The sequence below is a fragment of the Engystomops pustulosus genome, chromosome 4, assembly GCF_040894005.1.
Source record: "Engystomops pustulosus chromosome 4, aEngPut4.maternal, whole genome shotgun sequence".
NCBI lineage: Eukaryota > Metazoa > Chordata > Amphibia > Anura > Leptodactylidae > Engystomops > Engystomops pustulosus.
In genome coordinates, this window is record NC_092414.1 from 139780993 (window position 1) to 140066465 (window position 285473).

Genomic DNA, 285473 nt, shown 5'->3' on the forward strand with positions numbered 1-285473 from the left:
TGGTGTCACTTGTTGGGGTTCCCTTCTGTTTTGTACCACTAGGGCTCTCCAAATGCACCCTAACCCATGTATAAGATTTCTGTCAAATTTGGCTTCTAAAAGACACACATCTCTCTTTCCCTTCTGAGCCCCACTGTGTACCCATACAACATTTTATCTGCACATGTGGGGCAATTCTACATCCAGGAGAAATAGTTGTACAAATTTTGTGGGATTGTTTCATCTTTTGACACTTTTGGCTTAGAATAATTTGGGGTAAAAGTGACTTTTTGGGGAAAATTTTCACCTTTTTCCTTTTTGGGGTCTGTTTGGATCCTACACCTTTAGGGGTACATACACATATTACACCTTGCTAAATTCTCCAAGGGGTGTACTTTCCAAAATGGTGTCACTTGTTGGGGTTCCCTTCTGTTTTGTACCACTAGGGCTCTCCAAATGCACCCTAACCCATGTATAAGATTTCTGTCAAATTTGGCTTCTAAAAGACACACATCTCTCTTTCCCTTCTGAGCCCCACTGTGTACCCATACAACATTTTATCTGAACATGTGGGGCAATTCTACATCCAGGAGAAATAGTTGTACACATTTTGTGGGATTGTTTCATCTTTTGACACTTTTGGCTTAGAATAATTTGGGGTAATAGTGACTTTTTGGGGAAAATTTTCATCTTTTTCCTTTTTGGGGTCTGATTGGATCATACACCTTTAGGGCTACATACACATATTACACCTTGCTAAATTCTCCAAGGGGTGTACTTTCCAAAATGGTGTCACTTGTTGGGGTTCCCTTCTGTTTTGTACCACTAGGGCTCTCCAAATGCACCCTAACCCATGTATAAGATTTCTGTCAAATTTGGCTTCTAAAAGACACACATCTCTCTTTCCCTTCTGAGCCCCACTGTGTACCCATACAACATTTTATCTGAACATGTGGGGCAATTCTACATCCAGGAGAAATAGTTGTACACATTTTGTGGGATTGTTTCATCTTTTGACACTTTTGGCTTAGAATAATTTGGGGTAATAGTGACTTTTTGGGGAAAATTTTCATCTTTTTCCTTTTTGGGGTCTGATTGGATCATACACCTTTAGGGCTACATACACATATTACACCTTGCTAAATTCTCCAAGGGGTGTACTTTCCAAAATGGTGTCACTTGTTGGGGTTCCCTTCTGTTTTGTACCACTAGGGCTCTCCAAATGCACCCTAACCCATGTATAAGATTTCTGTCAAATTTGGCTTCTAAAAGACACACATCTCTCTTTCCCTTCTGAGCCCCACTGTGTACCCATACAACATTTTATCTGCACATGTGGGGCAATTCTACATCCAGGAGAAATAGTTGTACAAATTTTGTGGGATTGTTTCATCTTTTGACACTTTTGGCTTAGAATAATTTGGGGTAAAAGTGACTTTTTGGGGAAAATTTTCACCTTTTTCCTTTTTGGGGTTTTTTTGGTTCCTACACCTTTAGGGGTACATACACATATTACACCTTGCTAAATTCTCCAAGGGGTGTACTTTCCAAAATGGTGTCACTTGTTGGGGTTCCCTTCTGTTTTGTACCACTAGGGCTCTCCAAATGCATCCTAACCCATGTATAAGATTTCTGTCAAATTTGGCTTCTAAAAGACACACATCCCTCTTTCCCTTCTGAGCCCTACTGTGTACCCATACAACATTTTATCTGCACATGTGGGGCAATTCTACATCTAGGAGAAATAGTTGTACACATTTTGTGGGATTGTTTCATCTTTTGACACTTTTGGCTTAGAATAATTTGGGGCAAAAGTGACTTTTTGGGGAAAATTTTCACCTTTTTCCTTTTTGGGGTCTGATTGGATCATACACCTTTAGGGGTACATACACATATTACACCTTGCTAAATTCTCCAAGGGGTGTACTTTCCAAAATGATGTCACTTGTTGGGGTTCACCTCTGTTTTGTACCACTAGGGCTCTCCAATTGTATCCTGACACATGGAAAGTATTTCAACAAAATTTGTCCTCTAAAAACTGAACAGTGCTGTTTCCCTACCAAGTGCCACCCTGTGCCCGTACAGCAGTGTATATTGACACAGTGGGTATTAGAATACTCAGGAGGAATTGCACCAAACATTTTGAGATGCATTTTCCTTTTTAACCCCTTGTGAAGGCGCAAAATTTAGTGTTCAATGAATATATTGTTAAAAAAAATTAGATTTCCGTAATTTCACGTTCATTTATTATTCACGCTCGTGAAATGCTCAAAGGGTTAACTAACTTTCCGAAGGTTGTTTTGAATATTTTGAGGGGTGCAGTTTCTAAAATGGTATCACTTGTGGGGGGAGTACTATCATAAAGTCCTTAAAAAGTGACTTCTAACTAACTTGGTCACTGCAAAAATAGGTTTTGACGATTTTTGTGAAAATCTGAAAAATAGCACCTAACGTTATAAGCCTCCTCACATCCAAAAAAAAGGAAATAATGTTTGAAAAATGATGCCAAGTTATAGCAGATATATGGAAAATGTTAGTTATCAAGTTATTTTGGTGATATGACTAACTTTCCAAAAAGTGTAAATTTTTGAATTTGGAAAACATCATTTTTTTCAAAATTTTGACCAAATTTCCATTTTTTTTATAACTAAATACTAAACATATTGCCTTAATTTATCCACTTACATGAAGTACAATGTGTCACGAAAAAACAATCTCAAAATCACCCAGATATATTAAAATGTTCCAAAGTTATTACCACATAAACTGACACATGTCAGATTTCAAAAAAAGGGCCGTGTCAGGAAGGTGCAAAATGGCCAAGTCGTTAAGGGGTTAAGTGTAGTAGGGGATCCTATACAGAAAGGTTTTTTAGGTTAAGTTTGAAGGATTGAAAGGTGTGGGACAGTCTGACACATTTTGGTAGAGAGTTCCAGAGTATGGGGGATGCACAGGAGAAGTCCTGGAGACAAGTGGATGGTAAGAGAATGAAGCAGAAAGGAGATTACACATGCCTCGGCACTTGCTGATTAATTCAGAGATATATGGAGGGGACAGGTTATGTGCGATTTAAACTTTTCGTTCAAATTAGCATTTTACAGAAATGAGGGCTTTAAGCAAGCTTTCACTTGTTTGTGTCTCTGCGCATGCGCGGGTCGCGCGTGCTGGCCGCTTCCCCGTGCGACAGAATAGGCGCACGGATTGATTCGGAGGTGCGGGCGACCAGGCACGGACATGTCATGCCTGTGCGCACACACGCATGCGCACGCCCGGCGGAGCGTCGGGGGCGTGGCTGTATAGTGCAGGGCGCGTTATTTAATCTGTGCAGTGGAACCTCACACACAGACCCACTGGTCCTGCAAGGCTGCTGCAACTGGGCCCCCACAGCCCCAACCTGACCATTAGTCCGCACTTATAATCTAGACCAAGGTAAGAACACATGGTTCAACTTTGGGCCCCTATACATTCTTTGACATATGAAATTTACCAAACTCCTCCCTTTTTTTCAATAGGGACAGTCTACCCTTGTGTTTCTCACCTAGAGTAAAGGTGGGACTACTCAATATTCACATTTGTAAATTTATCACACCACCCATTTGTTGCTTTGATTGAAACAATGTTGTATGGTTGTTCTTACTAGGGACACTTTTTGGCGCAACCGCATTTTCCCCTGATGAGCCCAGGAAGGGTGAAACAGGTCCTGTCGGGATTTTGGTTGCCTTGATCCCTATGACGTGTATCAAATGTTTATAGGACGATAAACTGTCCATAACCACATACCAGACGCTTATTCTCCTTGATTCTTTTGCTGGAACCAATCCGGTTGTGTAGGCTTGTTTGATAGGGCTATCCAGCCAGGGATAGGTTCCTGTCGGGGTTGTGGCTAATTAGGACCACGACTCCGAGGTTAGGTTTTCAGGGTATCAGAGAAGTTAGACTTAGGGTGTATCAGGGAGAGTGACATTGTCATCTTGACCCCATTCTTGACATCCATAAGTCCTACCTTACCCTGCTCTTATTCACCTATCCTTTCCACTCTTTAAAGACACGATGTGTCTTCTTTCTGGACGAGCACTCTGAAGTTTCTCGCCTAAGACAAAACTAATAAACACACGTCGTGCTCTAGGAGGACGGATAGTGTGTTTTGATGACATATGCTGCTGAGCATCCAAGGTGAGCCTAGTGCCTTTATTCTGTTACGTGAAACCTTATACATTTAGGCCACCCAGCTCATGTTTTGCACTTGTCTATTTTTCTCCTAAATGGGGTTCATGCACCAAGGATTCTACATAGCAGCAGCTATTTTGTATCATACTACGTTTGTATATATTATGAGATTTTTCAGTAAAAGTTAAGTTTTAGATCAATTCTTTGTATGTATTGTAAGCTTTCATGTGGAATGCATACTTTTTTGTTGCCCATGTATATGACGAATTTGGTAAATACTAAGATATAAGGAATTCAAAATGTATTCCACTCCTTCCATGGAGATTACATTTTTGTAATGAATTCTGATTTAATTCTGATTCTACTATCAGCACATTGCAACAAAATCTGCGTTTATCTGCAAGAATTTCCACCATTTATCCTCTATTTGCCTTGCTTCACCCACTAAACACCATTGCCTGACAAAGTTTTGTAAGAAAACCAGCACAAGCTTAACCCCTTAAGGACGCAGGGTTTTTCGGCTCATTTCTCGCTCTCCAACTTCAAAAATCCATAACTTTTTCATTTTTCCGTGTACAGACCTGTGTGAGGGCTTATTTTGTGCGTAACAAATGTTACTTTCCCGTAATGTTATTTATTTTAACATGCCGTGTACTGCGAAGCTGAAAAAAAATTCCAAATGTGGAAAAATTGGAAAAAAACGTCACGTGCGTCACGTTCTTGTGGGCTCAGTTTTTACGACTTTCACTCTTCGCTCCAAATAACACACCTAATTTATTCTTTGGTTCGGTGCGATCGCGGTGATACCAAATTTATATAGGTTTTATTGTGTTTTAATACATTTTCAAAAATTAAACGAATGTGTACAAAAAAGAAAAAAAATTTTTTGCCATCTTCTGATGCTAATAACTTTTTCATACTTTGGCGCACGGAGATGTGCGAGGGGTCATTTTTTTGTGAAATGAAGCGACGTTTTCATTGCTACCATTTTGAGGTCTGTGCGACATTTTGATCATTTTTTATTTCATTTTTTATGTTATGTAAAAAGGTGTAAAAGTCGCATTTCGGACATTTGGGCGCCATTTCCCGCCTCGGAGGTCACCGCCGCCCGTAACCGTTTTTATATTTTGATAGATCGGGCATTTTGGGACGCGGCGATACCTAATATGTTTGTGATTTTTACTGTTTATTATGTTTTATATCCGTTCTAGGGAAAGGGGGGTGATTTGAACTTTTAATATTTTATTAATTTTTTTTATTTTTTTTTATTTTTTAAACTTTTTTTTTTCTTTTTTTTTTCACTATCTTTTAGACCATCTAGGGTACATTAACCCTAGATAGTCAGATCGCTCCTACCATATACTGCAATACTACAGTATTGCAATATATGGCATTTTTGCAGCACATTCATTACAATGAGCCACTGTCAAAAGAAGACACGAGGCTACCATGGCAACCGATCGGCACCCCCCGATGACGTTCGGGGGCGTGGCGATCGAAATAAAGATGGCGGCGCCCGCGCGCCGCCGTCTTTTAAATGCCGCCGGCGACTTTGCCGGCGGCAACGGGGAGGTTAATAGCCGCGATCGGTGCAAGCACCGACCGCGGTTATTAGCGGTGGGGGTTTTATGCATTATGCAAAAACCCCCACCTTTGTATGAAGAGGACTCAGCCCGTGAGCCCTCTTCATACATCCCTTATACCTCTGCGCCAACCACGGGCATAGAAAATATGTATCACCATTGTAGCAAACTATTAGGTAGAAGGGGTGACCCCACCTGTATGTAGCTTCCCTGTCTTTTCTGCAATGAAGCAGGAGCTGCAACAAGTGTCTCATGCTAAGGCTGTGGGCAGAGACATAAGGGAAAATGTGCATCTCTGCAGTGTTTCTTCAGGGCTGAAAGTTAAATTAGTGTTAAAACACTGAGGCTCAGATGCCTCTCAATCAGGTCATTAGTCACCTATAGAGCTTCCTGGAGACTAGGATTCCCTGACAGGTTTTAGTTTTACCTACCTGTGTGCGTTGATTCTTCCTGATTCTAAATTCTACTTTGTTTTTTGAACATGCCTTGCCTTCTGATTCTGTACTGTGCTGCCATCTGGCTGTAAACTTTTTTGTACTCTGAATATTCTTTGTACTACGATTTTGTTTTGTTCTTTTGGTTTTAATCAGCTGTCAGATATTGATGTTGGTTTTCACTTCTCCTTTTTCCTCACATGTCTCACTTGAAGATCGTCATGTAGACATCAGGCAAGCACAGTAGGCTTTCTATTAGGGCTCACTCTAGTACCCACCCTCTCCTGACCTGACAACTGCTGGGCCTCAGAAGAACTGAAACTGTTCCATAGTGTCCACTGTCAGAATACCCCAGTCTTCTGCCTAGGCTTGAATGTGCCTGATTTGACTACAGAGGATTGTGCCTACATTGCCCAAGTATGTTGATCTCTTTTCACTTCACGGTCCCAGACTGGCTCTTAAGACCAGCTCTACTAAACATTCAGTCTTACATAAAAGATACCAATAATTTTCTTGATATTTTACATAACCTACAATGGCAACCTGGGGATTGTCTAATGTCTATAGACGTTGAAAATTTATATACCAGAATTCCACACAGCGCAGGAGTTGAAGCTATTCGAAATATACTTACTCTCACAAAGAAAAAGAGTTTTTAGATGTGGGAGTGGAAGAAAAAGAAGGTAAATTGGAGACCAAAGTGTTCCAAAAAAGTACAGCTAAGATTGCACTATTGCATTGCATTATCAGAGTTATCATGCACAATACAAAAAAAGAGCCTTTCCATACAGCAATTTGTGAGGACATCTCGTATAAACAGTACTGATCAAGTCAAAACCATTGCACCGTACTTACCTATTTGTATCGTGGTTTCCATGGTACGACACGCCACACTTCCGATGGGCGTGAGGCTCCCACCAGCGTAAGTTTCAGATGTGGATCCAAAGGCAAGCGATTGACGGTTCACAATGTGTTATGTGTTATGTGTTGTACAAGCAAGCCAGATGAAGCGCCACAAGCTTGAGTCTCTACAGCGCCATTAGTCTCTACATCTCTCCCTCACTAACATGGACTTGTTCGTTGTAAAACTTTTGTGAGTATACAGCAATAAAGCGATTAAGAAGGAATAACTTTGTGAGTGCTGTTCTACTATTATTCGTATTTCTATTGGGACTATTTACTTGTTTTAAAAGAACCAGAGCACCATCATATTTCCAATATATACAGTTTGGCAACCTACAGTATATGAAAACAACAACATTTACATGTGCCATAAAATCAAAGTAGTGCCACACAGTGCTTCGCTCTTTGTATTGGTAGCTGTATAAGAGCTTGTTTTTTGTTGGACAAATTGAAGTGTTTAATAGTTCCATTTTGGAGCACATCTATTTAATTGATTAACTTGTAGTAGCTATTTCTAAGGTATAGAAAAACACAGAAGTTTTGTTTCTTACATCATATCCATAGGAGAGATTACCTGCAGTATTATTGCAGACATATGACTTTTTGATTGCTTTTTTTAAATCAGGTTTTCCAAGTGGGACAGACAACAAACAGCAGTGCTGCAATTGTTTTCTTTTTTATAGTATTAATTATAAATTAATAAGGTAAATAACATGATGATTGTTGGCTCAAGTAATTACAGAAGTAGCAATTACAGCCATGTGGTCTCACCCAGTGCATCTTCTCATTTTGCCTCTTTTGCCCAGGAAAGAAAATTCACAAAAATAGTGATGTTAACAAAATAAAGATAATTTTAACTCCTTACTTTACAATTTTACTCAGTTTTATTGATGTTTTAGCTCATATCACTCAATGATGGTTAGTGTAAAATTCAAGAGTGTAGACAGGGAGTCTCTAACCAGACCCTTCATGATTCCTCTAGTTCTGCGTGATGATAATGTGGTTAGATCATCAGGGTACAGGTTTATATACACTTTCGTTTAGCTTCTGAACATTGTTCTTGTATCTGACAAATAGAAAGAGAGATGAGACAGATCAGAGATGAGAGTTGATGGGATCCATGAGATGGATATAACACACAATGACACTCTCAGCTCTGCTAACTCACCTATAACACACTATTGTATTTTTGTACTGTAATTGTTTTCCAATATGTAATGTAGTGTTGTCAAACTAACTGTATTGTGCTGTATCATAGTATCATAGTATATAAGGCTGGAAAAAGACGCAAGTCCATCAAGTCCAACCTTTAAGAATTAAATAAATGTTTTATCCCCATAACCCGTGATATTTTTTCTCTCCAGAAAGGCATCCATGCCTCTCTTGAACATGTACATAGAGTCCGCCATAACAACCTCCTGCGCAGAGAGTTCCATAGTCTCACTGCTCGTACAGTAAAGAACCTTTGTCTATGTCGATGGTAAAATCGCCTCTCCTCTAGGCGTAGAGGATGCCCCCTTGCCCTGGTCACAGGCCTAGGTATAAAAAGATCTTTGGAGAGATCCTTGTACTGTCCGTTCAGGTATTTGTACATTGTAATGAGGTTTCCCCTCAGTCGTCTTTTTTCTAAACTGAATAATCCCAAATTTTTTAATCTGTCAGTGTATTCTAGTTCTCCCGTTCCCCTAATAATCCTGGTTGCTCTCCTCTGCACCCGTTCCAGCGCTTCTATATCCTTTTTATACACTGGTGCCCAAAACTGTACACAATATTCCATGTGTGGTCTGACCAGGGATTTGTATAAGGGCAAAACTATGTCTTTATCATGAGAATCTATTCCTCTCTTGATACATCCCATAATTTTATTTGCTTTAACAGCAGCCGCCTGGCTCTGGTCACTAAAATTAAGTTTACCATCCACCAATACCCCCAAGTCCTTTTCAGCTTCAGTTTTACTAAGTAATTGACCGTTTAGAACATAATTATGCTTTTTGTTTCCATGGCCCAAGTGCATAACTTTACATTTATCTACATTAAACCTCATCAACCATTTCTCTGCCCACTCCTCAAGCTTCCACAAATCCCTCTGTAATGCTAAACTATCGACCTCAGTATTTATTACTTTACACAGCTTAGTATCATCTGCAAATATTGAAACTTGACTGTGTAAACCCACTACAAGGTCATTAATAAAAATATTAAAAAGAAGTGGCCCCAATACTGACCCCTGGGGCACTCCACTGGTAACATCAACCCAATCTGAGAATGTGCCATTAATGACCACCCTCTGTTTTCTATCACTAAGCCAATTACTTACCCAAATACACAGATTTTCTCCTATTCCCAGCAGTCTCATTTTATATACCAACCTTTTATGTGGCACGGTGTCAAATGCCTTTGAAGATATACAACATCCACAGCGTCTCCCAGATCCAGTCTTGAACTTACCTCCTCGTAGAAACCAATCAGATTAGTCTGACAGGACCGATCTCTCATAAACCCATGCTGACGCTGGGTTATAAGGTTGTACACAGTGATATAATGTCCTATATGTGTTTGTTTGCAACCGAGGAACTAACAACATGTAAGAATGTGCATCTTGAAGTGTATTTATGTATCTGTAACATTAAGCCTATCTCTAACTGTATGTAACACTATTTATAAAAGAATTTCCCCCCAAGGGATTGATAAAGTTGTATGGTATTATATCGTATGTTTTTTTTTTTTTTCATAGTATTAACAAAAAAAATTGAAGAGGGGATGGTGATTTTTTTTCCTATCATATTTTTTATTTTAATTTTTTTTTTCCTTAGGTCCATTTAATCCACGAGGGGGTACACACCAAGGGTTACAATCCTTAAACCTTGTGGTAGATGTCCTTTAACAACAAACTCGTTATCATTTATTAGGTCAATATCTGCTGACATCAGGGGACAACTTTTTAAAAGTTACCTGTAATTGCAGAAAAAGTTTTCAAGTGTACCACTTATATGATTTATTGATTTAAATCTAAAATGTCCTCTAAGGTAAATATAAGTTGACATGTGTTTATCATACACTTTCTGTCTGTGTCTGCCTGTCTTAGTCGATGTTAACATGACCTAAGTTACTCTATTGAGTTGGGAGGGGCATGCCCTGTGGCCACTCTCTTGCTGCCATGTCTGCCGGACGCTATTAAAATTTATCCAGACAGAGCAGCTGAGCCCACCCTAATTTTTGACCTACTTGTTTTTCCATCATGAAGTATAAAAAGTAGGTCAAAGATGTTTGTTAAATATTAACCCATTTTAAATGGGTTCAGGCATATTAAATGTAAGCCTTGAGTGTATTCTGCAAATAAAATTCTGCTTATCCTCTAAAATGGCTGTATTCTATAGATAAGTATAAACAGTTTGGACATCAGTTAACATGATTGATTTTACATGTTTTTTTTAAAGCCAAAGCACACCATTCAGGTTCCAAGGAATTCCAATATCAGGGTTGCCATCAGGGCAGCGGCGGTGTTACTCTGTTCAGGTTACAGATTCAGATATGGATATCAGACAGCAGAGAAACTACTCATGTACGGATATCGGACAGCTGAGAAACTACTTCTCTCCAGAATATGGCTATGTAATCGCAAGTCCATATTAGGTGGATGAAATCTGCCTGGTCCACATGACATCTGTGACATATAGAGTTCGGCAATCTATGCATATGGAACAATCTGACTGGAGTTATATAGCGTTGATGGATGATGAACAACTGAATTAGTTTTTATTGGTTGCTGGTAATACCGAGGTGTTAGACTCCTGGGCCGCCCCCAGTCTTTATCCGGTAGTGAGAGAATGAGAGCCTCCCATCGGGCTCTGACGGGCAAAGGGGGACCCTCCAACAGCTGATAGAGGAGGTGGGTATAGATAACAGATACCAGACCTCTAGGACCCTGTGAACGTAGAATTTTAATAAGTGGGAATGAGGAGAAAGCAGTCTCCGTAGGAACTGAGCCAGAAAAGTTGATAAATGTTCACTAGGCCCTTGGCAGTCCAGTATGAACCATCTTGCTAATTTGAAAAATGAACCAACCCTGGGTGAGACCAGAGGGAAATATGAACAAGGGTTCCCAGTGCAGCTGATAGTTTCTTGGCATGAGACCAAACCTGTCTGGCCAGCCTATGCAAAGGGAGAAGGTGGTTAGGCTTATAATCAACAGGCTCCAATATGGGCCACAGGGAACGTAGGCGAAGGAACTGGGCAAGGTGGCATTCAGCGTCTGGCATCTGTCTCGCTGACACCCATCTACAGAGATAGCAAAAGTAACCCGCCAGGTAATACAAGAAGGGATCCGGCAGAGCGCCCCCCGCCTGTGCCTTAGGGCAACGCAAAGTGGACAGTCAGAGTTTAGAACACCCACTCCCCCAGATGAAAGAGGTGAACAAAGAGTCCAGCTGTGCGAAAAAACATCTGGGCACTGGGATATCTGCATGCTCTAGGTTGTACAACAGTTTAGGCAATGCAATCATTTTAAGTAAAAAAGTTCGCCAGCACAACTAACCTGATGTTGGAGTATCAGAGTGTGGTATTCGGCTGCCAGCAAGGGAACCAGGCATAGGGCGCACACAATAGGGAGAAACACCACAGCAAAACGTCCTGATGGATGCATAACGGACGCCGGGAGGGTACCCATATGCTTGAAAGTCCAGTGTACAGGCGTAGCCCATTAACAGGTGGTATAGCAGAGTCCAGGAACATTAACTCTTGGTCCAGGGGCCCTTAATGTCAGTGGTACTGGGTACTGAGTAGTGGAATACACAGCCCTGGGGAAGTCTCCTGATCACCTCCCCAGATCCAGAACCCTAAGGTCGGGCAGATAATCTACTCTATCCCGGGGCTTCTGAGGCCTAGTAGGCCTCAGTGGACTTATGGGCTTCAGAGCCTGCTGGATGAGGAGAACAGGCTGTAGGGGCTCTCATGGGGATCCGGAGGCCAGATGGGGCTGCAGGCAGATCCAGGCTGCTATAGAAGCCAGCGGTGAGTGGCCGACTTCTGGTCTGGGGGAGGATGCTCAAGTGCCGGGAGCTGCCTCCAGGCGAGTCCGGAGATTCAGGCCGCAGGTAGGCCGCAAGTAGGCCGCGGCAGGAAAAGATCCCCCACAGTCCCAGTAGCCCACCTTATGCTCCGGTGTGGCAGCGATGGGCAGCGTCAGTCACAGGCCCTGCTGGAATGGCCCCAGGAGACCTCTGGCAGTGGATGAGGCCTGGGAATCCATGGAGGGCCGTTCCCCAGTGAAGCGCCCAAACAAAGGCACCTGCACGTGACCTACAAGCCCGCTGAGGATAGTGGTAGTGTTCTCTGGGGTGTCAGACCCACTTTAAGGGCAGGATGGCTGGGGATAATTTACTGTGCAGAAGAACTCACACAGGGTGCATCCAGCTCCTACGGCAGTTGGCCATGCTCCCTGTTCCAGGAGTTTTGATGTAAATGGAAGTAATAAGATAGGCCGTTAATTCAGCATAGAAGATCTGGCTTGTTTAGGATGGGTGTGGTTTAAGGGAAGATGGAACAATACCAGTGGATAGTGAAAGGTTAAAGAGATGAGTTAAAGCTGGAATAAGCACAGTGGTCAAGTGGGGGATAAGCGCACAAGTAGTGAGATGTGGAGGAAACTTTCGTAATTCGTAGGGAGGATTGAAAATCCTGGGTGGGTTTCAGTGATTAAAGCTTTCCCTGATGCTGTCTATTTTGTTTTTGAAGTAGTAGGTGAAATCCTCAACAGAGATGAGAGAGGTAGGTGGGAATCGTGAGGAAGGAGTAGGGAATCAATGGTAGGAAATAATTGTCTTCGATGGTAAGATAGAGAAGATATAAGATCCTGTTTAGAATTAAAGGAAACCTACAATTTCCTTGCTGTAGTTATACTGATGCAGAATCATATTTTGTTTAATCCCTGTGCTGAGTGGTTTTGTTGAAAAAACAATTATACAATTATGATAATGAACCTCTGTCGCTTCTGTGCTTGGGCTCGGCGTTTTACCTTTCACATTCGTAAAGCACTGCACCAGTGGATAATGCAATCACTGTTCTCCCTGCCAGGCAGAATAATCAATTGCTGCACCATTTTCCAGCTGCTGTGTATGATTGATCCACCTCAGGTTGATTAATCCTGGCTGTTCGGAAAGCTGGTGTGTAATGTGTGTAATGTTGATCCAGCTTTGCCAAGGTCCTGAATTTTATAATTGTTTTTTCAGCAAAACCACTTAGCACAAGGATTAAACAAGATATGATTCTGTATCAGTGTAGCTACAGCATTCTCAAGGTTTGTTTCATAATGCATGAAATCAAATGGTAGTTTTTCTTTAAGTGCAGATTTGTAGGTGAAGACTGCATTCTCTTTCATTTCTTCTTCTGGAAATAAAGTATAGCACTAACTTAAGTCATGTACTACTACTACTACAAGCAGGGTTTAGCTTAATTCCCATCAAAAGTGCACCAATTTAGACAAAGCAACTACAGATCTCTTAACAACCTGGATATAACTAGAGATGAGCGAACATGCTCGTCCGAGCTTGATGCTCGGTCGAGCATTAGGGTACTCGAAACTGCTCGTTGCTCGGACGAATACTTCGCCCGCTCGAGAAAATGGCAGCTCCCGCCGTTTTGCTTTTTGGCGGCCAGAAACAGAGCCAATCACAAGCCAGGAGACTCTGCACTCCACCCAGCATGACGTGGTACCCTTACACGTCGATAGCAGTGGTTGGCTGGCCAGATCAGGTGACCCTGGGATAGACTAGCCGCTGCCCGCGCTGCTCGGATCATTCTGTGTCTGGATGCCGCTAGGGAGAGAGCTGCTGCTGGTCAGGGAAAGCGTTAGGGTGTTCTATTAGCTTACTGTTAGGCAGGAGTGATTCTCAAAGAACCCAACAGCCCTTCTTAGGGCTACAATAATTTTTTATTTTAATTTGCATCTAGTACCATTTTGTGAGGAATTAGCAGGGGGACTTGCTACCGTTGTGTTTAGCTCTTAGTGGCACACATATCCATAGCAAAGACCGAAGTGGGAAAATTTAGTAGGGGTTGGATTTCAATTAGGCACTAACTCAGTGTCATCTCATCTGGCATAGTAGTGTGCTTTGATACTTGGCTAGAAAATAGCCATAGGAGAATACAAAGAGCTTACTTACGCCTACAGTAGCGTTCTATATATTTGATTTCTGGTTGATCTGCTGGTGGCTGTACTTTCTGCAGTGCATGTACTAGCCAATTCTGAGCAATTTGTAGTGAGACTTGCGACCGCTGTGTTCTGCGCTTAGTGACGCACATATCCATAGCAAAGACCGAAGTGGGAAAATTTAGTAGGGGTTGGATTTCAATTAGGCACTAACTCAGTGTCATCTCATCTGGCATAGTAGTGTGCTTTGATACTTGGCTAGAAAATAGCCATAGGAGAATACAAAGAGCTTACTTACGCCTACAGTAGCGTTCTATATATTTGATTTCTGGTTGATCTGCTGGTGGCTGTACTTTCTGCAGTGCATGTACTAGCCAATTCTGAGCAATTTGTAGTGAGACTTGCGACCGCTGTGTTCTGCGCTTAGTGACGCACATATCCATAGCAAAGACCGAAGTGGGAAAATTTAGTAGGGGTTGGATTTCAATTAGGCACTAACTCAGTGTCATCTCATCTGGCATAGTAGTGTGCTTTGATACTTGGCTAGAAAATAGCCATAGGAGAATACAAAGAGCTTACTTACGCCTACAGTAGCGTTCTATATATTTGATTTCTGGTTGATCTGCTGGTGGCTGTACTTTCTGCAGTGCATGTACTAGCCAATTCTGAGCAATTTGTAGTGAGACTTGCGACCGCTGTGTTCTGCGCTTAGTGACGCACATATCCATAGCAAAGACCGAAGTGGGAAAATTTAGTAGGGGTTGGATTTCAATTAGGCACTAACTCAGTGTCATCTCATCTGGCATAGTAGTGTGCTTTGATACTTGGCTAGAAAATAGCCATAGCAATAGGATAGCATTGTTTGGTTTTAAAAACTCAAAAAAAAACAAAAAACACAAAAAAAAACAAAAAACACAAAAAAAAACAAAAAAAAGTAAAAAAAAAAATAAAGTTATAACTCTCATTTTAAAAATGTTTAACCCGAGGGCTAGGGGTAGAGGACGAGGGCGGGGACGTGGGCGTCCAACTACTGCAGGGGTCAGAGGCCGTGGTCCTGGGCGGGGTGAGACACCACCTGCTGATGAGGGAGCAGGGGAACGCCGCAGAGCTACACTCCCTAGGTTCATGTCTGAAGTTACTGGGACTCATGGTAGAGCACTGTTGAGGCCAGAACAGTGCGAACAGGTGATGTCGTGGATTGCTGACAATGCTTCGAGCAATTTGTCCACCACCAGTCAGTCTTCCACGCAGTCCACCCATGTCACCGAAATCGCCACTCCTCCAGCTCCTGCACCTCAGCCTCCTCCCCCCCAGTCTGCCCCCTCCCAGGAAAATTTGGCATTTGAACCGGCATACTCTGAGGAACTGTTTTCTGGACCCTTCCCACAGTCACAAACCACTTGTCCGGTTGCTGCTGAGTAATTTTCCGATGCCCAGGTTTTCCACCAGTCACAGTCTGTGGGTGATGATGACCTTCTTGACGTAGTGGAAGTGTGTAAAGAGGTGTCCGACGATGAGGAGACACGGTTGTCAGACAGTGGGGAAGTTGTTGTCAGGGCAGGAAGTCCGAGGGGGGAGCAGACTGAGGGATCGGAGGATGATGAGGTGACAGACCCAAGCTGGGTTGAGAGGCCAGGTGAACACAGTGCTTCTGAGACGGAGGAGAGTCCTCGGCCAGAACAGGTTGGAAGAGGCAGTGGTGGGGCCAGACGGAGAGGCAGGGCCAGAGCTGGTGCATCAGCGCCAAATGTGTCAACTAGTGAAGCTCCCGTGGCGAGGGCTCTTGCGGCGAGGGCTAGATCTTCAGAAGTCTGGAGGTTCTTTAAGGAAACACCGGATGACCGACGGACTGTGGTGTGCAACATTTGCCAAACCAGGCTCAGCAGGGGTTCCACCACTACTAGCTTAACTACCACCAGTATGCGCAGGCATATGAATGCTAAACACCCCACTCAGTGGCAACAAGCCCGTTCACCTCCGGCCGTGCACACCACTGCTCCTTCCCCTGTGTCAGCTGCTAGTCAGCCCCCTGCCCAGGACCCTGCCACAAAAACCCCATCGTCGCCTCCACGATCCTCCACAGCATCCACCAGCGTTCAGCTCTCCATACCCCAGACGCTGGAGCGGAAACGCAAATATAGTGCAACCCACCCGCACGCCCAAGCCCTTAATGTGCACATCTCCAGATTGCTTAGCCTGGAGATGCTGCCCTATAGGCTAGAAGAGACCGAGGCCTTTCGCAACCTCATGGCGGCGGCCGCCCCTCGGTATTCGGTCCCCAGCCGCCACTACTTTTCCCGATGTGCCGTCCCAGCCCTGCAACAGCACGTGTCAGACAACATCATCCGTGCCCTGACCAACGCCGTTTCTGACAAGGTCCACCTGACCACGGACACGTGGACGAGTGCTGCCGGGCAGGGCCACTATATATCGCTGACGGCACATTGGGTTAACTTGGTGGAGGCTGGGACCGAGTCTGACCCTGGGGCTGCTCATATACTGCCGACGCCGAGGATTGCGGGGCCTACCTCGGTCCAGGTGTTTCAGGCCTACTATGCCTCCTCCTCCTCCCACCCCTCCTCCACCTCCTCCTCCGAACTACCATCCGTGGGCACGGCGCCATCAGTCGGTAGCTCTAGGCACAGCAGCAGTGCCGTCGCTAAGCGACAGCAGGCGGTGCTCAAACTGCTGAGCCTAGGCGACAAAAGGCACACCGCCCAAGAGCTATTACAGGGCATCACGGCGCAGACTGATCTGTGGCTGGCACCGCTGAACCTCAAGCCGGGAATGGTTGTGTGTGACAACGGCCGTAACCTGGTGGCGGCTCTGCAACTCGACAGACTGACACATGTGCCATGCCTGGCCCATGTGTTAAATCTGATAGTTCAGCGTTTCCTCAAGACATACCCCAATCTGTCTGATTTGCTCACGAAGGTGCGCCGCATCTGTGCGCATTTCAGGAAGTCCAGCCCAGATGCTGCCACTCTCAGGGCAGCGCAGCGCCGCCTCCAACTGCCCGCTCACCGACTGTTGTGCGATGTGCCCACGAGGTGGAATTCAACACTGACCATGTTATCCAGAGTTTACCAGCAGCGCAGAGCGATTGTAGACTGCCAGATGTCAACTTCCACCAGAACTGGTAGTCAGGTCAGTCAGCTTCCTCAAGTCTACAATGAGGAGTGGACGTGGATGTCTGATATCTGTCAGGTGCTGAGTAACTTTGAGGAGTCAACACAGATGGTCAGTGGCGATGCCGCCATCATCAGCCTCACCATCCCGCTGCTTGGCCTGTTGAAAAACTCTCTGGTCAGCATGAAGTCGGAAGCTTTGCGCTCGTCACAAGAGACAGGGGAAGAATATTCCCTTGTTGATAGCCAAAGCACCCTCAGGTCTGTTTCTCAGCGCATATCGGAGAAGGTGGAGATGGAGGAGGATGAGGAGGAAGAGGAGGAGAATGTTGGCGAGACACAAGAGGGGACCATTGTTGAGTCCTTCACTGTTCAGCGTGTATGGGCAGAAGAAGAGGAGTTGGAGGAGTTGGAGGAGGAGGAAATGGACAGTCAGGCCAGTGAGGGGAGTGAATTCTTATGCGTTGGTACTCTGGCGCATATGGCAGATTTCATGCTAGGCTGCCTATCCCGTGACCCTCGCGTTCAAAGAATTTATTCCAGCACCGATTACTGGGTGTTCACTCTCCTGGACCCACGGTACAAGCAAAATCTTCCCACTCTCATCCCTGCAGAGGAAAGGAGTGTGAGAATGCATGAATACCAGCAGGCCCTGGTGCACAAGCTGAAACAGTATTTCCCTTCTGACAGCGCTAGCGGCAGAGTGCGTAGTTCTGCGGGACAAGTAGCGAGGGAGAGTAGGCGAGCAGGCAGCTTGTCCAGCACTGGCAAGGGTACGCTTTACAAGGCTTTTGCCAGCTTTATGTCACCCCAGCAAGACACTGTCACCTGTCCCCAGTCTCGGCAGAGTAGGGCTGATCTTTACAGAAAGATGGTGAGGGAGTACGTAGCTGACCATACCATCGTCCTAAATGATCACACAGCTCCCTACAACTACTGGGTTTCAAAGCTGGACATGTGGCACGAACTGGCGCTGTACGCCTTGGAGGTTCTTGTCTGCCCTGCCGCTAGCGTCTTGTCCGAGCGGGTTTTCAGTGCAGCTGGTGGCATCATCACCGATAAGCGTACACGCCTGTCGACCGACAGCGCTGACAGGCTGACGCTTATTAAAATGAATAAAGGCTGGATTTCTCAGAATTTCCAATCTCCACCAGGTGAAGGAAGCTCAACCTGAATAATTGATCCACTCCTCCTCCTCCTCATTTTCCTCCTTCTCCTCCTCTTTGTACAGTAAAGCAGAGGAAAATGGCTATTTTTTGACAGGGCCCACTGGCTCTTGCTATAGTACTTCATGCATTTAATTTTTCTGGAGGGCCACCTACCCGGTCCTCTGTTTGAAACAATTTTTGTGAGTGCCACATACAGGCACTCAATCTATTCCATTTTACTGCAGGGCCACCTACCTGCTCCTCTGGTTTGAAACATTTTTGGGACTGCCACATACAGGCACTCAATCTATTCCATTTTACTGGAGGGCCACCTACCTGCTCCTCTGGTTTGAAAAATTTTTGGGACTGCCACATACAGGCACTCAATCTATTCCATTTTACTGCAGGGCCACCTACCTGCTCCTCTGGTTTGAAACATTTTTGGGACTGCCACATACAGGCACTCAATCTATTCCATTTTACTGGAGGGCCACCTACCTGCTCCTCTGGTTTGAAAAATTTTTGGGACTGCCACATACAGGCACTCAATCTATTCCATTTTTCTGGAGGGCCACCTACCCGGTCCTCTGTTTTAAAAAATTTTTGGGACTGCCACATACAGGCACTCAATCTATTCCATTTTACTGGAGGGCCACCTACCTGCTCCTCTGGTTTGAAAAATTTTTGGGACTGCCACATACAGGCACTCAATCTATTCCATTTTACTGGAGGGCCACCTACCTGCTCCTCTGGTTTGAAAAATGTTTGGGACTGCCACATACAGGCACTATCCAAATTAAATTGTCTCCATAGCAGCCTCCACACGTTGTCTCCATTGCTACCTCCAAAAGTCGTCCATATAGCTGCCTCCATACATCGTCCCTTTATCAAACGAGGTGTGTCAGGCAGAAATTTGGGTTGTTTTCATGGATTCCACATCAAAGTTGTTAACTTTGTCGCCACCCTGCTGTGTTATCCACAAAATATACTGGCAAACTTTTACCATTTAGGGATATTATTTCAGCGCTTCTTGCGCATCTGTTTACATTCCCCTCACCCGGCATATCCTAAACTTATAAGAACGCTACTACACTTGATCTTATACAAAAGGTTCTTAGAAGTGCTGTTTGGGGAGTAGCCTAGAGACAGGGGCTTGGATTGGCGAAAGCTCGCCTGGCAGCGGAGCGCCAGCTCCATGCGCATCATGCGCTTCTTGCGCATCTGTTTACATTCCCCTCACCCGCCATATCCCAAACTTATAAGAACGCTACTACACTTAACTTGGTGCAGGCTGGGACCGAGTCTGACCCTGGGGCTGGTCATATACTGCCGACGCAGAGAATTGCGGGGCCTACCTCGGTCCAGGTCTCAAAGGCCTACTATAACTCCTCCCACCCCTCCTCCACCTCCTCCTCCTCCGAATTACCATCCGTGGGCATGGCGCCATCAGTCGGTAGCTCTAGGCACAGCAGCAGTGCCGTCGCTAAGCGACAGCAGGCGGTGCTGAAACTGCTGAGCCTAGGCGATAAAAGGCACACCGCCCAAGAGCTATTACAGGGCATTCCACATCAAAGTTGTTAACTTTGTCGCCACCCTGCTGTGTAATCCACAAAATATACTTGCAAACTTTTACCATTTAGGGATATTATTTCAGCGCTTCTTGCGCATCTGTTTACATTCCCCTCACCCGCCATATCCTAAACTTATAAGAACGCTACTACACTTGATCTTATACAAAAGGTTCTTAGAAGTGCTGTTTGGGGAGTAGCCTAGAGACAGGGGCTTGGATTGGCGAAAGCTCGCCTGGCTGCAGAGCGCCAGCTCCATCCCAAGATCCAACTAACATAGTTGCAGCACCTTTAATCTACTACTAGTTCACTGCCTCCATAATAATAATAATAATAATCTTTATTTATATAGCGTCATCATATTCTGTAGCGCTTTACAAATCATAGGAAACAAATACAAATGTAATGTAACAGAGCACAACATTTGTATGGAACAACAGGAGTGAGGTCCCTGCTCGCCAGAGCTTACGGTTTATGAAGATGATGGGGTAACACGAGGTAAAAGAATATTTAATGGTCAAGCCATTCTTCTTAGGGAATAGAAAAAAATATAATAAATGGAATTGCTGTCGCTTGAACCACTCAGCCGTCATCTTATATACCAGGTCCAGGGTGAATGGGACTGCAGAGAAGTCTGGTGCCTGTTGGTTGCTGGATAACAGATGGGAGGACGACACAGGACGGGTTAGTAGAAGAGTTAAAACTTCATGCAGTTAATGAGTGTTATAGGCTTGCCTAAAGAAATGGGTTTTAAGAGCACGTTTGAAACTTTGGAGGTTAGGTATTAGTCTGATAGTCCGGGGCAGAGCATTCCATAGAATTGGTGCAGCTCTAGAGAAGTCTTGGAGACGCGAGTGGGAGGTCCGCACTAGGGTAGAGGTTAATCTAAGATCACTGGCGGATCTAAGAGCACGGGTTGGGCGATAGACTGAGATAAGAGAGGAGAGGTAGGGGGGTGCAGCATTATACAGAGCTTTATGGATGAGGGTTATTATTATTTTAAACTGTATTCGAAAGGAGACTGGCAGCCAGTGCAGCGACTGGCATGAACTGTAAGCATACATGGTCCCCTTATCAAACGAGCTGTGTCAGGCAGAATTTTGGGTTGTTTTCATGGCTTCCATGTTAACTTTGTCGCCACCCTGCTGTGTAATCCACAAAATATACTGGCAAACTTTTATCATGTACCGATATTATTTGAGCGCTTCTTGCTCACCTCCTTTGGTTCCTCTCTGACACCCATTGGTTTGAAGCCTGAGTCCAATTAGGGTATGTCGCCATGCCACTCTCTAGCCTGCTGCCGCTGCCTCTGCATGCCGTCCCCTATAGTGTCAGGGTCAATTATTGGATGTTTTAGATGCTATCTAGCTTCATTCTGTCACTCTGTCATGGCCATGCTGTTGCCCATAATTTTGGCATAATGGTGCGATTAGGCAGCCTCAGAGGCATCCATGCATGCTGCCCCTGCTGTTTCCTGTCCATTTCTGTGGTGTTTCCATCCTTTTCTGAGGTTCCCAGGTGTTTGGCCAAGCTTCCCTGTGCAGAGCCTTGGTCCCCTTGAAAAATGCTCGAGTCTCCCATTGACTTCAATGGGGTTCGTTATTCGAGACGAGCACTCGAGCATCGGGAAAAGTTCGTCTCGAATAACGAGTACCCGAGCATTTTAGTGTTCGCTCATCTCTAGATATAACCCATAATTATGAGCCCTCACATGCAAGATAGGGTTAGGGGAGCTAGCTCTATCACTCTTGCAAATTTTGAGAAGTTAGGACTCCACTCTTATTCCTGGACATAAACCCCTCCTGTCATATATGGGACGGAAGGTAACTAGGTGCCCAATTAATTGGAGGCAATTGCACATTTATTCCATTCTCCTATGAAGAATTATGGAGTTTAATATAAAAAAAACTTCTACAAAAGTTAACTCACTGAGGGTAGGGGTAGCATGCCCAGTTTTTGAAGTCACTATTTTTCAACTGGACAGACACTGTACAAAAGTTCTTCTGCTGAACCTCCCGGCCGAATACGTCTCCCTTTTCTGTAGCAAGGTCTATTAATTTTTTCCCTTTTATTTTACAACTGTTTATGTCTGTATTATTGCATATTATTTGGAATACTTTTTTTCCTGCACTGCACATCCGTGTATTAAAGAGGCATTCCAGGAATAAGCATAATTAACATTGTAATGGGTCATTAAAATAGAAGCTAATATGTTTAGAATTGTTCTTCCCTTAGCAGAAAAATGCTGTGGACATAGACTATAATGAAGAATTAAAATGCTACTGACCCTTTAATCAGTCCATTGATTTTGTCACTGTGGAGCAGGACTGCTGAGCTCCAAAAATAGATGTAGAACTGTCCTAAGGAGCTTGCCTAATGTTAAATAACCCCCATCATTACTATGGTAACAGAGTAAGACAGTTTCTTAGATCATCATTGGGAGCAAAGCATGTGAGGGAAGAGCTGTTACGGAAAACTGAGGGATCATGGAAGTTGTAGTATCCTGTGGGGGCCATCTTGGAGCTAACACCACCAAAGTTTAGAAAGTCCATAAAGTTTTGTGAATTATAAAAGCAAACTATTTAAGTTCCATTTTGTAATTAATGACATGGAGTTTAGTTGTGTTTTTTAATAAGTCTCTGCTGGTAGCCTTAAAGAACTTAAGTTTCTGAAGAGATAGTGTTACCGTGTCTCATCTTTCCCATCACTAGGCCTGTCTGGTGAACACCAGTCTGTTGATGTCCCATATTGAGGCATGATGACTTTTGGTTATTGGGTGCTTTATCCTTAACTATTGGTTATTGGATACTGCTGGACTTGGCTACTAGGGACTGCTTGACTATTGGCTTTTGGGGGCTGCATAACAGTTTTACCACCAAAAAGGAGTAGGAACTGCATGTTGCTGCAACATACAGTGATGGAAATGGACATACACTCTCCCAGTGCTTTACAATAACATTCAAAATAACATTTATGACAAGTTATTTCACAAACGTTGAATTGTTCAAATCAATTTTAGAATCTCAAAATACTCCAGTACATGTGACTTAAATTTGAAAACCTTATTCACTACCCCTCTGTAATTTATAATATTTTTTTGGGAGGAATGCTGGTCTATATACACTCACCAGCCACTTTATTAGGTACACCATGCTAGTAACGGGTTGGACCCCCTTTTGCCTTCAGAACTGCCTCAATTCTTCGTGGCATAGATTCAACAAGGTGTTGGAAGCATTCCTCAGAGATTTTGTTCCATATTGACATGATGGCATCACACAGTTGCCGCAGATTTGTCGGCTGCACATCCATGATGCGAATCTCCCGTTCCACCACATCCCAAAGATGCTCTATTGGATTGAGATCTGGTGACTGTGGAGGCCATTTGAGTACAGTGAACTCATTGTCATGTTCAAGAAACCAGTCTGAGATGATTCCAGCTTTATTACATGGCGCATTATCCTGCTGAAAGTAGCCATCAGATGTTGGGTACATTGTGGTCATAAAGGGATGGACATGGTCAGCAACAATACTCAGGTAGGCTGTGGCGTTGCAATGATGCTCAATTGGTACCAATGGGCCCAAAGAGTGCCAAGAAAATATTCCCCACACCATGACACCACCACCACCAGCCTGAACCGTTGATACAAAGCAGGATGGATCCATGCTTTCATGTTGTTGATGCCAAATTCTGACCCTACCATCCGAATGTTGCAGCAGAAATCGAGACTCATCAGACCAGGCAACGTTTTTCCAATCTTCCACTGTCCAATTTCTATGAGCTTGTGCAAATTGTAGCCTCAGTTTCCTGTTCTTAGCTGAAAGGAGTGGCACCCGGTGTGGTCTTCTGCTGCTGTAGCCCATCTGCCTCAAAGTTCGATGTACTGTGCATTCAGAGATGGTCTTCTGCCTACCTTGGTTGTAACAGGTGTCGATTTGAGTCACTGTTGCCTTTCTATCAGCTCGAACCAGTCTGCCTATTCTCCTCTGACCTCTGGCATCAACAAGGCATTTCCGCCCACAGAACTGCCACTCACTGGATGTTTTTTCTTTTTCGGACCATTCTCTGTAAACCCTAGATATGGTTGTGAGTGAAAATCCCAGTAGATAAGCAGTTTCTGAAATACTCAGACCAGCCCTTCTGGCACCAACAACCATGCCATGTTCAAAAGCACTCAAATCACCTTTCTTCCCCATACTGATGCTTGGTTTGAACTGCAGGAGATTGTCTTGACCATGTCTACATGCCTAAATGCACTGAGTTGCCGCCATGTGATTGGCTGATTAGAAATTAAGTGTTAACGAGCAGTTGGACAGGTGTACCTAATAAAGTGGCCGGTGAGTGTAGATGGTCTAAGTTAATTTTAACACTTGGCAGAGAATATCTGTTACAAAAACTCATACACATTTACACATCTCGGGTTTCTGAACCTCAATAAAACCTCATAGGATGATAAATAAAACATACGGTATATAAGACATGTTCAACAAGCAACTACTCAGGATGTGAACAGTTTAGAATAAAATTAACCTTTCTTCAAGTGCTAAACCTCTAAGAGGACAAAAAAATATTGCGGTTTTATACAGTGTTTAATTTATAAATCTATTGTGATCTGCAAATCAAGACATTATGTTTTTATATTACAACATTCTGAATTAATAATTTGCATCACATTTAAGCATCAGCTATTAATTTCATGGTTTCCACCTCTCGTGCTCATGTTCACAGTGCAGAAATCTGCTCACATCAGAAATAACACTTGACTGGATACAGTACTCCCTTGATGGTCGTGTGAGTAATGCCCTGCCTTAGCATGAGTTTTATTGTTAGACTGCAGGTACACTGCTGCACAGTAATGGGATTTCATCTGCCCTCCAGCCGATTGCAGTAAAATCAATGGCAAGATTTATGGGATAATTACTTGACGCATAGGATTTCCAACTAAACAAAGGAAAAGGAGAGAGAGCTGTTATAGATGAAGACATATGATGTACTGTAGGATGGGTGTGAATGGCAGATGGCCGAATCAAATAGAGAGCAATAGAATTAAGCAGAATTTTATGTTTAGTGGCTACAATGTTACTCTGCCATAATCAATCTGCTCAAATGTATAATGATTCCAATTAAATCCATATCTGCTATAAACCCTTTCCTGTAGATAATCCCACTGAGCTTCACAGAAGCCTCTACATACTTAGCAACAGACGTCATGAACTTTTTAAAAAAAAGTATGTAATGCTTTCTTCGTTAAGTGTTCCATTATTTATACAGTTTGCTGCAACAATGGGGCACATTTTCTAAGAATAGTGCAATCTGCATGTTAAATCTTGTGTACGGTCCGACTGAGCTCTGGAACGCCCCCTTCTGTGCAGAAATTTCTGTCGCATGAAGTATAGTGCAGACGCACCACAAAACGGTCGCGTGCAACACAAATGTGGAGCAGACACTTCTTAAATACCTGTGCAAGCAGTTTGCACCTAATAGAACGTGCAAAGTCGATAGGTCGATGTTGTAGTGTAAGAGGAATAGGTGGCGGAGGTATCAAACACCCCAGATATTGAACATGGTGGACTTATCATTCTGGACAAGGAGACAATGGGGCACATTTACTTACCCGGCCCATTCGCGATCCAGCGGCGCGTTCTCTGCACAGGATTCGGGTCCGGCTGGGATTTAAGATGGTAGTTCCTCCGCCGTCCACCAGGTGGCGCTGCAGCGCCGAAAATAATCTTAACGCCCCGGAATGCACCATCCCATAGAAGGTGAAGGTGAGCGCTCCCCAAGCGACAGATTTTCGGTTTTTAAATGCGGCGTTTTTTCCGAATACGTCGGGTTTTCGTTCGGCCACGCCCCCCCGATTTCTGTCGCGCGCATGCCGGCCCCGATGCGCCACAATCCGATCGCGTGCGCCAAAAACCCGGGGCAATTCATGTACAAGCGGCGCAAATCGGAAATATTCGGGTAACACGTCGGGAAAACGCGAATCGGGCCCTTAGTAAATGACCCCCAATGTCTGCCTTCTGGTAATACAGGCCTCCAATTATCCAGTGGTGGTGGATGTTACAGATAATTGAACAAGGTGTTTCACATTGTGGTCATGCTTACCCTCCCTTCAGACATGATGCTGGTGCCTCACTGTCAGGGACGCCATCACCACCTTTTAGCAGGGACCCTGAAGGTTGGCCACCCAATAATTGGCACTGGTGACTACAAGCTGTCCTCGGTGGGAGGTGTCTCCTCCCCCACATATATTGAATTTAAATATTGAATCTAAATATTGATTTATAATAGGTCTAGACCAGAATTTAAATTTCCGGATCTTTCCAATCCAATTTTTTGTTTTTTCCTCCCCCACATGCCGCACAATGGTATTGTGCAATGCACACTTTATTTTCTACACAACCTGTTGGTGCAAGGCAGGGATAGCATGCCAAGAAAAATAGTGGCCAGAACGCTGCAGCAGCTGTTGGGATTCATCATCATTGTAGATTTCCTATGATGCTCCATTGTACACCTCCTTATCCAGCAACACAAGTTGTTGGGCACCTGGGAACTCTATGTTGGGGCAGGTGGATGGTCCACAGATTTTCAGCTAGGAGAGTCATCATTGAGCATTTGTAACTGCTCCATTTCTTGTGTCTAAGACGGCCTTGCTGTTTTAAATGGGGGTGAGGTAGAGGGCTCTGCAGGTTGGAGTACTTGAGAGGTAGAGCAGGTTGGAGTACTTGAGGCACTGTTTGCAATGTAATCTACCAATGCCTCAAATTTCTCTGGCCTCTCCATTGTGAAAGTGCCATTGTTGCCTACTAGAATTTTTTCTGCAAACCCTGCACCCGCATCTTCTCCATGCAGCTCCATCACAACCAGCATCAGCACCACAGCCACATATCTGTCCCTTATTTACTGATCACTTCACCTTTACACAATCACAGATACTGTTACTGTGCAGTAATATGCTATGGGTATACACTTTACACTATGTATGGGAATACAGTATTAGTATTCTGTTATTGTCACTGGGCTATAAGACTATATAGATGCACACATAGTTATTGTCACTATCAAAATAGATGCTTTGAAAATTCTTTCAAATTCGCCAATTACTCTTAATTTTTCAATCCAATCCTCAATGTGAGGCATTGGGTATCTGTCAAAAGTAGATATAGCATTCATTTTGCAAAAATATATGCAAAAGCTTATTGTTGCATCTTTTTTTCCGACTATAGGGGGAGAAATTGCATAACAAATTTTAAGATGGGTTTTCTCTTTTTATCTTTTAGAAATGTGTACATTTTGGGAATAAACCGACAAAATTTGACCATTCTTAATTTCACCTCCATTTTGATGTAATTACTATGAAGATCTCAAGGGGTTAACGATCTTCCTAAAAGCTGTTTCTGATAGTTTGAGGGGTGCATATTTGAAAATAGGTTGATTATATAGGGGGTTTTGATGCTAAATTTGTAAAATTTCTTTTAAAACAGTATTTATCCCCAAAATAGTAAATTCTGAAAACATGAAAAAGCGATATTCGATTTGTAAGCCGCGTGACATCAAAATAAATTATCCAGACATTTCAAAAATTATGAAAATGTTAAGTAGACATATGGGAAATGTTATTCAGCAACTTATTTAGGTGGTAAATCTATCTGCCTGAAAACGCGATGATTTCGAAAATGGCAAATTATTCAAAAAATTCATCATTTTTTCTTTCTTTTAGTAAATAAACACAAAACTTATCAACCAAATTTTACCACTAAAATGAAGTACAACATGTGATGAAAAAACTATCTTACAATCGCTTGGATAAGTAACAGTGTTCCAAAGTTATAACCATTGTAAGGGATTAGGTCCAGTATTGTCGTCTCCTGGGGTAGACGGGCACTATTCACCAGCAGACCAGTAATTTCACTGTCCACACTGTGTGACTTGGGTACAACTGAGTTCAACCAGTTTTATTTGGCAGTAAAACAAAATAAACCAAACAGCAAAAATAAAGCCTAAGCCTCTCCAGCACTAACTACACATAGAGGTTCCCTACCTCACCAGGTGCTGGCCTACTACCAAGCACCCCAAAAACTCACAGTATCAGTTCACTGCCACAGCTCTACAGGTCTTTGACGTAGCCTGTCTCTTCCCCATGGTGGAGCCATTGTGGGAAGTCTACACCAGGTAGTTATGCAGGACTTCCAACTGGATGCAAATTAATCCTCATTAGTGGCAAAACAAGGCATTGCATTTAACTTTCTTACAGTAACCTTTACTTTTTAGCCTTCTCCTAACATCCTGTGAAATGAAAATTCCCGCTAAACTACATCTATGTTACAGTTGAAGAAATTGACCAAAATTGACCGTTATGTCACTTAGAAGATACCATGGATGGAATCTTAGCTATGCAAGAGATTATTCATAAACTGGTTAAGGACCAGGTCATTTTTGCCTATTGCATTTTTATTTTTCACACCCAGTCTTTAATAATCCATAACTTTTTTATTTTTCCATCTACAGTCATGGCCAAAAGTTTTGAGAATGATACAAAGTCTACTGCATCAGGTTTTATAATGGCAATTTGCATAGACTCCAGAATGTTATAAAGAGTGATCAGCTTAACAGAAATTAATTGCAAAGTCAATATTTGCCTAGAAAATGAACTTTTTCCCCAAAACACCTTTCAACTTCATTGCAGGCCTGCCTAAAAAGGAGCAGCTAACATCGTTTCAGTGATTGCTCCATTAACACAGGTGTGGGTGTTGATGAGGACAGGGCTGGAGATCAATCTGTCATGATTAAGTAAGAATCACACTCCTGGACACTTTAAAAGGAGGCTGGTGCTTGGCATCATTGTTTCTCTTCTGTTAACCATGGTCATCTCTAAAGAAACACGTCCACTCATCATTGCACTGCACAAAACTGGGCTAACAGGGAAGAGTATCACAGCTAGAAAGATTGCACCTCAGTCAACAATCTATCGCATCATCAAGGAATTCAAGGAGAGAGGTTCCATTGTTGCCAAAAAGGCTTCAGGGTGCCCAAGAAGGACCAGCAAGCGCCAGGAACGTTTCTTAAAAATGTTTCAGCTTTGGGATCGGGCTACCAGCAGTGCAGAGCTTGCTCAGGAATGGCAGCAGGTAGGTGTGAGTGCATCTGCCTGCATTGTGAGTCGGAGACTCTTGGAGCAAGGCCTGGTGTCAAGGAGGGCAGCAAAGAAGCCACTTCTCTCCAGAAAAAACATCAGGGACAGACTGATATTCTGCAAAAGGTACAGGGAGTGGACTGCTGAGGACTGGGGTAAAGTCATTTTCTCCGATTGTTTGGAACTTCTGGAAAACAGCCTGTTCGGAGAAGACAATTTGAGCGATATCACCAGTCTTGTCTCATGCCAACTTCTCAGCCAAGGGAATCGGCTCTCTCGTCTTGCCTAAAACACATCCATGAATAAAGAATGGTACCAGAATGTTCTCCAAGAGCAACTTCTCCCAACCGTCCAAGAGCAGTTTTGTGATAAACAATGCCTTTTCCAGCATGATGGAGCACCTTGCCATAAAGCAAAGGTGATAACTAAATGGCTCGGGGAACAAAACATAGATATTTTGGGTCCATGGCCTGGAAACTCCCCAGATCTTAATCCCATTGAGAACTTGTGGTCAATCATCAAAAGATGGGTGGACAAACAAAAAACAACAAATTGTGACAAAATGCAAGCACTGATTGTGCAAGAATGGACTGCTATCAGTCAGAATTTGGTCCAGAAGTTGATTGAGAGCATGCCAGGAAGAATTGCAGAGGTCCTGAAGAAGAAGGGTCAACACTGCAAATATTGACTTGCTGCAGTAACTCATTCTAACTGTCAATAAAAGCTTTTGTTACTTATAATATGATTGCACTTGTATTTCTGTATGTGATAAAAACATCTGACAAACACACATAAAAACCAGAGGGCAACAGATCATGTGAAAATATAATATTTGTGTCATTCTCAAAACTTTTGGCCATGACTGTACAGAGCTGTAGAAGGGCTTGTTTTTTGCATGACAAATTGTCCTTTCTAGTGACAGTATTTCATGTTCCATGCCATGTATTCAAAGGCTGGAAAAAAAATGTGATTTTAGAAAAAAAAACATGTAAGAACAAAATGTTCTTCATTTTGCCCTATTCTGACTACAGGCGGTCCCCTACTTATGCACCCACGACTAACAGACGACCCCTGGTTAAAGACGGACCTCTCTGCCCACTGTGACCTCTGATGAAGCTCTCTGGATGCTTTACTATAGTCCCAGGCTGCAATAATCTGTAAGGTGTCTGTAATGAAGCTTTATTGATAATCCTTGGTCCCATTAGAGCAAAAAATGTTGAAACTCCAATTGTCACTGGGACAAAAAAAAATTTGTATAGAACTACAATGATAAAATATACAGTTTCAACTTACATACAAATTCAACTTAAGAACAAGTCTACGGACCCTATCTTGTACATAACTCGGGGACTGCCTGTAATAGCTTTTTGATGCTTCGGTGTACTAAGCTCTGTTAGGTATGATTTTTTGCAGGACAAGCTGACATTTTTACTTCTTCCATTTTGGGGACTATACGACATTTTGATAATTTTTTTATTTAAAATTGTATGTGTTGCAAAATGGTGAAAAAGTGGCAATTTGGACTATTTTCTGTTACAAGGGTCACCACCAGGAATAACTGTTGTTATAATTTGATAGATCAGGATTTTTGGGATGCGGTGATACCTGCCATGTTTATGACTTTATTTGTTTATTTCTTTTATATACAATCTAGGGAAAGGGGGGTAATTTGAATTTTTTTTTTACGGGTTTTTTTTATTTTATACATTTTTTTAATTTGTTAATTAATTTTTTATGTGCCTTTGGGTGTTTGAACTCTGAGGGGTCTGATCACTCATGCAATACTGGTGTTTATGTGAAATTATCAGCTTTGACCACTGCAACTAACAGATTAACTGCCACGACTGTTGCCAGCACCGACCACATCAGTTAGCTGCTGTATAATAATTATAGTAGTCAATTCATACATTAATCATTCTAAAATCATATTTTCTTTATTATGTAAATGATGCTGGGCACATGGAGAGGCAAAGTGATATTACCCTTGTTACCCCTTCCCTCTCCTGCCCTGCTCATGTCTGTGTGTAATGTATAGTAAAGCATTGCAAGTGTCTGTGCTTTGTCTGCTGAAATGCTCTGTCCTTCTAATACACATGTGTGAGACACAGACATCAGCTACACAAGTGCCTGACCTGTTCTGCTATAACATGGCTGCCTGCAGCTGTTGTATCTCTCTAATACACACATAGGCTGCAGGGGGTGTGGCCATCAAAACCAGGAAGCACATGAAGGAGCCAGCACCAGAAGTGTCACATCATTATACAGGCTGTCAATCAAGCACTGGCTGTGCCTCACATTCATGAATAAGTTGGACAGCTGAATATGATAATGATTTATTGGGCTGTCTCAGGTCATTTGCATACAGCTTTAGGACCTAATTGTTTAAGTTTCCAGGTATGTAGAGGGACAATGTAGGGATAGGGGTAATGCTTTCTAATGGCAGTTCATGAAAATATATTAAGTTTTGGGGGTTAAAGTCTTTTTATAAAACAATAAGGTTAGGATCAATCAAGCAATAACTATAACCCCTAAATCCAGGAATTTAACTAAAAATTGAGAAAAATTTGTAGTATTCTCAATTGACATATGATTTCATTTCGACATTTCAATATGCCATACCAAAGCAGAAGGATATATTTGATATAGAAGAAAAACATCCAATCAATTGTTGTTGGAAACATGGGGTACACACATATGTCACTTCCAACCAACCCAAAAAAGGTTGGCAAATGAAAGGGCACAATGGCACCCATCACTGTTCTAGTAACCTGTTTATTAAAAGTATGATAAAAAAATATAATTCTAATTTGCAATTTTACAGGAATTATACATATCTCACCTCATGTACAATATACACATGCAAAGACTCAATGGGGTATATTTATCAGGACCTCTGTGCAACGCCAGTGGCGCATAGGCCCCAAAATAATCGCAAATGCTAACTTATTGCTAGCACTTGCGATTATTTTGCCCTCTCCGCCACCTTCACGCCAGTGGGGCGTGAAGGGGGGGCGCGGCCGGTTGAGCAGAGGGTGTGGGCCGGCACGGGGCGTTACTGTCCCCACGCCTGCGCACTCGCTGCCTGCCGGCCGTAGGATAAACGCTGCGCAGCCAGCTGCCCCGATACATCAAGAGGCGGGAGCCTCTTGATGTATCCCGCTGTGAATATGCAGCGGCGGGGTAGTGTGCCAACTTTTTAATAAGGACCCTAGAATCACACCTACATTATAATTTGATATCTGTAAAAACATGTATATTGAGCCCACCTATTCTAGCCACAATCGGTCGGCTTGGGGGATTTGTCAAAGATTTAATAACTGATAACTGATTTAATTTAATAACTGATGCTTTAGCCACTGCTTTAGCCACTGCTCCTGAGTTCCCATGTCCTGTGTGCCTGTGTTCCCGTTCCCATCTGCCTGGACCTCCCATTGCTGACCCCGGATTTTACTTGACGTTGCATCTTAGACTCTGGTCCCACTTCCCGTGGTGGTTCAGTGGATCCACTCATCCCGATTCCTGACATTCACTCTGTAGTTACAGTAATAAAGCAAATGTTTTACTCCTTACAGACCTGGAAAATATTTAAATTGCTAATTCTGCTCTGTAAATGTAACTCAAGTACCTGTGTGTTACTAGTGTAGACACTTTAACAACCTTTTATTTGTCTTCATTTATGAGGATATACAATTTAAAGAGGACTGAGAAGAAATCTTATTAAGAAAAGGGTTAGGATAATCATAATACATGTATAATGGGTATTTATAATTTATTTGTTTGCTGTAAAGGTTGAGGGTGGCTGCAGAAACACGGGTCCAAAAATCTTTCAGCTGCAGTCTGTATTGGTCAGGAGATGTCATCATGGAGGCAGAAGGAAAATAATGAGAATGACTCCAATTAGAAAAGACATCATATGTGAGTCACTAGACTTAATGATGACCTGGCAGTTCTACTTTAATTTCTCTTGAGAATATTTTCTTAGTATTAGGTGTTGAGTCATTCTCCTGGAAATGTATAAATAAGTATATGTGTTTTTTTTGTAGCAAAAGTAGTGGTCATTACATTAACAAGCACTACCTTGAGTTGAAATTCTGCACTCTGATTAAGTTCTACTATTGACTTATTCATCCATTACCCATTAATTCCGTAGTATTTCTTTTTATATACTGTACATTGCGATGGTCTTTATTTCTACTGCAAAAGTAGGGACAGCTGACTCAGGAACAACACACAAGACAGTGAACCCTAAAACTCCAGCCTCCAAGCAGCCCTGCTTCTTGCTTCAGCATATCCTAGGGCAGTGGTGGCGAACCTATGGCACGGGTGCCAGAGGCGGCACTCAGAGCCCTTTCTGTGGGCACTTGGGCCATCGCCCCAGCACACAAGGATCTTCCTGCAGTTCCAAGCAACTTAAAAGATGCTGCTTTCAGTCATATTTTGATACTTACTTCATTACTAGAGACGGTAGGAAGACGGAGAATGAGTAGACAGGGCCGAATTATCTTTGGAGGACCTTCTGCTGGCCCCACGATTTTCTGTGTACAGAGGGATGAAATGGTGAAAAATTTTAATCTTTCTACTGTGTTGCTCTCCTCTGGAGGCCAATATGATTGAAAGTTGTTGAACAACAGGGAGCAATAAGTTACTGCTTTAATTTTTGCTTGGCACCTTGCGATAAATAAGTGGGGTTTGAGTTGCAGTTTGGGCACTCGGCCGCTAAAAGGTTCGCCATTACTGTCCTAGGGTTTCTCCCTGATGCAAGGGGTAGACACAAGACAGACACACACACAGACACACAAGTCAGAAATCCTGGACACAGCAGAGATATCAAATCAGGCACAAAATCACAGATTCAAAGAAATTTATGTTTTTTTCTACACAAAATGCATGTTGTAATAACCCTATAAAATCATACATTGTGTTATTTTTCCTGTCCAGCAATAATAATAATAATAATCTTTATTTATATAGCGCCATCGAATTCCATAGCGCTTTATAGATTTCGGGGAACATATACAAATAAAATAACACATTACAGAGTAACAACAGTCATATGAGACAGTAGGATTGAGGACCCTGCTCGCAAGAGCTTACAGCCTATGAGGATGAGGGGCGGGGGTGACAAAAGAGGTATAAGAGCTTGTATAATGGTCAAGCCATTTTTTTTTTAAATAAGAGAATTAAATAAAAATAATATAATTAAAATAAATAAAATCAGCTGCCATCTTATATACAAAGTCCATGCAGAGACTGCAGAGAAGCTTTTTCCGTGTAACAGACAGGGGGAGTCTGGTTGGTTAGTTAATAAATAGTTAAAGTTGCATGCATTTAGCGGGTGTGATGACTCTCCCATTAAAAATAGTTAGAATTAAATGTAAGAGGCCAACTGGAACCATCTACAATAAGGCCTGCCAGCAGTAAATATAGTGCAAATAGAAAAATATGTATATACAACAAATATAAATATATGAATGCAATGAATGTAGCAAACACATAAATAAATTCCAGCAATGAATATAAACAATAACCAACTACTATACCACACATAAAAATATTTACTAGCAATGAATAAACAGCACAGAAAAAAATATCCTGCACATTTGCAAGCATAAATATATATCATCAGTAAATAACCACACATAAAAATATACCGGCATTAAATGTACTGCGCACCTGGGCTGCATTCAGCTGTTTACTTCTATGTCTATGTTGGCCTGGTCTATCCTGGTCTGCTTCCTTGCAGTCTCCTCAGTTTTGGCAATCCTTCACAAGGTAAAAAATATCATAGCAATTTTCCCCGGCCATAACTTATCACTCCAGAATTTGCCACCCTGTTGACTGTGGCCTCTGGAGAACATTACCGCATTCCATCCCTAAAAAAAAATCACAGTCAATGTGATGTCCCATCGATAACAGCTATGTTACCCCTGCATATACAGATAATACAATATGACCCTTTATTATATTATAATACAGTATATACTTACTATAGATTTGCCCTCATTAATTCATAAGTAACACCAGCAATTCCTCATTAATTTAGATAGCACAGCGCCCTCACTATGTAAACACCCCCAATATATGGGCAATGTCCCCAGAAAATGCCCTCAATATATGGGTATCCCAGGCCAGCACATGTCCCCAGTATGTATGTACCCCAGTACATGCCACCCCAGTACATACAAATATACAGGTAGCCCATACCAACACTTGCCCCAAGATATAGGTAGCCCATGTCCTAGTATATAGGTAGCCAATGCCAGCCCATGCCCCTCGTATATAGGTAGCCCATGCCCCCTGTTTAACGGGAGCTCATGACAGCCCATGCACCCAGTATATAGGTAGCCCATTCCCCCAGTGTATAGGTAGCTCATGGCAGCCCATGCCCCACTATATAGGTAACCTATGCCAGCCTATGCCCCCAGTATATAGCCAGCCCATGCCCCCATTATGTAACTAGCCCATGCAGCTCAGTATATAGCCTGCCCCATTAGATATGCAGCACTGCAATAAAAAAAAAAGCAAATTAATGCTCCTGCCTGCTCCTGCGTTCTGCCCTTCTAGAGCGGAAACGGATTCTGAAATCTTCTCTAGGATCCAGGTGACGCCAGCACCTAAGCAATAATGTTGGCACCTCCTGCGTCACACAGCGAGTGCAGGCAGCTGTAATATTGCTCAATATCAATTGCTTTGCTCTAAATAATATTCAGTGATATGTGCATCTTGGCATTGTAGGCCTCGTCTTGAACCTGTCTAAAGACAAAGAGTAGAAATTTTGCTACTATGGGGCTCATTTACAAAAAGTCGCATGCTGCACTTTTGTCAGACTGTACATGTTCGTAATGGTTAAAATGGCTTTCACAGGTATTTTAGAAGTGTCTGCGCTGGGATTGTGTTGCATGCGACCCCATTGTGGCGCAGCTGCGCTGGCTTCCATGCTACATCAGATGTACCTTCAGATGGTCCGACTGATTCAGACCAAGCCCCATATTTAACTTTCAAATTGTGTCACACGCCCTATGTTAAAAGTGCACCACAAAAAAGATGGTGAACTCTGTTGGACCAGTGCAGGGAAGCAACACATGCAGCATTATAGAAGGACAATGCACTTTTTAGTGAACTCAAGTGACCTTGTAAGTAAATGTTCCCCAATATGTCAACCAACCTCACAACTCCTTTCCCTCCACTCTTCAAGTCTTTCAAAACTGTTACCACATCCTCAACTTTAAAGTGAATTTCACAAAGACAGAGGAGTTATATTTGTTTTCATTCCCTAAAACAAATCTGTTCCATTTAAAACAGGTCTTTCCATTTAAATGGCAGTGGTCTATTAAAATCCTAGGGATTCATATTCTGGCCAAGCTCTATGGGCTAAATTCCAGGTGGTCAAGAATCAGCTACAAGACCTTTCTTCAAATGTAAAATTTGTATGGGGCTGGTAACTCCGATCTTACACTTTACCATTTAGCTTTGGTGCTAGATTGACATCGATACGAAAAAATGGAGATATATTCTACATATATATTTAATTGTACAAGCAAGTTAGTGGCTGTATACTGTGAATCCACCAATGACCCTTAGTTCTATACTGTTTAAAAGTTCTAGTACTATTTACATACTGCCTTGTTTAAAAGTTCTAGTTGGAAAGTTCCTTACATCTGGTGGTAACTAATGCTACATTCACTGCAGGGAAATTGTACTGATACTTGACTTCTTTCACCACAGCAGTTCATAGGGTGTAGAAAAGTCAGACCTGTGGTAGACGAAGGCTCTGTTACGAGCCGAAACGAGCGTCGGGGATATCGCCATCCCGGACAGTAGAGGTCCACTTCATCTATCCTTTTGTTCATTGGTAAGGTATTATCTCTACCTGTTTGTGCGCATTACCTATGTTTATGCATGTTAGCAACTGTATGCCACTTTACACCCGTTGCCTTCATTATATGTACCATCTGTCCTTACCTATTACATGTGCATGCTTTGTCCATGTGTAGTTCCTCCTATGTCTGCCCGGGGTGACGACTTTCTCATTTGTTGTCGTCGCCTTGCACTGTCATTCCCCCTCAGCATTGTCTGAGGATTCTCATCCTGCTTTTATCATTATGTCTTAAATAGTCATTAATAAAGTATTTTTTACTGCAATTATTCAGACTCAATTTGTTCTTTCATAGTGCTTCTTTTTACCCCTTTTTCCCTGTCCCTCCTTAAAGGGGTACCTTTTGTTTTTGTGTATGCTCATGGGAAGCCTCTCTTTGGTGTGTTACTTACCATACCGGTCCAACCCACATGGATCTGGACTTACTTGGTATATAGGTTTGATACCTTCACCTCCCTTCTCTCTCCCTTCCTGATTCTCCTGTTGTTTTGACTGTTTAAAAGTTCTAGTACTATTTACATACTGCCTTGTTTAAAAGTTCTAGTTGGAAAGTTCCTTACATCTGGTGGTAACTAATGCTACATCCACTGCAGGGAAATTGTACTGATACTTGACTTCTTTCACCACAGCAGTTCATAGGGTGTAGAAAAGTCAGACCTGTGGTAGCGAACTGATTGCTGAATTAACTTCCTTTTAAAAATTGGATTGATCACTCCCTAACAAAATAAAAATTATATGGCGGTAGATGAGCTACTAAGTTTATGTCTGTTTACTAATACAAGGCAAAGTTTTTGGCTCCTCAAGAGAGGCACCAAGTAAAATCCTCTCATTCCACATTCTCCACAATTCTTTTTTATATCATCTGGTTTGAGAAATTCAGTTTAATAATTGTATGCTATAAATCAGGGGTCCCCAAACTTTTTACATAGGGGGCCGTTCATGGTCCCTCTCAGACCGTTGGAGGGCCGGATAAATAGCGGTACACGTGACCGCATCTGTAATACACTGCCCCCCCCTCAATTAATTATTTAATATACTGCACCCCCTTGTGAACTATTTTATATACTGGCCCAATTAATTAATTAATTGGGTCAATTAATTATTAATATACTGGGACCCCTCTCCATTAATTATTGAATATGTTGCCCCTCCACCATTAGTTATTTTATGTCCCCCCCACCATTAGTTATTTTATATGCCCCCCACCATTAGTTATTTTATATGCCCCCCACCATTAGTTATTTTATATGCCCCCCACCATTAGTTATTTTATGTTCCCCCCCACCATTAGTTATTTTATATGCCCCCCACCATTAGTTATTTTATATGCCCCCCCGCACCATTAGTCATTTTATATGCCCCCCACCATTAGTTATTTTATATGCCCCCCACCATTAGTTGTTTTATATGTGTGTCCCCCCCCCCCGCACCATTAGTTATTTTATATGCCCCCCACCATTAGTTATTTTATTTTCCCCCACCATTAGTTATTTTATATGTCCCCCCACCATTAGTTGCTTTATATGTCCAGGCACCATTAGTTATTATTTTTATTATTTGCCCCCACCATTAGTTATTTTATATGATGCTCCCATAATGAATTATTTCATATATTAGGGCCCCCCGCTGGCACAATGTTTTTATTGCTGCTTAAAAAAAATTTAAAAACCCTGTACTTACCTCTGGCCTCCGCGTCTTCTTTCTTCTCGCGGCTGCCGGACAGGAAAAGGTGCGCGGCCGCGTGATGACGTCATCACGCGGCCGCGCATGCAGGTTCAAAGAGCGATGTGCGCCGGGGTGGTTTCCCGGCCACATCGCTCCACCTGCAATAATAGTGCTCGAGCGGCCGTTTCCGGCCGCATCGAGCACTATACTGTAACGGGCAGGAGCTTCCTGTCCGGACGGACGGAAGCCCCTGCCTGACTGCCGGGGGCCGCATAGAAACGGTCCGCGGGCCGCATGTGGCCCGCGGGCCGTAGTTTGGGGACCCCTGCTATAAATGAATGAAACACATACTTATATAGAATAAGTATAAGAATAAGAATTTTTTTTCCTCCATTTTATTGATATTTGTTATGACATTTTTTACATCAGTCGTGTTTCCTAGGAGTCATAGATATCATAGCATTGAAACATTTTAAACCCGTTTAAATAAATGAGGTGCTTTCATGGCTGATGGATACAAGATATGAGAGCAAGGAACTTGGCAGAAATGGTTAATACTTCAGATCTACCCACTAGGAAGTGCTGGTTTTCTAATGACACTAAAGTAATGAAGCTCATCCATTCCATGAACTCCTCCATTAACAAAAAAGACATTAAGTTAATGTATTTTGATGCACATTCTATATAGTGCCTTCTCCCCCTCCTTCTTCTTCATCAGCTGCCATGGAAACTAATGACCCTAGCGGCTTCAACCCTCTGACCAGATGTGCCATATTTATTTCAACTATGGCACAGCCTATAGCAATAATCGTGGAATACAACTTGTCTATGAGTGTTCAATATAAAAGGTGAAAGTACAATTAAATGCTAGATGTAGGATACACAAGGGAACATTTAAGAGCAGTTTATACTATATAAGTAATGTTACCAAAAATGAAGGCCTTGTTTACATACTGGTAAAGTTGGAGAAAATTTCAAGGGGAAAACTTGAGACCAGATTTCTTTCAAGCAACGCTGCCAGCAGTATGTAACGAGGTCGCCACCATCTTGGCTGTGATTGTCGCTCCCCATGACTTCATCGTGGAGCTACCATTTGTCACCACAACCGTGGGTCTTTGTTAGACCCAAGATCTTGTCATTTCATACCCACTGTAGTATGGTAGCATATGGTTGGATTGATTAGACAAAATAGGCTTAAAGTACCCTAGGAGATAGAACTGATATAAAAATGAATAAGCAGTAAAAATTATAAACATGATGTCAGGTATCGCCACGCCCAAAAGTCCTGATCTATCAATATATAAAAATGGTTATTCCCACCAGGGAACCCCATAATGGAAGATAGCGCCCAAATGTCGTCCGGAGGTTTTAGTAGGCCCCTAGGTCACAGAGCCTTAGTAGGGCCCTTTGCAGTGAACTCATGTGGCAGCATTAAAAATTCAGAAACTAATTCCTGTTCCCTAAAGTATTCCCTAGTTTATCATACCAAAAAGCATCCTCATCCCCTATGGATTCATTAGTTACAGTCTTATGTGGGCCCCTCAGCATCCCTTGGCCCCGGTACTTGCCCAGGTATGCCCAGTGCTGGTGCCCTGTAAAAAGTGATCAAAAGTTCATACAGTCCCACAAATGGTATCAATGTAAATATAAACCAGTCCTGCAAAAAGTGCCACATTATAAAGCTCCATATGCCAAAGTATGAAAAAGTTATTAGTGTCAGAACATGAGGATTTTTTTTCGTAATATAAAAGGGCCAAGTTGTTAAGGGGTTAAGGTCCAGCACTAGGTAGGACCTCATATTAAAAGCAAACAGTGCTTTCCACGTCTCCCCCTCATATTGTGGCCCCTCTCATCTCCCCTACATTTCAATATGTAGATGAAATGACAAACCAGGAGGTTAATATGTTTACATCTATGATTTTGTCTAGCCATTTGTCGCTTTTGCTGTCTGCAGGGACTGAACCTGTCACTTGACATTGTCCCTAGCTCAAAATAAATGTGCACTGTGTCTGCTGGCACTGTCAGGTCAGACAGCATATCCCGCAGTTCAGAGAGAATAGGAGAGCAGACGTGATCAGATCATCCGCCAGAATCCAAGAGTCATCAGGCTTTGATCGTGAAGCTTTGAAGCAGAAACACATTGATCCTTATCTGTCTCACAACAGACCAAAGTGACCCAATGACAGTAACATCTTTAATAGGTTAACAAAATAATTGCATCCAGCAGCAACATTAATTAATGAATCTTTTTTAATATTCAAAAGAGTCACTGACATATTTGAGCTAGTAACCTAATTCAATAATGTATGTAATAAGTATGAGCAACACTACATGGCAAAACCTGTATGTCAGAACTTTGACTAGGTGTTGCTTAGCTAGAATAATATATATAATAGAACTAGGAGATGGATATGCACAGAATAAATAGAGAGACAGGAAAAAGATGTATAAATGGCAATGTCTGGTTCTAATCATGTTGGTTGGAAATCATGTATTACTTGCCATCTGCTGTAAAAAAAACCTGAGCTCCCAAGTTAATACTCCCCCTCTATTAGTGATAACCTTTGCAGTTCGGGTCTGCACCGATTCTGGTGGGTTTGCACCGCCGGATGTGGAGACTGCATAAGCACTGCTGTTCAGAATCCAAGTCCATGTTCGGTAAAAAGTGCCAAGCTGCTTGATTGACTGCTAAGCCGCTTGCAGCCCCTTAGCAACTATCGGCTCTGTAGGCATGCCTGTGATTGGCTGGGCTGGACATTTGCAGTGTCACATGTCCAGAAGACACAACGCTTAGGAGAAAGAACTAGGAAGAAGTTGGTGCTCATCATAGGTCAGAGAGGAGGCTACTGTTATTAGGGACAGGTGGAAATAATTGCCCTTTTTATGGCACTGTGAAGAATTGCATTTAGCTACTGACAAGTTGCTATAGTGCAGGGATATTCTTACTGATTATAGAAGATTATACAGCAATACCTGGAAAGACAAGACAGGAATGTTAGCATTCAGCCAGCAAGACTTTGAAGAAAAATAATAAAGGTGCTGCTATCAGTAAATAGCGTCCAGTAATACCTTGATTGGAAAGTTGCTCCTGTCAGTGAATAGCATCCAGTAATACCTTGGTCGTAAAGTTGCTCCTGTCAGTGAATAACGTTCAGTAATACCTTGATTATAAAGTAGCTCCTGTCAGTGAATAGCATCCAGTAATACCTTGATCATAAAGTTGCTCCTGTCAGTGTATAGTATCCAGTAATACTGACTGAGAAGAGGGGCATCTGTGAGGGCACAGGGTTTGGAGAAGCGAGGGATAATGATGAGGTCCTAGACCTGACATGGGTGGAAGGCAGTGATACTTCCAACAAAGAGGTGGTGGTCAGGAAGCCCTGTACAGCCAGCAGAACAAGCAAAAGAGGGCCAAAGCACAGTGGTAGCCTGTAGCCACGATGTCACCTATTACTGTCTGCATTCAGGGACCCAGGAAACAAGTCATCCACAGGGTCTGAAGCATGGTATTTTTTCTCACAAAATGCAGAAGACAGGACATGTGTCATTTGCATACATGTTCATATGTTCATATGTCCATAAAGTGTGGCCAAAGCCTTAACAATCTGAGCACCTTGTGTATGACTGTGCAATACCCCTGCAAATGTATAAGCAAGAGAGTAGTTACGAATAAGTTTGGCCATCGAACACACAAAGCTCTGATGCTGAATAGGAGCATTTCAAATTTCCTGGCCTTTGAAATGCTTCTATTCCGGCTGGTGCAAACTGACAGCTTTAAAGATCTGATGGCAAGGGCTGCCCCACAGTATGAAGTTCCCATCCACCACTACTTTTCTGCATTGCGCAATGCCATTTTTCCCAAGGTCCACCTCACGACTGATATGTGGACCAGTAAGCATTGGCAAGTTCGCTACATCTCCTTTATTGCCCAATAAGGTAATGTGTGGATGCTGGTCCTAGTGCTGGTCCTAGGGCAGGAGGCCAAAGAGCCATACTCCGCCCTCCACCCAGAATTGCCTCCAGTTACCTTCTGTTCCTACTCTGCTTCCTTCCCTCTCCTCTTTCCTTATACAGTCAGTGCAGCGTCCACACCAATTCCTTTAATAAAGGCATGGAGAAACAGCAGCAGGTCATATTAAAACTCATCCGTCTGGGTGAAAGACCACACAGCATCCAGGAGCTGTGGACTGGGATCAAGAAGGAGACAGACAAGTGGTTGCTGCTGCTGCATCTCAAACCCGGCAAGGCGATGTGTTACAACAGTCAGAATCTTGTAGCAGCTTTGGGTCGAGACAAGTTGACACATGTCCCATTTATGGCATGTGTGCTGAACTAGGTAGTGCAGAGTTTCCTGGCCAACTATACAGACATACCAGAGCTGCTGCTTAAAGTGTGTGCACTTGCGGTTCAAAAAGCAACAGCAGGCAATTGTGGAATTTCAGTGCCAGGACACCTGGGTGAGTCGCACTAATGACCAACAGCACTTCATCACCAATGCCTGGGCCTCCATGAGGAACATCTGTTCAGTGCTGCAGTGCTTCCAATATGCCATCAATATGTATCAGAAGGTAGAATGTGACCCAGATGGTGGAGGATTATCTGTCCACACTTATCCTGGTTCTGAAGGATGGATCTTCCCCAATTAATTTCTGGGTTGTAAAATTGGACACATGGCCAATGCCTTACAGGTGCTGTCCTTGCCCTGTGGATACAGTATGCTATCAGTAAAACCAAAAAGTATCAAACAACCAAAAGATATACAAAAATATCAGTGTTTGTTCAGCACATATGCAAAAGACAAGACACACAACAATGGAATAATAATAATGGAGTGTGCACCTTTTTGGGGGCTAAAATAACTTGCACAGGTATTTAAGAAATGTGTATGCTGGGATTGTGGCACACGCAATCCATTTGTGGTGCAGCTGTGCTGGCTTCCATGCAACACAAATTAGAGGGAGTGCTGTTGGATGGTCTGACTGATTCGGACTGAGCGCGGTATTTTACTTGTCTCAAGCCCTGGCCCTAAAATGCACCACTAAAAAGATGGTGAACTCTGTCGGACCTGAGCAGGAAAGCAACACATGCATGATTTCAGGTGCACAATCTTAGTGAATCACCGCATGGTACATTATAGTCGGACTATGCACTTTCTGTGAACTCCAGCGGGTAAGTAAATATGCCCCAAAATGAAATTGTTCTCACAACCCTGGGGCTGGTAATAAATAGTACCCATGCCACAGAACCTCCTCAAGCCTGTCCAAAAAATAAGTATATAACATTTAAACAACCATGTTGTGTTGTGCAAATGAGTCTGGGCTGTGGGTTCCATTAGTGTTAACTGAGCCTGGAGCCCCACTGAATCATTTGCATAATATTAAAAGCCTTTTTTTTGTTGTAAAATCCACAGCTCCGAACATGATAAGGGGTATGGAGGGTCTCGGTTATGAGAAAAGATTAAAACAACTAGATTTATTTAGTCTCGAAAAGAGATGACTAATAGGGGACATGATTAATTTATATAAACATAAGAATGGTCCTTACCAAAAATATGGTGGAAAGTTGTTCCAGGTTAAATCAAATCAAAAGACAAGGGGCACTGTCTCCGTCTGGAGAAAACAAGGTTTAATCACCAGAGGCGACAGGGCTTTTTTACTATGAGAACTGTCAATCTGTGTAAAATAGCCCACCACAGGCGCTGGTCACAGTAGGGACAGCAGAGAGCTTCAGGAAGGGCCTTGATGCCTTTTTACACCCAAATAAAATTGACAGTTATGTTACATAGAATTGTTTCCCCTAAATCCCTTCCTCATCCAATCCCTTCCGTTTCTTGGTTGAAGTTGATGGACATGTGTCTTTTTTTCAACTGTATAAACTATGTAACTATGTAATTCCTGTACCATTTTTACTGTGGCATAAGTGTTTATTATTCTTATAATGTGATATTTTTGTTTGATATTTCTTGTAAAACACATTTGGCCTCTATGCTTGTTTTTTACACTGTATCTTACTGACATTTGAGGTGTATTAGGTCAATTTATATGCTGTCCAGTGTCCCAGGTGTCCGTTCTCATGTCCCACTGAGTTCCAAATGACTTTGACAGCTGGGAGGAGAGTCAGAACTAAGATACAACTAGCAATGCTAATGACCCATTACTAATTTCACCAGATGCTGCTAGTAAGAAATGGTCTCACCATCTCTGCACCTTGTAGGTAAGCTCAGGGTAAGTATGGGATAGTGGAAGGGGACTGTAAACTGTATCTCTGATGTAACACTACACAGAAGTCATACATATAATAATAATCTTTATTTATATAGCGCCATCAAATTACAAATCATAGGGGACATGTACAAATATAATAATACATTACAGAGTACAAACAGGCATATGGAACAATAGGAGTGAGGGCCCTGCTCACAAGAGCTTACAGTCTTTGAGGATGAGGGGGTGACACAAGAGGTTGTAGAATGGTCCAGCTATTCTTTATAAGGGAACAATATAAAATCTTATTTACAGGGTCCACGTTGAAAAAGACTGCAGAGAAGCCTGGAGCTTGGTATATGTCTGCTATTTGCCAGATGGATTAGTAAAGGGAGAGTTGACGTTTCATGCAGTTAGCGAGTGTCATAGGCTCACATACAATGAAAATAATGTATGATAGAAACTATACAGGTGCATAACATAACATTTTTAGTGTATCACACATATACAGACCCAAATGGTATATGATGGAATCTATATAGTGAAATACCTCGCACACTTATGCTGGATGTTTAGTGTTTAACATATACATCTTTAAAGCACAATTCTGTGCTGTGGACCAGCGTGTTGCGAAGTCAGTGGTCGTCCACGTCCACTGTGTGGGTACTAAACACCAGAGGCATAACTTGAATCTGGTCTCCAGTAAAAAAAAAACTTTACTATAATCTATGGCTTATACAGTAACTAATTTAACAATGTACCTCTTTTATGTGACATAAATTTCTGTTATTTTGAGAATTGAGGTATGTTCTATATAATATTGTGCTTTGGTAACTATTAGGAAACACTATGATGGAATGCTTTGTATGATCTTGCTGTGCTACATGTGTCCATATGCCGCGTGACAATCTGCAGTTACTAACCTACATCAAGAAATCAGCAGCACCTCCATGGGGACTCAGTTTTGGTTTTCGTGTTGCTGCAACGACTGAAACAAATTGGGGAGATTTACCAGATTGTAACCATTGTAACCAAGTGATTTAGTTATGGGAAATGCTTATCATTTTTACTTGCGTACAAGTCAACCCGAGTATAAGCTAAGACCCCTAATTTTGTCACAAATAACTGCAAAAACATATTGACTCGAGTATAAGTCTAGGGTGAGAAATGCATTGGGCACAGCCTCCCACAATAATGAAATGCCCTGTAGCAGAGCCCCTATTAATGAAATGCTGATGCATCCCCCAAATAATGAAATGCCCTTTAGCCAGCCTAATTAGGAAATGCCCTGCAGCTAGCCCCCCCCCCACATATGAAATGTCCTGCAGCCCCCCCAATGATGAAATGCCCTGCAGCCATCCCACCTACCTATGAAATGCCCTGCAGCTAGCCCCCTACTGATGAAATGCCCTGCAGCCAGCCTCACCTACTGATGAGATGCCCTGCAGCCAGCCTCACCTACTGATGAAATGCCCTGCAGCCAGCCTCACCTACTGATGAAATGCCCTGAAGCCAGCCCCCTACTGATGAAATGCCCTGCAGCCAGCCTCACCTAATGATGAAATGCCCTGCAGCCAGCCCCCTACTTATGAAATGCCCTGCAGCCAGCCTCACCTACTGATGAGATGCCCTGCAGCCAGCCTCACCTACTGATGAAACGCCCTGCAGCCAGCCTCACCTACTGATGAAATGCCCTGCAGCCAGCCCCCTACTGATGAAATGCCCTGCAGCCAGCCTCACCTACTGATGAAATGCCCTGCAGCCAGCTCCCTACCCATGAAATGCCCTGCAGCCAGCCTCACCTACTGATGAAATGCCCTGTAGCTAGTCCCCCTATTTCTGAAATGCCCTGCAGCCAGCCCTCCTTCTGATGAAATGCCCTGTAAATAGTCCCCCTACTGATGAAATGCCCTGCAGCCAGCCCTCCTTCTGATGAAATGCCCTGCAGTCAGCCCCCACCTATGGAATGCCCTGCCGCCAGCCTCACCTACTGATGAAATGCTCTGCAGCCAGCCCTCCCCCACATATGAAATGCCCTGAAGCCCCCCCCAATGATGAAATACCCTGCAGCCAGCCCCCCTACTGATGAAATACCCTGCAGCAGCCCCCCACCTATGAAATGCCCTGCTTCCAGCCCCCCGTCTATAAAATGTACAGCAGCCAGCCCCACCTACTGATGTAATACCTTCCAGCCAGCCCGACACCTATGAAATGCCCTGCAGCCAGACCCCCTCTACTGATGAAATGCCCTGCAGCCAGCCCCCTACCTATGAAATGCCCTGCTTCCAGCCCCCCGTCTATAAAATGTACAGCAGCCAGCCCCACCTACTGATGTAATACCTTCCAGCCAGCCCGACACCTATGAAATGCCCTGCAGCCAGACCCCCTCTACTGATGAAATGCCCTGCAGCCAGCCCCCTACCTATGAAATACCCTGCAGCAAGCCCCCCTACTGATGAAATGCCCTGCAGCCAGCCCCCCCTACCTATGAAATGCCCTGCAGCCAGCCCCCCCCCCCCCCACCTATGAAATGCCCTGGAGCCAGACCCTCTCTACTGATGAAATGCCCTGCAGCCAGACCCTCTCTACTGATGAAATGCCCTGCAATCAGCCCCCCACCCCCACCTATGAAATGCCCTGCAGCAAGCCCCACTACTGATGAAATACCCTGCAGCCAGACCCCCCTACATATGAAATGCCCTGCAGCCAGCCCCCCCCCCCCCACTGATGAAATGCCCTGCAGCCAGCCCCGCCTACCGATGAAATGCCCTTTTAATTCATCTAAAAATATCCTCTACTTGTACCACAGCCCATCCTAACATAAGCTTCTAAGGTGCTCAAAAATAAGAACTGTGCCCATGCCTTATATATGCCATGGTAAACAACAAAACCATTTTAAGTGTTGAGCGCCATCTTGTGTTTATCAATCAATAATGCAGGTGGTTTACTTATAGCTTAAAAAACAAGACTGAAAAGATCCCAAAAATTTTTACTATTTCCACAATTTTACTTAAAAAAGAACACATACTATAATGGTTCGCCATTCTACATACATTTTATTTTTTACTTATTAAATTATTTGACATACCAGTACTGTATCCAGCTTCCCGTGTTCACCTGTATAATGAAACCAAGTGGTCTGCAGAAGCCCCAGGGCAGGGGTAAAGACCAAAGATACAAAGGTAATCTCCAGTGCCTCCGGTCTTGATTTATCGAAAATTCTAACGTCTTTATTTGGGCTTCAATACTTCATATAAAACCAGAACCTCACATCTCTAAATAAAGATGATTATTATCCCAGCATACTTAATACTGAGAATTGCTGACATGAGGTTTTGATATTGTATGATGTATTAAAGCCAAAATGAGGAAGCTGGAATTTTTGTTACACCAAAAACAAAAGGCTGGAGTTTTCCTCTGTATAAAATTATTTTAGTTTGTGTAATATATTATTACCAGGGCCAGTTCTAGCCTTTTTTCTGCCTGTGGTGAAAATTCAAATGGCGCCCCCTCCAAAGCTGTATACACATACATGTTCATTTCCACTTTCTTTGTATATAGACAATCACTCACACACATGCCCATATTTATTAATTGTTTTCCTCCTGAAATCAGTATTTTCTCCCTCTCCAGGAGGTGCAGAATACAGCTCACTCCAAGACCCGAGGTGCAGCACAGCCACCATCACCCTGCTCCCCCTTCTCTGACCTGCAGTAATATCCTGCATTAACATGGAGGGGGAGGAGGGCTCTGAACATAGTATGAACATGGGCAGAATAAGTGGCCGCTATTTGTCCTCCCTTTTCCCCTAGTGGCCTGGTCTATAGAGTATAAAGGAGCCCCTGCCTGACTCCTGCTATCACACAGGGCTAGATACCGCTAAAAGCTCTTCTCTTTACTACGGCCAGTTAACTCCTTAAGGACTAAGCCTATTGTGACCTTATGGACACAGAAAGATTTTTTAAATCAATTAATTTTTTAATCAATAAATCAATCAATTTTAATTTAAATTGTAATAACTTTGGAACACTTTAATATACCATGTTGATTATGAGATGAGGGGGTAGGGGACTTCTAGTTCTCCCCTGACTCCCCTGACTTGTTGCTTAGAGCCTTGGCTCTCAGAAACTCTCAGACCACGTTTTTGAAATTCAAAATGTTCTACTTTACCCACACATAGTCATAACCGTGAAAAAACGTAATAATTAACATTCACCGAATGTCTACTTTATGCCTCCATGGTTTTTTATACTGTGCAGCCCCGGGACCTGCGATCGGCAAGCTCCGCGGAGGGGGGGTCCAATTTGCGTTAAATGCCCCTTACACGCCGCGGTCAGCATGACCGTGGCATGTTAGGGGTTAACACCCGTGATCTGAGAAATCTCTGGGTGTTAGATGCGGGTGTCGGCTAAAATATACAGCTGACACCCGCAGCTTCTGGCTCGGGCTCCGTTCAGGGGAACACACCTCCCGCCATGCAGTACTATTACATCAAATGTCGGGGAGGGGTTAAATTACACCTACCATCAAAGTCAAGCATGATAGACCAGGGGCATTTACTCATATATCCAGGCATCATGACTGTGGTAATCTTTTTATATATTTCATATCCATGACCTCCTTCCTTCTGAAATCAACTTTAACTTATTCCTGCCGCAGCCCTTTTTTGTTTTTGCGTTTTGATTTTTCACTCCCCACCTTCAAAAATCTATAACTTTTTTATTTATTTTTTTTTTTTGTAAAAAGCTGTGTGATGGCTTATTTTCTGCGTAACAAATTACACTTCAAAATGGAGTAATTTAATATTCCATGTCGTGTACTGGGAAGCGGGAAAAAATTCCAAATGCAGCGAATATGGTAAAAAAAAAACGCATTTGTGCCGTATTCTTGTGGGCTTGGATTTTACGGATTTCACTGTACGCCCCAAATGACATGTCTTTTTTATTCTTTTGGCCGTTACTATTGCGGGGATACCAAATTTGTATAGGTTTTATGTTTTCATACATTTTAAAAAAATTAAAACCTCCTGTACAAAAAGAAACTTTTTGGATTTTGCCGTCTTCTGGCGCTAATAACTTTTTTATACTTTGGTGTATGGAGCTTTGGGAGGTGTCATTTTTAGGATTGTAGTACGACCTTTTGATCACTTTTTATAGAATTTTGTTTTTTTAAATGTCAAAAAAGTGCCATTTTCGACAATGTGCTGATAGCACATTGTAATGAATAGGTTAACCCGAAGTAGCCACGGGTCTACCTCTTTGTGCTGCAGATTCAAAGGCTATTACAGTGTACAAGGAGCCTCCCACTGTGTCCTGAAACTTCCTGTGCTGCCGTGAGATTACATCTGGCAGAGTGAGGAGTGCTGTGCTGAAGGAGTGAAGGGGGAGGGTGAGACATTGTAAGAACCTGTGATGCAGGAGCATGGAGAGCTCTGGTAACAACCCCCGGAGCCCCGGAGACTCAATAGCATAATATTAAAAGTTGATTTTAGAAGGGAAAAGACCATAAATGACAAATATTACCACAATCAGTTGAGGCAGATCACTTTAATACTTGCCCGGGTGTATTCTGTAGAACAACAGAAGACCCCAATGAAGTGTTAAACTGCCATTTTTTACACGCTGCTTTGCTCCCAAAAATCCTACATCTTAGGGTGCATTCACATGGCGGTATGCCCGTCGGGTGGGCAAACCGCTGTGCGCTGGAGAGGAGGAGGTGAACCCTCCATAGGAAACATGCTAACGGAGAAGGCTCTGAGTGCCATAAGATAGCCACAACTGTGAAAGGGTATTCCTAAGGTTATTGAGCCATGTTAAAGGTCCTTGAAATGATGTCTGGAAAGTAGACTTAAGTTTCATCACCATTAAATTTATAGTCATATACTGGACATTGATGCCTTCCTAATTTAATTATTGCTTGTTTATTTTAGTTATTTAACTAAAAGAAGGTTAATCTCCAACTGATACATGGGGGGGGGGGGGTTGTCAAAAGTGTCTGAGAGCAGAACTGTTCTAGTTTCCCATGGTAACCAATCAGAGCTCAGCTTTGATTTTATAAACAGCTGTGGGAAAATGAAAGCTGAGCTCTGATTGGTTTCCATGAGAAACTAGAACAGTTCTGTTCTCATACTTCTGCATATCCTCCTAATTCTTTTTTTATCGTAGCCATTCCAATTCCAAGTCTGTTTCTGACTTTTTGTTGCTGTTTTTGTCATTTTTTAATTAACCTCTTTGTGACTAAGGGTCATTTATGCCTGAATGTCCAGGTCAGTTTTTGCAGTTCTGTTATCCGCTTCTTTAAAAGATTATATCCTTGGGAAAAGCATATCAAAAAATCTTTACTTTGTGTTTTTTATGACAAGTGAGACTGTGATGTGATAGATCGTTTTATTAATTACATATTTTTTTCTAAAAAATTATCCTATCAATTACTACAAATGTGAAAAAATAAGGCTTTTTGTCATTTTTACAATTAAAGATTGTTTTAATAAGTAGTAAAACTGAATGAACTTTTACCAAAATATGTTATAAATACCTACAGCATCATTCCATCACACTTTGCCCGAGTTCAGCTACACACGCTAAGGGTGCATGTATTTCTACAATTCTGCAAACTGTAAGCTGATTCTTTCCTGCAGGTCTATATTCTGCCATTTCACACGCCTATATCTCCTCACCCCTGGCACCTAGACACACAATTCTGGTGTCATATTAAACCCTACCTTTTAATATGATATATGGATTGTGTATGGATGCTTCAAAGAACCCGAGATATTCACTCTACAAGTTACGGAAATAGAAAGCTGTATATAAAAATCTAATTTTATTTTACTACAACTTTAACAGTGGATATCTCTTGTTCTGTGAAGCATCTATACACAATACACAGATATCATATTAAAGAGTAGCTTCTCCTGTTTAATGTGACACCAGATTATGGGGGAGATTTATCATTAGGCAGGATTTTGAGCAGTTGTTTTTGTGTTAGACTGCAGGTTTCCACCAGTCAGATTTATAGTCCAGTGTATGTGCAGTGTTAAATGCCTTCTGATGTGACTAGCAGCTGTGTAGGAATAGACTGCACCAGTCGCACGTATGTTTAACATCTGCTCAATTTCTGCCTTTTTGCAATGTTTTTGCACAGGAAATTCTCAGATGTCTCAAACATAAAATTGAGCAAAAACTTCCCCCTGTTATAGCAATGGACCCACATACACCATTTACTATGTGTTGTAGTTTTGCTATTAAATTTGTGTTATTTTGAAAATTCTCAGTTGATAAATGTTGTGTTGCACGGTGTTGCACACTGTCTGGTGTATTTTTTCCACCATTGCGAGACTTTAGAGTTTCGATTTTTTTCTCGCTAAAAAAAACTGCAAAAAACGTTGTTTGCGCAAAAATTTGCGACAATTACATGCCAAAAAGCTACATAGGACTAATGATAAATCTCCCCCTATGTTTCTATGTGCCAGGGTTCAGTAAATATTGCTGTTTGAAGTTGGTCACTGTCATGACGTTTATTTACATCCTTTGTGCACAGGGCAAGTGCAAATAGAATGTATATAGTCGTATGAAGGGGCAAATTGATAAAGTATATAAAGGATTATAAAGTATTTTAATAAAGTGTCTGTTTTCTGTCTTTTTCATCTTCACAATATACAACCTAAAATGTTTCCTAATATTGTGTCCCCTTTTACATAAGAAATATTTGTATATATATTTATGCTGCAACAGAAAATGCTGTATCACTTAGATGGTAGGTTAAAGCATCATTTGCTTTTTTCGGATCATATAGGATATACAGAGAAATGGCAGAGATGATATTATCTTTAGTACTTATTTATTGTATATTTATTATATTTAAATCCGCAGTAGTTAACAGAGTTCCTTGAGTGTGAGATCCTTAGGAAAGTTGAAAGGAAACATGGCCACCAGGTAACGTTCAAACACTTTATTTCAGGGCATATGGAGCAATGCCTGACAGGTCACAGAGTAACAAGCCATTTTGCACTACTGCACTTTCGCAAGTCTATGACATCACCACAGGGGGCGGGTACGTCTGTTATAACACCACATGATTATTACAAATATGCAATACTCACATGACATGATAAAGTAACATTAAAGTACAAAGATGTGCAGTTAAGGGTTAATCACTAGAAGCACAATACTCATGCACACAGAAATGTAATAATATTCAGAGACATTTAAGTCTTTGCGATCATTTAACCCAATCCGACTTAAAGCGTTTGTGTGTAAAAGCCCCGAGAGTTTCTTGAGTGCGACACCTGATAATATTTTGTCTGTCTTTGCGGGTATTCCCCTTTTTCACCAGCAACATTAATTATGTGTACCGGTAATTTTCAATTCCCGGCTAATTATGTGCGGACCCTATTTACTTGTGTTGGCCTTGCCAACGTGTACCTAAAATACAACGTGGAGCCACTTTTCCAATTATTTCAGTTTCCAATTCATCCCAAGACTGCAATGGAAGGGAAGTAGGTGTTTTGGTACAGGATGTTCTACATTTTTACTGTAAGGTTGCAAATTAAAATTCTGAAAAATTCTGAAATATCTGTCTTATATTTTTGAGTAATCTATTTTGTAATAAAGATGTAAAAAAGATCTTCAGTTTAGTCTCAAGTTTATTTGTGAACAATTGGTGATTTTCATTTTCCACATTGTGGCAGTATCTTTAGAAAGTCAGATCACTAGATTTGCACATTGGGTCTCCATCCATCCCGAAACTTAACGAACTTTAATGCGTGTAGTTCGTTCATTCCCATGCAGCTCCTCATCATGTCGGGGTGAAGGTCATACACCAACTGACCATCCACTTGTGCAGTTTCAAAGGCTTCTACATACTGATTCATGTTTAGTAATTTTAGACACTGACACACCTGGCTGACTGTCAGAGGATGCAGATCCTTTGGGATATCATTGATTGAGGAGAAATTGGTGACAGCTGAAGTCTCAGTTTTCAATGCATCACAAGACTGATTCCCAACGGCTGGCTTTGGCAGCAATTTGTAAACATTATATTTTTTTGTGTTCTCCAGTGGTGTTTTGATGTCATTGTTCAATTCAGTGATATCAATATATATTGGTTCTATGGTGTCGTAGCCGTGCTCTTGAGGAGAAATATCCCTTTTATCAAGCATGTATATTTCTGTGAAAAAGAAGGGGAGACAATGTTTATAGGCATTTATCAAAAATAGTGCTACACTATGTGCAGTTTGCTTCACTAATGCGCAGAGTGGTCTTCATTTATCTGACACACCCTGCACTGCTCAGGAACTGTGCACCAACTGGATTTTTGCTGCACCTTTAATATACAGCGTGTACACAATTCTGTCGAATCACTGTGGCATGCGGTCCATATTGGCACCAGAATGCCCCTTAGGTGCAGAATTTTGTGGCGCGTTGGACACGACACAAAACTAGCGCAAACGCTTTGTAAATACATGTGCAAGCAGTTTGCCCATACTTTCCAGTCTAAGTCAGACAGAAAAGTGGCATAAACACTATGGGACATTATGGGGGACATTTACTATGGCGTTTCCGCCAGTTTTGTGGCGCTCTCACCACATGTTCTGCTCTCCTACCTATTTATTAGCTGTCGGGGACAGAAAAAATGACTTTTTCCGTCTGCTCCGACTCTTCTCCGAAAAGGGGCGTGGCTTTGGCGGAGTGGAAACTCAGACAGAATGAATATGTGTCACAGCCATTTTTGGGCGCTGTAAACTGGCGGAAAGTAGACCAAAAGAAAACTGGTCTAGCAGGGACTGTTGGACACATTTCTGGTGCTCGGGACAGATTTTGGTCCCAGGGACAGAAAATGGTCTCGGGGACAGAAACGTCTCTGCACAGCTCTACAATATTAAATGTGTGTCTTCTTTCCCAGAGCAGGTCGGTAACAAAGCCAATGCAGACACAGACACTTTAAGTAAATGTCCCCCTATGTGTATGAGGCAGCACTCCAGATTCAAAAGTGAAGACAGGAAGGGTTTAATCCAAAACCTTGAGAAAGGTGGTAAGACACCGAAACTTCGCTGGTTTTGATTTAAACCCTTCCTGTCTTCAATATATGAGCCTTACATACATGTAAGGCTCAGTTCACACTATCGTTCAAGATTTCCGTTTCCAGCTTCCGCTTAAAAAAGTAAGAAAATTAAATTGAACAGATCTGTTAGAAATCCCATTGAAGTCTAAGCAAATTTTAATGTCTGTTGTCATTTGTTAGACAGTCATCCTTTTCTTTCTGAAGATTTTCAAGTACTGTACTTTTTTCAGCTAAAAAAAAAAAAATCATAACGGATGATGCTTAACTGACCACAACGGATGACATAAAGTTAACTTTTACATTGAAGTCAATGGGGACGGATAGAAAGTGTCAGGTTTTACAGTTTTTTTTTTAGATGTAGACATAGACATAGAAAAATAGATGATGGACAGATTATAGATAAATGTGAGGTATAGAGAGAAAGTTAGGTAGATAGAAATTAGAGTATAATGGGTAGATGGATGGGTAGTTAGAGATAGATGGATTTGAGTAATGGATAGATGGATGGATAGATATATAGATATAGAAGCTACGTATGTAGAAGCTATAGATTGATGTCTTGACAACTATGAGGGATAGATAGACAGATAGTTTTGAGGGATAGATAGATTTGAGGGGTGGTTAAATATACATATATAAAAAGCTATAGATCGATGTCTGAAAAGTCAAAGTGTCAGTTACGGTAATGTATGTTCATTTGTGTCACCTTTTATTTACCATTTACCGAGGTAAATAAATGGAAATCCCCACGTTAGTGTGAACTAAGCCTAACAATACATAAAGTACATATGTTTATTATACCACCTCTGCACCTCCGTTCAGAAGACTTTGTTCTGTAGGGTCGGGACACAGGTCACAGGTCAGAATGGAAAAAGAGAAGAGGATGGACTGAAACGGAGGTGATTGAGCCAGGCCTGGCTGGGTTTAGTGACTAGGGCCTCAGCAGCTGTGCATCAGGGACATAGAGGAACAGGCCCTGGGGTACAGCCGAGTCATAACTTATTCATGCTTTGCCCCAGGCCTGTCGCCAATAGACCCCCATTCACAAGATCTGTGGGGGTCCCATCACTGACCCCCACAATCAGCAAGATAGGCCATTTCCTGTGGCTAACTTGATATGACTGGAGAACCCCTTTAACCTCTTAATGATGTGGCCCTTTTTTGTTTTTTCATTTCTATTTTTGACTCCCCACCTTCAAAAATCTATAACTTTTTGATTTTTTACACATTAAGAGCTCTGTGATGGCTTGTTTTGTGCGTAACAAATTGCACTTGATAGTAATGGTATTTTTCCATGCCATGTACTGGGAAGCAGGAAAAAAATTCCAAATGCAGTTCAAATGGTGAAAAAAAGCATTTGCGCCATTTTCTTGTGGGCTTGGATTTTACAGCTTTCACTGTGCGCCCCAAATGACACATCTACTTTATTCTTTGGGTTGGTGTGATCATGGGGATACCAAATGTATAGGTTTCATAATATTTTTATACATTTACAAAAATATTTGCCATCTTCTGGCGCTAATAACTTTTTCATACTTTGGGCAATATTTTTGTATAGCTGGGTCTATCTTTGAAAGAAACTATGAGACACCCAAGATCATATAATGAATAGGTTAAAGAAAAAGACGGATGTCTATTATATTTTTCAATACAAATAACAATTTTATTTAATCACAAGAACAAATGTATTTTAAAAACAATTAAAAAGCACACTTATGTGCTAGGCAAGTCCCACTATCCAAAAATAGTAAGTAAATCCCAGACTCTGGGGGTGAGTACCCTATATAATTCCCGAACTCCCTACTTGCACATTACCCCCGAGGAAGCCTGCCCAGACAGGCGGAACGCATGGGGACTGCTTCTTGCCCCTTCTATCCCCAAGCTGGATGTTTGAGACATTGAGGTAATTGTGACTATTTTCAGACTATATGCTCGACTTACCTTTATTATTTCTTATATCTACTTGTGATTATCTCAGCTATAGTCTAAATGAGCTATATTTTCACATACCTGTTATACCTCTAGCGGATTTACTTACTCTTTTTGGATAGTGGGACTAGCCTAGCACATAAGTGTGCTTTTTAATTGTTTTTAAAATACATTTGTTCTTGTGATTAAATAAAATTGTTATTTGTATTGAAAAATATAATAGACATCCGTCTTTTTCTTTAACCTATTCTTTTTCATACTTTGGTGTACGGAGCTGTGGGTGGTGTCATTTTGTGCAACTTTTGATGACATTTTCAGTGCTACCATATCTAGGACTGCATGGCCTTTTGATCACTTTTATTGATTTTTTTATATTTTTCAAATTGGAAAAAAGTGCACTTTGGGCACTATTTTCGGTTACGGGGTTAAACGCAGTACAAAAATGTTGTTATATTTTGATAGATTGGGCATTTTTGGACGTGGAAATACCTAATTTGTTTCACATTTTTACTGTTTATTTATATTTATATCAGTTCCAGGGAAAGGGGGGTGATTTGAATTTTTATGTTTTTTTATTATAAAATTTTTTTTACTTTTTTTATTTTTACTTTAAGACCCCCTAGGGTACTTTAACCCTAGGTTGTCTGATTGATCCTACCATATACTGCCATACTACAGTCTGGTAGTATATGGGGATTTTCCACCTCAATTATTACAATGTGCAAATCGCACATTGTAATGAATGGGTTAAAATGAGCCTCGGTTCTTTGGAAGACCCAATGCTGTCATGGCGATCGATCACCGCTCCTTGATGATGTCTCAGGGATGTGCCACCATCTTTTTGAAGCCGTAGGAAGCTGTGCCGGCGCGATTGACATGAAAACACCCGTGAACAGAGCTAGCACTGATCATGGGTGTTACTGGTAAGTATTTGCTGCAATATGCAGCAAACACTTACTGGTTATGGAGAGTACTCAGCCCATGAGCCCTCTCCATGCACCAGGACCCGTCATAGTACGGCACACGTCGGGAAGGGGTTAAAGAACTTTTGTCATTTGGACAAAAAAGATTTTGTTTGGAGTTACAGTTATAAAATATACCTGATCCATCTTACAAATTCAACTTAAGAACAAACCTAAAGAACCTATCATGTATGTAACCTGGGGATTGCCTGTACATGGGGCATACTGGATGTGGGATATGTGAACTGCAGGCTAGTTTACACATGTATTCATATAAGACACAGACCAGCAAAACATGATTGTACCATCCCAATTTGCCACCCTCAAAGGGAACCTGTCATCAGGTACTCAAGATTAAACCTAATGACCGTGAGATACTTTGTTCTATGCCTTTTCCAAACTCAAATCTATCTAACATTACTTCTTACTCCATCATTCATAAATAAATAAATAAAATACCCTATACTATGGATTTTTGTTTGCGAGGTGATTTGAAAGCTGGTAGACTCCCTTTAAATCGAATAAATTCTACTTACCCTCAAACATAACATTTGCAGTGTTGCCTTGGTTATTCACTTGTTTAGTCAACATGTCACACATATTTCTCCAGTTTTTATTGTTTCCATTTTGGAACTCTACAGCCACCACCAATTTTAGCTCCTTCATGTACATTGGAATAATTATTGGCGCATCAGTAAATAATTTCCCTTCAAAAATATTAAAAGAAACACAAATCATGAGTATGAAAAAAGACAGACAGGCTCTTTTCACATGCTACAGATCAGTGGAAAAAACTTGACAGGTAAAAACAAATGTAGAAAACAATGGTTCATTAAGGTAACTGTGAAAATTACTGAAGCCAGGAAGAGAGAAACAATGATGAGGGAATAAGCCCTTAGAAATAGTCAATAGAGTAGGAATAGGGGAAGCTGGATGTATTGTCCTTCTGTGCCCAGTACTATGTGCAGTGCATGTAAAACGTCTTCATACCCCTTCAATTTTTTCACATTTGTTGGTGGAGGCGTTGTGCTTAAATGAAAAAAGCAACCTGAAACGGAAGAGCCATCTGTTTGCTGCCATATTGAATAAAATCATACCCCGCCCTTGTGGGCACAATCTGTTTCTATGACAGTCGGGTTGTCAAGGACCGATCTGTATAAGATTCACTATATTGTCAATATATTGCAATACAGTAGTATTGCAGTATTTTGTTTGTAAATAACTGCTATTAGCTAATAACTATGGGTTAACAAAAAATATTTTATCTGTCACTGACTGCCTCTGTGACTGACTTTCTCTCAGTTTATGTCACTGACTGTCATTGTCAGTCTCTTTCACAGACAGTCTGTCAGTCTCTATCACTGACTGTCTGTCTTGTCTCTATCACCGACTGTCTGTCAGTCTCTATCAACGACTGTCTGTCAGTCTCTGTCACCGAATGTCTGTCAGTCTCTGTCACCGACTGTCTTTGTCTCTCTCTGTCTCTCAGCCTCTATCCATCTTACCTTACACATAAGCTTTCTTATTCTAATTGCCTTTAGTAACCAATGAAAGCATATTAATGACCTGTGGCAAAACAGCAACCAATCACGGCTCGGCTTTTAACTGCCCCAACAGCAGCCGCAGACAAAGGCTTCTGTACATGGTGGTAATAAGTATATTTTGGAAAGCGTGGGGTTAAAATTTCAGCTTAAAACCTAGTCTTTGACGTCCCCTGACCCCCTGAGTCACAGAGAGCAACTGTGCAAAATTTGGTGATTGTAAACATGGCGGTGCAGATTTCTTAAGTGGACATACATACATACACTCAGCTTTATATATTAGAAAATTAACCCATACGGTGAACACGGCAATGAAAAAGTCAACATTTTTTCACAATTTCGCACCCAAAAAATTCTAATTTAAAAAGTGAACAAAAGGTTTCACAGATTCCAAAATTATACCAACTAAAAAAAAATCTCAGCCTGCATAAAATTACACCTTAAGCAGAAAAACTTTTTTGCTTTTAAAGATTTTTTTTTCCTGGACATTAAATCAACAAAAAATATGAAACGTCAAAAAAGTGAAAGGGACCGAAGACTTAACAACTGCATTTGTTTGCATGTGTATATATATGTACGTTGCAAGATATACAGTATTTATTTTAATGTTTAGAGCTCGGCTTGACCAAAGCTTCATATATTTCTCTGTATGCATATACTATGCAATTGTGTACATGGACCTGCACTAAAACCTACTAACCCTCACCCTACATACCCTGTGTAAAGGATATATAAATATTGAGGGAAATATGCCTAATGTAAACGCTGTGTCAACAATATAAATATTGTTTTGTAGAAAGGACATTATCACTAATCACCTAAAACCTGGCAAACTAATTCTACCATTGCTAATTGTATGTTCATTACCCCTGTTAATAGGATGTCCATACAAGAAGTTTTCCTCATAAATCTCTATCAGTGTCAGCTCACTGAGCAATTCATCTTGTGACTTCAGATCTCCTTTTTGTTTGTAGGATAAAGCAGAGGATGATCGTATAGTAATGGGCAGACTGTATCTAGATAATATTTCTTCCAAATTCAAAGGTATCCTCACAGCTGTAAATGAAAATAAACAATGAATTAGTGAATATACTGAAAATCAGTAAATGTGAATTCCTTACATCATCCCAATACTTTTCCATGAATGCAAAGCAGCTAACAGTATTGCACAACAAACTTGAGCTCCAATGCCTAATATTATCCAGCTGGCTGCTGTGTTGATTTATATACTTTAAATATAAGTTTGTATATCATAGTTTACACGGTTGAAAAAGACACTTGTCCATCAAGTTCAACCAAGGAAGGCAAGGGATTGCATGAGGAAGGGATTTAGGGGAAACAATTCTATAAAACATAACCATCAATGTTATTTAGGTGTAAAAAGGCATCTAGACCCTTCCTGAAGCTCTCTGCTGTCCCTGCTGTGACCAGCGCCTGAGGCAGGCTATTCCACAGATTGACAGTTCTCATAGTTAAAAAAGCCCTGACGCCTCTGGTGATTAAACCTTGATTTCTCCAAACGGAGACAGTGCCCCCTCATCTTTTGATTTATTTAATCTGAAACAACTTACCACCATATTTTTTGTATGGACCCTTCATATATTTATACAAATTAATCATGTCCCCTTGCAGTCCTCTCTTTTCCAGACTAAATAAATCTAGTTGTTTTAATCTTTGCTCATAACTAAGACCCTCCATACCCCTTATCATTTTTGTGGCTCTACATTGAACCCTCTCCAGCTCCAGGGCATCCTTTTTATGGACCGGTGCCCAGAACTGGACAGCATATTCCAGGTGTGGCCGAACCAATGCCTTGCATAGTGGTAATATTACATCCCTATTACGATAGTCCATACCACTTTTGATACATGACAAGATCCTACTGGATTTAGACGCAGCTGATTGACATTGCATGCTGTTATTCAATTTATTATCTTCTAGGACCCCCAGGTCCTTCTCAACAAGGGACTCTCCCAAATTTACTCCCCCAAGGACATATTTTGCCTTTGGATTATTAGCCCCCAGGTGCATAACCTTACATTTATCCACATTGAACCTCATTTGCCAAGTGGATGACCAAACATTCAGTTTGTCCATATAACTGAGGGGTTAGAGGGCTCTTTCACATTGGCGCTGGTGCTCAGATTCAGTTGTGCATTTGTTGCGTTTTGTCTCCATTGTGTCTCCAATTTTCTTCCTTTTTGTCTCTGAGATGAATCCGTTTTGTTTGAAAACAGTAGAAAAAAAAAATGTTTCATCCGTTTTTTATGTGGGCCCATACACTTTATTGCCTTCTGTGATCCGAATCAATGAAAATAAATTGGATGTTTTATAATTTTTTCCATGGACAAAAGGATCAGTGAAAATAAAATCCAATGTGAAAACAACACATAGAAATCAATGACTTTGTGAAACATCCGTGGAAATCAGTGAACCACAGAGGTGAAAAACAATGCCAATGTAAAGGAGCCCTAATTTTGTTATTTAATGGGTACAGTTTGGTCAAAGAGATTACAAAGTGATAAAACAGGGATGAACTATATGGAGAAGATTGATAAAAGTCCAACTCTTGCCAATAAGCTGTTTAAAGGGGGCTGTGTGCCAAGCTGAGCCCCCTTCTTTATAATGGTATCACATTCTTAGAATCTACACATTCTGGAGAAAAAGATGATGGTGCAATATCACGCACAACCATGACATTTCTGGCATAGTTTAAGCCAACTAATAAGAGGAGAAAACTAAGGGTCAGGGCCGCATTTGCAATGAGGCAAGATGAAAATCTCACCTCAGGCGGCAGAATGCGGAGTCCTTGAAAGAGTGGTGAAATACGCCACTCTAATGTGGACGATTCGGGCGCTGTCTATTTAGCCACCAGCTAAATAAATCGCGCCTGTCTCTTTAAGACACAGGTGCGATTTATATGTGGAGCGACGCACTGCTGGCCTCGCTCTGTTCTATGCAGAGACACAGACGGCGGATGATGATTACACGCTGCCTGTGTCTATGAGCGTAGCCGCGGCTGACAGGAGAGCCGCAAGAAGACCGGTGCAATGCGCCGTGGGAGCACCTGCCTCGAGGTAAGTATAAGTTTTATTATTTTTGATGTACACTTATTAATTAAATGTGGCCAATAAGAGGGGAATATAGGGTTGTATAGTTAATATAACTGTGTAGGGGTGGGGAGGTTTTGCTATATATTTATATTATTTATATGTGGCCATAATCCTTTTATGAGGGGGGGTGGGGTGGCGGTTGCTGTGTATTTTATATGGGGCCAGAATTGTTTAATACTGTGGGAGGGGCGGTGCTGTATATATTATATGGGGACAGATTCTTTTTTTTCCTGGGGGGGGGCGGTATATATTTATATGTGGCCAGATTTCAGCTGGGGGCTGTATATGGGATACAGTATATTACTGAGCTGAGGGGGGCTGTATATGGGATACAGTATATTAGTAAGCTGGAGGGGCTATATATGGGGTACAGTATATTACTAAGCTGGAGGGGATCTGTTTATTGGTGTACAGTATATTACTAAGCTGGGGGGCTGTATATATATAATGAAGGGATGTTTTATATGTGGGGAGAGTGCGGTCAGTTGTGTTGTGAGAAGTAAATATCATTCAGGAGCGCAGTGTTGTTATCCAGGAGACTTCATACTGTAAGTGACTGTGGTTTTTTTAGGGACACCGGGTGGACATGCTGCAAGGAGCTAAAGACATCTGGCCGTGAATTCACCTGTGATACGTCATGGATTGGAGAACCCGGAATAAAGTCCTACAGATGGAAGAGATTGTCATCTAATGACTCCCAGAACCTGTAGTCAGTCACACAGTGTCAGTGAGCTGCCTGTGGGGATGTTAATTGTTAGTAAAGCTTTCAGCATTTACTGAACAGGGAGTGGGCAATGGAACAGGAGTGGGGGCAGCAAATATGCTAGAATTGGCCCTGCTAAAGGTAGTTTCACATTTCGCATTTTTTTCACTGAACCCTTTTTGGCTTATGGACACATAATTATTGGTTTTTCTCTTCCTGGCTTCAGTGATTTTTCACTGATGCCCCACTGACCCATTCTTTTCATTGGGCTTTTTGACTTTTCAGTTTCTACACTGATCTAATGTTGTCAGTGAACACAAAAAGAACAGGTTCTAAATTGACCACTGATCAGTGGAGAAAAACTGAAGTGTGAAAATCCCATTGAAAAGAATGGTTTAGTAAGGCATCAGTAAAAAATCACTCAAGCCAGTAAGAGAAAACCAATCTGTATGTGTCTATAGGCCAAAATAGGTTCAGTGAAAAGCCATGGATGTTAGGAAAACTGATGTCTAACAAAGCCATAGATTTCTATGGGTGTTTTCACATTGGCTTGTATTTTCACTGATCCGATGTCCGTGGAAAAAATTATGAAACATGTCCTATTTTTTTTACTGATGCAGATCACAGAAGGCAATAGAAGTCTATGGGTCTGCAAAAAAACGGATGAAACATTCATTTTTTAAAATATTTTTTTCAGCTATGACTCTGAAAAACCAGGTGTGATGTTTTGAAGGCAATGTTAAACCTACAAATGTGGATGAGCATGGTGTAATTTGTGTATCTATCAAATGAGGGCAAAACAAATTGCAGACTGATTGATAGGTTAGTTTGGATTTGGCAGCCATTTGAGTAAGACATGTTTCATGATTTTCGATAGATGGAAAAAGAGCTGTATTGTTTGGTAATTTGCTTTTTGTTTTTGGATGGGAAAAAATGTGAGGAGATAAAAACAAAGTGGGATACTGTTTATGGGGACACTTCGCCATCTATGACCACAATTTAGATATTGGTTCAACAAATTTAAATGTGGGTGAACATCCGTTTTAGATGAGGAGCGACCAAGACGCCCGGCAGACGTTAACGAGGAAATCATTCAAAAAGTCCACGACATGATACTCGCTGATCGACGAACGAAAGTGTGCAAAGTAGCAGAGGCCATAGGTGTGTGGACCGGAACAGCAATTAATATTTTACATGATAAGTTGGCGATGAAAAAATTGTCAGCCCGATGGGTGCCGCGATTGCTCACGGTGGACAACAAGCGGATGCGGCTTTTAACTTCGAAGCAGTGTTTGGAGCAATTTGAGCGAGATCCGAAGGAGTTTTTGCGTCGAGTTGTCACCGTAGATGAAATCTGGATTCATCATTACACACCAGAAACTAAGCAACAATGGATTTCTCTCGGTGAATCTGCTCCAAAGAAGGTGAAGATCGGCCGGAAAGGTCATGGCAACAATTTTTTGGGATGCGAACGGTGTCATCCTCATGGATTTTTTAGAAAACGGAAGAATGATCATTGGACAATACTACAGGGAGTTATTGGACTGCTTCAACAAAAAATTGAATGAGACATGTCCGCATTTTGGCAAAAAAGAAGGTGCCGTTTCCCTAACATAATGCACCAGCACATCCATCCATTGTTGTCGCCGCAAACTGCATGAATTACATTATGAATTGCACCCCCCGTATTCAACCGATACTCCCTGTGACTTTTTCTTGTTCCCTAACATGAAGAAATGGCTCGCGGAAAAAAAAATTTGCTCAAATGAGGAAGTCATCGTCGAGACAGAGGCGTATTTTGGAGAGTTCGACAAATACTATTTTTTGGAGGGGATAAAAAATGGCAGGAAGGTTGGGAGAAGTGTATCTTTCTAAAAGGGGACTATGTTGAAAAAATGTAAAAAAATTTTTTTTTTAAAAATGATGTCTTCATTTATAACACGGGTACTTATCGAACTGCCCTCGTAATAATAAAACTAGGGAATTTCAGTCACAGTCCAGCAACAAAAAATACACGATAGACTCCTTTACTAATTGCAACACCAGATATACCGTCTACTTGGTGGAATGTCACCTTTGTAAGTTATATTATGCTGGCAGTACCATAAGGCCAGTCAAAGTACGTATAGGTAAACATATTTCAGATGCCAGAGTGGATTCAGAGAATAGACAAATGAAATATGTTAATAAGATCTCAAGTCTGTCTAAAGATTTTTTGCTCTCTTACACAGGATGTTTTTTCATCATTTATAGTTACAATCATTGAGAATATATTTAAGCCCATCAGAGGGGGAGATTGGACCCACAAGCTCCGTAACAGAGAGGCTTATTGGATCCTGCTATTGGATACATGACACCCTAAAGGCATGAACAACAGAACGGACGTATTGTATCTTTACTGACTTTATTTGTCCCTCGTCTGTATCTCTGTTATTTTTATTACCCATTAACGCCTAGATTCAGTGTAGCTCAAGTACAAACCTGCCCTTATTACATTCTGTTTTTGGTGTTTTACTGTGCCTACTCACCTTTTTTCGGTCTAAATCTTCTGTATCATTATTTTTCTTGTACGGCTGCACAGATTATGGGGGTCAATTACTAAGGGCCCGAATTGCATTTTTCCACTGCGTTACCCGAATATTTCTGATTTGCGACGATTTTCCCTGAACTGCCCCGGGATTTTGGCAATCGGATTGTGGCGCATCAGCGCCGGTATGCATGTGACGGAAATCAGGGGGCGTGGCGTAAGAAAACCCTAAGGATTCGGAAAAAACGCCGTATTTAAAAAAAAGTGTCGCTTGACACGCGCTTAACTGCACCCAGGGTAGGACGGTGAACTTCACTGAACTCCGACGGAATTCAGCGCAGCAGTGACACCTGGTGGACATCGGGCGCACGACCTTAGTGAATCGCCGGAAGACCCAAATCCTCCACAGAGAACGTGCCGCGGGACCACGACGCGACCGGATAAGTAAATCTGCCCCTATGTGTCTTGCCCCTGCATGCTATGCGCATGCGCTTGTTTACATCAGATTTGGACTTGGCTATTTAAACCTTGAGTATCGTGTTAAAAGTTAGACCATGACTAAGAACTGAAAAAGATTTTTATATGTTCAAAAAGCGTTGGTCTGTGTACCACAAATGCACTTTTTGTATCTATGCTGTTTTTAATGTGACCAATAAATCCAAGATTTTTTACTTCAACTGGAGTGCCGTAGAACCTTTTTCCATTTTTCTCTTCAAATGTTAAACCTTCCTTTTTTTTGCTCGGAGGCAAAACTGATGCATCACGGAGACAAAATGCAACGGATGCGCAACTGAAGCTGAGCACCAAAGCCAATGTGAAAAAGCCCCTAGACTAGACAATGTTATAAAAAAATGTGCAGAACATGTTGGCTCTATATAAGCACAAGAAATAAAGAGGCTATTAATGTTATAAATTAAATCAAAGGAGCTTTCATCTTTTCTTTAATAGGAAGTAGGCTTTAGGCCAAGGAGATGAGCAGCAGGAATACCAGCAGCTAAGCCTCTGCAATTAACATTAGCTACTGTGAAAGAAACTCACGGTTAAAATGATTTATACTGTGTGTTTTGAATCAGCAGCAAAAACTGCCAAGCTTTAAGTGCGAAATTCATATGTTGTAATGTAATGCAGTATATTGAAGTCTGTAAATTATGTGCCGTATAATGTTGTGTGAACATTATGGTTAAAGTATAGTTCTCAGAACTGTATAGAACTGTAACAGTTGCAAACTGGAGATAAATATCAATTTTCATCTTTAAACTGACACCAGAACCACAGTTATAGATGCTGTAGAACCCAGGTATAGGTATCTGAAGTGACACAACCTTAGTCCCAGAGCATGACCCCTGAGCATGACATTATTTCAGGAAAAAAGTAACTCTTTTCAACTTATTTGCAGATGATTATGGAAACCTTGCACTGGATCTCTGCATTGCTGCACCTTAAATTCCCTATGTATATCTGTGGCCAATTGAAAGATGAGATTCAGATTTTTAATATGAAATCAAAAGCATGGGTGCTATAAAGCCCAAGGGTGTCTAATGTACCACCTCCAGCTAGAAAGTGACTTATCTCATTCAAAAATTGATTCTTCTCAGATCTCATGGATATGACTTTGGCAAAGATGTTTAACATAAAAGAAGGGGTGCTACAGAGAATATATCATCCCCTACTAGAGTGTGCAGTTAGTTTAATAAAATAAGTCCTTAATTATTTATATTCATAGTCTACATATGGATTTGTTACTTACGTTTTAAAGTACCCTTGTCTTGTACCACATGGAATTTTGGTCGGGTGAGTTGACAGGGCAGGGAAAAAAGTCTCCCATTCTTGGTTTCAGCAGCTACTCTTTGCTGCATGTAATGAGAATGAACTCTGATAACCTGCAGAAAGAAGAGATCACGTTATCTAATACCATGCAGACTTGGAGACCATCAGCATGTGCTCAGAATGAGGAGTTAACTTGCTGAGCTTAGTGTGAATTTAGGGCTTTTTCACAGTCAGGATCAGCATGTCATCACGGACCGTGCAGATTTCTGTCATGGACCAACAACACTGCCAGGGACATATCAATATAAGATACAAGATGTTCCTTCTTCCCCATTAAACCTCAGGGCAATAGAGTGTCAGCACTCCTATTTAGCAGGGAAGCAGGGACTCCTTGCATCATATATCGAGTATCCCAGTCGTGCAGTCAGCCTGTCAGTGACTGCACGGGCCATGCTCACGGTCTGAGCACAGACTGTGTGAGACAGCCCTTTAATAGTTGGCAGACATACTCTCCTACTTACTCTCCTAAAGTTTCTGCTGACTATCTTATGTGTATTGGGTCACTGTGGATGATGGACGGGAAAAAGGATCAGGTGTGTTCAGAGCTCATTTGTGAAAATTTTAGAGGAATTGGAAAAAATTATTATTGGCTGATAAAAAGTCTACAAATGCTATGATTAGATGGATCTTATTACAGCTACAATTAAATATAATAATATTGATGATAATATTGATTTCATGTGGATTCAGTAGTTTAAACTGCATTGGTAAACTCAGAACGTCAATGCAGGGTCCCCCTAATCATCATAGCCTGATATTTAATGGGTAAATCCACCCCTTAGGATAGATCAAATAAATAGATCAAAATAATGGTCCTGAAATACCCCTTTAACTTTAGGAAAAAAGGACACCTCATCATGATTATCATCATGTGGAGCACAGTTTTTTCATGTTTTCACCAAGATTCTTGTCATTAAAGTCATTAAAGCATGATGTGTAGTACTGCATGATGTACTGCATGATGTAAGCAAATAGCAGCTTCTTCATACAGCTGAAGGACTCCTTTGGAACATGGGAAATGGCATCTAGATGTTGATACAATGTACGATTGGACCTACAGGACCTTCAATGATGTCTGGACCATGTGGTCCTGTAGATTCACCAGTAAATGCAGGAAAGTAGTGTAAGAAATGAGAGGGTGAGGAGCTGGTTGTGTGAGAAGGCTGCATGGTTAGATGAGCAGACACATTAAATAAAAACAAAATAAAGGCTGACAATGTAAAACACAAAATTAAAAAAAACTAATACTGGTGAATCCCCCTCTGCCATGCCATGCCACATGCCATATTTTGAGAAAATATATGAAGCAGGATTCTGGAGTAAAACACTCTCTGAAATGCCTTGTGTCACATATATTAAGGGTTTTAGACAGTTTTTAGACACTTTCCCAACTTGTGTGAAAAAGGGGTATGGCCTCTGTGCGCCAAAAATTCACACAAAAAAAATAAATAAAGCAACAAAAAATTCACAATGTGTCCCAAATTCTCAGCTGAAGATGACATTAGCCGAAGGGAGGGGGCTTGAGGGACATGCCAGGAGAGACGCAGTAAATCGCATGAATAACACGTACCCTTGGGACTTGCTGATGCTTCTGGCATGGTGCCAGGTAGGCTTAATAACTAACTAGGGCAGTTACTGGGCACAGAGACTATGAATTACTGAGCTAAAAACAGTGTGGGCAAGGGTTACTATAATGCTATGGGAAACTGTCATTAGGTTAACTAGTGAAAATCTGGTTACAGTTTCCTTTTAACTGTTAATTAATAACCACACAAAGTTCACTCCTTAAAATAAACTGAAAGGGTGAGGTGGCTTTGGAATTTATTGTGCTAACTGTTTCAGATAAGGATTATTTATGACACTCTTGTAACCTTCCTCATGGTTGCAGATGGAAAGACTTGATATTTAGTTGAATGCTGTATAGTGTTAGTATTCACACTCCTTCTATTTTATCAACATCAAGCTGTAAAGAATAGAAATGTAGCTGCTATACTTTTGATACATGGGCCATCCGACTATCACAGCCTTTCATTTTGCTAAACCAGTTCCCTACACTGAACTGACAAGATACAATTACATTGAAACTGTGCTGTCTACAGTTGGAGGTCTGATCCTTATGAAATAGATATACAGGCTGTTCCCAGGTTACATACAAGGTAGGCTCTGAAGGTTTGTTCTTAAAGGGAACCTACCACCACAAATCTACCTATAAAGGTAGATTGGGTGGTAGGTGGATCAATGGGACGTGAGGATAGCCCTTTTAAGGGCTAATCCTCACGTCCCTGCACTTTTTTAATAACTTTAATTTGGTATTTATTCAAATTTACTTATGCGGCTACCGGGGCGTGGAGTAGCCGCATATGAGATTACACGAGGCGGCTACTCCACGCCCCGGTAGCCACTTTATCCCTCCTACTCACCCATCTTCGGCGCGCAGCTCCGCGCCCTCGTCCGGCGATCCTGCCGTCTGCGCATGCGCAGAAGAGCAGGCCCGCGCCTGTTTCGGAGTTGTGACCGCGCAGGCGCGGGCCTGCTCTTCTGCGCATGCGCAGACGGCAGGATCGCCGGACGAGGGCGCGCAGCTACGCGGAGCTGCGCGCCGAAGATGGGTGAGTAGGAGGGGTAAAATGGCTACCGGGGCGTGGAGTAGCCGCCTCGTGTAATCTCATATGCGGCTACTCCACGCCCCGGTAGCCGCATAAGTAAATTTGAATAAATACCAAATTAAAGTTATTAAAAAAGTGCAGGGACGTGAGGATTAGCCCTTAAAAGGGCTATCCTCACGTCCCATTGATCCACCTACCACCCAATCTACCTTTATAGGTAGATTTGTGGTGGTAGGTGCCCTTTAAAGGACACCTGTCATCAGGTCTGTGTCACTATTTCTGTCACTACTACCTGTTGGAGCAGCTCACAAGGATCCCATCCCAGCCTTTATCTAGTTATTTCATACATTAATCATTGTAAAATCACATATTTTTTATCATGTAAATGAGGCTGGTCACATGGTCAGAGGCAGTGATGTCACCCCTGTTCCCCCTCCCCTCTCCTCCCCCTGCTCATGTCTGTGTGTAATGTATAGTAAAGCATGGCTAGTGTGTGTATGTCATCTGCTGACTTGTGAGAGACACAGACATCAGCTACACATGAATCTGACATGTTCTGCTATAACATGGCTGCAGCCTGGAGCTGTTGTATCTCTCCTAAACACACACACATGCACACACAGGCTGCAGGGGGCGTGGCCACCAGCACCAGGAAGCACATCATTATACAGCCTCACACCATTATACAGGGTGTCAGTCAAGCACTGGGGGTGTGGCTGTGCCTCCCACTCATGAATAGAGTGGACAGCTTGAATATGCTAATGCTTCATTGGACATTTCACAGGTCATTTGCATACAGCTTTAGGACCTCATTGCTTAGGTTTACAGGCATGTAGAGGGACAATAAAGGGATAGAGGTAATGCTCTCTAATGGCAGTTTATGAAAATATATTTAGTTTAGGGGGGTTATTTTGCATGACGGGTTCTCTTTAAGTTGAATTTGTATGTAAATTGGAACTGTATACTTTACAATTGTAACCCCAGCCTAAATTTTTTTGGTCTCTGTGACAATTGGATTTTAAAAATGTTGGATTGTCATAAGAACCAGATCTATCATAATGTAAAATTTATTCCCTAGAGGGGAACTGGAAAAGAACATCAAATGTCTGAATCGCCACACGTAAAAGTTTTAATGAAAAGTGATCAAAAGGTCTTACAGTCCCCAAAATTGTATCAATAAAAATCTCAGCTTATTTGTGTCACAATATGGTGATATGGCTAAATGTTTTTTTTCTCAAAAGAATAACATTTTTTAAAGGTATAAAACTTAACAAAAACTTCATAGTTTTGGTATCCTGTGATTGTACCAACCCAAACAATAAAGGAGAGAAGTCATTTGGACAAAAAATATATTAGTGTGTGTTTCACAATGTATGGCAAACTTTATGTCAGGGCACAAAAGCCAGTCACCTCACGATCTCGCAAATCCACAGTCAATACAAGCAATTTTTGGGACTATAAGACGCTTCTTCCTATAGGACGCACCCCAGTTTGATTATAAATACCATCCACTGATGTCAGGCAAATCCTGTTAGTATTGATGAACCAACCAACACCCAAGGCTTCAAGGGCCCCATAGCCACACACATCAAGTTTGATACTGCAGATACTGTAGTTTGATATTGTAGAGATTATGAAGAGACAGACCTCAAGCCCTGGAATGCATGTGTGCCAACTCTTGACATGTATGTAAACATGAGCCACAGAAAAGGTTCTAAAACTGCAGAACTAAAAAGTAGACATAAAGGAAGACGCTCATTTCCAAAGAAGCTTGGTCCTGGTACCGCAGTAAATGTCAAATAATTTAAAAAATGGACTAATGGAGGACCCACAATTTTCATACAACCCAGGGCCCATGGCACTCTTAATCCGGCCCTGCAAAAATTCTCAAATACATGCAAAAATTCTTTGTTAGAAAGATATAGCTCAACAATATGATAAGACATTAAAAATAGAGATGAGCGAACACTAAAATGCTCGGGTACTCGTTATTCGAGACGAACTTTTCCCGATGCTCGAGTGCTCGTCTCGAATAACGAACCCCATTGAAGTCAATGGGAGACTCGAGCATTTTTCAAGGGGACCAAGGCTCTGCACAGGGAAGCTTGGCCAAACACCTGGGAACCTCAGAAAAGGATGGAAACACCACGGAAATGGACAGGAAACAGCAGGGGCAGCATGCATGGATGCCTCTGAGGCTGCCTAATCGCACCATTATGCCAAAATTATGGGCAACAGCATGGCCATGACAGAGTGACAGAATGAAGCTAGATAGCATCTAAAACATCCAATAATTGACCCTGACACTATAGGGGACGGCATGCAGAGGCAGCGGCAGCAGGCTAGAGAGTGTCATGGCGACATACCCTAAATGGACTCAGGCTTCAAACCAATGGGTGGCAGAGAGGAACCAAAGGAGGTGAGCAAGAAGCGCTCAAATAATATCGGTACATGATAAAAGTTTGCCAGTATATTTTGTGGATTACACAGCAGGGTGGCGACAAAGTTAACATGGAAGCCATGAAAACAACCCAAAATTCTGCCTGACACAGCTCGTTTGATAAGGGGACCATGTATGGAGGCAGTGAACTAGTAGTAGATTAAAGGTGCTGCAGTTAAAACTATGTTAGTTGGATCTTGGCATGGAGCTGGCGCTCCGCTGCCAGGCGAGCTTTCGCCAATCCAAGCCCCTGTCTATAGGCTACTCCCCAAACAGCACTTCTAAGAACCTTTTGTATAAGATCAAGTGTAGTAGCGTTCTTATAAGTTTAGGATATGGCGGGTGAGGGGAATGTAAACAGATGCGCAAGAAGCGCTGAAATAATATCCCTAAATGGTAAAAGTTTGCAAGTATATTTTGTGGATTACACAGCAGGGTGGCGACAAAGTTAACAACTTTGATGTGGAATGCCCTGTAATAGCTCTTGGGCGGTGTGCCTTTTATCGCCTAGGCTCAGCAGTTTCAGCACCGCCTGCTGTCGCTTAGCGACGGCACTGCTGCTGTGCCTAGAGCTACCGACTGATGGCGCCATGCCCACGGATGGTAATTCGGAGGAGGAGGAGGTGGAGGAGGGGTGGGAGGAGGTATAGTAGGCCTTTGAGACCTGGACCGAGGTAGGCCCCGCAATTCTCTGCGTCGGCAGTATATGACCAGCCCCAGGGTCAGACTCGGTCCCAGCCTGCACCAAGTTAAGTGTAGTAGCGTTCTTATAAGTTTGGGATATGGCGGGTGAGGGGAATGTAAACAGATGCGCAAGAAGCGCATGATGCGCATGGAGCTGGCGTTCCGCTGCCAGGCGAGCTTTCGCCAATCCAAGCCCCTGTCTCTAGGCTACTCCCCAAACAGCACTTCTAAGAACCTTTTGTATAAGATCAAGTGTAGTAGCGTTCTTATAAGTTTAGGATATGCCGGGTGAGGGGAATGTAAACAGATGCGCAAGAAGCGCTGAAATAATATCCCTAAATGGTAAAAGTTTGCCAGTATATTTTGTGGATAACACAGCAGGGTGGCGACAAAGTTAACAACTTTGATGTGGAATCCATGAAAACAACCCAAATTTCTGCCTGACACACCTCGTTTGATAAAGGGACGATGTATGGAGGCAGCTATATGGACGACTTTTGGAGGTAGCAATGGAGACAACGTGTGGAGGCTGCTATGGAGACAATTTAATTTGGATAGTGCCTGTATGTGGCAGTCCCAAACATTTTTCAAACCAGAGGAGCAGGTAGGTGGCCCTCCAGTAAAATGGGATAGATTGAGTGCCTGTATGTGGCAGTCCCAAAAATGTTTCAAACCAGAGGAGCAGGTAGGTGGCCCTCCAGTAAAATGGAATAGATTGAGTGCCTGTATGTGGCAGTCCCAAAAATTCTTCAAACCAGAGGAGCAGGTAGGTGGCCCTCCAGTAAAATGGAATAGATTGAGTGCCTGTATGTGGCAGTCCCAAAAATTGTTCAAACCAGAGGAGCAGGTAGGTGGCCCTGCAGTAAAATGGAATAGATTGAGTGCCTGTATGTGGCAGTCCCAAAAATTGTTCAAACCAGAGGAGCAGGTAGGTGGCCCTGCAGTAAAATGGAATAGATTGAGTGCCTGTATGTGGCAGTCCCAAAAATGTTTCAAACCAGAGGAGCAGGTAGGTGGCCCTCCAGTAAAATGGAATAGATTGAGTGCCTGTATGTGGCAGTCCCAAAAATTGTTCAAACCAGAGGAGCAGGTAGGTGGCCCTGCAGTAAAATGGAATAGATTGAGTGCCTGTATGTGGCAGTCCCAAAAATGTTTCAAACCAGAGGAGCAGGTAGGTGGCCCTCCAGTAAAATGGAATAGATTGAGTGCCTGTATGTGGCAGTCCCAAAAATTGTTCAAACCAGAGGAGCAGGTAGGTGGCCCTGCAGTAAAATGGAATAGATTGAGTGCCTGTATGTGGCAGTCCCAAAAATGTTTCAAACCAGAGGAGCAGGTAGGTGGCCCTCCAGTAAAATGGAATAGATTGAGTGCCTGTATGTGGCAGTCCCAAAAATTGTTCAAACCAGAGGAGCAGGTAGGTGGCCCTGCAGTAAAATGGAATAGATTGAGTGCCTGTATGTGGCAGTCCCAAAAATGTTTCAAACCAGAGGAGCAGGTAGGTGGCCCTCCAGTAAAATGGAATAGATTGAGTGCCTGTATGTGGCAGTCCCAAAAATTTTTTAAAACAGAGGACCGGGTAGGTGGCCCTCCAGAAAAATGGAATAGATTGAGTGCCTGTATGTGGCACTCACAAAAATTGTTTCAAACAGAGGACCGGGTAGGTGGCCCTCCAGAAAAATTAAATGCATGAAGTACTATAGCAAGAGCCAGTGGGCCCTGTCAAAAAATAGCCATTTTCCTCTGCTTTACTGTACAAAGAGGAGGAGAAGGAGGAAAATGAGGAGGAGGAGGAGGAGTGGATCAATTATTCAGGTTGAGCTTCCTTCACCTGGTGGAGATTGGAAATTCTGAGAAATCCAGCCTTTATTCATTTTAATAAGCGTCAGCCTGTCAGCGCTGTCAGTCGACAGGCGTGTACGCTTATCGGTGATGATGCCACCAGCTGCACTGAAAACCCGCTCGGACAAGACGCTAGCGGCAGGGCAGGCAAGAACCTCCAAGGCGTACAGCGCCAGTTCGTGCCACATGTCCAGCTTTGAAACCCAGTAGTTGTAGGGAGCTGTGTGATCATTTAGGACGATGGTATGGTCAGCTACGTACTCCCTCACCATCTTTCTGTAAAGATCAGCCCTACTCTGCCGAGACTGGGGACAGGTGACAGTGTCTTGCTGGGGTGACATAAAGCTGGCAAAAGCCTTGTAAAGCGTACCCTTGCCAGTGCTGGACAAGCTGCCTGCTCGCCTACTCTCCCTCGCTACTTGTCCCGCAGAACTACGCACTCTGCCGCTAGCGCTGTCAGAAGGGAAATACTGTTTCAGCTTGTGCACCAGGGCCTGCTGGTATTCATGCATTCTCACACTCCTTTCCTCTCCAGGGATGAGAGTGGGAAGATTTTGCTTGTACCGTGGGTCCAGGAGAGTGAACACCCAGTAATCGGTGCTGGAATAAATTCTTTGAACGCGAGGGTCACGGGATAGGCAGCCTAGCATGAAATCTGCCATATGCGCCAGAGTACCAACGCGTAAGAATTCACTCCCCTCACTGGCCTGACTGTCCATTTCCTCCTCCTCCAACTCCTCCAACTCCTCTTCTTCTGCCCATACACGCTGAACAGTGAAGGACTCAACAATGGTCCCCTCTTGTGTCTCGCCAACATTCTCCTCCTCTTCCTCCTCATCCTCCTCCACCTCCACCTCCTCCGATATGCGCTGAGAAACAGACCTCAGGGTGCTTTGGCTATCAACAAGGGAATATTCTTCCCCCGTCTCTTGTGACGAGCGCAAAGCTTCCGACTTCATGCTGACCAGAGAGTTTTTCAACAGGCCAAGCAGCGGGATGGTGAGGCTGATGATGGCGGCATCGCCACTGACCATCTGTGTTGACTCCTCAAAGTTACTCAGCACCTGACAGATATCAGACATCCACGTCCACTCCTCATTGTAGACTTGAGGAAGCTGACTGACCTGACTACCAGTTCTGGTGGAAGTTGACATCTGGCAGTCTACAATCGCTCTGCGCTGCTGGTAAACTCTGGATAACATGGTCAGTGTTGAATTCCACCTCGTGGGCACGTCGCACAACAGTCGGTGAGCGGGCAGTTGGAGGCGGCGCTGCGCTGCCCTGAGAGTGGCAGCATCTGGGCTGGACTTCCTGAAATGCGCACAGATGCGGCGCACCTTCGTGAGCAAATCAGACAGATTGGGGTATGTCTTGAGGAAACGCTGCACTATCAGATTTAACACATGGGCCAGGCATGGCACATGTGTCAGTCTGCCGAGTTGCAGAGCCGCCACCAGGTTACGGCCGTTGTCACACACAACCATTCCCGGCTTGAGGTTCAGCGGTGCCAGCCACAGATCAGTCTGCGCCGTGATGCCCTGTAATAGCTCTTGGGCGGTGTGCCTTTTGTCGCCTAGGCTCAGCAGTTTGAGCACCGCCTGCTGTCGCTTAGCGACGGCACTGCTGCTGTGCCTAGAGCTACCGACTGATGGCGCCGTGCCCACGGATGGTAGTTCGGAGGAGGAGGTGGAGGAGGGGTGGGAGGAGGAGGAGGCATAGTAGGCCTGAAACACCTGGACCGAGGTAGGCCCCGCAATCCTCGGCGTCGGCAGTATATGAGCAGCCCCAGGGTCAGACTCGGTCCCAGCCTCCACCAAGTTAACCCAATGTGCCGTCAGCGATATATAGTGGCCCTGCCCGGCAGCACTCGTCCACGTGTCCGTGGTCAGGTGGACCTTGTCAGAAACGGCGTTGGTCAGGGCACGGATGATGTTGTCTGACACGTGCTGGTGCAGGGCTGGGACGGCACATCGGGAAAAGTAGTGGCGGCTGGGGACCGAATACCGAGGGGCGGCCGCCGCCATGAGGTTGCGAAAGGCCTCGGTCTCTACTAGCCTATAGGGCAGCATCTCCAGGCTAAGCAATCTGGAGATGTGCACATTAAGGGCTTGGGCGTGCGGGTGGGTTGCACTATATTTGCGTTTCCGCTCCAGCGTCTGGGGTATGGAGAGCTGAACGCTGGTGATTGCTGTGGAGGATCGTGGAGGCGACGATGGGGTTTTTGTGCCAGGGTCCTGGGCAGGGGGCTGACTAGCAGCTGACACAGGGGAAGGAGCAGTGGTGTGCACGGCCGGAGGTGAACGGGCTTGTTGCCACTGAGTGGGGTGCTTAGCATTCATATGCCTGCGCATACTGGTGGTAGTTAAGCTAGTAGTGGTGGAACCCCTGCTGAGCCTGGTTTGGCAAATGTTGCACACCACAGTCCGTCGGTCATCCGGTGTTTCCTTAAAGAACCTCCACACTTCTGAAGATCTAGCCCTCGCCGCAAGAGCCCTCACCACGGGAGCTTCACTAGTTGACAGTGGCGCTGATGCACCAGCTCTGGCCCTGCCTCTCCGTCTGGCCCCACCACTGCCTCTTCCAACCTGTTCAGGTCGAGGACTCTCCTCCGTCTCAGAAGCACTGTGTTCACCCGGCCTCTCAACCCAGCTTGGGTCTGTCACCTCATCATCCTCCGATCCCTCAGTCTGCTCCCCCCTCGGACTTCCTGCCCTGACAACAACTTCCCCACTGTCTGACAACCGTGTCTCCTCATCGTCGGACACCTCTTTACACACTTCCACTACGTCAAGAAGGTCATCATCACCCACAGACTGTGACTGGTGGAAAACCTGGGCATCGGAAAATTGCTCAGCAGCAACCGGACAAGTGGTTTGTGACTGTGGGAAGGGTCCAGAAAACAGTTCCTCAGAGTATGCCGGTTCAAATGCCAAATTTTCCTGGGAGGGGGCAGACTGGGGGGGAGGAGGCTGAGGTGCAGGAGCTGGAGGAGTGGGGATTTCGGTGACATGGGTGGACTGCGTGGAAGACTGACTGGTGGTGGACAAATTGCTCGAAGCATTGTCAGCAATCCACGACATCACCTGTTCGCACTGTTCTGGCCTCAACAGTGCTCTACCACGAGTCCCAGTAACTTCAGACATGAACCTAGGGAGTGTAGCTCTGCGGCGTTCCCCTGCTCCCTCATCAGCAGGTGGTGTCTCACCCCGCCCAGGACCACGGCCTCTGACCCCTGCAGTAGTTGGACGCCCACGTCCCCGCCCTCGTCCTCTACCCCTAGCCCTCGGGTTAAACATTTTTAAAATGAGAGTTATAACTTTTTTTTTTTTTTTACTTCTTTTTGTTTTTTTTTGTGTTTTTTTGTGTTTTTTTTTTTTTTTTGTGTTTTTTGTTTTTTTTTGAGTTTTTAAAACCAAACAATCCTATCTTATTGCTATGGCTATTTTCTAGCCAAGTATCAAAGGAAGCACACTACTATGCCAGATGAGATGACACTGAGTTAGTGCCTAATAGAAATCCAACCCCTACTGAATTTTGCCACTTCGGCCTTTGCTATGGATATGTGCGCCACTAAGCGCAGAACACAGCGGTCGCAAGTCTCACTACAAATTGCTCAGAATTGGCAAGTACATGCACTGCAGAAACTACAGCCACCAGCAGATCAACCAGAAATCAAATATATGGAACGCTACTGTAGGCTTCAAGAAGCTGTTTGTATTCTCCTATGGCTATTTTCTAGCCAAGTATCAAAGGAAGCACACTACTATGCCAGATGAGATGACACTGAGTTATTGCCTAATAGAAATCCAACCCCTACTGAATTTTGCCACTTCGGCCTTTGCTATGGATATGTGCGCCACTAAGCGCAGAACACAGCGGTCGCAAGTCTCACTACAAATTGCTCAGAATTGGCAAGTACATGCACTGCAGAAACTACAGCCACCAGCAGATCAACCAGAAATCAAATATATAGAACGCTACTGTAGGCTTCAAGAAGCTGTTTGTATTCTCCTATGGCTATTTTCTAGCCAAGTATCAAAGGAAGCACACTACTATGCCAGATGAGATGACACTGAGTTATTGCCTAATAGAAATCCAACCCCTACTGAATTTTGCCACTTCGGCCTTTGCTATGGATATGTGCGCCACTAAGCGCAGAACACAGCGGTCGCAAGTCTCACTACAAATTGCTCAGAATTGGCAAGTACATGCACTGCAGAAACTACAGCCACCAGCAGATCAACCAGAAATCAAATATATAGAACGCTACTGTAGGCTTCAAGAAGCTGTTTGTATTCTCCTATGGCTATTTTCTAGCCAAGTATCAAAGGAAGCACACTACTATGCCAGATGAGATGACACTGAGTTATTGCCTAATAGAAATCCAACCCCTACTGAATTTTGCCACTTCGGCCTTTGCTATGGATATGTGCGCCACTAAGCGCAGAACACAGCGGTCGCAAGTCTCACTACAAATTGCTCAGAATTGGCAAGTACATGCACTGCAGAAACTACAGCCACCAGCAGATCAACCAGAAATCAAATATATAGAACGCTACTGTAGGCTTCAAGAAGCTGTTTGTATTCTCCTATGGCTATTTTCTAGCCAAGTATCAAAGGAAGCACACTACTATGCCAGATGAGATGACACTGAGTTATTGCCTAATAGAAATCCAACCCCTACTGAATTTTGCCACTTCGGCCTTTGCTATGGATATGTGCGCCACTAAGCGCAGAACACAGCGGTCGCAAGTCTCACTACAAATTGCTCAGAATTGGCAAGTACATGCACTGCAGAAACTACAGCCACCAGCAGATCAACCAGAAATCAAATATATAGAACGCTACTGTAGGCTTCAAGAAGCTGTTTGTATTCTCCTATGGCTATTTTCTAGCCAAGTATCAAAGGAAGCACACTACTATGCCAGATGAGATGACACTGAGTTATTGCCTAATAGAAATCCAACCCCTACTGAATTTTGCCACTTCGGCCTTTGCTATGGATATGTGCGCCACTAAGCGCAGAACACAGCGGTCGCAAGTCTCACTACAAATTGCTCAGAATTGGCAAGTACATGCACTGCAGAAACTACAGCCACCAGCAGATCAACCAGAAATCAAATATATAGAACGCTACTGTAGGCTTCAAGAAGCTGTTTGTATTCTCCTATGGCTATTTTCTAGCCAAGTATCAAAGGAAGCACACTACTATGCCAGATGAGATGACACTGAGTTATTGCCTAATAGAAATCCAACCCCTACTGAATTTTGCCACTTCGGCCTTTGCTATGGATATGTGCGCCACTAAGCGCAGAACACAGCGGTCGCAAGTCTCACTACAAATTGCTCAGAATTGGCAAGTACATGCACTGCAGAAACTACAGCCACCAGCAGATCAACCAGAAATCAAATATATAGAACGCTACTGTAGGCTTCAAGAAGCTGTTTGTATTCTCCTATGGCTATTTTCTAGCCAAGTATCAAAGGAAGCACACTACTATGCCAGATGAGATGACACTGAGTTATTGCCTAATAGAAATCCAACCCCTACTGAATTTTCCCACTTCGGTCTTTGCTATGGATATGTGTGCCACTAAGAGCTAAACACAACGGTAGCAAGTCCCCCTGCTAATTCCTCACAAAATGGTAAAAGATGCAAATTAAAATAAAAAAAGTAGAACGTTATTGTAGCCCTAAGAAGGGCTGTTGGGTTCTTTGAGAATCACTCCTGCCTAACAGTAAGCTAATAGAACACCCTAACGCTTTCCCTGACCAGCAGCAGCTCTCTCCCTAGCGGCATCCAGAGACAGAATGATCCGAGCAGCGCGGCCAGCGGCTAGTCTATCCCAGGGTCACCTGATCTGGCCAGCCAACCACTGCTATCGACGTGTAAGGGTACCACGTCATGCTGGGTGGAGTGCAGAGTCTCCTGGCTTGTGATTGGCTCTGCTTCTGGCCGCCAAAAAGCAAAACGGCGGGAGCTGCCATTTTCTCGAGCGGGCGAAGTATTCGTCCGAGTAACGAGCAGTTTCGAGTACCCTAATGCTCGACCGAGCATCAAGCTCGGACGAGCATGTTCGCTCATCTCTAATTAAAAACTATAAAAAACAAAAAAAATGGGGAGAATATTGGAAATGTGCACATTATGATGCATTGGGGCAGATTTACTTACCCGGTCCATTCGCGATCCACCGGCGCGTTCTCTGCGGTGGATTCGGGTCCGGCCGGGATTCATTAATGCAGTTCCTCCGACGTCCACCAGGTGGCGCTGCTGCGCTGAAGTTCCCCGGAATGCACTCAAGTTCACCGGCCTATACCTAGTGAAGGTAAGTGCAAGCTCCGCAACACTTTTTGTTTTTCCAAATCCGTCGGGTTTTTGTTTGCCCACGCCCCCCAATTTCTGTCGCGTGCATGCCAGCGCCGATGCGCCACAATCCGATCGTGTGCGCCAAAATCCCGGGGCAATACAGGGAAAATCGGCGCAAATCGGAAATATTCGGGTAACACGTTGGGAAAACGAGAATCGGGCCCTTAGTAAATGACCCCCATTGTGTTCTTTTCTTCTTGTCATTAGCTATTTCTGCACAACTTCATGCGGCACTCCTTTCAGATATTGTTAAGCGTAAACAAGCCCCCATAGGGGCTTTGCCTGGAGTCCCATTCCTTGTAATCAATATCCTACCAGAGAACTATATTTCTCTGACATCTTGTCCCTGACACACCAACTATACTTCCTAATAAGGCATATTCAACTCCAAGAGGGAACTGCAATGCGGTATGTTTCTTAACTCCTTAAGAATATCCAGCCAGAGGTAGAGGTAGACAGAGCATCCCTGGTCAGGAAAACATCTTCTACCTTTTGCCACAAACATGGACATAAATTGGGGCATGAGCAGTCAGCTAAGAAGCAGGACCTTATAAACTAGGGCTGTGTGTGAGCCCAGAGGAAAGTATGGGGATGTGTGTTAGCTGTTGAAACAATGGATAGCACACGTCCAACAACAAAGGGTATGTGCATATAGCCCAAGGATCATGGGTGCCCTGTCTGTTACTCACCATTAAGCATCTGATAGCATCTTACAGTGGTAAATTACCTACATTTGTAGAAAAAACTATTTATTTAGAAAATACATACTTGCTTTGGCACCCCTTTTCTGTTTTTTTTTTTTTAAATATATATATATGGTAGCTTTATTGGGAATAGAGTAATAGGATACCACATTACAACTCAGTAAGCAAATTATAGTTAATACTTTTTACACATGTGTATAACTTAAGTATTACCTTAAGATTTAGAACGTCTTTTGTTTCCCCTCGGTTACTTTTACTATTCAGTAGACACAAGATAAACCTGCTGGACGTGAACATTATGTCCATTGAACAATAAAACTTACAATAAAACTCTTAAAGGGGTATTCCCACAAAGACGAGTTTCTTAAATGTACTCAGAATAACAAAATAACACATTCTCTAATTCACTGTTATTAACAATACAGTATTTCCCAGATATAAGTCAAACCTGTCTCTATTAGTCCTGCTGTACACAATTTCAGTTGCCATCTTGCTTTTCTCTCTGATGTCTATGGAGCTGAGATTTCTGTCTCCCAGCACTCTACCCCACCCCCTTACAGTCTAGTACGGACTGATACTGATACACAGACTGTGAATTCATGCCGGGAGCAGCGTGAGGAGTGTAAAGCTACAGACAGATAAGTTCTTTATCTGGGGAGGGGAAGTAAGGCAACGCAGAGCTGTGTGTTGTGGAATAGCATAAATGGTACATTTATGACCACATCTTACTTTAAGTAAAATCGTAAAGTAAAGGGTTAAAAATGATCTTTATTTATTATTATTATAACTAGGGGATTGAATTCTGAGAATTTTCTTTCATGGGAAAACCGCTTTAACAACAAATCCAGTGCATGTCTCCATATGCCTTTCTCAGTCATGTCCTGCAGAGATTGACTGTGGTCATGTGATCCTAAGTGTTCTGCGAGTGCCTTTTAAATCTTCAGTCAGGTACCAGGTTGTATATTGGAAATGGGACATCAATACCCTAATTTCCCCCCTGGTCAGCTGCTTCTCTATAAACATTCTCCACTTCCGAAAGAACAATTTTATTTTTATTTCTCCTGTTTTACTTGCTTCCAGCCAATCCACATGTAAGTAATGAGAAACTTGCTGGTCAACCTCTGTTAGTGATGGAAGTGTGTTCTCTAGCCATCAGTTTAGGATACTCCTTTTAGCTATCAGAAGTGTAATTTGCTTAATAGGTCTGAAACCGTATTACTACCCACTATAATCATACTGTCAGAAATGTGTTAGATGAGATGGCACCACTTGCTATCCAAAAATTTCAACACAGACGCAGGCAACCTTGGCCCGCCCAAAAACTCGTTTCCTTCAGCAGTGCTCCAGGATTGCCGAACGTCTGTGGAGAAAATCATGCACATCTGCAGACTTTCTACCCTTCAAATTTATACTAAAAATCTATAACTCTGCCCTTTACCTTGCTAAACAGGTCTATTTTACTAATCTAATATCCAGTGGCGTAACAACAGCCGTAGCAGCCATAGCGGTTGCGGCACAGGGGCCCGGGATGAACAGCTGAGACAAAATGTATAAATTCTATTTTCTCATGCCCATCCTCCCCAGTGTGCTGCGGTCATGGGATGTCCCTTGTACATTAATACAGGCCCCTGTGCCATCCCTATCCGCCCACCTTATCTCCGACTCGGCCTCTTCATTTGCGGCCACTCCGCCTGCCCACTTCATTTGGCGCCGACCAGCCCTGACAGCTTCAACAGCGTCCCGCATGGCCTGACCATTTCATCTGCCGCTGGGCCCGCCTATTCGGTCCGCCCGTCCTACTCCAACCCGCCCAGCCCAGTACGTACACGGCCGCGGTGATGACCCACTCCGTCCACAGCTGCCCAATCAGCTCACTACATCTGCGACCACTCGCCGGCCCAGTATGTGCGCGGCCGGCCCACACCATTCCCGGCTGCCCGACCTGCTCACTCCGTCCGCGTCCACCTTCTACTTCCTACCAGCCTGAAGAAACAGCCACTCCCTGGCATGATGCCACAGCAGCCGGTCAGCTAAAAATGTAAGTCCCTATATGTATGTGCTGTATGTACCTGTGTATATGGTGTATGTATATGCTGTATGTGTGTATATGCTGTATGTATATGCTGTATGTGTGTGTGTATATGCTGTATGTGTGCATTTGCCGTATGTGTGTGTATATGCTGTATGTATATGCTGTATGTGTGTGTATATGCTATATGTATATGCCGTATGTGTGTGTATATGCTGTATGTGTGTGTATATGCTGTATGTATATGCTGTATGTATATGCTGTATGTGTGTGTATATGCTATATGTATATGCTGTATGTGTGTGTATATGCTGTATGTATATGCTGTATGTGTGTGTATTTGCTGTATGTATGTGTGTGTATGTGCTGTATATACCTTATGTATGTGTGTATATACTGCATGTATACGCAGTATGTGTGTAAATGCTGTATATACTATGTGCATATGTTATATATACACTGTATGTGTGCTTATATGCTGTATGTAGACATACAGCATACACCAGATATGCATATGGTGTATGTGTGTATCTGCTGTATATACTGTATGTATGTGTGTATGCTGTATGTATATGCGTTATTTGTGTATACACTGTATATACTGTATGTATGTGTGAATATGCTAAATATAGATTCAGTATATGTGTATATGGTGTTTTTATACTGCATGTACTTGTATACACATTGAGTGTATACCATATGTAAAAGAATATGATGTATGTATGCTATATGTATGTATCTAAATAGTATATATGCAACTTTGCATATATACTGTATGTATATACTGTATGAGGCTACATTCACAAGATGTATGCTCGCTGTACCGTAGTAGGGCAGGCATACATCGGCGCTGCGGAGAGGAGCATTCCATAGGAATATACACTGCACGGCCCCGTATTCCCTAGAAAGATAGGACATGTCCTATTTTTCTACGGGCTACGAAACGGTACGGTGTGTATATGTATGAATATTTTTCAGGGTGCGGTCACACGTTGCATTTAAAACGGCATCGCAATCAGTTTTGAGGTGGTTTTATGTGCAGTTTTTTTAATTTAACAAGTGAAAGGCATTTGTGGAACAGGTTTCCCCTTCAAAATCAAATTAAATCATTTAGTTCATGTCTTTTACCTTTTAAATTAACAAAACTGCACTTAAAACCACTTCAAAACTGATTGCGATGTCGTTTTAAATGCAACGTGTGACCGCACCCTAAGGGGCCACTGCTATTATTGTCTCTCTCTAATAGCCCCAAAAGGCTCTTTGAACTCCTTACTAACACCAAAGGTGCAGCCATCTGTCGCAGACCTTGGCCCTGGAGATCCGGCCACCTACTTTAACGCCTTAAGGATTTTTTCGCTCATTTCTCGCTCTCCACCTTCAAAAATCCATAACTCTTTTATTTTTCCATGTAAAGAGCTCTGTGAGGGCTTATTTTGTGCATACCAATTTTTACTTTCCTGTGATGTTATTTATTATTCCATGCCATGTACTGGGAAGCAGGAAAAAATAATCCAAATGTGGAAAAATTGAAAAAAAAAAACGCATGTGGGTCACATTCTTGTGGGCTCAGTTTTTAGGACTTTGACTCTGCGCTCCAAATAACACCTCTACTTTATTCTTTGGTTTGGTACGATCACACTGATACCAAATTTATACAGGTTTTATTGTTTTTTAATACATTTTCAAAAATTAAACGAATGTGTACGAAAAAGAAATTTTTTTTTGCCATTTTTTGACGCTTATAACTTTTTCATACTTTGGTGTACTGAGCTGTGTGATGTGTCATTTTTTGTGAAATGAGCTGACGGTTTCATTGCTTCCATTTTGAGGACTGAGCCACATTTTGATCACTTTTTATTACATTTTTTTTGTCATGTAAAAAAGGAGTAAAAGTAGCGTTTTCAGACATTTGGGGGCCATTTGGAGATCACTACCGGCAATAACCGTTTTTATATTTTGATACATCGGGTATTTTGGGACGCGGCGATACCTAATGTGTCTGTGATTTTTACTGTTTATTAAAGGGGTATTCTCATCTGGGCACTCACATTCAGTTTCATTAATCTGCCATATGTAAACATTTCTTCAATTAGATGTTATTAAAAAAAAATGTTCCTGTGTGAAGATAATTTCTCATAAATGTAGTCATGCTGGCCCTTAGAAACGAGATAGCTTCCTCAGATACGGCCACCTCTGCTGGAAGGATTGCACAAAGAAACAAATTGTTCTTGTATATGAAATGTCTGGGACTTACTGTATGTCCTACAGCCACCCTGTGGTAATGATTGCTGAATCCTGGTGGTCTGGCAGGACTCTATAGCGCAAGTCTGGCCACCGCTGCCATAGTATGACGTGGTCGTATCCGAGGAAGCCATCTCGTTTCTAAGGGACAACATGACTACATTTATGAGAAATTATCTTCACACAGGAACATTTTTTTAATTAACATCCAATTGAAAAAATGTTTACATAAGGCAAATGAATGTAATTAAATGTAAATGCCCTGATGGGAATACCCCTTTAAGTTTTATATAATTTCTAGGGAAAGGGAAGTGATTTGAATTTTTAATATTTTATTAATTTTTTTTAACTTTTTTTTCTTTTTTTTTCACTAGTTTTTAGACCCTCAAGGGTACATTAACCCTAGATGGTCAGATCTTTACTACCGTATACTGCAATACTACTGTATTGCAGTATATTGCGTTTTTGCATATGATTCATTACAATGAGCCACTGGCTCATTGTAACAAATCTGCAGAAATCATGCAGTCTCGGGTCTGATGAAGACCCGAGGTTGTCATGGCAACCAATCGCCGCCCATCTGAAGAAAGATGGCGGCACCCATGCCGGCGGCAGAGAAGAGGTTAACGATGCAGTATGCAGCAAAGCCCATCGCTGTATGAAGAGGGCTCAGCCCTTGAGGCCTCTTCATACACCCTTCATAGCTCTGTGGCGGATATATCTGTCGCAGAGCGTGAAGGGGTTAAGGATAAAATTGATTGCATTCATCAGGATATAATTTCTCAATCCACTCACCCCACTAATCCCCCTCCCTCCGGTACCGTACCTTGATCACTCTCTTCCTTTGAGCAAGTCACAGAGGAAAAAGTGTCCAGGCTTCTTCTCTCTGCTCGACCCACTACCTGCATCAGTGACCCCATCCCCTCACATCTCGTACAGTCTCTCTCCCCAGCAGTCACTTCTCACCTCATTCAAATCTTCAACCTCTCTCTCTCTCTCCTGGTGTTGTCCCCTCTTCTTTCAAGCACCCCATTACTAAAGAAACCTTCCATGGACCCATCCAATGCTACTAACTACAGACCATTTGTTAATCTCCCTTTCATCTCCAAACGCCCGGCCTATTCTCGACTGATCCGCTATCTCTCAGCTAACTCCATACTTGACACCCTACAATCTGGTTGCTGCTCTATGCACCCCACTGAAACTGCTCTTGCTTAAGTCTCCAATGATCACTGCTAAATCCAATGGTGACTCATTCTTCTGGATCTATCGGCAGTGTTCGATAGTGTTGTTACTCTGAACTAGACGACTGTAACTCCCTACTAATTGGTCTTCCACTTACTAAACTCTCTCCTCTACATTATATTTTTAATGCAGCAGCAACGCTCGTCTTTCAGACCAAATTCTACATGGATGTCTCCTATTTGTGCCAATCACTGCACTGGTTGCCTGTCTTCTTCCATATTCACTTTAAAATAATAACCCTCATCCACAAAGCTCTGAATAATACTGCACCTCCCTATCTCTTCTCTTATCTCAGTCTATCGACCAACCCATACTCTTTGATATGCCAGTGATATTAGATTAATCTTTACCTTAATTTGAACCTCTCATGCACATCTCCAGGACTTCTCCCGAGCTGCACCAATTCTCTGGAATGCCCTTCCCTGGACTCTCAGACTAATACCCACTCTCCAAAGTTTCAAACATGCTCTTAAAACCCATCTCTTTAGGCAAGCCTATCACACTCGCTAACTGCAAGAAATGTCAACTCTCCCTTTACTAATCCATCCTATGGATTTAGCAGAATTTTTATTTATTAAACTATTTTATATTTTTCCATTCTAAAGAATGGCTGGACCATTATACAATCTCTATACCTCTTGTGTCAACACCCTCATAGAATGTAAACACTTGCGAGCAGGGCCCTCACTCCTATTGTTCCACATTACTGTTTGTAATATATTATTATATTTGTTTATGTCCCCTATGATTTGTAAAGCGCTACATAATTTGATGGCACTCTATAAATAAAGATTATTATTATGAAATATAACGTGGACCCTTTGTTTTGCTCCCCTGAGCTAGGTGAATGGAATATCATAGACATTCTATGAGTGGTAACAGGTCCCCATACGTATCTTGTAGAAATGTTTGCAGGCACTTTAGGTATTCTTGGACTCTCTGACACGTCCAATTAAAATGGAACAAGTATGTTACTTGAATTGAATGCATAGATCGCTTAATGCAATGCAATAATTTTAAATGTGTTTCCCTCTAACCTTTATAAAATATCAATCTTTTTACCAGATTCCATCCATGTAATAGTTGGTCAGAAGTGTCCTAAATTCTGAGATTTTTTTCCCAGTATGTGAATAACATTTGAGGATGTTATGGATTCGCCCGTGTGGCGTAAGATTTGTTACAGGCTGGCGATTGATTTTTTGATGTGGGATGTTTTGTCCTGCAGTATACAATCAAATGTGGGTTTTTTTGTCATTTCTCCTGCTAGATTTGTAAGGTGTTTGTTTACAAAAGATTTAATCTGCATAATATGGGAACTCCTGTCTGGGCGGCAGGTTATATTTCTTCCAAGACATTGTTGTGTTTTGAAGAAGGACTGATTGTTTTCCCTCAGGGGGCATTTTTGCAAACACTGTATACAGTATTGGAGTTTAACTATTTGGGCCTATAATCATTTCCTCTAGTCTGGTGTTCGAAAAATATTCTTTCTGCAGCAGCTAGTCCGGTATGTGTCTGCAAAAGCATGCCAAGTTATAATATAGGTATAGTTTAACCCCTTAAGGACGCAGCCATTTTACAGCTTAAGGCTCAGTCCCATTTTTTAGATTCTGACCTGCGTCTCTTTATATGGTTATAACTTTTGAACACTGTTACTTATCAAGGCGATTCTGAGATTGTTTTTTCCCCACATGTTGTTCTTCATTTTAGTGGTAAATTTTGGCTGATAAGTTTTGCGTTTATTTACAAAAAAAAAAAAAAAAATGATGAATTTTTAGAAAAATTTGCCATTTTTGAAATTCAAAATCACCGCGTTTTCAGGCAGATCGATTTACCACCTAAATAGCTTGCAGAATAACATTTCCCATTTGTCTACTTTACATTTTCATAATTTTTGAAATGTTTGGATAATTTATTTTGACGTCACGCGGCTTACAAATAGAATATCGCTTTTCCGCATTTTCAGAATTGACTATTTTGGGGATAAATACTGTTTGAAATCAAATTTTAGATATCTAGCAACAAAAAACCCCTATATAACCAACCAATTTTCAAATCTGCACCCTTCAAACTATCAGAAACAGCATTTACAAAGATTGTTAACCCCTTGAGATCTTCATAGTAATTGAATCAAAATGGCGGTGAAATTTAGAATGGTCAAATTTTGTCGGTTATACGTTCATTTAGCCCTAAAATTTACACATTTCCAAAAGATAAAAAGAGAAAACTCACCATAAAATGTGTTCTACAATTTCTCCTGAGTGCAGCGACCCCCCACATGTGGACATTACTTGTGTTATGGGTGCACAGCGAGGCGCAGAAGGGAAGGAGCACCCTGCAGCTGCCAGGATTTTAGTTTTCTCGTTGCCCCCTTTTGAAGGCTATAAAATTTTCGCTTTTCCGTTATTTGGGTCATGTGATGGCATTTTTTTTGCGGGATGAGATGCTTTTTCCAGTGTTAACATTTTGGGGTTGGTATCACCTAATGTTGAAAATTTAGGAACTTTTTTTGAGGTCATGAGTAGAAAAGCATCAATTCTGTACTGGATTTTTTACTTTTTTTTTTTTCGTGTTCACCGTATAGCCTAATAATCCTGTTATCTTTATTCTATGGGTCGATAGGATTACGGGGATACCAGACATGAATATTTTTTCTTATGTTTTACTAAATTTGCCAAATAAAACCCTAATGTGGGGAAAAATCTATCATTTTTGCATCGCCGTCTTCCAAGTGGCATAACATTGTTACGTTTTTGACTACAGAGCTGGTTGATGGCTTGTTTTTTGCGGGACATGTTGTTCTTTGCAACAGTATCATTCTGGAGTACATATGTTTTGTTGATCACTTTTTATTGCATTTTTAGTGGAATATAATAGGTAAAAATCTTAATTTTTGGTGGGTTTTTAACGTATTTTTTTTACGGTGTTCATCATATGGGTTCAATAGTTATTTAGTTTTATTCTATGGATTGTTACGGATGCGATGATACTATATATGTGGGGTTTGTGTTATGATTTAGACTTTTTTGAGCGTTTTATGTCTCTTTATATGTTTTGGGGCTTATGGGCATTTTTAGTGATTTATAAAGTAATTTTTTATTGAAAAACATTTTTTTTTACATTTTTTACATGATCCACCATAGGATATGAACAAGCAATCATCTGATTGCTTGTTCTTGATAATACTCTGCAATACTAATGTATTGCAGGGTATTATCAGTGCCAGCCTATGCAGATGCATAGGCTGACACTTTGCCTTTAAGATGACGTCACAGACGCCATCTTAAAGGTAAACCCTCCAGGCTTCTCTGGGGTCCCGATCGGACCCCAGAGGTGCCAAAACGGCGATCGCCCCCCCCCCCCCCCCGAAAACGGTGCGGGGGGGGGGGGGCGATCGTGGGGTAAAGACCCCCACTCCGACCGGTAAAGCCCACTCCGACCGCGGGTGTTAGCCGGGGATGTCAGCGGTAAATTACCGCTGAAATCCCGCAGCTAACGATGCCGGTTCGGCTGCTGTGCAGCGCTACGGCGCAAAGCGCTAAGGGGTTAATATCTGGGAAGTTCAACCCCACCACACTTTTGTCCTGGGACAATTTTACTAAGGATATTCATGCTTTCTTGGCCTGCCACAAGTATCTAACAAAAGCCTTGTGCAATTGTGTAATATCTCAGCTATTAAGCAGCAGAGGGAGAGTTTGTAATGGTACAAAAATTTGGATAAGCTCATCACTTTTATTAAGTGCAATCGCCCCATCAGGTTGAGTGGCAGATTTTCTTTTTTTTTTGCTCATTAATGTGCACTCTGCACCCCATCTTGACAATAAACAGGTATGTAGATATTTTTACTAATTTATTGAAAAAAAGTAAAACTGAAATATCACATGGTCATAAGTATTCAAACCCTTTGCTCAATTTTGAGTAGAAGCAGCTTTTGAGCTAATACAGCCCTAGATTTGGGGATCCTCTATAAATTTTCCTTGCAGATCCTCTTTAGTTCCCTGAAGTTGGATGGTGAACATTGGTGGATTGGTGGATTTTCAAATGTCTCCAGAGATGCTCAATTGTGTTTAGGTCAGGGCTCTGGCTTGGCCAGTCATGAATGGTCACAGAGTTGTTCTGTTCAGTGTGGTCAACACATTTCAGACATTAACATGTCCTGGTAGCACTGTATGTAATCATTAGATGTATTGTTGAAGTTTAAATAAAGTTTGAAGCCGCCCAATAATTGGACTGGATCATGCTTTTCTTTCTTCATGGAATACATGCCCGTAGAGCCAGACTCTTGGAATCCAAGCCTAGGGGGATGGTGAGCTGACTTATTTTCTATAATATACAGTGCCCCCCAACCACATACAGTACTTCCTAACTTATATACAGTACATAATTCCACAAATAGGCAGCACTCCTGGTTAGTGTTCAAAAGCGGTGGGGTATCTTTATTCCATGTGCAACGTTTCAGCTCACACAGAGCCTTTATCAAGCATAGTGTGTATGGCCAGTGAACAAACATATAAGGGACAACATTACATTACATTGGTCCACAACCGGACCGTGCCAATTACATTCAATAGGTTGCAAAACATGTTAAAGTGCTTAGTACAAGTGCAGGGATAATACATCATAACTAATCAATAGTTGATACTGTGAAAAATATAGCATTAAATCAGTGAACAATGCAAGAATATGTGCAGTTAAGTAAGTAAATACCCTCCCATCTGAGATCGGACCGCCCACAGTCTCGGCTTTCCATTGATAAAAATGTGATGTGCAGCTGGATCTGGGCGTCAGGAGTGTCAGCATCCAATGGTGTACAAGCCGCGTCACCGGAAGTCAATGAGGTCACATGAGCGGGCGCCCTCAGCATGTTCTTGGCGCATGCGCACTCGCTCTCTGTGTAGCGGTCCCCATATTGTTTAAGGGGAAAAAAAAAAAAAAACACACAGTCACAGTCAGATCCCGTGTCAGGGTACGAACGATGTTGTGACACTCCAAAACCGGGTGCATGTAAGTGACAACAGGTAGTGGTAACACCACCGTTGTCCTCCTGCTCGGATTATCGGGATTTCATACGGTATCCTATAAAAGGACCTCCGTTATTCCATCCCTTTATCCTGCCTGGTATTGCTGGAGTAAAAGTCACGGGCTGAGGTAAAAACCCCTAACGTAGGGTCACGACTGGAATTTTTTGTGTGTATAAATAAAATATACATAAACTTTTTGTGACCAGAGACAACAATATACTGGTTGTAGTGATGCAACTTTCAACAGTATGAGTGGGAGGCACGAGACTTGCGGGGGTTAACGATCCGTCCGATGAGGGTCAAAAATTCCAAATACATCTGGAAAAAACAACAAATAAATGAATGAGAAAGGTAATAATGTTACATTTGTATATATATACAGACCAAGATGTCTTTGGGCATAAATTGTTCTGGCAGAGAAATTCTCTCAAGACTATACCTAACCCATACAAAAAAAGCCAGAGGGCTATGTCGTGAGCTATTAAGCGACCATTTCCCCAAAAAACACATTAACACAGTCAAACTTTACTGAGCATGTTGTGGTAATTAAATGAGTCCACTTAAGTTATATTCAACATTTAAACCGTGGGGTTGCAAAGTCCCCAGTCTGTGTATCCACCTTAGTTCACATCTCCTAAGTATGGCTTCCCTGTTACCCCCTCTTCTAAGTATGGGGATGTGATCTATAATCATGAATTTGAGATCACTCTCTTTGTGTCCTGTCTCGGCAAAATGTCTACTAACTGGTAAGTCTTTTTTCTTCTTACGGATGGTGTACCTGTGTTGCGTGAATCGCGTCTTGAAATCTAGTGTTGTCTCGCCTACGTACTTTAAGTCGCATGGGCAACTAAGTAGATATATAACGTGATCGCTATTGCAATTCAAGTGATGTTGTATTTTGTATTGTGCTCCTTTGTGTGTGAATGTATCACCTTTGATGGCATAGGAACAGTTGATGCAGGACCGGCATGGATAGCTCCCCTTGCGGATGGGGCCTGAAATGCCCCTTTGTACCAGTGTCTTGGTTGGACCTGTGTCGGTTTTTACTACTCGGTCCCTAATGTTCCGAGCTCTTCTGTATGAGAGTATCGGGGGGTTGTGTAGTGCTGGTACCCCCGTGGGGTCACTCTGCAAAATTTTCCAATGTTTTTTCACTATGGATGCTATCTTGGTACTTGTATCACAATAGGTGGAAATGAAGGGGATCCTATCTTCTTTGCTTTTTGGTTGTGTAGGAGATAATAATTCGTCCCTGCTTTTCTTCTCCAACCTTTGCTTGTTGTCGAGAAGTACCCTGTTGGGATAGCCCCTCTGTTTAAATCTAGAAAACATCAATGAGGTATTTTTCTGTAATTTGTCTTTGTCACTAGCTATACGTTTGACCCTATATAATTGACTAAGGGGAAGATTGCTATCAAAACGTAAAATTGTGTTTCTGTCAGTTGGTTTATAAAAGACGTCTGTGGTCAGGCCTAGTTGCGTGTTCTCAATGAGTACATCTAAAAATTGTAGGTTCTGTTGTGACTGAACCATGGTAAATTTAATGTCACTGTCCACCGTATTAAGTTATTCATGAAAATCTGTCAATTGTTTTGAGTCACCTGTCCACAGGAGGAAGACATCGTCTATGTATCGCCACCACCCCATGACATGTTGGAAGTGGTGGGACACATAGACGAAGTCCTCCTCGAGTGTAGTCATGACTATGTTGGCGTATGTGGGGGCCATGTTGGCCCCCATAGCCACACCCTTAAGTTGCACATAGAAGTCACTGCCGAACAAAAAGTAGTTATTGAATAGTACCAATCTGAGTAGATCCAGAATAAACAATATCTCAGATTGTTTAAAGTTAGATCTGAGTAATTGTCTCTTTTTTTGTATGGGTTAGGTATAGTCTTGAGAGAATTTCTCTGCCAGAACAATTTATGCCCCAAGACATCTTAGTCTGTATATATATATACAAATGTAACATTATTACCTTTCTCATTCATTTATTTGTTGTTTTTTCCAGATGTATTTGGAATTTTTGACCCTCATCGGACGGATCGTTAACCCCCGCAAGTCTCGTGCCTCCCACTCATACTGTTGAAAGTTGCATCACTACAACCAGTATATTGTTGTCTCTGGTCACAAAAAGTTTATGTATATTTTATTTATACACACAAAAAATTCCAGTCGTGACCCTAAAGGAGAACGTTAGGGGTTTTTACCTCAGCCCGTGACTTTTACTCCAGCAATACCAGGCAGGATAAAGGGATGGAATAACGGAGGTCCTTTTATAGGATACCGTATGAAATCCCGATAATCCGAGCAGGAGGACAACGTTGGTGTTACCACTACCTGTTGTCACTTACATGCACCCGGTTTTGGAGTGTCACAACATCGTTCGTACCCTGACACGGGATCTGACTGTGACTGTGTGGTTTTTTTTTTTTTCCCCTTAAACAATATGGGGACCGCTACACAGAGAGCGAGTGCGCATGCGCCAAGAACATGCTGAGGGCGCCCGCTCATGTGACCTCATTGACTTCCGGTGACGCGGCTTGTACACCATTGGATGCTGACACTCCTGACGCCCAGATCCAGCTGCGCATCACATTTTTATCAATGGAAAGCCGAGACTGTGGGCGGTCCGATCTCAGATGGGAGGGTATTTACTTACTTAACTGCACATACTCTTGCATTGTTCACTGATTTAATGCTATATTTTTCACAGTATCAACTATTGATTAGTTATGATGTATTATCCCTGCACTTGTACTAAGCACTTTAACATGTTTTGCAACCTATTGAATGTAATTGGCACGGTCCGGTTGTGGACCAATGAAATGTAATGTTGGCCCTTATATGTTTGTTCACTGGCCATACACACTATGCTTGATAAAGGCTCTGTGTGAGCTGAAACGTTGCACATGGAATAAAGATACCCCACCGCTTTTGAACACTAACCAGGAGTGCTGCCTATTTGTGGAATTATATACTTAGGACGCTTCAGCCAGAGTGTCAAGGACTTTGCACCTGACCTAGTTGCTGTGCTGCTCTGGACTTTCCAAAACTTATATACAGTACAGATACATGCTCTTGGAATCTAAGCCTAGGGGGGGATGGTGATCTGCTTTCTTTTCTATATCATACAGTGCCCCTCCCCCAACCACATACCTCCTAACTTATATACAGTATAAATATATTCACTTTGAATCCAAGCCTAGAGGGGATCGTGAGCTGTTGATTTTCTATAGTATACAGTGCCGCCCCCAACCACATACCCCCTAACTTATATATAGTACAGATACATGCTTGTGGAATCCAAGCCTAGGGGGCTGGTGAGCTGGTTTATTTTCTATAATAAAGCCCCCCCCCCTCCCCAATCACATACCTCCTAATTTATATACAGTACAGATACATGTTCTTGGAATCCAAGCCTAGGGGGACGGTGAGATGGTTTATTTTTTAGTGAAGTTTCTGACTTTCTTTGTAAATGCGCCCCATTATGGTGTACAGTGTTTAGCATAATATGTATCTAATGGTGAACATCCTCTACTCTTTAATGTGTCAGGTTGGATGCCGGGGCCCCTTGTCACTGAGGGAAAAATGAAAAAGCAAAAACAAAAAAGGGCCTAGTTGTTAATGGGTTAAACTAGCACCTGAAGAGAACAGAAAACTACTACAGCCCACTTGTTCTCGGGTTGTACTGAATGTAGTTTCTACATAAAACATTTGACCCCCCTGCCTCAAAATACAGGGTCAACTGTTTTATCATTAGATAAATTATTAAGAAATATTTGTCACATATTGTTTAGTTTTCCCATCTTATGTGTATTTCTCAAGCTTTCCCCATCCTCAGTTTTTAATCCATTTTTATTTTTTGGGTGATTATAGCGTTGTCATTGAAAATTACTTGAATCATAGATTCAATTAATGTAATTTATCCTGGGGAATCCGAATCTGCAATAAAAAATGGTGGTTCCCATTTCAGATGATATATATACACACACATATATATATATATATATACATATATATATATATATATATATATATATATATATATATATATATATATATAGAAAAAATGGCAGCACTCCGAGATTCAATGTGGTCAAAAACGTACTATTTTATTCCAGCATGTGCCGAGCAACGTTTCATCTCCCAAAGCCTGGAGCCTTTCTCAAGCGGCTTGAGAAAGGCTCCAGGCTTTGGAAGCTGAAACGTTGCTTGCCACATGCTGGAATAAAATAGTACATTTTTGACCACATCGAATCTCGGAGTGCTGCCATTTTTTCTTTATTCATACCTTGGAGGAACTGTGGTCCTGGTTCTGGGAACGTGCACCTGAGTGGTATTTATTCATTATTTTTTGAGTGCTGCTATATAAATTTTTCCTAAATATATATATATATATATATATATATATATATATATATATATATATATATATAGCAATCATGATACAAAATTGCAAAATATAAATTCTAACAAAACTATCCACTGCAATTGAGCTTGTGGACAAACTAGTTTCACAAATGTTCAGAAAATTCAAAAACAACTCCAGTGTACACAGTATATAACTCCTACACTGTTCTTACCGTGCTGTTGCTGACACTGTCTATCTCTTGTTTCCCCAAGAACCCCTCTGTGATCTTGATGATGTTAGGGAAAGCGTTACGGAAGGTAGACACATATCCATTAAGACTATATTCAGAAGTAGTCCACTTAACATCAGCCAGATCCATTTTCCAGGTTGCTGCGATATGTTGTGATTTATCTACAGGGGAAAGAATGTGAGCAGGAAGTCCTTGAAAATACAACCTGCAAATAGGCGGAGCGCTCTTTATCGTAGCTCCTCTCTGCCTTGGGACTGGAACACCAGCACATAACACTGCATTCTTTTATGAAAGTGGCTTTTCAGAAATGTTGCCATAAAATGTTTTGCAAGTCACTTCGGCATTAGAGCTTGGCAACTTTTCTATGAATTATAGGGAATAGACACAAAATGGTTTCCTATTTATATTAAAGGGGTATTCCCATCTGGGCATTTACATTTAATTCATTTACCATATGTAAACATTTCTTCAATTGGATGATATTAACCCCTTAAGGACGCAGCCATTTTGTAGCTTAAGGCTCAGCCCGATTTTTTGGATTCTGACCTGCGTCGCTTTATACGGTTATAACTTTTGAACACTGTTACTTATCAAAGCGATTCTGAGATTGTTTTTTCCCCACATGTTGTACTTCATTTTAGTGGTAAATTTTGGCAGATAAGTTTTGCGTTTATTTACAAAAAAAAAGAAAATATGATAAATTTTTGGAAAAATTTGCCATTTTCGAAATTCAAAATCATTGCGTTTTCAGGCAGATAGATTTACCACCTAAATAAGTTGCTGAATAACATTTCCCATTTGTCTACTTTACATTTTCATAATTTCTGAAATGTCTGGATAATTTATTTTGATGTCACGCGGCTTACAAAAAGAATATCGCTTTTCCGGATTTTCAGAATTGACTATTTTGGGGATAAATACAGTTTGGAATGAAATTTTACATATTTAGCATCAAAACCCCCTATATAACCAACCCATTTTCAAATCTGCACCCCTCAAGCTATCAGAAACAGCTTTTACGAAGATTGTTAACCCCTTGAGATCTTCATAGTAATTGAATCAAAATGGAGGTGAAATTTAGAATGGTCATATTGTTCCCTTATACGTTCATTTAGCCCTAAAATTTACACATTTCCAAAAGATAAAAAGAGAAAACCCACCATACAATTTGTTCTGCAATTTCTCCTGAGTACAAAGACCCCCCACATGTGGCTGTGACTTGTTTTATGGGGGCACAGCGAGGCGCAGAAGGGAAGGAGGGCGCTGCAGCTGCCAGGATTTTAGTTTCCTCATTGGCCCCTTTTGAAGGCTATAAAATTTTCGCTTTTTCGTTATTGGGGCCATGTGATGCCATTTTTTTTGCGGGATGAGATGCTTTTTCCAATGTTACCATTTTGGGGTTTGTATCACCTATTGTTGAAAATTTAGGAACTTTTTTTGAGGACAGGAGTAGAAAAGCATCAATTCTGTACTGGATTTTTTACTTCTTTTTTTTTTGGTGTTCACCGTATAGACTAATAATCATGTTATCTTTATTCTATGGGTTGATACGATTACGGGGATACCAGACATGAATATATTTTCTTACGTTTTACTAAATTTGTCAAACAAAACCCTAATGTGGGGAAAAATCTATCATTTATGTATTGCCGTCTTCCAAGTGGCATAACTTTGTTACTTTTTTGGCTACGGAGCTGGTTGATGGCTTGTTTTTTGCGGGACATGTTGTACTTTGCACCAGTATCATGTCGCAGTACATATGGTTTTTTGATCACATTTTATAGCATTTTTTGTGGGATTGAAAAGGTAAAAATCATAATTTTTGGAGGGTTTATAACAGTTTTTTTTTACGGCGTTTATCGTGCGGGTTCAATAATGATTTACTTTTATTCTACGGGTTGTTACGGACGCGGTGATACTATATATGTGGGGTTTGTCTTATGATTTAGACTTTTTTTTTGAGTTATATGTCTCTTTATATGTTTTGGGGGTTTGGGGCATTTTTAGTGATTTATGACTTTATTTTTTTATTGAATAACTTTTTTTTTTACTTTTTCACTTTTATACCATGGGACATAAAGAAGCAATCATCTGATTGCTTCTTCATGCTAATATTCTGCAATACTGATGTATTGCAGAGTATTATCAGTGTCAGCCTATGCACTTGCATAGGCTGGCACTGTGCCAGTAAGATGACGTCACAGACGCCATCTTACTGGCAATTCTTGCAGGTAACTCTGGGGTCCAGATCGGACCCCAGAGTTACTATAGCAACGATCGGCGCACCCCGAAAACGGTTCGGGGGGGCCGATCGTGGGGGAAAGATCCCCCAGATACATGTTAGATGCCGCGGTCGCGCTGACCGCGGCATTTAACGGGTTAAGCACCCGCGATCGGAGACAACTCCGATCGCGGGTGTTACACTGGGGTGCCGGCTATCAGTCACAGCCGGCACCCCGTCTTTCCCGATGCCGGTTCGGCTCAGATCTTGAGCTGAACCGGCATCAGCTCAGCGTCCGATATATCGGACGCTGAGCGCTAAGTCACTGCGCTCAGCGTCCGATATATCGGACGCTGAGCGTTAAGAGGTTAAAAAAAATGTTCCTGTGTAAAGATAATTTCCCATAAATGTAGCCATGTTGTCCATTAGAAATTAGATTGCTTCCTCGGATACGACCACCCCGCACTCTGGCAGCAGTGGCCAGACATGCGCTATTCAGCGATCATTACCACAGGACGGCTGTGGCACATGCAGTAACTTCCGGACATTTAATATTCAGAAACCTTTTGTTTCCTTGTGCAATCCCTCCAGCAGAGGTGGCCGTATCCAGGAAGTAAGTCTTGTTTCTAAGGGACCATATTACTACATTTATGAGGAATAATCTTCACACAGGTACATTTTTTTAATAACATCTAATTGAAGAAATGTTTATAGATGGCAGATTAATGAAACTGAATGTGAATGCCCGGATGAGAATACCCCTTTAAGTACCTTTTGGACCATAGGCTCATAAGGGAGAGCTGACTCTCTTAGCTTTTGACCTATCCAAATAAGGCAGCTTGACTATAACAGTTTTCCAATATTCATGGCATAAATCCACTTTAGCACTGCCACATGCTGCTGCATTTCATAGCTTCATTGCAATGCAGAAACAGCACATTAGCACCTCTCCACTATATTCACTCTTGATTAGATGTTGACTAGGGATAAGGGCCCAGAATCAAGTGGTTATTGCAGTTTTCAAAGCTAAAATTAGTAGTGAAATTTGCCATATGATTTAAAATTGTGTCGAAGCCATGCACTTACATGCACCTGGAAGAAGATGGTGAACTCCGGCAGACCTGAGCGGGGAGCAACACATGCAGGATATCGGGCACACGATGTAAGTGAATCGCGGCATTCTCGTCAGACACTCCGGATCGTGGAACGCGCAGGACCAGGTAAGTAAATGTGCCCGTTTGACTTTACACTAAACCTAGGTTCACATCACATGGGCTGTTAGCATTCTTACAAGCGTAACCAGTGATACCAGTTCTATGATCCAGACATATGCTTATACATTTGTGCACATTTGCATCTGACTTAAATTGTTGAAAAAAATAAGGTATGAGGTATATTTCTATTGCAGCACCATTTTTCATTAGTCTAACAGATTAACAATGCTTTAGTGTTACCATACAATGGGGCTTATTTACTAAGGTCCTGCAGCCGCATTTCCGTCGGGTTTTCCGACGTTTTCGGGGATCGCGTCAGGGATTGTGTCACATGCGAATGGATTTTGATGGAGGCCGACGGAGGATGCGACCGATTCGGACAACGTGCGGGGTTTAACATGTCAAATTGTGTCGCAAGACATGCACTTACATGCACTATCTTTGTGAATCACGCCGGACTTCATCCTTGTCGGACAGTCCGGATCGGGGATCGCGACAGGACAGGGTAAGTAAATGTGCCCCATTATTTTGAAGAAAGGTGATTTGAGTGCCTTTGAACATGGCATGGTTGTTGGTGCCAGAAGGGCTAGTCTGAGTATTTCAGAAACTGCTGATCTACAGGGATTTTCACGCACAACCATCTCTAGGGTTTACAGAGAATGGTCCGAAAAAGAAAAAACATCCAGTGAGCGGCAGTTCTGTGGGCGGAAATGCCTTGTTGATGCCAGAGGTCAGAGGAGAATGGGCAGACTTGTTCGAGCTGATAGAAAGGCAACAGTGACTCAAATCACCACCCGTTACAACCAAGGTAGGCAGAAGAGCATCTCTGAACGCACAGTACATCGAACTTTGAGGCAGATGGGCTACAGCAGCAGAAGACCACACCGGCTGCCACTCCTTTCAGCTAAGAACAGGAAACTGAGGCTACAATTTGCACAAGCTCATCAAAATTGGATAGTAGAAGATTGGAAAAACGTTGCCTGGTCTGATGAGTCTCGATTTCTGCTGCGACATTCGGATGGTAGGGTCAGAATTTGGCGTCAACAACATGAAAGCATGGATCCATCCTGCCTTGTATCAACGGTTCAGGCTGGTGGTGGTGGTGTCATGGTGTGGGGAATATTTTCTTGGCACTCTTTGGGCCCCTTGGTACCAATTGAGCATCGTTGCAACGCCACAGCCTACCTGAGTATTGTTGCTGACCATGTCCATCCCTTTATGACCACAATGTACCCAACATCTGATGGCTACTTTCAGCAGGATAATGCGCCATGTCATAAAGCTGGAATCATCTCAGACTGGTTTCTTGAACATGACAATGAGTTCACTGTACTCAAATGGCCGCCACAGTCACCAGATCTCAATCCAATAGAGCATCTTTGGGATGTGGTGGAACGGGAGATTCGCATCATGGATGTACAGCCGACAAATCTGCGGCAACTGCATGATACCATATGTCAATATGGACCAAAATCTCTGAGGAATGCTTCCAGCACCTTGTTGAATCTATGCCCGAAGAATTGAGGCAGTTCTGAAGGCAAAAGGGGGTCCAACCCGTTACTAGCATGGTGTACCTAATAAAGTGGCCGGTGAGTGTATATATAACAGTTACAGCAAGGCAGTTAGTGGTAATTATGTGCTTACCGCTGTCAACACAGTGTATATTCATGCTTAGGCTTCAGACATACAATCATGTGCATAATTAATGAGTTCAGAAAAATTTAGGAAGCCAAAATACTGGACAAAGGTAAAGATTACTGTAGCTGTAATTCTGGATTATAAAACCATCTTTTTACAGTCATGCTTCTAAAAACATACATATATATATATATATATAATCTCCAGGGTGGTATACCCAATACGGTTTGCAGCTTTGCATGGTCAAAACTACTGTTAGACTCCATTTAAAGGTAACCTGTCACCAGAGACCTCATTTTCACTAAAGACAGGTCGCAGAAGCCATTACAGCTGCAGTGCAAATATGCCTTTCTGCCTTCTCTAAGCATTTGCATTACAATATAATTGTGTGATATAATTTACCTTGCATCCTGACAGAATCATCTCTTCAGTCCCAGGGGTTGGGCTTTGGTTTGGATGAACTTCAAAAAACAACATGTGACTTGTGCAGACTGTTCAGCTCTTGTCCCGCACCTTTGTGCCTCCTGTACAGCTCCTCCATCCCCCACTAATGTCAGGTCACCAGCATGTGACCCCTGTGGAAAAACAGGAAGGAGGAGCTGTACAGGAGCACAAAGGTGGGGGCCAAGAGCTGAGCAGTCTGCACAATTCACATGTTGTTTTTTGCAATGCATCCAAACCAAAGCCTAAGCTCTTAGACTACACAGAGAATTCTGCCAGAGTGCAAGGTTAGTTCAAACACATAGTTATATTGTAATGTGAATGCTTAGAGAAAGGCATACTTGCAATGCAGGTGTGATGGGCTTCTGTAATTTGTCTTTAGTGAAAATGAGGTCCCTGGTGACAGGTTCCTTTAAAGAATTTGCTGAAAATGTCTTGGTTCCAGATATCAGAAGACACCATTTGTAGATTAAAATGATCCAATAAGCAGTTTATAAAATGTGACGTATCCTTTGTGGTACTACTGTCCAGTGGAAAACTGCTGCACACATTTTTACCATTTTTCTTAAAAAAGCAATGAAAAGTAATACAAGATTTCTCATTCTACTTTAAAAGAAATCCCAATTGAAGTGTTTCCCCTTTTAATAATGGCCACAATTAATGGTTTAGAGCTATTGGCTGCCTTTCAGGGAAAGGGCATTGGGGAAACATTGTAAGCCTCAACAACTCACAAAGATCTGCTTGTTCAGTGCTTTAAATCTCATCCAAATTCCACTGTGTCTCTTTTATCCTGCCACACAATGACTTATATAGAGAGGCACTGATTTCCACAACTTGAGAAATATCACTGATTGGCCAATGTGCACAGAAAGGTCGGATTTGCATGTAAAAGAGCTTAATTCTCATCGAAATTCCTCACATGTCCAAAACAGGGAGAAAACAAGAACTCTGAGGGAATGAGAACTTATGCTAGACAAGTTCAACCAACTTCCCATGGGAGAAACGCACTTGGTGTCTACTCCGGTGTCCTGTATCTTCTGGAGTAAATTCAAAGTATGTGTCACCATTTCTCTTACTGAGGAGCACCTTGCAAGTTTTAATTTCTTTGTCTCACAAGGTAAATATTTCATTTTGTGTCTCCTACCTGGCTGAAAATTAGATGTTGGACATGATGTGGTTGAAGCATTATTTCTCAGGAATGATGTAATGCATGTACAGTAGTGGGAATACCACATGACATGACAAACAATATAGAGCTATTCAATGACATTAGACTAGTAAAGTCACAACCTGAGTGCAATTTGCATAAGAATAGGAAGAAATGTCATGCAATACAATACAAAAGAGACTTGTACGTTTTAGATATACATACAGTATATCCATTGATAATATCTGAACTGTTACAATTTTTAGTATAATGTTGCATGGGTTATAACAGTCTATGCTACATAATTCATGTATTGATTCATTGCTTCTGTAACGTTATATAGAATTCCATATACAGGCGGTCCCCTACTTAAGAACACCCGACTTACAGACGATCCCTAGTTACAAACCTCTGGGAATTTACTGTACTTTAGCCTTAGGCTACAATAATCTGCTATAACAGATATCACAGGCGTCTCCAAGGAAGATTTCTTGTTAATCCTGGTTCTTATGGCAATCCAACATTTTTAAAATCCAATTGTCACAGAGACCAAAAAATTTGTCTGGAGTTACAATAATAAAGTATACGGTTCCAACTTGCATACAAATTCAACTTAAGAACAAACCTACAGACCCTATCTTGTATGTAACCCGGGGACTGCCTGTAGTGTATGTATGGTGCAGTAATGTGATGCACTGTATGTTGGTATTTTATTAGGACACTTGATAACACACAATGACTCTTCTCCTCTGCCTGGGCCTCTCTGTAATCAGCAAAATTCTGCAGCACAGATATTTTAATTGCCAAAACACACAGTTATTTGGTAAATGACCTGATTATTTCATCAGTCGCTCAAGTCATACGATCCTTAGTGAAGGCTTTCTAACATTAGAAGGTTTGTCAAATTGCTGTTGAGGAACCAATCTATTATTTGGAAGAATTTGCTGCTTGAAAATAATGTAAGTAAAAAATAAAAAAGTCTAACGAGTTAGAATAATAATGTAATAGGAATATATAATGGAATACTAAATCTGGAGAAAAAAGAGACACATTTCCCATTTACTTAAATAGGAAACGTGTCACATGATATATAAATTGAGTCGCATGTCAAAAGTTGATCTATTAGTATTAGTCCTGCTGTATGTCATGTAGTGAAATACCTTATGGGTCCCCTTAGGCTCCTGGACCCTCTGAATCTCTGCTCTTGTTATAATTTGATAAGACTGTAATTTAGCATCTGCAGTGTATGTATGTATGTGTATATACGTGTGTGTATTAAAGGATATGACGTATGTATAAAATACCAGAATGCTAATATGTTACCTGGTATGTGTAGGGTATATTGCAAGGGAACACCAGCCAATGAGAAAGTCATAATACCTGACAGGTGCATTCAGACGGCCATCTGTGGGGATGTATATGCGGCCGCAAATATGCGGCTGCATATACATCCCCATAGACGGCAATGGCCGCCCGGGAGCAGGCCGTTCCGTGCCATAAATGGGGAAAAGACAGAGCATGCTCTATCTCTCCCCGTGTGTGGCCATGTGCCGCTTTTCTCTATGGAGGGGAGAGGGATCACCTCCTCCTCTCCTCCAGCGCACAGCTGTGGCCGGGTGGGCATACGGCCGTGTAAATGTAACCTAAGATATAGGGATATGTAAGGGATCTTGCAGTAATTTTCTTATGTAATGAGAATATTAAATATACACCATCTTTCATAACCCTTTTAATAATTTTCAAACATTATAGTCACAAACTCAAATGTATTTTATTGCTATTTTATATGATAAAGCTACACATAGGGGCAGATTTATCAAGCTGTCTGAAAGTCAGAATATTTCTAGTTGCCCATGGCAACCAATCACAGCTCATCAACCGACCAAAAAAAGAAACCTCAAAGAGGGGGTCATCACCCAAATGCACTCACTCGCTCGGCTCAAAAGCCACTACTGTATACCAAAAAAAGGCGAGAGTACAACAACCATATAATCAATAAAAACTGTCAAAATTTTATTAAAGCATGATAATAGTACAAGAGCATGAATGTAAGCATAGAAATCACAAAAGCACATATCATAAGGAGAGACCATAAGACAAATCACACTAACAATGACTGGCTAAAAAATGGGTAGATATAGAAGCTACCACAGCGTGAATGTGTACCTGGCAAGAGACTAGGGCCAAAGGACTATGAGGGCAATACCATTTTTAACATGTCCTCATAGGTGAAGAATGAATAGATGATAATGGCAAAATAATACAACACTACCAGCATCTATAACAGAAATAGTCACCAACAGAAAATAAATAAGGATCTAATGGGCTGGAAATGGGGAAGAGGGAAAGGTCTCATGATAAGAGAGTATATCCCAAAATCAAACATGTTATTCAAACCTATGTATACCTTGTGTCATCTTGCCAAAGGAACACAGACACGCCCAGACACTGGGAGCAATTTAATATAAAGCCAAAACCGTATATGATAGTTCATTATAATAAAGTGCAATTAGTGCATCTATACACAGACCATTGCATATAAAACATAATAAAAATTCATTGAGGTCAGACCAAAGTGCAAAAGTGCATAACATGTGTGCTAAATACAAGGGAATCATGTATGACTAATAGGGAATAACAATTCATCATATACAGACCATAGTGTACAAAAATTAAAGTGCAAAGGTGCGGAAAAAAAAAATATAATAAACAAGAAATAAAAATTTTTTTGTTGACAATGTGCAAAAAAAGTGTCATATAATAATAAAAAGCTCAACTGTAAATATAATTACTGCTGTGATAGTTCATTATAGTATATTGATCCTCTTCCTGTTAGCACCGATGATGTATATATATGTATAGGCTTCTCTTATTCGGGAACATTTTGAATTCAGATGTAATTTTGTGCATCATGGAGATGGTTATTATTGTGTGGCTCAAATATGAACAAAAAACAACCTAGAAAAAATAAAATTATCAACAAACAATCAGACAAACAAAAAATACTTCCGAAAAAAGACAAAAGACTTTTTTTTTTTTAATTATTATGCATGTTAAAACATAACACTGTTCAGGAATGAAGCTATAAGAATAGATTGTTTGTGGCAGAAACTTCACAAAAATGATCTAAAACTCACGGATTCGTTGAGACCAGAAGGAGAATGTGTGTTGAAGGTTACTATCCATTTGGTCTCTTTTTGTAAGAGGACACGTTTGAGGTCTCCCCCTCACCACCCCAAATACGCTCTGTCAATGCCCCGAACCCTGAAACCTTTTGGGTTGCAGGAATGATGTTCACGAAAATGTCGGGGTATGGTATCCAATAGATCTACGCGTTCAGCCTGAGATGCCCTCGAAATGCTCCAACACTCTCACCTTTAGGGCTCGGGTGGTCATACCAACATAAAGTTGGTTACAGAAGCATTCTGCCAAGTAAATGACACCCACCGTATTGCATGTTATGTTGTGCACGATTTTGTACTCTCTATTGCGTGCTGAATTGGAAAAGGTATTGCATCTTACAATGTTTTTACACGCTGCACAATGTCCACATGTGTATGTCCCCCATTTTGGCCCCCGACTACCGAATGTATTCTGTTTGGGAGGTATATAGTGACTGGCTGTCAAAATGTCGCCCAAATTTCTGGATCTTCGCCAAGTCACTGAGGGGGATGATGGCAAGTGAGGAGTCCAATCACAGTTCCCCTTTAAAATATTCATGAGCACTGGTCAAATAAAGCTGAGCTGTGATTGGTTGGCAAATAGAAATATTCTGACTTTCAGGCAGCTTGATAAATCTGCCCCAAAGTGTCAAGTATTTGTGAATTATAAAGAAAAATATTTTAAAAAAACCCCTTAAAATTAAAAAGGGGAGTATTCATATGTACTTATATCAATATTTTAAAGGGCCATGTTAGTTGTAATGACAGCTACAAGCCTGTTGGGGTATGTACCCACCAGCTTTGCACATCTGGAGGCTGGAATGTTTGCCCATTCTTCTTTGCAGCATTGCTCTTGGTCCATCAGATTGGTTGGTGAGCCATAGATTCTCATTGGGATTTAGGTCTGGACTTTGCTGGGCCATTATAACACCGAAATGTGCTTAGCATTCTTTGAAGTAATAAATATCGAATATAGTATTTGTATCTCAACTATCCCAAATTTTCTGTAATTTTGTACAGTTCATTGTCTTAAAGGAGTTTTTCCACCAAACAAGTTAGGCCCTATCCACAGGAGAGCAGCTCTCAGCAGATCTCCGTTAGCTACATAGAGATAAATGGATGTAGCCATGGCTCAAGCTTATGGCTCAGCCCAATATTCGTAGTCAGACTTGCGTCGCTCTATATGGTTATAACTTTTGAACACTGTTACTTATCAAAACAATTATGAGACTGTTTTTTCCTCACATGTTCTAAATCATTGCGTTTCCAGGTAGATAGTTTTACCACCTAAATACGTTGCTGAATAACATTTCCAATAGGTCTGCTATTTTGATGTCACGCGGCTTACAAATCAAATATCGGTTTTCTGTATTTTAAGAATTGACTATTTTGGGATTATTACTGTTCATAATGAAATTTTAAATATATAACTTTTAAAAACCCTATATATCAACCCATTTTCAAATCTGCCTCCATCAAGCTATCGGAAACAGCTTTTAGAAGATGGTCAATCCCTTGAGATTAACCCCTTTATAGTAATTAAATCAAAATGGAGATTAAATTTAGACTGGTCAAATTTTGTTGCTAATACGTTCATAAAGCCCTAAAATTTACACATCTCCAATAGCTAAAAAGAGAAAACCCATCTTAAAATTTATTATGCAATTTCTCCCGAGTACAGAGACAACCCACATGGGGGCGTTACTTGTAGTAGGGGCGCACAACAAGACGCATAAGGGAAGGAGAGCCCTGCAGCTGCCAGGATTTTAGTTCTCTCATTGGCCCCTTTTGTAGGCTGTAAAATTTTAGCTTTTTCGTTATTAGGGCCATTTACTAAATTTGGCAACTAAAACCTAATGTGGGGGAAAAAATCTTTCATTTTTTTTATGCTGTTCATCAAGCAGGTTCAATAATGATCTTTTTTATTTAAGAAATTTTTTTGTTATTACTTCTAATATGGGACATTAACAAGCAATCATCTGATTGATTGTTCATGATTATACTCAGGGTATGCAGGGTATTAGCTGTGTCAACCTATGCACATGCATAGGATGATGCTAAGCCTTTAAGATCCCGTGACAGATGGGATCTTACATCCACTGTCTGAGGACAGCCCTGGGGAACTGATCGGACCTCAGGGCTGCCATGAGAGCAATCAGCGCCCCCCAAAGACAGGGTTGGGGAGGGGAGGCGATCGTCGGGGAGAGGACGCAGAGCATTAAGAGGTTAATGTGTTCTAAGTTCCACGATGTATATATGAATGGCTGAAAAATAATATTTGCTTCCTTTGGCTGTTTGATATGTTTGCCTGTATCAGTAGAAAAGTACATTTAAAGAGAACCTGTCACCACATTACACAAATACAGCTAGTGACGGGTTCCTACAGAGCCCTATTAACTAACTAACACCCTTCTTTTAGCTAAAAATTGTTTCCTTCACATCCCATAAATCAATTTTATCTTATATTACCTGGTATCAGAGGGAGCGTGTCTTGCTCGGCTGTCCCCTCCCATCTACTCTTCCCTATGCCATATGTCTCTTTACTACTTAGCAGTTCATGTCACGCAATAAGGTCAAGGTCCTTTACATTTGCAAAATGTATTCTATGTATGTATCTGATGATATCACCAAAGTTTCCATAGACTTCTACTCCTCTCCATTCTCCATGAAGGCTTCTGTGATTTCATGTGATCACATACATACAGTACAGTATGGCTACAGTTTGCTAATGCTGGAGGCTAAAGGACTTGATGATGTCACTCTGGCAGCAGACATTGTTAGTCAGGGTGGTAAAATCCTAGTGACAGGTCTTCTTTCACATATATAGATTTATTATGATATATAGTGCATATAGTTAACAGTTTGTTGATTTTAGATATCACACAGTTATTTAAATTTAAAAGTTTCACTTTATGCAAAATAAATTTTAGGGGTTGTCCCTGCATGTAGGCACTTCTAGGTATTGTTACGCTGCTGTCACAATGACGCTTGGGGCAGGCTTTTAACTTTATTACGTTAGGATTGTTGCATGAACGCCTCAAGAAAGCACTACATGCACAAATGACTGGATGTTGTTGACTTTGAGCCTGTATGAAATATCTAAATATATTTTGTGACATTTTCCAGATGTTTTGGGGACAAGCACCACAACTAAAAAAGAAAATGGAACATTACGTGACTAATAAAGCAAATCTTTCTGTTGCCAGGCACTCTTGGAATGTATGCAAGGATAATAATGAATAATGGTAGGCTGAAGAGTCATTTCTTTCTGAATGATAAATATGGCTGTGACTAATTCATATACCGAGTCTTCCTGGGAACATCTAATTGTATCCAACTATCCACAATGTCAAATTCTGTACACCTACGTGTATCCCTCTTATGCCAGGTCCATGAAGGACATTTATGTACAGGAAATGCTATATAAAGTAAATCACCAAGTTCTTCTCATCCTCTTCTTCAATTCCCAGTTGTTCCTCCAAATTATTCTGCATGCAACATCACCCATGTGGGCTCCAAAAGGCAAATCATCTACAGAAACACATTTGTAAAAGTTTTTTTACGATTTGTACCTAGAGTACTAGCTCTTAGGAATAAATAAGTGAATACATTAGTGAAGACAGTGATAACAGAACTGAAATTCTGGTATGGCAACTTATTAAAATTGTGATGATAAGTTTTCTGTGGTATTTTTGTAAGGGTGGAAGAAGATTTGCATAACCACTAAATTTTCAAACTGCATATATCAATAGTAAAAGTGAATACAGTATAGGAAACTGCATCTCATAAAAGTTAAAGAGGACCTGTCACCCATAAATCGGGTACTAGGAGCTGCTTACTAAAGTAAGCAGCTCCTGGTGGTTAAACAAACGCCGCAGTGTTAGAATGATAGCGTTACCGGAAACCTCCGGCGGAGTACAATGTAAACGTCGGACCGCTCGCAAAGCTGTCCGACATATTCACCTCGCTCCATAGGCCGACAGTGACTGCCGCGCGTCATGCGGCAGTCACCGCCCCTAACTACGCCCCAACCCCTCATGAATACATTGGCGAGCGGTCCGACGTTTACATTGTAGTGCACCGCAGTGTTAGATAGAGGTTTTCCGGTAAACAGAGGTTTTCCGGTAAACAGAGGTTTTCCGGTAACGCTATCCTTCTAACAATGCGGCGTGTGTTTAAGCACTAGGAGCTGCTTACTTTAGTAAGCTGCTCCTAGTGCCCAATTTATGGGTGACAGGTCCTCTTTAACTCTTATGAGATGCAGTTTCCTATAATGTATTATAAGTATTATGTATTATATGTACACTGACCGGCCACTTTATTAGGTACACCTGTCCAACTGCTCGTTAACAGTTAATTTCTAATCAGCCAATCACATGGCGACAACTCAGTGCATTTAGGCATGTAGACATGGTCAAGACAATCTCCTGCAGTTCAAACCGAGCATCAGTATGGGGAAGAAAGGTGATTTGAGTGCCTTTGAACGTGGCATGGTTGTTGGTGCCAGAAGGGCTGGTCTGAGTATTTCAGAAACTGCTGATCTACTGGGATTTTCACGCACAACTATCTCTAGGGTTTACAGAGAATGGTCCGAAAAAGAAAAAACATCCAGTGAGCGGCAGTTCTGTGGGCGGAAATGCCTTGTTGATGCCAGAGGTCAGAGGAGAATGGGCAGACTGGTTCGAGCTGATAGAAAGGCAACAGTGACTCAAATCGCCACCCGTTACAACCAAGGTAGGCAGAAGAGCATCTCTGAACGCACAGTACGTCGAACTTTGAGGCAGATGGGCTACAGCAGCAGAAGACCACACCGGGTGCCACTCCTTTCAGCTAATAACAGGAAACTGAGGCTGGAATTTGCACAAGCTCATCGAAATTGGACAGTAGAAGATTGGAAAAACATTGCCTGGTCTGATGAGTCTCGATTTCTGCTGCGACATTCGGATGGTAGGGTCAGAATTTGGCATCAACAACATGAAAGCATGGATCCATCCTGCCTTGTATCAACGGCTCAGGCTGGTGGTGGAGGTGTCATGGTGTGGGGAATATTTTCTTGGCACTCTTTGGGCCCCTTGGTACCAATTGAGCATCGTTGCAACGCCACAGCCTACCTGAGTATTGTTGCTGACCATGTCCATCCCTTTATGACCACAATGTACCCCACATCTGATGGCTACTTTCAGCAGGATAATGCGCCATGTCATAAAGCTGGAATCATCTCAGATTGGTTTCTTGAACATGACAATGAGATCACTGTACTGAAATGGCCTCCACAGTCACCAGATCTCAATCCAATAGAGCATCTTTGGGATGTGGTGGAACGGGAGATTCGCATCATGGATGTGCAGCCGACAAATCTGCGGCAACTGTGTAATGCCATCATGTCAATATGGACCAAAGTGAGGAATGCTTCCAGCACCTTGTTGAATCTATGCCACGAAGAATTGAGGCAGTTCTGAAGGCAAAAGGGGGTCCAACCCGTTACTAGCATGGTGTACCTAATAAAGTGGCCGGTGATTGTAAGTGCCTTCTGGTCCACTTTCTTTAGGTTTTATCATCCTCACTCCTTCCCTCTTAAAGGGAACCTGTCACCAGGATACCCATTTTTAGCACTCCCCCGGTCCCCACAGAGCATAGTACATACACTGCCAAAGTGTTTTTGTATAAAAATTAGGTTTTAAAGAAAAAAAGATATGTTATATTTTACCTTTCATTAGCACCTGCTGTGTGACTAGGCAGTTGCCAAATGGGAGGGGCTGGAAAAGGAGCAGCCCCCCCCACCCTTGGGAAACATGTGACCTTTTCAAATATATGAATAACTCCCCACACTCAGGATTGGTTGTAGATGAGCAAGGGGCGTCGCTAAGCCCAGTGATGGGTGTTTTCATATATTTGAAAAGGACACATGGAAGAGCTGTTTCCCAAGGGTGGAGGGGAAACTGCTCCTTTCCAGCCCCTCCCATTTGGCAACTGCCTAGTCAAACAGCAGATGCTAATGAAAGGTACAATATAACATATCTTTTTTTCTGTAAAACCAATTTTTAATACAAAAACACTTTGGCAGTGTATGTACTATGCTCTGTGGGGACTAAAATGGGTCTCCTGGTGACAGGTTCCCTTTAATCTGCTTTACGTCCAGTAATTTCAATGAATTCCATCTTTCTAGTAAAATAGATAAAAGCGCAATGATGCATCAATTATATAGAAGCTGTATGCAGTGGGGTGAGGGTAACATTTAGTTTTAGGAGTAAAGTCTACTGCCAGAAGCTTTAAGAGAACAGCAAACTCATAGACAGACTGACTAGATAGGAGCTGATGTGATATCAGCATTTTATAAGACATAGATAAGACTCCAGCTAACATATGTCTTGGTAGGGGCGTAGTAATAAAGTAGTTTCCACAAGACTAGAGATGAGCGAGCACTAAAATGCTCGGGTACTCGTTATTCAAGACAAACTTTTCCCGATGCTCGAGTGCTCGTCTCAAATAACGAGCCCCATTGAAGTCAATGGGAGACTTGAGCATTTTTCAAGGGGACCAAGGCTCTGCACAGGGAAGCTTGGCCAAACACCTGGGAACCTCAGAAAAGGATGTAAACACCACGGAAAAGTACAGGAAACAGCAGGGGCAGCATGCATGGATGCCTCTGAGGCTGCTTAATCGCACCATTATGCCAAAATTATGGGCAACAGCATGGCCATGACAGAGTGACCGAATGAGGCTAGATAGCATCTAAAACATGCAATAATTGACCCTGACACTATAGGGGACAGAATGCAGAGGCAGCGGCAGCAGTGGCAGGCTAGAGAGTCTCATGGCGACATACCCTAAATGGACTCAGGTTTCACCAAAGGAGGTGAAATGATTTCCTATGTGAACAAAAGGTTGACGGTATATTTAGTCGATAACACAGCATGGTGGCGACATAGTGACCAAGTTCCATAACGTATCTGGTGAAACACCCGAAAAATGAGCCTGACACAGCTCTTTTGATAAGGGGACGACATGTGGAGGCAGCCATGGAGACGACTTCCATGATTAAGAGCGACAGTATGGGGCATTCATATTGCGCTGCTATGATTGCAACTTCAGGTCTCCAGCATGGCAGCGACAAATGGGCCGAGTTCCACTATGTATCTGGTGAAACACCTGAAAATTCTGCCTGACACAGCTCGTTTGATAAGGGGATGATGTGCTGCATATCCTCTCGTGCTCCAGCGTCTGGGGTATAGAGAGTTGAAATGAGACATAGGTGGACGCTGTGGAGGATCGTGGAGGCAAAATGGACAGGAAACAGCAGGGGCAGCATGCATGGATGCCTCTGAGGCTGCCTAATCTTGGGATGGAGCTGGCGGTCCACTGCCAGGCGAGCTTTCGCCTGTCCAAGCCCCTGTCTCTCGGCTCCTCCCCACCCAAAATGGGCCTGGGGGTCAGAAGCGTTTACTTTGAAAAAATTATAATTTTCAAAGCAGGCCGGGTCGTTTGAATATTTCACCTAGGAATAATGGAATAGCATAGTGGTTCTATTTTTAATTGTTTTTACGGAAATGGTTCCATGATTAAGAGCGACAGTATGGGGCATCCATATTGCGCTGCTATGATTGCAACTTCAGGTCTCCAGCATGGCGGCGACAGATGGGCCGAGTTCCACTATGTATCTAGTGAAACACCTGAAAATTCTGCCTGACACAGTTTGTTTGATAAGGGGACGATGTATGGAGGCAGTGAACTAGTAGTAGATTAAAGGTGCTGCAGTTAAAACTATGTTAGTTGGATCTTGAGATGGAGCTGGCGCTCCGCTGCCAGGCGAGCTTTTGCCAATCCAAGCCCCTGTCTCTAGGCTACTCCCCAAACAGCACTTCTAAGAACCTTTTGTATAAGATCAAGTGTAGTAGCGTTCTTATAAGTTTAGGATATGGCGGGTGAGGGGAATGTAAACAGATGCGCAAGAAGCGCTGAAATAATATTGGTAAATGATAAAAGTTTGCCAGTATATTTTGTGGATTACACAGCAGGGTGGCGACAAAGTTAACAAGTTTGATGTGGAAGCCATGAAAACAACCCAAAATTCTGCCCGACACAGCTCGTTTGATAAGGGGACGATGTATGGAGGCAGTGAACTAGTAGTAGATTAAAGGTGCTGCAGTTAAAACTATGTTAGTTGGATCTTGAGATGGAGCTGGCGCTCCGCTGCCAGGCGAGCTTTCGCCAATCCAAGCCCCTGTCTCTAGGCTACTCCCCAAACAGCACTTCTAAGAACCTTTTGTATAAGATCAAGTGTAGTAGCGTTCTTATAAGTTTGGGATATGGCGGGTGAGGGGAATGTAAAGAGATGCGCAAGAAGCGCTGAAATAATATCGGTAAATGATAAAAGTTTGCCAGTATATTTTGTGGATTACACAGCAGGGTGGCGACAAAGTTAACAAGTTTGATGTGGAATCCATGAAAACAACCAAAAATTCTGCCTGACACAGTTCGTTTGATAAGGAGACAATGTATGGAGGCAGCTATATGGACGACTTTTGGAGGCAGCTATGGCGATGACGTGTGGAGGTAGCAATGGAGACAACGTGTGGAGCCAGCTAAAAAGACGACATGTGGAGGCTGCTATGGAGACAATTTAATTTGGATAGTGCCTGTATGTGGCAGTCCAAAAAAGTTTTCAAACCAGAGGAGCAGGCAGGTGGTCCTCCAGAAAAATTAAATAAATTGAGTGCCTGTATGTGGCAGTCCAAAAAAGTTTTCAAACCAGAGGAGCAGGTAGGTGGTCCTCCAGAAAAATTAAATAGATTGAGTGCCTGTATGTGGCACTCCCAAAAATTGCGTAAAACAGAGGACCGGGTAGGTGGCCCTCCAGAAAAATTAAATACATAGAGTACTATAGCTAGAGCCAGTTGGCCCTGGCAAAAAATAGCCAGTTTCCTATGCTTTAGTGTACAAAGAGGAGGAGAAGGAGGACAATGAGGAGGAGGAGTGCATACATTATTCAGGTTGAGCTTCTTTCACCTGGTGGAGAATGAAAATCCGGAGAAATCCAGGCTTTATTCATCTTGATAAGCGTCAGCCTGTCAGCGCTGTCAGTCGACAGGCGTGTACACTTATCGGTGATGATGCCACCAGCTGCACTGAAAACCCGCTCGGACAACACGCTAGCGGCAGGGCAGGCAAGAACCTCCAAGGTGTACAGCGCCAGTTCGTGCCACATGTCCAGCTTTGAAACCCAGTAGTTGTAGGGAGCTGTGTGATCATTTAGGACGATGGTATGGTCAGCTACATACTCCCTCACCATCTTTCTGTAAAGATCAGCCCTACTCTGCCGAGACTGGGGACAGGTGACAGTGTCTTGCTGGGGTGACATAAAACTGGCAAAGGCCTTGTAAAGCGTACCCCTGCCAGTGCTGGAAAAGCTGCCTGCTCGCCTACTCTCCCTCGCTACTTGTCCCGCAGAAGTACGCCCTCTGCCGCTAGCGCTGTCAGAAGGGAAATACTGTTTCAGCTTGTGCACCAGGGCCTGCTGGTATTCATGCATTCTCACAATCCTTTCCTCTCCAGGGATGAGAGTGGAAAGATTTTGCTTGTACCGTGGGTCCAGGAGAGTGAATACCCAGTAATCGGTGCTGGAATAAATTCTTTGAACGCGAGGGTCACGGGATAGGTAGCCTAGCATGAAATCTGCCATATGCGCCAGAGTCCCAACGCGCAAGAATTCACTCCCCTCACTGGCCTGACTGCCCATTTCCTCCTCCTCCAACTCCTCCAACTCCTCTTCTTGTGCCCATACACGCTGAACAGTGAAGGACTGAACAATGGTCCCCTCTTCTGTCTCGCCAACATTCTCCTCCTCTTCCTCCTCATCCTCCTCCACCTCCTCCGATATGCGCTGAGAAACAGACCTAAGGGTGCTTTGGCTATCAACAAGGGAATCTTCTTCCCCCGTCTCTTGTGACGAGCGCAAAGCTTCCGACTTCATGCTGACCAGAGAGTTTTTCAACAGGCCAAGCAGCGGGATGGTGAGGCTGATGATGGCGGTATCGCCACTGACCATCTGTGTTGACTCCTCAAAGTTACTCAGCAACTGACAGATATCAGACATCCACGTCCACTCCTCATTGTAGACTTGAGGAAGCTGACTGACCTGACTACCAGTTCTGGTGGAAGTTGACATCTGGCAGTCTACAATCGCTCTGCGCTGCTGGTAAACTCTGAATAACATGGTTAATGTTGAATTCCATCTCGTGGGCACGTCGCACAACAGTCAGTGAGCGGGCAGTTGGAGGCGGCGCTGCGCTGCCCTGAGAGTGGCAGCATCTGTGCTGGACTTCCTGAAATGCGCACAGATGCGGCGCACCTTCGTGAGCAAATCAGACAGATTGGGGTATGTCTTGAGGAAACGCTGAACTATGAGATTTAACACATGGGCCAGGCATGGCACATGTGTCAGTCTGCCGAGTTGCAGAGCCGCCACCAGGTTACGGCCGTTGTCACACACAACCATGCCTGGCTTCAGGTTCAGCGGTGCCAGCCACAGATCAGTCTGCGCCGTGATGCCCTGTAATAGCTCTTGGGCGGTGTGCCTTTTATCGCCTAGGCTCAGCAGTTTGAGCACCGCCTGCTGTCGCTTAGCGATGGCACTGCTGCTGTGCCTAGAGCTACCGACTGATGGCGCCATGCCCACGGATGGTAATTCGGAGGAGAAGGAGGTGGAGGAGGGGTGGGAGGAGGAGGAGGCATAGTAGGCCTTTGAGACCTGGACCGAGGTAGGCCCCGCAATCCTCGGCGTCGGCAGTATATGAGCAGCCCCAGGGTCAGACTCGGTCCCAGCCTCCACCAAGTTAACCCAATGTGCCGTCAGCGATATATAGTGGCCCTGCCCGGCAGCACTCGTCCACGTGTCCGTGGTCAGGTGGACCTTGTCAGAAACGGCGTTGGTCAGGGCACGGATGATGTTCTCTGACACGTGCTTGTGCAGGGCTGGGACGGCACATCGAGAAAAGTAGTGGCGGCTGGGGACCGAATACCGAGGGGCGGCCGCCGCCATGAGGTTTCGAAAGGCCTCGGTCTCTACCAGCCTATAGGGCAGCATCTCCAGGCTAAGCAACTTGGAGATGTGGACGTTAAGGGCTTGGGCGTGTGGGTGGGTTGCGCTATACTTCCTTTTGCGCTCCAGCGTCTGGGGTATGGAGAGCTGAACGCTGGTGGATGCTGTGGAAGATCGTGGAGGCGAAGATGGGGTTTTCGCACGGGAGGTGTTTGGGCCGTGGTCCTGGGCAGGGGGCTGACTAGCAGATGACACAGGGGAAGGAGCAGTGGTGTGCCCGGTTGGAGGTGAATGGGCTTGGTGCCATTGAGTGGGGTGTTTAGCATTCATATGCCTGCGCATACTGGTGGTAGTTAAGCTAGTAGTGGTCGAACCCCTGCTGATCCTGGTTTGGCAAAGGTTGCACACCACAGTCCGTCGGTCATCCGGTGTTTCTTTAAAGAACCTCCAGACTTCTGAAAATCTAGCCCTCGCCACGGGAGCTTGACTACGGGCAACATTTGGCGCTGATGCACCAGCTCTGGCCCTGCCTCTCCGTCTGGCCCCACCACTGCCTCTTCCAACCTGTTCTGCTATAGGACTCGCCTCCGTCTCAGAAGCACTGTGTTCACCCGGCCTATCAACCCAGCTTGGGTCTGTCACCTCATCATCCTCCGATCCCTCAGTCTGCTCCCCCCTCGGACTTCCTGCCCTGACAACAACTTCACCACTGTCTGACAACCGTATCTCCTCATCGTCCGACACCTCTTTACACACTCCTTCCACTACGTCAATAATGTCATCATCACCCACAGACTGCGACTGGTGGAAAACCTGGGCATCGGAAAATTGCTCAGCAGCAACCGGACAAGTGGTTTGTGACTGTGGGAAGGGTCCAGAAAATAGTTCCTCAGAGTATGCCGGTTCAAATGCCAAATTTTGCTGGGAGGGGGCAGACTGGGGGGAAGGAGGCTGAGGTGGAGGAGCTGGAGGAGTGCTGATTTCGGTGACATGGGTGGACTGCGTGGAAGACTGACTGGTGGACAAATGGCTAGAAGCATTGTCCGCAATCCACGACATCACCTCTTCGCACTGTTCTGGCCTCAACAGTGCCAGTAACTTGAGACATGATGAACCTAGGGAGTGTAGCTCTGCGGCGTTCCCCTGCTCCCTCATCAGCAGGTGGTGTCTCACCCCGCCCAGGACCACGGCCTCTGACCCCTGCAGTAGTTGGACGCCCACGTCCACGTCCACGCCCTCGTCCTCTACCCCTAGCCCTCGGGTTAAACATTTTCCAAATTAAAGTGTAAACTTTTAATTTTTTTTTCTGTGTTTATTTTTTTTTTATTATTTTTTTTTTTTAACAAAACGATGCTATCCTATTGCTATGGCTAGTTTCTAACCTACACTGACAGCACACAACTGGATTTTGTGCTGTGCCTGATGACTTTGAGCTTTAAAATGAAATAAAGGTAAAAAAAAAATAAATCAGCAGACTCTGCCTAATTCTAATCAAACCCCTAATAAATTGTCCCACTTCGGTGTTTGAGGTGGATATGCGTGTCACTAAGAGCTAAACACAACGGTCGCAGGTCTCCCAGCAAATTCCTCACAATATGGTACTAGCTGCACTACTAATGCCAGCAAGCCCAGCCACAAGCAAACAAAAAAAAGGAAAATATAACGCTATTGTAGGCCTAAGTAAGCCGTTGGGGTTCTCCTATGGCTATTTTGTAGCCTACAATGAGAGCACACTGCTTTGCAAGATGAGTTTGAGCTATAAAATGAAATAAAGGTTAAAAAAAAAATAAAATCAGCAGACTCTGCCTAATTCTAATCAAACCCCTAATAAATTGTCCCACTTCGGTGTTTGAGGTGGATATGCGTGTCACTAAGAGCTAAACACAACGGTCGCAGGTCTCCCAGCAAATTCCTCACAATATGGTACTAGCTGCACTACTAATGCCAGCAAGCCCAGCCACAAGCAAACAAAAAAAAGGAAAATATAACGCTATTGTAGGCCTAAGTAAGCCGTTGGGGTTCTCCTATGGCTATTTTGTAGCCTACACTGAAAGCACACTGCTTTGCAAGATGAGTTTGAGCTATAAAATGAAATAAAGGTAAAAAAAAAATAAATCAGCAGACTCTGCCTAATTCTAATCAAACCCCTAATAAATTGTCCCACTTTGGTGTTTGAGGTGGATATGTGTGTCACTAAGAGCTAAACACAACGGTAGCAAGTCCCCCTGCAAATTCCTCGCAATATGGTACTAGCTGCACTACTAGTGCCAGCAAAACCAGCCACAAGCAAATAAAAAAAAAAATGTATAACGTTATTGTAGCCCTAAGAAGGGCTGTTGGGTTCTTGTAGAATCACTCCTGCCTAACACTATTCTAATAGAACACCCTAACGCTTTCCCTGACCAGCAGCAGCTCTTTCCCTAGCGGCATCCAGACACAGAATGATCCGAGCAGCGCGGGCAGGGGCTAGTCTATTCCAGGGTCACCTGATCTGGCCAGCCAACCACTGCTATCGACGTGTAAGGGTACCACGTCATGCTGGGTGGAGTGCAGAGTCTCCAGGCTTGTGATTGGCTCTGTTTCTGGCCGCCAAAAAGCAAAACGGCGGGAGATGCCATTTTCTCGAGCAGTTTCGAGTACGCTAATGCTTGAACGAGCATCAAGCTCGGACGAGTATGTTCGCTCATCTCTACACAAGACCTTTGAAATGTTTAGTTGGCTGCAGTACATTATACAGCACAGTATAAACATGGATGTGCTGCTGACTGTAATGGAACTACATAGGCCAGAATGACCTCACCAAAAATCATTCAGAGAAATACAACCCTCATAATTGCTTATTAAAGGGCTTTTCCATATTTATGGACCAGGACCTGACCCAGAGTAAGAAAGATAAAAAACAAAACAACACATACGTACCCCACTCCAAATCTCAGTTCATGCACTTCCAGTTTTGGACCTGCACCTGACCGGAAATTTTGGGGAGTCACAGAACCATCATTACATCAGTATTGCAGGGTATTATAATGAACAAGCAATCAAACGATTACTTGTTCATCTACCATAGTGGGATAAATAAAAAAGTAAAAATAAAAAGAATTTTAACTAAAAAATATATTAATAAATCAATAAAAATACCCCAAAAAATGACATATAGCATTAAAAGTGAGAATCACCATACAAACCTCACATATATAGTATTGAAACATCCAGTAACGTAAAATCAAATCATTATTGAACACGCATGACGGTTTATAAATGCATTGTGTTTCTATACATACGGTATTGTTACTAGGTAGAGACAGGACTTGCAGCTAGCCCTATGTCACAGAAGAATGAAACAAATGAAACAAACTGACTAATCTACTCACCAGATTGCCATGGGTGAAGCGATAACATGTAGTGTAGCATCTGTGGAAATGTGGCATTGCCACCAAGGAAAGGACGCTGAATAATGTGGTTAATGCATTTTTATCAATAAGGTATAGCCACCCTTAAGCAGTATCACTGAAAATGCATATCCTCCCACAAAAAATAAGGCTCACATGGTGACATTAACAGAAAAATAAATATTTTATACCTTGCAAAAGTGCGGCATTGAAGATACCAAAACATGCTGAATCTTTCTGGGCAAAACTGGCTGCTGTATGGCCCTCCTTCCCTTCTGGGCTTCACAGTACGGCCATACAACAAGTAACGTCCACATGTGGGGTGTACCCATAATCGTGAGAAATAGCATAATTAAATTTAAGGGTTTATTTTCTTTTACCTTTTGCGAACTTTCAAATTTTAGGGCCATATTAATGACAAAATTAGACAGTCTAAATTTCTTTAAATTTAAGTTCAAACCTCCATTTTGTTTTAATTACTATAAATCTCTTAAAGGGTGAACAATCTTCTAATAGTATGAGAGTTGCACTTTTGAAAATGGGATGATATACAGTTTCTAATATATTTCAAATCTCATAAAAAATTAAAATTGTCCTCAGAAACTTCTATTATGAAGGAAATGTTAAAATAGAAAACAGAGTTATGGAAAATGTTAGTAAAAAATTTGGGTGGTAAAAATATGTGTCTGAAAAGCATTTAATTTAGAATTTTGAAAATTTCGTATTTTTTTATCAATAAATGCAAAACATATCAACTAACACTTACACTTACCACTAACATGAAGTACAATATGTCACAAAAAAACAAACTCAAAATTACTTTGGTAAGTTAAAATGGGTGCTTCCTTAACCCCTTACCGACATGTGATGTATTAGTACATCACACATCAGCTGCAGGTCACGGGTTGAGAGCTCTCTCCATACAAGGTGGGTGTTTGTTGTATATTGCAGCAAACACCCACTGGTAGCAACTGCAATCTGTGCTAGCACCAATCAGAGGTGTTAACCCTTCGATTGCTTATGGCAGCTTAAAAAGCCGGCAGCGCACGGGCAGCGAAATATTGGCTAAGATCATCACTTTCCATGATGTCATTTGGGAGCGACAACCTGTCTCCATGACAGCCTTGGGTCATAGTAAAACATGAGGCTGTATGTTTTCTGGCCATTTGTTACAATGTGCCAGTGGCACATTGTAATATATGATCAGTAAAATCCCTATATACTATGGCAGTATATGGTACCATCAATCAGACAACCTAGGGTTAAAGTACCCTAGCGGGTCTGAAAAACAGTAAAAAAAGCAAAAAAAAAAACATTAAACAAACGTAAAACTTCTAATCACCCCCTAGAACTGATATAAAAATAGCCAAACTGTAAAAATCATAGGAATGTTAGGTATCGCCTCAGCCCAAAATGTCCGATCAAATACAACAACATTTATTCCTGGCATTTAATGCCATAACAGAAAATAGCGCCATTTTGGAACATATAAAAAAATATATAAAAAGTGATCAAGGGTTGCAAAGAAACGTGATCTCATCTGACCAAAAAAATGACATGTCACACAGCTCCAATATTGGCGCCAGAAGATGGCAAAATGAATGGGGGGGGGGGGGAGTTCGTACAGAAGGTTTTAATTTTTTTGACTATAAAGATAATTGTGCATGTTGGTAATTGGATGTTGTTCCCCCATGGATAAAAATCTGAGGTTATGTGGTAGACACAGCTCTGATTACAGTAACGAACTATGCATCTGTGTGACATCACATGACAGATTTCTACCCATGGAAGGCAACCAGTGATTGACAGTAAGCATAGATATAGGGGAGCATTTTTATAAAGTGTTGTTGCCTCACCCAGTTTGGTTTTGAACTAACTGTCTGTAATGAGGTATATATTTAATTTTGTGGCACTCAGCAGATAATATTTCTGTCCCCGGGACCATTTTCTGCCCCGATCGCCACCAATGTGTGCAGCAGTCGGAGAATTTGCTGAGCATGCTGCCGAGGAGCCGCAGCAATGGCCACTTTAATAACAGCCAGAGGACAGCGCCAACTTTGTGCAACATTATCAGCACCTGAACTTTCCCAGGCAGAGAGCTGTGACTCGGCAGACTTCCAAGTGGAGGTTTCTATTCTGCTAGACCAATTTTCCTTTGGTCTACTTTAAGCCACTTTCCAGTGCCGAAAAAAATGAAAGAGACACATATTAATTATGATGGAGTTTCCACATCATGAAAACCACACCCCTTTTTCAAAGCATTTTTGGAGTAGGTGAAAAATCTCATTTTTTCGGACAGAGACCACTAATGAATGGGTTGGAAAGGAGAACAGGAGGGGGGAGCGCTACAAAAGAGGTGTAAACCCCATAGAATTTGCACATACCTTATAATATGTGATATAATTAATTTGGTTAATTAATAGACTTTTAGACTTCTAGCACAATTCCCAAGAGCTTTTGGGTGAAAGGACAAAGTGATCTTTTCTGGAGCCAGGGTAAAGATAGTATCCCCCTGCTGTTGGACAAGTCATTATTAAAATCTATTTCTTATTGTTGCAGATTGAATTTGAGAGGCCATGGACTCTTCCATTGAAGAACCATTTCTAGAAGTTACTAGCACTGATGCTAAAGGTGAATAACAGTAGATACTAGTAGTGGAATAGAAATGCATCTGTTAATTATGTCTACAGTGTTTGTGTATTTGTAGAAAATTACTTGGGCCAACCGGCTTATACTGAAGTCCATAAATAATTGAACACTGTACTCACCTTCCGACAGCCCCCGCAGGTCCTATTCTTGCTTCAGGTGCTCCAGCTCCACTCCGTGTAACAGCGCAATGTCGGTGGCGCATAAACAATGACGACAAGCGACTGATATCATTGTGTGTGTCGGCCACGCATGGGAACCCAAAGACGGAGCCGGAGTGTCCAAAGAGGAGCTGGAGAACCCAAAGCAAGAAGAGCACCTGCGAGGGGCATGTAAGTAAAGTGTTAATTTTTTTTAATTGCTTGGAATACTTGGGACAGGGGCTGGATGGCTATATACTGGGGGGCATGTACTGGGTGGCAATGTATTTCCAAACCTAGGCTTATACTCGAGTCAATAGGTCTGCCCGTTTTTTTGTGTTAAACTTAGGTACCTCGGCTTATACTCGAATCAGCTTATACTCAAGTAATTCTAATTGATTGCATTGGTATGGTGGGAGAGGTGGACCTGCTTTAAGGAGATTTTCAATTTTGTGTTAGGGAGACATTATACAGTTTGCAGAAAGCAAAAATACTAAAATATGCAGAATACAAGTCGTGTAATGGTGAGAAATAATGTTATCGTGTACATATACTAGGAAGTTATGAAGTTAACTATGAGTTAATATAACTTAACTTAAGATATAACTTAAGATATAACTTAAAATGTAAAAACTTTATTTCAATATGTTTTTGCTTGGTGCTTAAAATGCCCGTATAGGGCAGTGGTGGTGAACCTATGGCACGGGTGCCAGAGGTGGCACTCGGAGCCCTTTCTGTGGGCAATCAGCACATAATTTATCATATTGGACTCAAGGCTTCCTCCTGCAGTCCAAGACAGCCTGGGACGCGCCACTCCCAGTGCTATTTTAAAGTGACACCTACTTGTCTGCCAGGACTACAGGAGGAGCGAGAAGGTGTGGACAGAGATAGATTATCGTTGGAGCTCCTGCTTTGGGTCCCCTTATTTTTCTTCTTCAGGGGACCCCGGAGGGAAGCTACAATCCAAATGTCTCCTACTTTCTATTGTATTGGTGTCCTCAGGACGCCAATACGATTGAAACTTGTGATACAGCAGTGATCAATAGGTTACTGCTCAAATTGGCATGTTGGCACTTTGCGACATTAAAGTGGGTTTTGGTTGTAGTTTGGGCACTCTGTATCTAAAAGATTCGCCATCACTGGTATAGAGTATTGCTGAGCCTAGAAGTTTCAGTATTAAATGAGTTTAATACTACACAGATATTAATATTAATAATGATTACAATAGTCAGTGGTGGTGAAACTATGGCACGAGTTCCAAAGGTGGCATTCAGAGCCATCTCTGTGGGCCGTTTCCCCAGCACAGAGTTTGCCAGTCAGAACTCAAAGTTTCCTCCTGCAGTCCCAGGGAACCCAGGATAACCCCTTAAATTGCTGTGTTGGCACTCAATATGCAGGCCCCCTCTCATCCGGACAGCACTTCCATCCATAAGATGAATAGGCTCATGAACATCACTCCTACACTGCACCTGCATTTTTAAGTTTGTTTTTATGCTGGAAAAAAATTATATTTTTTGTGTTACATGTTTTTAATAGTTTTTTTGCAAATTACAGTATGGCCTTTCATTTTGCAGAAGAGAAACTATGGACTACCTTGGTAGATGGGTCAGTCCGATTGCGGATTGACTCTTCCTGTCCTCAGACTCCAATAACTGTGCACAAAATGTTTTTGGAATGTGTGGATAAATATGGCTCTCTAAATGCACTTTCAAGTAAGAAAGATGGTGTATGGGAACATATTACTTTCAAGGAGTATTATCAGCTGTGTCGTCAATCTGCCAAGGCTTTCCTGAAGGTGATTATTAAACATATTTCTGATTTTACTTCCATTCACTATGAATCAAAACTCAGGAGACGGCCTTAAACGTCATGCTGTGCCTTCTAGAACGTTATGAACATATTAACATCTGGGTGTTACTTTCCTTTTTCCTAGAGTCCTAACCCTTACAAATACAGTACCGGGTTACATACAAGATAGGTTCCATAGGTTTGTTCTTTAGTTTAATTTGTACCTAAATCGAAACTGTATATTTTATAATTGTAGATCCAGACAAAAAAAATTTTGCCCCTGTAACAATTTGAGTTTCAATTTTTTTTGCTGTAATGGGACCAAGGATGATCAATAAAGCTTCATTACAGACACCTTACAGCCGATCATTGCAGCCTGGGTCTAAAGTAAGGCATTCGGAGAGCTTCACCAGAGGTCACAGTGGGCAGAGAGGTCAGTCTTTAACTAGGGGTCGTCTGTAAGTCGGGTGTTCTTAAGTAGAGGACCGCCTGTATATGGAAAGGAACAACTGTGACTGCACATCAGCACCGAGTGGAGCAGCTGCTAGATACATGTGTTTTCTTGCTATATGTTCTATATACAGCAATCCTGAAAAGTTTTGATAACCATCAAAATAACAAGTGTAGTCTTGGATTGCTTTTGATAAATTTACTTGCATCTGACTTTGTGATTTTAGATTTTCCTTTGTGTGTAGATTCGCCACCAACTAACATCACCTAATTGTCAATTCACAAAGGAGCATCATTAAGATGAATCAGAATTATTGGGGATAGGGAATACAATTATGCACTAGAATTGGCATGTCAGTAGTGGTGCCCGCTCCAATTTAACACATTGGTCCATATTTATAAAACTGGCTGCTCCAGTTTTCAGGTGCACTTTGCACATAAATACATGTGCAAACTGCTTGCACATGTATTTATGTAGAATTTGCACCAGTTTTGTGGCACGGCGGTGTGTGTTCCAATGCAGATTCGCACCAGCCCCCACATTTATGTCGGAAGTTAAGACATAATCCTGGTACACGCCAATTAAACTGAGTTTAAGCTTAATCGGCGCGTGCAGGGTGTGCCAGGATATTGAAGTCTGTGTGTCGGTCTTAAATAATCTGGTGCACTCTGCACATTAGTGAGGCAAACTACACTATGGGGCTCATTTACTAAGGGTCCGCGGACCACACTTTTGTCGGATATTCCAACGATTTCTGTTTTGCAACGCATTTAAAAGAGGATTGTGGTGCACGTGATCGGATTTTGGCGCATCAGCGCTGACTTTCATGCAACAGAAATCGGGGGTGGGCTGTCAGACGATCCGATTGATTCCCACTGAGCGCGGGATTTAACTTTTAAATTGTGTCGCAAGACAATGCATTTACATGCACCGGGAGGAAGATGGTGAACTCCGGCGGACCAGAGCTGGGAGCGACACATGCATTAAATAGGGCGCACAATCTTCTTGAATCGCGGCAGATGTGCATTCTCGCCGGACACTCCGGATCGGGGAACGCGCAGGGACGGGTAAGTAAATGTGCCCTTATGTGTTGCCTCACTATTAATCCCGTAAGGATACAGCTCATTTTCACCTTTAGAACACAGCATCATTTTTCAAATTTGCTAGTTTATTTTCAAACTGTTTATTCATGATATGTTGTACGTGACATTAATGCTATATTTTAGTTGAAATGTTTTTAAATTATTTATAAAAAAATGGAAATTTTAGTGAAAACTTTCTAAATGTTAGGCTCATTATCCAGACTTTAGGAGGTTTACAGTACCAACAGCATATTTCCCAATGAAATTTGGAGTAATTTAAGTAAAATTTTAATTTAAGTAAATTTAATTAAATTTCGTGAGGGTTTTCATAGTTCTATCAGAAATTCCCCACAAATCATCCAATTTTTAAAACTACACAGTTCTGTATACAGTCTACAGTTAAAAAAAAAAGTTTAAAAAATCTTATTTTTTTGAAATAGTAAAAGTTCAAAGTTCAAGTAAAAGTTCCCAAAAGACCATATCTATCAAAATATAAAAATAATTTTCACATGATATGAGCACTGTAACAAAAAAGTTTTCACCATTTTTCCTCTGTCGGATGTCGGAGCCAAAGTCTTAACAAAACTATATATCTCTGTGATTGTGTCAAGGAATGAAAGGGAAGTGTCATCTGTATCGTAAAGTCTAAACTACTCCTTAGGCCCCTTCCACAGTTGCATTGCAGATCACGTCAGAGTCTAATCAGAGAGCGATCAGGGTTTGGTCAGTGAAAAACTGACATTTTGCATCAGAGTTCAATCAGTTTTCACATGCGTTTTCAATGCAATTTCAATGCGTTTTTCATGTGCAGATAATGCAATTGAAATGGACTCAGGATTGAGCTCTATCTTTTCTATGGTAATTGATACGTGAAAAACGCATTGCACTTGCAAGTGTCTCAGAGTGTAATGTGTTTTTGATGGGTCTCTATAGACTTGTATGGTGCATTTTTCGTGCGCGTGACTTGCAAAGTAGAGCATGTCAAGATTTAAACGTGCGTTAAAAAAACGCGCGTGTCTGCGTAAAAAAAATGCAAGTGTGAAAAAGCCCATTGATTACAATGGGTCAGAGTGCAATGCAAGTTCTGTGTGTCAAAACATGCGCAGAACATGCGCGTGAAAACGCGAGTGTCGAAGGGGCCTGAGACACTGAACAAACTCTGACTGAAAACTGATTGAACTCTGATGCAAAATGTCAAACTCTGACGTAATGGAAGTGTGGAAGGGGCCTAATTCTAGATTTTTTTTCCAGATCCCCGGTATATGGCACAATCAGTAGAGAGTACAATGGGGCGCCTTTCCTAAGGGCTTTGCGCCAGTTTTCTTTCGGACATTGCACATTCTTTCTAGTGTAAACTGCTTGCAACGATTTTTAAGAAGTGTCTGCACCACAAATGTGTTGTACGTGATCATTTTGTGTTGCAAATACAATAGTCTTCATGCAACACAAATTAGGGGGCGTTCCGATGCCCAGTCGAACCACGCGCCTGATTTAACATGCAACGTCTGTCACACGTCCTATGTTAAAGGTGCACCACAAAAAAGTTGGTGAACTCTGTCGGGCCAGTGCTGGGAAGCGACACATTAATGATTTCTGGTGCATGTTATTAATGAACAAGCATTATACACAGGCAGATCACTTTTAGTACAGTTTTCACATTCTTAGTAAATGTGTCCCAATGTGTCCTACAGATAAGCTGTCAAGCATCTCTGGAAACAAAACAAAAAAAATGAAAAAATATGACTCAAAAGAACAGAAATGCAAACTCCTGGAAAAACCTGTTAGGCCTCTTTCACACATGTGTTGCAGATCACGTCAGAGTCTGATCAGGGAGCAATCAGGGTTTGGTCAGGGAAAAAAATGACATTTTTCATCAGTTTTCAGTCAGAGTTTGTTCAGTGTCTAAGTTTTTCACACATGTTTTTTTGGTGTTTTCAATGCATTTTCAATGTGTTCTTCACGCACAGATAACGCAGGTGAAAAGGACTCAGGACTGTGCTCTATGTTTTCTATGGCAATTGATCAGTGAGAAACGCATTGCACTTGCAATGTCTCAGAGTACAATGGGGGACATTTACTTACAGTGTCGGTGTCTGCATTGGCTTTGTTACCGACCTGCTCTCGGTAAGAAGACACACATTTAATATTGTAGAGCTGTGCAGAGACATTTCTGGCGCCGAGACTATTTTCTGTCCCTGGGACAAAATCTGTCCCGAGCACCAGAAATGTGTCCAACAGTCCCTGCTAGACCAGTTTTCTTTTGGTCTACTTTCCGTCAGTTTACACCGCCCAAAAAGGGCTGCGACACATAGTAATTGTGTCTGAGTTTCCACTCCGCCAAAGCCACGCCCCTTTTCGGAGAAGAGTCGGAGCAGACGGAAAAAGGCATTTTTTCTGTCCCCGACAGCTAATAAATAGGTCGGAGAGCAGAACATGTGGTGAGAGCGCCACAAAACTGGCGGAAACGCCATAGTAAATGTCCCCCAATGCGTTTTTCATGCATCTCCATAGACTTGTATGGTGCGTTTTTCATGCTTGTGACTTTCAAAAGTAGAGAATGCTGAGATTTAAACTTGCGTAAAAAAAAATGTGCATGTCTGCATGAAAAAAAACATTGATTACAATGGTTCAGAGTGCAATGCAAGTTCTGCACATCAAAAGCCCACGCAGAACAAGCATGTGAAAAACTCAAGTTTTTCAGGGGCCACATGTGTTAACATTTTGTTAATACATGCATTTTTTTTATAGTTAGTGATATTAGACGCGACTGAGAATTTGGTTTGTACCATTACACATCCTTCTTCCGAATTATAGTAAAGTCTCTTCTAAAGTTGAGCGCTTTAAGTAAGTTGTGAATCTTTCTCAATACATTCTGTAGAGCTCATGCTTTATGACCTTATGATATTTAGTATTCTGCCTTTATTAAAATGAGTATTTCTTTATCTGCAGCTGGGATTGAAGAAATTTTACAGTGTGGGTATACTTGGCTTTAATTCACCAGAATGGTTTATTTCAGCGGTGGGAGCAGTGTTTGCTGGGTAAGTACATTTCTTTGTGTATTGGGGCAGCAGAACAGGAGCTACAATACTGGGGGGAGTAGAGATAATATGAGAAGAAGCAGTAGCATTAGGAACTCTATTGCTGTGTGAATAGCAGTGGTAGTATTGAGGTTTGAACAGCACTGAAATATTTTGTGTTTTCCTCCTGCTCCCTTTGATCATATCAGGATCTTCACCATTATGTGGTGAAGTGGAGAGTTGTGGTAATGATACAGTATTGGTCACAGGAGAGCAGGATCCTCTAAACAGAAACCTCTCAGACCCAACTCCACTGGACCCAAAGACCTTAAAAATATCTCTTTATCCGTTTTTACTTTCTGGTCCCGAGGGATATGATTTTGAGTTGATCTGCTCTGGGTCATAATACCAAACTCTTTGTCAGACTTCTACATATTGCAATTCATGCTTCCACCATAATATAATACAGAGAAAGCCTTCCCCATTAAAAAAACAAATTGTAAAATAGTCATGCGTTCTAGGCCCATGGATATCCACCTCATGTACCGCTATGACTTAAAGGGGCTGCCCAAGTGTTTAAGAAAATATAAAGGTGGCCTGGGGGGGGTTGTTAACAAAAAACCCACAAAAACCTTAATTCCTCAGGCACTTGCGTCATTCTCCACCACTGTAAGCCTGTGCCATGCCCATGTTCAGGCCACCTGTATATTTTTTGAACCCTTTAAGGTCTAAATAGTAGAATATGATGTATGGTATTTTGATAAATTCTGTTTGAATTATAGTCAGTTTTTCTGGCAATAATTAAATATCCTGTGAGAATCACAATTACAAAGGTGGTTGGTCAGAGGGTACATGTCCATATGGGACTTTATGCCACATTCTATTTTTTTCTTTTTCTCTTTTCCCATTTATAATTTACACCTTCATCTCCTTCTTTTGCTTCAAAACTATTTAAAATATATAGTCACTTTAACTTTGACTCCAGACTGACAACCTTGACAGACAAACTGTTAATGAGAACCACAAATCTGGCATCTGTGATGACCTGCGTATGGCCATTTTATAATTTCTGTTTGTTTAACAATGAAAGTCAGTGGCAAAAGCATTGGACAGAGAAATTATGGCAGTAAAAATCAACACAGGATAAGTAAAGTAAAGTATTGATTTAGATACAGAACAAACCAGGAATAAACCTGACTATACATCACTAAAAGAGTTTTGAAAATACCATTGATTTCCTCCTTGGCATACAAATGTGTGTTAGTAAGTGTGGTTATCAACATTATAATCATATGACACTAAAAGTAAAATGAAATGTTATTGTTAATGACATGGTATTTTTCAGAAAAGAAATAGTTTTTGGTGTGTCAGCTGGAAGAAATGTTTATCAAGTTCATTTACCTTAAGGCACATGATGAGCTATTTTATTTACGGTAACTTAAGTTTCAAGTTTTCCAGGTTCTTGATATTGCTCCTCTATTCATTGATCTACCCATCAGACAGATAACTGAGCTGGAAGTCTGTCTTTATTCTGTCTTTGTTGTTATTTGGACCCCCACTTGTCTGATATTGATGACCTGTACTAAGGATTGGTCATCCTTATCAGGAACCTGGAATTCTTTAAAGGTTTTTTTCTTTTAAGTCCCCCCTTTGTTGCCCTGTATTTCTGTCGACTTTTGCACCAAGTCCTCCGATGAGTTGGTCAAGTCAGAAAATATGCAAATAAGTTTTCCAGGATGGGATACCTTACAAAGTAGCTAAAAGAAGGCATGTTTTTTCTAATCCCATCCTGGAATTTTTTTCCCAGAATCCCCTAGTGGAGCATCAATAGCTATAAGTTTCTACATGCCTACAAGGCAGCCTTAATTGGCAATCTCCATAAGGAGAACTCCTACTTCCCGACCCTGATTAATGGAAGACAGGACTTAAACTGCACTTGTGTTCTATTGACTTTGATTGTGCTTCTGGTAGCTGAGCTGGTGCCATTGCAGGGAGTTTCAGCTGTAACATAGAAGGAATTAGACTTTTAACCTCTTAAAAGTAAGAGTTGGGTTATTAAAAATGTTGGCCAGCTACAGCAAGAAGATCTGGAGTCGAGATCAAGGATTGTTTGCAGTTAACCCAATGATACTAATGTGAACAGAGCCTAATGGGATGACTATTTTAGCCACCTCTGTATATTTTTCTATTGTTTAGAATTTCTTCTTTAATATTTTTTATAGTGTAATTATTTTTAGGAAAGGAAGGTCAAAACCTTTATAATTGAAACATAAACAGAAGAGTATGAATAACTGAAATGTGTGATTTTTCTTCTGAAATATGTATATACTAGTCCATTTCTCTTATATTTATTAACACAAGTCTTCAAGTCTAATGCCCATGGCAACATTTTTTATAGAATCTATCATATTGTCATTAACGTTACAGTAAAGCCTTCATTCAGTTTTGTTGCAACAAAACCATTATATACGAACCGTGCTTCATATAGCTATAACCTATATCTTCTTCACTTTGCATGTTAGGGGAATTACAACTGGAATTTATGCAACCAACTCCCCTGAAGCCTGTCATTATGTTGCAAATGACTGTAGGGCAAATATTATTGTTGTTGAAAATCACAAGCAGTTGGAGAAGATTTTACAGGTACATATACTTTTGGTGTGTCTACCAAATTAATTTATAGGTTGTAATGTCTAGTGAATAGTGATGAGTGAACCCAAAGTGCACAATTCGAGTCCATACCAAATTTGGCAGGTTCAGCACCCATGAACTCAGAGATTAAACAGGCACTGCTGTTCGGGATCCGGGTCCATGTTCAGGAAAAAGCACCAAGCTGTGGATTGAATGTTGTAGAAAGCCAATTATTACTATTGCCCTTCTATACCTGCTTCTATAGTGCAGGTATATTCTTACTGATTGTAGAGGAATATACAGCAATACTAGGAAAGACCAGACAGGAAAATTAGCATTCACTGCATCATCCAGCAAGATCTTAAAGGTCATGTCTGTGTATAGTATCCAGAAAAATCATAAATCATCATCAATCACACTTTGACTGTAAAGTTGCTTGTGTCAGTGAATAACATGCAGTAACAGATGAATCACAAGCGCTCTTCACAGTGAATAGCTTGCAGTAATGCGTGGATCATAAAATTTCTCTTAATAGTGTGTAGTGTGCAGTAATACGTGGATCATAAAAGTCCTCTTTGCAGTGAATAGTGCGCAGAATTATGTGGATCATAAAAGATAAAAGTGCTCCTGTCATTAAACAGCACACTTTTATGTGCATCATAAAAGTGTTGCTGTTAGTGAATGGAATCTGTGACTGGGTTTTGTGAATACAAAATTGTGTGAAAAAGAGAAAGTTGTCCAATTGGGACATCTACATCCATTAGTCACTTAAATATAACTTTTAATCAGTATAAAATAGATATTATTAATCCTTTTTAAAAACTCCCATCAATTATTACACATTAGTTTTATATTGTTATGTCAAAATTCCTTTTTCAGGAGTGAGAACTATGTTCTTAAACTTTTACTGAATGGGGGGATAAATATCTCTTTATCAAACCCCAACTCCTTTACCTACAGAATATATACCCTATTAGCCACATATCACTGTGCTAAGCTGTATAGCAACACTAGCTAGTTGGTTTTACACTAATCACCTGATGGCAATATTCAAGAATTGGCTTAATGGTCGAATGGAACCTACCTTAGTGTACAAGCGGGAGTGAGACTAGTGAATTAAATTTGTGTAAAACTGACTGGCTCACTAAACAGTGGATTTTTAACACTGTTAAATCATTCATAATTAAATCTAGGTGTTTTACACTGCAAAGATAAAAACTAAAAATGCTGCCCCCCCCCCCAATTCTGAGCTAAAAACTAGTTTTATTTTTTTACATCAGCAGTGTTGAAAACACCTAGATTTGATTAGGAATGATGTGACAGATTGCACAAATCTGGTCATATATGCCTCCTACACTAAGGGGAGCTGTAAGGGAGGTTCCATTCCAACTCCAAGCCAATTCTTGAATATTGCTGTCAGGTGATTAGTGTGAAGACAACTAGCTAGTGTTGCTGATTAATATTCATTAAAGGGGTATTCCCACAAAAACAAGATTCTTAAATATACTCAGGGTAACAAGATAATACATTTTCTAATTTACTGTTATTAACAAAAATATAGCATTTTACAGATATAATTCCAACCTCTCTCTATCAGTCCCGGTGTACACAATTTCCATTGCCCCGGGATCGGACTATAAATCTTCTGACTTTAGGGTTGGTGGGACAGTTTTTTCCCATGAATAGATTCTCCTGTCTCACACTGCAGTGTCTCGGCATTGGCCCCTTCCCCTGCATTTCAAGACAAGCTCACACACACACACTGACTCTCACACTTCCTGCTGAAAAACAGCAGTGTGAGGAGAGTAAATCTACAAACTACAGGCAAGATAACATCTTTATATCAGGGCATGTGGTACAGCTGAGCTACGTAATGTAGGAGTTTGCAGAGCTGACAGTGTTTGTTATAGCTCAGATGTTGCAGAGCTGGAGAGTATCATTGTGTGTTATACACATCTCATGGATCTCATCATCTCTCATCTGTTTTATCTCTCTTTTTCTCTGTGGCAGATACTAGTGAATGTTTAGAAGGTAAATAAAAGTGTAGATAAACCAGGACACTGATGGAACCAGATTATCAGCACACAGGGTCAATTTGGCTGCTAAGAGAGTCCCTGTCCACACTCTGGAATTTTAAACAGACTATCACAGAGTGATAGGAGCTATAACAGCAATAAAAGTGCATTAACCCAGAGGGCAGTACTTCTCCACATATCAGTTGTGATGTGAACTTGTGACTAAAAAAAAAATGAATAGTGCAAACCTTATTTTCTCCAAAACCTGTTGGTGCTGGGCAGGGAAGGCCTGTCCAGAAAAGAAGTGTCAGCTGGGGATGACATATTGTGGGACAGCCATTTTTAAATCTGTCTGGAATGGTAGCTTTATCAAAGGCCAACAATTTTGCAACTGTTCAGTCGAGACCAGGGCTTGTTGGTGAGATCAGTCAAACTTCTGCTTTCTCTCCATTGTTTGGGGGATATAAAGCTGAACCCTACCCTACATCCTCCCTTTGCAGGGAGACAGGCCTTGTCACTCAGGAGGCAGTGGTAGAGGCTTACCATACTGTCTTCTAGCATTTTTCTATTAATTATTATATGTTTTTGTTATTTCTTTGTTTAGGGTGATGTAATCTAGGGTCCTTTACCCACTGACATTTGCAAAATCTAAAATGTATGTATCTGATCACATGAAATCACAGCTTGCCTCCATGGAATTCTACTCCTCCTGATGCCTCAATACTCCCCATGCTGTGATTTCATGAGATCAGATACATTAGGTAGATTTTGCAAATGTAAGTGGGTAAAGGACTTTATATGACATCGCCCTGTTTATCCCAACCACACTTAATAATTGACAAGTGCATAATCAAATAGTGAATGACAGCTGAGATCATTAGATTCTAAAAATATAATTTATTTATTCACAGATATGGGAAAAGTTGCAACATCTCAAAGCTGTTGTTCAATATGAAGGCAGTTTACAAGTCAAGCGTGCAAATCTATACACGGTAGGTTGAAAATATACTCTGTTTTTATAAATAATTATTCTAAAACTTATGTGTGAGGTTAGAATTGTATCACTGTGTATGTGTGGTAGGTATAATAGATGATATTTACTTTAGTGGGGTCATAATAGACACATTATAAAAGTTGTTTTTATGATTAAAGTACGGCTACCTCCAGGAGTGCCATACATAATGAAAGAAGCATCAGTTTACTTGTTTGACCTGCATTCATTGTGTGGAACATGACCCATGTTCTTGTTATCAGTGGGGGTCACAGTGGACAGATCTCCTCTGATTGTACTGTAATCCATTATCTGGAGGATGGGGACTGATATTACATCTTGTACAAACCACTTAAGATCTCCTTCACATATATCAGGACATGTAGTGATTATTTCATTCAGCATTTTAGGACTGCTATTTGACAAAACAGATCAAGTACTTTTCTAAGTACCTTCACTAAGTTACACATGTTTTACATCAGATAGGCGAGCTTGTAAACCCAGCCTAAAATCTACAGTGTAGTACATGAAACATACAACATATTATTAAAGATATGCTATCTTACTCAGAAACAAGTCTCAGTACTTCTGTTTGGTTTTTTTAATAAAATTCTAGTGGAATGAGTTAATGGAACTGGGAAACGAAATCAGCGATGATCACCTAGATGACATCATACAGTCCCAGATGCCTAACCAATGCTGTGTCCTTATCTACACCTCTGGGACCACTGGAAACCCCAAAGGAGTGATGTTAAGCCATGATAATGTATGTAGTATATGAATCATTACTCACTACACACAGTTTGATCATTTCAGCCCAAATAGAGTTTGCATTCAGAGATACCATACATTACTGTACAGTGAGATAACTTTTCTATCAGACTCTACATGTATCTATGAGGCATACTTCTGTATTTGTTGGTTATAGACATCTTATATTTTAATCTTGAAGACCTGCTCATGGAATCTCAGACAGCCTGTCCTTTATTTTTAGATATTGGTTGAGCTGAACAAGTATATAAGTCTTAATACTTTTGAAAGATAAATGGAATTCCTGTACTGTTTTAGGCTTAGGCCCAATGTTCTTGATGGATGGTGCCAGTACGTAACTTCAGGGTGTAGAATATTGATGGGTTCACACCAGTATTTAATCATTCAATTTATCAATGTATTGACCTTTGGTTTAAGTTGCATTACTCTCACACACAGATCACATGGACAGCTGCTCATGCCAGTCGTGCTGGAGACATGCAGCCTGCTGAAATCCAACAAGAGTCCATTGTCAGTTACCTCCCTCTTAGCCATATTGCTGCTCAAATATATGACCTGTGGACAGGAATCAAGTGGGGAGAACATGTCTACTTTGCAAAGCCAGATGCCTTAAAGGTATTATGTAGTCACTATGCATTGACTGGATTCAGCTGACAAATAAGCAAAAGACCAATTGTCAGCTAACCTTCTCTCATGGGTAGACAAAAAAGTGATTGTGTGTTGGTAGCACATCTTCAGGGGGCTTAACTAAAGAGTTCCAGAATTATCATTAGGTCTAAACCTTCTGGATAATGGTCAAGAGAAAATGAAGGGATCATTGCTCCATGCTTTTTATGTCATCTGCCTGTAGGCCTTTATATTTCTGATGTGTTCTCATGACAGGGGACCCTGGTGGAAACACTGCAAGCGACGCAACCCACAGCTCACATGGGAGTCCCAAGAGTCTGGGAGAAAATCATGGAACGTATTAAAGAGATGTCATCACAAGCAGGAATAGTCAGGAGAAAGATGCTGTCCTGGGCCATGTCTGTCTGCCTGGAAAAACACCTAAACCCATCAACAAAGTACGAAATGAATGAAAAAAACTATTATTTTTTTAATGAGGGGGAGCTGTTGTGATAAATCTTTTATCTGTCAACTTTTGGACGATAGATAAATGGCATAATAATACATATGCTCCTTAATCTGTCTTTCTGGAGCATAATGCCTTGTGGCAGTCTTTGGTCATTTTTTCAAATAATGTAGGTAAAGTGACAGCTGGGTGTTTCCACTCATGTGGAAGAGAGGCATGTCCCTTAAGAATCAGCAACTATCAACACTGATTGTACAATTTATAGGAAGTTTAACATTTGCTTTTAAGGTAGAGAATAATCGAAGATCACTGGCAGATTGAAGAGCACGTGTAGGGCAGTAGACAGAGATGACAGGTAGAAGGAGGCAGAGCTGTGTGGATGAGGTTGATTACTTTAAACTGTATTTGGAAGGAAACTGGCAGCCAGTGCAGTGATGAGCACAGTTTGGAGTCATCTGTGCAGCGTTTGGTTTGAAAGACAAGGCTGGCTGCTGCATTAAGGATAGATTGGAGGTGTGAGAGTCTAGTCAGTGGAAGATGTGAACATGGTCTAAGGCCTCATGCACACGACCGTTATGGTGCCGTATCACATTGCAACATGGCCAGGGTGGCCGTCGGCAAAATATGGAGAATGACTTATATTTAGCAGCTTTGCGTCAGCGGCCACTCGGCTTTCTACAGAGAGTTGTGGAGTGAGCAGTGCTCACCCCTATGCTAGGCTGTGAGCTCGCTGGGTTATGTTTTCTGCCAGCTTCTACAGCATAAAAAAAGCAATACATAAATATACACTCAAGCAGAAATCTTGAAATTTTTTGTATTTAGTGGAAATAAACATAAGAATGTGTGTTTTATTGTGTTTTCTTCAGTGGTGAACTGAAGCCGTTTTTCCAAACAATAGCAGATTTCTTGGTCCTGTCCAAAATCCGCAAGATGCTGGGTTTCTCTCGCTGCCAGAAGCATTTCTCAGGAGCAGCTCCAATCTCGCCAGAAACACTGAAATTTTTCCTGGGACTTAACATTATTTTATATGAAGCCTACGGCATGAGTGAGACATCAGGGCCACATGTCATGTCTAGCCCTAATACCCATCGCTTCCAGTGGTAAGAATGATTTTTATATTATATATAAACTTTTTAACTTTTAAGAGCTTTAAGTGTACCTACAATCATCTTTTTTTTTTGTAATTTAACATAACTAGTAAACATAAGAAACTTATTTTTTTTTTATATTCGTAGTGTTTTTTTTTATTTTTGTCACTTATCAGCTTCCAACCACTCCCTCCACTCATTTAGCCCTCATGCACATTGTGGTAGATTTATAATAAGCTGTCGCTCCATGTGCCGGCTTATGATAAAGCCCCGCCGCCACGACTTAGAACCGATTATGTATCTGCCGTGCGTGTTGTGCTGGTGAACAAAACTAGGCCTGGTCCGACCAGATGTAGTTTTCTATACTTTTAGAAAGTATGCAGGCAGAGGAATGAATGCCCCGTGCCGACCTGCTGCTGCCCACACCTGCATGAAAGCTAACATCCCCACATATTTCTATGGGCTCATACGCACAGCTGTAATTTCGTAGTGCCCCTTTATTATATATAATAATAAAAAATATATATATAAAAAAAAATAATTCTTTCTCCTGTCTATGGGGTTGTGAAAAATAGAGATAACATATGTGTCATATGAGCGCCATCCATATTTGTGGATCAGTTAATAGGTAAGACAATTATGTAACACTTCATCGGGTTGGGACAGGACATTTGTCAGCCTTTTGCATAAAGGTGACGCAGAGATAATTTTTGTGCCCATGCAGGTCAGAATCAAGTAAAATAGGCTCGATAAACTGCCCTCAAAAACGGCCAAGAGACCCGTAATTTGCATCCAAAGAGAATTGCGCTTAAAGTAAAACGCAGTGGAGAGGAGCTTCTCCTAAACCTTTCTAGCAGGAAGGAGCAACATATGTTTTGAATAATTTAACCAGCAAAACATGTGGTGTGCAATCGCAAGCATTTAAGCCTAAACACATCTGCTATGAGAAGTAACTCAAAGCAGCACGCAGTGCAGTCTTCCTCACTATTAATAAATGAAGGCCAATGGTTTAGTATGTAAAAATGCTCTCATTACAGTTGTGGAAAGGCTGTCCCTGGATGCCAAATGAAGCTTGAAAACAAGGACACGCATGGAGATGGAGAAATCTGTTTCTGGGGGCGGACAGTCTTCATGGGCTACTTGAATATGGAGGAGAAGACTAGAGAGGTCTTTGATGAGGATGGTTGGTTACATTCAGGAGACATTGGGAGGATGGATTCTGAAGGTTTTCTGCAAGTAACAGGCAGAATCAAAGGTAATTTTGACATTTGTGGAGAAAATCTGAGTAGCAAATTGTAAACCTACAGATTTTCTTTTTAGCGGGTTTTGTTCAGGTTTAGTTGGTTTTAACATCAAGCATGGCACGTGTTCAGGCAGCCATCAGAAATTCATATACAGTACGTTCCATTGTAATGTTTTATATAATCAGAGCTGATCATCACTGCTGGTGGAGAGAACATTCCTCCCATCCCCATTGAAGATGCTGTAAAGAGACATTTACCAATTGTGAGCAATGCAGTGCTTATTGGAGATCGAAGGAAGTTTCTGTCCATTCTTCTTACCCTCAAGGTAATGTGTTCACTAGGTGACAGCTAGGTATTGATCTCACAGAATACAATACAACTTAATGAATTTCTTATCAGAGCACTGTGGACCCAGATACGCTGGAACCACTGGATAAACTGACTCCAGAAGCAATTCACTTTTGTCACGACGTTGGCAGCAAGGCAATGACAGTATGCGAGGTTGTGGGCCAGAAAGATACATCTGTCTACAAAGCTATTCAAGAAGGCATAGACAAGGTCAACCTTGAAGCCGTGTCAAACGCTCAGCGTATCCAGAAATGGACAATCCTCTCCAAGGACTTCTCAATAGCAGGTGGTGAAATGGGTAAGACTGCAGTAGTAGTTTACTGTTCTATTATCCTGCAATTCTCTGAGCTGACAATCATAATCAGCAAGGGCTTGCTATGGACTAAAAGGTGCCTAATCCCTCTGTCCAGCCACATCAAGTGTCCCTAGAGGATAGAGGAAAACACTTACAAGCAGTGGGGGTTCCAGTAGTGAGACCACCACAGAGGTCCATTGTACCCCCAAATGAACATCCCGCTGCTGCTCTATTCATCTCTATGATGCTGGCTGGGAAAGGGCAGCATGCATGTCCAACCTGCAGCTCCCATCATTTGAGACCCCCCATTCTCATGATACATTTAGCAGGTATCAAGGGAAAAACTTGATGTGATTGGACAACCCATTTAATGCATGCGTGTAATTTATTATCCCTGGACTCTAATTAATGTTTATGTGACTGTTTCTGTAGACTCCCCCCCCCCCCATCAACATTAAGTGATGTGGTATAACAAAATTTCCAAAGGGCTTAGTATTCATATAGGTGACAGTGTGCAGCACCTAGAAAATATAGCTTTCCCATCCTGTGGATCACATTTTGAAGGGGTTGTCCTATGAAAAGCTTTTAAATCTCTAAGGATAATTTTATGCTATGCTTACATTTTCTAACTCTGTAGGGCCAACAATGAAGATAAAACGCCATGCCATCTTAGACAAGTACAGTAAAGAAGTAGAAGCCTTCTATTCAACAGGACACTAGACATGTAGCTTCAATGTGAAGGCCAAATGCTGTGCCATCTCTGAATCTTCCCAAGAAGAACACAATGAATTGACCTTCTTCAAGTGGAATGAAGTACTAGATTGGTAGTATGTAATTAATATTCCAGCTACAATACAGGCGGTCCCCGACTTTAGAACACTCAACTTACAGACGGGCCCCTCTGCCCACTGTGACCTCTGGTGAAGCTCTCTGGATGATTTACTTCATCCCCAGGCTGCAATGATAAACAGTAAAGTGTCTGTAATGAAGTTTGAAGTTATTGATAATCCCTGTTCCAATGACAGTACAAAATTTTGAAAATCCAATTGTCACAGGGACAATTTTTCTGTAGTTACAATCATAAAACATACCAGTTCCAACTTAAGTGCAAACCTAAAGAACCTATCTTGTACATAACCCGGGGACTGCCTGTAATATAATCTTCAATATCTGTTATACAAGAAATACTTCCTACTCCTTCTGCCAATCAGTGCCTTATTCTGTGACTTTGGATGGGAAAATTACATTGTTTCAATAAATGAACAAAGTGGATTACACATTTGGGGTAGTTTCTAATAAAGTGCTGAATGTTCATAAAGCTGTGATATTGAAAGTGTTATACCTGAAGTCTTAAAATAAGAGGCAAAACTTCAGCAATTTTCTTTTTTTTTTAGAACACCTTGCACATTTAATGAAATTGCATAAAAAAACTTCAATAACAGAGCAGCGAACAGTTCACAGATACAGGGCGAGCTCCCCAAAACGGTTTAATAAATAGAACTGCAAAAAATAAAAAAGATTAAGGCAAGACAAGACATTCATAAATGCGGGTTCTGATTTGGACTGTGCTTTATCCCACAACTGACTAATGTTCTGCAGCGCCCTCTAGTGGTTGAACGAACCACCATTATGGAGCAAGGTGTGCAATTTGATATGGGTTTCTTAAAAATAAAAAGATCACCTTTATTAAGAGCTATATAGACCAAAGCAATCCAGTTGCTTTCATATGCAGATATGCAAAACCAACAACTTGTCTTGCTGGAATACCTGACTACTTTTGCAAGCCTGCATATAAAATTTACCTGGAACAAGATACAAAAGGCAGATTAAACAAAAAGAGGCTGTCCATGGAAAAAAATAATTAGAATTTTGAAAATTGCTCAAAATCTGTTAGAATAATAAAAACTGCTTTACAAGCCATACCAACCTGTGTTTGGCTGCACCAGTGACATGTACGTATCGTGGTGTCACTGTAACAGTCGAAAAGTCTCTGAGGGACTGGCAGCACATGAACACTAGCTTTAGGCCTCTTGCCCACAAAATCGCATCGGGTGCTGAAGGGAACTGCCGACATGAACCTCTGATCACTGCAATGAACTACCTGGATTCCGGTGATCAGAGCTTTGGGTTAGGAGATCCCCTCAGCACATAGTGATTTTCACTGACTGCCATCGGTAAAGGGCAATAGGCCTTGGGTGGTTAGTAATTTATTTTAACCCATTATGAGCATTTTCAAAAACCTTTACCTGAACAACTCCTTTAACAGAGCTGGGGAGGGAGGGTATGCATACAGTAGTGCATACAACATTGGAGTGATTGAAATAGGTGGAGTTGATTAGAGATGAATATCTGATATGATGTACAGGGCCCAGCGTATACTCAAGAAGACAATCAGAGCATCACAGTGTCAGATACAAGTCTAAACTCTTAACCTCCTCTTGTTTGTAGATTTAAATATCACTTGCTGCAGTTCATTCAAATTTGTGGGTTAAGTATATTCTTCCCTTCACCATCAGATCTTCAGCACATTGACCCACATTTGGAGATTGCTCCATTGCACACTATTAGTGAAGGGATAAGGGGTTGATAAAAAAATTCAGGAACAGCAGAACAGGATGTGCGTGTGATATCAGCAGGCCAAGCTGGGTACAGGAGCCAGCGGAGACTTAGTCGCTGTCCTGTATTCTGCGACAGATTTCTTCTGTAAAATCCGAGCACTTTGAATTCCCACCCAAGTCTTTAGTTCGAGTCTGAAAATAAAAATACAAGAGGCATGAAGGAATGGGTGAATCTTAGCATTTGAAATATTCATATGATACTCTAAATCAAACTTTTAAATGGGTTTTCTGAGAAAAATAGATTGATAGTCTTGTGATATTTCATAAATGTATATGAGCCATCATCAACTCTTACCTTGCCAGCTTTAATAGTCTCGAAGCAGGCATTCTCTATCTTGCGTGCGTGGTCCTGCAGCCCCATGTGCCGCAGCATCATGACCGCACTTAACAACAGAGCAGTAGGGTTTGCCAGGTCTTTACCTGCAATATCTGGGGCAGTACCATGGACCTAAACATTAAAAAAAAAAAATATTAGATGCAGGTCTGTAGTTTCCATGAAAAATCTAATTTTGAACATTACAGATATAAAAGGTAACAATAAACATTACAGATTTTATTAATATAACAAAAAACACTATGTGCACTACTAGAGAGGTTTTCAGTTAGTTAAACCCATCTGAGAACCTGTAACAAAAAAAATTGACTTGCTAGCCCTAGCAACACTTTTTAGCTCTAATTTGACTTGAAAGCCCTTAAATTATAGCATTTATACAGCACGTATAAGATATATGAAGACAGACAGCATGACAGACAGAACCACAAAGATACATAGGGCAGATTTACCAAAAGTGTCTCAAAGTACGACATTGTCCAGTTGTATTTACAGTCTAAAATAAAATCTACCATTTGTTTTCCTGCATTATGAACCAAACATACCTTGAGAATGCTGTAGCTAAGCAGATGCAGGCACATATCTTGTTTAATCCCTGATCTGAGTGGATCTTATTGCTGAGAAAACAATTATAAAGTTCTGTCGCTTCTGTGCCTGGGTCAGCGCTTTTCCTCTTACATTAGTTATGTACTGCACCAGAGGATGATGTAATCGCGGTGTTCTCTGAGAGGCAGAAATAATCAATCACTGCACCATCCCCCAGCTGCTGTGTAGGAGTTATCCAGCTCAGGTTGATTAGTCATGTCTGGACTGTTCAGAAAGTTCAGTATAATGTGTTTATCAATGGCAGCAAAGTTGAAGCAATCCAGGTTTCCCAAGGTCCTGAATGTTAATTGTTTTTCAGCAAAACTACTCAGCACAAGGATTAAACAAGATTGGTGCCTGCACCATTGTAGCTACAGTATTCTCAAGGTATGTTTGGTTCATAATTCATGAAATCAAATGGTAGATTTCCTTTAAAGGGCATCTACCAGCAGGTTGAAGGACTGTATGCAAATGAGCCTGAGGGGCTCTAGGATCCATAGGTGTTAATGGAGCCTGGAACCCCTCGGGCTCATTTGCATACAGTCTTTCATCCTGGTGGTAGATGCCCTTTGATAAATCCAGTGCACTTTAAAGTGTCCGATGCAGGCCAATAAATCTGGCATAGTTTAACACGGGATGTGCTCTGATGGCCTTTTAGTGGCTTTGTGTACGCCAGAATACTGCACCAAAGTGCTTGAGCACTAGAATATCTTTTGGTACACTGACTTTTTTTCCCTTAATAAATTTGGCACATTTATTTTGGTGCATATTCGCAACAGAATTCTGTCCGGTTCCTTTACATGCAGCATCCTCTTTTAAAGTAAAACAAAAAGTCAACTGCAGATGGATTAGGGACCATGCATTTGAATCAAAATGTCAATGTGTAAGGTTTCCTTACCGACTCAAAGATTGCCACACCATTCGCACCAATGTTTCCACTTGGTGTAACCCCAAGACCCCCGATCAGTCCAGCACACAGATCACTGTAAATGGGAGGGAAAAAATGATTGGTAACTTTGTGCCTTCACACTTAACTTACATATGAATGAATGTTTTGTAGTTAAAAAGGGCAAAGGAGGAGTGTTAGCTGTACAGCATATTATTAGAATTGAAAAAAGATTGTGTTACAGGTAAAAGCCTAAAAGAAAGTTTGCATTATCATTTATTAACCAAAACCCTTTTCCACAATATGAATGAAAATTTTTTACCCTGTTAAAATTATCCAGGAAAGCAAGTAAAAATGTCAACTAGCTATGGTTTCACAGCAGCAGTGAGAGAAAAATTTCACTTCAAGGCCAAAGCTAGAAATGCATCTAAAATTCTAAGTTTATATTTATCATAGCTTTCAAATACTCTCCTTCAGCTAAGACACTAAACTAAAAGATATTGAAGACTAACCTCAAGATGTCTCCATACAAGTTTGGCATAACCAGAACATCAAACTGTGTTGGATCCTGGACCATCTAAAGCGAGAGATAATATATACAGTTGAGAACTCGGCATCATAAGTAAATGAGTACTGAGCATTACAGCTCCACAACTTACATTGAGGCACACTGTATCCAGGTACATTTCATTAAACTTAATGTCTTTGTAATTTTCTGCAACTTCCCTGCACTTTTTCAAGAAAAGCCCATCAGACATCCTCCTGAAAACAAAGATAGTGAACATATCAAGAACACTGAAGAAAATCCTGTATGCATTTGTTCCATCCACTGTTTATCAGCTGCGGAGAAGAGCCGATCTGATCTGAAATTAAGGATCGGATCTATGCATTGTTGAAAGAGTACATCCATTCCCATATACATCCATATATCAAATTATACATTTCTTAATATATTGCTTTTCCTCACATGATATTGGCCTTGTGCACTGCTGTGACAGTACTTCTTTGGTTGTTCCGGGCATATTCAAAGGCAAACTCTGCAATTCTGTGGCTGGCTTCTTCAGTGATCAGCTTAATGCTCTGTACTACTCCATCCACAATCTAAAAGACAACAAATGCATCAGCTAGAAAATAAACTCAAACTAGAGTGAAAGAATTAATTTAAAAAAACGGCAGTCTAGCTCATGGAATACTTATACAATAACAGTGGTCTATTCGTAACCCCTTCAAGACGTATCCAGTTTGTATGTTAACCCCTTTACGCCGAGGCCCTTTTTCGTTTTTGCGTTTCCATTTTTTACTCCCCACCTTCAAAGATCTATAACTTTTTAAATTTGTCCCTGTAAAAAACTTTGAGGCTTGTTTCCTGCTTAACAATTTGCACTTCATAGTGATGGTATTTAAATATTCCATGCCGTGTACTAGGAAGCAGGAAAAAAATTAAAACGCAGTGAAAATGGTGAAACAGTGAATTTGCACCATTTTCTTGTAGGCTTGGATTTTACAGCTTTCACTGTGCTCCCCAAATGACATGTCTACTTTATTCTTTGGGTTGGTGCGATCACAGGCATACCACATTTGTATAGGTTTTATTGTGTTTTCACACATTTACAGAAATTAAAACCTCCTGTACAAATTTTTTAAATTTTGACATCTTGCGATAATAACTTTTTCATACTTCAGTGTACAGAGCTGTGAGTGTTGTCATTTTTTGAGACTTTTGATGCTGTTTTAAATGCTATCATTTTGAGGACTGTAAGGCCTTTTGCACTTTTTATTGAATTTTTATATTATTCAAAATGGCAAAAAAGGCATTTTCGACTGTCATTTTCTGTTAAGAGGTTAAATGCCGCTAAAAAATGTTATTCCATATTGATAGATTGGACATTTTGGGACGTGATGATACCCAACATGTTTATGAATTTTACCGTTTATTTATATCAATTGTAGGGAAAGATGATTAGAATTTTTAGAGTTTTTTTAATTTAACCTTTTTATTTGTTACTATTTTTTCAGACCCCCTAGGTACTTTAACCCTAGGTTGCCTAACTGATCCAACAATATACTGCCATACTACGGTATAGCAGTATATGGGGATTTTACACATCTATTACAATGTCCAAATCGCATATTGTAATAGATGGGATAAAACAAGACAGTCTTGGATCTTGGTATGACCCGAGGATGTCATAGTAGCTGATCGAAACTAATATGGCAGCACCCACGCGCCGCCGGGTTTTAAATGCCTTTCGCACCAACCATGGGTGTTATCAGTGGTTGCTTGCTTCGATATGCAGCCAACACCCACCTTGTATGGAGTGGGCTGAGCCTTCTCCCTACACATGCAGCGCAAGCACAAACATCAGTTAGAGGACATCTAACACCATTTTAATGGTAGACTGTCACCAACTCAATGCTTGTTACCTTATCTGGATCTGAGCCAGATAATGTGAATTAAAGGGAACCTGTCACCAGGAGACCCATTTTTAGCACTCCCCCAGTCCCCACAGAGCATAGTACATACACTGCCAAAGTGTTTTTGTATAGAAAAATTGGTTTTACAGAAAAAAAGATGTGTTATATTGTACCTTTCATTAGCATCTGCTGTGTGACTAGGCAGTTGCTAATTGAGAGTGGCTGGAAAGGAGCAGTCCCTCCCCCCACCCTTGGGAAACATGTGACCTTTTCAAATATATGAATAACTCCCAACACTCGGGATTGGCTGTAGAGGAGCAGAGGGCGGCGCTAAGCCCAGTGATAGGTGTTTTCATATATTTGAAAAGGTCACATGGAGAAGCTGTTTCCCAAGGGTGGGGGGGGGGGGAACTGCTCTTTTCCAGCCACTCCCAATAGGCAACTGCCTAGTCACACAGCATATGCTAATGAAAGGTACAATATAACATCTCTTTTTCTCTGTAAAACCAATTTTTAATACAAAAACACTTTAAGCTTTACAAAAGTACTGAGACGATTTGGAATACTGGAAATGGCACTTACTAAAATCAGCATATAAGACTATTGAAATCTGTCACCATCTAAAAATGACATTTCTGGTGACTGGTTTGTTTTAAACGCTCATAAGTTGACCAAACAGAAAGCTTAGAGAGAGGCCCTACAAGAAAGGTCACGACTTGGCAGTGGTGGAAAAATTCCCTTTAAAGTATATTTGATGGCCACACTGATGCTTGAAACACGGATGCACCCCAGAAAGAGTAAAAGCCCCACAACATAGATTTAAGCCCGGGAAGCATTCTTTTACAACATGACTTATGCAATAAAGAGCAATCTTCATCCATTTCACTGATAAGAATTTCCCAGAGATTACAATACACTCACCACATGTTCAATCCCACTATATTCTCCTTCAGTGTTCTCTCGTATAGTAACCAAGTCTACATCCGTGTAAGGAGTTTTAAACCCCTCAATGGAGACACACGGGCGAACATTGGCATAAAGGTCAAACGTTTTCCGAAGTAGAAGGTTCATTGATGGATGTCCAGCAGCAATTGGTGTCTTCAAAGGCCCTGATAAACACATGGAGAGAGTCATTACATCACGTTTTGAAATTTTGCACAGTAACCATTTATTATTAAACTGTAGGAATTGAGAGCTACCTTTAAGCCCCATCTTATTCTTATCCATGGATTCTTTGGCTTCCGGAGGGATCATCCACTTGCCACCAGGTCCCTGAATAGCAGTAACATTTCTCTCTTCCCACTGCACAGGTGCCTGGAATAACAGCAGCCAAGTTATGGGGAAATCTATTATAGCGACACTCAATTTATATATAAATATATATACATATATACTCCCGTTATTTGTGGTAGTAAACTACAACAGTATAATGCTAACAAACAATGAGAAGTAGTAGTCTATATACACAAATTCTCTAAAACAAATGTTATTGACATGGAGAAAACTCAGGTTATTTAATTTTTATTTATGACTCTGGATTTACCCAGAATTCATCAGTTGCAAAGAAGACACCAAGATATGGGTAATTTCAGAAAGATGAGATCTACCTAATGAATGATCTCTTACCAAGTGCTAGGCAGCACCTCAAACACATGTGGGATCGCCTTGCTAATGGAGAGACCAGAGTAAAGGGATTTTATTAAAAAAAAATTAATAAAAATATATGAATAATGAGGCTCTAGGCAAAGGTACAATAAAAGGAAGATTCATGGCAATTTTCTTACCACTAGTTGAGCTTGTAATAATATGAGTGCTACATGTGTCATACTATATGAACATAAGTGAAGATACAGAGAAAAAAAAAATATAGCCATGCATCTCATTTATGTGAAAAGTATTCATACCGTAGATGCGGATTTAGAGAACCGCCACGTAAACACACATAGCAGTATAGTTGTTTTCAGTAGAAATACATGCGCTTACACATACAAACCCTGTTTTGGCTTATATGGACAAAACATGGTTACAAGAGTCAACAAAAAGAGCAGCTCTTGTTCTGGAGAATCTGGTACTGGTTTGCCCTAACAGGCTTTTCTAAGGGTCATTTCAGGTACAGACTCAGGCCACAAGCTGCCTCTATGCGGAGGTCAGCCATGGCAGTAAAATTCCTGAGGTTGGGGCGTTAATGGGTCCTGGGTCATGACAGTCCATAACTTTCTTGTTATTTATCTCATCAACGTAAGCACACGCAGTATTGCAGGAAGCAGAGTTGCAAGATCCTCGAGTTCACCATCGCCGCTTTATTTTGTACAATCAGAGCCTTGATTATATCTTATGAATGGTTTTCAAGGCTTTATAAATCACCATTTTCCATTATAATAAAAAAACGCAAGTCAGCTCACTGCTTATGGTTTTCCCAGTGCACGGTGTGAAGGACATCAGAACGTGTAGTAGTGCAAAAATTGATCCAACACTTAGGTAATTCCTATGATGATAAAACTTTCTTCACTTTTATCATATTAAACTAGAACAAAGACGACGACATAACCAACTAAGGTCTGTGGTTGTCACCACCTTTGTTCCAGTTTTATACAATGAAATAAAAGTATTGCTAGCATATTAATTCCCTGAGTGTTAGATCTATATTTGCACTTCTCCATTTTCCATAATAGTTGCTTTGATCTAGTATAATGAAATGCTCCTAATACGAAAGCATTATCAATTATAAGCAGAGTTTTTCAGCTTAATTTTTGTGCCAAAATTGCCCCCTTGGCTTTTACATGACTATATGAAAAAATTAAACTTATATACTGTGGTCCCTGCAGCTTCTCTTCTTCCTGTGGTTTCCTGCTCAAGCAAACGTGAATCCCATGGAATCAGGCCCCATCTTGGCATGATTCCATGTTCGGCACAAAATATAGTGGATGGGAGTCCCCAAGTTATATAGCAATAAATAAAATAAAACAGTTCTGTTCAGCAGACAGAATGTCTGTGTATTATATATTTTTCGGGCCAAGAGACGGCTCGATTCCACGAGATTCACACATTCAAGTGCAACACTGGTAGAGTCGGGCAAGTATCTGCTTTGGGGCTGCTCACAGCTACTGAGGAGAGGCTGTGACGAATACATATTCTACCTTATGACTGCTGTCCTGGATGTCTCAGAGCATGACCTTTGCACTGCTTCCTCCCTCTCACTGCCCGACTGACAAACATTGAAAGCCTATGCCGAACATAATGTGAAATCATCAAGTCACGTGAAAGTTTTAAGTCACATGACCCAGAAGCATAGGCTCTGGATACACAGGATGTGCTCTGCAGCTACAGGGAAAGTTAATAGCTTTAGGCGATGTGGATGCTGCCAATACTGAAGGGATGAGAAGCCGGTGGAATCTGTACTGAAGGGATTAAGAGCCGTGGAGGAGGAGGAGTGGTCACTGATACTAAGGCGATAAGAAGCTGTGCAGGAGGAGAGGAGGCTGCTGATACCAAGGGGATGAGGAGCTGTGCAGGGAGAGAAAAGGCTGCTGATACCAAGGGGATTAGGAGCTGTGCAGGAGGAGAAGAGGCTGCTGATACCAAGGGGATGAGGAGCTGTGCAGGGAGAGAAAAGGCTGCTGATACCGAGGGGATGAGGAGCTGCGCAGGGAGAGAGAAGGCTGCCACTACTGAGGGGATGAGGAGCTGTGCAGGGAGAGAAAAGGCTGCTGATACCGAGGGGATGAGGAGCTGCGCAGGGAGAGAGAAGGCTGCTACTACTGAGGGGATGAGGAGCTGTGAAGGGAGAGAGAAGGCTGCTACTACTAAGGGGAAGAGGAGCTGTGCAGGAGGAGAGAAGGCTGCTACTACTGAGGGGATGAGGAGCTGTGCAGGAGGAGAGAAGGCTGCTACTACTGAGGGGATGAGGAGCTGTGCAGGAGGAGAGAAGGCTGCTACTACTGAGGGGATGAGGAGCTGTGCAGGAGGAGAGAAGGCTGCTACTACTGAGGGGATGAGGAGCTGTGCAGGAGGAGAGAAGGCTGCTACTACTGAGGGGATGAGGAGCTGTGCAGGAGGAGAGAAGGCTGCTACTACTGAGGGGATGAGGAGCTGTGCAGGAGGAGAGAAGGCTGCTACTACTGAGGGGATGAGAAACTGTGCAGGGAGAGAGAAGGCTGCTACTACTGAGGGGATGATTAGCTGCGCAGGAGGAGAGAAGGCTGCCACTACTGAGGGGATGATTAGCTGCGCAGGAGGAGAGAAGGCTGCTACTACTGAGGGGATGAGGAGCTGTGAAGGGAGAGAGAAGGCTGCTACTACTGAGGGGATGAGGAGCTGTGCAGGGAGAGAGAAGGCTGCTACTACTGAGGGGATGAGGAGCTGTGAAGGGAGAGAGAAGGCTGCTACTACTAAGGGGAAGAGGAGCTGTGCAGGAGGAGAGAAGGCTGCTACTACTGAGGGGATGAGGAGCTGTGCAGGGAGAGAGAAGGCTGCTACTACTGAGGGGATGAGGAGCTGTGCAGGAGGAGAGAAGGCTGCTACTACTGAGGGGATGAGGAGCTGTGCAGGAGGAGAGAAGGCTGCTACTACTGAGGGGATGAGGAGCTGTGCAGGAGGAGAGAAGGCTGCTACTACTGAGGGGATGAGGAGCTGTGCAGGAGGAGAGAAGGCTGCTACTACTGAGGGGATGAGGAGCTGTGCAGGAGGAGAGAAGGCTGCTACTACTGAGGGGATGAGGAGCTGTGCAGGAGGAGAGAAGGCTGCTACTACTGAGGGGATGAGGAGCTGTGCAGGAGGAGAGAAGGCTGCTACTACTGAGGGGATGAGGAGCTGTGCAGGAGGAGAGAAGGCTGCTACTACTGAGGGGATGAGGAGCTGTGCAGGAGGAGAGAAGGCTGCTACTACTGAGGGGATGAGGAGCTGTGCAGGAGGAGAGAAGGCTGCTACTACTGAGGGGATGAGGAGCTGTGCAGGAGGAGAGAAGGCTGCTACTACTGAGGGGATGAGAAACTGTGCAGGGAGAGAGAAGGCTGCTACTACTGAGGGGATGATTAGCTGCGCAGGAGGAGAGAAGGCTGCCACTACTGAGGGGATGATTAGCTGCGCAGGAGGAGAGAAGGCTGCTACTACTGAGGGGATGAGGAGCTGTGAAGGGAGAGAGAAGGCTGCTACTACTGAGGGGATGAGGAGCTGTGCAGGAAGAGAGAAGGCTGCTACTACTGAGGGGATGAGGAGCTGTGCAGGGAGAGAGAAGGCTGCTACTACTAAGGGGATGAGGAGCTGTGCAGGGAGAGAGAAGGCTGCTACTACTAAGGGGATGAGGAGCTGTGCAGGGAGAGAGAAGGCTGCTACTACTGAGGGGATGAGGAGCTGTGCAGGAGGCGAGAAGGCTGCTACTACTGAGGGGATGAGGAGCTGTGCAGGGAGAGAGAAGGCTGCTACTACTGAGGGGATGAGGAGCTGTGCAGGGAGAGAGAAGGCTGCTACTACTGAGGGGATGAGGAGCTGTGAAGGGAGAGAGAAGGCTGCTACTACTGAGGGGATGAGGAGCTGTGCAGGAGGAGAGAAGGCTGCTACTACTGAGGGGATGAGGAGCTGTGCAGGAGGAGAGAAGGCTGCTACTACTGAGGGGATGAGGAGCTGTGCAGGAGGAGAGAAGGCTGCTACTACTGAGGGGATGAGGAGCTGTGCAGGAGGAGAGAAGGCTGCTACTACTGAGGGGATAATTAGCTGTGCAGGAGGAGAGAAGGCTGCTGATACTGAGGGGATGAGGAGCTGTGCAGGGAGAGAGAAGGCTGCCACTACTGAGGGGATGAGGAGCTGTGCAGGAGGAGAGAAGGCTGCTACTACTGAGGGGATGAGAAACTGTGCAGGGAGAGAGAAGGCTGCTAGTACTGAGGGGATGAGGAGCTGTGCAGGGAGAGAGATGGCTGCTGATACCAAGGGGACGAGGAGCTGCGCAGGGAAAGAGAAGGCTGCTACTACTGAGGGGATGAGGAGCTGTGCAGGAGGAGAGAAGGCTGCTGATACTGAGGGGATGAGGAGCTGTGCAGGAGGAGAGAAGGCTGCTGATACTGAGGGGATGAGGAGCTGTGCAGGAGGAGAGAAGGCTGCTACTACTGAGGGGATGAGGAGCTGTGCAGGAGGAGAGAAGGCTGCTACTACTGAGGGGATGAGGAGCTGTGCCGGAGGAGAGAAGGCTGCTACTACTGAGGGGATGAGGAGCTGTGCAGGAGGAGAGAAGGCTGCTGATACTGAGGGGATGAGGAGCGGTGCAGGAGGAGAGAAGGCTGCTGATACTGAGGGGATGAGGAGCGGTGCAGGAGGAGAGAAGGCTGCTACTACTGAGGGGATGAGGAGCGGTGCAGGAGGAGAGAAGGCTGCTACTACTGAGGGGATGAGGAGCTGTGCCGGAGGAGAGAAGGTTGCTGATACTGAGAGGATGAGGAGCTGTGCAGGAGGAGAGAAGGCTGCTGATACTGAGTGGGATGAGGAGCTGTGCCGGAGGAGAGAAGGCTGCTGATACTGAGGGGATGAGGAGCTGTGCAGGAGGAGAGAAGGCTGCTGATACTGAGTGGGATGAGGAGCTGTGCCGGAGGAGAGAAGGCTGCTGATACTGAGGGAACTGTGCATTATACAGGGAGTTTGTTTATACTATGAGATGTGTGTGCATATGTAGCGGAGCTGTGTATATTGTAGATATATATGCACATAACCACCATGAAATTGGTGTCAAATATACATTTCCTTATTTTGATGTGAATGTTATAATCAAAAAAATACAGTAAATATAACCGATTTTTACTACTTGCTTGCACACTACTTACACAACATCAGAAAGGTGTTGTTACTTAGCATACTCACTTTGGCTGCTTCAAAAATTTTCATTACTGCAGAAGAAATCTCAGGTCCTATCCCATCTCCTGGTATGAGTGTGACAGTCTGCATCTGTAAAGATCATAAGATCCAGAAATCTGGATTACATTTCTAAGCCATAACTTGTATATACAACCTAATATTTAGAATAACAAACCGCAGGTTAAATATTGATGTTTAATGGCACATTAATGAGATATTAGTGTCCTAGTGTAATCAAAATCTCAGTACAGCAGTGCTGATCCGTGGGGAAGAATGTACTCTGTGCATATATAACTATTACACAGTACATCATTCAAGGGCTTGTGATTTAGCTCTTACAAGAGTAACGGAAACTTTAACTTCAATGTATGGAAGGCTGTATACAATAAATGAAAAAAGAAGTGTCTCCTTAATCATACTAACCTACAGAATAATTGTATCAGATTTTTTATATTATATGGTAAATTATTTCATTTAAAAAACCAGTGGCAGGCTAGACATTTTCACCCTCTGCAGGAAAGAGTCTATACGTTTTTATCATTATGCTATTTTTAAACAAATTTGGAACACACGTATATATAGCAGATGTACACTCACGTGACTAGAGAATGCCCTGGCTCCATTCTGGGGAGTACTGATAGCTGCAGCCAAGCGACTGACCTGTAAAATAGATAACAATGTGAACAAGCGTTCTTCAGATGTAGCAAGGATGCAAGTTACTGCTTGCTTCCTTTATACATGAACAGCTAGAAAATGCACAAAGCAAGCAAATAGTAAATTGTATGGAGGACAAGACTGAGGATACTAGGATGGCCTGGGTGAAGAGGAGTTGAGAAGATTATAAACATTGATAAAACAATTGATATAGTAAGTCTGCCCTTTATACCACTTACACAATACACTTCAAGCCTCACCTTCAGCTTGCCTTTCCTCTGGATAGCTTTCTCTATTAAACTTTTCTAATTGGGACTTAGCGTAAAATATGGGAAAGGACATAAAGCAAAGGGCAAGATCCGTATCCCCCAATGTAGTAACGAGAAAAGTATTTTACATAAAGTACAAAAATTTGTTGTTCTAACATTGGGCGGTGCAGCTCCATGGGACGTCCCAGAGCAGACCCTTAATGGAAAGGAACAGGACACCGTACACAAAACCTAGATAACAGCTGTCTGAAGCACCTTATGCCCCGGGCTGGCATTAGCAGATGCCAGAGAATTAGAATGACTTAGAGAAAGTATGGACAGAGGAACTGAACACTAGCAAATAAACTAGTGTTCAAGAGGAAAAGCCCCTTCTTCTAGGCCCACACTCTAGAGCGGTGGTCCCCAACCACTGGGGCGCGGCCAGAAGAAATTAAAGAACTGCATACCCACCTCCTGTGCTCCTTTTCGCCCCACGATTCCTGGCAGATGGCCAGAGGCACGTCAATGCGCTGTCAGTGCGCCAATACTATGAAGCGGCTGATTACATCACAGTGTGCACACTGACCTGCATCTGGATGTCTGCCGGGAGGAAGAACCTGGAGTCGAGGGGAGAAGAGGAGCACCTGAGGTGAGTATACAGTTTTTTATTTCTAAGGGTGCTGTAACTGGGGACGTTACCACAGGGGGGGGCTAGCCTGTAATTCGGGACGTTACCACGGGGGGGGCTGTAATTGGGGACGTTACTACGGGGGGCGGGGGCTGTAATTGGGGACGTTACCACGGAGGGGCTGGGCAGGGGGCATTACTATTGGGGGCTGGGCAGGGGGCATTACTAATACAGTGGGTTTAGTGGCACTTATTGATCTCTGTCACACCGCCTTGGGTGCAGCCACAAAGGGTCTTAACACCAAAAAGGGCCCCAATGAGAAAATTCGAAAAAAGTTTTTTGTGTATGTGGGCACGCTCAAAAACGGTCTCGGAAGTGAATCACAATATTTCAATATTTAATACCACATTCAAAGTATAGATAAAAAGTATAGATAAAAACATTCACAATGGTCTTGATATAATAACAGATGGTTGAATTACTACATGTACTGGAATTTGATTATTACTCGATAGCTCTGACAAATTTGAAGTGTGTATACACTTATGTGTTTACTGTAAACTTATGTGTTTACTGTGGACTGGTGTGTTCACTGTGAACTGTAAACTTTTGTGTCCACTGTAAACTTATGTGTTTTACTGTAAACTTATATGTTCACTGTAAACTTGTGTGTCCACCGTAAACCTATGTGTCCACTGCAAACCTATGTGTTTACTGCAAACTTATGTGCCCACTGTAAACCAATTTGTTTACTGTAAACTTTTGTGTAAACCAATTTGTTTACTGTAAACTTTTGTGTCTACTGTAAACTTTTGTGTTTACTGTAAACTTATATGTTTACTGTGGATATCAGATAAAACAACGTTACACAAAAATCAATTGAACTTGCATGTATGAAGAAATATTAAAATGTCCAAAAAGTAAAAGACAAAAAACAATAATCAATAATGAATGTCCAAAGTTGTGAGTCCTAAAAAATAAAGATAAAAAATAAAAAGTAAAAAGTAAAAGTCCAAAATCAAAAAGCGAAATTCAGCTTTGTATAGTAAATTGATATCCAGGAGGTTTTGCTATTTAAACAGGATGCAGGGCCCTACACCTGTAAAGACTCATATATATTTTCGCCTTTTTACGAGATTTAAAATAGAGGTATAGACACTCACGGTTGGTTGGCAACAATGGTTCTGATTGTCCTTAAAATTATGTTGCTGCTCTCGATGTGCCGGGGTGGAGAAAAAAACAATCCAGATATCCACATATATTGTGGTTAGCGGCCTTCCACATGTAATGGAGTCTGTGGACGCCGTTTGAAAGCGTGATCTCAAGGCGTTGCGGGATGTTAGTCCACACGCATCCGCTAGACTGAATGGATCCTCCTCCTCCTAATCCAGATCGAGCGACTGAACTGTGTCGCAAATAGTGTGACTGTACTGTGCTGTGTCACAGATGGTGCCGTGCTACTCACTGGGTGCGGTCGTGCTCGTCAGTGGATGTAGTCTTTCAAGTTGAGGCTCCAAGTGGTGCACTTTAGTTTGTAAACTTTCTCAAGTGAGTGTCTTTTCTTTTCTTTTATAGGTGATATTGTTATTGCAAATGAGTCATAAAATCAGTAGCTAGACGCGTTTCGAAGCGTGATGCTTCTTCCTCAGTAGCTCTATATTTAAAACCTCCATGTTAGAACACTTCCTTAAATACCCCTTCCGGGCTCAAGAATTATCCGGTTTGGATTTTTCGGATTGGGTTAAATTACAAAGACCTGACCTGGATCAATCTACTTTGATGTGTTTCAATTCTTTTTCGGATAATGCTGCATTGTTTCAATACATTAATTGAAAAGACCATAAGTCATAGACTAAAATTGTAAATATTCATGTTGGACAGACATATTAAATAAAAATGTCACCAAAAATATACACAGAATAATATACAGACACTAATGTAATAGTGTAAAATGGGAGTTTTTTTGGGGAAGAGGATTTTGTAACAATATTGCCCAAATTTCTATTTTGTCGACTAATCGATATAATCTTGTATCCATAGTTTCAAAATATATGGAACCGTTTTTCCGTTTTTCATATATATACATATATTATTCATTATCTATAAGCATCTTTTGCACTGAACTATGTGCACAAAAAACATATATATATAAAAATACCCTACAGAGAATGGTGTCTTCCATATATTTTGAAACTATGGATACAAGATTATATCGATTAGTCGACAAAATAGAAATTTGGGCAATATTGTTACAAAATCCTCTTCCCCAAAAAAACTCCCATTTTACACTATTACATTAGTGTCTGTATATTATTCTGTGTATATTTTTGGTGACATTTTTATTTAATATGTCTGTCCAACATGAATATTTACAATTTTAGTCTATGACTTATGGTCTTTTCAATTAATGTATTGAAACAATGCAGCATTATCCGAAAAAGAATTGAAACACATCAAAGTAGATTGATCCAGGTCAGGTCTTTGTAATTTAACCCAATCCGAAAAATCCAAACCGGATAATTCTTGAGCCCGGAAGGGGTATTTAAGGAAGTGTTCTAACATGGAGGTTTTAAATATAGAGCTACTGAGGAAGAAGCATCACGCTTCGAAACGCGTCTAGCTACTGATTTTATGACTCATTTGCAATAACAATATCACCTATAAAAGAAAAGAAAAGACACTCACTTGAGAAAGTTTACAAACTAAAGTGCACCACTTGGAGCCTCAACTTGAAAGACTACATCCACTGACGAGCACGACCGCACCCAGTGAGTAGCACGGCACCATCTGTGACACAGCACAGTACAGTCACACTATTTGCGACACAGTTCAGTCGCTCGATCTGGATTAGGAGGAGGAGGATCCATTCAGTCTAGCGGATGCGTGTGGACTAACATCCCGCAACGCCTTGAGATCACGCTTTCAAACGGCGTCCACAGACTCCATTACATGTGGAAGGCCGCTAACCACAATATATGTGGATATCTGGATTGTTTTTTTCTCCACCCCGGCACATCGAGAGCAGCAACATAATTTTAAGGACAATCAGAACCATTGTTGCCAACCAACCGTGAGTGTCTATACCTCTATTTTAAATCTCGTAAAAAGGCTTTACAGGTGTAGGGCCCTGCATCCTGTTTAAATAGCAAAACCTCCTGGATATCAATTTACTATACAAAGCTGAATTTCGCTTTTTGATTTTGGACTTTTACTTTTTACTTTTTATTTTTTATCTTTATTTTTTAGGACTCACAACTTTGGACATTCATTATTGATTGTTTTTTGTCTTTTACTTTTTGGACATTTTAATATTTCTTCATACATGCAAGTTCAATTGATTTTTGTGTAACGTTGTTTTATCTGATATCCACAGTAAACATATAAGTTTACAGTAAACACAAAAGTTTACAGTAGACACAAAAGTTTACAGTAAACAAATTGGTTTACACAAAAGTTTACAGTAAACAAATTGGTTTACAGTGGGCACATAAGTTTGCAGTAAACACATAGGTTTGCAGTGGACACATAGGTTTACGGTGGACACATAAGTTTACAGTGAACATATAAGTTTACAGTAAAACACATAAGTTTACAGTGGACACAAAAGTTTACAGTTCACAGTGAACACACCAGTCCACAGTAAACACATAAGTTTACAGTAAACACATAAGTGTATACACACTTCAAATTTGTCAGGGGGCATTACTATTGGGGGCTGGGCAGGGGGCATTACTATTGGGGGCTCTGCTTTGGCCATTTCGTTAATGAGTAGCAGCTGCATAACCCACACTCGGCTTATACTCAAGTCAATACCTTTACCATTTTTTTGTGGTAAAATTAGGTGCCTTGGCTTATACTCAGGCCGACCTACACTCGAGGATATGTGGTATAAAAGGGGGGACCATGGTTCTTGTCCCTGGAAAAAAAATTGGGTGTAGCCAGTCCTTGAATACACAAAAGTTGGAGACCACTGCTCTAGAGTTCTCCTGCTGTGTGTGACTGCCCCCCGGGCACACAGCTTGCCAGCGGCCGCCCACACTGCGCCCAATCACATCAGCCCAGCTACACAACCCTGATAACCTTGTAATCAGATCTCAGGACACCCCTGCCAGTGCTCGCCCTCCATCCTGCCCCCTATCGGCACCTGTCACCTCCTCCGGAGCCAAGCAGGGCCCGCTGCCCCCTCCAGCTCCGCTACGTCTCCTCTATACTATTTCTTACCAGTGACCTCCAGGCGCTGCCAGCCATGTTCATGCGGGATCGTGAGGGGAGGGGCTACAAAGTGACGTCTGTAAAACACGCCCACTGCTATTCGGAAGCAGCTTTTAGCGCGCCGGAAGTGGTTGTTGCTTAGTTACTAGGTAGAGGGTTCCGCTGATTGGAAGGGCGGTTATCAGCCATGACATCCAGTGATGAGGGAGGACATGTAATGTATCTGCAGCCTCCTAATTCACTGCTCAGCAGATCGACGCACATTGCAGCTTCTTATAAACAGTGTGAAATCATCGCCATGCTGCTCCTTCACCGGCCCTGTTCTTTTACGTGTTGGAAACAATAGTTGAATGTCCCAGCAGCCCCCTATTATACCAACGCTGTGTTCTGTTCTCTCCATTCAGCAGTGTACACCAGGGTTATCATTTATTTATGTCGTCTATTTGTAACATGGACCCCTATAGGGGATGGACGCCACTGTATCACATATGCCACAAGCATATATTTCAGACCTCTCCCAGGACATACAGAAAAAGACACTGCAGTCACAATGTGCAAAAAAGTTACAAAATGAAATAATACCACACTGAAAAAAACAGTATTCACACGACTGTAGGGGGATGTATATACGACTGCAAGTTTGCGGGCATACATACGTCCCCCATAGGCCAGCAATGGGCGCTCGAAGCGGTACGGTGCTGCTCCGCACAGGGGAAAAGATAGGACATGTCTTATCTTTCCCTGTGTTACAGCGTCCTGCGCCATGCATAGCTATGGAGAGGAGGGGGGACCCAACTCCCCCTCTCCATCTCGGCGAATGTATGCCCACCCGCCTATGGCGTGGCGGGCATACATTCATGTGAATGTAGCCTTAAAAGGGTTTTTCACAAATGTGAACCCACTCCACACCGCAAACCCCTTTTTTTTAGGGGCATTGGGCTTAGAATTAAAAAAAAAAAATGACACATACTTACACCATTGCCGGTCCTGGAGTACAGAGCGATGCAGTAACTGGGCAAGTGTGTATTTTTCGTTTTCCAAAAAAATGTGTATTTTTTGTTTCCAAGCCTCCATATTCTCCATATTCCCAGAAAGTCCATTTAGTTTAATTTAATTTTTAGAATTATTTATCCTGCTCCTCAGAGGTTGGAGAGGAACAGACTTCCAAATTATGATTCCAAAACTGCAGCCATAGTGAGTTAATGATTATCCTTGAAAGTACAAAGTTAGAAAAGCATTGGCGCTGGGTAAAAATTGGCACACATATTATTATGCAATGCAGTTATGCTGACCTTATTGATGTATAAGATGTCAAAGTCCTGATACAATACTTCTGACCTGATATGTCATGGAAATTGCAGAGCATAACCTGTAAACCACAGTAGCCACTTATACTTAATATACTTAATAAATCCAATTGAGGATCTGTGGCTTGACTTGAAAATTGTTTTTCACAAACCTTCCCCAACCAATCTGACTGAGCTAGAGCAAAGCTGGTAGAGACAATTCCCAACAGACATGTAGCTGACATTTTGGCTATAAGTGGTCCTATATGAATACATATGCACACCACACTTTTAATAATTTTAATTTATGTATTTTTTTTTTTTTAGCGATTCACAAATACTTAATACTTTGTGTTGCTCTAGTATTTAACATATCAATAAAATACACTCCGAGTTTAAAATAAGGAAAGGTACTAGGGGAATAAATACTTTTGTGATCCACTGGGGGAATTCATTAAGGTTTGCATTTTGAATGTCCAGCGCTCGTATCCATTAAGAGTCTCCGCTCTCTTAGTGGATACAGGCTCAAACTCTGCCAGTTCCGTCCTGTAGACCAGGTTTGAAATGGCGGAGCTCTTTCCTATTGTCTCTACCGGCGGAGAGCATGGTAAATGTGGATGGCCAGGTGTTCACTCCCCTGTCCACCTCTCTCCCTGCCCTGTCAAACCCAAAGTGGCGTGAGGGTTGGAGAAGTCCAAAAAACGGAGGGTATGGTGAAATTCATGTACGTTCTCTGCCAGAAAACTGTCAGAGAATACATAATGAATCTCCTCCATTGGACGTGACTCAATAGCCTGTAAGGCAAAAGAGTAGTACAGCTAGTGCTACAAGTAGCTAATCAGCATGTGCACTGCGTTTTGGACCCCTAGTAAACTTATACTCAATCCTGAGATAAGCAATCTCCGCACTGCCTCCTCCTACAAGCGTCAGAGTCTGTGCAGGAGTTCCCTCTCTCTTTCGTCTTGTAAACAACTTCTTCTCTCTGTTGTCTTCAGTTGTAACTAGAGATGAGCGAACATACTCGTCCGAGCTTGATGCTCGTTCGAGCATTAGCGTACTCGAAACTGCTCGTTGCTCGGACGAATACTTCGCCCGCTCGAGAAAATGGCATCTCCCGCCGTTTTGCTTTTTGGCGGCCAGAAACAGAGCCAATCACAAGCCAGGAGACTCTGCACTCCACCCAGCATGACGTGGTACCCTTACACGTCGATAGCAGTGGTTGGCTGGCCAGATCAGGTGACCCTGGAATAGACTAGTCCCTGCCCGCGCTGCTCGCGTCATTCTCTGTCTGGATGCCGCTAGGGAGAGAGCTGCTGCTGGTCAGGGAAAGCGTTAGGGTGTTCTATTAGAATAGTGTCAGGCAGGAGTGATTCTACAAGAACCCAACAGCCCTTCTTAGGGCTACAATAACGTGTTATTTTCCTTTTTTTTTGGTTTGCTTGTGGCTGGGCTTGCTGCTATTAGTAGTGCAGTTAGTACCATATTGTGAGTAATTTGCAGGGAGACTTGTGTTTAGCTCTTAGTGACACACATATCCACCTCAATACAATACAATAGCGTTATATTTTCCTTTTTTTTTTGGTTTGCTTGTGGCTGGGCTTGCTGGCATTAGTAGTGCAGCTAGTACCATATTGTGAGGAATTTGCAGGGAGACCTGCGACCGTTGTGTTTAGTTCTTAGTGACACACATATCCACCTCAAACACCGAAGTGGGACAATTTATTAGGGGTTTGATTTGAATTACGCCGAGTCTGCTGATTTATTTTTTTTTACGTTTATTTCTTTTTAGAACTCACATTAATCTTCCAAAGCAGTGTGCTTTGAGTGTGGGCTAGAAAATAGCCATAGGAGAACCCCAACGGCTTATTTAGGCCTACAAAAGCGTTATATTTTCCTTTTTTTTTTGGTTTGCTTGTGGCTGGGCTTGCTGGCATTAGTAGTGCAGCTAGTACCATATTGTGAGGAATTTGCAGGGGGACTTGCGACCATTGTGTTTAGCTCTTCGTGACACACATATCCACCTCAAACACCGAAGTGGGACAATTTATTAGGGGTTTGATTTGAATTACGCAGAGTCTGATGATTTTTTTTTTTTTTACGTTTATTTCTCTTATAACTCAAAGTCATCTGGCACAGCACAGAATCCAGTTGTGTGCTGTCAGTGTAGGTTAGAAACTAGCCATAGCAATAGGATAGCATCGTTTTGTTTAAAAAAAAAAACACAAAAAAACACACACAAAAAATTTGAAGTTTACACTTTAATTTTGAAAATGTTTAACCCGAGGGCTAGGGGTAGAGGACGAGGGCGTGGACGTGAGCGTCCAACTACTGCAGGGGTCAGAGGCCGTGGTCCTGGGCGGGCTGAGACACCACCTGCTGAGGAGGGAGCAGGGGAACGCCGCAGAGCTACACTCCCTAGGTTCATCATATCTCAAGTTACTGGGACTCGTGGTAGAGCACTGTTGAGGCCAGAACAGTGCGAAGAGGTGATGTCGTGGATTGCGGACAATGCTTCTAGCCATTTGTCCACCAGTCAGTCTTCCACGCAGTCCACCCATGTCACCGAAATCAGCACTCCTCCAGCTCCTCCACCTCAGCCTCCTTCCCCCCAGTCTGCCCCCTCCCAGCAAAATTTGGCATTTGAACCGGCATACTCTGAGGAACTGTTTTCTGGACCCTTCCCACAGTCACAAACCACTTGTCCGGTTGCTGCTGAGCAATTTTCCGATGCCCAGGTTTTCCACCAGTCGCAGTCTGTGGGTGATGATGACATTATTGACGTAGTGAAGAAGTGTGTAAAGAGGTGTCGGACGATGAGGAGACACGGTTGTCAGACAGTGGTGAAGTTGTTGTCAGGGCAGGAAGTCCGAGGGGCGAGCAGACTGAGGGATCGGAGGATGATGAGGTGACAGACCCAAGCTGGGTTGATAGGCCGGGTGAACACAGTGCTTCTGAGACGGAGGCGAGTCCTAAAGCAGAACAGGTTGGAAGAAGCAGTGGTGGGGCCAGACGGAGAGGCAGGGCCAGAGCTGGTGCATCAGCGCCAAATGTTGCCCGTAGTCAAGCTCCCGTGGCGAGGGCTAGATTTTCAGAAGTCTGGAGGTTCTTTAAAGAAACACCGAATGACCGACGGACTGTGGTGTGCAACCTTTGCCAAACCAGGATCAGCAGGGGTTCCACCACTGCTAGCTTAACTACCACCAGTATGCGCAGGCATATGAATGGTAAACACCCCACTCAATGGCACCAAGCCCGTTCACCTCCGGCCGGGCACACCACTGCTCCTTCCCCTGTGTCATCTGCTAGTCAACCCCCTGCCCAGGACCATGGCCCAAACACCTCCCGTTCGAAAACCCCATCTTCGCCTCCACGATCCTCCACAGCATCCACCAGCGTTCAGCTCTCCATACCCCAGACGCTGGAGCGCAAAAGCAAGTATAGCGCAACCCACCCACACGCCCAAGCCCTCAACGTCCACATCTCCAAGTTGCTTAGCCTGGAGATGCTGCCCTATAGGCTGGTAGAGACCGAGGCCTTTTGAAACCTCATGGCGGCGGCCGCCCCTCGGTATTCGGTCCCCAGCCGCCACTACTTTTCCCGATGTGCCGTCCCAGCCCTGCACAAGCACGTGTCAGAGAACATCATCCGTGCCCTGACCAACGCCGTTTCTGACAAGGTCCACCTGACCACGGACACGTGGACGAGTGCTGCCAGGCAGGGCCACTATGTATCGCTGATGGCACATTGGGTTAACTTGGTGGAGGCTGGGACCGAGTCTGACCCTGGGGCTGCTCATATACTGCCGACGCCGAGGATTGCGGGGCCTACCTCGGTCCAGGTCTCAAAGGCCTACTATGCCTCCTCCTCCTCCCACCCCTCCTCCACCTCCTCCTCCTCCGAATTACCATCCGTGGGCATGGCGCCATCAGTCAGTAGCTCTAGGCACAGCAGCAGTGCCATCGCTAAGCGACAGCAGGCGGTGCTCAAACTGCTGAGCCTAGGCGATAAAAGGCACACCGCTCAAGAGCTATTACAGGGCATCACAGCGCAGACTGATCTGTGGCTGGCACCGCTGAACCTGAAGCCAGGCATGGTTGTGTGTGACAACGGCCGTAACCTGGTGGCGGCTCTGCAACTCGGCAGACTGACACATGTGCCATGCCTGGCCCATGTGTTAAATCTCATAGTTCAGCGTTTCCTCAAGACATACCCCAATCTGTCTGATTTGCTCACAAAGGTGCGCCGCATCTGTGCGCATTTCAGGAAGTCCAGCACAGATGCTGCCACTCTCAGGGCAGCGCAGCGCCGCCTCCAACTGCCCGCTCACCGACTGTTGTGCGACGTGCCCACGAGGTGGAATTCAACTTTAACCATGTTATCCAGAGTTTACCAGCAGCGCAGAGCGATTGTAGACTGCCAGATGTCAACTTCCACCAGAACTGGTAGTCAGGTCAGTCAGCTTCCTCAAGTCTACAATGAGGAGTGGACGTGGATGTCTGATATCTGTCAGGTGCTGAGTAACTTTGAGCAGTCAACACAGATGGTCAGTGGTGATGCCGCCATCATCAGCCTCACCATCCCGCTGCTTGGCCTGTTGAAAAACTCTCTGGTCAGCATGAAGTCGGAAGCTTTGCGCTCGTCACAAGAGACGGGGGAAGAAGATTCCCTTGTTGATAGCCAAAGCACCCTTAGGTCTGTTTCTCAGCGCATATCGGAGGAGGAGGATGAGGAGGAAGAGGAGGAGAATGTTGGCGAGACAGAAGAGGGGACCATTGTTCAGTCCTTCACTGTTCAGCGTGTATGGGCAGAAGAAGAGGAGGAGGAGGAAATGGGCAGTCAGGCCAGTGAGGGGAGTGAATTCTTGCTCGTTGGGACTCTGGCACATATGGCAGATTTCATGCTAGGCTGCCTATCCCGTGACCCTTGCGTTCAAAGAATTTATTCCAGCACCGATTACTGGGTCTTCACTCTCCTGGACCCACGGTACAAGCAAAATCTTTCCACTCTCATCCCTGGAGAGGAAAGGAGTGTGAGAATGCATGAATACCAGCAGGCCCTGGTGCACAAGCTGAAACAGTATTTCCCTTCTGACAGCGCTAGCGGCAGAGGGCGTACTTCTGCGGGACAAGTAGCAAGGGAGAGTAGGCGAGCAGGCAGCTTGTCCAGCACTGGCAAGGGTACACTTTACAAGGCCTTTGCCAGTTTTATGTCACCCCAGCAAGACACTGTCACCTGTCCCCAGTCTCGGCAGAGTAGGGCTGATCTTTACAGAAAGATGGTGAGGGAGTATGTAGCTGACCATACCATTGTCCTAAATGATCACACAGCTCCCTACAACTACTGGGTTTCAAAGCTGGACATGTGGCACGAACTGGCGCTGTACGCCTTGGAGGTTCTTGCCTGCCCTGCCGCTAGCGTGTTGTCCGAGCGGGTTTTCAGTGCAGCTGGTGGCATCATCACCGATAAGCGTACACGCCTGTCGACTGACAGGCTGACACTTATCAAGATGAATAAAGCCTGGATTTCTCCGGATTTTCATTCTCCAACAGGTGAAAGAAGCTCAACCTGAATAATGTATGCACTCCTCCTCCTCATTGTCCTCCTTCTCCTCCTCTTTGTACACTAAAGCATAGGAAACTGGCTATTTTTTGCCAGGGCCAACTGGCTCTAGCTATAGTACTCTATGTATTTAATTTTTCTGGAGAGCCACCTACCCGGTCCTCTGTTTTAAGCAATTTTTGGGAGTGCCACATACAGGCACTCAATCTATTTAATTTTTCTGGAGGACCACCTACCTGCTCCTCTGGTTTGAAAACTTTTTTTGGACTGCCACATACAGGCACTATCCAAATTAAATTGTCTCCATAGCAGCCTCCACATGTCGTCTTTTTAGCTGCCTCCACACGTTGTCTCCATTGCTACCTCCACACGTCATCGCCATAGCTGCCTCCAAAAGTCGTCCATATAGCTGCCTCCATACATGGTCTCCTTATCAAACGAACTGTGTCAGGCAGAATTTTGGGTTGTTTTCATGGATTCCACATCAAACTTGTTAACTTTGTCGCCACCCTGCTGTGTAATCCACAAAATATACTGGCAAACTTTTATCATTTACCGATATTATTTCAGCGCTTCTTGCGCATCTGTTTACATTCCCCTCACCCGCCATATCCCAAACTTATAAGAACGCTACTACACTTGATCTTATACAAAAGGTTCTCAGAAGTGCTGTTTGGGGAGTAGCCTAGAGACAGGGGCTTTGATTGGCGAAAGCTCGCCTGGCAGCGGAGCGCCAGCTCCATCTCAAGATCCAACTAACACAGTTTTAACTGCAGCACCTTTAATCTACTACTAGTTCACTGCCTTCATACATCGTCCCCTTATCAAACCAGCTGTGTCAGGCAGAATTTTCAGGTGTTTCACCAGATACATAGTGGAACTCGGCCCATCTGTCGCCGCCATGCTGGAGACCTGAAGTTGCAATCATAGCAGCGCAATATGGATGCCCCATACTGTCGCTCTTAATCATGGAACCATTTCCGTAAAAACAATTAAAAATAGAACCACTATGCTATTCCATTATTCCTAGGTGAAATATTCAAACGACCCGGCCTGCTTTCAAAATTATAATTTTTTCAAAGTAAACGCTTCTTGCCCCCAGGCCCATTTTGGGTGGGGAGGAGCCGAGAGACAGGGGCTTGGACAGGCGAAAGCTCGCCTGGCAGTGGACCGCCAGCTCCATCCCAAGATTAGGCAGCCTCAGAGGCATCCATGCATGCTGCCCCTGCTGTTTCCTGTCCATTTTGCCTCCACGATCCTCCACAGCGTCCACCAATTTCTCCATGCGCAACTCTCTATACCCCAGACGCTGGAGCACGAGAGGATATGCAGCACATCATCCCCTTATCAAACGAGCTGTGTCAGGCAGAATTTTCAGGTGTTTCACCAGATACATAATGGAACTCGGCCCAACTGTCGCCGCCATGCTGGAGACCTGAAGTTACAATCATAGCAGCGCAATATGAATGCCCCATACTGTCGCTCTTAATCATGGAAGTCGTCTCCATGGCTGCCTCCACATGTCGTCCCCTTATCAAAAGAGCTGTGTCAGGCTCATTTTTCGGGTGTTTCACCAGATACGTTATGGAACTTGGTCACTATGTCGCCACCATGCTGTGTTATCGACTAAATATACCGTCAACCTTTTGTTCACATAGGAAATCATTTCAGCGCTTCTTGCTCACCTCCTTTGGTGAAGCCTGAGTCCATTTAGGGTATGTCGCCATGACACTCTATAGCCTGCCGCTGCTGCCGCTGCCTCTGCATGCCGTCCCCTATAGTGTCAGGGTCAATTATTGCATGTTTTAGATGCTATCTAGCCTCATTCGGGCACTCTGTCATGGCCATGCTGTTGCCCATAATTTTGGCATAATGGTGCGATTAAGCAGCCTCAGAGGCATCCATGCATGCTGCCCCTGCTGTTTCCTGTCCATTTCCGTGGTGTTTCCATCCTTTTCTGAGGTTCCCAGGTGTTTGGCCAAACTTCCCTGTGCAGAGCCTTGGTCCCCTTGAAAAATGCTCGAGTCTCCCATTGACTTCAATGGGGCTCGTTATTCGAGACGAGCACTCGAGCATCGGGAAAAGTTTGTCTCGAATACCCGAGCATTTTAGTGCTCGCTCATCTCTAGTTGTAACTGCTTTCCATGGGGTTACATCGCCAGATATGGAAGCAGGAGGAGGCAGTTTGGATAAAGTGGTGGACAAGAAGTTCTCCGTTGGGGCCTGTAATAACCTGTGAAACTTGAATCTGGAGGGGCTCTGATGATGCCCCAGAAGTACTTCTTGCTAATTAGCATATTTTTGAAAATAGTATTTTTGAAAAAGGGGGCCATAAATGAGGTACAGTATATAAGAACGCAGACCATATTGGACCCCCCTGCTTGAACCTACAATGAGTGACTCATCGAAGATTTGATTCATTAGATTCTCAAAAGGTTTGGGTCTGAATTGAATCGTTCCAATTGTCCTGGAAACTGTTATATAACCCTCTCTAGTCCTCTTATAGTTTTTTTTTAATTTTCCCCTGTCCATTCCCCATCCAAGAAAATATTTGATTCGGTGCCTGAAAAATGCCAGATTCATACCAAATGACAAAAAAAAAAACAAATAGATTCGCTTGTCTCTACTTGTGTTTCTATGTAGAGAATTTCTTTTTTTTTTTTTTTTAAAAAGCATAAAATTCTCTGAGCACAATCCATACAAGAGTTAATCTCCCATTCAGAACAATGGGAGAACAATGGCCAAGGCCTCAAACTGCTCTGAGGTCTGGCTTACAGTTTATTAGAAATTTGTAGAATGGGTGTTCTGTGACTACACCTAAAGGGCTTGTCAAGGATAATTTTACTTATAGAGGCCTGTAAAAAAAACTAAAGAACTAATCCTTATGTTTCTCCTACTTTCCAGTCTATCATGGCTCTTCCCGTCACTGCTGGTCTCTGTTGATATACAGTGGTGACTTTGCATCGGCTGCATGAGCCTTCTATAGGCTGCCTCCCCTTTAAAACATAATGGCATAATGTATGTTGTTAATGTATAATGAATTCTGCTCTAAAATAATGCAGGTTCCAGAATCACTAAGGTCCTATTGAGGTGTCATCCACAATAACGAATATTAGAGTTGACTATTCCCTAGTGACAAACAACTCCTCTGTCCTGACATCAGAAGTATAAGGATACATATATTTTGTAATATAATTATTGCTCCCCAATCTTTTCCACTGACGGATAATATTTCCAGCTATAGTAACAAGCTGCTAGCAGAGTATACCTATAGGATTTTATTGCATTGATGATAACCCTGGAAAGCCAGCTCTTCTGTTACACTTCTTAGGTATTGTATTCATTTATTCATGAGTCCAGCCGCTACAAGGCTGGTGTGATATAAGAGCCTACTTTACATAGGATATATCAGAGGCCAGGGAGGGAATAACAAATAACAGGCATAACATTAATGACTATTCTGAACTTTCTCCATATGCATAGCCCATGTGATCAAGTTATTCACCCAGTTTATAATATAATGAATGTTTCTGTAATCTATCCCTGTAATTTGGCAAGAGCTTGCTATATGCCCGGGAGCTGGTCATTAGCTGTTAAAAATGTTGCAGATTTTACTTAAAGCTTCTTTTTTTAGAAAACACAGCTTATATTTGTTCCTTTTTTTTCCTTTAAAGAAACTTGTTCTTTTGTTTTTAGGACAAGAGCAGGATTTTAACCCCTATCGAGCCATGACGTCATGAAGGGTTCGTGTTCTGTGTCTTGCATTGTTAACACTACACAGATAATGCTCTATCTAGTGGCCAACCACAGTAAAAAAAAAAAAAAAAAAATCTATGACACTAAAATGAAATGCTAATAAAGTTAAAGGAGAAACAATAGAAGTGAAATAAGGAGAGTGAAAAAGTGGGGAAGGAAAAAGAATAAATTGAGGGGCAGGAACTAGAAGTAAGTGTTAATAGGGGCAAGGGAAGAGGTGGTTCAGGTTCTGTAACTCCGAGACATATTCTGTTTATAAAGGGGATCCCTAAACAGGACAACAGGACACCCCTCATGATATGTTTATTTCCTGAAAACATCACCCCGTATAATTAACAATTGTTCATACACTATTTCTGTTTTCCTCTATTCCCAGGGGAAAGATGATCTGGTTTATAGAGTAACCATTCCTTTCCTACAACCTATAATATGCTTGATTAAATATACATACGATTTATATATTGTGGGGAATTGCTCTGGTAGTTGACAGGTAGCAGTGCAGGAAGCAGTGACACACGCAGGTTTAAAAGTCCAACTTAAGTGTTTATTCACACTTGCAAAACAGAACACAAATTCAGCCTTGGCTTTGGCACATGCAAAAACCATTATAAAAGTAATTCCTGCCCGGCTAGGCACTGTCTAATACATTTGGAGGACCCTAGCTATCCGGGTACCAGGCTGCCTGGCACACGCTCTTGGCCAGCAGCAAGACAGGAGACCCTCAGTTACCTTTGCTGTGAGAATGCAATCTCGCTTTCAGCTCTCCAGGTAGGGCCTCCCCTACTGCTTCTGGCCTGCAGACTAAATCAGACCCTAACGAGGCCTGTGACCTGCACCTGTGGGCTATACAAAAGCCCAGGACCGAAGCCCGGGTGGAGTAGGAGTCCCACTACCAGCCTACCCCTACTCCATAATAAGCAGGCCCAGTACGGACATTACAAATGTGTCTGTGTTAGCCAGGCCAACACAGACAAAACAGACTATTCCTGCTCATCATGTCTGCATTAACCCTTGGGTTACTGCAGACAAACCCAGGGCTTTTACCACCAGCATTTCATCTGCCTGTAAGACAGATAGCGGTTTTCCCACACAACACCTCTCACTTTCTCACATATCCTCCCCCTCAGTTCAGACCCACCGGGGTGAACTCCGGACATTAAGCAATGCGTTCGGGACAAGGCATCCGCATTGCCCTGTAGCTTCCCGGCTCTGTGCTCCACCATGAAACTGAAATTTTGGAGGGACAAGAACCACCTAGTGACCCTGGCATTCTTCTCCTTAGTTCTACTCATCCACGTGAGAGGAGAGTGGTCAGTTATGAGACGGAACTGTCGTCCCAGCAAGTAGTACCGTAGGGACTCTAATGCCCACTTTATCGCCAGACATTCCTTCTCTACGATACTGTAATTTTTTTCAGCTGGCGTGAGCTTCCTGCTCAGGTAAGTAATGGGGTGTTCCTCGCCATTCACCTCCTGAGACAGGACAGCTCCCAGTCCTACATCTGACGCATCCGTTTGCACAATAAACTTTTTCTTGAAGTTTGGCGCAATGAGGATGGGAGATCCACACAACGCAGACTTCAATGCCTGAAAAGCACCTTCTGCTTGTTCATTCCACCGCACCATGACAGGCCTTTTACCCTTCAGCAGGTCTGTCAGGGGAGCGGACATGGTGGCAAAGTTTGGTATAAACCGTCTGTAGTACCCTACAATGCCCAGGAATGCTCTGACTTGCTTTGTGCTCACTGGTTGAGGCCAACCCTGTATAGCGTCAATCTTGTTGATCTGAGGTTTAATTATACCTCGACCGATCACATACCCCAAATAGTGTGTCTCCTCCATTCCCAGCGCACACTTCTTGGGGTTTGCAGTCAGGCCCGCTGCCCTTAGAGAGTTCACTACGGCCTGTACCTTGGCCAAGTGACTCGCCCAGTCTTGGCTGTAGATGATAATGTCATCTAGATAGGCGGAGGCGTATCTCCTATGTGGCTTTAACACTATGTCCATTAACCGTTGAAAGGTAGCGGGGGCCCCATGAAGCCCAAACGGTAATACAACATAGTGAAAAAGGCCCTCAGGGGTGATAAAGGCTGTCTTTTCTTTAGCCCTATCTGTCAGGGGTACCTGCCAATATCCTTTAGTTAGATCCAGGGTGGTGAAGTACCGAGCACCCCCTAGTCTCTCAATAAGCTTGTCCACCCGGGGCATGGGATAGGCATCAAACTTAGACACCTCATTCAATTTTCTAAAATCGTTGCAAAATCGCAACGTCCCATCCAGTTTGGGAATTAGAACAATTGGACTGGCCCACTCACTTTTGGACTCCTCAATAACCCCTAGCTTCAGCATCTTCTGAACTTCTTCTGATATGGCTTGTCTATGAGCTTCAGGGACTCGGTACGGCCTAAATCTTACCTTTATCCCTGGCTCAGTGACAATATCATGTTTAATTACAGATGTGTAGCCTGGCAACTCTGAGAACACATCTGTATTTCTTGCTACAAACTCTCGAGCCTCTCGCTGTTGCTCTTTGGTAAGGGTATCGGCTATTCGCAGTTCTGCCTCCGGCACAGGCTTATCTGCGGCCGGTGAGGGTATCGCAGGAGGTGGACTCACCAGAACCATCTCTGTATGCAGACTCTCTCTGTCTTTCCAGGCCTTCAACAGATTTACATGATAAATCTGCTCGGGTTTTCTCCGTCCGGGCTGACGTATCCTGTAGTTCACCTCTCCTATTTTCTCTATAACCTCATACGGTCCTTGCCATTTAGCGAGAAACTTACTTTCTACAGTGGGGACTAGCACCAACACACGATCACCGGGACTAAAGCTCCTTACTTTTGCTGACCTGTTATAAACCCGGCTTTGAGTTCTTTGTGCCTCCTCCATATGCTCTTTGACAATGGGCATGACGGCTGCCACCCTGTCCTGCATATCTGCGATATGGTCTATTACACTTTTGTGGGGGGTGGGCTCTTGTTCCCATGTCTCCTTGGCTATGTCCAGGAGACCCCTGGGATGTCTGCCATACACTAACTCAAACGGTGAGAACCCAGTAGAGGCTTGTGGGACCTCTCGGATGGCGAACATTAAATATGGCAATAGCACATCCCAGTCCTTCCCATCCTTGTTTACCACCTTTTTTAGCATACTCTTTAAAGTTTTGTTGAACCGTTCTACCAATCCATCCGTCTGAGGATGGTACACAGAGGTGCGTAACTGTTTAATATTAAAGAGCCGACATAGCTCCTTGGTGACTTTTGACATAAAAGGAGTCCCCTGATCTGTGAGGATCTCCTTGGGAAGTCCCACCCGGCAAAACATGGCAAACAACTCTTTAGCAATTAGTTTCGCAGAGGTGTGCCGCAGTGGGATGGCCTCAGGATATCGGGTAGCATAGTCCATGACTACCAGGATATGCTGATGCCCCCGAGCAGATTTAACTAAAGGACCGACCAAATCCATGGCGACCCTTTCAAAGGGTACCTCAATAATGGGCAGAGGTACCAACGGACTTCGAAAGTGTACCATGGGAGCATGCAATTGACAATCAGGGCAAGTTTCACAATACCTTTTTACCCTATCATATACTCCTGGCCAGTAAAAACGCTGCAAGATGCGTTCCAGAGTTTTTGTGGTACCTAGGTGCCCTCCCATCACATGCTTATGTGCAAGGTCTAACACCATCTGACGATATGGCTGAGGCACCATTAACTGCTCCCGGGTTTCACCGTGGACCTTATCAATGCGGTACAATAACTCCTGATTTACCACCACACGAGGGAACAACTTATCCGCACCTGGGTGCTGAGGTACGCCATTAATTTCTACCACATTTTCTCTGGCGCGGACCAGAGTGGGGTCCTGGAGTTGGGCAGTACCAAAGTTGTCACGGGATACCTCCAAATCAGACAACTGCGGTCCTGTCACTACCTCCTCAGTTTCGCCTGCCATAACATCTAGGCGAAACATTACACTTCCATCTTCTGTGGCGGTCACCCCTACGGCAGGAACTCCAGAGTCTGGGTCATCAGGCTCGGCTTCAGAGATCTGACCAGACAACACAGGAGAACAACCCCCCAACTCTTGGTTTCCCCGCCATAGAGTCCAGAACATGGAGAAGTCCCGTCCCAAGATAAGGTCATGGGGCAAGTTCTTGACAACCGCTGCCTCATGTAGTGTCTCTCCACAAGAGGTCTGGAAGTTAGTAACTGTGGTGGGGTAGTCCTTTACGTCCCCATGGATGCACAGGACTCCAATTGTGCGCCCTGTGACCGCCTTGGGGTCTGTGAGGGACCCATTAATCAAGGTCACCCGACTGCCTGAGTCCAGCAGGGCCAACGCTGGATGCCCTGCCACAGTCACCCGGCACAGGTGGCGCTCATCAGCAGAGTCGGGGCTAGTAGCTGTGTAGACAGGGGCAGCATAGAGAGAAACCCTTCTGGCGGAACTGCAGTCCATGGGCTCTGAGGAATTGGGGCAATGGGCTGCAATATGACCTGGCTCATGGCAGGTCCAACAGGAGGGAGCCTCCCCCCTCCTCCTCCCCTGGGGTACTTCCCGGACATTGGGCGTTGTCCTGCCCCGGGAATTTGTGGGTGACAAGACCTTCCGTGCCTTAAGGCCTGTCTTGGTATAAGGGGCTTTCTTTGTTAGGGCCTGAGTGGCACAAAACCTCTCCACCAACCCCACCAGCGCATCGGCATCAGACGGGTCCCCGTGTCCCACCCATTGTTGGATCTCACCCGGCAAGGCCCTCAGGAAACGGTCCAAAACAACCTTCTCGACCATCTGGGCTGGGGTTGATGTCTCCGGCTGAAGCCACTTGCGGACCAAGTGAACAAATTGGTGCATCTGCCCCCTCGGTGGTAGCGCCTCCTGGTATCTCCAGCTATTACTCTTTGAGCGCGTAGATGCTGATCCACTCCTAGTCGGGCCAAGATCTCTGCCTTTACCTTGGAGTAGTCCCGGGCATACTCCTCGCTCAGGTCGTAGTATGCCTGCTGGGGATCAGCGACGAGGAAGGGGGCCAACACCTCTGCCCAGTGTTGCTGTGGCAACCTCTCTCGGGTGGCCACCCTCTCAAAGCCTATCAGATATGCCTCCACATCATCCTCGGCGGTCATCTTGGTCATAGCTTTGCGGACCTCTTTCCTGGCGTCCTTCACCGTCATTGCTGGGACAGTCCTTTGCTGAGCAGCGGTCAGGGCTGTTATCTGCTGGAGCAGCAATCTGTTTGTCTCTTGCTGCTGCACGTTGGACTGGACAAGCTGCTTGATTAACTCCTCCATGGCTGTGGCTTGCAGCTTCAGTGCTGTCAACTTCCACGACATGCACTAGTGTATACTTCACTGCACTTTGCCCGCTCCAATCCACCATATGTGGGGAATTGCTCTGGTAGTTGACAGGTAGCAGTGCAGGAAGCAGTGACACACGCAGGTTTAAAAGTCCAACTTAAGTGTTTATTCACACTTGCAAAACAGAACACAAATTCAGCCTTGGCTTAGGCACATGCAAAAACATTATAAAAGTAATTCCTGCCCGGCTAGGCACTGTCTAATACATTTGGAGGACCCTAGCTATCCGGGTACCAGGCTGCCTGGCACACGCTCTTGGCCAGCAGCAAGACAGGAGACCCTCAGTTACCTTTGCTGTGAGAATGCAATCTCGCTTTCAGCTCTCCAGGTAGGGCCTCCCCTACTGCTTCTGGCCTGCAGACTAAATCAGACCCTAACGAGGCCTGTGACCTGCACCTGTGGGCTAACCAAAAGCCCAGGACCGAAGCCCGGGTGGAGTAGGAGTCCCACTACCAGCCTACCCCTACTCCATAATAAGCAGGCCCAGTACGGACATTACAAATGTGTCTGTGTTAGCTAGGCCAACACAGACAAAACAGACTATTCCTGCTCATCATGTCTGCATTAACCCTTGGGTTACTGCAGACAAACCCAGGGCTTTTACCACCAGCATTTCATCTGCCTGTAAGACAGATAGCGGTTTTCCCACACAACACCTCTCACTTTCTCACAATATATATATATATATGTGTGTGTGTGTACATGGGTTATCACATGTGATACAGTGACTCTCTTCTTCCAATTATATATTGCTATGGAAGAGTCCAGTAAAATTAAACATATGTTAAATACTTTTGTGTACATAACAATAGACCCTCTTTTGTAACACATTATTGATTTTTGGGTAAAGGAACTAATGAATTGGAGTCATTCCTAAAATGTGTTGCTTAATTGAGCTGAAATGTTGTGTATTGGCTCTCTATTCCTCACATTATTGATTGTAACATAAAATGCTTCACAAAACATGTACAATGGCACTCCTATAATGCCACATATGCCTGTGGTTATTGCTGTTTGTTGCCAATAACATCCCAAGCTTTTGATTAGATTGCAATTCTGTTTGTAGCATCTGCTTTCTTAGCGCCCCCTTGTGACTGTTCGCAGATTTGCTGAGATGTGTCAATTCAGAGGGAGTGTCTTGTTCTTATTGATGCACACAGAAGCACATAAAACATGCACAGATGATCTGGAGGCAAGGAGCTGCCAGCATTCAATGAAACCCACATTAACCCTTGAACAGCAGACTGAGGACACCTTCTGTAGCTAATGGATGTTTCCTAAGGCCTTGCTTTACATCATTGAAGAGGCTCCCTTATGCAGCCGAAGCCCCTTATTGCCTTAGTGTAAATGCCAATGCCTACATTAGGTAGCCCTCCTTCTCCTCCCTGTGTGATGCATTTCAGGAGACCCAGGATCCCTCATTTATCATGGGAAACAAGCAAACTATATTTACTGATGAACAGCTAGATGCCTACCAGGTAAGGATCTGCACCATGCCATGTCATCTGTCTGAATGTACATAATATATTCTGCATTATATCTATCTATCATATATATATATATATATATATATATATATATATATATGTCTCATGTATATGTTCATTAACCTATTGTTCTTTATTTTATGGATTATTTCATCACTATTTGTATGTATAAATATATATTATTTTTAATATTGTATATGAACTATGCCTAAAGTCTATTAAGTTGTTGTGATGCGCAAACACAGCGTATACAGGAAATGATATCTTCTGTAGTGTGACTCACATAGACTGATCACTAAGGAGATGGCAGAATAACATCAGAGAGGCAGTGTCCAGTGAAATTCTAGGCAGGCCATCGTGGTGCTTTGTGGTGTAAATGAAGATATTTCCCCCAAGCTCCCAGTGAGTGAATTAGGTTAGGCCACCAGTTTGGATAAGGTGGATATAAATTCACTCATGTGGGCATTGTGCTGGGGGAATGTGATTTATTTGTAATTAAACATTGATGAATTCATTATATAATGGTTTACTTCATATAATATCTATGATATGAACAACCCCTTTTAAGTGTCCTATTAGGGCATTGAAATCTTATGTGTCCCCAAAGAGGATATAATCCAAACAGGAAAACCCTCCACTGCCCAAAGCTGAGATTTCTTGCACCTCTCTACCCTGGGGGTGGACACCACATAGTTTACTAATAGATTATTATGAGATTAAACATTTACATTGTGGTTTTAGTGGTTGTGGGTCACTGAGGATGCAGTTTCTTAGAGGAGTTGGAAAAATTACACTCTCTTAAGTGTGGTTTGTGGCGTAACGCTCCATCCGAGTGGAGTTTGAGAGGCCGTAGGACAGTAGTGGCGAACCTATGGCACAAGTGCCAGAGGTGGCAGTCAGAACCAGGACAGATCTCACCAGACAGGAACAAATCCACCAAAACTTCCTGCAGTCCCAGGCAACTTAAGAGATGCAGCTCTCAGCGCTATTTTCAAGCGACATTTCATTGGCTGTTTGGAACTGCGGGAAAAGTGAGAAGGTGTGGACAGGGCTGTATTATCTTTGAAAGTCATCCTGCTAGACCCACCATTCTTCCTCTACATAGAGACCCTTTAGAGAAGCTACAATGAGAGTCTGAATTTGCCATTTCTTCTTTCAACTGTATTGGTGTCCTCAAGGACTGATCCGATTAAAAGATGTGGAAGAACAGGGAGCAATAAGTTACTGCTTAAAATGCCATGTTGGCACTTCACGGTAAACAAGTGGATTTTAGTTGTAGCTTGGGCACTCGGTCTGTAAAAGGTTCACCATCACTGCCATAGGACATGTATATTAGTTCTGTGTGAAGAACAAGATCATGGTGGCAGAAAACACCAAATTATTTATACAGTCTGTCTTTTTGTTATTATGGAATTTTATGATCCTTAGCATCTTTCACCTAGTGTTTATGACAGGTAGGGGCTTGATGACTGTGGCCAGGTTTGGTTAAATATCCACAATTCAGTAAGTGAATCTAAAATTATAATTGGCTACAACACTGTAACAGGCAATATATCTGAAAATAAGTCAAGGGTTCATAATCTATTGATGGCATTTGAGGAGAAAATGGTTAACACAGCTGCATCCAAGAAAGAATATTTGTTATTTGTCAAAATCAAGGTTTCTGCTATATTGTTACATTCACCATAATCTAATTTATTGCTGATCGGGTATATGTAATACCATGTTCTTTTGTATAATATTATTGCATTTACCATGTAGCTTAAGTTACAGCAGTACCATATGATTTTAGGAGGAGTCTTTGAACGATGTGTAAAGGGTACTTTATAAAGAGAGGCGACGCATAATTACAGATAAGAGGATGTAATATTTTAGAGGGCCACTATACTTCGCAATATATACAGAGTGCCATTTTATCCTTAACACAGGCTTGAATTATTCATCCCAGGACAAACCTGGAACTCTAGACAATGATAGCATATCCTCCAGAACATTCTGACAGCATCTCTCCCCATCCCCCTCCAGTCATTAACCCTGCGACTGCTAGTGATGTGCATTAAATAACAATACACATGGTACAGTATCATCTGTGCTAGTAATGACACCATGTAAGCATGTGCTGCTGTAATGGAGTTTAAGGCCACTTTCATCCATGTTACGGCTATCTGAAGGAGACCTAATTCAGAATTTTGCAAGTTTGTGGTTTTTTGTGAATGTTATGCACTGTTATTATTGCTATACACGCATTTCCCTTTATAAGTACCAACTATTGGCAGAACAAAAGAGTATCTTGTAAAGTTTGTAAATGATTGGCATTCACATTCACATACTTCCATCCATCCTTAGACTACTCATAACTAAAGTGTGTAAATGCTTGGCATTCTCATACTTCCATCCATCCTTTGAATACTTATAACTGAAGTGTAAACACACAAATAATGTTGCATGATGGGGCATATTTATCAAAAGCTTCAAATATTAGACAGTGTAAATGCTGGATCAAAGTCTCTAATGCTGGATGGTTAAAATCGAATGTAGTATAAGCCTGTCTAGTCACAATTTGCACCTCCTATTAGGTGGTTTCGTTTATCCAAGTGCAACAACCCTGCCGATGCATAGGGTAGGTAGTTTTTGCTAATAACACCCTCACCATGATAAGAGCTGCCTAGGGAGACTGATCACCTCGCTAGGCGGTTACCAAAGTGGTGCTGCCACCTCACTAGGAGAGTATAAAACCAGCTTTCCAGCCTTCCCAACCTGCTGCTGATGTTTGCCTGTTGCCTGCTGTTGAAGTTCCAATAAAGAACTGTGAGTTGATTTGCACCACGTGCCTCCATGTAATCCCTGGATCAGGCTGCTTCACCGTCACGGGCTCCCCATCCTCCATCACCCAGGAATCTCTATATACACCTTAGGGGTTGCCCCAGAGAGAAACCTCCTTCATCAACCTCTCCCTCCACTTTTCTTGCACACCCGTCCTCTGGTCCCAATACCAAGCACTGTGAGCATAGCGTGCCCAAGGCCGCATAAGCCAGCCACTCCGTTATTCTGGGCACCCCGCTGCCCACAGCCACCAAAGAAAGGCTAGGCCCTGGTGGGGGATGTTGTACAAGCTCAGTACATAAACGGAGGAATGGTAGTGTGTAGAATGGTAGTGTGAGGAATTACACTGTGACCTCTCCTCTCCTCCACATTACATCTGGAGCTTCATGTTTCGAAGGGAGCTCATTACACAGAAATTTTGCAGCAGGCCAGCAGCAGGTAAGTGTTAATAATGTCTTTACAGACAGGTATATCTAAATGTGTATAGTGAGGCATATAAATATATATGTGTATATAGTGAGTTGTTAACCTCTTAACGCTCAGCGTCCAATATATCGGACGCTGAGCCGATGCTGGTTCAGCTCAAGATTTGAGCCGAACCGACATCGGGAAACACGGGGTGCCGGCTGTGACTAATAGCCGGCACCCCAGTGTAACACCCGCGATCGGAGTTGTCTCTGATCGCGGGTGATTAACCCGTTAAATGCCGCGGTCATCGCGACCGCGGCATCTAACATGCATCTGGGGGGTCTTTCCCCCACGATCAGCCCCCCCGACTCATTTTCGGGGGGCACCGATCATTGCTACGGTATCACTGGGGTCCGATCTGGACCCCAGTGTTACCTGCAGGAACTGCCGGTAAGATGGCGTCTATGACGTCATCTTACTGGCAGAGTGCCACCCTATGCAAGTGCATAGGCTGACACTGATAATGCCCTGCAATACATAAGTATTGCAGGGTATTATTATGAACAAGCAATCAGATTATTGCTTGTTCATTTCCCATGGTGGAAAAAGTGAAAAAGTAAAAAAAAAAATTATTCAATAAAAAAATAAAGTAATAAATCACCAAAAATGCCCAAAAGCCCCAAAACATATAAAGAGACATATAACTGAAAAAAAAGTCTAAATCATAACACAAACCCGACATATATAGTATCACCGCGTCCGTAACAACCCGTAGAATAAAAATAAATAATTATTGAACCCGCACGATGAACGCCGTAAAAGAAAACTGTTATAAACCCTCCAAAAATTATGATTTTTACCTATTCAATCACACAAAAAAAGCTATAAAAAGTGATAAAAAAAACATATGTACTCTAGAATGATACTGGTGCAAAGTACAACGTGTCCCGCAAAAAACAAGCCATCAACCAGCTCCGTAGCCAAAAACGTAACAAAGTTATGCCACTTGGAAGATGGCAATACAAAAATGATAGATTTTTCCCCACAATAGGGTTTTATTTTACAAATTTAGTAAAACGCAAGAAAATATATTCGTGTCTGGTATCCCCGTTATCGTATCGACCCATAGAATGAAGATAATATGATTATTAGTCTATACGGTGAACACCACAAAAAAAAAAGTAAAAAACCAGTAGAGAATTGATGCTTTTCTACTCCTGCTCTCAAAAAGAAGTTCCTAAATTTTCAACAATAGGTGATACCAACCCCAAAATGGTAACATTGGAAAAAGCATCTCATCCCGCAAAAAAAATGGCATCACATGGCCCTAATAGCGCAAAAGCGAAAATTTTACAGCCTTCAAAAGAGGCCAATGAGGAAAGTAAAATCCTGGCAGCTGTAGGGTGCTCCTTCCCTTCTGCGCCTCACTGTGTGCCCATAAAACAAGTCATGGCCACATGTGGGGGGTCTCTGCACTCGGGAGAAATTGTAGAACAAATTGTATGGTGGGTTTTGTATTTTTATCTTTTGGAAATGTGCAGATTTGAAATTGGGTTGGTTATATGGGGGGTTTTGATGCTAAATATGTAAATTTTCATTCAAAACTGTATTTATCCCCAAAATAGTCAATTCTGAAAATCCGGAAAAGCGCTATTCGATTTGTAGGCCGCGTGACATCAAAATAAATTATCCAGACATTTCAAAAATGGTGAAAATGTAAAGTAGACAAATGGGAAATGTTATTCAGCAATTTATTTAGGTGGTACATCTATCTGCCTGAAAACGCAATGATTTCAAATTTCAAAAATTGCAAATTTTTCAGAAAATTCATCATATTTTCTTTTTTTTTTGTAAATAAACGCAAAACTTATCAGCCAAAATTTACCACTAAAATGAAGTACAACATGTGGGGAAAAAACAATCTCAGAATCGTTTTGATAAGTAACAGTGTTCAAAAGCTATAGCCATATAAAGCGACGCATGTCAGAATCCAAAAAATGGGACTGAGCCTTAAGCTGTAAAATGGCTGCGTCCTTAAGGGGTTAATGTATGTGTGTATATTGATAGGTGTAAGCACATTGGCCCACATTTACCAAAAACAGTGCAAATTGCACTATGTGCGGTTTGCCTCTGTAGTGTGCAGAGGGCACCAGATTCAGGATTTCTGGCAGCCGTTCTTCATGAATCCGGCGCCCTCTGCACTGCCCCGATGGAGTGCACAACTTTTTTTTTTTTGGTGCACATTTAACATAGGGCATACATTACATTTCTGTTGGACTTTGCATGATAAATGTGATGCACGATCCGAGCACCAAAACACCCATTTCAGTGCAAAATTATGTGTTGCATTAAGACTAGTGCAGCTGTGCCACAAAACGATCGCGTGCGACACAAATGTGGTGTGGATACTTATTAACCCCTCCCCGCCGCAGCCGTTTTTCGTTTTTATTTTTCACTCCCCACATTCAAAAATCTGTAACTTTTTTATTTACAGAGCTTTGTGATGGCTTATTTTCTGTGTAACAAATTACACTTCAAAATGGTGGTAATTCCATGTAATTAATATTCCATGCCGTGCTGTGGAAGCGGGAAAAAAATTCCAAATGCAGTGAAATTGGTAAAAAAACGCATTTGTGCCGTATTCTTGTGGGCTTGGATTTTACAGATTTCACTGTACGCCCCAAATGACATGTCTACTTTATCCTTTGGGTGGGTACGATTACGGGGATAACAAATTTATATAGGTTTTATAATGTTTTCATGCATTTAAAAAAATGTTAACTTTTTTATACTTTGGTGTATGGAGCTGTGGGTGGATTTTGATGACTTTTACAATGTTATCATTTTTAGGACTGTGCGACCTTTTGATCACTTTTTATAGAATTTAAATTTTTTTTTTAAATGGCATAAAAGTGCCATTTTCGACTTTGGGCGCGATTTTCCGTTACGGGGGTAAACACAGTGAAAAAACGTTATCATAATTTGATAGATTGGGCATTTTCGGACGCGGCGATACCTAATGTGTTTATGATTTTTACTGTTTATATTAATATCAGTTCTATCAGTCCATGCGCCGCCATCTTTTTGAAGCCGCTGGCAGCGATCAGCAGGAAAACACCCGTGATCGGTGCTAGCACCGCGAGCCCTCTCCATGCACCAGGACCCGGCATGTGACGTACTAATACGTCACATGTTGTAAGGGGTTAAATACCTATGCAAGCTGTTTGCACCTAAATGTATATGGAGAAATTCCACCAGAAAACAGGGCTTTAGTAATTGTGCCCCAGTATGTTTATTTATTCATGTGTGTATATATATATTTATATGTATAAAGTGATATGTATATATGTATGTATAGTGAGGAGTATATATATTAAAATATCATATTTAAATATTAGATCTGACTCTAAGGCTAGAAAAAACATGACTGTTTGCTGGACAGAATTCACAGATCGACCATGGTACATAGGACATAGCATCATAGTGATATATTATGCAAGAAGTCCCTTTTTCCCCACAGAACAGCAGTGCTTAACCCCTTAACAACTTGGCCTTTTTTAGTTTTTTCACTTCCATTTTTCACTCACCAACTTCAAAAATCTATAACTTTTTTATTTTTCCACATAAAGAGCTGTGTTATGGCTTATTTTCTGCGTAACAAATTTCACTTCATAGTGACGGTATTTAATATTCTATGGCGTGTACTGGGAAGCGGGAAAAAAATTCCAAATGCAGTGAAAATGGTGAAAAACCACATTTGTGACGTTTTCTTGTGGGCTTGGATTTTACAGCTTTCACTCTGCGTCCCAAATGACATGTCTACTTTATTCTTTGGGTCGGTACGATCATGTGGATAACAAATTTGTATAGGTTTTATAATGTTTTCATACATTTAAAAAAATTAAAACCTCCTGTACAAAATATTTTTTTTTTATTTTGCCATCTTCTGGGGCCAATAACTTTTTCATACTTTGGTGTACGGAGCTGTGGATAGTGTCATTTTTTGTGAATTTTGATGGCGTTTTCATTACTATAATTTTTGGGACTGTGCGACCTTTTGATCACTTTTTATTAATTTTTTTATATTTTTCAAAATGGCAAAAAAATGCCATTTTCGACTTTGGACGCTATTTTCCGTTACGGGGTTAAATGTAGTGAAAAAGCATTATCATATTTTGATAGATCGGGCATTTTCGGACGCGGCGATACCTAATGTGTTTATGATCTTTACTGTTTATTTATTTTTATATCAGTTCTAGGGAAAGGGGGGTGATTTGAATTTTTAGGTTTTTTTATTATAATTTTTTTTTTTTTTAACTTTTTTTTACTTTTACTATTTTTCAGACTCCCTAGGGTACTCTAACCCTAGGTAGTCTGATCGATCCTATCATATACTGCCATACTGCAGTATGGCAGTATATGTGGATTTTACTCCCCATGCATTACAATGTGCAATTAGCACATTGTAATGCATGGGTTAAAACGAAGTAGCCTCGGGTATTCGGAACACCCGAGGTTACCATGGCGACGGATCGCCGCTCCCCGCGACGTCATCGGGGAGCAGCGATCCACAACAAGATGGCAGCGCCCATGCGGCGCCATCTCTTAGAAGCCGCCGGCAGCATTGCCGGCGGCGATCGAGGTGAGAACGCCCGCGATCGGTGCTAGCAATATGCAGCAAAGACTTACCGGCTATGGAGAGGGCTCGGCCCGCGAGCCCTCTCCATGCACCGGGACCCGGCGCGCGCCGTACTAGTACGGCGCGCGTCGGGAAGGGGTTAAGTATAATCATGATAACAGTTTGGTGCTGCTATTTTGTGGGGAAGCAGGGATTCATTGGGATTCATTGCATCATATATCACTTTGATGTCTGGAGTCCCATCCCCGCCATTGGAATCTAGCATACATCTGTATTTTTGGTGGTGTATCATCCAGCACATTAGGAGTAACTCCGGAGTTCACCTTCTTCTTCCTGGTGCATGTAAGCGCATGTCTTTCGACACAATTTTAAAGTTAAATCCAGTGGTCAGTCCGAATCCGTCGGATCGTCTGGCGGCCTGCCCCCCAATTTCTTCCGCATGAAAGTCGGCGCGATTGTAGCAAAATCCGATCGCATGCGACACAATCCCCTTCTAGATAGCTCTCACACCGGCACAAATCCCAAAAATTTCTAAAAGTGAAGTCCAACTACAATCCTGGAATCTAAATATATTTGGGGGCCATGGTGCACAGGCTTGTGCTGATTTTTCTTTTTTTCTTCAAATTACTCTATACAACATCTAGCTGCACATTTAATAAAGGCTGTGTTGACAGAAAATACTTAGCATACCAATACTGTTCACCTTGAAGAGGAATCAGCATTCTGCAGTGACATTTAGACTGTAGTGTGTGGTCTAGCCAAACAGACTGCAAGTTTTAGTAGCACCTATTAATATTTCTAGCAGCATTATGCAGACACAGCGACATGGCCATCTGTCTCAGCTAGATGTGGAAGTAGACAGACGTCAAATGGATTGAATGGGCCATGCATACGGGATCAGACTTAAAGGGACTTGGTGCTGTTGTTCTAGAAATAGTTATTGATAATCTGCCTGGTCTAATATTCATTACTCTGCCTTTTCATCTACTCTTGGAGTTGGGCCTCATTGTGAAAAAGTCATTGAGAAGACTAATTGACCTCTATTGGAGATTAAAACCATGCCATGTGACCTAGGCATGCTATTTGTCTTGTGCATGTCCCAAGCAGAATTCCTTTTTGTGTACATATGTTATATGTTTGTCACAGTAGATCACATCTCATGCTTATAGTGGTCACATCATGGTATTTTAACGGATATTTTCAAACTCTTGGTATGGTGGCAATTCACATTTATTCAGGGCGGTAAATGGTCATGGTGGTCTATGGCACCTAGTCACTGGGCGGTGAGCACACGTTGTCTCACCCATCATGGGAAATATAGGACATGTTCTATTTTTTGCCATGTAACAGCGCCAGCTGCTCGCTTTTCTATGGAGAAGGGAGGGGTGAGAAGCCGTCACCTCTCCTCCTCTCCAGAACACGGTTGTGTTAATATGCCGTGTGAATGTCCCCTTAAGGAAACACAGGACTTTTTTTTACAAGCAAGTTAGCAAAATAAATCCCTGCCTATGAGCACAGATGAACCGAAGGCCTATGAAACCTATATACATATTTCATGCCGTTTCTTCTTATTTGTTTTACACTCTCTATGGATGTAGCTCTACAGAAGGACCAATGCAGAAAAGAGACACAGTTTTGCTGATAAAGGATTCCATGCTATTGCTTGGGGCCTGGAGATCAGTGGCAACTGAATCTACCAGACCAGAAGCACAGCAGTTTGGGGAAACCTAGGGGTAGCAGAATTCTGACCCACATCATACTAGCATGCTTCAGCATCCACACGACATGAGCTGTAGGGAGCAAACGATAAAGATAACTTTACTTAGCCAAATCTGGCACTTAGCTCCTTCAAACAATTGTGCATTTAATGGGATGAAGTCTGGGCCCATCTGACATATAGCAGATATTGAACAACACAATGAAAAAGTTTTGTATGCCAGCCAGTGTCATCCAAGTTTTTAATAAAAATGGAACTGCCAAAAATGTATTCAGTGCCACTCATCACACACAAGCTAGCTCCCCTTTTTAGGAGATAGACCTTTACCACATTGATCCTAATGCCGGTAGGTCTTTGGCTTCAATGGAAATTGAAATTTATAACAACTACGTGTTGGCATAGATTTAAAAAAAAGTTGCACACACTGTACTAACTTATGATGAGGTGCGCTTGCCTTTCCCACTGTAGGAATTATGGCTTGTGAAACAACAGAATTTATAAATATCCCCTTTTTTATAGATAAAGGTCTTATGCAAGTAAAATGGTTTGGATGCCAACATTTTCTTTGACTCTGAGACCGTGGGTATTTTCCAGTGAACCATGTACCAGCAATGTAAAACATTCTGCTCGAATATGATGACTTTTTTAACCCACTCATTTAACTCTGGTTTTGCGGCTGCAGCACAATTCGAGATGGAAGTGATGGACTCTCTGTAGGATTGTGCTGTGATTAACGCACTGCTACTTCTAAGGTCACTGGGAGTTCTTGTTGCATTGCATGCATTTATTTCTTGGATTTTGGAAATGGTCATTACAAAGAGAAGAGAATTTGGAAGGAAATTGGCAATAAATCTATATTTTCATCATTCACAAATCCCTTCTTCCTGTGTGACTCAGATACAGTGCAGTAAGTCATAGCTGTTGTCCCCAAATGCACTTAACTCTCTATGCATGTGTGATAAACCTCCTTATGATTAGAAACCTAAATGTGTTGCACAAACAAATAGATATTTTTCATAAACATAAGCTCTTTGTTTTTGGCATTCCTCATCTCTAGAATACAATCCCCAGCCTTTGCCCAGGGGTTCCATTGATAAGTCATAAGATCTAATATGAGGAATTAGCATAGTCATTGGAGGAGCTTTCAGACCACTGTATTAGTCTACAGTATAGAGACATCCATATACATAATCATGTCTATAATCAGGTCAGTGAAGGAAAACTTCCAGTAGCGGTAAGGCAAATTACACTGAAAATATTCACCTACTTTCCTCTTCATCTTTATCCCGGCAGAGGTCTTTGCTAATCTTGCCACGCTGGGATCACCTATAAAGGAGACTAATAAAAAGTAGCCTGGAGCGCTGGGATGTGATGTGTTACGTCACCTCCTTCTCCAAACATGGGAGGCATCTGTTATGCTGACTAGCATAGGAGAGGGAGGTGCAAGAGATGGAGATAATTAGCAGCCCAGAGCTCTGGATCTCTCGTCCTCTCTCTCCGGGCTGCTTTTTATAAGTCTCTTTTTTAGGTGATACCAGCCAAGATTAGCAAAGACCACCACCTGGATCAAGATAAATAGGACCATAGGTGAGTATTTTCAGTGTAATTTCTTTACAGCTACTAGTAGATTTCCTTTAGAAATGTCTCTAATACTAGTGATTGTTTTTAAACTGCTTAAAACTTGTCCTCTGTATTCTTTAAAACTAAGACATTGATAACTGTGGCATAGTGGTGCCTAACAAGCTAAACTTATGACATAATGTGAGCTAAGTGAACAATAATAGTAATAATAGCAATGTGATAATGCTTATGTTTGTAAAAGGAAAGCAAAGATTATATTTAATTAAAAATTTTATAAATTTAACAGGGATCATAGTAGGCTAAGGCTGACTGTGCCACTGTATGGCATCTTCCCTCAGCCTCTGTAAATGGAGAGCCTAGGTGTGCTCCAGTAACACAACTGTCCTCATATTGTCAGTTATGTTACCCTGAAAACGGGCAGCAGCAGATTTCTTTTCATTTCTTCTTGATAGGGTTAAAAGGGGGAAGCAAGAAGATGAATCCCACCTTGTACAGTGGGATACTTTGCAGCCTTCTCTTGCTAGTTCCTATACTTACTACAGAAGGAAAATACGAGACACCATGGTGGGAATTTATTAACGCACTTGCGGCAGAATTCTAGAAGATTTGCACCAAAAAAAAAACGTAAAAAATGCCATGCCCCACATTTATCAAGGCTTTTTGGCCCATTCGCATACTGCAACACATTCATCATTGACACATTAATGAATTCCCTCTATGGGTCTTCGCATAACACCGTGGGGGAATATATTACTGACCATCCAACAGTTTTTCAAACGTTTTTTTTTCCTGCCTGTCGCTACCACAATATTTGTCCTTTTCAGCAACTTCATCTTGGTGGTAGATGTAATTTAAAGACAATATTTGGCTACTGCAGTTCACTACGCCACGTTTGCATATTGAAGTGTTCTGCAACTGTTTTTCTACATGTAATGGAATACCTGATTTTTTAATGATGTGACAAACTTAATAGCTGTCCTGGATACAACCATCGTAGCAACTTGACAGCAGTGGTCAGACATATGCTATTGAGCCTTACCTGACCACATGGATTCAGCGTTCATTACCACAGGACGGCTGTGGGCATGTATGAACTCCTGGACATTTCATATACAAAAACGATTTGCTTCTTTGTGCAATCACTCCAGCAGTGGTGGTTGTATCAAAGGACATTTCTTTACTAAGGAACAACATGGCTACATTTATGGGAAATTATCTTCACCAAGGAAGATTTTTTTTAAAAACATCCAGTTGAAGAAATGTATCTAAATAGCAGGTAATTAAAATTAGATGTCAGTGCCCAGATAAGAATACCCCTTTAACATGAAATGTCATAATTCATCTATAATAGAACTATAATACAGGCGGTCCTTGGGTTACGTACAGGATAGGTTCCATAGGTTTGTTCTTAAGTTGAATTTGTATGTAGGTTGAAACTTTATATTTTATAATTATAGATCCAGACAAAAAAAAATGTTTTCCCCAGTGACAATTGGAGTTTAAAAATTTTTTGCTGTAATGGGAACAAGAATTATCTATAAAGCTTCAGTACAGACATCTTACAGCTGATCATTGCAGCCTGGGACTAAAGTAACAGCATCCAGAGAGCTTCACCAGCGGTCACAGTGGGCAGAGGGTTTGTCTTTAACTAGGGGTTGTCTGTAAGTCGGGTATAAGTAGGGGATTACCATTTCAGAATAACAGCATGATATAACCTGCTTCAATTGTTTTAACTTGAAAATTAATGCAAAACTTGCTATTTTCTTTTAGGACTGCACTTTTTTTACACGAAAAGAGATTCTTCGGTAAGTAATTACTAGACATGTTTATGAATAGAATACTTAACTCTGTAAAAAAAAACAGGAATAGGGTGCACTAACCTATGTGAGCTCCTTTAATGTTCCACCACTTCCACCAATTTAATTAAAATGCATTTCCACAATATTTTAAGTGTTGAAATGTTGTACTCTTTAATTTCATAATATGTATAGTAGTGTAAATTTGTGTTAAATAACTAAGACAAACCCACATGTATAAATAACTAAGACAAACCTAGAATGAATCTATCGCTGCACCCACAAGTCACCGATTGTGTCACCAGTGACATGCCAGGTGCAGTGGTTAGTGTTAGTGATCAGGTTAGTGTTTGGCTACAGTGGTAGTACCACATAAGAGGGCTGCAGGGGATGGCACTAAGCAAGTAGCTCTTGAACAAAGAGGGCAGGTACGTTTAGTTTGCATTAAAGGGAATTTGTCAATAGCTTTAACCATACAATGCTTCAGACAGTTTTAGATATTGGTCATAGAAATCTAGGGTAATCATAACTTTGTCTGTGCTGTTTGAAGCATCCGGACTATTAAAAAATTAATTAAATTTCAGGATTGAAGCTGGATTCAGAGCACTCCAGTGCACTAGTGTGTGAGATCTTGTCACTAAACCCATCATCCCCCCTGAGAAACTGCTATAGTAGTCAAACAGAAGCCTGCTACAGCAGTGACTCATGGTAGGGGGATGGGGCTCTGCAGCAGTAAATTGAAGAGACCAGAGTGCTCCAAATCCAGTAAAATTCTGGATTATACATTTTTAAAAGTCCTGCTGCTACACACACTTTCCCACACTTTGCACAGGGTCTGCAACGTTTAATGGTCAAGATTAAGATTACCATTTAAATGTAAAAAACTATTTATAAGAAAAGACTCCAATGCTTCAGTGGCAGTTGTTGGTATCCAGTGCTTTCATTTCCATGGGACATGAACAGCATGTGACCCCTGGGGTAGGGACTGGCCACGCAGAACTGGAAACACTGAGGACTGAGAGGCCCCGCTGGGCCTTGGAGCTGTGGGGTATTTCCAATTCTCAGAAATCTGTTTGAAGCTTTGTATCTAAGCTGAGTAACCCTTCTAACAATTCTAAGGTTCACAGCTTACATAAATTTGGCGAGTAGTTTGCAAACTAGAAGCAGACCAGACAGCTGTTCTAGGGCTTGTGGAGAAATGGAGTCCTAGCAAAGGTCTGCTACCACCTGACTCTCAATGGCTAGAGATTCTACTTTTCTGTGGGTGCTGTAATGTTGTAAAATAAATTATACCAGTTATGCTGGTTTTATGTTGATTAGAGGGTATAAAATGGGAGTAAACAAGAATTAGTATTTCATTTTTTTCATAGCATTTTGCCATTTTTATCACAATTTGGGCACACTCAGTTATGGTTATAATGTATTTTATGTTTGAATGTAAGGTGTAATAAAATGGATTCGTGCTACCAGAAATTGCTGTAGCCCAGTGGTGGCGAACCTATGGCCAGAGGTGGCACTCAGAGCCCTTTCTATGGGCACCCAGGCCTTCACCCCAGCACAGAATTTGCTAGATGTGACTCAAGGCTTTCTCCTGCGGTCCAACACAGCCATGGACAAGCAATGCTCAGCGCTATTTTAAAGCGACACGTCCTTGGCTGTCAGGACTACACGAGAAGCGAGAAGGTGTGTGGATAGAGATGGATTGTCATTGGAGCTCCTGCTCTGGGTCCAATACTTTGTATTGTATTGGTGTCCTCAGGAAGCCAACACAATTGATACAGCTGGATCACTAGGTTACTGCATAAATTATCATCTTGGCACTTTGAGACATAAAAGTAGGTTTTGGTTGTAGATTGGGCACTCTGTCTCTAAAAGGTTCGCCATCACTGCTCTAGCCACTTCAAAAACTTTCAGTGTGGGCATATCATACTTCTACCAAGCCATTGCTAGTCTGTCAACATATATCCAAGGCCACACTCTTAAATCTTCTGGTGGATGACAGTAGGATTACTAGGCAACAATGAATTGGAGGCAGGTTAAGAAGACATGTGACATATGTTCCATTATATAAGATAAATAGTCCTGTTCAGATGATACATAGTTTATGACACATAACAAGCTTTCTGGGTCTATGTAATGCTCTTTAGGTAATAGAAATGTTGCAAATGACAAAATGCAAATGCTGCAAAAGTCTAGATTTGCTAAATGTATATGTTTTCACATTTCAGAGCAGATGTTATGATTTCTTGCAGGTTACACGGAAGGTTCTATGAATTGGCTCCAAACATAGTTCCAATGGATTATACAGATGACCCTGATGTCAAACTACCCATGCAGCTTATTATTAATATGCCTGAACTGATGGTAAGATTTCACCATGCATGAATGTCATACACAGAAGTTAATTGGCAGATTTATCAAGCTGTCTGAAAGTCAGAATATTTCTAGTTGCCCATGGCAACCAATCACAGCTCCCCTTTAAAATATTCATCAGCACTGGTAAAATGAAAGCTGAGCTGTGATTGATTGCCAAGGGCAACTAGAAATATCCTGACTTTCAGACAGCCTGATAAATCTGCCCAAATGTGTTTTTTTGGGATATAAATATTTTACTCATGAAGCATACCAGTAAGAAGCTTAAACTACCCATTAAATCAGTAACATGTATCGGGGCTTGTCACAGATTTTGTCAACATGTTTTACATACCAGTACCACAAAGGGTCTTCTAATAGTTTGCTATATTCATTTTATTATGTATGGATAATTGGTGGTTCCGCTTGGGTAAATAATATTGACTCCTAAAGGAAGGCCGTACCATATAATACCATATATCCTGTGGACATCTAGCTAACAAAGATCAGCCCAAGAGTCTATGTTTAATCAAGCAGAAAACTTAGGGAAAGCAAAGAAAAATAAATGTCATGAGGTATTGACAGAAGATTTGTATCCTTTGTTTTATCAGTAATGCAAGTGATGGAAAAATAAATGTCACACATTGATATATATATAAATATGAATTGAGAGCACTCTGCTGGAAAGCAGCACATAGAAATATAAACAATTACCAATAATATTCTGATTGTCCTTAACTGTAAAACCAATAGTGGTTCCTGGAAATGCTCCATGGACTACTGCAAAGTAAATGGTGAACTGCAGCATTTTCACTTTTATAAGCTTTATTGAGACTTTATGATTTTAAGTGCCAAATAAGACTAAATACAGCTACTTTATAATATGAATTTAAAAATATAAATTAAATGTATCATTTTTAAGTAAAGATGCTTGCTGTGTCCGTTATTTGCCTGTATAAGTTGACACCACTGTTGGTGGCGCCTGTCTCTAGTTATCTGTTACCTATTTTTTCATTCATAAACATTGGGAGATAAATTTGCATACATGTAAGTCAATGGGAACTGACTGTAACCAAAGGGCTCCTGTTTATCATGAGCGCTGCTCACCCCTATCCCTCTCGGATAGAGGAATATGGCTCATGGAGCCGTATGCTGAGAAAAGATAGGACATGTCCTATCTTTTCACGGAGTATGGTGCCGCATGGGTGCTGCACAGCACACCTCCCGTAGGGCACCGTGCGCCTATTGCCGTCTATGGGGGACATATATGTGGACATAACATTATTGGCGCTGAATTGGCTATACATCCGAGTGAAACCTAAATTATTATTTTTCTTTTCCTTCTAGGAAAACCCTTTCAAGGAGAGAATTGTGCAATCTTTTTCCGAAGATGGAGAAGGGAACCTGAGTTTCAATGACTTTGTGGATATGTTTTCCGTGATGAGCGAGATGGCTCCTCGTGAGCTAAAAGCAATCTATGCCTTTAAAATCTATGGTAACTTTTATGCACCTTTAGATTTTATTTCCATGTAATGTGTGTCCAGAAGTAGAACATACATAGAGAAATGGGGTGGCACTTGAGACTACCTACCACTAGGAAGAGATGTGCTCTGATAAAGCTGTGTGAAACTAGGCACTGAAACTTTTTCTACAAAATGGATTTAATTAAATTGCATGAATAAACCTTTATATATTATGCAATAATACAGTTGTATAATGTACCGAAAGCCTATATTATATTCGGAATACTAACAAACTAGGTATTGCACCTCTAGTACAACTAAATAAAAGCAACATTACATTCAATAAAAACCATATACCATGTGCCTCTTAAGTCATGTGTGTATGTCATATGTTCCATGTATGATCTCTACATGAAATCAACTCTTTATGTGAAAGTTAAAAAGTTAAAGTTAAAAATCATGTACATGCTTATACATAAAATACAAATATATATTTATATATTGTAAGGGATTATGATATATCTGGGATACAGATCAGCTCATTGCTCACAATATCAGCTCATTGCCAGAGCTCCACAGGCCTTTGACGCAGCCAGTCTCATCCCCAGGATGGAGCGGTTGGGGCAGATTTATCAAGCTGTCTGAAAGTCAGAATATTCCTAGTTGCCTATAGCAACTAATTACAGCTCATATTTCATTTTACCATTGCTCGTGAATATTTTAAAGGGGAGCTGTGATTGGTTGCAGGCTTGCTGCTAATTAAACTTAATCAGACAGACCCAATTTTCCCAGGTCTGCCATGGTCTCAGCATGGTGGTAGATTCGATGGGGGATCCTAAGTTTATTGGCCCCTTAGGATCCCCCATTGAACATACCATCATGCTTTTGGGGAAGCACTAATAGTTTATTTGTATAGTGGGAGCCGGAAGGTACCTCCGGTCCCCACTCCACATAGGACCGATTGAGGATATATTCTTTTGTTTACATTCCCGTCTGCATCAGCCATTATTTATCAGACTCTTGAGTCTGTATTGTAACTCAATAATTTTTTAGGTCCTGGGGTTTTCTGAGGGCGCTTGTGGTTTTCATGGTTGCTCCAATTTCCATCAGGGGCCACTTGTTTCCCCCTATTTCTTTCCCTATTACGTGGCATATATATTTTGTATTGTATTGTGTGTATAAAATATACTATGAATTTTATTTATTTTCTGATGGTTTTTTACGTCTCTCTTTGTTACAGTTGTTGATTGGACATTTGTTTGAGAGTTTTAGCGATATACTATAGAATTAATTTGGCTCCCCCTTTTTTGGTTTTGTTCCGATAACACTAGCAGTGTAACACTGCTGCATCGGAGATAGCGCTAGGAGCTGCTTACTTTAAGCAGCTCCTAGTGCTTTTTTTTATGGGTGACAGGTCCTCTATAAATGTTTCCTTGTCAGATGTTGATATTTCAGACTGGAGGGTTCATGTATTTTAGTGAAAAGTTTTTGGATGATATACTTTGGATGCCATGACAAATAGCTGTGATTTGCATGGCCAGGGTAGGGCAAATATTCAACTAATAAAGTGTCCATATAGTATTAATTACAACTAGTTCTGTTTTCTGTTACATGTTTGCATCAATCTTCTCTGCATTGTTGCCTAAAATGCTAAAGTTGGGATTTTCTTCATCCTGTCCTTTTTAGACTTCAACACGGATAACTTTATTTGTAAATCTGACCTTGAGAAAACTCTCAATAAGCTGACACGAGAAGAACTTGAGGAAGAAGAGGTGACATTGGTTTGTGAGAAGGTTATTGAGGAGGCAGATATGGACGGTGATGGAAAACTTGCGTTTGCAGACTTTGAGAATATGATCTCTAAGGCACCAGATTTTCTCAGGTGATTAGAAGAACAAAAATATATTATGTTACTGTTAAAGCAATAAACTTTGTCATATACTTCATTAAAAAAAACACAATGGGGCACATTTACTTACCAGGTCGCTGGAGTTCACTGAAAGTGCATTGTCTGTCTATAATGCTGCGTGCGGCAATTCACTAAGATCGTGCACCAGAAATGATGTATGTGTTGCCTCCCCCCACTCAGGTCAGGACAGAGTTCACCATCTTTTTTGTGGTGCATCTGAAACATAGGGCTTTAAAAGTTTAATACAGCGCTTAGTCCGAATGTGTCGGACTGTCCGACGGCACGCCCCCTAATTTGTGTCTGATGGAAGCCAGTGCAGCTGCGCCAAAAAAGGGTCACGTGCAATAGCAATCGCAACACACCCTCTACTTAAATACCTGTGCAAGCCGTTTTAGCCCCGACAAGTCCAACTAAAGTGCGCAGGATGACCCTTGGTGAATGAGCCCCAATGTCTGTGTATTTTTTTATCATCTGCCCTGTTGATTATTACAATTTTGTTAACAGTTTAGTTATGTTTTAAATCCAATATTTCACTATAAGAAACAATGCCCCTCCAAATAAAATAAGAGGTAATTTAGGTGAAATATGGCAACATATAATGTAAAGGGTGTAATATTATGCAATAGGATTACAAGAGATCACCCTTCGGAAACTGCTCCTCCTTGTGCCCTTTTCAAATATATGAATAACTCCCCTCACATGGGATTGGCTCTAGAGGAGCATGGGGCGTTGCCAAGCCAAGTGATGGGCGTTTTCATATATTTGAAAAGGACACATGGAGGAGTGGTTTCCCAAGGGTGGGGCGGGGACTGCTCGTCTATAGCCACTCCCAGGTGACGACTGCCTAGACACAGAGCGCATGGCATTGAAAGGTACCATATAACATTTTTTTTTTTCTGTAAAACCAATTTTTTATACATAAACCCTTTGGCAGTGTATGTAATATGCTCTGTAGGGACTAGGGGAGTGCTAAAAATGGGTCTCCTGGTGACAGGTTTATCCACTTTAGGCTGTTCTGTACCCTTAAATGTGTTATTTTTGTTGCTCTTATAATTCACAGCTATCGGCTTATTGATTTTTTTTTCTTTTCCAGTACCTTTCATATTAGAATATGAAAATGTTGGTATAAAATCAAACCACCAGTTCACAACAATTGGATCTCAGGCATCCACAGGACCCAGCCTCTCCAAAGTGCAAAAAATATGACGGCTGTCTTTTCACAGAAGCCCACAATAACAAATAGGATGTTTAGTCTGAAAGTGAATGATGCATTTGCCTGTATTTTTGTTGAAACAATGTTATTCTTCAAGCAAAAAAAAGGAGAAAAAATGGATTCTGCGTGGATTGTCTTTCCAGAAAAAGGACTGAAGCTGACTTTGTGGGGCCTTAACAGATGGATGCACATAAAGAACTGCACAATTTTATGCTTAAACCATCCAACTGTTCAACTTTATTTTTATTACAATTTTTACTTTTCTGTTTATTACTTTGGTTAGCCTCAATATATTCACTCTGAATAACATGGAATACAAAGGGCTTATACCTGCTGGAGGAAAGAACTTTGCTTTAGCTTAGAACAAGATGCCACTCTGAACTGTGATTGACTGGCATTCAAGATGTCTCAGGAACAATTGGATAGAGGTACATTTTTAAAGAATGTTAAAGAGAAAGCTTTAGAAGAACTAATACCATTATTCAGATATACTGTGGCTAAACATGCAAATATTACACTTTGTGAATTTGGAACTCATGGACATAAGTGGCCTTTGCAGTCACTTACATGCATTGCTAACCATTGTTTAATACCATAAACACCTTAGTTTTGTTTTCAGCAATTCCAGATACTGTGTCAAACAAAGAACACTAGCGGTCCTCATCACTTTCAGTGAACTTGCTCTTAGATGTAGTAGCATTCTCCATGGAGCGACTGTGGCAAAAGAAAGGATAATTATAAGGGCTAGCTTAAAAGCAAGGACAATTATTACTATCCATGCGGTGTAGAAAAATGGAAGCCACAAAACAATGAGGCCTCTACAGTGACGAGACAATGGACCTCTAATGGGTATTGCTGGATGCAGGAGATTTGTGTATAGAGGTATTGCAGATTCTCCCAGAGTAAACATGGTGCCTTTTATAATTATTGAGCATTTCCGTGCATTTTAAGCAATGGATACATATGTTTCTTTATTAGGAAAAGAATGTTATTCACTTAAATAAATGAAATATGACTTATAAGTAAAGAAAAATCTATTGCACACTACATGGTTGTTGCTTTTTAATTTAGTACTGAAAGCTGTATGTTGTATCCCAAACATATCATCCTATAAACACTCTTCCCTAAGCTTAATTTCCAAATAGGTTTTCAGGGGATTGATCTCGATGACATTACCATAGGTCATGTCATCAGTTTCAGATCATTGGTGGTGTAATATGCAGGCCTCCACTGACCAGCTGATTCTTACAGCCTCTGGTGCTAAAATCAGAGCAGAGAATGGAGCTGGAAGTCAGTTGTAATTCCCAGGACTAGTCACAACGCAAAGAATGGAGCTTGACTTGCGGCTTTGATCTTGGTTTTATTTCCAGACACTGATGGAGGCTGATGGATTGAGCTAATTTAGAGGTGTCCTAAATGAACGACCAATATCTGATATTGTCTATGAGCAACTTTATACTCATCATTCAGCATCTTATCTATTGTGGATGGTAGTACCAGAGATGGGTTACTTGGCTCCCTGAACAGCTCAAACCAGGAACATAAACATGTTGTGATGGGTATTTTGTTAGTGTGAGTAAGTTAGGGTCACGTTTCAGTGCATGTGGCCGATTATGGCCTGGATTTAGACTTTTTAGGGTCAGGATAGGTAAAATTGGCTAGGGAACGGTACAATCCCAATATCTTCTGTCTCTTGTCCTCTCCCACTCCCACAGTCAGAATGCAACATTTCATGCAATTGAATCTATGTGTAATCTAGCAGAGTAGCACTATTAGTTTCTAACTGAGCATTGGACTTTCCAGACTGTAGGAAAGAGAATAGCTCACAACACTAGGGGGATTTTATGAAGCCACTTTGGCTAGACAAGACGCACCAATAAGTGCATGTAACTGCATGTGCCTGTTATGCTTCCTATATTATGGCTTCAGTGGACAGAAGAAGCTCTAATATTGCGGCACAGGACCATAATTAGTGAGTAATATATCAAAATAATTTAAAAAATATATAATAAAAACACCTCCTTATAAGATAAAGGGGTCTTTTATTTATTTTAAAACAATGACTAAATTGTTCAGACGAGTTTAAATCCCTCTGCTGTCACATGGCGAAAGCCTCCTGATCCATCCAGCGGGTGTGGGGTGGGATTACTTTTTTTTTAACTGTTTCAAGATATTTTAACACACATGGCACTTAGATCGGCAAAACATATTAAGACATAAACTAAGAAGAAGAGTAAACTAGAGATGAAGAGAACCATAGAGGGGTTGGGGAAAAGGCGAGAGCAAGAAAGGAAATTTGGGGGTGTGGTGGTTGTAAGTCCTTTATTTCCATTCATAGTATGTTTATGCATTTTATTTGATACTGTTTATATTGTACAATGGGGGAAATGTATCAAGCTGCCTAAGAGTAAGAATATGCTTCCCATGGCAACCAATTACAGCTCAGCTTTCATTTTACCAGTACCAGAGCTGTAATTGGTTGCCTTGGGCAACTAAGCACATTCTTACTCTTAGGCAGCTTGATAAATCTCCCCCAATGTCCTTATTTTGCTTTCCTGACCTACGCCTGTCTTCTTGGTGTTCATAAAACAAAAGTATAAAAAAAAAAAGTAATCTACTCCACACTGATCCTATCATAGAAGGCATTCGTATGGGCGCTCAAGAAACTTAAAATGACAAATATAGAATGCAGACATGTCAGCATTTCTTTTCTCTAAAAGTATTATTTCAACTTCAGAACAAAGTTTTATTTTTTCTTGTCTCCAAAAAAGAATTTTTTTTGTTTTTCAACCTGTGCAAAAATAAAGAAAAATATTATGAGTATGGCTATTTTTGTTATACATTATTATTTTTGACATTTTGAAACTTCTCTACTAAATATCATTATTTTATAGTAATTACATCATCATCTGTTCATCCCTGAATTTTAAAGGTATAAAAATTTTCCAGGCATAAAAACCTGTTTGGTCAGTTGCTCTTCTCATGGACAGTCAATGCGGAATAAATGTTCATCTTTGAGTGATACAATGGGAAATGGAATCATATCCCCCAAAAATGAAGTATACTCTTAGGTTTTATTATATGCAATACAAGGCGTTAAATGTATGTGGAAAATATGCAATATTGATAAACATGCTGGGGATCAGGGTCGGATTGATCCCCCCCTTCCCCCTTGGGACCGGACACCTGTTGCTATGGCTAACAGGTCCCTATAGGAGTTCCCTACCAGTAATAGTAATCAATGGGGCTGCAATTGGCCACTTGGGTACCATTACTGCAGATGCCATAGACAAAGAGTGTGGTGCAGCTGGGAGCCTTCACTCAGCTCATGGCGCACACTGACTCTCGTTGACATCACTTTCTGCACATCTTGTCCTCTTCTGGCCCGACTCTTACTGCAGCAGCAAGAGGACAAGAAGAAGATTCAGGAGCCAGCAGAGATAAGTAAATATTTTTTTTATTAATAGCCCCAGTTCAGTAATAGAGAAAGGTGGGGGCCAATGCATGTAAAAAAAAAAAAGTTGGGGCACATATGTAAATAATTTATTTACTGAGCATAAATACATAAGTACATAAATACTTTTTGGGGCCTGTAAATGTTAATAAATACCTTTGGGGGCTCCATATGTTTATTAGTAGTTTTGGGCAGAACTTGTATTAACATATAGAGCCCTCATAAAAGTGTCTATTAACATAGTGCCTTAATAGTCCTCAATTACATTAAATGCCCCCCAAAAGTATTGATTTGTATATAGAGCCTCCCAACAGTGTTTCCTTACATATAGTGCCTTAAAATATGTGCCCCTGTATGTGAAAAAATAATTTGGAGGGGGCACTTTATGTGTCATTTGGAGGGATGTGGATAATTAACCAAATACAATTAAGGCACTACAGTATATGTAAATTTATAAAGCAGATGTTTTTATACAAATTCATACTTTAAGGGCCATTATGTGTTAATTAATTAATTTGGGGGAAATTATATATAATTAATTAGGGTACTCTATAAAAATTGGAACATTTTATGTAAAATAATTGATTAGAGTGGCACTATGTATTAAATAGAGGGAAGACATTTAAAAAAATAAGGCAAATATTATATATAACATAATTCATTAGTAGAGTCATTAGTAAAATACTTCATTAGAGCTGGCTTTATATAAAACACTTAATAAGTAAGGGTACAGTATAAAATAATTAGAGGAGATGCTATACAGGTAAAGTAATTCATTGGAGGGGCTGATATGTGAATTAATATATACACCAGTATAGTATTATTTGTTCAGAGACTATATTATAAATTGAAATATATTGAGGGGTCGCAGCATAATTTTTGATATATAGTTTGTTGTTTTGTTGTTGGGGGACATATTTAATATATATGTGGGGTGCACAGTGTGGTCAGTTGTGTCGTGGTGGGGTATATAATATTTATGATCACAGTTTAGGACACTGTAATTCAGGTGACACTATTTAAAAAGTGACTGTGCTGTATTTAGGGGTACAGTGTGGAGATGAGCTGCATGGAACTGAAGACAACAATAGGTCTTGACAAGGAGAAGACATCATATGCGTCTGGATGACAAGTCACTTATGAGGTACTAGATCCCACTTTTTCCTTTGTCTGATCAGTACTGCAGTCACTGACAGCTTTCAGCATATTTTGTGTTTTTTCCACAGTCAGTGAGAAGAGTCTACCTTCTGTATATGGTGTGGTAATCCTAGGTAGGGGTGGTTGTTGTCATCAGTCATTGTAAATTTTGTCATCAGTTATCAATTGGTAACATTGATGTTGACAGTCGAACCCCCAGGTGAAAACCTAGGAAACCTTATAAACGTCTGAACATTAATGCCCTCAAATAACATCTCTAAAGCCTCAGTATACAAACCACGAGCTTAGTGCGCTGGTAGAGAGGGAAGAAGAAAGGGATTTCTCTATTTTTTACTTCAATGCCTCCCCCACCAGTGCCTAGAAGTTCACTGATCCTAGACTCCCAGATGTTTTTTTTTGGTACACATATTTTTGAATGTGTAATGCAGTTAGGTGGGCTCCCAAAACCAATTTCACTAATGGTTTTGGGTACTCCATTCTGATATCCAATCTGGGTATCACAGTAAAGTCGGCAATGCTGGTAAATTACTGTGTACATTCTGATTGGATTTTCCCTGAAGTTTGTAGATGTTTAAATTTAATCCACTTTGCTGCTGCTGTAGACACTGAGGAGTTAAGAGTGGACATCACCTGAATAGAAGTCAGAAACATTGCAGTGTATGATATACAAGTGTAAAGTTTGAGATGATTGATTGAATTCAAGTCAGGGCTTTGGCTGGGCCGCTCAACGGTATTTACATAGTTTCTAAGCCTCTCCTGGTTTGTCTTTGCTTTGGGTCATTGTCTTATTGGAAGAGCAGACATGCAGCCGAGTTAGAGGAGTAGTCTGGATATTTTTTAATTATGCATATCTCCATGTAGCTTCCCCTCAACTGGCGACACAGCATGAAGATGTCACCACTGTAGGGGTTGGTCATCTTATCAAGGCCTTTCTTGAAAAGCCATGGCTGTTCCAAACTTCTTGCATTTTATTCCCAAGAGGCATTTTGTTCTTGGAAAACTTTAAGTGCAAAAGTGTCATAGAAGGTAGTTTGTTTTAGAAATGGTCTAAATTCCCATGTCCACATTTTAGTCTTATATTTTGCTTTCACAAATTTTATTATGATGCATGGAGTTTAGATTGAGGACAACCCTTTTACCCCAACCCCAACATAACAAGATGTAAAAAAGGTTTGAAGACTTTCAGAATTCTGAACACACACACATTGGAAGAACACACAATTTTTAAGTACAACAATGAAGAATAAACATACCTTAGCAACATTCTTTTTTTTCAACCCTAAGTTTGTGAAATCTCTTGAGATAGCTTCATAAGTATTGTCTTGTGCAGAGGTTGCATGGGCCACTTTCCTGTTAATTTCTCTAGAAGTCACCTCTTTGGATGTCCTTGTGGAAATGTGATCATACGTATTTTTAGTGCACATAGAATAGTTAGATATCTTGTCCACTGTATGGTATTCATTTGCGCAGTGGGGTTCTCTAAAGGGTATTTGTGCATAGGTGTCTTCAACCTCAGCGTGGGATAAAGCAGTAGGAAACATCAAAGAATTGCCAGAACATTCAGCCCCAGCATGTAAGAATGTGTTAACTGTTTGAATTGATGTTGCAAACCTCATCTCCAGGACCTCACATTCTGATAGTTCATTTGAACTTGAAATCACCCTGGGTTTTCTATTGGGTCCTTGTAATGAGGACTGTAAGTGCCCCAAGGCTGAGGGCAAACTTTGATCTAATTTAACTTCAGAATACAGAACATTTTGAGGATTGGTGTTCATGTTATTCTCCTTATTGATTTGTGTTTCTTTAACAAGAGAATAATGAACATCTTTACTATGAGAATATGAATTTCCAGTTGCCTCTTTAATAGGCTTTGCATAGATTTGCTCCTCTTCATCATTATCTTTGTCTTCACTTGGATAACTATTTCTTTCGGGCAATGGTGGTGCAATGTCCTAGAAAAATTATAATATATATTTGTTCTTAGTGCTTTATTTCTGCTTATGATAGAATCTTCAATATTATGTTTTAATGTTTACTGTATATGTTAATTATAGAAATGCATTAGGCAGATTTACACTTTCTATAACTAATATGCCCATAAACGGCTATAGGCGCCCGATGGCACGCGTGTGGCACTGTACTGTACTGTGCACAGGAAAAAGATAAAATATGCTCTATCTTTCCCCATACTTACAAACGGAGGTTGTCCAGTTTTATACATTTTTCTACTACTGGCCCTAGGTAGTGTGGTATAGAGAGAGTTGGTATACAGAGTCTAAGTCGTTACACTGCATCGACAGAACACATCCGCTACAGCCTATTAGGGTGCGTCCACACGTTCCGCTAGCGCCACGTTCGTAACGCGACGCTAGTGCACAGGGGGCGGGGCTCGGGCCTATCGCATATGCGTTTCCGGATATATGCAATCGGCCCTAGCCCAGCCCCCTGTGCGCTCGTGTCACGTTATGAATGCGACGCTAGCAGGACGTGTGAATGCGTCCTTACAGGCCACAGCAAGCGGTTGCGCTGTCAAATTGATTTCACCTTCGGTTCCTCGCTCACTCTGTACCAGGACAATAGTTTAACTAAGGACTGTTTCACATGAACGTGTGCAACCCGTGTAAATGTGCCATATGGTGGCATGATCCCACAGAAGAGGATGGGAGTTCCTGAATTGTATAGAAACATTATGCAAGGACGTTCCTTCTGCCACTGTTTGTGCAGCTAGCTCACGGCCAAAGAACAAGTTTGTGTCCATGAAGCCTTACAGTAATTTAAACTGCCTAAATAGTTAATAAAGTGAAGCGATTATTCATTTTTAACTGTCACTGAATGAATAATCATTACGATTAAAATAGTTAGTTTGATCAACAAAAGGGGTTAATTTATTATACATTTTTCATAACATGATATGTTGATGCAACAAACTAATTGCACTTATTTTTTTACCACAAATCTGTGGAGAGTTTTTGAGTCCAAAAATGTTGCATGATCCAAGTGCAAAGCTAAAGCATGGAAAGAGCACTGATCCAAAAAACCTGATATGAGAATTATAGCCCCGTTGATTGGATTAGTTCTTTGACATCAGACAAGGTGGCAATGAAAGTGGGAAGAGACGCTGACAACAGGTTAACAAGAGCAGAGTTTGCCGGAGACAGATGGGTGTGGTGCAAATCAATCAATGCTACTAGGAAAACATAAACACCAGTGTTCATAAATGTTAATTGAAGTGATAACCACTTTAGTATATATGAAATGTACCTTTACGGTGGGCACAATTGGTTTCTTTTGTGCATTTGGTTTAACACCATCTTTGCTTTTAAGAAGTCCTCCTTTATGATGAGAAACCAACTTTTCAGTCTTTGAATTGGGTCTCTGAATGCTGTCGTACTTGTTATTTTCAGTGAACTAAAAATAGATAATTTATTACACTCATAATAATTTTAAAAAAGTATATATATATATATAGAGATATATATATATATATACACAAACACACTTTTGCAAGATATGATTTGCTATTACAATGTGCCAAGAATAGGCAACAATACTGTTAGTTCTCCTTAAAGTCATAGCATACCTTTATATAATATTGTGACAGCTTCTCTCCAAATGGCTCAATGGGTGTATTTTGGTAGTAGAATATCAGAGCAGGCAAGCTTTCATGTGAATAAGAATCCCCTGATACTACCAATTCTCCATTTGACAACTGGTTAATAACAAAATGTCGGCATCTGTCTTTACCCCTATAAAGAGAAAATAAGAATGATGTATTCTCTTCTTAAAATATGAATATGAACTGCATCTGATGTAGAACAGGTACACCATTTTTTTCTAACATATGTGTTTTAATTTTTTTTTATATTTGCAATGAAAATCTGAGTTGTTTTACCATCCAACTCCTGTCCAAATCTGTTTTAATGTAATATACTGCTTACTTATATTTTATGCATTATGACAAAAACATACCTTGAGAATGCTGTAGCTACACTGATGCAGAATCATATCTTGTTTAATCTCTGATGTGAGTGACTTTTCTGAAAAAACAATAATAAAATTATGATAATGAAGCTCTGTCGCTTCTGTGCTTGGCTCAGCGCTTCTCCACTTACATTAGTTATGCAATGCTTCTGAGAATTATGTAATCACTGTGTTGTGCCTGACAGGCAGAAGTAATCAATCACTGCACTATCCCCAGCTGCTGTGTATAAGTGATCCAGCTCAGGTTGACAATTCAGCTTTCCCAAGATCCTGAGTGTTATAATTGTTTTTTCAGCAAAACCACTCATCTCAGGGTTTAAACAAGATATGCTTCTGCATCATTGTAGCTACAGCATTCTCAAGGTATGTTTGGTTCATAATGCATGAAATCAAATGTTAGATTTCCTTTAAAGGGACACTGTCACCACCTTAAACACCATTAAACTTACAGCATGTCAGGTAGGGTATGAAATGTCCATTCAATAATACACTTTTATGTTAAAATGTCGCCTGTAGTTCCTTACTTTGAAATTGTTTGTGTCCCTAGTGTTTCTAGGGAATAGTGGTTATTATTGCATTAGGATGGTTTGGCCTGTCAGCCTGAGTGTCTCCTATGTCATTGTCCAAACCATTAGCAACTGAGAAGAGAATTATATTAGAGTAACCCTGAGAGAGCAGTAAGAAAAACAAAAAGGAAAATTGCAGTTAAATTTCATTAAAACATTTTCCAATGTGTTAAACAAGGAGCATTTACTGAAATGCTTTCCAAGGATATAACAAAGAAATTGGTGCTATCTATATATAGAGACTGAGACAAAGAGTTAACCCCATAGATAAAAATCTTATGACCCTATTACAATTGATCTTACTGAAAATTATAGTTGCTAAGATAGGTGCTTAGATATGTGTTTTAGGTAAGTTCTGCTCCCACCCTCTAAATAGGGTCCAATTAAAGAAAAATAGTGGTGTGGCAGTTGAATCATAACTCCCATAGACATCTGTGAACTAGTGATGTACACTGCTTCTTTAGCTGCAGCCACACTCTTCACAATGTCTGTGATAGATGAGTGTTCAAATTGGTCTTGGTGCAATAGAATCATCACAACACACTTAAAGGGGTAATCCCATTTCAGCAATTCAATGTTATTGTTTGTATTATAAAAAGTTCTACAATTTTCCAATATACTTTCTGTATCAATTCCTCACAGTTTTCTAGATCTCTGCTTGCTGCTATTCTATAGAAAGCTTCATTGTTTACTTCTAGTGGACGGAAACCATGGCTACACAGGTGCGCGGCTCGTTATATCACAGACAGTAATCAGAGTTGTGTGATATAACGAGCAGTGCACCTGTGTGACCATAGACAGATTTCTGTCCACTTAAAGTAAACATAGAAGCTTTCTATAGAAGGACAGCAAGCAGAGATCTAGAAAACTGTGAGGAATTGATACAGAAAGTATATTGGAAAATTGTTTAACTTTGTATAATACAAACAATAACATTATATTGCTTAAATGAGAATACCCCTTAAAGCAGTGATGGCAAACCTTTTAGAGGCGAGTGCCCAAACTACAACAAAGACCCGCTTATTTATCGCAAAGTGCCAACACAGAAATTTAATTTGTGATTTATACTCCCTTCTCTGTCACAGTTTTCATTGATAAAAGCACCCTGAAGGCACCAATAAAGCAGAAAATAGTCCCAGGTAGAGCTGTCACTTTAAAATACCTCAGTGCATAGTAAGTCCTGTGCGGTCTGGGACTGCAGGAAGATACCTGGAGTCCTCTCTGGTGGTGGTCTCAGTGCCCCCAGAAAGGGCTCTGAGTGCCACCTCTGGCACCAGTGCCATAGGTTAGCCATCACTGCCTTAAAGTATCTCATTAGATTTTACTAAATGAACAAGATTTTAATAAAACCAACGGAGACAGCTATGTTTATTGTGATCATCATTTTACAACAAGGCAGAGTCAATCTGAGCACCCAACGCTTTTGCGTCTCCAAAACAGTATAAATAAAAATTTACACTTACTTGTAAGACAGAATGTAGCCAAAAGTTCTTGCGCTCAGTCGGATAATGAAGTGTCCTATTTCCTTGTTTTTCAAAAGTTCTTCACAGTCTCTGTAATGGAATGTAGATAATGGTCCAGATTTATCAAAAGCAATGCAAACTGTACTATGTACTCAGTGCGGCAGATTATTGAATACTGTTGCACGGTCTTCGTGAATCTGATGTCACCTGCACTGTTCGGGAAATGTGCACCTTTAACAAACAACGTGCAACACAATTCTGTTGAATCGTGTCAGGCTCCAGGGGTAGTGGACCCACTGCACCACCGCAGACGATGGCGTAAGCCGATATCTGGGCCCGGAGTCTACAAGTGGCACCCAGTTTTCACCAGAACTCGCCGCAAAGCGGGGTGGACTTGCTGCAGCGTGGTACCACCAGGTCGTTCCGCAGGCGCGACTTTGTCCGTGGTGGCAGCCAAGGTGAGGTACAGAAACGGAAGGCAGGTTCGTGGTCGGGGACAGGCAGGAGGTCAAAGGCAAAGGTTCAGGGTCATAGCAGAAGGTCCAGGCTTGGAGCGGAGGAGCTTAAACGGGTACAGGTCAGGGGGTCACAATGGGAAATTACACTTATCGCAAAGGTCATGGGAAACAAGCTTTTTCTAAGTTTGTGAGGTGTAAAGATCCAGCAGGGTGTGCGTGGAGAGGCAAGTTAAATAGAATTCTGGGTTAGGCCAGCTCCAATTAACGGTACGTTTAAATCTTGGGGACACGGGGATGGGCACGCATGGCTGAGGATGGGTAAGTAGTTGTGGAGCGGAGCAGGGGCACACAGAGGGGCACGGGTGACATGGGTTGCAGGAATAAAGTCGCTAGAATAAATGTGGTGCACGATCCGAATTGCCACATTCTTTTTAGTGTAAAGTTAGACAGAAAACTGATGCAAACACTTTCATGGGGTCTGTGGGCCAATTTGCTAAATGATTACATAAAAGGAAATATGCATTCATGTAATGACATAAAATGTCACTCACCATTTAATACTAATTTATGATGACATAAAATAAAGATCCTGCAATAATTCATTTATTTATTGTCCTTTCCACAAGTTACCTACCAAAGAATGTCACCTTCTGTGACAACTGTCATCTTCATTCTCTTAGACTGTAAGCTCTTGGGAGCAGGGCCCTCATTCCTATTGTTTCACCTGACAATGTAATTGCTCTGTCTTATTTTATTTGTATATGTACCCCATAACCAGTAAACTGCTGCAGAATATGATAGTGCAACATATAGATTTATTATGATGATTATTATTATCATTGTTAACATCACATATTCTAGAGAAGCTTATACTGCTTAATAACTTTTTTTCTTGTTTCTTGATTTCTATAAAAACACAAAATGAAACCTTACATATTTGTATTCTGAGTCTGCATCTGCACGCGTGGAATGCAATTTCCGCAATATTTGTATTGACAATTATTACAGCAGTACTGTGTAACTTTGTACATATACAGTAGTAATAGTGGCATAGTAATACAGCATCTTACAGCATACAGACATTACATTTGTAAAGGGGTTGTCCTCATAATATACACTTTTGTACACTTATATGATTAAAGATAAAAAGCTACCACTATGCCAGCTTTTCTTTAGCCCACTTCCTTTCTATTGGACTTATATCAGTGAATAGAACATTGGTAAAGTATGCACACCACTGCTCCATTCACATAAGGCATTTGCAGGAGCCTATTCTTATGAATAGACACTAGCAGTAGGGCTCTAACCAATGCCATTGTATTCCCTTTTCCTGTGTATAATGGGAAAACATATATGATGCAATAATAACATACCATATATACTCGAGTATAAGCCAACCCGAGTATAAGCCGAGACCCCTGATTTTACCACCAAAAACTGGGAAAACCTATTGACTCGAGTATAAGCCAAGGATGTAGTATACAGCCTGCCCCTCATGTATACAGCCAGCCAGCCTGCCCCTCATGTATACAGCCAGCCAGCCTAACCCTCATGTATACAGCCAGCCAGCCTGCCCCTCATGTATACAGCCAGCCAGCCTATCCCTGTATGTTGAGCACATAAAAAAAATAAACTTAATTCTCACCTTCCGGCGATACTCACCCCCGATCCTCGGCGGTGCTCTCGATCCCCGGCAGCGGCTTCTGTCTTCTTTCTTCTCTTGCTGGCGGAGTCGCATCCATGCGATCTCCCCGCCGGCGTTCACTATGATGCGCGGTGTCGCCGCTAATGACGTCACACTGCCTCATCATAGTGAAAAGAAGAAAGAAGACAGCAGCTGCCGGGGATCAAGAGCCACTACCGAGGATCGGAAGCCGGCGCCGAGGATCGGGGGTGAGTATCGCCGGAAGGTGAGAGCTAAGTTTATTTATTTAATGTGCTGAACTTCGGGATCGGGAACCACCGCTGGAGGGTGAGTATTAAATGTTTTTTTTTAATTGACTCGTGTATAAGCCGAGGGGAGGTTTTTCAGCACATTTTTTGTGCTGAAAAACTCGGCTTATACACGAGTATATACGGTACACGTTTTCTTTCTTTTTTGCCAAATTATTCCTCTTCTTGGGGTTAGGGCCATTTTCATAAGATCTAATATTCCTTTCTCATTTGTGTACTCACCTCCTTGACATAATTCCATGAAACCAGTCAGGAAGACCATCATCTGAACCTTGCATCACTGGCAGCTCCATTTGACTTTCACTTAATCTTCTGTTTTTGCCATTTTCTGATATTCCTTGATGAGTTCCTGGTTCTATATTACCCCTAAACTGATCACATCTCCTGTTTATATAAAGAAGGAGGACATACCATTTGCCTATTTTACTTCTCTATCCTGTGAGAGAAAGCCATCAATACAACTATTGTTTGAGAAACAAGACGTGAATGTATTAATAGAAGAATCATCTGTACTCAGTCTATTGAGACCTCTTTGACAACATTATTTATTTAAAAAATGTACTGTAGTTCATTGTACGAAATTTACAAGCGCAAATTGCTTTTCATGTATGCAAATATTTACAAAAAAATGTAATATAGCCTTAGCTAGAAAAATATGATCTACTTTATAGATATTTTAGGAGAGCTGCAATAATGTAAAAGCAAATTGGGGCAAATTATTGTGGATCTGGGAATTTCATTGTCGGCTGAACCTTTTCCATTGTGAAGGAGAGATTTCTGAAGTAAGCAAAGAATAATTGCTGTCCGCATTGTTCATTGTGATAGGCTTGGTGGAAAAAAAGGTGCCTGATCCAGTGCTGTTTATCAATAAGTAATGGGTGAGGGGATGATCTTTTAGGCTATTTTTGGAACATAACCATATTAATGAAAACTGCCATATTGGATCAGGCAGAAGTTTTACCAATGGGAATGTAGTAATGCAGAATATCAAGACCAAAAATGTCTCTGAAATCTATTGCCACAATCATTTCTCTTGTGGTTCAACATATAATTTTTTTTTAATCAAATAATTTTTATTAAAACAGTAACAATACAGACAAAGAATAAAACAACCTCTCAAAACCCCAAACAAGCAAGCAAAAGGCAGGCGGTAACCATCCCCCAGACAACATATAGGATAATAATGCACCTTACAGACTCTTTTTACAGAAGTTCAGTACACATGAGAACAAACGTGCAAAATGAGAGGAGGGACGATAGTAGTATCAGCGATAAATCATAGAAATTCTATATCTAGGATTCATATGTAGATCCCAACATAGAGATTTTCATGCAGATTTGGATCAGCGGCATCAGCTTTGTGTTCAGCGCCATAGACTACACATCACATAGGGGGTCATTTAGTAAGGGCCCGATGCGATTTTTTTCCAACGGGTTAACCGAATATTTCCGTTTTGCACCGATTTTCCCTGTATTGCCCCGGGATTTCGCACGCGATCGGATTGTGGCGCATCGGCGCTGGCATGCACGCAACAGAAATCGGGGAGCATGCCCGTACGAAAACCCAATGGATTTCGAAAAACCGCCGTATTTAAAAAATAATAATTTTTCCTGGACTCGCGCTTACCTGCACTCGGCCCGGCTTGGTGAAGATCAGTGCATACCGCTGAACTTCAGTGCAGCAGTGACACCTGGTGGACGTCGGAGGAACTACCTTAGTGAATCGCCGGAAGACCCGAATCCACCGCAGAGAACGCGACGCGGGATCGCGAATGGACCGGGTAAGTAAATCTGCCCCATAGCTGTGTATCACACATAGCTTTCCTGGATGTTGTTGACACTTTTTTATATTGAGCACTTGAATCACAAGAGGGATAAATCTGATTGAGCTAGTCTATGTGGTGCGTTTAACCCCTTCAGGACGAAGGGTTTTTCCGCTCATTTCTCGCTCTCCAACTTCAAAAATCCATAACTTTTTCATTTTTACGTGTACAGACCTGTGTGAGGGCTTATTTTGTGCGTAACAAATTTTACTTTCCCGTAATGTTATTTATTTTAACATGCCGTGTACTGCGAAGCTGAAAAAAAATTCCAAATGTGGAAAAATTTTAAAAAACCCGCACGTGCGTCACGTTCTTGTGGGCTCAGTTTTTTCGACTTTGACTGTGCACTCAAAGAAACACCTCAGCTTTATTCTTTGGTTCGGTGCAATCGTGGTGATACCAAATTTATATAGGTTTTATTGTGTTTTAGTACATTTTCAAAAATTAAACGAATGTGTACAAAAAAGAAAAAAAAAATTTTGCCATCTTCTGACGCTAATAACTTTTTCATACTACTTTCATTTTTTGCGAAATGAGGCGACGTTTTCATTGCTACCATTTTGAGGTCTGTGCGACATTTTGATCATTTTTTATTTCATTTTTTATGTGATGTAAAAAGGTGTAAAAGTCACATTTCGGACATCTGGGCGCCATTTCCCGCCTCGGAGGTCACCGCCGGCCGTAACCGTTTTTATATTTTGATAGATCGGGCATTTTGGGACGCGGCGATACCTAATATGTTTGTGATTTTTACTGTTTATTATGTTTTATATCAGTTCTAGGGAAAGGGGGGTGATTTGAATTTTTAATATTTTATAAATTTTTTTTCTTTTTTAAACTTTTTTTTTTCTTTTTTTTCTTAGACCATCTAGGGTACATTAACCCTAGATGGTCAGATCGCTCCTACCATATACTGCAATACTTCTGTATTGCAATATATGGCATTTTTGCAGGTCATTCATTACAATGAGCCACTGGCTCATTGTAACGAATCTGCAGAAGCCATGTAGCCTCGTGTCAAAAGAAGACCCGAGGCTACCATGGCAACCGATCGCCGCCCCCCAATGACGGGGGCGCGGCGATCGTAAAAAAGATGGCGGCGCCCGCGCGCCGCCCTCTTTTGACCGCCGCCGGCAAAGTTGACAGGGTTAATAGCAAGCACCGACCGCGGTTATTAGCGGTGGGGGTTTTCTGCAAAATGCAAAAAACCTTTGTATGAAGAGGACTCAGCCCGTGAGCCCTCTTCATACACTCCTTATACCTCTGCGCCGTAGAGCTACGGCGCAGAGCGTTAAGGGGTTAAGTACTAACTGTCAGCAAACAATTTGTGGTGTTTCCAAACTTTGTTCAAGTTTTTCCTTGCATTCATTTATAGTGCGTCCTTTCTTCTGCCTGCCATAGGAATCAGCCAGCAGCTAATATCCAGACCTATTCCTAACAGTTTAGTTGTGACTAACACAATTCACTGTTCTCTGGTGAATGGAAGTCACAGGTATTCTGAAAATAGTTTATAGGGTTTATCCAGGACTATTCTCTCTACCAGCAACACTACCACACCTATTCATGCTTGTGTCCAGTATTGGAGTTAGATTCTACTGCAATGGATGTGACTGAGCTGCAATACCATACACAAAAAGTGTATGGAAAAGTGTCTTTATTTTTTTTTTAAATTAAGCTTTTTTTTGTAATCCGAGACGGTTTATTAAAGATACTTCTGAGGTCAGTATTGGCTGCAGCTGACAGATAAGATAATGTTAATCTGGCCATACACATGTGCACCAACGGGCTCTAGCCGGGGGCCAGAATACCGGAGTGGCTGGCAAGTGCGGCCTTGGGCACGCTGTGGTCACGGTGCTTGGTATGGGGACCGAAGGGCTGACCTACAGCCTGGCAGGTCTCCAGCAGGTGTTGTGTGCAGGAAATATGCAATGGTCAACTTACAGTTCTTTATTCAACAGCAGGCAATGGACAAACGGTAGCAGTAGATTCAGCAAACTGGTGAGCTGGTGGGAGATAGCTCATCCACAGGAAAGTTACACGCAGCCTGGTTGTAGCTGGTAGTAATGGAGCTGAGTCCGGGTGGTGGATCTCTGCTCTGGGGCTGAAGTCTCCTGTTTAGGCACAGGCTTGAGGCACCTGTTGTTCCTGGTATTAGGAACTACTGGCTGTTGCAGCACTCACATGTGCTGCTCGGTGGAGCTGACATGTGGTCCAAGATGGAGTCTCTCACTCTCCCATGTGTTCCCGCCCACCAAGGGCTTATATACTCCCTTGGTCAGGTGGTCAGCTTCCAGCTTGCTTTACAGAAGATATGATTGGCTATTAACATTCCACATTGTTAACTCTTGCCTTACGAGGCAGTGGCTGCAAGCTGCAATTACTAAGTTTCCCATGTTACAGCTTCTGCCATGAAGAGGGACACTTTCGCAACACCTACCTAAACCTTTGCATCTGCAGGGGTGTTGCACATGGTGTCTATAAACTATTTTATGATGTGAGAAATTAGGAGACAGAGAGATAAGGATTTTTAGATCAGAGAAGATAATCCATTGCCAGAGGAGCTATCATTTAAATTGGAAGACTTTCAGGTTGTCCATCAAAATTCACCCACATTTTACACATCAAACACTGTAGTTTGGAGTGCTATTTTCCTGTCAAAACCATTGTCACAGGTGCTCCTGCGACCCCCTTCTCGGGTCGCAGATGCACCCATGTGCCTCCCTGTGCCCCCTCAGCGTTGCAGCATCAGTCACCTGTTCGCGATCCAACGCTGTGTCCCACGATCCAGCACTCACGTCCCTGCTTCCTAGGGTGGACATGTGCAGGCTTGTCGAGATTTAGGAGCCAGGGTTGCGCTAATTGGGGCTGGCCCCCTGCAATCTAACAAATAGCCAGCCTCTTCCCTTATGCCACTCTGGATCTTTGTGCCTTGTGTCTTAGTGAAAAGCTTGTCCCTATGCTCAGTGATTGTTTGGTGAATTCCCATTTTGATCCCGGTTCCGTCCCTGACTACGCCTGTTGCTGCCTGTCCCCGACTATTATTCTGCTCTACGACTCTGTACTTTGTCTTGGCCACCACCACTGACAAAGTCGCGCTTGTGGAGCAACCTGGTGGTACCACGCCGCAGCAAGTCCAACCCCCTTTTTTTGGTGGGCTCTGGTGAAAACCGGGTACCACTCAGCTCCCAGTTGTCGGCTTATATCATCATCTGCGGTGGCAGGGTCAGACTGGCCCACCGGGGTATCCACTGGTGAGCCCTGCCACCTGGCGCTATTGAAGGGGCCACCATCCCAACTGAAGGCCCCTGGCAGAAATACCAATGGCACTCGATGCGGCCGCTAGATGTGTATCATTGATACTGAGCTCAGACACTTTCTGGCACGTCGGGCTCTGACCACGAATGAGCGGCACCTGATGACATTATCAAGCAGCTGCGCATCCTGTTCCTATCCGTTGCGGCTCCCGCTGCAGAGAGAAGATGCGGGAGAGGCTAGAAGTCCTGCACAGGTAAGTAATTTTTTAAAATTCTTCCTACAGCCTAGGGTGGGTGAAGGGCACAATGTTGCATGGCACTATAAATAAAAAGTGCCGGGGATATATTTTTCAATGAATGAATGTATCCTGAGATACAGGACCGCCACAGGAATTCAGGACTGCCACAGGAATACAGGGTCGCCACAGGGATACAGGACCGCTACAGGGATACAGTTCTGCCACAGGGATACAGGAACGCCACAGGGATACAGGAACGCCACATGAATACTGGAAACACAGGAAACCCAGGAACACGGAGGGACACTAGAGTACACACACACAGAGGAATCCTAGAAACGCTGGAACACAGAGGAACACTTGGAAACACTGGAGGGCTTTAACTTCAGCGATAATGACTTGAAGATCCAGCAGGGGATAGTGGGAGCTTCCAGATTATATAGCAGAGCCGGAAATGCCAGCGCCAATTAGGAGGATGCTGGCCCTTTAAGTCCAGAAGAGACGGCGCGCACCCTAGAGAAGGGGGACGCGTGTGGCTGGAAGCACCAAGAAGCAGGCTTGTGGACAGGTGAGTCTGAGTCCGCGGACGGGGTAAGCACACCACACAGCTTAGCACGGGTGTACCCACGATCCGAGAAATGGAACGCAGGGTCACCCGTGACAAGGTGGCTGCATATATTAATTGAGTAGGGGGTTGCATATATTAAATGAGTAGGGGGCTGCATATATTAAATGAGTAGGGGGCTGCATATATTAATTGAGTAGGGGGCTGCATATATGAATTGAGGAGGGGTTGTATATTTGAAACTAAAGGAGTAGGAGCTGTATATATTAAATGAGGAGGGGTCTATATATATGAAAATAGATGAGGGGGGTTGTATATATGGAAATAAATAAGGAGGGGGGCTGTATACATAAAATTAAATACGGAGTGGACTATATGTATGAAATTAAATGAGGAGGGGGCTGTGTATATAAAATGAAAGGAAAAGGAGATGAATATATAAAATTAAAGGAAAGGAGGGTGTATATATTATAAAAGTGGGGGGGGGATATGTGAATTTCAGGCTGTGTATATAAAATTAAATGAGCAGCATGCTCTATATATGAAATTAGATGAGGAGGGGGGCTGTATATATGGAACTAAATAAGGAGGGAGCTGTATATAAAAATGAAAGGAGAAGGGGGTGTATATAAAATGAAAGGGGGACTGTATTTGAATTTTTAATCATTTGGAGGCACATTATATACATTCAGGATGCAGTTACATACAGCTCTTGCATTGAGTTTAGAAATGCAATGCAGACGCCCAGGGGTGGTGCACAGCCTGATGACATATATGCATTTCCATTGAAGCGCACACAGTCACTAACAAGCACCTGGTGCTTTGCGTTGTTTGCATACAAAACACTGAGTGCTCATTACTGATCACATGTATTTTTATGGAAACACATATGTGATCCGGCTGAGCCTCACTGCCGGACGCCCTGTGTGACTGCACACTTACCATTTAAAGAGAACCCGTCATGCAAAATAACCCCCTAAACTAAATATATTTTCATAAACTGCCATTAGAGAGCATTGCCTCTATCCCTTCATTGTCCCTCTGCATGCCTGTAAACCTAAGCAATGAGGTCCTAAAGCTGTATGCAAATGACCTGTGAAATGTCCAATGAAGCATTAGCATATTCAAGCTGTCCACTCTATTCATGAGTGGTGGGCACAGCCACACCCCCAGTGCATGACTGACAGCCTGTATAATGATGTGAGGCTGTATAATGATGTGCTTCCTGGTGCTGGTGGCCACACCCCCTGCAGCCTGTGTGTGCATGTGTGTGTGTTTAGGAGAGATACAGCAGCTCCAGGATGCAGCCATGTTACAGCAGAACATGTCACATTCATGTGTAGCTGATGTCTGTGTCTCTCACCTGTATATTAGGAGGATGCAGCATGTCAGCAGATGCAGCACACACACTAGCAATGCTTTACTATACATTATACACAGACATGAGCAGGGGGAGGAGAGGGGAGGGATAACAGGAGTGACATCACTGCCTCTGACCATGTGACCAGCCTCATTTACATGATAAAAAAATAGATGATTTTACAATGAATAATGTATGAAATAACGAGATAAAGGCTGGGATGGGATCCTTGTGATCTGCTCCAACAGGTAGTGGTGACAGGACAAGTGACACAGACCTGATGACAGGTGTCGTTTAAGTGGTACTGAATGAAAATAAAAAATTTGGACTGGATTATATGTGTAATAATTGGGGCACATTTAAGACATTTTGATTTGGCAGCACTGTGTATAATGCAATAAGGGTTCTTTATTTAGAGACTATGGGGCACATTTACTTACCCGGTCCAGTCGCGATCCAGCGGCGCGTTCTCTGCACTGGATTCGGGTCCGGCCGGGATTTAATAAGGTAGTTCCTCCGCCGTCCACCAGGTGGCGCTGCTGCGCTGAAAAGCATTTTAACGCGCCGGAATTCACCGAGGCCGTCTGAGTGAAGGTAAGCGGGTCCCCAGCGACACATTTTCGGTTCTTAAATGCGGCGGTTTTTCCGAATACGTCGGGTTTTCGTTCGGCCACGCCCCCCGATTTCCGTCGCGCGCATGCCGGTGCCGATGCGCCACAATCCGATCGCGTGCGCCAAAATCCCGGGGCAATTCAGGTACAATCGGCGCAAATCGGAAATATTCGGGTAACACGTCGGGAAAACGCGAATCGGGCCCTTAGTAAATGACCCCCTATGTATATAGTTTAAATATGTATTAAGTGATGTAATTTTTAATGTGTGCAGGTGCACAGCCTGGTCTTATTATGGCAGAGTATATTCTATTAATGTGGGAGTCTAGTCAGTGTGGGATATTGTTTAACAGCTGACATTATAACATTTAGCAACACAGTGATGTGCTGCATGGAGCTGAAGATCTGATGGAAAACTCGGCAGTGATAAGTTACGTCGGGGAGTCATCAGCACGCACATCTTAACCCAGAGGAGGAAACAAGCCATCTATGATCAACTCCTGTCTGTTTCTCATCAGTCCTGTAATCAATGACTACCGTAACTAAGTTGTAAGAAAACTATCCTGCTGTGTAGTGTGATATCGCAAACCAAAGCCCAACCACCAGCAGAAAGGTGCAGTTATTAGGGCATCCCCATCATGTCTACCCTAGCACTGCTGTACTGTTCTGGGGCCTAGAGGCTTTTTATACAAAGACACACGGTACACAAATTGTCTAGAAATTCCTGGGAACCCAGAGTGCCAAGATATAGGTAAAATTTCTATGCAGCAGTAGAGTGGACCCCCAGAATCAACTTTACTGGTGGGCCCTAGGTACCCCAGTCCAACCCTGTGCAGAGGTACAGAGGATCCTCTACCACTGATCCTGACAATTATGGTGCAGGACCATAGGGAAGGCAGAGACTCAAAGCATTGCATTGTTTTCAGTCCGAGAATACGGAATGTATATTGTCTATATTTCACAAACTGCACATTCTCATCACAAACCGAGCATAGGCTCAATGTTTTTTATTTTGAGAAAGGCTTTATGCAATCTGGATTCTATCTCTTGCATTGTTGAGCATGAACCCAAACCTGCTTAACCCCTTAAGGACGCAGGGTTTTTTCACTCATTTCTTGCTCCCCACCTTCAAAAATCCATAACTTTTTTCAGTGTACAGAGCTGTTTCAGGGATTATTTTGTGCGTAGCAAATTTTACTTCTCCGTCACATTATTTATTATTCCATGCCGTGTACTGGGAAGCTGGAAAAAAATTCCAAATGTGAAAAAATTGGAAAAAAAGCTTTCACCGTGCGCTCCAAAGAACAACTCTACTTTATTCTTTGGTTTGTTACGATCATGGTGATACCAAATTTATACAGGTTTCATTGCGTTTTAACACATTTTCAAAAGTTAAAAGATTGTGTACAAAAAAGAAAAAAAATGTCACTGCTGACACTAATAACTTTTTCATACTGTTAGGTGTCATTTTTGCGAATTGAGCCAATGTTTTCATTGCTACCATTTTGAGGTCTGTGCGACATTTTGGTCACTTTTTATTACATTATTTATGTGATGTAAAATGGTGTAAAAGTCGCTTTTTCAGATATTTGGGTGATATTTTCCATTATGTGGTTTACCACTGGCAATAACCGTTTTAATATTTTTATAGATCGGACATTTTGAGACGCAGCGGTGCCTATTGGGGCACATTTACTAAGGGTTCACACACCGCATTTCCGTCGGGCTTCCCGACTTTTTCCGATTTTCACCGCATTTAACAGGGGTTTTTGGCGCACGCGATCGGATTTTGCCGCAATCGCACCGACTTTCATGTCGCAAGACATGCACTCACATAGACCGGTTTCACACTTGCGAGTGTGATGAGATGAACTCGCATCACATTCGCAATGCATGCTGCCCGGATCGCATGGCCTGAACGCTGCACACCGGGACTGAACTCAGCATGTCAGTTCAGTCCCGGTGTGCAGCGTTCAGGCCGTGTGATCCGAGCAGCATGCGTTGAGAGTGTGATGCGAGTTCATCACACTGGCAAGTGTGGAACCAGGCATACACTGGGAAGAAGAACGTGAACTCCCGCGGACCTCAGCGGGGAAGCGACACATGCAGAATATCGAGCGCACGATCTTAGTGAATCGTGCCGGACTTCATCCTTGTCGGACAACGAACCTTGGGGATCGCAACAGGCCTGGGTAAGTAAATGTGCCTCATTGTGTCTGTGATTTTTACTGTTCATTACATTTTATATCAGTTCTAAGGAAAGGGGGTTATTTGAACTTTTAGGTTTTTTACTTTTTTTATTATTGAACCTTTTTTCTTTACTATTTTTTTTTAGACCTTCTAGGGCAGTGGTGGCGATCCTATGGCACGGGTGCCAGAGGTGGCACTTGGAACCCTTTTTGCACTCAAAGACCAAATCTTCTTGCAGTCCAAGGCAACTTAAGAGATGCTGTTCTCAGCGCTATTTTAAAGTGACACTTCATTGGCTGTTTTGAACTTGTGGAAAAAGTGAGAAGGTGTTGACAGAATTGCATTATCTTTGGAGGTCCTCCTGCTAGACCCACCCTTCTTCCTCTACAGAGAGGCCCTGGAGAGAAGCTGCAATGATAGTCTGAATGTGTCCTCCTTCTTTCAACTGTATTGGTGGCCTCAGGCGGCCAATAGAATTGAAAGATGTGGAAGAACCGGTAACAATAAGTTACTGCTTAAAATGCCATGTTGGCACTTCACGGTAAAGGACTGGATTTTGGTTGTAGTTTGGCCACTCGGTCTCTAAAAGGTTCGCCATCACTGCTCTAGGGTACATTAACCCTAGATGGTCTGATTTTTCGTACCATATACTTCAATACTACTGTATTGTAGTATATGGCACTTTTGCACAGTATTCATTTCAATGAGCCACTGGCTCATTTTAACGCATCTTCAGAAACCCAAGGCTGTCATGGCAACCGATTGCCGCCCCCGGATTGGATCCAAGATGGCCCACGCACCGTTGTCTTTTAAATGCCGCCAACAGCACCAACCAAGGTTATATGCGGTGGGGTTTGCTGCAATATGCAGATTCATACATCCCATGCACCTCTGCGCCATACAGCTACGGCGAGGAGTGTCAAGGGGTTAAAGGAAATCTATCATTTGTTTTTATGCATTGTGAGCCAAACATACCTTCAGAATGCTGTAGCTACACTGATCCAGAAACATATCTTATTTAATCCCTGATCGAGAGGTTTTGCTCAAAAAACTATTATAAAATTCAGGACCTTGGGAAAGCTGGTTGCGTACTGGCATAAAAGCATTACACTGATCTTTCTGAACTGTCCAGACAACCTTAGCTGAATGACTCATACACAGCAGCTGAAGGATGTTGCAGCGATAACTTTTGTCTTTCAGGGACAATACAGTGAATGCAGGGTTCTCTGAAGCAGTGCAAAATTAAGAGGAAAAGCGCTGGAGCAGCCGCAGGAGCGACAGAGCCTCATTATCATAATTTTATAATTGTTTTTACAGCAAAACCACTCGGTTTAGCGATTAAACAAAATATGTTTCAGCATCAGTGTCGCTACAGCATTCTCAAGGTATGTTTGGTTCACAATGCATAAAAGTAAAAGCAAATGGAAGATTTCCTTTACGGACTGTGCTTACTGAAAAGGGGGAAAGGCTACCTGGCAGCTAGTTCCCTAACACTCCTTCTTTGCTACATTTAGAATATTTATAATACAATTAAATAGAAAGTTCAAAGTTATAATTGAAGCATTTTGAAGAACAATGGTAGAACAATGAAAATATTGTTGATTGGTAGTTATGTAAATTCTTCCTCTATATTAAGGTGCACATTACATCACTTGCAAACCTGTATGGAAAGATGCAAATTTTCAAGTCAAACAAACGTGTGCACATTTATTTACGTGGATGCCAGTTCAGGTGTTATATTCCAGGAAACGTTTTTTCTTTTCAGTACACTTCTGGGTTTTGGGTATGATGACCTTGATCTGTAGGATTACAGAAATTAAGGATAAAATAAACTGCTAAACTTTTTCCCAAATGTTTATTGTAATCATACATATTTATATGCAATATTTTTTTCTTTGTTCCAAAGAATATCCAGACACTATTATGTGCTTTAAAGTACCTCCTTGTTAGTGTGTCCCATCTGGACAACCATTCTATAAATGAGATAAGGCTTGATATCCACTGGTGACTATAAAACCACCCCCTTGAAGATGACCACACATAACAGCCGCCACTGCAGGATGCAATTGCATGTTGCACATTGTATGGAGAGCTGATTGTAATACATGGACAGTTCAGTTCTTCACACTAGAAACTACTTCTTGCAGCAACTCTTTTCTCTTTGTTTGTTACACTCATCTCTCCTTACAGGAGACACACAGATGATGTCCCAAATGGTCAACCCCTGTAATGACAGTAATGCAATGAAATACACATAATCCTCTCCTTGGCTGCACATTTGTTCCCCTTATTACCCGTATAGGGAAAATGTACCTTATCAGGCATTAAGAAATTGGAGGAGATTTACCAAGTAAAAGGTGCTACAATAACCCTGCCAATTTCTTAAAGTGCCCTCATGGCACTTGCTACAAACACCAGGAACACAACACAAAGGGGCAAATTTACTTACCCGGTCCTGTCGCGATCCTGCGGTGCGTTGTCCGACGAGGATTCGGGTCTGTTGTGATTTGCTAAGATCGTGCGTCCGAGTTCCTGAGGTCCGCCGGAGTTCACCTGCTTCTTCCCGGTGCTTGGAAGGGCGTGTCTTGCGACACAATTCTAAATGTTAAATCCAGCTTGTTGTCTGAATCCGTCGGGTTGTCCGAAGGCCCCCCCTCCTTATTTCTGTTGTGTGCAAGCCGGCGCCGATGTGCCAAAATCCGACCACGTGCGCCAAAATCCCAGGGCTATCAGGCGCAAGACGGAAATCATCGGGAAGTTTTACAATAATTCACCAAAGGACGATATATCATAAATTCTTATTAAAAAAAGAAAGACTCAGACTATGGGGCTCATTCACTAAGGGTTACAGATCGCACTTTCGTTGGACTTTGCACTTTTTTTCGGGGATAACACAGCTTGGACACGCAGGCGTCCCTTTTTTGGTGCAGCTGCCCTGGCTTCCATGCAACGCAACGGACGATCCGACTAATTCTGACCGAGGGCGGGATTTAACTTTTAAATTGTGTCGCAAGGCAATGCACTTACATGCACCAGGAAGAAGAAGGTGACATCAGCAGCGACACCGCCGCATCGTAGTGTGTGACGGCCGGCAGATCGCATGGACGCGAATCTGCCGGCTAGAGAAGATAGAAGAGGAGACACGGGAAACTGCCGGGAGCCGCGACGGGGATCGGGAGCAGCGACGAACATCGGGGACACCGGAGGGTTAGTATTACGCTTTTTTTTTTTATTGACTCGTGTATAGGCCTAGGGGAGGTTTTTCAGCACATTTTTTGTGTATATACAGTACTTTTGTGGCGCACTTGCACTAGGCATCATGTGGCACAAATAAGCGGGAGTTCGTGCCCCAGATCTATCATGATGAAACCTATTGTGCATCTCCTTGGGAGTGGATGAGAATCCAACAAATAACACTAAATCAACAAGAATGAGGAAATAAAATAAATATACTTTATTTTGACAAAGTTACGTATACAAGTTTAAAATGATATTGTTCCAGATGGAACTCAAGACAAAATTACATGCTGGGCAGCGGATCAGAAATCATAAACATGTTGTACATTGTAAATATACATTGGCATAAATAGCAATATAGATAGAGAGAACTAATGGGGGAATACAGATAGTTATGGTATAAGTGACACAGCTGCTAATGCATAGTAAGACTAACCCATAGTGCTGATCGTCGCTACCCGAGGTGACAGCAACCCCAGAATTTATCTTGCAAAGTCTTGTGTACGTCCAATGTTAAAGGTGGACCACAAAAAAAGTCTGAGAAATCTGTCAGGTCGGTGCAGGGAGTGCCAGATTCATGATTTCTGGCACCTGTTCATAAATCTGGCACACGTTGCGCTATGCACAGGCAAACTGCATTTAGTGCAGTTTGCACCACGCTTAGTAAATGTGCCCCACTGCCCCCTGTGTGGGGATTATGTAGCCTATAATAAAACTCCTAATAAACTCCCTTTATTGAAAGCAATGGGGTAAATGTATCAATCTAAACAGTGATTGGAACCGGGGTTCAGTATGATTGTCCAGCGAATGATGGCGCAAAGAGGAAAAGAAAGGAAAGGCAGTCCAATATTCCTTGCTAGTAAAGAAAAATCCGTAGGTTTTTCCTCTGCCTCTACATCATTTGGACATATAACTATCTAGGTAAATGTCAAGGTATAGCCAGTGAAAACAGTACCTTTGGTAAGGTGGGAATGAGGTTAATAAAAGCCCTCACGTTCTCAAGCAGATCCTTCCTTGTGATGCGATTGTTAGTCCGCTCGCGGGACGCAGCGAGCAGCTGTGTTGGTCTCTTTTCCTTCCGGCTCAGAAACCGAGCGACCGCTCTTTTTCGTTCCACCTCGATCCAGAAACGTGTAATGATAGGAATTAAAAAGGCCTTAAGTAAAAAATCTTTAAATAAAAGAATTCTCATGCACATTCGGCGGTAGTTGCCCGACTCGAGTTTCGCCAATTGCGGCTTCTTCCAGGGCTAGCCGCCGTGCATGCATAATGGATTTTTATAGCTCAATGTGCAATATGCTCATTTGTAAAAAGGAAACAGCTGTGTGTCCACAAACGATGTCCAACTGGATACAAAGTAACCCATTAAAGTGTCAGTGCAGAGTGCAATGGCTTAAAAAATAAACAATTACAAAATTACAAAATTACATTTATAAAATTACAAAAGTACAAAATTACAAGGAACATCAAGATTAATAAATAGTGAACAATAGGCATATGACATTCTTTGCTCAATATACCTTAAGCAGTAGGAGTTTTATACGACTTGTGTGTGAATAGAGTCAAAGAGAAAGTTAGAGAAAACATTTAATTTCGAACTCGGCATTTAAGCCGTAGGGGAGTAGTGTTTTTAACTGAAAAATCCAAAATGATTCTCGTTGATTAATCTTTTTCTCTGTGTCTTCACCTCTCCAATGGGGGGATATGTGTTCTATGGCTAAGAAGGAAATACCTTTAGGATTTTTGTCATGATACTTCAAAAAGTGTGCAGATAGAGAATGGTCAGTTTTACCTTTTTTAATATTTCTAAGGTGCTCCCCTATTCGTGTTTTTAGTTTTCTTACCGTTCTTCCGATATATTTTAAACCGCACGGACAAATAATCATGTAAATGACTCTAGTTGAGTCACAAGTAGTGAATTGTTTTATATCAAATACTTTTCGGTTATCAGAAGATGAAAAGTTATGTGTGCCCCCCGTGTCTATTTTACCTATACTTTTACATGCTTTGCATCTTGAACAGTTATAGAAACCTGTATGCGATTTCTCTAGTAAACGTGAATTTATATTGAGACTACTGTGAACAATGTGATCTCGTAAATTTTGTGATCTACGGTGAATGACTCTTGGTTCATCTAACATGTGTCCTATAATCGGATCGTGCTGTAGAATATACCAGTGTTTTTTGATGATACTTCTTATCTTGTGTGAATCCCGTGTATGATTGGTGATGAAGGGAATGGTCAATTTATCTGATGTCTTCTCTTTTGCTTTACTATAGCTGTTATTCTTTTCCACTTTTGGTAAGGTATCTTCCAATTCTATTTCTTTAAGTACTTTATCTATATCCTCACTACTGTAGTTACGTTCCAAAAATCTATCTCTCAAGAGAGTAGCTTGAGCCTTATAATCTTTTTCTTTAGTGCAGTTCCTTTTAATTCTTTTGAACTGCCCTTTGGGAATGTTTTTTAACCAAGGGGTAAAATGACAACTGTTAAAATCTATGTAGCTATTGCAATCTGTCTCTTTGAAGTGGGTTTTTGTATATATTTTACTATCTTCCTTAATTAATTCTAGATCTAAAAAGCAAATATTAGTCAGACTAAAACTATGGGTGAAAGAAAGATTAAAATCATTCGTATTAATGTACAATATAAATTCTTCTAGCGATGCTTGTGTGCCTTGCCATAAAATAACGATATCATCTATATACCTTTTGTACAGTTTAAGGGATTTCTCATAAGGGTTATTATTAAAAATGAATCTGTCCTCCCAGGTGGCCATATATAAGTTAGCATAGCAGGGGGCAAATTTAGCCCCCATTGCCGTTCCTGATGTCTGGAGGAAAAACTTTTCATCAAACCAAAAATAATTTTTGTATAATCCAAATTTCATGAGGTCCATCACAAAGCATTTTTGCTCTTCTGGAACTTTAGTGTCTTTGTTCAGAAATTCAGCCGTTGCAGCTATTCCCTGCTGATGTGGCAGAGCCGGCGTCAGCACCTGGCATACCCGGGCAAGTGCCGGGGCCCACAGCTTCTAGAAAGGCCCACGGCACTCTTCTCACTGTTGCTTCTCAACTGGGCTGAATCCCAGATGACCCTGCAGAGCGAGGGGGTTGCTCAGTGAAAGGGCCTGACCGGGACGACAGACACTCACTGCAGGGAAAGATTCCATTCACCGGCAAACATCGGTGAGGTGAGATCAGTGTACTGCTGGAGCTTCAACACACTTGAGCGGCGTGCAGTCAGTGTTGTGAAATTCCACAGCCGAGCACTCACTCAGCTGTACTGCTCTACGGCACAGTGCAGGCTCAGAGCACTACAGAAAGCAGCAGAATTTACAAGCAGCAGAGTTGAACACCCCACGCTACCATGTGCCGTCCTGCAGAAGTGTCAGTATAATAGATCTTCCGGACAAGACAGCGGGAGATCAGAGGTTAAATCAGAGAAACGGGGTCATAAAACACATGGCTGCCAGAATGTCGGTAATACTGTTTTTAAAGAATAGCTGACTGGCCAGCAGAAAAATTAAGCTGGACTTCTACTTCAGTGTTCCATATAAAATACTGCAGTTTTATCAAAGGGCATTACTTAGACAACTGTATACATTTTTATAAACTCAATTGCATCAGAGTGTCTCTGTACACTTTAAAGGATGCTGGCTGGCGTGACGACTGCACGCCGCCTGCGTCCCTGCTGCACAGAATATGCTGCGTTGAAGCTTCTGGCAGAATAGGTGATGAGGATAGTGGGAGCCTTGGACCTGCATGAGGTGAGGTAATTTTCATTATTTGTTATTTACTGGCCACATTCATTTATAAAACCGAGGGACTATATACAGGCAGTCCCCGGGTTACGTACAAGATAGGTTCCGAAGGTTTGTTCTTAAGTTGAATTTGTATGCAAGTCGAAACTGTATATTTTATAATTGTAGTTCGAGGCAATTTTTTTTTGCCCCAGTGATAATTGGAGTTTCAAAATGTTTTGCTGTAATGGGACCAAGGATTATCAATAAAACTTCATTACAGACACCTTACAGCTGATCATTGTAGTCTGGGACTATAGTAACATCCAGAGAGCTTCACCAGAGGTCACAGTGGGCAGAGGTGTCCGTCTTTAACTAGGGGTCGTCTGTAAGTCAATTGTCCTTAAGTAGGGGACCGCCTGTATATTCAGTGCAAAGGGGCCTGCTGAGGCTCTGTTGCCCAGGGGCCTACCGAATCCTGAAGCCGGCCCTGTGATGTGGTATAGACGTGTAAAGTGAGGAAACGTCACAGGTACATAAAATCGTGTCCTCATCGACTATGATGTCATTAATTATTTTTAGGAGAGTCCCTGAATCCTTCAGATATGCCGCAGTGTTGCATACATATGGTTGGAGAAATTTGTCAATATATTCTGATGCTCGGCTTGATATAGAATCAATGCCGGCTACTATGGGCCGTCCCGGTGGGGTCTTCTGGTTTTTATGTAATTTGGGTAAAAAGTAAATGGTAGGGATTTTAGGGAATTTGGGATTTAAGAAATGATATTCTTTATCGTCTATAATTCCATCTTTTTTTGCTTTTTCTAAAATGGCCATTAGTTCTTTTTTGTAAGTCTCTGTAGGGTTATTCTTTAATTTATAGTATGTGGTTGTGTCAGATAAAATTTTTTGCATTTCGTCCATATAGTATTCCATATCCATGATTACTACCCCCCCCCCCCCCTTTGTCAGCTGGTTTTATTACTATTGTTTGGTCCTTCTGAAGGTCCTTTAAGGCCTTCCGTTCCTCATTTGTTAAATTGGGATGAGAGTTCTTATATAGCGGGATCTCTTCTAACTCCTCTGTAACGATTCGTTTAAATGTGTTGATACAGTCGTTATTTGAAAGGTTTGGGATAAATGTAGATTTTTCTTTCAAACCGCTGTGTATATACTTTGTCGTTTTTGTTACAGTCTGATAGGGGTGCATAAGAAAATATTTTTTAAGGTTGATAGACCTTATAAATTTCTGGATATCAATGTATACATCAAATTTATTCATTTTTTTGTCAGGGATATATTTCAAACTTTTTGAAAGGAGACTAATGTGTGCAGTGGACAAGACTTTCTTACTAAGATTGAATATCCCCTTTTCCTTGGGATCTATTCAATCTTAGTAAGAAAGATCCCAAGGTAAAGGGGATATTCAATCTTAGTAAGAAAGTCTTGTCCACTGCACACATTAGTCTCCTTTCAAAAAGTTTGAAATATATCCCTGACAAAAAAATGAATAAATTTGATGTATACATTGATATCCAGAAATTTATAAGGTCTATCAACCTTAAAAAATATTTTCTTATGCACCCCTATCAGACTGTAACAAAAACGACAAAGTATATACACAGCGGTTTGAAAGAAACATCTACATTTATCCCAAACCTTTCAAATAACGACTGTATCAACACATTTAAACGAATCGTTACAGAGGAGTTAGAAGAGATCCCGCTATATAAGAACTCTCATCCCAATTTAACAAATGAGGAACGGAAGGCCTTAAAGGACCTTCAGAAGGACCAAACAATAGTAATAAAACCAGCTGACAAAGGGGGGGGGGTAGTAATCATGGATATGGAATACTATATGGGCGAAATGCAAAAAATTTTATCTGACACAACCACATACTATAAATTAAAGAATAACCCTACAGAGACTTACAAAAAAGAACTAATGGCCATTTTAGAAAAAGCAAAAAAAGATGGAATTATAGACGATAAAGAATATAATTTCTTAAATCCCAAATTCCCTAAAATCCCTACCATTTACTTTTTACCCAAATTACATAAAAACCAGAAGACCCCACCGGGACGGCCCATAGTAGCCGGCATTGATTCTATATCAAGCCGAGCATCAGAATATATTGACAAATTTCTCCAACTATATGTATGCAACACTGCGGCATATCTGAAGGATTCAGGGACTCTCCTAAAAGTAATTAATGACATCATAGTCGATGAGGACACGATTTTATGTACCTGTGACGTTTCCTCACTTTACACGGCAATACCACATCAGCAGGGAATAGCTGCAACGGCTGAATTTCTGAACAAAGACACTAAAGTTCCAGAAGAGCAAAAATGCTTTGTGATGGACCTCATGAAATTTGGATTATACAAAAATTATTTTTGGTTTGATGAAAAGTTTTTCCTCCAGACATCAGGATCGGCAATGGGGGCTAAATTTGCCCCCTGCTATGCTAACTTATATATGGCCACCTGGGAGGACAGATTCATTTTTAATAATAACCCTTATGAGAAATCCCTTAAACTGTACAAAAGGTATATAGATGATATCGTTATTTTATGGCAAGGCACACAAGCATCGCTAGAAGAATTTATATTGTACATTAATACGAATGATTTTAATCTTTCTTTCACCCATAGTTTTAGTCTGACTAATATTTGCTTTTTAGATCTAGAATTAATTAAGGAAGATAGTAAAATATATACAAAAACCCACTTCAAAGAGACAGATTGCAATAGCTACATAGATTTTAACAGTTGTCATTTTACCCCTTGGTTAAAAAACATTCCCAAAGGGCAGTTCAAAAGAATTAAAAGGAACTGCACTAAAGAAAAAGATTATAAGGCTCAAGCTACTCTCTTGAGAGATAGATTTTTGGAACGTAACTACAGTAGTGAGGATATAGATAAAGTACTTAAAGAAATAGAATTGGAAGATACCTTACCAAAAGTGGAAAAGAATAACAGCTATAGTAAAGCAAAAGAGAAGACATCAGATAAATTGACCATTCCCTTCATCACCAATCATACACGGGATTCACACAAGATAAGAAGTATCATCAAAAAACACTGGTATATTCTACAGCACGATCCGATTATAGGACACATGTTAGATGATGAACCAAGAGTCATTCACCGTAGATCACAAAATTTACGAGATCACATTGTTCACAGTAGTCTCAATATAAATTCACGTTTACTAGAGAAATCGCATACAGGTTTCTATAACTGTTCAAGATGCAAAGCATGTAAAAGTATAGGTAAAATAGACACGGGGGGCACACATAACTTTTCATCTTCTGATAACCGAAAAGTATTTGATATAAAACAATTCACTACTTGTGACTCAACTAGAGTCATTTACATGATTATTTGTCCGTGCGGTTTAAAATATATCGGAAGAACGGTAAGAAAACTAAAAACACGAATAGGGGAGCACCTTAGAAATATTAAAAAAGGTAAAACTGACCATTCTCTATCTGCACACTTTTTGAAGTATCATGACAAAAATCCTAAAGGTATTTCCTTCTTAGCCATAGAACACATATCCCCCCATTGGAGAGGTGAAGACACAGAGAAAAAGATTAATCAACGAGAATCATTTTGGATTTTTCAGTTAAAAACACTACTCCCCTACGGCTTAAATGCCGAGTTCGAAATTAAATGTTTTCTCTAACTTTCTCTTTGACTCTATTCACACACAAGTCGTATAAAACTCCTACTGCTTAAGGTATATTGAGCAAAGAATGTCATATGCCTATTGTTCACTATTTATTAATCTTGATGTTCCTTGTAATTTTGTACTTTTGTAATTTTATAAATGTAATTTTGTAATTGTTTATTTTATAAGCCATTGCACTCTGCACTGACACTTTAATGGGTTACTTTGTATCCAGTTGGACATCGTTTGTGGACACACAGCTGTTTCCTTTTTACAAATGAGCATATTGCACATTGAGCTATAAAAATCCATTATGCATGCACGGCGGCTAGCCCTGGAAGAAGCCGCAATTGGCGAAACTCGAGTCGGGCAACTACCGACTCGAGAATTCTTTTATTTAAAGATTTTTTACTTAAGGCCTTTTTAATTCCTATCATTACACGTTTCTGGATCGAGGTGGAACGAAAAAGAGCGGTCGCTCGGTTTCTGAGCCGGAAGGAAAAGAGACCAACACAGCTGCTCGCTGCGTCCCGCGAGCGGACTAACAATCGCATCACAAGGAAGGATCTGCTTGAGAACGTGAGGGCTTTTATTAACCTCATTCCCACCTTACCAAAGGTACTGTTTTCACTGGCTATACCTTGACATTTACCTAGATAGTTATATGTCCAAATGATGTAGAGGCAGAGGAAAAACCTACGGAAATTTATCAATCTGTTTATGACATAATTCTGTTTGAAATCGGTGCCAATACAGGCGGTCCTCTACTTAAGAACACTCGACTTACATACGACCCATAGTTACAAACGGACCTCTGGATATTGGTAATTTATTGTACTTTAGTCCTAGGCTACAATGATCAGCTCTAACAGTTATCACAGGTGTCTGCAATGAAGCTTTATTGTTAATCCTCGTTCTTATGACAACCCAACATTTTTAAAATCCAATTGTCACAGAGACCAAAAAAGTTCTGGCTGGGATTACAATGATAAAATATACAGTTCCGACTTACATACAAACAGGGGCGGACTGGGAATTTAAAATGGCCCTGGAAAAAACTGTAAAAGTGGCCCCATTTTATGGGCGGAGGCAAAACAAATGGGTGTGGTCAGATAATGTGGGTGGGGTTATAACAGACAAATTGTTGGTAGATGGCCTTAACGCAAAACAAGAACATCTTTTACTAGTAAGTGAATCTGATGTGCAAAGAATGTGACCTGTCGATCAGTAAATGATGCAAACACACGACCCGGTAAGCCTTATATACCTTTCCCCTATGTACAGGAATATAACTACTATAATACTGCCCCCTATGTACAGGAATATAACTACTATAATACTGCCCCTATGTACAAGAATATAACTACTATAATACTGCCCCCTATGTACAAGAATATATGTACTATAATACTGCCCCCTATGTACAGGAATATAACTACTATAATACTGCCCCCTATGTACAAGAATATAACTACTATAATACTGCCCCCTATGTACAAGAATATAACTACTATAATACTGCCCCCTATGTACAAGGATATAACTACTATAATACTGCCCCCTATGTACAGGAATATAACTACTATAATACTGCCCCCTATGTACAAGAATATAACTACTATAATACTGCCCCCTATGTACAAGAATATAACTACTATAATACTGCCCCCTATGTACGAGAATATAACTGCTATAATAATGCCCCCCTATGTACAAGAATATAACTACTATAATACTGCCTCCGATGTACAAGAATATAACTACTATAATACTGCTGCCTATGGACAAGAATATAACTACTATAATACTGGCCCCTATGTACAATGATATAACTACTATAATACTGCCCCTATGTACAAGAATATAACTACTATAATACTGCCCCCTATGTACAAGAATATAACTACTATAATACTGTCCCCTATGTACAAGAATATAACTACTATAATACGGCTCCCTATGTACAGGAATATAACTACTATAATACTGCCCCCTATGTACAAGAATATCACTACTATAATACTGCCCCCTATATACAAGAATATAACTACTATAATACTGCCCCCTATGTACAAGAATATAACTACTATAATACTGCCCCCTATGTACAAGAATATAACTACTATAATACTGCCCCCTATGTACAGGAATATAACTACTATAATACTGCCCCCTATGTACAAGAATATAACTACTATAATACTGCCTCCTATGTACAGGAATATAACTACTATAATACTGCCCCCTATGTACAGGAATATAACTACTATAATACTGCCCCCTATGTACAGGAATATAACTACTATAATACTGCCCCCTATGTACAGGAATATAACTACTATAATACTGCCCCCTATGTACAAGAATATAACTACTATAATACTGCCCCCTATGTACAGGAATATAACTACTATAATACTGCCCCCTATGTACAAGAATATAACTACTATAATACTGCCCCCTATGTACAAGAATATAACTACTATAATACTGCCCCCTATGTACAGGAATATAACCACTATAATACTGCCCCCTATGTACAGGAATATAACTACTATAATACTGCCCCCTATGTACAAGAATATAACTACTATAATCCTACATATATACACAGAAGCGAACATGCAAAAAATCAGTATTTATCATATACAGCTACAGAAAACACATGAGATCCTCACCTGTTGCATCCAGTGACATCAGGTGACGTGTCCCCGGATTGTGCTCGTTCCTCTTCTCCATTAGTTCCACCATCACCTTGTCTCTTCCTCCAGGTACACAGCTTTCCTGCAGAGTTTACCACACAGACGTCTTATGTTCTGCACTTTCCCATTGTCCCTTCTTCTGCTACCACCAATACTGTGCCCCAAATACTGTAATAGAGCCCCCTACAATATTAGTACCACACAAATAGTGCCCCATAATGTAAGGATAATGTATTTCTTCTTTCTCACCTTTAACCTCCTTAACCCCCCACTTCCACCCCAGTATTGATAGAGCTCCGACTATGACCCAGGTGTAATAATAATGGCCCCGGCCTACCCCAGTCATAAAATTAATGCCCCCAGCCTGCCCCAGACACAGAATCAATGCCACAGACTGCCCCAGACATAAATTGAATGGCCCCAGCCTTCCCCAGTCATAAAATTAATGCCCCCAGCCTACCCCAGACATAGAATTTATGCCCCCAGCCTGCCCCAGACATAAAATTAATGGCCCCAGCCTGCCCCAGACATATAATTAATGGCCCCAGCCTACCCCAGACATAAAATTAATGGCCCCAGCCTGCCCCAGACATAGAATTAATGGCCCCAGCCTACCCCAGACATAGAATTAATGGCCCCAGCCTACCCCAGACATAAAATGAATGGCCCCAGCCTGCCCCAGACATAGAATTAATGGCCCCAGCCTACCCCAGACATAGAATTAATGGCCCCAGCCTACCCCAGACATAGAATTAATGGCCCAAGCCTACCCCAGACATAGAATTAATGGCCCCAGCCTGCCCCAGACATAGAATTAATGGCCCAAGCCTACCCCAGACATAGAATTAATGGCCCAAGCCTACCCCAGACATAGAATTTATGCCCCCAGCCTACCCCAGACATAGAATTAATGACCCCAGCCTACCCCAGACATAGAATTAATGACCCCAGCCTACCCCAGACATAGAATTAATGGCCCCAGCCTGCCCCAGAAATAGAACTAATGGCCCCAGCCTACCCCAGAAATAGAACTAATGGCCCCAGCCCGCCCCAGACATAGAACTAATGGCCCCAGCCCGCCCCAGACATAGAATTAATGGCACCCGCCTGCCCCAGACATAGAATTAATACCCCCAGCCTACCCCAGACATAGAATAATGGCCCCAACCTGCCCCAGACATAGAATAATGCCCCCCCCCCCGCCCCAGACATATAATTAATGCCCTCGCCAGCCCAAGATATAGAATAATGACCCCGACATATAATTAATGCCCCCTGCCAGCTCCAGATATACAATAATGCCCCCACCATATAATTGATGCCCCTTGCCAGCCCCAGATGTAGAATTAATGCCCCCTGCTAGTCCTAGATATACAATAATGCCCCCCCCGCCCCAGACATATAATTTATGCCCCTGCCCCAGACATATAATTTATGCCCCCTGCCACCCCTAGATATACAATAATGCCCCCTGCCCCAGACATATAATTAATACCCCCCCCCCCGCCCCAGACATATAATTTATGCCCCCTACCAGCCCCAGATATAGAATAATGCCCTCCCCCCGCCCCAGACATATAATTAATGCCCCCCCTGCCCCAGACCTATAATTTATGCCCCTTGCCAGCCTTAATGCACCCCCCCACCCCAGACATATAATTAATGCCCCCCCTGCCCCAGACATATAATTTATGAACCCTGCCAGCTCTAATGCCCCCCCCGCCCCAGACATATAATTAATGCCCCCCCCCCCTGCCCCAGACCTATAATTTATGCCCCCTGCCAGCCTTAATGCACCCCCCTCCCGCCCCAGAAATAATTATTGTCCCCATTCTATCATTAAAAACAAAACAAAACATCATACTCACCCTTTTAAGCACAGGTTTCTTCCCTCGGTCTTCTGTGGCTTGGTGTAGAGGCGCGGGGTAGTGACGTCACTGCTCCGCGCCTCAACACCAAGCCGCGGAGCTGCAGGGAGGGCCGGACAGCTGACACGGTAAGTGCCAGCCTCCTCCACGCTACACAGGTCGCGCAATGACGTCAATTGCGCGACCTGTGTAGCTGCCCTTTATACACATACGCAGAAGCAGCGGTGCTGCGCTGTGTCTGTGTACTAATCAATAGTACCTGCATCGAACGATCGTACGATGCAGGTACTATAGATTAGATGAAAAGTGGTAGGGAGTGCGGACCGGCCCCGCACCAGCTCCGGACCGGCCCCACACCGGCCCAGGACCGACCGGCCCACCGGGAAAATTCCCGGTGGGTACAATGGCCAGTCCGCCCCTGCATACAAACTCAACTTAAGAACAAACCTACAGACCCTATCTTGTATGTAACCCGGGGACTGCCTGTATACTGTTTTATTTGCTTCTTAGCACATTAATCATGAACATATGATAATTTTTAGACTTTCTAATGATTCCTGCATTTCTCTGAAAAAAAGCCCTTCCTCGTAAATAAGCCTTAGTTTCAAACAACTATGGGGCATATTTATTTAACCGGTCCAGTCGTGATCCCGCGCGTTGTCTGACGAGGATTCAGGTCTGCCGGGATTCACTAAGGTTGTGCGCCCGATATCCAGCAGGTGTCACTGCTGTGCAAAGGTCCGGCAGAGTTCACCTTCTTCTTCCTGCTGCATGTAAGTGCTGATCTTGCGTCACAATTCTTTTCTTAACCCCTTAATGACCGCCATATCGGGATTCTACGGCGGTCATTAAAGGGGTTGTCCCGGGTTGGCCGGGAGCAGGCTGACTAAAATAATAAAGCTGTACTTACCTTCCGGTGCCCTCCGGTATCCAGCGCTGCTGTTGGTCCGGTCCAGGCGCCATGTAAACAAACATGGCCGCCGGAGCAGCGCTGCATTCAGCTTCGGCCGGCTGTGGCCGGGTACGCCTATCCGTCCCTATACACAGCATTGTGTATGGGGGCCGGAAGGTTGTCGTGTCCGGCCGGAAGCTGAATGCAGCGCTGCTCCGGCGGCCATGTTTGTTTACATGGCGCCCGGACCGGAGCGACAGCAGCGCTGGATACAGGAGGGCACCGGGAGGTAAGTACAGCTTTATTGTTTTAGTCAGCCCGCTCCCAGCCACATATATTTTTTAATCAAAACTCGGACAACCCCTTTAAGGGTACTTCTTCTGACACGCCTTTCTAAGGCGGCGCATCAGAAGAAGATTTCGGGACACCGGGTCTCGCTGGTGCCGGTGTCTGGCTGTGATATCACATCCCAGACCCGGCACTAACAGGCATGACCGCGGCGTGTAAGCTTGTCCCGCATGGATCGGAACCCCCGGTGTTCTTACCGGGGGATCCGATCCCTCCTGTCGCTGCCCCCGGGTCCGGCGAGTGACCCGAGACTTCCGGCTTCTCTTCCCGCCGGGCCCTGCCTTCCTGGCAGGACCCGGCTGTATGTAACTGAGCATGCGCGGCATGCTCAGTTACTAACACAATACACTTGTATTGCAGTGTAAAGGCTTGAACAAGCGATCGGATGATCGCTTGTTCAAGCCAAAAGGTGGAAAATGTATAAAAAGTAAAAAAAAATATTAAATAATTTTATAATAATAAATAAAGAAATAAATAAAATAAAAGTCCCATAATCTCCCCAGTTACACATATAGGGGCAGATTTATCAAGCAGTCTGAAAGTCAGAATATTTCCAGTTGCCCATGGCAACCAATCACAGCTCAGCTTTCATTTCACCAGTGCTCATGAATATTTTAAAGGGGAGCTGTGATTGGTTGCCATGGGCAATTGGAAATATTCTGACTTTCAGACTGCTTGATAAATCTGCCCCATAATGCAAATAAAGTATATAAAACACAAAAACATAAAAAAACGTACATATTTGGTATCACCGCGTCCATATTAATCTGTACAATAAATCTAAATCAATATTGAACCCGCTCGGTGAACGACGTAAAAAAAACACGAAAAACTTCCCGTAATATACAATTTTTCATCAAACACCATCACAAATATGTTCTAAAAATTGATCAAATAAAGCTAAGTTCCCTAATATTATACGACTGAATAGAACAACTTTTCGCAAAAAATAAGCCCTCAACCAGATCTGACAACAGAAAAATACAGAAGTTATGGCCCTGAAAAGTTATCAATAGTAAAAATAATGCGATTTTCTCCAATATTGGTTTTGCTCATTAAAATTGAGCAAAGATAAGAAAAACTATATAAATGAGGTATCACCGTAATCGTAGTGAACCGGGGGGGAAAAGTGCTAAAAATCCAAAATAAAAATTGATGATTTTGTTTGTGTCCCCCTTGAAATAGTTAATAAAATCTCATGAATAAGCTTTAGACCCCCAAAATGAATTATCTATATATTTTATCTCATCTCGTAAATAATAAGCCCTCATATGTTCACATTACCAAAAAAAATAAAAATTTATAGCTTGTACAATGCGACAATAGAAATCTGCTGTGAATGGCGCTGCTTTCATCCAATGCCCGGCCGTGTGCCCGTACAGCAGATTACCACCACATATAAGGTATCTCTACACTCGGGAGAATCAAACGTTGCAGAGCGTTTCATCATTTTATTTATTATGAAACTGTCAATTTTGGCCTAAATTAATGTATTTTTCAAAAAAATTAAAAAGTTTCTAAATCGCAGGTCCATATTGTTTTAACCCATGTGAAACACTTAAAGGGTTAATAGACTCAATAGAAGTTGTTTTACATACGTTGAGGGGTGCACTTTTTATAGTAGGATAATTTATGGGGTTTTACTATTATTTAGGCCTTTCAAAGTCACTTGAAGGCTGAGTTGTCCCTCAAAATGTGAGTTTTTGGCAATTTTCATGAAAATGAGAAAAATCGCACCTAAAGTTCTGCATCTCATAACATCCTGGAAAAATGACAGGACGCATAAAATATCATCTCAACATAAAGAAGATATTCTGTAAATGTTAATTATCAAGCTTTTTGGTTAGTTTTACTTTCTGTCTGGAAAGCAGAACATTTCAAACTTGGAAAATGAAGAATTTTTACAAACTTTTGCCAAATTTTCACTTTTTTTCAGAACGAAACGCAAAACGTATCACTTATATTTTACAACTAACATGAAGTACAATGTGTCACGAGAAAACATTCTCAAAATCACCTGGATATGTGAAGGGTTTTTCAAACAGTATTTGACCTTGAAGCTTTGAAGGTTAGATATTTATTGACTTGATGTATTGTAACTGATATGATACCAAGGACGAAAGAGAATTATGTTCATATTTGTTTTAGATATTGGAGGTTAGGGAAATGAAGAATTAAACTTGTTGGAGAGACTAATCTATCAGAACCTTTTCCAGAAAATCTAAAAAAAAAATGGAAGAGCCTTGGACTACTTTATACACAATCTATATCCTGAAGGCTCAAAAGAAGGGAAGGCATTTATCATTGCTTTTTGGGATTGTTTTGTATTATGTTAGGTGTAAAAAGTAGGTACAAAACTGTTATTTGTGCCTATTTTTCGCCAAGTACAGCTAGACTTTTAACTCACTAATTATTTCACTAATGATTGTTCAAAGCTGTGCAGTGCTGGACATCGCCTAATTTACAGGATGCAAGTTTAAAAAAAAAATCCTGCCTTAGGCCAGGGCATGGTGGCTAGGGGGCGCACGGGGGACGGGTGGCCAGGCTGGAAGCAGGGAGTTATTGGATCAGGTGCCAGGCAATTTCAGCAGCAGTATAATGATCTGATGATGTCAGCATGTGATGATCAGTCGTCACCACAGCTATGATTAAGATGCCGGGAGAAAGGTAAGTATTTTTTTTTTCTTTATGTATTGGGTACTAGGGGCAGACTGTGACTACTTTGGTGTAAGACTGGCTACTGGGGCACAGGGCAAGACTGTGACTACCTGGGGCAGTAGTGACTACTGGGACATGTGGGGAGCTCTGTGGCTACCTGCACTAGCTACTGGGGCTAGGGGACAGCACTGGCTAGTGAATTCATGGGGGCAGCATTGTGACTAATCTGGGCAGCAGTGGCTAAAGGGGCATGAAGGCAGCACTGTGACTATTTGGGGGTAGCCCTGTGGCTACTGGGGGCAGCTCTGTGACTACTGGTTACTGGAGCATTACTGGCTACTTGGGGTCAGCCCCATGACTACTTGTCGAAAGCCCTGTGACTACTTGCTGCTGGAGCATTATTGGCTCCTGGGGCCTCTCTGTGACTCAGGGGGTAGCACTTGCTACTGGGGGCAGGTTCTGTGACTATTGCCATTGTAGGGGCATAATTATAAACTTTTAAGAAACAACAGAACCATATTATATTTGTCATAAGAAGGCAGGGGCAATGAAGATAAACCTGTCAGCCTCTTTCTTACATATCCTCCAGATAGAAGAGAATTCCTCTGACCAAAGATGTCATGTGTGAGTTGCCGGATTTACAGTAACTGCTGGTATTACAGATTATCTCACAATTCTAAACTCAATACACAACACTGACCTTGATTTTGGTTTTGTTTTCATGTACTTATACATAGCTGCAGGGGCAAACTAGGAATTTAAAATGGTCCTGGAAATAACTGTAAAAGCCGCCCCATTTTATGCGCGGAGTCAAAACAAGTGGGTGTGATCAGACAATGTGGGTGGACTTATAACCAACAAATTGTTGGGAGATGTTTATACATATAGAATAACACATTTAATCCTGCCTATATACAAAATAAAACTACTAAAATACTTTCTCCCATATACAAGCTAACTTCCATAATACTGCCCCCTATGTACAAGAATATAACTACTATAATACTGCCCCCTATGTACAAGAATATAACTACTATAATACTGCCCCCTATGTACAGGAATATAACTACTATAATACTGCCCCTATGTACAAGACTATAACTACTATAATACTGCCCCCTATGTACAGGAATATAACTACTATAATACTGCCCCCTATGTACAAGAATATAACTACTATAATACTGCCCCCTATGTACAGGAATATAAGTACTATAATACTGCCCTATCTACAGGAATATAACTACTATAATACTGCCACCTATGTACAAGAATATAACTACTATAATACTGCCCCCTATGTACAAGAATATAACTACTATAATACTGCCCCCTATGTACAAAAATATAACTACTATAATACTGCCCCCTATGTACAAGAATATAATTACTATAATACTGCCCCCTATGTACAGGAATATATCTACTATAATACTGCCCCCTATGTACAAGAATATAACTTCCATAATCCTGCCCCCTATGTACAAGAATATAATTATTATAATACTGCCCCTATGTACAAGAATATAATTACTATAATGACGGATTTAACATTCAAATTGTGTTGCAAGACAATGCACTTAAATGAACCAGAAAGAAGAAGGTGAACTCCGGCGGACCTGAGCGGGGAAGGGACACATTAATTCTTTATAATGATAATAATTCTTTATTTACATAGCACCTACAGACTACGCAGCGCTGAACAAAGCATGCCAAATTGGTCCCTGTCCCCATGGGGCCCACAATCTAATCACATGCAGGATATCGGGCGCACAATCTTAGTGAATCGTGGCAGAGGCCATTCTTGTCGGGAAACATTGTCAGACAGGTAAGTAAATGTGCCCCGTAGTGTTTGCAATTTAATTGCATTGGGCAAAATGCATAAATTTGTGTTCTGAAAGTAGCAACAGGTGTTTTGCAACAGTAGCCTGTATATGCTATCTATGGAATGGGGGGGGGGGGCTGCCTGTATATACTATCTAGGGGAGGATCTTGCCTCTCTATACTATCTGGAGGGAGAATTCTGGCTGTAAAATTCTATCTGGGGGGGGGGGGGGTCCTATCTGTATATACTGTCTGCTTGCATATAATGTCTGTGGGGGTGAGATCCTGCCTGTATAAACTACTTATGGAGGTATCTTGTCTGTATATACTCTCTATGGTGGGGGATCCTACCTGTAAATAATATCTATGGGGGAATCCTGCCTGTATATACTATCTATCAGGGGGTACCTGTATGTATATACTGTGTCTGGCTGTATATACAGTTTATAAATTATTTGTGGGATCTGGTGTATATATTTGTGGGTGCTGTACATACTTTAATTTATATGAGGGACTATATAAAATTGTTTTATTTATGTTGTCAGTTAGGTATAAAATATTTAGGAGCACTCTTATCCAGGTGACATTACAATGTAAGCGACTGTGGTATTTTTAGGTGCACAGTGTGGGGGATTTGCTTCACGGAGCTGAAGACAGTTGGCAGTGAATTCAACTGGGATAATTCATGGCTGGGACAAGTCTTAATGAAGCCTCTTCCTGATGGAGCAGATTGTCACCTGTAAGGTACTAGATACTACTAATGTCTGTGGGGATGTTCTCAATTGTTAGTAACGTTGTCAGCATTTTCTGATTAGATTGTAGATACTTTTTATAGATTTGCCTGCAATTTTTTTGATCTGAATATGGCAGGGGATCAGGGCTAGGCTGTCGGGGGGCCATAATTTAATTTTTTGCTTCAAGCAGCAAAAAATGCCTATGTGTTCTTTGTGTTTCCTTTGTTTATTATGCCTGTAAATGAAACAGCAGATGGTAGTAGAGAGCACCTCATAAGAAACTGGAAATGTGCACAGTGGAAGCAACATCCGAAAACAAACTTTGGGGAGCTGGTGGATTGTATGTGAGAAACTCAGCACAAGAACGCCCCTTTCTGTGCACAGTATTGAGAAAAGTGCAGCTGCGACACAATACTAGTGATAACACTTCATGAATAAATGTGCAACCACTTTGCGCATGTATTTCTGTCCATAGTAAATATGTGCCTTTATCTGTGATTGGATGGGAATATATTGTAGATATGAGGTCTCAAGAGCCTTGCGACCTTATAACTTCTATGAGGGGGTAGTTAGACACAGGGAACTGTGTTTTAAGGGCATATCAGATCTGATGATATCTGTGCAAGTGAGTTTGTGGAACGTAATGGGAAGCTTTGAATTGCTCAAATGACCGTAGGGGGTATTATCACAGAGGTCAGAAAGGGTACAGATGCCCAACATAGCCCATGTCTCTAATTCCGGCATTTTGTACAATTCAGACATACCCAGATTATTCCATAGGAGAGTTTCCTCGAACACCTCCGTAAACCTAAACAACGTTTTAGCTTGTCGCCAAATGCAGTTTCACCAAGTTTTGTGGTTTAGTAATGTGCCAAACTTTTTTTTTTCACAGGAAATTCAGAAGACTGCAAAACCAGTTTGGCCCAATCACATACACGTTTCCAAAGAAATGCATGTGATTGGTAACTAGCACCCGCTGTTTTGAATTGATTAAAGGGCATCTACCAACAGGATGAAGGACTGGATGCAAATGAGCCTGAGGGGCTCCAGGCTCCCATAGGTGTTAGTGCAGCCTGGAGTCCCTCAGGCTCATTTGCATACAGTCTTTCATCCTGGTGGTAGATGCCCTTTAAGTGCTAGATTCCAGGTGCTTGTTGCTGATCATGTGTTTTTAAAAGCAAAGCAGAGGAAACTATTTACTGATCACATGCGCTTCTATGGAAGGAATATGCGATCGTGCTGAGCATCATGAATGGCGGTTTGCCTTGCATTTCTAAACACAAGACAAACACCACTCGTGAACACAAAGGCGTGTTTCACAGGAGCGAGTTGGTTCAGTCAAACTCAGTTTGTGTGCTTGATGGAATTACTTTTTTTTGTTCTGACTTTTTGTCAAATGTCACAGAAATGTCTCAAGCTACTGCAAAATGTCACAAAAAGTCTCCAGAATGCAAGGGCAAAGAAAATGAAAACAGGAGTCAGATGTAAGAAACAAATTAATCATTCTGCACACCTACATAAAATGACAGTGCTACAAACAGTCCAGGCTCAATACACAAACAATACGACAAAATGTCTAGGCCAGCCAAGGAAATTCAAATACCGTATATACTCGAGTATAAGCCGACCCGTGCATAAGCCTCGACCCCTAATTTTATCACCAAAACTGGGAAACCTATTGACTCGCGTATAAGCCGAGGGTGGGAAATACATTGGTCACAGCCTTCAGTATATAGCCAGCAAGCCCCCTGTAGAATACAGCCAACCAGCCCCCAGTAGTTTACAGCCAGCCAACCCCCACGTAGTATACAGCCAGCCAGCCCACCGTAATGCATAGCCTGCCATCCCACCCTTCAGTACATATTGCCTGCCAGCCCCCTGTAAGGTATAGCTTGCTGGTAAAAAAAAAATAAACTGACTACTCACCATTCCGACAGCCCGGGCAGCTCCTCTTCATCTCCATGCCGCTGGCCTGCAACAGCTCTGGAGGCGTGCCTCTTCTGTCTCCACAGCTGACATCACAGTTGTGTGCCGACCGGGCCATGCACACGAAGCTGTCGCGGACCTGCAGCCGGCATGAAGACAGAAGAGGCGTGGCTACGGAGCTGTTGCGGACCTGTGGCATGAAGATGGAGAGGAGCTGCCCTGGCCCTCGGAATGGTGAGTACTCAGTTTATTATTTTTTGTATACCCGAGTATAAGCCGGGGTGGCCATTTTCAGCACAATAATTGTGCTGAAAAACTCAGCTTATACTCGAGTATATACAGTAATAAATGTTACCAGCCAGCAGCACTGACAAATTGTCCTGAATATACACAGTAAAGGATAGAATCATAAGTTAAAACCTAAAAACAGCACTGGAAGTGATGCTTGACACAAGTAGTGAGAAGGAGAGTTTTGGCAACTTTTTGATGGACTTTTTAACTGATTTGCGACACAATTATGAAATTTTAATACATCAAACATTTGGAAACCAATGACAAATCAGACGTAACACTAAAAAAAAAAAGCTAAAATGGTGCAAATTAGAAAGAAAAAAGTTTGATAAATACCCCCCAATTTTTTGTATACAAATAAAATACGTCCATGTGAACATCCGCCAACAAATTACGATCTTTTGCTACATTAGCCACCGGAGTGCAGTATACAGAAGAGGACGGGGCTCTCGATGAAGTGTATTTCTGTGAAATCTAAATTGTAGACTTCCTGGAAATGTTTGGTTCTAGTATTTGCTGCCAGGCACGTGTCCCGGCGTTACATACGTGGCAAGGCTCTGTACACTGAGGGCGGATACCAAATTAATATTTATTTTGCAATGCTCGTGAATTCTTGGCTAAGAGCTGGCCGCTACCATTTTTTTTAACAAAAGGGAAATTTACGCCCCTCTCAAACTTAGTTTTCTGGCAGCGCTAAGCATGATTGGTAGTGTAGTTTTACGCCTATGTTCCGTGCTCTGCTGTAACCAGGCGCTAGACTACAATTCCCATGAAGCACTCTGCTGCTTCCAGTCATGGGATGCAGTGGAAGGCGCAGAGTGAGGAGAGCGCAGAGTGTGAATGGAGGGTTAGCTGGTACATTCATGAGGGTAGGCGGGCGGTAGTGCTGGAGGTCAGTGTCCGGAGCCAGGCTGCAGTGTATGGAGAGATGTAGTGTGAGCCACTGGGTATGGGCTGGGCTGCGGAGGAAATGTAGGGTGATCACATGTGCAGCTGACAGGATATCAGCTACAAGAAGGAGCTTCCAGAGTGGCCCTGCAGCTCATACATAGGGTCACTAACTGGCAGCTGCCACATACCACTGGGCACAGCTGCTTAATGGGAAGATCTGATGCCCGAGATCCCAGCAATGCCAGGTGTGGAAGGCAGAAGAGGTAGTCAGGACCCTCCTGCCAAAGATCACATGTCTTCAGCATCTGGAGATGTTCCCACCAGACTGTGTGGACTTCTGGCTAAACTCTCTGGAAAGGGACCACTTAGGAGTTTCAAGAATCGCTGGTTTGTGTTTGATCCAAGGCGATGCCATCTCTATTACTTTAAAAGTCCACAGGACACCCAGCCATTGGGGCACATAGACATTGGCGATGCCTCTTTCAGCTATGACTTGGAGGCAGATGAGGGTCAATTTGAGATCCACAGCTCTGGAAGGATATCGATCCTGCGGGTAAATATTGAAGGATGGGGGGGGGGGGGTTCTGTTATAAATGTTTCCTTGTGTTGCCACACGAGCATCTGGCCATATATTTCACCGTTCTTGTATTCTTTATGTCTTTGGTGATGCAGATTATGCACCTTGACAGGACACTATGAGCAAGATTGTGTTGCCTTACTATGCGCGATTATGTGATCTTTCCCATGATCCTTATGAATTCTGTTTAACTCTGAAGTGTTGCCGATTTCTAGAGAATTGACATGTTTCCATGCGTACTCCCTTGCATATTTAGTAAGGCTTTGTGCCGCACTTTTTCTGGACTGTTCCCTATTTCAATGGGAAAAGGCTTTCACAGGCATTTTAGTGGTGGGGGTGTTGCGATTTTATTGCACGCTACCCTATTTTTAGCGCAGCTGCGCTGCCTTCGATGCGACAATTTAGGAGGCGTTCCATCGGACGATCCGACTGATTCGGACTCAGCGCGGGATTTAACTTTAGGGCTTGTGTTGCAAGCCCTAGCTAGCCCTAACATGCACCACTAAAAAGATAGTGAACTCTGTCGGACCTGAGTGGGAAAGCGGCACATTCAGGCGCACAACGTTAGTGAATCGCGGCACAGTGCATTCGGGTTGGACAATGCACATTCTGTGAACTCCGGGGACGGGGTAAGTAAATGTGCCCCTCTGACTTTTGTTGTGAATAGATGCACGTTGGGTGGGTCAGTTGTGGTCACAACCATATGACAACTAGTATTGAACATCATTAGTAATTCCCACTCACAGTACTTGCTGACAGTGTGTGACTGTGAGTCCCCATCCCCAATGTCAGATTGCGTGGAAGGGTATGCCAGGAGGAAGAAATTAAAGGGGCTTTCCACAATTTTAAATTCTTCAGGGAATAGATAGTTTAGTAATTGGAAAGGAAAACCTTACAGATCTGCTAAGGGGTTTCTATTTCAGCACTGCAGGGTCCAGTTCCTGTCGGTCCATAACTGATAATATTTCTTTAGTTTATATGACCGTTGTCCACACTGACCGGCATTTAATACAGGTAACTACCAAGTGCAGTAAGTGGCATATGTGACGTTATCTCTTATGGTATTATGTTGACTGAACATCACAGCTCAGGAAAGAAACATCCTTTAGCAGGTGAGTTTTTTTCACAATTTTTTTTTTTTAACCTTAACCGAGTGGGTACATGCCACAGCTGTAAACAATGTAACACTTATTCAATCTTTTCCAGTGCCCCCAGGATGACCAGTATAAGCCCAACCCTCACTATGGCCACTTACTATGGACAGTGGGGGTCATTTATCAGCGCCAATTTGACGTAGAAAAAGGCACAAACCACCAATTTGCATATTTTTCTACTCCATTTGTGCAAGTTTTTTGCACATGTTGGAATCTTTCTCCTGCACTTGTCCTTTCCCATAAAGGAGGTGTGATGAAGGCAGGAAAAAGTCAGAGCCATTAGGCTTGGCTGGTTTTATTATTCTTCATGCCATTTTTATGTTGTGAAAGTTTGACAATTGACTCCAGTCACTTCATATTTTAGGCTCATGCTACACAGGGATTTAGGGGGTATCAAGACCATCATACAAAAAAAATAACCTGCGGTGCCTTGTAGCCACTATGGCTGTTTACTAGCCACAGGCTCAAACGTAAGACTGCATGTCTACATTTTCCCTCAATGTGCCCCTAAAGATCATATCAGCATTAGGTGCCTAGATAAGCGTGTATTCCAGCCACTGATGGGCTGGAATACAGGTAAGTTTATGTTTGGCACATTCTTTTCCTTCAGCACATTGAAAGCTGTTTTGTATAAGTGATGGATGCGATCAGACCTATCATGACTTTGTATGGTTTAATTTAGTATTTTGTCAATATTTATAGTTGATCCATTCATTAGGGGTACTCAGTTGAAACTTAGTTTCACTAGAGCAGTGATGGCGAACCTTTTAGTGACAAACTACAACCAAGACTCACTTATTTATCGCAAAGCGCCAACATAGAAATTTAATTTGTGATTTATACTCCCTTCTCTGTCACATCTTTCATTCATATCAGCACGCTGAGGACACCAACAAAGCAGAAAATAGAAGAAATTTGGATGATCATTGTAGCTTCCCTCCAGGGTTCCATAACAGGAAGAATTGTCAGGGCCGGAGCAGGAGCTACAATGATAAACCAGATCTGCCCCCCCCCCTCCACTCCTCCAGTAGTGCCACGTTAAGTGCCACGTTTAACTGCCACGTTAAAATAGCTCTGTGTACAGCAAGTCCTGGGTTGTCTGGGACTGTAGGAAGATACCTGGAGTCCTCTCTGGTGATGGCCTGGGTGCCCACAGAAAGGGCTCAGAGTGCCACCTCTGGCACCCGTGCCATAGGTTAGCCACCACTGTACTAGGGGGTACTTGACTTGAAAAAGTGTAGAGATGCTGATATCTATTTCTTGCACTGTTGGAAAATTCTCATAGTGCCAATTAAATAATATGTGCTAGGCACAAGAAGATGTGTGTGGCTTTTCTCTGGAATTATGTCATGGGAGGTGAAAGATGTGATGAGTGTGTCAGGATTGTGCAACATTTTGATACAATTGGCCAGAATAATGGTGTCATTGTCTCTCTGGAGTCTAGCAAAGACTGTATGGCCTCTGTGCACTTCTGTGCAGGCTTTGTGCCAATGTACATTAGCCCACAGGCCAGAGGTAAACTGTTATTACTGTCACACATGGGCATAAAATGGGAAGATGCACAATTCTTTAGGGAGGCATTGTGATATCCTCAAAATATCTATGCCCCATATGAGAGTGGCAGGAGATTTTTTTGGTTAGTCTTTAACCAGTTCACTGAAGTGAACTCAGCAGGTCCATTTGGTTCCCTTTTGATTTCAACTGACTTTTTAATATTTTGTTATTTGTATCATTCTATTCCAATACGTCTTAGACTACTTTTGTTTCAATACCAGAGTTTTGAATTTGATACCATTATCTAATTAAGTATTAATTATCAATACTGCCTTTACAAAGGGTCCGTGGCCACACTTTAGTCGGAATTTCCGACATTTTCGGGGCTTGCACGGCTGTGACAACTATTTAGCATGGGATTGTGTCGCAGGCGATCGGATTTTGGCGCAGCTGCGCTGGCTTTCATGCGTCAGAAATTGGGGACTTGCCGTCAGACGATCTGACTGATTCGGACTGAGCGCGGGATTTAACATTCAAATTGTGTCGCAAGACAATGCACTTACATGCACCAGGAAGAAGAAGGTGAACTGTGGTGGACCTGAGTGGGGAAGCGACACATGCAGGATATCGGACACACGATCTTAGTTGCCAGTTGTTATGGCCACCGCTAAGATTTAGGAATACAAATACTATTTAAAATTATCATACAACCCTTTTTATGGTATGTTAGATGCATGACAAGCAAGATAAATACTTGGAACACATGTCAGATTTGGCCCTACAGCATGGTGGGGATGCTTGTGTAATTGAATCAGAGAAGAGGTGGCAGGCTTAGGATTTCCTCTACAACAAAACTTACAGGATTGTAATACTTTGGTACCTGAAAATGTTAAATTTAGATTTACTACATTACTATTGGGCAGTATGTTTCTCTTTATAGGAGCTGCCACTTCTCTTTGGGACTAAAATGATCTGCAGTTATGTTCTGTCCTTTGAACATAAGTTGTTTGAGAAGATAGTGACTATTTAAGCAAATGATAAAACAAAGAAAATCTGTTTTCTGAGCAAGTATTTAGGAGACACTTCTTCTTTGATGTTTGTTTTAGGGTTAACGAATAAAGTTTGTAAGATATGTTAAATAAAACTATAAAATGTATGCCACAGCTAGCCACTTCAATTATACTTGTATTTGTTATTTTTTTATATTTTTGTTATAATAAAAACACATTTAGAAATCTACCATTTGTTTTTATGCATTGTGAACCCAACATACTTTGAGTATGCTGTAGCTACACTGATGCAGAAACATATCTTGTTTAATCCCTGAACTGTCCAGACAGGACTAATTAACCTGAAGTGAATTACTCATACACGGCAGCTGGGGGATGGTGCAGCGATTGATTACTTCTGTCTGTCAGTGACAACACAGTGAGGACGTATTCTCGGTTTATGCTGAGCAGGACAAGACTGAATCGGTGCATAATAAGGGTGAAGAGAAGCACGGAGGCAGCCAACGGAGAGGGGCTGCTCATGAATGGCAAACTCTCCATTCAACCCTGCAACGATAAGGGTGTCAGTATTCCCGAGATAAGAGTCCCTGAAGTAGAACCGGAGTTTATCATATATACATTTCTGCATGTGATCAACCATTTTTGTTGCTGTGGCCCACCTGCTGCATGATCTGTGTATACATGATCTGTACATGGGTAGTTATGCAGCTGCCTCCATGACTTAGGAGCTGCCCCCATCTTCCAGAAAACTATAAGGCCACAGCTCAGTCTGGCATAACCACAGCCTCTCAGCACTGCAACATGTCTATGTAGCTTGTACAGGGGTTAATATGACCTCTGAACGTTTGCATAGCATGAGGTTTCAATGTAACACCTGCCTACACATTTCTGACTTGTGGTTTTTGTTGTGTAGGCCACTTGTTAAATGTTAAATGTGTGGTCTGAAAATAGGATGAGAAGCTGTTTGGCTATATAGCAATTATAAGGTATAGTTGTTGTAAGGTAATGTAGACACGCATCACATGATCACTCTCAAAGTATTTTTTGGAATTATTGCCCAAAGTATAAATCCTCACTCCTGTCGTGTCATATGACCATGTTATTACTCTGTATTGTCCTAGTTTATCTGTATATGTACCCCTATGAGCTGTAAAGTGCTGTGGCACTATATTGCCTTTCCCAGAACAGAAACTGGCATAATTGTGAATGCAGCTCTGGGTTATTATACAGGCTGTATCTTATTTGTTTAGTCAAATAGTAGAAGGTGGCAGTAGACTGGTTAATAATATCTCACCTTTGAGTCATGAAGCAAGGAGGTTTAATGTTTCTTCTGTGTATGACTTTTCCCCAGGCTTCCAGTCGTCAAGCAATGACTTATTGGCTCCAAGAATTACAGCAGAAGAGATGGGAGCATTGTAATAGTCGGGCTGTCGGAAAGCGAGAAAGCATGGTGAACCTTACTGCTGGGCAGGTCCCCACCGGTTTGGTAGCCAAAGAAGGTTCAGGTAAAACATAAACTGTTCTCTTTTTAATCCCCCATAACCCCTATAGTATATTGCATGGGTTGCCTATAAACAAATGTGTTAACATTGACCTCCTTCTTGAGTTTGAAGTTGACTATATTGTTCATTTGCTAATCTCTGCCATTTGTGGTAATATAATGAAGTGTTATGGAGTTGATATGGACGTGCTACCATATGCTGTGCATGTGAAATGTGTTACCTCCCAAGCCTTTGACATTACTGAATGTATAATGCAGACGGTTACTTAGTATTAACTGGTTCTGTCAATAAATATTGATTTCAAAGCCCCTCTTCTTTTATACTTCATTGATTGCCAATAGCATGTCCTTGCTTACACGACAATGCGCTGCTGATACTCTATGATGTGTAAAAGATGCAATAAGCCAACAATTTTTTTTTTAATGATTTGCTGCCATTCTTAGCAATGCTAAGTTTGGGTAGCTGGTCCACAATTCGTAAATGTAATGGAGCCTTTTATTAAGTTAATATAGCAAAATATAGGTAGAAGGTGCAGTGTATATGATTGTAAGTAACATAAAGTTTCTGGACTGAAACCACAGACTGATACGTTGATTTCATGCTTTGTGTTGTCCACCCTAAAAATTTCTCATCACGTAGGTGCAGATATGTTTTGTGGGTAATATACAAATGCAGTAGATGAAAGGTAATGGGAGCACCCTACTGGTAGATTGTCTATATATTATTCTGGGGCTCTAGTACCTGCAGGAGGTGCCTAGCAGCAACCAATTCCCTGGTCTCTGTTGTAAACGCATGCATGCTTTGTCCACTGAAGTGCATGTGTATTGAGGAGTCAGCTTATGATGTGTCAGTGTTCTTCTCTTTTAGGTCATGTTGATATACTTTGAGAAGTTTTTGTGCTGCTTTTAGGTTTTCTGGGTTATTTCTCTACGTGGTGGGGGTGGCAGTGTATGTAGGGAAGAACCTTCCATGAGAAAATGCATTAACACAAATGAGGAAGGAAGAAAGAAAAAATTCTGCCTATTTGCTGTAGACACTATGTAAATAAACTGTAGATATGTATAGTTGGCAGATGAGATAAGAATCGTCGAGAATTTATAGGTAGTTCACTTGTTCTTACAGGACTGGCAGTTATTTTTATTATACCTGTAAAAACTTGTTAATTCATTATAAAATCACATTATGCACATATTTTGACCTGCGCATAGAAATAACCTAGGGAGGATCTGTCACCCAGTACAAAATGCTAAAAAACACACCTATAAATACTGCTGCTTTGCTAATACCCCCTACACCTTTCACCAAATTGTTGGGAGGCACCTTAACAATCAAATGCTCTGTCGTGCAATATTTGGAATACTTTCTGACAGATCCAGTTTAATTGTTGTAAAAAAAAAAATTTGACTTGTTCTGTTTTTTCTTTTTCACTTTTCTATTGACACTTTTCTGTATTCTTCTGTAGAAATCCCAAATGTACCCTTAATGAGCGATTCAGCAGAACGGGCTCGCATCCACTTCACAGCTGATATGTGTCCTGGGGCACTCCGAGATCAGACACATGAGCAAGGGTCCAGTCAGCCCAGTGCTGTGCAGGGCCTGCTCAGACAATGGAGTAATGATATCAGGTATCCAAAATGTATGGATTAAATATAAAAGCTCATGTCTCTTATTTCTCCAATCGAATACTGCTGGACATTGTGTGGGTGACTGTGCAATAGCTAAACAATGTTGCAGAATATTTTACTGGAAGCAAATTCAATATTTTTTTGGAAAACATGTTTTTTGTTACAATACAAAGCTGTAATATTGTTACATATATTGTGTCCTTGAGAATTATCCTCCCTAGGGCAAAAAAAGTCCTATTGTCAGATACAGACTACATAACAGCAAAGCTCAAGAGGCTGTTTTCAGGTTCAGCTGTGTGGTTTAGATAAGTATCACACTTTACACTTCCTGTAAGCTGACATTCTTTCCAGAGCCGAATGTGTTACTGCATGAGTATTGGGAAATGGCTGATGTAACCATTTCAGGTCAGTTATTTGCCCACTACAATTCTAAAAGCAGTCACCACCTATTCTGTTATCTGGTTTAAGTGTTCTATAGTGCAGTCTACCACATACCCTGTTTGCTACAAGGCTTCAGAAAACTGACCCGGGAACTAATAGGTGGTCCCTTTAATTCAAGGTTTTATTACTTGGCTCTATGACTGAACTGACCCTAGTAACAGTCCCAAATATGACCATTTATAGCCTTACTAATACTTATGCTGCCCTTGTCCGTGTGCTCCAATTACCTATGGGCTATGTGCAGGGCCGATTCTAGCATATTTGCTGCCTGAGGCGAATATTAAAATGCTGACACCCCCCCCCCCCCCCCCGCCCCCGCTCCCTGTTCAGTAAATGCTGAAAACTGTGTGACTGGCTACAGGTTCTGGGAGTCATTAGTGGCATCTAGTACCTTATAGATGACAATCTCTTCTATCAGGAGGACTTTATTCCGGGTTCTTCCATTCATGACGTATCATTGACTACCAGATATCTTCAGCTCCGTGCAGCATCTCCACCCGGCGTCCCTAAAAATACCACAGTCACCTACAGTAAGAAGTCTCCTGGATAACAACACTGTGCTCCTACATAATATATACCCCTCACAATACAACTGACCTCACTCTCACCACATATAAAACATCCCTTCATTATATATATATATATATTCTACTGGAATTATAGCCTGCACAGCACTCCAATCCAATACAGACCCCCCCCCCCCAACATTTGGTCTACATGATGCAAAGTAATCTATTGTATCCTATAACTAATATATCCCACCCTGTTATGTTACATATGATTTTATATTCAGTGCTCACCCTGACCAATGTAAATATATAGCACCCCCCAATGCATATATACAGCCCCCCACCCCCAGTATAAGAATAATGTGCCCCCATATAAATATATACAGCCCCCCACCCCCAGTATAAGAATAATGTGCCCCCATATAAATATATACAGCCCCCCACCCCCAGTATAAGAATAATGTGCCCCCATATAAATATATACAGCCCCCCACCCCCAGTATAAGAATAATGTGCCCCCATATAAATGTATACAGCTCCCACCCCCAGTATAAGAATAATGTGCCCCCATATAAATGTATACAGCTCCCACCCCCAGTATAAGAATAATGTGCCCCCATATAAATGTATACAGCCCCCCACCCCCAGTATAAGAATAATGTGCCCCCATATAAATATATACAGCCCCCCCACCCCCAGTATAACAATAATGTGCCACCATATAAATGTATACAGCCCCCCCACCCGCAGTATAAGAATAATGTGCCCCCATATAAATATATACAGCCCCCCACCCCCAGTATAAGAATAATGTGCCCCCATATAAATGTATACAGCTCCCCCCACCCCCAGTATAAGAATAATGTGCCCCCATATAAATGTATACAGCTCCCACCCCCAGTATAAGAATAATGTGCCCCCATATAAATGTATACAGCTCCCACCCCCAGTATAAGAATAATGTGCCCCCATATAAATGTATACAGCCCCCCCACCCCCAGTATAACAATAATGTGCCACCATATAAATGTATACAGCCCCCCCACCCGCAGTATAAGAATAATGTGCCCCCATATAAATATATACAGCCCCCCCACCCCCAGTATAACAATAATGTGCCCCCATATAAATGTATACAGCCCCCACCACCAGTATAAGAATAATGTGCCCCCATATAAATGTATACAGCTCCCCCCAGTATAAGAATAATGTGCCCCTGTATAAATGTATACAGCCCCCCCCCCCACTCCATTATATTAGTATTAGCCACTTATATCTATTTAATTAAAAAGTGTATATGAAAATAATAAAACTTATACTTACCTCGGCAGGCTGCTCCCACGGCGCGGGTCCCGTCTACACGCAGCTCCCGTCAGCTCAGAGACACAGGCGGCGTGACGTCATCATCCGCCGCCTGTGTCCCTGCATGGTACGCAGCGACGCCAGCAGCCTTAAAGGCGCTGCGTCGCTCTGAATGTAAATCGCACCTGTGTCTTAAAGAGACAGGTGCGATTTACCTGGTGGGCGATTCTAATGTGGAATCGTCCACATTAGAGCGGCAAAATGCCGCTTTTGAAGGGATCCGCATTCTGCCACCCGAGGCGAGATTTTCATCTCGCCTCATGGCAGATGCGGCCCTGGCTATGTGTGTAGCCAGTCACATGACGCTAAAATGACACACATTTATATAAAAGCTATATAATGTTTTTTGTTTTGATGACACTTATTATTCATCATATGGAAACAAAACGCAAGGAGAACCATGAGTAAGGTTAGTAATACTTATGGCCCTTTCTTGTATTATACTGATAAAAAGTACATGGCTAAAATCGAACCTAAATTAATTTATTAGCTAACTAATTAGTTTTTAGAGGGACGTCTCTTGACTGCTATAACAGGGTATCCTTCCCTTGATGCTTATGTCCAACAAATCTCATCCAAACAATCAATACTGATAAGTGGCAAGGATTCCGCTGTCTACAGATGGGTGAATCTTCCTTTTTGGCTGATATCCGCTGCCATGTGTTAGTGGGTTGACCTTACAGGGTAGATACCTACACATGGCTTCATAGAGTATCTTTTCTGCCTTCTGGAGGAGAGCAAACTTGTAAAGCTCAAACCAAAAAAAAACAAACCAGTGCTCTTTTTAACACTTCTCTAAAAGATAAAGCTCAATAGTTGCAGAAGTTCTAATCAGGTGTTTTTACAAGCTACAAATGTTTAGTTGCTGGTACCTGAGTGATTTACTCGCAACAAGTAATTTTTACTGTGGTACTCTAGAACAGTTTCCTCAGGAGATATCAGATGGAAATGGCTCATTACAAGTTTAGATGCTTGATATACTGATCTTGGAGTTTATTGCATTTAAAAAGTTTGGAGCATATAATCCGTCCTTGTATCTTTTTTTTTGTGTCAGTCTAACTTTTTACCATGAATTCTGCTGTCAATAGTTATATTTGTCTATAAAAGTAGAAAAGAAAGTTCTGTCACTTTGCTTCTATGGACTGCATAATAAATATATATGGACTTCTATAATATAGTGTATAGCAAAGTTGAAAATACAGTATTTTTGTAATTGAGTTAGAAAAGGTTATCCCAATATAGAAATCAGATATATCCCATATCTATAGAGTGGTAGGAGTTATCAGAAAAAGAGGAGTCCTCAACCACCAGGCCGTGACCCAAGACTGCGCCATGGAACACCCAGTCCCAGGCCGCCGTCCGGCGGTTGAAGACCACTGGTGTATGAAACTCGGGGGAGGGGGGAAGAAATCGGAACTTGCCTCCAGCGCTCCGCTTCCCCCTGCGGCCCCAACCTTCACGTCTATGCTCTCTGGGGCGCACTGCTGGGGACATTTTCTTGGGAGGGGGTCTCTCTTGGGGGCATTTCATAGGGGGGAGCTCTGCTGGGGGCATTTCATAGGAGGTAACTCTGCTGGGGGCATTTCATAGGGAGGGAGCACTGCTGGGAAATGTTATTAAAGAGTAGCAGCTGCATTTCCCACCTTAGGCCAATACTCAAGGTACATTTATTCCATTATTATTTTTTTTTCTGTGGTAAAATTAGGTATCTCTGTTTACACTTGCGTATATGTGATATGTATATTTTTTTTACTCACAATAAAAAGCGCAGAGACAAGGGGACATTAAAGGTTTGTGGGGGCTGCTATAGAAAAAGGGATGTTTTTATCAAGACATTAAAAGGGCACTACAGAAAAAAGAGCATCTGCAGGAAAGTGGTCATTTTAGACCTGGGGCTGCAGGAAACGGCACATTATGTGAGTTGGGGTTAGATATGGACTATTTGTGGGGCACACAATTTTCTTTTCCAGGGACCATGCTAAGATGATTAACTGTCCCGGTCCCTGGTAAAAAAATTTTTGGGTGTTGCCGGTCCCCGCAAAAAGGTTGGGGAACACTGCTGTATGCCACATGTGAAGTGAGCACGAGCTCCTCTGTTGCCTTCAGTAGTTCCATGAATGCAGTGCAGTTTATGCAGAGAGAATTGGGGATTGTTTGATGTTTGTTGGTGATGTGAGTAGTAGGACCCCTATCGATAAGTCCTGTCCTGTACATAACAGTGAAGTGTTAAAAAGCATATATAAATATAGTTTATACCATAAGTGTCTGTAATCTGTTATTATGATGTGTTAGAAACTCTGTTCAGAACCTCCGGCCTGGCAGAAGTACCAATGAATGCAGAAAGAGTGTCTTTTATACCAATGAGGAATGGGAACTACTTAACCCAACTGCTAAGGAGCTGGAGGAGTCACTTATGCATGAGGAACGGCGAAGACCTCCTATGGATGGAGTGAAATGGAACACAGGTAAAGCTTTTGGTATATGGCACTAAATGAGCATGGGCATTACTTTATTATGGGTGGAAGTAGGTCCTCTAGAACCCCCACCAGTTTTTACAACAAAGTGGCCAAACCTCTGTGTCCATTATTAATGTTTTACTGCACAGGAGGGCTGTGCTAAGTAACACAATGAAGGTGACATGAACACTTTATAGTAATAAATGATGATAGTTGACTCCACTCCCTTTGACTATTCTTATCTACTAATGTATTATATTTATGCCACCATCACTTCTACACAGAGAACATAATCTTATCTTAATGATCCTTTATTGACCCACATGGCCACTTATAAATGTGCCTTTTTCATGTGTATAAATGCTTCAGTGCTACCATTGATAACCACAGATTTAGAAGACTTGGTCAATAATTACAGATGATGGGGAAATCTCCATAGAATTACTGAATACTGCATGATGTATTTTTGTTTTATATCCAACATAAAAAGAAAAAATAGCGCTCGGCACAATCCAGGTTGTGGCGATGGCGACCGCTGGCCAATCGCGGGGCAATAGTGTTTACTGCAGATAGACTCCGGTGGTGTTATCCTCTTCAAATAGCACTATAGGTGGTGCTCAGCTAGTGTGGTAAATAGTCCAATAGATATTCAAAGAAGAAAAGATAAGCGGCACTCACCATTACTGTGCAATCGGTATCTTTTTATTTTGGGTGCAAGTACAGGGAGGAGCGGGACCTGGCCAGCCAGGTCCCGCTCCTCCCTGTACTTGCACCCAAAATAAAGATACCGATTGCACAGTAATGGTGAGTGCCGCTTATCTTTTCTTCTTTGAATATTTTTGTTTTATGCACACACAGGGCACAGTTGGAATACATTTGTGAGATATGTGTAAAATTGCTGAATAAAAAATGCTTAAGGGTCATCTCCCATCAGTTTGACTGATGGTAAATTTCCAGCATTAGATGTCCGTTTCTTTAAAAAAAAAATGTGGAAATGAAAGGGAGGCGCTCAGGCTGACATCAGCTTAGCTCCTCTCGGCTTACTCCCCCGCAAGCCCTGCTCTCTCCACGCCCTGCCTCTGAAGTCACCAGCCGGCTCCTCAGCCAGGAGTAGGCTTACAGCAAGGAGGGTGGAATAAATTAAAACCCAGGGAAGGTGCTCAGGTGATGTCAGCCTGAGCACCTCCGGCTCATTTACATATTTTTTTTAAAACTTATTTTCTGAGCTGATATTCTGTTTCTTTATACACTAAAACTGTTCAAATTGACTGATTATAAATGCTGGGCATCTATAATCGGTCAAACTGATGCTAGATGTCCTTTAAAGGAAACCTACCACCACCGATCTTAAGGTAGATCCGTGGTAGGTGCCTCTGTTGTACGTGAGGATAGCTCTTTTAAGGGCTAATCCTCACCTCTCCTGTATCTTTTTTAAACTTTTATTGAGTTAATATGCAAATTTTCTAAAGAGACTACTGGGGCGTGGAGTAGCTATAGCTGAGGCTACATGGCATGGCTACTTCACCCCCAGTAGCCTCTTTGATGCTATCTTCGGTGCACAGCTACAAGGAGCTGCACACACTTGTCCGTGAAGCCGGAGTTTTGCGCAGGAGCAGTGACCGTGCAGCCGCAGGCCTGCGTTCTGCACATTTGCAGAACTTCGGCTTCACGGAGTGCATGCAGCTAATTGTAGCTGCGGACCAAAGATATGTAGGTAGGAGGATCAAAGAGGCTACTGGGGCGTGGACTAGCCAGACAGCGTAGCCTCCGCTCTAGTTACCCTAAGTGCGGTCCGCGGACCCTTAGTAAATAAGCCTATCATTGGATATTCCGAAGCTTTGCTCCGCATTTAGCAGGGGTTTTTGGCGCACGCGATCGGATTTTGGCACATCGGCGCCGGCTTCCATGCGACACAAATGGGGGTGCGGCAGGCCATCAGCCGATCCGACTGATTTGGACTAAGCGCGGGATTTAACATTTAAATTGTGTCACAAGCCATGCACTTGCATACACTGGGAAGAAGGTGAACTCCGGCGGACCTGAGCGGGGAGCGACACATGCAGGATATCCGGCGCATGCTCATAGTGAATCGCGGTACAATCCATGATTGTCGGACATTCTGGATCGGGGATCGCGACGTGGACAGGAAAGTAAATGTGCCCCTATGTGTCACCCTTGTAATCCACCAAACATGTACTCTCAATGAGCCCCATGTGCTTATACCATGTAAATCATTTATTGATTTTATTACTTCTTGTATCCCTTTAATAAGAATTATGTAACTGTTATACAATACATGTGTTTAATGGTTTTCTGCCTCTTTAATTTTGGATTCTTTTTCCAGTAGGCAAACGTCCATTACTCGGTGTACTGAAGCATCGATACAGTGCAGATAATACTTCAGTGGAGTCGTTACCATCAAGTGACCCCAAAACCGACTCTGACCTTCAAATGAAACTTCAGAGCCAGGAAGGTGAACTGGAAAGGCTTAAACAGGAATTGACCAGTCAGAAGGTTAGCGTTTTGTATATTGTCAGCATTGCAGCCTTTATGTATTAAGATCAGTGAAGTTAAAGGTTAAACCTTGATATCATTATGAAAAATAATGAAAAGTTTAATTCAAATGTAACACGCATATGAAGGTAAGCTCAGTCAGTCACAGCCTCATGCGACATTTCCATAATTTCTTAGATTCACTCTTTGATTATACAAAGGCTGTTGAATTGAACATTATAACTTTTGGGGCTGACTATGATTAGGTTTGCCCAGCTCTAGCTTAGGTTTTAATTATGCAAATCCATTTTCCAGGGTGTGATAAGGAAAACTTTGTCTCAAAGTTACCTAAAAGGAGTTCTTTGGTCATATGAAGTTAGGTCTATGCACCGAGGCTGTGCACGCACAGTTTTTCTTTTTAAACAATCTGCTTCAATGCCTCCCGCAATGCAGTGAAGTGACGAATGCACAGAGTCCCCTTGGAGAAGGACATTGCCAGCTCCTGGGAACTCCAAAGAGGAGGATGAGGTCGCCAGAGTGTGGGCTGGTTAATGATTGTGAGCGGTTGAGGGGAGGCGGGGCACCTTGACTCTATGGTGGGGCTCCTTTCTTCCTTGCATGGATCTACATAGAGCAACAACATGGAATAAAAGTTATTTTTCACAAATGGTGCAAACCGCAATATACATACGGAAATTTTGAAACCTTATTAAACTCCATTGATAGGTGCTATTTGTGGTATTTAATGTACTTGCATTTTGTCAACAGAAAGTGTAAGGAACTGTGGAGGCCGTAGACGTAGGTCAGGGAAGACGCTATGCTCTTTATGGAGAGTCTGCCACCTTTGTAGATGTACAGAGACTTAAAGACCATTCACACTGGGGATTTATAGCTGAGTAGTGATTTCTTTTGTCAAGTGGTCATATGGGAAACATGATCTAAACTGGAGTCTTGTGATGTTGGGTCAAAGCAGTGGAAATATTCAGCCATTAATCATGTTCATTTACTGGGCTTGCCAGAGATGTTGCTCCTTTCCAGCTGGATTCTGTTAACTTCTGCCTATAAATAGCTGAAGAAGCATGTGAGCATTGAGCAAGTCTCTTTTCCTTTTGGATGTGTTCAGGGTTTCTCTTTGTGTACAGTATTTATGTGAACCCGTGACTTCTATATTATTCTTGGCAGTATAGGTAACTAGACACAGCTGCAGGAAAGGTTTTTCAATATTGACTTCCTTAGAATTAGCAGTGGAACCTTCATATTTCTAGTCTAGGTGTATTTCGGTAATGCTAGGCAAAAACAAAACTTAACTTGTTACCCAAGTTTAGCAAGGAACAGTTTAGGTATTTATTTCCTTTTATGCATATTTGGTAATCGGCTTGTTACAAACCTAAATAAAGATACATCTTGAGTTGCCATGTAAATTTGCTGAAATTGTATGTTCTCAACATATTGGTATGGGATCAGTTTTATTATCAGTATGGAAATTCTGAAAATTCAGTGACCTCTACCAACATATAACCGTGGGATGGCTGGGGATCTATATACAGGTCATCCGTGTGGAAATCCTGGAAATACCCTTTTCAGGAAGTAACTGCTTTGTTGAAAACACAATTGCTTAATATTACAGAATGTTTTATGCTCTGATGCAGAATGATGTCAGAATACTTTCTTATGTCTTTTACCTGGGTTTACTAAATTAAAATAATGCATTAAAAAGGATGCAGTTCTCTCACATTTCCATGTATGCTGGGTTAGAGTCCAGTCCACATTTAAAGTAATATGTATGAAGACATTAATGTGTGATGACATTGATTATGCAGAAGTACGAATATTTCATAAGAAATGGTTAGTCAATCTTCTGTAGACAGTAGGAGCCATTTCACTTCAGTCTTCTAGCAGTAAGAATTTTTTATGCGTTGCAACTATTATTATTTATTTTTTTTATAAATCTTTATTAGAATAATATTTTCAATACAATTATATAATACTGCACACATAACAAATTCCAAATTATTCAAATATCACAAATATATACAAACCCACTTTATTCTTCCCACCCATTTTGCTAGCAGAGAAAGGAGGAAAAATAGCTGAAGAAAAAGAAAACTTTTATTAGAGGAGGGGTGTTAATAAAGCATTTCATGTCTTATCCCATACGACACTCCACTAATCCAGGTTCCCCAAATGTGTGACAAAACGTGATGTTTTTGGACCCCTAAGGGGTATGCAAGGTCAATAACTTATTGTTTTATAGACACTCCCTGAACGCATGGGTACTGGGAGGCGCAGGTAGTGAGTTGGGGCTGTCCACACAACCTCCGGATATGGCACAATAATAAATCGCAACCCTGAACAGCTGAAAGACCCTTTCACTAGCCTCAGTGAAACAGAACGTCATCAGTCTAGTAGGCTGCCTCCAGCTCTCATTTGATATAAGCCCTGTCCATTATATCGGGTGACAAACCAACCCGGCAGCATGTATTTAACGGACATGGGGATTCGTGGATCGAGATAAAAGAGCAACGCAGGTTAAATTTAATATTTAATTGCCTTAAGGGCACACTAGACCAACAGTAAATATATATTATAATGATAAAGTGGCCCTCCTTAGATCAGGAATGAAGATTTATAGGATTATAGGACATTTCATAATTTTGCCAAATTTGTATGAAAAAATATTCACCACATAGTGTAGTGGTGGCGAACCTATGGCACGGGTGCCAGAAGCGGCACACGGAGCCATTTTCGTGGGCACCCGGGCCATCGCCCCAGGACACCAGATAGGACTCAAAGAATCTTCCTGCAGTTCCAAGAAACTTAATAGATGCTGCTTTCAGTCATATTTTGATACTTACTTCGTTACTTGGGACTGTAGGAAGAGGGAGAATTAGAAAGGGTCGAATTATTTTTGGAGGACCTCCTGCTGGCCCCACGATTCTCTGTGTACAGAGGGACACTGGAAAGAAGCTAAAATGATGAAAATTTTCCATCTTTCTACTGTGTTGTTGTCCTCAGGAGGCCAATCTGATTGAAAGTTGTGAAAGAGGGAGCAATAAGTTACTGCTTTAATTTTTGGTTGGCAACTCGCGATAAATAAGCAGGGTTTTGGGTTGCAGTTTGGGCATAGTGCATTGATCAGTCTGTACCAGTGTATTATGTGTTAGTCACCAACTCCACAGCACTGGTTAAAGTGATGAATAAAAAGCTACTTTATAATTAATTGTATGACTTTTTCTTTTATCAGGAACTTGTAAAGCTTTTGCAACAATCCTTGAAGTCATCACAATATGATAAGTACTTTGCCATGCCTTTCAGTGATGAGCTCTCAAAAGACCATTTTCATTTGCTCCAACAAAAGGATGATCACATCCGAGAACTGAACCTCCTTCTAGAGAAGAAGACTTTGGAGAAAGACATTTTTCAGCAGGAAATTGAGGAACTTAAAGGCAGTGTTGAGCAAATGAAAGAACAGCTCAGCATGATGATTGAAACAATCCAAGCAAAAGATGAAGTGATTATGAGGCTATCCAGGCAAATCAGTGACTATGAGCAATCTTCTTCAACATTGCTTGGTAGCACCACAGACTCCCCCATTCAGAAAGATGCAGAAGAGCTTAACCGATTACGAGTAAGTTTCCATGAATTAAAATCTAATGGATATAGACAGATATTATCTGTTAAAGGCTTGGATGGTTTCCAGATTTTTGGTGCATTTTAAAGGGATATTCCCACAAAGACAAGTTTCTTGTATGTACTCAGGCTCACAAAGTAATACATTCTCTAATTCACTGTTATTAACAAAAATACAGCATTTCACAGATCCATGTCCAACCTGTCTCTACCAGTGCTGGTGTACATAATCTCACTTGCCCAAAGTCGTGACCCTGTTACTTGGGGTTGGCCGCCATCTTGGATTTCTCTCATCTATCTCGTTCTATGTGTCAGATACTAGTGAATGTTCAGAAACTAAATGGAAGTGTATATAAACCTTGTATCCTGATAATCTAACCACACAGCACACAGAACTAGAGGAATCATGAAGTTTATAGAGTACCCGCCCACACTCTGGAATCTTTCAATGACCATCACTGAGTGATAGGAGCTAATACAGCAATACAACTGAGTAAAATTGAAAATAAAGGAGTTAAATATGTGTAAATATCACTAGGGGCTTGAGAATTTTCTTTTGAAGAGCAATTGTTAATATATTGTTTACACTCTTGGGTATAAGTCTTAGTTCACGTGGGTATATTTGTTGAGCTGCCATAAAATGACATTTTGCTAATTAACCTCTTTCCACCACCCAGCTGCCTTTTCATGTCCTAATTAGCTGGATCGCTTTCTATTAGAGCATTAAAACACAGCGCAGGATTCACCCCAGGATCTCACATTTAAAATGGCTATATCTTCTGAATTGTTGTGCCTAGAAACACAGTTTTGGTGTCGTTTTAAAGAAGAGAATATCTTCTTAAATATCAGACCACATTTTTCTCTGTGCCACAGTAGAGATAACAGCCGTTAAAGATGCCATTAAAGGGAACCTGTCTTCAGCATTAAACCTAATGACCGGTTCTCTCAGATGTCTTAACACTGTTTCCCTTTCCATTTTTATTTAAAAAACCTATAGCTTATATCTTTATTAAATCTTTTTTTAAAAAGTATCTGACACCTTACTAGGAGTCTACGCTTTTATTTTCTCTTCTCCAATATGTCCCTCACCTTCTTTATTCCCCCCTTTATTGGGAATTCTCTTGAGTTACACCTTAATTTACCTTGAGTAATATCGCAAGCATGTGACTATTTACACGCTTAAATGTAACAATGATATGCATGTATGAAAGTTTGAGTGCAGCACAAATAGGAGCTCAGGCTCCCCATCAATCCTAATGAATGGCTTTTAGATCCTACATACACAGCTCAGTATATGTACAGTGCGTGTGTGTGTACACATAGTGTGATGCTGCCATGTGTTCATCTCTTTATTCCTATGTTGGTGTTTTATAGTGTAGTTGGACATGTTTAATATATCCTTTTCTTTGTGGTGTAGTAGATTACTGTATGATTATTTCTTACTATGATACAGAGGTCCAGTGATCTGTGTCTCCCCTGCCTTGCTCTGCACTAGATCTCTGTACAAGCAGTAACACTGATTTTGTGTCCTGATTTGATGAACTGATTGTTCACATGAATGCCCTCAGTGCTCTGCCCTCACTGCCCGTTGCTGATGTCACAACCAGAAAAAATAAGAAGATTTTATGGATAGTCTCGTATACCTATTAGCCCTAAACCTCAGGATAGAAAAAAAAAACTGAACGGGAAACAGTAGTAAAACTTCTGTAGGTTTAATGGTGAGAACCTGATGACAGATTCCATTTAAACATTTTTTTTATATACAGCTTCCCAATTCCTGACTATAACTGTGGATATATCATCTTTGGCAACACCTTATGTAGTCTTTCTGCACATTATGTATCTGTAAACTGTGTTCTTTAACAGAAACTGCAAACTAGGGGCTAATAAATATTTCCCAAATAAGGTTTTGGGGTATTCAAATGAATACCCCTGACTGAAGGACCAATGTGTGGTGTGAAAGAAGTCTCTAATGGGACTGTCCCATGGATTTCACTTCGCTGTGGGTTCCTTTATTCGTCTATTTGTTTGTTACCACTCTTAAGAAATACCACTCTAAAGGTAGGTGCTGGATTATCTATATTTTCTTTCTTCACAGGATAGTTTGCAGGGATATAAAGCACAAAACAGATTTCTCAATAAAGAAATATTGGAACTTTCTGCTTTGCGTAGAAACTGTGAGAGAAGGGAGCAAGAATTGGAAGCCAAGGTGAGTCTTTAATCTGTCTTTAATATGATATAAATTGGTGTGTTCATTAGACACCATTGTTATCTGTAGTGTTTTTTCCAGGTGCAGCTGTTCCTATAAAATATTATGCAGATTAGTGTCTTTGGCTTTTAAACGGTTCCCGATGGTTAAATCCCCTGCATCAGCAAGCAGGTTGGCGATGATATCCTTGTATATTCTGAGAGAATGACCATCCTACCAAAAAGACATTAAAATACTGTATTCAAGTGTCTCTCCTAATTGCAAGCTTCCTTCAGAGGTCCCCCTTTTATACAACGTTGGATATTTATACAGAAAGAAGTGAAAAGTTTTAGTGATAGCATTTCTTGTGTTGTTCTGTTTTGTTGCTAAAAAAACACATCAATAGATTTCTATAGTTTTTTTGTGCAATCTCTTTCAATCTGTGTGCAATGGTGTTCAACAATAAAGATCATGGGTGGGTTCTAAATACACAAAAATCATATGTTCACCCTATGTTCCATATATATGTTGTTTGGAAAATTAAAAGAAAGTTTCTGCTTGATATTTCATCTACAGTATTCAACTCTGGAAGCCAAAGTATGCCAGATAGAGAGCAAGTACCTTGTCCTGCTCCAAGAGATGAATACCCCAGTCTGTGTCAATAGCCAAGGGCCAGCTCAAGAGGTTGTGAATCAGTTGTTAGAGGATGCTCTAAAGGTGGAAACAATTGAGCACCCAGATCATACATACATCAGACCCCACACTGTGAGGTATGGACACTTGCTGATGGAGTAGACAATTGTAAGGTCAGATATGTTGAAGCTAACCTTGTATTCAATGGACTAATTAAATTGCTAATAATGACCATTTAGGGGGCATTAAGGCAGAATAATTTAAAGGACCGATCTTAGCATTCTAATATAATGTCATTGAAAATCTTCTTAAATCTTCAAAATATCTTATTTAGTGCTGATGCAAAAGTCAGAATGTGGAATGTGTGTAAATCATAACTCCTTACTGACACGTGTCGGTGTCTCAATACACAGCGGGTGTTAACTGCATTATGCCCCTAAGACCCGCGATCAGTTTACCCCTTAAAGGAAACCTACCACTTGAAGTGGCAGGTTTCAGAAGAAAACACCGAGCACCAGCTCAGGCTGAGCTGGTGCCGGAGCTTATTTTTGTTAGTGTTTTAAACCGCGGTATCGTGGTTTAAAACACTTTTTAAACTGTATAGCCGGCGCAGGGAGGTACGCGCTCGGCGCTTACCATGCGCGCGGCTCTCATTCACTTCCTATGTAGCCGCGCGCACGGTCGCGTGCATGGTAAGCGCCGAGCGTGTACCTCCCTGCGCCGGCTATACAGTTTAAAAAGTGTTTTAAACCGCGATACCGCGGTTTAAAACACTAACAAAAATAAGCACCGGCACCAGCTCAGCCTGAGCTGGTGCTCGGTGTTTTCTTCTGAAACCTGCCACTACAAGTGGTAGGTTTCCTTTAAGTGCCACCATCACATGTGTGACGCCGTATGGGTGCTGCCATCTTGCATCTGGCTGGTGCCCCTGTGGCTTTCCTAGCAGGAACCTGCTAAAAGAAGGCTCCTTTACAGATCCAGTGAATTTACAATATTCTGTAGTACTATAGTGTTGCAGTATATTGTATAAGTGATCAGACCCCCTGGGTTAAAGTATCCTAGGGAGTCAAGAAATACAGTAAAAAAAACCACTAAAAGTTAAAATCTCCTCTCTTTTCCTAGAACTGATATAAAAATAAACAATAAAAATAATAAACAAGTTGGGTCCCAAAATGCCCAATCTATCAATATTTAAAAACCGTTATTCCCAACAGTGAGCACCATAATGGAAAATAGCGTTGAAATGCCTGAAGTTTCTTTTGTCAGTTTGTCAGTAAAAAGTTTTTAAATTTTTTATAAAACCTATATAAATTTTGGTAACCAACCCAAAGAATAATGGGGAGGTTTCATTTGGAAAGTGAAGGCTGTAAAAACAGAATCCACAAGAAAATGTTGCATAAGTGATTTTTAGTTTTTTTTTTCCCTGCTTCCCAGTACACGCCATGGAAAATTAAATACATAAGGTAGTACAATTGGTTAATGAGAAAAACAGCTAAAAAAAAAAAAAAAAGACTTTTTTTCAGCTCCCCAAAAGTTGAAATGTGAATCAGTCGCGCAGAGTGGTCTCTATAACTAAGGATTAGTTCCAAAAAAGGAACAACAATGGTGCTTTCCTTTCATCCATGTGCACATGGCTTTTTAATGATTTATTATTAAAAGTTAGATTTTAATGTTTTTCAACATATCTTTTTGAGAATTCATGATTCAACGCTGGAGCACATAATTTTAGTACAATTGGTTACACAGAAATCAAGCCCCTATAAAGATCTCTAAAATTCTGCTTTTTAAAAAAGGGAAGCAATAAAATGGAAACGCAAAATCGAAAAAGAGAATCTACAGGAGAGGGTTAAATTCCTTAGAAGTCCTTACTTTATATGCCCCCTTTTTATTGGTTACATTAAAAAAATTCATTTCAAAATTATCATTTATTTGATCTTGTTTTAGGGGAGGGGGGATTCCCTCTAGGGCTTTTCTTCATGCTGTGTGCTTGTGGCTAATCCTGCTCTTCTTGGAGCATCCCTAGCAGTGCAGGCAGTCTTATTTACCATAGTCACTCAATGCAAGTAAGCAATGATCAAAAATTACATGACCTTGTTAGGGCACCATTCACAGATTAAAAGTGTTGATGTTTCAATGCACTGTGAAACCTTAATCTTACATGGGGTTTTTATGCTCCTTTTTACTTGACAAGCTCAGAGAGGAGACAGACTCTTCCCTGAACTCTCACACTTCTACTGAGACCATGGAAATATTATAGGTATTTGTAAAATACTGTATGTCTAAGATTAGTTTAGAACTCAGGATCCTTAGTGTCAATTGCAGCAACATCTATGTTAAACCACAAACTTGCCTGTTTTTATTGAAAGGATTTTCTTGGCCTAAAAGCTTCAGTAGCAATACCCTTTGCAGACCCAAACTAGTGGTATATGGAAATATAATATATCGAGAAGTTTGAATATATACATTTATTTCTTCATATGTCAATACTTTTGTTTATGTGAAAAAGAAGTTTTCAGGGTAATAAAATACTCATTCTAATAACATGAGAGCTTGTGGATGACCACACTATGTTTCTGCGCTTGACACCATTGGTCCACAGTTTACATCTTACGTACTTTATGTACATATTTTAGGGATTTTTAAATTAATTGGATTAATTCTTTCAAGTGCATGTGTTTGCCATCTACCAATTCGGTTATCTCTTTCCTTGCAGCAAGTATGACATTTACGGATTCCAGATTATTCCTGAAGATGATGATGAGGAAAAACTGGTGGCAAAAGTTAGAGCACTTGATCTAAAGTCCTTATCTCTGTCAGAAAACCAAGAAATTTCAACTGTAGTGAAGTGGGAAAACTATTTTGCCAGCTCAGTAAATCGAGAGATGGTCCGTTCACCAGAGCTTAAAAGTTTGGTCCGTAGTGGGATACCCCATCAATATCGCTCTAAAATGTGGAAGATGTTTGTAAATCTACATATTAAAAAACTAAAGGATGAAATGGCTCCAGGATATTTCCAAAGCCTCCTTCAAAATGCTCTTGAAAAGCAGAACCCTGCCTCAAAACAGATCGAGTTGGACCTCATGAGGACACTTCCCAACAACAAGCACTACACCTCTCCCACCTCGGAGGGCATTCAGAAACTGCGCAATGTCTTGTTGGCTTATTCTTGGAGGAATCCTGATATTGGTTACTGCCAGGGGTTGAATCGGTGAGGGATGTTTGGTGTAATTTTATTCTATTCTAACAGTTAATAAGAACAGGCAGAGTTTATAGTGTAGCTCATATTGGCTACTTTTCAGTGAGAGTACATTAAGTATATACGCTGTGCGTATAGAATACAAAGATTTATCAATATGTCTTTAAATTGCAGGTTGGCTGCTATTGCTCTTCTTTACCTCGATCAGGAAGATGCATTTTGGTGCTTGGTTACCATTGTAGAGGTGTTCATGCCACGGGATTACTACACCAAAACCCTGCTTGGATCCCAGGTATCTTTTGTATATTTTACCTTTCTATTTGATGTAGTCTCCTTTTTTATAATGCTGTTTAATTATTTGCTCCCGGTGTGTTCTCACACAACTCTATATCATCCTTCTTCACACCAAACGGATAAGTTACAGATCACTGGGCAATTGCTGTAACCAATGATCTAGAGAACTTAACATCCCTTTATAGATGGAGTTCTAGTGGGACAGGCTGCTCAAGATCACTCAATTGCTGGGGTTTGCAGCTATTAACCTCCATCTTTCCCTAATTTATTCCCAAGCCTGTGAATACCCTGCTACCCCTGTGAATCGCAATAAACGACAGATAGCAGTGCACCTTGTGCTCAAGTATATAATATATATATAGTACAGACCAAAAGTTTGGACAGATCTTCTCATTCAAAGAGTTTTCTTTATTTTCATTACAATAAAAATTGTAGATTTACACTGAAGGCATCAAAACTGAGTTAACACATGTGGAATTATATACTTAACAAAAAAGTGTGAAACAACAAATATGTCTTTATATTATAGGTTCTTCAAAGTAGCCGCCTTTTACTTTGATTACGGCTTTGCACACTCTTGGACTTTGTACTCCGGTAGTCTTCAAACTGTCTTGAAGGAGTTCCCAAAGATACTTAGCACTTGATGGCCCTTTTGACTTCAGCTCCTATGACGTTCCACCCCATCACTCCTTCTTGGTTAAATCGCCCTTACACAGGCTGAAAAATAAATGATGGTCCAACTAAACACAAACCGGATAGAATAGCATGCTGCCTGCAAGATGCTGTGGTAACCATGCTCATTCAGTATGCCTTCAATTTTGAATAAATCCCCAACGGTGTCACAAGCAAAGCCCCCCAACACCATCACACCTCCTCCTCCATGCTTCACGGTGGGAACCAGGCAAGAAAAGTCGTACACCTTTTCTGCGTTGCACAAAGACTTAGTTGTTGGAACCAAAGATCTCAAATTTGGTCTCCTCAGACCAGAACACAGATTTCTACTGGTCTTATGGCCATTCCTTGTGTTTTTTAGCCCAAACAAGTCTCTTCTACTTGTTGCCTGTCCTTAGCAGTGGTTTCCTAGCAGCTATTTACCATGAAGAATGCTGCACACAGTCTCTTCTTAGTAGTTGTTGTAGAGATGTGTCTTCTGCTAGAACTCCGTGTGGTATTGACCTGGTCTCTAATCTGAGCTGCTGTCAACCTGCGATTTTTGAGGCTGGTGACTCGGATGAACTTATCTTCCGCAGCAGAGGTGACTATTGGTCTCTCTTTCCTGGTGTGGTCCTCGTGGGAGCCAGTTTCTATGTAGTGCTTGATGGTTTTTGTAACTGCACTTTTTCAAAGTTTTCCCAATTTTTCAGACTGACTGACCTTCATTTCTTAAGGTCATGATGGCCACTCATTATTCTTTACTTGGCTGCTTTTTTTCTAGCCATAATGCACATTCTTACAGACTATTCAGTAGGACTATCATCTGTGTATCCACCTGACTTCTGCACAACACAACTGATTTATAAGGCAAGAAATCCCACTTCTTAAACCTGACATGGCAACTGTGATGTGAAAACCTTTTCTGGTGACTACCTCTTGAAGCTCATCAAGAGAATGCCAAGAGTGTGCAAAGCAGGAATCAAAGCAAAAGGTGGCTACTCTGAAGAACGTTAAATAAAAGACATTGGGGCACATTTACTTACCTTGTTCTTGCGCAATCCCCGAGGTGCGTTGTCCGTAGGAATGCCCATCTGCCGCGATTCATGATGATCATGTGCCAGAATTCCTGCATGTGTCACTTCCCTGATCAGGTCTGCCGGAGCTCACCATCTTACTTCCGGTGTATGTAAGTGCATCGGTTGCGACACAAATTGATTTGTTAAATCCCGCGCGTTGTGCGAATCCATCGGACCGTCCGTTGGCCCGTCCCCCTATTTGTGTCACGTAAAAGCCGGCGCGATTGCGACACAATCTGATCGTTTGCCGCAGTCCCCGGCGCGATCCCTGAAAACATCAGAAAACCCCACGGAAATGCGCCCGCGGGACCTTGGTAAATAAGCCTCATATTTCCAGTAGTTTCACTTTTTTTGTTAAGTATATAATTCGACATGTGTTAATTCATAGTTTTGATGCCTTCAGTGTGAATCTACAATTTTTATAGTCATGGAAATAGAGAAAACTCTGTAGGTGTGTCAAAACTTTTGGTCTGTACTGTGTATATATAATATATATAGTGGTTTTCTCTTCATTCAATCTAGGATTTTCTCAAGAAAAGTATGCTTATTACGCTGGACACTTCCCCTACAAGCCATATATTTCAAGGTGATCATCCCTTCAGAGCATTTACAAAATAATACATTTCAATTTCAATTCCTTATCTTTAAGGCTTCATTTTGTAGCATCTTTTTCAGTCACAATATTGCAATGGGTTCCAACCATATATTGCAATAATCTGCCAACCATACCAAAGTACAAGACACAGGGCTTTTATAAGATCTACTAGCAGTGAACTTTTATAGTTTTAGTCTCATTGGCCGTCGTCTGTTCTCTCGTACAGGTGGATCAGAGGGTCTTCAAGGATCTGATGAGCGAGAAGTTACCGCGTCTCAATGCTCACTTTGAGCACCACAAGGTGGATTATACATTGATCACATTCAATTGGTTCCTGGTGGTGTTTGTAGACAGCGTGGTTAGTGACATATTCTTTAGAATATGGGACACGTTTCTGTATGAAGGATCTAAGGTAAGATCATGGATTTAACATTTGTGATTACCAGAACATAGTACAGTGGTGGCCAAAAGTATTGGCCTAAAATTCAGTCAAATTCTTTGATATTATTATCTTCATTTAATATGCCTTCAATGGAAAACCACAAATTGTCAAAAAGCCGAATTGGATATAATTCCACACCTAAAAAAAAGTGGGTGGACAAAAGTAACGGCACTGTTTGAAAAATCTTGTGATGCTTCTCTAATTTGTGTAATAACAGCACATGTAACTTACCTGTGGCACCTAACAGGCGGTGTCAATAACTAAATCACACTTGCAGCCAGTTGAAATGGATAAATGGACTCAACCTGTGTCCTTGTGTGCACCACATTGAGCATGGAGAAAAGAAAGAAGACCAAATAACTGTCTGAGAACTGGAGAATCAAAATTGTGATGAAGCATGAGCAATCTCAAGGCTACAAGTCCATCTCCAAAGACCTGAATGTTCCTGTGTCTACCGTGCACAGTGTCATCAAGAAGTTTAAAGCCCATGGCACTGTGTAACCTCCCTAGAAGTGGACGGAAAAGATAAATTGACAAGAGATTTCAACGCAAGATTGTGCGGATGGTGGATAAAGAACCTCGACTAACATCCAAACAAGTTCAAGCTGCCCTGCAATCCGAGGGTACAGCAGTGTCAACCTGTACTATCCGTCGGTTTCTGAGTGAAAAGGGACTGTATGGTAGGATACCCAGGAAGACCCCACTTCTTACACAAAAACATAAAAAAGCCAGGCTGGAGTTTGCCAAAACTTACCTGAGAAAGCCTAAAACGTTTTGGGAGAATGTTCTCTGGTCAGATGAGACAAAAGTAGAGCTTTTTGGGAAAAGGCATCAACATAGAGTTTACAGGAACAAAAAAAAGAGGCCTTCAAAGAATAGAACGCGGTCCCTACAGTCAAACATGGCGGACGTTCCCTGATGTTTTGGGGTTGCTTTGCTACCTCTGGCACTGGAAAGCTTGACCGTGTGCATGGCATTATGAAGTCTGAAGACCACGAACAAATTTTGCAGTATACTGTAATGTAGGGCCCAGTGTGAGAAAGCTGGGTCTCCCTCAGAGGTCATAGGTCTTCTAGCAGGACAATGACCCAAAACACACTTTAAAAAGCACTAGAAAATGATTTGAGAGAAAGCACTTGAGACTTCTAAAGTGGCCAGCAGAGTCCAGACCTGAACCCCATAGAACACCTGTGGAGAGATCTCACAATGGCAGTTTGGAGAAGAAGTCTACAAATCTCAGTTGTGTCGCAGTTTGCCAAAGAAAAATGGTCTAAAATTCCAGAAGAGCAATGTAACTCATTGATGGTTACCGGAAGCGGTTTGTCGCAGTTATTTTGTCTAAAGGTTGTGCTACCAAGTATTAGGCTGAGGGTGCTAATACTTTTGTCTGGCACGTTTCTGGAGTTTTATGTTAAACGATCAATGAGTTGACTTTTTTCATTCTCTTTTGTCATTGCAAGCAAAATAAACAAAGATATTAATACCAAAGAGTATTATCTGTCAGAAAGGGGTGCCAATACCGCTGTAGGTACATGAAGGACATCCAGAAAGTTAGCATGGTTTTTGGTTCAATTTGATTGGCCAGATGAGAAGAAATGTTATATTAAACATGCAGTTATTTTTTTTTTTTATTCCTTCACATTTTTGGTGATGTTTAATTTTGAAATCCTTAAAAGAACTAACGCTAATAATAATCCATACTTGCTATGGATTGTAGTACTGTACATGATGGTTTTCAGTATTCTTCTTGTCACAAGCAGGATAACCGTGACCGATAACAACATCCCTATCATGCAGTTCATATAGATCACTTCTCATCTACTGCCCTTCACTGCATAGTGAACTCTGCATAGTTCAGAGTATGTCTAGAAGAGTATGTCTTGTTAATTTCTGTAAACCCCTCCAGACTATTGTAGCCCATAGACATGTGGCTGCTGTAAAGCATCTCTCTACTAGCTGTTAAAGGGAATACATCATCACAATCCACCTTCCCGAACTAACTGCTATGTTATATAGGGCTATGCCTAAACATGGCACCCATACATTTTATATTTATATTCCAGCTGCTCCTTCCATGCCAAAACCTAAATCTAGAAGTATGCAAATTAGTTTGTTTCAGGGGGCGAAAGCACAGCACCGCAGAAATACAGTACCATGGGAATAACAACCCCCTGCTACACTTCCACCACCCAGTGGTGGAGGCGCTGTGTTAAACCCTTCCAAAGCATTTTAGCCTAATTTACATAAAGTGAAGTTTTGGCATGGCAGGAGTAGCTGGACTATAAAAACATAGCAGTTAGTTTGGGTTGGTGGATCATGGTGGCGGATTCCCTTTCAATAGCCATCCAGGCAAAATGGCTTGAATAATGTATAGAATAGAGAAATGTATAAGCCTTAAATTGTAGACATGTTAGACAAACATTTTTACTATCTGGTTTTAAGAAAAAAAATTTAAATAATGCCATACCGAAATCCACCTGTTTGTAATCATTATTTGATAAAATATGGAGACCGCTATACCTCTGTAGATAGATTTTAGAAAGCTGTGGACACTGTATATAAATACAAACAATATATCTATATCTATATATATATATATATATATATATATATATATATATATATATATATATATATATATATATATATATACATATACATTTTTACTATTTTTAAATTTTGGATTTTATTATTCTCTCCACCAAATAGGTCATATTTCGTTTTGCTTTGGGTTTGTTCAAGTATAAAGAAGAGGAGATTCTGAAACTTCGAGACTCTACAGCCATCTTTAAATATTTGCGATACTTCAGCCGGACTATTCTTGATGCAAGGTGGTGATGAATTCTGGTTACATATTAAAATATTAATGGTTAGATCAAGACATTTCTCAATAAATATATAAAGCTTGATCTCAGGGCATAGGTGAACTAAAGTATATTACAGAGTTTACTATCATCTGCACTATTCATTTATGCAGTTGTAGGCTGCATTTACATGAAGGTATGCCCGCACTGCTACTGCTGGGCTGGCATAAGTCCGGCGGCTTGGAGAGGAGGAGGAGGGGTGACCCCCTCCCCTCTCCATATAAATGCATTGTGTACGGACTGTAACAGGGGGAAAGATGGGACATGTCCTATCTTTTCCACGTGTACAGAGTGGTACGTGCAGCACTGAATCGCTCTGTGCGGCTTATTTCCGTCTATAGCGGCCATTAGCTTGCGGCCATACAAACGTCCCCCATAAGGTAGTGTTAATGCAACCTTATAAATAGTTCAGTTACACTTCAAAGCTTTTGTACAGCCGAGAGCAATAGACAGCTAGTCACAGGAAAAATGTTGTCTCTTATCAGCTGAATGTGCACTACAAATTTACAGACAGAAGAGATGAAAACTGTGGGAAATGAAGATTTTCAATCACAAAATTAGCAGAAGCAATTGCACATGGTTCCACGTATTGCCAAATCCGCTCCTAGTGGTATTATTTCTTACTCAGAGCCGGTAGTGGAAGCCCCGGGTGCAGACTGGTGGGGACCCTCCCCACAATTTTAGTAAATGTTGCTAGAATTAAATTTATAGAGCTGCCCCAGTAATGCATATATGTGTATATATACATTTCCCTCAGTAATATATTTATCCAGCCCCCTTATAATAACTCTATATAGCCCCCTTTAATAACTCTATATAGCCCCCTATAATAACTCTATACAGCCTCTATACAGAACTATATACACTCCCAGCAATAACTATATACAGCCCTCCTATTATAATTATATATAAACCCCTATAATTATATACAGCTCCCATCCTATAACTATATAGAGACCCTTATAACTATATACAGCCCACCTATTTTAACTATATAAAGCTCCCTATAACTATATACAGCCCTCCTATTTTAACTTTATACAGCCCACATATTATAATTATATACAGCCCTCCTATTATAACTATATACAATCCTTCTATAACTATATACAGCCCTAGGAAAAATAATAAAATTGTACTCCCCTTCCTCCGTTCCCCCGATGCTCGGCAACTTCCTCCTCCGGTGTCAGCATACCATTTGGTTTCGAAAAGATGGGTCTATAGCAGAATGAGGGAGATGGAGATGGATGGAGACCCCAAGTCTATTAGATACTGTCCAGATCTCTGAACTAGCTGTTAAAGCAGCAGCCGGTTAAGAGAAAAGCTGAGCCCCAGGAGCCAACCCTATAGGCCAGTCCTATTCTTGCCTCTATAATTTTTTTTTTTTTTTGCAGAAAATTGAGTACCGTGGCCTTTGTGGATATGAATCCATTCCCTCTACGTCAGATCCGCAACCGCCGAACATATCACTTGGAGAAAGTCAGGCTGGAACTGTCTGAGTTAGATGCCATACGCGCAGATTTCATACGTGAGCGAGAAATAAACCCAGAACGCAGAGATCTCATAAGCGACGATGATGAAGATAATTAGAGTGAAAAAAAACTTGACCTTTGATGTATTTGTTGACTATGCAGACTTCTTCTGAGGGGCAATGGCTAGAGCAGGATGTCTGGAAATCGACCCTGTACCTGGGTGTTAAAAGGATACTAAACCTAAAGTCTATTTTCTACTTTTTTTTATTTCCAGCTGGATGCACTTGTTCCCTGTAGAAAAGCTGATTCTGGTTTGTGCCTGACCCTTATGTTCACAGCTTTAACTCTCATCTATAGTGCAGAGATCCAGCAAGAATATAAGAATATCTATATGTATGGAAAGTATTGATTCTTCCCTGGCTGTCGCATGTGCATATACAGGCAATCTTATCTACTGTATCTGCCCATGCTTTGGACACCTTCAGCACTGACACAGAAAAACATGCAGCTCTAAGAGTCCTCCTGTGATAAAGCATGTGACCGCTGTCCTCTTGAAAGCACTGGGCTCGGCACTTTCATGTCCATTGTTTACATAGGGGACCCACGAGGGGCATGTGGGGGTTCAGGAATGACTTTGCTTCACATTCCAGCACACATCAGGCCACTTCTAGAATGCATTCTGATAGTGGACAAACCCTTGAAGTTTTGCCCCTGCACTTTTATAACCTGATGACCTCTGGTTTAGCAGATCTTTAAAGGAACCGTTTATAAAAGGGTCAAAATACCAACTTTGCACTTTTGGGAGACTCAATGAAGCACTTGGAAATTTCTGCATTAATTGTAGCTTTTTTGTCATTCCTAGGCATTTGGAACTCAATATTTTTTACTCTTTTGTAACCTCAAAGTATTTTTATGTTACATTTTGCATATTCTGATAAGTCTTATGTATATTAATTATTCACATTAAGTTTGTTTGTCCATAGCAGCTGATGGTTCCAGAACTAACACAGGGTGTGTAGTCAGGAACACAGGTTTGTTATCTATGTAGTGGTTAATCCTGACCTGCAGTAACCAAGAATAGCCACTGCAAAGGGAAAAGAGATGTTCTCCTTACTTCTGTTTTGCTTCTGACACCAGTGGCTGGTATGAAGAGCTGATTTGCAGGGTCCTGTACAAGGATAGGTCATCAATATTTGAAGAACCGTGAAAACCCACATAAATCAGAAGTGTTAAAAACCTACAGTTAATGCAGTATACTTCTACCTGTAGGACAGGCTGGTGTTTTGTTATTGAAGTTGTAATGGGATTCATTCAAAAGGAATATATTTTTTCCATTACCAACAATTACACTTTCCTGGGTATTAGGACCAAGTAATAGGCCATCAAAATAAATTCATGGGCAACCTCTTTAATAACTTTATTGGGGTCCAGTTTTTCATGGTTACTAACATCACTCTGGCCACTCTATTATTACTATCAGGTATCACAGAAAGCTGAGGGGAGCCTCAGCTTAAGAAGTTTTCCCGGATTTCGGCAAATACTGTTGGAGGTCAGGTGTGAAAGAAAAAAAAGAATTTGTATTCTCGTCTGGGCACTCACATTCACTTTCACTAATCTTCCATATATAAACATTTCTTCAATTGGATGTTGTTAAAAAAAATGTTCCTGTGTGAAGATAATTTCTCATAATTGTAGTGATTCTGTCTTTTAGAAACCAGATAGCTTCCTCGGATACGACCACGTCACACTCCGGCAGCGGTGGCCAGACATGCGCTATAGAGTCCTGGCGGACCACCAGGATTCAGCAATCATTACCACAGGACGGCTGTATGACCTGCAGTAACTCCCGGACATTTCATATACAAAACCTTTTTGTTTATTTGTGAAATCCCTCCAGCAGACGTGGCCGTATCCGTGGAAGCTATCTCGTTCTAAGGGACAAAATGACTACATTTATGAGAAATTATCTTCACACAGGAACATTTTTTTAATACCATCTAATTGAAGAAATGTTTATATATGGCAGATTTATCAAACTAAATGTGAATGCCCAGACGAGAATACCCCTTTAACTTGTTCCGACCCCTGTTCCAACGTTGCGACTTTTGGTCTTCATGCTAATTGATGTCACTTATGATGTAAGAGGAAGTGACATCCTGTATGGCCTATACCGGGGTTCTGTTACCCAAAGACCACTGTACAACAATGGAATCGGGGGCCAGATATACTTCCAAGCAATCTTGAAAAACGCCCCTAGTCTTCATGGTCAAAAAAAGGATCTGACTTTTTTACTTCCTTCACATTGGATGTGTACAGTATTATTTTCTGTGGAAAGTTTCATGTGTATTGGATGGGGATTCATTCCTTTTTTTTTTTTCATATTTTGTTGTATTTTTACAGTTTTGCAAATGTGTGGAAAAATTCCCCCAAAAATCTAAGATTCAAGAATGAAAGAATGGAGATTGTTGACCACTAGTAAGCACTTTATTGCTTGGTTTATTGTGGCTTATTGCCAGTTGAAGGACTTATCGTAGTTAAAGAAACCCTGTTTTGCTACAATAATTGTTGTAGACTTTATATTATGTATGTAATCTGTTTTTTTTTTTTTTTTTTGTATGTTTGTTTTTTTTTTTTTTTTTTTACAACATTATTTTTTTTATCCGTTGTACCATCATTCATCGTGTGCATGTTTAGTACATTTACATATTATTACTATTATTACAGATTTATTTTGGAAAATTGGGTCTCAACGTTTCAAAATTCCTCTTGCGAACCAGATGATGATGATCTCTTTCAATACCTGTTTTGTTTTTTATCTGAAAGCCTATGTCAAACACCAAGGACCTGGTTGCCATACTCCTTGCTACTTAACAGTGTTAAACATTGTTCAGGCTGTATAATGTTATTTTATTTTTTTTTTTAAATGCTGGATTTTTTTTATCCTTACATTGTTTTTGTTATTTTGAACCACTATTTTAGAATGTGTCCTTGCATTAAAGAAAAAAAAAATTCTTTCAAATTAACTAAATTAAAATTATGACAAAGGTCTCCAATTACTTATTTGTTTTCATGAGATTAATTTTTTTCTTTTTTTGCAAGAACTTCTTAATTCTCATTCTTAAAGGGAACCCATTATCATGTATCCAGTGAACCACTTCAGAAAATTCAACTTTGAAGTGATCTGTATATCAGCTGTATAAAGTCATGGAGGTAAATCGTTTGGCGCTAATGTTCTCCCCGCCCACAACGCACGACCCAGTTGAGGAGATTTGTCTACTGAACAGCGGCACAGTGTGGGGAGCGTTATTTGCCTCTATGACTTCATATATCTTAGGACTTACTAAGACAGGATTGTCCATTTTATGTTTGCAAAAAACATATTTGTTTTCAGTTGATGTTATGTCAGTATTGACTTCTATAGAAGTTTTGTGCTTTACATGTGTAAAAAGTATGCATGTTACATTTTCTAATTATGTCCATAACAAATAATCAGTCAGATGAAAATTAAGGGTTTATTCAGAAAAGTGTTTTTTTTTCACATGTGTATTCGATCACTTTAAAGCTGTTGTCACAATCTGAGCCATGAAAGGGACATGGCGTGGAACATGTTCACCTGTACTGACAGTGGGATATTACGTCAATTTCTGCTGACAGGTTGCCATTAAAGTATGCGAGTAAAAGAACTGTCTGCACTTACCTATGAGCATACCTACCATGAAGCTGTTTCGTATTAAGTATAAAATATATATTTTTGCTTCTGTTGTTACTTTTTTCTTTTTGGAAAAATTGTTTAAGAAGGGGAATCCATATAACTACATAACTTACTATTTGTTAAAGGGGCCAACCTGTAGATGTCATTACAGCCTGAGGTTTATAGAAACATGATGTTCTGTATGTGAAGACCCATTTTCAGAATTAACATTGAATAAAATAATGTATTACCAGAACAGTTGTAATATCTATCATTTGTGCATTCTATCGTCCATTCCAAACAGTACTTGTAGTATGTCTACATCTACAGTGAGGCATCACATAATAATAGAAAATAGCTTTCTTTCCTGTAGAGGGGTTATCATTGCCTCCAATAAAATAGACTTTACTTATTCACACCTATTTGCACATGCCTAAAAAACGATCTCTGAGTCTACTCCAGTCCATTGGAGCCTATGTCCACAAGGCTGCTGTAAAGCATTTTATTAGGCCCAATAATTGTGGATAGAAAACAAAATGTAACATTTACAAAAAGTCTTATTATTATATGGATTTAATGAGTGAAAGCTAACAACATTAAAACATGAGATAAATGGCATTAATAAATTACACTGGGGAACAAATAAAAAATTTTTGTGCTACCTGGAGTTTTTCACCTGATGTCTGGGTATTTTTGAGCTGCTGATTCCGGAAAAATAATTTCCATTTCTTTCAAGCAACTCTAGTTTAAGCTGTTGATGCAGTGATTGCCTTGTTATTATGACCATGGATTTTATGGTTCTTATATCTGATTAATAAAATTAGGTTTTTTTTCCTGATGGAAAATCTCTAGTCTACAGCCATAAAATGTCTTTTAATTTCCAAAATTTCTTTAGTACAATATTGAGTGACTACTAGTTTGAGCAGCTTAATGGCCTTGTCAAATTCCAGACATGTATCCCATTTAGAATCGGTGACTTGAGAATTGACTACATAGAAGCATGGAAAAACCATAAAGCCTCCAGATGTGCAAATCTGATAGTAGCGGTATCGCGGTTTAAAACACTAACAAAAATAAGCTCCGGCACCAGCTCACCCTGAGCTGGTGCCCGGTATTTCCATCAGAAACCTGCCACTTCAAGTGGTAGGTTTCCTTTAAGAGACACTAACTGAAGCCAGTTTACCATTGAATTCCCCAATATCAGAGGAGGCAGTATCACCCCCAAATTGGTACAATGTGAATCCAAGTGGATTTATTCCATGCAATCCATGGCACCTCGAGGATTAAATGAAGAATTATTATTTACAGGCTCTTATAAACAGAGGTAAATATGAATTCTTAGATGTAGATGGGAATAGCATTGTTTTTCAAATATAATTAGAATTTTTTTTTTTAGTTCACTTTGGTAAGTATGAGGTAAGTAGTCTTAGGCCGGTTCCACACTTGCGAGTGTGATGCGATGAACTCGCATCACACTCGCAACGCATGCTGCTCGGATCGCACGGCCGAATGCTGCGAACCGGGACTAAACTCAGCATGTCAGTTCAATTCCGGTTTGCAGCGTTCGGGCCGCACGATGCGGGCAGCATGCATTGTGAGTGTGATGCAAGTTCATCGCATCACACTCGCAAGTGTGGAACGGGCCTTAGGCACTAATTGGACATTTTGTCTTATTTTCTGGTGAGTGGTGATTAGACCTCTACTTTCACCCCTCTTTTTCATCATTTCTTTTCTTTGCATCACTCTTGCTTAATAGCACAGTACACAGAATATCACGTTTTCTTTACTCCACCTATTACAGGCTTAAAATGTTGAACGCATAACACATTATTCATATACAGGCAGTCCCCGGGTTACATACAAGATAGGGTCTGTAGGTTTGTTCTTAAGTTGAATTTGTATGTAAGTCGGAACTGTATATTTTATCATTGTAATCCCAGCCAGAACTTTTTTGGTCTCTGTGACAATTGGATTTTAAAAATTTTGGGTTGTCATAGGAATCAATATAAACACTGAAGCTTCATTACAGACACATTTGATAGCTGTTAAAGCTGATCATTGTAGTCTAGGACTAAAGTACAATAAATTACCAATATCCAGAGGTCCGTTTGTAACTAGGGGTCGTATGTAAGTCGAGTGTTCTTAAATAGGGGACCACCTATATACAGAATTATTTTCTGCTTATCTTATTGCACAACTTAATTTGGAGCACATCTTTAGTGGTACACTAGTTATACTGTATATGTATATATCTACTATGAGATTCTATTATTCTTTTTGATCCTCTTCATTCTTCATCTTAGCTAAAACTGAGATATCGGTCCTCATCTGATGATAATGATCATAAATGCTTACCCAGATGAAAAGAATGCTGAAACATCGGAGCAATACCTTGGCGGTTATATGCATCATCAAGAGTTATTGGTGGCTTTACAGCAACATGTTGAAGAAACAATAATCATCATCAATTCTCACACGAACTTTTACCTATTGTTTACTTACTTCATATGGGGTGCGCGTGTGGGGCGCGTTCCTTTGGGAGCCGGATTCACCAGCGCCTACGCGAGTCCCAAAGGAACGCGCATGCTGGCATAGCACGGCTTATAGATATAGGGAAAATTTGGTTTGGTATACCATTATCCCTGAGGAAGCCGCAGGACCGCAGCGATACGCGTGGGGACTTTTTTCTCCTCCAGGCACATGGACCTTGGTGATATAACTTTTTTTTGTATTCATGTTATTCATTATGCTACTCTTCATAATTTATTGATTTACGGCTACAGCATATCTATCTATACTTAGCCTCATTTATAGGCAACAGTGAGGGGAGTACACTGTGAGATTGGCACAGTGTAACAATGAAGCAGACTAGGTTGTGCATTTTTATGTGGTTTTAATGTATACCAATAAATATTTGTATTTTATATTTAGCTTGGTTCATCATCTGGTCTTGTTTGTCTTTAAGTAGTTTCATGATGTTTTCCAGTGTCCTACCACACATTTGGTGACACAGTGGAGATGCAAAAGTTACCATTGAATAGTCCAAAATGGCAGAAGATTTGCCATAGTCATATGATAGATCTTTAGCATCTTGCTAGATGTTTTAGGCTATGTTCACAGCACATTGGGGACTACCATTATCTAATTGCTGTGTTGTTACAATAAAGAATAATACTGGATATTGTTTCATTCACAAGAAACTGAAACTCAAAACTGCATTTGCAGTTGCAATACTTTGAAGACATTTTTGCATAGTCCATCGCTCTTGTGAATTTGGTGCATGTCACCCATAGTTGACAATGGTATGATTTTGGCATGTGACTGGTATTTTCATGCCCTACTAAATCTATACAACTGTGTTTCTAAATGCTGCATGTAATTATGGTCTTTGCTGTGCTTAAGATGAAACAGAATGGCAACTTGGAAGAAAGTCAGAATATCTGAAAACACGCACATTAATTGTCAGCAGGACATACGTACTAAACCTTATTATAATCAGTGACTAAGAGCCATTGCACCTCCAAAATACGTCAGACTTGACTCATATTAAAGAGCGATTTTCTAGTTCTGTGTAGACCTTTTGTACTGAATCTATTATCTAATCAAACAATAAAAGGTCTTGAATGCAGAGCAGGGGAACTACAGGGGGACATTTCACAGATCTGGGGGTGTGCAGATTTTACCTTTTAAGCAATCCAGACACATAGCAACATATGGAGACAAGGTTTTGGTTCAGGATTCAGTTCAGACACAACTTTAGTAAGCCTAGAACCATTAGGGTACAAATAGACGGTACAGCCGTGATACAGTTGTGATATGGCTGCCGTATCAATTAAAGGCCATTTACTTCCAGTTTTACTGATGGTAGATGTGTCCTACTAAGAAGTTCCTGAGAAACTATGCTCCTTAGGACTTCTTTTTAATATAACTCTATTACGCCGTAACAAAAAGCACTTACCTGTTTTTCCCCTCGTGATGCAGCGCTACGCCACCCACATGGCACCCAGTCTAAACTGCAGCCATTTAGTGTTCAGCAGTGATGTACCATATACAGGCAAAGCACCTGAATGCCAGCAGCTGATTGGTTGCAGCGGCACGTCCTGGACACAGCACAAAAAAACGGGAGAAGCGCTGGAAAACAAATACTTGTTAACTCAAACAACCCCTTTAAGCTATATATTAATAAAATACTCACAATACAATCAAATACAACAAATATCTTAAAAATACAAACGAGTATTAAATTCATGTTATATTATAATTTAATATATTACATAAATAT

The 285473-nt window shown here is 41.8% G+C and overlaps 6 protein-coding genes across 21 annotated transcripts; 3 read left to right on the top strand and 3 right to left on the bottom strand.

Moving 5' to 3' along the window:
* Positions 1–52867: 52867 nt before the first annotated feature.
* LOC140127266 (uncharacterized) lies at positions 52868–97563 on the bottom strand. Of its 2 annotated transcripts, none has more exons than XM_072147716.1 (5): positions 97356–97563; positions 67517–67649; positions 60294–60482; positions 58422–58592; positions 52868–54100 (listed from the first exon to the last, which is right to left on the bottom strand). In XM_072147716.1, the coding sequence occupies exons 1-5, from the start codon at positions 97500–97502 to the stop codon at positions 53643–53645; spliced, it is 1098 nt and encodes a 365-aa protein (XP_072003817.1). In that variant the 5' UTR covers positions 97503–97563; the 3' UTR covers positions 52868–53642. The 2 variants fall into 2 exon arrangements, with proteins under 2 accessions (XP_072003817.1, XP_072003818.1); XM_072147717.1 differs by lacking the exon at positions 97356–97563 and adding an exon at positions 69167–69260.
* A 6194-nt stretch (positions 97564–103757) lies between these two features.
* ACSBG1 (acyl-CoA synthetase bubblegum family member 1) lies at positions 103758–142519 on the top strand. 7 transcript variants are annotated; one of them, XM_072147724.1, is made up of 15 exons: positions 103758–104004; positions 110322–110440; positions 124182–124253; positions 125963–126203; positions 130679–130767; positions 133269–133389; positions 136304–136384; positions 137000–137149; positions 137593–137769; positions 138037–138218; positions 139093–139326; positions 140352–140569; positions 140744–140883; positions 140958–141204; positions 141839–142519. In XM_072147724.1, the coding sequence occupies exons 4-15, from the start codon at positions 125964–125966 to the stop codon at positions 141919–141921; spliced, it is 1962 nt and encodes a 653-aa protein (XP_072003825.1). In that variant the 5' UTR covers positions 103758–104004; positions 110322–110440; positions 124182–124253; position 125963; the 3' UTR covers positions 141922–142519. The 7 variants fall into 7 exon arrangements, with proteins under 7 accessions (XP_072003825.1, XP_072003821.1, XP_072003823.1 ...); XM_072147720.1 differs by having other exon boundaries at positions 125983–126203; XM_072147722.1 differs by having other exon boundaries at positions 110402–110440; positions 125983–126203.
* A 59-nt stretch (positions 142520–142578) lies between these two features.
* On the bottom strand, positions 142579–160742 carry IDH3A (isocitrate dehydrogenase (NAD(+)) 3 catalytic subunit alpha). Of its 2 annotated transcripts, none has more exons than XM_072147726.1 (11): positions 160625–160742; positions 155471–155533; positions 154880–154963; positions 149236–149350; positions 148958–149145; positions 146589–146722; positions 146281–146383; positions 146134–146198; positions 145634–145718; positions 144115–144267; positions 142579–143951 (listed from the first exon to the last, which is right to left on the bottom strand). In XM_072147726.1, the coding sequence occupies exons 1-11, from the start codon at positions 160655–160657 to the stop codon at positions 143868–143870; spliced, it is 1107 nt and encodes a 368-aa protein (XP_072003827.1). In that variant the 5' UTR covers positions 160658–160742; the 3' UTR covers positions 142579–143867. The 2 variants fall into 2 exon arrangements, with proteins under 2 accessions (XP_072003827.1, XP_072003828.1); XM_072147727.1 differs by lacking the exon at positions 160625–160742 and adding an exon at positions 157567–158070.
* CIB2 (calcium and integrin binding family member 2) lies at positions 158964–199007 on the top strand. Of its 7 annotated transcripts, none has more exons than XM_072147728.1 (8): positions 158964–159473; positions 171157–171203; positions 177976–178050; positions 190998–191032; positions 193276–193387; positions 194723–194870; positions 196525–196720; positions 197841–199007. In XM_072147728.1, the coding sequence occupies exons 3-8, from the start codon at positions 178000–178002 to the stop codon at positions 197860–197862; spliced, it is 564 nt and encodes a 187-aa protein (XP_072003829.1). In that variant the 5' UTR covers positions 158964–159473; positions 171157–171203; positions 177976–177999; the 3' UTR covers positions 197863–199007. The 7 variants fall into 7 exon arrangements, with proteins under 7 accessions (XP_072003829.1, XP_072003830.1, XP_072003831.1 ...); XM_072147729.1 differs by having other exon boundaries at positions 158964–159171; XM_072147730.1 differs by lacking the exon at positions 177976–178050.
* Positions 199008–200084: 1077 nt separating this feature from the next.
* Positions 200085–211810, bottom strand: LOC140128474 (uncharacterized). The gene is made up of 7 exons (XM_072150178.1): positions 211746–211810; positions 211216–211377; positions 208583–208672; positions 206153–206318; positions 205834–205980; positions 203826–204524; positions 200085–200751 (listed from the first exon to the last, which is right to left on the bottom strand). The coding sequence occupies exons 1-7, from the start codon at positions 211808–211810 to the stop codon at positions 200707–200709; spliced, it is 1374 nt and encodes a 457-aa protein (XP_072006279.1). The 3' UTR covers positions 200085–200706.
* Positions 211811–245720: 33910 nt separating this feature from the next.
* Positions 245721–279447, top strand: TBC1D2B (TBC1 domain family member 2B). Of its 2 annotated transcripts, none has more exons than XM_072147736.1 (13): positions 245721–246386; positions 251420–251573; positions 253033–253195; positions 257800–257972; positions 260308–260477; positions 263701–264084; positions 266185–266295; positions 266851–267044; positions 269621–270115; positions 270278–270395; positions 272949–273134; positions 275874–275995; positions 277423–279447. In XM_072147736.1, exons 1-13 carry the CDS (start codon positions 246054–246056, stop codon positions 277616–277618), a joined length of 2799 nt encoding a protein of 932 aa, XP_072003837.1. In that variant the 5' UTR covers positions 245721–246053; the 3' UTR covers positions 277619–279447. The 2 variants fall into 2 exon arrangements, with proteins under 2 accessions (XP_072003837.1, XP_072003838.1); XM_072147737.1 differs by having other exon boundaries at positions 260311–260477.
* Positions 279448–285473: the final 6026 nt, after the last annotated feature.

Excerpts from the sequence above, each read along its gene's own strand:
- TBC1D2B (XM_072147736.1), top strand. The coding sequence starts at position 246,054 with ATGCCCGAGATCCCAGCAATGCCAGGTGTGGAAGGCAGAAGAGGTAGT. Across the intron at positions 264,085-266,184 it reads AAGAGCTTAACCGATTACGA|GATAGTTTGCAGGGATATAA; the intron begins GTAAGTTTCCAT and ends CTTTCTTCACAG. Across the intron at positions 270,396-272,948 it reads AAACCCTGCTTGGATCCCAG|GTGGATCAGAGGGTCTTCAA; the intron begins GTATCTTTTGTA and ends TCTCTCGTACAG.
- ACSBG1 (XM_072147720.1), top strand. The coding sequence starts at position 124,199 with ATGGACTCTTCCATTGAAGAACCATTTCTAGAAGTTACTAGCACTGAT. Across the intron at positions 138,219-139,092 it reads CACCTAAACCCATCAACAAA|TGGTGAACTGAAGCCGTTTT; the intron begins GTACGAAATGAA and ends TGTTTTCTTCAG. Across the intron at positions 140,570-140,743 it reads AGTAACAGGCAGAATCAAAG|AGCTGATCATCACTGCTGGT; the intron begins GTAATTTTGACA and ends TTATATAATCAG.
- LOC140127266 (XM_072147716.1), bottom strand. The coding sequence starts at position 97,502 with ATGGATCTGGCTGATGTTAAGTGGACTACTTCTGAATATAGTCTTAAT. Across the intron at positions 67,650-97,355 it reads ACAGTGTCAGCAACAGCACG|GTTATCAGAGTTCATTCTCA; the intron begins GTAAGAACAGTG and ends TTCTTTCTGCAG. Across the intron at positions 58,593-60,293 it reads TGGACATCCTATTAACAGGG|GGAAATTATTTACTGATGCG; the intron begins GTAATGAACATA and ends ATATTTTTGAAG.
- IDH3A (XM_072147726.1), bottom strand. The coding sequence starts at position 160,657 with ATGAACATGGCTGGCAGCGCCTGGAGGTCACTG. Across the intron at positions 149,146-149,235 it reads GAATAAGATGGGGCTTAAAG|GGCCTTTGAAGACACCAATT; the intron begins GTAGCTCTCAAT and ends TGTGTTTATCAG. Across the intron at positions 144,268-145,633 it reads GTGTGGCAATCTTTGAGTCG|GTCCATGGTACTGCCCCAGA; the intron begins GTAAGGAAACCT and ends TTTAATGTTTAG.
- CIB2 (XM_072147728.1), top strand. The coding sequence starts at position 178,000 with ATGGGAAACAAGCAAACTATATTTACTGATGAACAGCTAGATGCCTAC. Across the intron at positions 193,388-194,722 it reads TTAATATGCCTGAACTGATG|GAAAACCCTTTCAAGGAGAG; the intron begins GTAAGATTTCAC and ends TTTTCCTTCTAG. Across the intron at positions 194,871-196,524 it reads CTATGCCTTTAAAATCTATG|ACTTCAACACGGATAACTTT; the intron begins GTAACTTTTATG and ends TGTCCTTTTTAG.
- LOC140128474 (XM_072150178.1), bottom strand. The coding sequence starts at position 211,810 with ATGAACAATGCGGACAGCAATTATTCTTTGCTTACTTCAGAAATCTCT. Across the intron at positions 206,319-208,582 it reads GGCTACATTCTGTCTTACAA|GGGTAAAGACAGATGCCGAC; the intron begins GTAAGTGTAAAT and ends TTCTCTTTATAG. Across the intron at positions 205,981-206,152 it reads TGTCACAATATTATATAAAG|TTCACTGAAAATAACAAGTA; the intron begins GTATGCTATGAC and ends ATCTATTTTTAG.